Source organism: Lissotriton vulgaris, chromosome 1_1, assembly GCF_964263255.1.
Source record: "Lissotriton vulgaris chromosome 1_1, aLisVul1.2, whole genome shotgun sequence".
Lineage (NCBI taxonomy): Eukaryota > Metazoa > Chordata > Amphibia > Caudata > Salamandridae > Lissotriton > Lissotriton vulgaris.
Window position 1 is genome coordinate 2,041,287,749 of NC_141685.1, and position 288,358 is coordinate 2,041,576,106.

General features: G+C 45.2%; 1 protein-coding gene across 1 annotated transcript; it reads right to left on the reverse strand.

The window, feature by feature from the left end:
* Window positions 1-43,259: 43,259 nt before the first annotated feature.
* On the reverse strand, window positions 43,260-225,115 carry ETNK1 (ethanolamine kinase 1). The gene is made up of 8 exons (XM_086920366.1): window positions 224,644-225,115; window positions 180,656-180,915; window positions 156,089-156,229; window positions 153,261-153,403; window positions 130,322-130,405; window positions 119,009-119,169; window positions 72,284-72,357; window positions 43,260-46,845 (listed from the first exon to the last, which is right to left on the reverse strand). The coding sequence occupies exons 1-8, from the start codon at window positions 224,788-224,790 to the stop codon at window positions 46,773-46,775; spliced, it is 1,083 nt and encodes a 360-aa protein (XP_086776492.1). The 5' UTR covers window positions 224,791-225,115; the 3' UTR covers window positions 43,260-46,772.
* Between the last annotated feature and the right edge of the window lie 63,243 nt (window positions 225,116-288,358).

Genomic DNA, 288,358 nt, shown 5'->3' on the forward strand with positions numbered 1-288,358 from the left:
GAATAAATCATTTATAGCTCACTAGGCAGGTATTTTTAACCCAAATAGACCTTTCCACTCCATATTCACAATCACCACTTGCACCACACATAGTCCATCACAAAATAAAGTGCTCCTACGTAGTTCACAAGTCGTAGAACGCCTCAGTCCGTAGAGGACTGGGATGGCCCCAATGATGAAGCATGTCACCGTGGGGAAACCCTGGTGAGTGAGGGGACTCAAGAAAGAAATATAATTTTCTTTCTACCAACATCACACAGATATTCCAACCCCAATGAGCATTGTGAATACTATCTACTGGCCAGGTTTCTTACTTTTGTCTCACAAAAGTTTTTTTGATTTATGTACTGACTGTTTACCAGCCAGGATAGAAAGTGTAGGTATTGGAGCCTGTGACCCCAGCAGCTCTCTAGGACAAGAGGAGTAGCCCCACACCATTCTTGAGAAAAAAAGGCGAGATCACCTATTTGGTTGAATTAGGTAATCCTAGAAGTCCTAACAAGGTACTTCATGTGAAGCACCTAATGCCTTCTTTTGTCAGTTTACAAAAGGGGGTGGTGATGAACAGAGTGTCTGAATTGAGCAGACCACTCTTACCCAGTCCAAAGATCAGGGCTTGATCCATCACCGTTATTTATCTCACTGCCCCATCCCAGCTCAGAACATGGCTATATGCAAATCAGTCTGTCCCTGGCCCAGTGCATCATGGGAACAGGGCAGACTAAACTACCAAGCCAATTCTTTACCAGAAAGGAGACAAGCTACCGGGGACCGGTTTCTGGCATTTCAGCCTCTTCGGCCCGGCTTGCTTGAATCCTGATGGAGCAGTGAGAAAGGGACTCATGTCTGAGTATACCCTGCCACACCTATAGTGGCCAAAATCGATTTACAAAAGGGGGTGGTGATGAACAGAGTGTCTGAATTGAGCAGACCACTCTTACCCAGTCCAAAGATCAGGGCTTGATCCATCACCGTTATTTATCTCACTGCCCCATCCCAGCTCAGAACATGGCTATATGCAAATCAGTCTGTCCCTGGCCCAGTGCATCATGGGAACAGGGCAGACTAAACTACCAAGCCAATTCTTTACCAGAAAGGAGACAAGCTACCGGGGACCGGTTTCTGGCATTTCAGCCTCTTCGGCCCGGCTTGCTTGAATCCTGATGGAGCAGTGAGAAAGGGACTCATGTCTGAGTATACCCTGCCACACCTATAGTGGCCAAAATCGATTTACAAAAGGGGGTGGTGATGAACAGAGTGTCTGAATTGAGCAGACCACTCTTACCCAGTCCAAAGATCAGGGCTTGATCCATCACCGTTATTTATCTCACTGCCCCATCCCAGCTCAGAACATGGCTATATGCAAATCAGTCTGTCCCTGGCCCAGTGCATCATGGGAACAGGGCAGACTAAACTACCAAGCCAATTCTTTACCAGAAAGGAGACAAGCTACCGGGGACCGGTTTCTGGCATTTCAGCCTCTTCGGCCCGGCTTGCTTGAATCCTGATGGAGCAGTGAGAAAGGGACTCATGTCTGAGTATACCCTGCCACACCTATAGTGGCCAAAATCGATTTACAAAAGGGGGTGGTGATGAACAGAGTGTCTGAATTGAGCAGACCACTCTTACCCAGTCCAAAGATCAGGGCTTGATCCATCACCGTTATTTATCTCACTGCCCCATCCCAGCTCAGAACATGGCTATATGCAAATCAGTCTGTCCCTGGCCCAGTGCATCATGGGAACAGGGCAGACTAAACTACCAAGCCAATTCTTTACCAGAAAGGAGACAAGCTACCGGGGACCGGGGGCTGACATGAGCTTGCTCATGGCCACTGATAAGGGACAGGAGGAAGAATGATCCTCTGCCTGATCTCTCTCAGGTCCTTGTTGATGGGTCAGCTGGATGGAGTAGTCTTGGCAGGCAGCCTCACTGAACAGCAGCAAGCTGATTGATTGCAGAAAAGTCCTCAATCAGTTTACCTACATTATTTCTCTGACTCCCAGTCAAACCACCTGGTGTACCCATGAAGTGGACACAGTTGACACAGTGCCTATGAAGAATAACATTTTGTAAAACAAACTGGTATGATGAGGGTACTTCAATCGTGTGCACAGTGGGATACTTAATACTCTAATTATCTAGACCCTGTCTCTGACGCTCAACTTGAAGCCGTCCACCGTGAAAGCCACTGCCAAAATCAAAATAAATATAACCAAGGAGCATCAATTTTTTACATACAATTCAAGCAATAATTTATGCCATTAATCAGAGAAGAAAAAAAAATGTAAGTATTCAATGCAGGCTTTTCTTCTTTCTTTAGTTAAGTCTTTAATTATATATTTTGATGGTGAAATCCACTGTTACGTTGTTCATTGCATTTTCATAAACAATTGTTGTGTATTCTATACAATTTCCACAGCTACAGCCACAGCCTACGCGTTTCGTCCCTTTAGGGACATCATCAGGGCTTCAAATGTAATAGTTCCTTCTCCAGTCCAAACTACTTCTATCTTATTGGATTGCTTATTCGCTATTCATCTGTGACCATGGCACTATTGTTAAGAATAGGGCATCTATCAAAAAATGGAATAAATAGTCACTGGTCGTCTCAACTCGAATACTTAAAGTTGTTTTGTCCGTAATATCACGAACAGCGGTTATTAAGTTCCCTTAATAGACCATAGTCATGACTAAATTATTTCAGGTGTATCACCAAGGATGAAAATTCCCCTTCGAAAATCATATCGAAGAAGACCGCCTCTAAATTCCAACAGAAGTTACGGAGCCACAGTTTCTTGTCGACCGCCTGTAGGATAATTCACGGCAGGAATTATCGTATCGGCAGTCGACACGGAACTATGAACCTGTTATATTTATTCTGAAGAATAACATTTACAGACAGCCTGACCATGTCAGAGACTCCATCAGGACTGAGGTCTAAAAGATGCTGGAGTTGGGGTCATTGAGCCTTCAGAAAGCCCTTGGCAAGTCCAGAAGTCCTTTTCCCATGTGGGGTGCCCCAGAGAGGTGGTCTCTGGTCATGATACCAACTTCATATCTAGGTATATGAAGTCATTATGGGAGGAGTGGGGTGTAATATAGAAATTCACTGCTCCGTACCATCCCCACGGAAACGGGTTGGTTGAGAGATTCAACTGAACCCTGAAGGGTATGACAAAGAATTTTGAAGAACCCATGAGACGTTAGTGGGATGTCTTCCTACCATGCCTGTTTGCCTACAGGGAGGTACAGCAGAAATCCTATGGGTTCAGTCCCTTTGAATTGCTGTATGGGCACCCTGTCAGAGGACCTCCGGCTCTGGTGAAGGAGGGCTGGGAGACAAACCCCCCCACCAAGAGGTGTTCAGCTACATACTGGCCTTCAGGAACCAGACTCTAAGCTTCAGGAAAATCACTTGGACGAACTTCGAATTCGGCCAGGAGACGAAACGACGGTATGATCAGAATACCACTCTGGTTGAGCTTTAGCCTGGCCAAAAAGTGTGGGTGATGGCAAAAGTGGAGCCTTGTGTTCCAAGACAAGTGGACTGGTCCATTTTAGGGGGTGGCACGCAAGAGTGATGTGACCTACTTGGTTAACTTGTGAACTCCAAGGAACTCTGAAGGTCCTACACGCAAACCGCCTCATACTCACTTTGAGAGGTCTAAAGTGATAATGCTCCTGGCAATAGATGATAGATTGGAAGGAGAGAGTGATCCTCTTCCTGACCTCTTGTCAGACAAGGAACATAATGGGTTAGTGGATGGAGTAAACCTCTCTCCCACCCTGACCTCAGAGCAGCAGAGGGACTGTCACCAGGTGCTGTCACAGTTTGCCTCCCTGACTCCAGGAATCATCAATTGGGGTGTCCATGATGTGGACACTGGAGACAGTCTACCTCTGAAACATAAAATGTACAGAGTGAGTGACAAAGTTAGGATCAGCATCAAGGAAGAGGTTTCCAAGATGTTGGCGTTGGGGGTGATAGAGCCCTCCAGCAGCCCCATGGCTAGTTTAGTGGTCTTGGTTTCGAAAGCTGCAGCACCCGGTGCCACTGCTGAACTCCTGTTTTGCATGGATTACCGTGGTCTCCATGCCGTCACCAGGACGGACGCACACCCCATCCCCAGAGCTTATGAGCTCATTGATCAGCTGGGAGCTGCTGGTACCTTAGTATGTTTGATCTAATGTCTGGGTACTGGCAGATTGCCTTGACTGATGGGGCAAGACAGATGAATTAGTTACTTACCTGTAATCCTAGTTCTCATCCAGGGGTATATTCATCAAAGTCATAATCTATGAATAATCCCTGCCCATGTGCGGGATCCCGGAGCATATAGAAAATACATATATATGCATTTGTGAAAACATATATATATGCAGCCTAAAATATTTCCAAAATGGCAAAAATGCTGAAATTACATAGGTTTGCATAGTAGCACCTATACTCTCCCAAACCCTAAGGAAGAAAGAGAGCAGTAAACATTTGTCATACAACAATGTTTTATTGCCATAGAAAACCCTGTAATTGCAGGCATTAGCCAGTAGGCTGCAGTAGAGTATAAAGAATCAAAGAAAACGGACACTTTACCCTTAAGGTATTAGAGTAGGGGTACTGTGCCTTTAAGACCTGTAGGCGACCCTCTGCTCCCATGATGCACCACAGGTGGCAGTTAGGTCAGTTCTTTTTGGAGGTGCATGAACACCTGAGTAAATTTGTAAGTAACATACTATAACTTTGCAGTAATGCTCGTCCGGGGAAGTGGGTGGGTCGCTTATGACTTTGATAAGTATACCCCTGGATGAGAACTAGGATTACAGGTAAGTAACTAATCCTTCTCATCCAGGTGATACTCATCAATAGTCATAATCTATGAATAGATTAGCAAGCCCATACCCAAAGTCTCGTGGACAAGCAATCAAGTATACAGCAAAAACATGAATCAACATCACATTTATAATGCAGTTATGCAAACAAATTCCTTAAAGAGGCCTGTCCCACTTGGGCATTGGCCTGTGCATCTGAATCTAGCCAGTAATGGCGGGTAAAGGTACTGAACGCCATGTAGCTGCCTTGGAATATTGGAATGTTGCGAAGGAGAGCTGTAGTAGAAGATTATCCTCTAGTAGAATGTGCATGAGGTTTGCCCTGTAAAGCTTTGTTAGCTAATTGGTAAGACAGAGATATACAGAAGACGATCCATTTCGAGATAGATCTTTTTGAAGCTGACAGACCGGCATGAGTTGTCCCATAAGTAACAAAGAGCCGGTCAGACTTCCTAAGTGGAAGAGTTATAGCCAGGTAAAATTTCAAAACCCTCCGGAGATTTAGAGAGTGTAAAGACCTCTCCGGGGGAGTGGTTGGTTCGGGAAAGAAAGTAGGCAGAGTGATTGACTGATTGTTATGGAAATCCGAGACCACCTTGGGCAGGAACCCTGGATGTGTTCTCAGCACCCCTCTATTAGCATGAAACACTGTGTAAGGCTCCTTGCAACACAGAGCCTGGATCTCGTTCACCCTGCGGGCTGAGGTGATGGCTACCAAAAAAGCAGCTTTCCAGGGCAAGTGCTGCAAAGATGCCTTATGAATAGGCTCGAAAGGAGCACTCATCAACTTGGTAAGTACGATGTTTAGCTCCCAGGGATGAGAGGGGGACCTCACTGGTGGGAACACTTTCTTAAGCTCCTCTAAGAAATCTTTGACCACAGGCATGAGGAAGAATGAGGTCTGAGAAGGAGACTTCTTATAGGCTGTTATTGCCGCTAAGTGAACCCTGATGGAGGGGTACTTCAGGCCTGACCTTGCCAAATGCAATAAGTATGGGAGAATCACCTGCTCCTGTCCTTGGATTGGATCAAGAGAATTGTCCATACACCAAATGTAAAATCTCTTCCACTTGAAAGCATAAGACTTTCTAGTGGAGGGCCTCTTTAAGAATGTTCATGCAGTCAGCTGAAAGGTCTAGGTGGCCATATTGGATGACCCCAGGAGCCATGCCGTCAATCGAAGGGAAGGAAGGTTGGGGTGAAACACCCTCCCCTCGTCCTTGGTCAGCAAGTCTGGGTGGCAGGGCAGTCTCCTGTGAGGAACCTCCGAAAGCTGGAGGAGATCCGGGTACCACCACTGGTGTGGCCACTCCAGCGCTATGCTATCAGGATCATCCTGGTGTTGGTCCTGTAGAATTTCTGTATCACCGCCGGGATCAGAGGCAGTGGAGGAAAAGCGTACAGCAATGTCTGAGACCAGCTGATCAAAAGTGCATTCCCCGTGATCCCTGCTGGGGGTAATCTGGACGCAAAGACTGGGCATTTTGCGTTTGCCAAGTCTGCGAACAGATCTATGTCTGGTACATCCCATTGCCGATACACCTCCTGAGCAACGTCTAAGTTGAGCACCCAGTCGTGCGCTTCTACGAAGTCTCTGCTTAGGCCGTCCGCCTTAACATTCAGGACTCTGGGAAGGTGAACTGCCACGATGGAGAGACCTCTTGCCAGAAGCTAGCCCCAAATGGATTGACCTTCCGGAGACAGAACTCGTGACCTGGTGCCTCCTTGTTTGTTCAGATAGAACATTGTTGTTGTGTTGTCTGTCTGAACTTGAATGTGGTTGGTGTACAGAGACGGGTACAAGGACTTGGGAGCCAGATAGACAGCCCGTAGCTCCAAGAAGTTGATATGGTAGCTTCTTTCTGTTTCGGACCAGAGACCTTGTACCTGAAGCTGGTCCATATGAGCGACCCAGCCGTGCATTGAAGCATCTGTGACCACTGTCTGCAATGGAGGTGACTGATGAAACGGGACTCCTTGCAGTAGGTGAGAACGTTTCATCCACCATCTGATGGAGTCTCTGGCACTTAGGTGGAGAGAGACATGATCTTCCCAGTGGCCTGACCTCTGAGACCATTGGTCCTTGAGTGCCTGCTGCAGAGGCCTCATGTGAAGGCGTGCATTGGGCACAATGTAGATGCACAAGGCCATCGATCCCAGTAGTGACGACACTAGTCTGGCTGTAGGGCTTTGGGTGTCCAGTAGAGTGTGGCACTTCAGAAGCAATGATGATAACCTCTCCTCCGAAGGACACACGCTTGCCTCTGCAGAGTCCAGGGAGGCGCCCAGATAGTGTATTCGTTGAGTGGGATTGAGTACCGACTTATTGTAGTTGACCTGCAACCCCAAAAGAATGCATCAGGTTCAAACAGTAAGAGAGGTGGCTCTGAAGCAGAACAGGTGTGGAGCTTTTTAGGAGCCAGTCGTCTAGGTAGGGATAGATAAAGATATCCGCCTGCAGGGGAAGGCAGCCACCACTGCCATGCACTTGGAGAATGTCCGTGGGGCGGATTTGAGGCCGAACAGAAGCAATCGATACTGGTAGTGGTGATGGGCTATCTGAAACGTAAGAAATTTTCGATGCTTTACTGAGACAGGTATATGAAAGTAAGCGTCCTGCAGGTCGATGGCACACATCCAGTCTCCCTGGTGAAGGTGTGGAAAGATCTGGTGCAGGGCTAGCATTCAAAATTTTTCTTTTCTGATAAACCTGTTCAGCAGGCGTAGGTCGAGGATAGGTCTGTACTCTATTTTATTTATTACTCCTTGCTTTTGAACTACAAAGTAGCAGGAGTTTAATCCCGGATTTCTTCGCATGGGAGGGACCTCCTCTATGGCCTTTTTTGCGAGAAGGATAGAAACTTCATCTTTCAACAGCTGACTTTGAATTTGAGGAAGGAGCCTGAATTGCGGGGGCACTTGCGGAGGAGACTTGAACCTCAGCAAGTAACCATGCTTCAAAATACTCAGCACCCATTTATTCCTTGTTATGGTTTTCCACTCTTCCAGGTGACACGCTACACTCCCTCCCACCAGAGTGGCAACGGTTGTGGAGGAAGCAACGAATCAAGGTTTGGGAGGCTGCTTGGAGGTGGACTGTTGCTTGGTGTTATTGCCTCTACCTCTCCCAGGGCGTCTTTGCTGGAACTGAGATCTTTGCTGATTTGAACCCTCTGTTGGTACGAACGTTTGTCGCCCTGACGGAAACGCTTCTTAAACTCCTTGCGTTTCTCGAGACCCACAGCCTTGACAGTGTCCATCTCAGCCTTCATCTTCATCATCTCGTCATCAGCGTGAGCCCCAAACAGAGATGAACCATTGAAAGGGAGATTCAGCATTTTCTTCTGAGCATCAGGCTTGAAGCCTGTGAGGCGCAGCAGACTCCATGGGAGTAGCTATGAGCGGCAAGATCGGAGGCATCCGCTGCAGCACTTATGACTTGATTGACTACAAGCCCTCCTTCCTTTTTTTTTATTTAAAGCTTTTTATTTGCATCATTTGATCAGAGAAAACATAATAAATTCACTAATACCATCAAAGGAGAAAGCAAAGCAACCATAATCAATTTTTTCCCAAAGTTATGTTATGTTAATAACTTTTATTCAGCGCACAGCTGCCCCAGCGAAGGGGCGTCCTGGCGCCTGATCAAGTACCACAACATAACAAATCGCCGCTGAGAAGAGGAGATCAGTTAACAGAGGTAAACAGATGGGTCTTAATCGCACGTCTGAAGAGAGTCAGGCTATTCAGGGCACGGATATGGACAGGAAGGGAGTTCCATAATCCAGCCGCCATAACGCGAAAAGAGCGACCTCCTATCCTACTCAGTCTGAATCTAGGCGTGTTCGCTAGATGAAGAGATTCCGACCTGAGAGACCGCCTGGGGACATATGGGGAAACAAGACCCATCAGGGCAGGAGGAGATGAGAGTTTCAAGATCTTAAATGTCAGACAGAGTGCCTTAAATTTGATTCTCTGTCTGACCGGCAGCCAGTGCAGGGAGGTCAAGACTGCAGATACAGAGCACCGTCTCGGGAGGCCCACAATGGCCCGCGCAGCGGCATTCTGCACCCTCTGCAGTCTAGTCGCCTTGGCCTGATTAACGCCGAGCAATAGAGCACTCCCGTAGTCCAGCCGGGAAAGAATAGAGGCTTGGACCACCAGTTGCCGAGTAGGGGGGTCGAAGAATTTGAGGACAGGTCTCAGTCCTCGCAGAATCCCATAACAGGTGGCTGCGATCTTCTTAGTATGGCTGGTAAAAGAAAGGTTGGAGTCCAGCCAGACCCCCAAGTTCTTCACTTCGGCCGCTGGAATGGGAGTCACCCCCAATTCAGGAGGCCACCATTGATCTCCCCACAATTCCGCTTGCTTTCCTAAAATCAGGACTTCGGTTTTCTTGGCGTTTAACTGTAAACAGTTAATACGCATCCAATCCGCCACGGCTAGAAGCCCTGTGCGAAACCTAGGGGCAGTCACCTCAGGGTCCCCACTGAGTGTCACCGCCAGCTGCGTGTCGTCTGCGTACGATGTCATGGTTAAGCCAGATTGTCTAACTACAGCAGCCAGCGGTTTCACATACAAGTTGAACAGCGTGGGGCTCAACGCAGATCCCTGAGGGACTCCTAACCCCAGAGGATGGAAAGAGGACTGACCAGGTGGAATGGCCACTTTAAAAAACCGGTCCGAAAGGAAAGAGCGGTCCGAAAGGAAAGAGCGGTCCGAAAGGAAAGAGCGGAACCATTGAAGAGCTTTCCCCTCAAGTCCCACTTCCCACAAAGTAAAACATATTTCCAAAAAGAAGGCGTAACAATAACAGAAAGCATAAAGAGAGTCAAAGAAAAAGGGAAGTATCATGACATTATCAATCCCCAAATCCTTTCTACTTTCAACTTAGCCTGAATACCCCGTGTTGTAGCTAAAGCAGATTCCATATGATAAATTTCCTTAACTAAGCTCCACCATTCCATAACTGTCGGCAGGTTATGTTGTATCCAAGCCCTTGCTATTACTAATCTCGCGCATGCGAGTACGATATTAAGTAAGTCAATGTTAGTTTTATCCCCCCCGGAATAACCGACAAGCATGTCTACAGGTGTCAAATCAATAGAGCAAGCTAATTTCGTAGATATAACTTCAGTCACATCATTCCAATATTCACCTAATTGTGGGCAGGAAAAAAACATGTGAGTTATGTCCGCTGCACTCGTATTGCACTTTGGGCATTTTGTGCGCTCGTTAAAATTATTACTGTTTGCCCATCTAAGAATCCTATCTAGTGTATAATATAGTTGACATATAGTTTTGAATAATTGTAGTTTTAAATTAGAGGAGTGTTTAGATCGGTGGAGGCTGTTTAGTGAAGAAGTAATTAGGTTAGGAGCCACAGCAATTCCCAGTTTCCTAGTACATTTTTCTGCAAGTTTGACAGAGTCATCATTTCTATGGCTAATAAAGATTTTATAGCCTAAACTAATCCATGCTTTATCATTTTCTTTATATATACAGTCCCATAAATCTGAATCCTGAATTTTCAATAGTCCTAGTTTCCGTACCAGATAGTCTCTTATTTGAAAGTATTTAAAACGGGCTTCCTCCGATATGTTATAGCAAGCTTTCAGTTGTTCAAAAGAGCTAAATCCGGTGTGGTCAAACAGATCTCCCAAGCTTTTAATACCCACTTCTGACCACCTAAGGGCCCATAGATCATGAAATATTTTGGGTAAGCCCGGGTTAAACCACAGTGGAGTCTTATGATGAAAGTTAGAAGTCTTGCATTTGACCAAAATGGAACGCCAAATGTTAACAAGATCTTGTATAGTCTTAAATTTAACGCGTTTAAAGTAATTGGGGTCGTTTATTTTGTAGAGGAACATATTTACATCCTCCCCTAACACAAATTTGTGGAAATACATACTTTTATCCGGAATTATTAGGCTTTGGAAGCGGGTCAAGAAAGCAGCCTAATAGTAAGCTTTTATATCCGGTAGGCCTAGTCCTCCTTGGATAAATGGAAGTTTAAGGAGTGAGATAGCACGGCGGGCTTTCTTATACCCCCAGATAAAACTGCTAATAATTCCGTCCAATCGATTAAAATAAGAATTATTTATACGTAAAGGAATTGAGCAAAAAAGATACTTAGGTAGTATTTTCATTTTTACTAAATTAATTCGGCCTATAATACTTAATGGTAGTTTATGTCATTTCTTGAATAATATACCTGTTTCCTTTAATAGAGGCTCGTAGTTTAACGCCAATATTAAATTAACATCTGATGAAATCTTTAGCCCCAGGTATGTAGCCAGATCACATACCCCTTGTAGTGGATTTGATGGTCTGTAGTTCATAACAATTTGAGTCTTTGTACTATTTAATCTATATCCAGATACTGAGCTGAAATCCCCCGCTTCTTTATAATACCCTTTAACGCTTCTTCGACATCATTGGAATATATCGCTATATCGTCTGCATATACAGTTATTTTGAGTAAGTCTGCTCCATTAACAAAAGGGGAAATCTGATCCCTACCTTGTAGTGCGATCAAAAATGGTTCCATTATAAGATCAAATAGTAAAGGGGATAGAGGACACCCTTGTCTGGTCCCCCGTTCAATCGGAAAGGTAGAAGAGCATTTGCCCATATAACAAACTTTACCAGTGGGTTTATCATACAGTGCCTGAATCCAGTTCAAAAATTGACCCTTTATACCAAAAGCAAGTAATGTGGCCCATAAAAATCCCACCCCACTCGGTCAAATACCTTTTCTGCATCTAATAATATCATACCGAGTGGGGTTGACTTAATCTGCGCCACATCGAAAGCCATAATAGCCATATTAATATGAGCCGTTGTGTCCCTTTTAGAGATGAAGCCGTGTTGTTGAGGTGATACCATTTGTGCCATTAATGGTGCCAACCTAGTAGACAGTATTTTAGCTAATATTTTAGTGTCGCTATTTGTGAGGGATATAGGTCTATAGGACCCTCTTTCAACAGCTGGTTTGCCTTTTTTTAGGAAAAAATAATTTGTGTTAAGTTCCATGACCTGGGTGCTTGCTCCCCTTTCCCAATAGCCTGAATCACTATGGACAGGAGTTGTATTAATTCCTCCGCACATGTTTTAAATAGCTCCATAGGAATTGAGTCTTCCCCTGTGGCTTTCCCTGATGCCAGAGAGTAAATGGTTGTTCTAATTTCTGTTGGCGTAATGTCCCCAACTAATTGATCAGATTGCTCCGGGTCAATAGGTAAGACTTTATTTAAGTTTAGATAGTTCTTAATTTTGTCATTATCCACCTCGTTCTCCGGGGTATATAGCTCCTGGTACTATTGTGCAAATTGGTTTAAGATAGCCTTTGTATCTTGAAAGATGTGATTATTGGCCCCCTTAATTTCTTTAACGGCCGTGTGTGCTCGATTCTCGGCCACTCTATATGCTAATATTTTCCCTATCTGTTCCCCACCTTCATATTGACTTAGTTGGTATTTCTTGATTTTAATTATGCTTTTTTCCTAAGAACCTTTTTTAGAACTGATTTTAGATCCACTAGTTTGAGACGTAATGCCTTCTCGTCATCTCCTTTTATAAGCGCTTCAGACAATAAGTTTTCCATATAAAGTATATCCGTTGTCATTTTCTCATCTTGATACCTACGTTCCTTATTCTGTTGCCATATATACTGCTGGGGAAACCCACGGATGCTGGCTTTACATGTATCCCATACTATCTTTGGTGCTGCAGAGTGGATATTGAATTCTACAAACTCCTTTATATGTTCTTTTAGTTGGCCTAAAAAGATGGTATCTGAAAACAGATATCTAGGGAAAGAGAACACCCGGGGAGCTTGTCTTTCCGTTGTTATCTCAAATGTAAGCATAATAGGGTTATGATCGGAAGTGACTCTAGGGCAGATTGCCATAGTGCCATTTTCAAGGATAGAATCGGAAACCCAAACCATATCTATGCGTGAGCATCGCTTGTGTTCGTCGCAGTAGTACGTGTAGCCGGCTACATTGGGGTAAAGATATCTCCAAGCATCCTTGATTAGATGAGTTGCTGCAAGATCTAAAATTGCAGCCCTAGTCTTCCGCATCCTTTGGAAAGATCCCCTTCTGGTTGTATCTAGGTTGTAGTCCATAATACAGTTAAAGTCTCCGAGCATAATGAGTTCCCCTTCCCACCCAAACAGTTCCAAATTAATTTGATCCGGGGTTCGTCCACATTAGAAGCGTAAACGCCACAAATAGTGTATTTAAAGCCTTCAATTATTACTTGTGACATTGCCCATCTCCCAGCTTTATCAGTCAATGATTTATTTAGATCTACTCTAAGTTGTTTATGTCTTAGAATTGCAACACCCCGGATAGAAGCATTAAAGTTCGTAGATACTAGGACCACATAGCCAAGCTGTTCAAGTAGTTTCCTATCTTTGTATGCTATGTGAGTCTCAGTTAGTACTATAATTTGAGGGTTATACATTTTAAGTTCTTCAAACACAAGGTTCCGTTTAATTTTACTATTTAAACCAGATACGTTCCACGCTAAACATTTTAATTGAAACATTTAAAATAATAGATTTTACTATCCTTGATTACAATGTATTCTAGTGTTTTCCCTTTACTACCCCCTTCACTTGTCTCACCTGAATTTATAATATACCAAATGTACCCAAAAATATCATCCTTGCTTATCTTCCAGACCAGTATTTTTATCAATTTACTTGCCCTCGAGATGCTTTTTTTCCCCCCTGAGCCACAACCCCCCACCACCCCTTACTAACCCCACCCCCTCCCCTTCTGTTTCTTCCTGCAGCCCCCCCCTTTCTCCTTGCTGCCGTTGTAATGGCAGCATGCGTAGAGTCATAGCGCAGAGTATCCGGTACTATTGTTATACAGCTAGGAGGGTTTTTGGGGTGTTCCAGAAGGATTAGGCGCACACCTGAGTAACTGCAACGTGTCAAGTAACATCAAGTAAAGAGTATAGGCAAAAGGGCGGGCGGTAATCCCTCTCAACCGCTCAAGGGTGGACCAAGGAGATCCAGACAAATTGCAAAAACACAACGTAGCCCCTGCACTATATATGGTCGATATCTTCTTGGTAGATTTGGTCTTGGTTAAGCTAGTTAACTGCGCACATCAAGACTTTCATGGTAGGAGAAACTTTAGTGCAAATATAAAAGTTCAAAAGGCGTAAAGTTCTTGGTGTTGTCCACCAGTTTAATGTTCCTCTGTACAGGCCAACACGTGTTTCATCGCAGGGAACAGACTGCGAATCTTCAGGGCCTCATAGAAAATGGGCGAAATTTAGTTGGTCTGAAACACCCGGTTCGGGTGGAGTATACAATACGTGAAAGTTGCTTGCGTAGTGTGTTGTATCTTTTTTATAATCAATTGAAGCCTTAACCGGGAGGAGAAGAGATGTAATCGAGATTTATTAGAGGCAGTAGCACTCAATTCATGAACAGGAGGGTACACCTATTTGTTCGTATTCCCCCTCCTATAGTTCCCGGCGCCGTTTGACGAAGACGGTCCGGGTGTTTCAGACCAACTAAATTTCGCCCATTTTCTATGAGGCCCTGAAGATTCGCAGTCTGTTCCCTGCGATGAAACACGTGTTGGCCTGTACAGAGGAACATTAAACTGGTGGACAACACCAAGAACTTTACGCCTTTTGAACTTTTATATTTGCACTAAAGTTTCTCCTACCATGAAAGTCTTGATGTGCGCAGTTAACTAGCTTAACCAAGACCAAATCTACCAAGAAGATATCGACCATATATAGTGCAGGGGCTACGTTGTGTTTTTAGTATCCGGTACTATGACCAAGCTAAGTAACCTATACTATCCCGCAGTCATTAAGAGAGGAGAAAAAAAAAAAGCATAGGCAATATTGAATCATTAAGCAATCAATAAGCAATATTGATTTAACCTAAGCTGCAAGTTAAGTAAGAAGACAAATAGGTGAGTTCAAAAAATTCACTGATTCAATAATTCACCACGCTATAACCAAAAACTTCAGTGGCAGTGGAGTATGCAGTTTCAGCTACAGTATCAATATCAATGTTTAGGTCCATGTCCACTTTTCTCCACTTTCCATTTGCCTGCAATGTGCTCCACCTCCTTTGCTTCAGAGAAATAATATGTTCGACCATCCTTTAGAACCTTTACTTTAGCCGGTTCTTGCAGAAATGCCTGACCGCCCAATTCTTTTATTGGGTCGATAAATTGTCGTAACTGCCAGCGCTGATCCATAGTTAGCTTACTTAAATCATATCTAACAAAAAAGTAATTGAGTCCGTGGTCACTGGATTATTTGATCTTGCCTTTAATGAGATCGCTTGTCGTAGTAAAAAGTTACCGATGTAGATCAGAATAGGTCGTGGGTATTGATTCTTTTTTTTCCTTTGAACCAATGGGAGTCGGTGGGCCCGTTGTACTTGTGAGTCCCAGTCCGAGAGTTCAGGAAACGCCTTCTGAAATAAATGCACTATGTAGGCTCTAGCGTCTGCCCCTTCCGCTCCCTCTCCTATGCCAAAAACGCGGAGGTTCTGCCTCCGCTGTCTATTTTCTAAGTCTTCAAGTTTGATCTGCATTTGAGAGAGTTGAGTCTCATGTCTATTCAAGACCGTTTCAAAATGAGCTCCTTTTACCTCCGTTGATACAACCCTCTGCTGTAGTTCTTCCATATCCTGAGACATAGTCCCAAGTTTTCCAGACATCTCGAGAAGCGAAGACTGAGTTTTACTGCTATCTTCTCGCATCTGTTGATAATGATATTGAGCTTCCTGTTTTTGCTCGTTAAGCAGCTGAAAAATCATCTGAAATGATGAAGAAACTTCCCCCGGCAAAGTCCAATCCGCAAGTGTAACACTTTGAGTGAGAGTGTTATCGGTATTATCAGGCCTTATATGGTTTAACATATTGCCCTTTACTGGTTCAACCATTAGGGATGAACATGAAGATGAGGATGAAGAAACAGGTAATGCGACTTGTACAGGGGTAATCAGAGATGATGTTGATATTGATGTTAATAGGGGAGTTGCCCCTGTCACCCCTGAGCCCCACATATGTGTCTCAGAGGTCAGAGGAGGACCTCCTGCCATTCCTGTTGCTTCTTTAGTTGCATCGGATCCAGTAACAACATCCTCCAGTGTATCCACTGCCGCTGTCTCTACCGAGATTGCCCCCCTTGATGTACTGCCTGTTTCAATCGGGCTGTTCCCGGACAATCTCAAGGCCATTGTTTTAACACCCCCTTTTGCCTGTACCCACTTCCTTATAGGACTGTTTTCAGCAATCATTTTCACCATTGTTAGATTTGGTTTGCTCGTCATTTTTTTATGTTTATTTTTCACTTTTCCTTTCCCTTTCCTTATACCGCTGGCGTTTCCTTTGGCTGAGTACAATGGCGTGGAATTACCCTGATCTGGACAATCACTATAATTCTCATCCGTGTCCGACCCATCTAATTGCTCAGCCGGTTTAATCTGATCATCTTGCTTTGCCGCCCCTATTGCCTCCAATCCATTCCCTCGTAGTTGGTCAACCTCTAATATCGATTTTTTACCTTCAGTCAGGGCATAATCCAAGATATCTTCTATGACCTCTATTGGTATAGAGGTAGAGCGGCTCGATGGCAGCGGTGAAGAATTTATATCCTTTAAAGTTTTAGTGTTGAGCTGCGACCTGGTGTCATCATCGGTAGCAGACAGGGTGGCTGGGTGAGTCTGTATATCATTACCATCAGTAGAGGCAACAGGAGCATTTAAGGCAGTATCAGTGTTAGTATCGGTAACCGTGTCAGTGTCAATAATGTTATGCTCCCCCCCCTGCTAAGTTAGCTTTGCCTTTCAGTTGAGTTAAAGAATCAATAGTAGCCAGGCTTGGTATGCAATTGTTAGGTGCCCCATTAGGGATCAAGTTAGAGTTCACATTCAAATTTTGCGTGCGGGGAAGCGTCTTACCAGCATTCAGGCCAGATTTCTCCTGTTTGCTCCCTTTCTTGCCTCCGTCTGGGATTAAATCCGCTGCCGCTACTACTACTGCCACTGTCGCCGCTGTTGCTGCTGCTGTAATTATAGGGGGCAGTGCTTCAGGTTCCACAGTGTTTACTCCCTTCTGCTTTGTGGTTCTTGTGCTCCTTACAGGGTTCTTATGCGCCAACATGGGCAGAGTTGTTGCAACGTTTGTTGTAGGGCCAGACCAGTCAAAACCTGTCTTCCAATGAACCAGAAAGCTTAACCGGGTATGTACCGTCCACCTCTGTGAGGTCTTCAAGGTCAGCCGCGGGAGATTGATTGACCGGAAAATCTCTCTGACCCGGCTCTTGAGGGATCGCAGTCGTAATATCCGCCACAGGTGCTGCTCCCACTCCGCTTGCTCCGCTTGTACCACAAAGCAGTTTCCTCACCAGGCGTCTCGCAGGCAAACCGTCTCCTCGGTCACACTGAGCCTCCACCGCTCAGTTCCGTGTGTTTGCCATTATTCCATTACTCCACTACTCCAAATCCGCTGTACTGTAAATGCGTCCGCTCCGCTCCGGTGCTCGGAGATCGCAGGTTTCGCCTCACTCCGCCTCTGGCTTGCTCCGCCTTCACCTCCCCGCTACGCGGATCCCTGCTCCCTGCGCAGCTCCAGCCCCGGCTCTGTTAAGAAGTTGTTGTGTAGCCAGTATGCTAGCGGGTAAGTGGATAAGTTGGTTTATCCCGAGTTCCCCGATGTCTTCTCCGCTCAGCCCCGGCCTCGACCGCAGGGTGCAAAGTCGAAGAGAGTCAGCTAACGGCCATAGTACTGCCGAATCTCCGCAGCTACTCTCTGCACTGACGGCATCAGTCCGCCATCTTCACCCAGGTGTCAATTTTCTTACAAGCCCTCCTTCCTGTAGGATTTCGGTGAAATCTTGCCGGTCTTCTTTTGGAAGCTACTCAGTGAAAGTTTGAGAGAGTCCCAAAGAGATCTGTTGTATCTCCCGAGAAGGGCAGAGGCACTTCATGTATGACGCTGAAGTGTTGCACATCTTCCTCCCATACAAGTCCATTTATTTGCTATCCTTCTCAGGAGGCACCGAGGATGAAGTGGAAGCGGAGTGGGATTTCATGGCTGCCTCCACAATGACCGAATCAGCTGGTGGTTCAGACCTGAGAAACAAGGGGTCCTCTGCTGGAGCCTTGTATTTTTAGGCAATTCTTGATGGTACACAACCCACCGTCGCAGGAGGAAGGTGGCCATAGCGGGTACCAGGAATCCACGCACCAGTGGTAGCAACAGTCTAGGACCTGTCCCGTGATGCAGGGTATCAAAGATGACAGGCGTGGGAACCACCGGGTATGCAAAGGGATGTTGAGTTTCTTTGCACCCCTACCCAGCACATCTGTATATGTAGAGATGTCATCTATGGGCGACACCCGTGATGGAGGCGTGGAGGAGGTAGGAGAGTAGTCCCGGACCATCGATCTTGTAGAAGAAGACCATGTAGGTGATCTTGTGCGCCTTCTCTTATGGTGCCTGTCGTGATGACGGTTGTGATGACCCCTGGACCTAGACAGATGTATGGAAGGTGCCCTTGGTCTGGAAGGTGATCTTGGCCTGGGAAGTGATATTGGTCTCCTAGGGGAAGACTTTGAAGGTCTAGTCGGAGTGCTTGTCCGAGGAGTAGGACCAGATGGAGAGTACATGCAGGAGTAATCCGAGTCCGGACTACTGCGGCCACCTGGCACAGCACCTTGCGGACGGCGAAGAGACAAACTGCGGGATTTCCCCTCCGCAGGTTTGGGGGATACTTCTGGCGGGAGCTCCACAATGTGCAGTCCTGCAGTCGATGACTGGACTCCTGACAATAATCTGGACCCAGGAATCGACTTCCTCGGGGACTCCGCAATCCCTGTGACCTCTTCTCTCGACGTCGAGTGCTTCGACGTCGATGATGTCCGAGTCACCATCGGCGTTGAGTGAGGTCTTGACGTCGATCATCCACGACGATGAGGTGACCTCAACGGCAACCTTCGGTGTCGAGTTGGTGACTGCGACGTCAAACTGATATGACGCCGAGTGGATGGTGATTTGCCAGGACGTCGTGTCGACTGCGATCTTTTACGACGTCGTGTCGACAGCGACCCTCCATGGCGCCGTATCAACGTCGATCTCCTTGACGTCAAGTAGTGGGATCAATGATCCTCTCGACAGCAGCACGACAGCCGGCAGCGATATGTTAGCCGTCATTACTCTTGACGCTGACTCCCTTGAGGGTGGTGGAGAGTGTCTTGACGTCAGCCTCGATGTCGACGGAGACTTGGTCCTCTCAGCAGCCACAGACTTTGGGCCGAAGTGTGATGCCTCAGTGCCGACTTACTTGGATGCAGCAGAGACTCTCGACGTCGAGATGGTATTCCTGAAGAGTGTCTGGGCCTCTTCAACGGCGACTTAAGACGGCGAGTCTCTCGTCCCCTTTCTCTTCCTGGGGTCAGGAGAAGTGGAACGTTTTATCCGTTCTCTGTCGCACTGGGTTCACCTGGAGAACTTCTGACAATGGTGGCAGTGGACAGGATTGTGTCAGGATGAAAGGCACACAATACACATCGAGTGGGGATCTGCCAGTGCCATTTTATTATCACAGGAAGGACTCTTTCTAAATAAAGCTGGCATTCTGACTGGAAAAAAAAGTGGAAATCCACAAAAACAGTAGCAGAAGCCTTTAGAAACCAGAAAAAGTCTGATTTTCTGATAAATTCTCTTCAAAATCAGTTTTAGTAAAAAAAACTGAAGAGCTCAAGCTCCAGGATCCTCTCAGAAGGAGCCGGAAAAAAGAACTGACCTAACTGCCACCTGTGGTGCATCATGGGAGCAGGGGGTCGCCTACAGGTCTTAAAGGCAGGGTACTCCTACTCTAATGCCTTAACGGAAAGGTGTCAGTTTTCTTGGTTTCTTTATACTCTACTGCAGCCCGCTGGCAAATGCCTGCAATTACAGGTTTTTCTATGGCAATAAATCATTGTTGTATGACAAATGTTTACTGCTCTCTTTCTTCCTTAGAGACAAGGAAAGTATAGGTGCTACTATGCATACCTATGTAATTTCAGCATTTTTGCCATTTTGGAAATAGTTTAGGCTGCTTATATAGGTTTTCACATATGTACATATATATATGTATTTTCTATATGCTCCAGCATCCCGCACATGGGCGTGGATTATTCATAGATTATGACTATTGATGAGTATCCCCTGGATGAGAACCATGTTTTCAAAGCCAGGGGGCACTACCAGTTCAATGACATGCCCTTTGGTTTGAAGAACACCCCTGCAACATTCCAGAGACTGGTCAACCAGGTATTGTCAGGGCTGAAGGAATTCAGCGCTGCCTACCTGGATGACAATGCTGTGTTCAGTTCTGGCTGGCAGGAACACTTACAACAACTCTGTGAAGTGTTGAAGGCCCAGCTGAAGCCAGGCATCACTGTCAATGCCAGTAAGTGCCAGATAGGGCAGGGGTCTGTGGTGTACTTAGGGCACCAGGTAGGAAGCAGCCAAATGGCGCCACTACAGCCTAAGATCAACATAATTTTGGCTTGGGAGCCACCCAAGACCCAGACAGAGGCGAGAGCCGTTTGAGGACTCACCAGGTACTACAGACAGTTTGTCAAGTTGACAGAGCTGACTTCAAGGAAGCAGCAAAGAAAATTGATCTGGACCGATGCCGGTCAGACCACTTTTGAGGCCCTGAAATCGGCCATGTGCGCGCACCCGTGCTCAGGGTACCCATCTCCTCCCAAGAATGTGTTCTGCAGACAGATGCTTTAGAACATGGTGTTGGAGCAGTACTCTCGCAATTGAATGACAAGGGCTTGGACCAAGCCATAGCTTTCATTAGTAGGAGGCTACATCCCAGGCAACAGAGGTGGAGTGCACTTGAGAGAGAAGCTTTTGCTGTGGTCTGGGCACTGAAGAAGCGAAGACCCTACTTGCTTGTGACTCGCTTCAGAGTTCAGATAGACCACAGGCCCCTCAGATTGTTGGTGCAAATGAGGGCTGAGAATCCCAAACTGTTAATGTGGTCCATTTCCTCCCAGGGAATGGACTTTACGGTGGAACTCCGCCCTGGTACAGAACACACAAATGCTGATGGTCTGACCAGATTCTTTTGCCTTAGTGAGAACTCCCAAGAGGGTGGGTAGTTCTCCCCACCTGGATGGGACACGTGTTAGACTTGGAATCTTTGACGTGGTTTCCCATGACTTTTTGCCTCTACCCCCTGTATTTTTGATGCTGTGCCGGATTTCGTTTTTGCTGGCTGAGATGCTTTGGGCACTCTGCCACTGCTGATGTGCATGTGCTCCCTGTGTAAATTTGGATTACAATTGGTTCTCCCTGATTGGCATTTTGATTTACAGTTAAGCTCCTAGTAAAGTGCACTTGGTGTGCCAGGGCCTGTCAATCAAATGCTAGTAGTGGTCCTGCAGCACTTATTGTGCTATCCAGGAGTAGCCCTGTAAAGGTACATACAGACCTACCACTGCAGTCCATGTGCACAGCTTGTTAACTGCAATGTCGACATAGTAAGTGCATCCACATTCCCGGCACTAAATTTCCCTTGTCTTACATGTAAGGCTGCACTATGGGAGGCCCAAGGTACCCTCTGGGCCTCCCATAGTTCGGGAGGACATGTACTGGTGTGTGTGGCATGTCCTGATGAAATACTGACAATTGAGTTTTTCACTATTTAAAAGGTATTTGTCCCGTAGGATAGAATGGGAAATACTTTGTAACCTCTAACAAGTATAACTTCCCATTCGGACAAGACAGAGTTTAGGCTCTCTGAAATCAATTTAATAACACATATTTTAGGAAATATGTTTTTAAAATTGTGAGTTTGAAAATGCCATTTTTAGAAAGTAGGCATTTTCTTGTATAATCATTCGGTGTGCTCCTGCCTATTTGTGGATTGACTTTCTGATTTTGGAGTAACAGGGGATGGGGATGTGCATTCACTGTAGACAGCAACTGGGGGCTTAAGGTGCGCCTGGTCCTTCCTGGATGACTTCAATCAGAGTGGAATAAACCTTGGCTGAATTTTGAGTAGTGAGAGGAGTTTTGATTGCATCGAAATAGGGCCAGTCTCCCTTGCACAATGCTGTCTCCACCCACTGTGATCATACTGCACCAGCGAAAACAGAACAGGTTTGGAATGGGCTCAGAGACCCTTGCACAAAGAGAACAAAGCCAAAACGGGGCATAAGTAGTAAATCTTAAACTCCAGAATTTTAGCTCACTTCTGGACTCAAGAGGAACCTGTGTAGGGTTGGCCTGCAGTTGCTGGAAAGGAAAAAGACTGAAACTTTGCTGTGAACCTTCTTGAATCTCCAAGGGCCTGTTTTTGCTGGCCTCCTGTTCCAAGGTCTCAGGGACACAAAGACTTCACCCCCAGCCCCCTTGAACTATATTGCTGAGAGTTCTGACCTGCTAGGAGGTTCCTATTCTAGTTTTGTGCCTCTTGAGACTGATCGCTCTTCTTGCGGCTGTTTTTTCTGCCGCAACACCGCAATGCGAGAAAAATCTCCATGCATCGCAGACACATCGTGGGATAATAGCTGAAGAAACAGACGCAGCGCTGTTTGTCACCACATCGACCACCGACATCCCGGATTTTCACACATCGCACCTGTGCGGCAAGTTTTCCAGACGCACCAACCGCGTACCAGAATCTACTTGGAGTGAACGCATCGCTTCCCCCTTTAGTCCGGATTTGATGCATAACTTCTGTGTGCAGCAGGACTGTTGCATCGCCTCCCCAAGGACTCTGGAACTGACGCATCTTTGTTTCTAGACGCTTCCTATCTCTGCGGCTGTTTACCAATGTGAATTTTGACGCATCTACAGGTACTTTGTGTAGAATCACGCAACCTTAGTTTCCTATGGACCCAGTTACTTAAAACCTTTGAAAAGTCATATTCTTATTTCTTACTACATATATGTTGGAATTTTTGACGTTTTGGTCTTGTTGAGTTTAGATCAATACCATATTTTTCTAAACTGCTGTGGTGTCCATTTGTGGTGTTATCACTGTATTACTGTGTGTTCAGAGTAAAAATACTCTACACATTGCCTTTGGGATAAGTCAGTCTGTTCGTTCCAAGCAGGGGGTGAACAGGGGTTATCTAAAGTGTGTGTCACCCCCTTATCCAGACTAGAAGCAAGGGTCCCTATTTGGACAAAGGTACCTACCACTGCAAACTAGAGACCCCCATTTCTAACAGGTCCATTGGGACTCCCTTTAATGATCTTGACTCCACAAGGATGCCTTAGAAAGTTCAGTAGATAGCTGTCAGCTCCATGGTACTCTGAATCCCTCAGAACTACAAAACGTCAGTGTAGACAAGCAGAAAGGAAATGGCGCCTGGACTCTCTGCCAGAAAACAAAATCCAATACCAAAAACTACTCAAAATATATAAAGAACAAATCAAGGCCAGCAAAACAGCCTATTTCGCCAACGAAATTATCCTGGCGAAATCTAAACCCAGGGAAATTTTCCGCATCGTGAAAAGCCTCACCAAATTACCACCCAGTCTAGATGAGACTAAGACCGCAGAACACTGCAACAACATGGCAGATTTTTTCCTGCAAAAAATTACTACCATTTATGAATCATTCCCTGCTCCTCCCAACACCCCCTCTATCGCAAGCCATTCTGACCTGAACTCCACCCCCACTTTGGACCACTTTGCTCTTCTTAACCTCTCGACTCTTGAGTCCTTGGCAAAAAAAGTAAAATCCGGGTCACCGGGGGACCCAGCCCCGCCAGACATCATTATGTCAGCCTCGGCTATCACCCCTGCCCGTCATCATGGACCTCCTTAACTCCTCCATTATTACTGGCGTAGTCCCGCCACAATGGAAACAAGCCATGGTCCGAGCTCTATTAAAGAAGCCCACTCTGGATCCCTCGAACCTCAGTAACTACCGGCCAATCTCTCTCCTTCCCTGGCTTGGTAAAATCCTAGAGAGACACATCAACAGCCAGTTGATCAAATATCTCGAAAACCACCAGCTTCTTGATCCTACTCAAACGGGCTTCAGACCAAGACATGGCACCGAAACCGCGCTCCTCATGGTCACCGAGGAATCCAGAAACATCCTGGACCAGGGAGGATCAGTGGCAGTGATCCTCCTTGACTTAAGCGCGGCTTTCGACACGGTCAGCCATGACACTCTGCTGGACCGCATGGCAAACATCGGCATAAAGGACAAAGCCTTGTCTTGGTTTGAATCCTTCTTACAGGACAGATCCTTTCGGGTATTTGATGGAACCTCCTCCTCTACCAGCAGACCATTAAAATGTGGAGTCCCGCAGGGCTCCTCACTGAGCCCGGCGCTCTTCAACATATATATGAGGCCACTGGCTGAAGTTGTTCGTCGGTATGGAATTAAGATCATTTCATATGCTGACGACACTCAGCTAGTGGTCTCACTGGCACAGGAAGTTAACCAGACCTCAAAAGGAGGGCTGAGGAAATGCCTAGAGGAAGTCAAGGACTGGATGTCCTCCTCCTCATTAAAAATGAATGGAGACAAGACAGAGCTTATGCTCCTGGGCCCTGCCAACCCTAACTCCCTCAGTACTCTATGGCCACCCTGCCTGGGCACCCCTCCGGCCCCAAAGGACAGCATCAAGAGCCTTGGGGTGTGGCTAGACAGATCTCTGTCCTTCGGTACCCAATCTACCAAACTGGCAGCCACCTGCTTCGGCCTCCTCAGAGTGCTAAGGAAGGTACTCCATCTTCTACCGATGGAGGCAAAACAAGTAGCCATTCAGGGCCTTATCCAGTCACGACTGGATTATAACAACGCCCTTTACCTCGCCGCCCCTGAGTACACGATACGGAGATTACAGACGGTGCAGAAATGTGCCGCGCGCACTTTGCTTCAGATCCCTCGACGCCAATCAGTCAAAAATGGACTGAAAAAACTGCATTGGCTACCCATTCCCCAAAGAATACAATTCAAAGCCTTATGCATTGCGCACCAGGCGTTCTGGAAAACGGGTCCTCTCATCACTCGCAACCTAGTGTCACACTACCTCCCCACTAGGAATTTGCGATCCAACCAGACCTTCACGGCCACAATTCCCAAAATAAAAAAGTCCAGAACTGGCGGTAGGACTTTCACCTACAACGCTTCCAAGCTATGGAACACCCTACCCCTCCACCTAAGGAAAAATTCCAATCTCACCTCATTCAGGAAACAGCTAAAAACATTCCTCTTCATTGCTGCCCAATAACACCGGGCTACCTCCTCTTGTTCTGTTGGTTTCTTAGCGCTTGGACGCCCCCGGGCAGCAATCGCGCTCTACAAATCGACATACAAATACAAATACATTGGATGACCTGAAGCAGGCCATGCGCACTGCTACTATTCTGCAAAGTTTTGATTACCCCAAAACCTTCATTGTCCTGTTGTATTTCTATCTAGGGCCCTAATTCGATATTCCCGATTCATGCCCTTATGCGGTTATAATCAATAATATCCTTATAAAGGCATAAAAATCATATCCATATTCAGTAATAGCCTATGCAGTCCAAAGCACAGCACGGCTACTCCTATCGACTCCTAGAAAGCACAACGCATTCTTTAAACAAACCAAGCCTCCAGCAGCCTGGGAAATCCCCCCTGCTTTTGTTTTGATTTGAACAAGAACTCCTGGAGTCCAGAAAGAACTGTTAGTTCTTAGTGACGTCTTATGTCCAACCTTACGTCAACCTCGGCACCTTTCAGGTATAAATATACCAACAGTTGCCTTATGCAAACACACGGTGGTTTGGAGCAGAGCGGCTATCTACTTGCCCGAGAGCCCAGCTGATGCGAGAGCCCACAGAAGCCGCCCCTCCCGTTTTGACGCACTGAGAGAGACGCTGTCTTTTTCTCCAGCCGAGAAAATCCAGCTCCGGTGTTTCCAGCCTACCCTTGCGGGTTGCTGGGAGATCGAGTCCTGAAGAAAGAGATACCAGACCTCCCACATTCTATTACCAAGGTACGGAGCTGACTAAAACCCTTAAGAGAATTCTTGATGCAGATTCTTGGCAAAACAATCTTAACCAACTTAACTTAAACTGCTACTTACTTACTCCTTCCCAAGTATTAGGCTTAGGTCAGGTACACTGGGGTAGGCGTAGTTAGAAGCACCAGTTGAGTATGTTAGTCAATGGTTTTATGTATGTATATATGTTATCCATTTTAAAGTATCATATGGCTAAGAAACCATATCAATGCTTTTACAGTATTATTTCATAATACTACTTTTACTGTACGCACTTTACTTTATGATAAGTATTGCAATTGTGGCAATGCATTTCTCTTGCATGAGAAAGAAGACTGCTCAATAAATAACACCTTTTATTGAAAACGCCCGTCTCTCTATTTCTCTGCACTCTGGTGAAACTAAGTATGCACGGTTGACTGAGTGAAATAGCTGCCTATTATTTTCACACAACTCTAGAGATACACTCTTATTCTGAGGGAGCAAAGTTGCCATGTTTATGCGGTTGTCAGAAACTGAATCCCTTCTTGTCTGAATCAGGGAAGTTCATCCCTCCCCATTCATTCAAGAAAGTTTCTAGTGACCTCTGAGCTAGCTGGCGCAAACCTAAATTAAGTCTAACATAATCAGTAGAGACCTAGATGACCTCAGTCCTATGTCTACACTGCTGTTTATGTTATTCCAATGCGCAGAGACTATTGGGAAAATAGGAACTACACTACATGGCGCCCAACGTTTGGTAAGGCGATAATCTAACGCAAGACACTAGAGTAACTCAGTCGTGCTTTTTCACACACAACCCATTTTTCCCGTAAAAACTCCAAAAGACGTCTGGAGTGGGTGAAAGGTTAATATCCGCCAATTACCGATATCCGCCGAAACTTAGTAGGATGAGAATCCTATGTATTAGTTTTCGGTTTAGTCAACGTTGAAGGATACAGTGTTCCAAAATATTGTGCACCTAATCTTTGTTTCCTTGAAACTCAATCTGCAACAAAAGAATTTCAGTCAATAAAATGTCCGAAAGCGACGACGAAAGAGCTAGAATAGCAGCTCAACTAATAGAGGAAGACACAACTCTCCAAGAAAATGACCCGAGTCCTATACTCATTCCGGTCAACGTAAGGAGAACTATAACTCTTAAACTTATAGAAAATGGACTGACATCACGAGGTGGTACAGTCATATTCGTGGCAGACGCCCATGAATATCGGCAAACAGAGGTATTCTATTCATGCATACATTTTCCAGCAGCACACGCTGTGACAAAAGATTTCCACTATTAAAAAATAGAGGAACCTCCGGATGTATACACTCCTATTCAAGGAGGTTGAAATCCCACTAAATTACCAAGAGCACCTGCTCTGGTTTAATGGCACCCTAAAACATCAAAATCACATCACCAGGCACGGTCCACTAGGTAGACCAGGAGCCACGGGCCGGTTCTAGCCAGCTACACAACACACCCAGACATTGAAACAATGTCAAGCGAAGAACTCCTAGTTAAACTAAAAGTATTATCAAAGGCATATAGAGAATTAGTTCGATTGTCAAGGGATGATATAAAGTACCTCCACAAATTGAAGGAGACAGATATAGCAGACCAATCATTTGAACTTGCCAGAATCATAGAAAAATCCTATGAAGAGCTAGGAAGAGGTAGTTTGGATGGGAAACCGGTAAAACCCCAACTAACTGAAAATCCTGAAAAAACATTTATTAAAAATAATTTAAATACTCCAAAAAGGAGTTGGGATCGTAAACAGTCCACTCCCAGGGAAAAACGATTCCAGTCCAGAGGAAGGTCTCCTCAACGGAGAGAAAGATCTCCTGGCCAAGGAGGCTAGTCTCCCCAAAGGGAGCCCTCTGAAAAAAGATACAAGCTTAGAAATAGGGATAATTTGAAAAAACCTGATAGATATCAAGATATTGATACACGTCCCTCTCGATCTTTTCAGACTTCCTCACAGAAATCTGAAAGAAGAGGACGTTCATAACACAGAGAAGAGCACGTCAAGTCCAAAGACAAGGAACCTGCTCATCAAAGTAAACAATAACAATATCCCAGAAAGAAGGTAGCAAGTATTAAGATTAAACATGCCGAGAATTCTGAGGACACAACTGGAAAACGAGTGGGCACAGACAATGCTAGACAGCGCAGCAAAAGTGACCATAGCTCGCAAGATCCTGATGAATCTTCTGGAGACAGTGGACACGAATGAATACATTCAGGTGGAAACTGCAGACACACGAGTTAGTGTGCCCCATAAACTATATGAGATAACATTACGTATAGAGGGAGATAAAACTAGGAAAATAAAAGGTCTCTTTTGGGAGAAACTTTCTAAAGGCTATGACATCCTTCTAGCAGAAAGAGACTGGCCACCAGAGTTTGTCAGGGAGTGCCCTCATGGCGAAGAAATGATTATGCCTGCCTTCTCAAATCATATTCCGATTCATAAAAAATACACATTGTCAAAAAAATGGGCAGTGGCCCAAGCTCCTGCCTTATACAAAAATCATGTAGCATGGGATGAGGATTCGCCCCACCACAAAATCCAGTTAAAAAATCAGCCCACTGCACAAAGACAGTACCCAGTTAAACAAGAAGCTAAAAAGCAAGTCAGGGAGATTTTAGATCAACTTGAATATCAAGGGGTGATTGAAACATGCACCTCACAAATGAACAATCCTTGGTTTCCTGTATACAAGCCAGACAATTCATACCGTCTAGTTTTGGACTACAGACACCTTAACTCCTGTTGTAAAACATTTGCAGTACAAAACTCACATAGTGCAGCACTAATGAATAACATTGTGCGCAAAAGATATAAAACGACATTAGATATCTCTAATAGATTCTTCTGTCAAAACATTGCACCTGAAAGCAGGTATTTGACCGCTTTCTCAATAATGGGATCGCAAAAACAATTTTGCAGACTCCCACAGGGATTCAAGAATAGCCCAGGATTATTCTCAGCAAGGGTAACAGAGTTACTACAAATATATGATGAGGCATTATCATATGTCAATGACATCTATCTCACAGATGATGACCTGGAGATTCACTTGAAAAGAGTGAACACCATAATACTTGGGTTCGCATCAGAGGGTTACAAATTCAACTTTAAAAAGTCACGAATTGCCCATCTAACTGTCCTGTTTTTAGGATATGAGTTATCAAGTGAAGGCAAAAGCCTAGCAGACAATTTCTTAGAGAAATGTACTGTACCCCAAGCACCAAAAACACTGAAGAATTTACAATAAATACTAGGTTTCCTGAATTTCGGAAGAACATACATTCTAAATTAAGCAGAGAGGGTTAAACCTCTCAATGAATTGATAAGACCTGATTTCAAACCAATAAATTGGACTCAGAAACACACAGAGATCTTGAGATCATTGCAGACATGTTAACTAAAACAAAATTACAAACTCGCGAAAACATACGCAATCTTGTAATCCGAGTCATCCCAGGAAGATGCGGATTCACATACCTGACCTCTAATGAGGGAGAAACGGTACCTATAGCTTACAAATCACATTTATACACTCAAGCTGAAATGAAATTCAGCTCTACAGAAAAAATTCTGACAGCGGTTCAAACTGCTGTAACAAGAGAAAGAACCCTAGCCCAAGGCAAAAGAATAGCTGTTTTTTCAGCAGAATCAGCCCTTGAGGCACTAACAAGTCCACGCAATCTGAATACAGTGGCATTAGATCCAAAATGGATACGATGGGAAAATTCTCTTGCTACAGAAGACGTGAAATACTATTTTGACCCGAAACTAAAGAAACTAGAAGATCTAAAATATGAACAAGAATATCCTCGGTCAATCGAAATTCTGCCTCTGGAACAATATACCTGCGTAATCTATATGGACAGACACGCAAAACACTACGATGTAGATAGAAAATCCTACAATGCAGCGTGCATGATTGTTAAAGGTCGCTGACGCTCTGGTAAATTCAAACCGATCACCAAAACTGAATTACTCAGAAACTGTTCAGCTCAGCGAGCTGAAATAAGATCTTTAAAGATGGCGCTTGAAAATGCGGATCGCGAATTCCCCACACTAATACTGTGTGATTCGTATTTCTGCGTCAAGTCATACAACAGTGACATGCAGACATGGAGTAAAAACGATTATAAAGATGACACAGGTGCCACAATAAAGCATAAAACGCTTTGGGAACAAGTAGTTCTTTTAAAGAAAGAACTACAAAAGACTCACATGATACACGCACTGAGTCATCAATGTGATGGCGTTCACGTTGCAGGGAATTCATTGGCTAACAGCCACAGCGGCAGCGGTTCAACCGGCTTCCGTAGCCACAAAAAAGCGTTCAGAAAAACAAATAGATGGGGAAACCATGCTGGCGGTAAAAGCCTCATTAAAAGGTGATTATGCAGCCTTACCTCTCAACTATCCACTCAGTAATACATACATAATTAATGCGAACTCCGTTCCTTTTGCTCAAATCCCTGGAGTGGGGGACAGAGTAATTCCAAACACGAACCAGAGAGTTTTCTTGATTGAAGACGCACACAGGGGATTGGGTCCGAGGCACCAAGAAACTTTAAAATCTTTGACAGAATTACAATCAAAGTACTGGTGGCCGGGAATGAGCGTAGATATCTACTACTTTGCAAGAAATTGTGAAGACTGCAACAGAGATCGCAGTTGTGAACCGGACCAGACAACAGCCCAGATACCACTATTATAGATAGCATCAGGCTATCTATAGCGCAGAAATCCAGCCGGAGAAATGCGTCCCCATAATTATTAAGATTGAATCCACTTAAAAAGTAGACCCCAGCGCTCGGCTGACGCCAGAACTGTTATAAAAGATTTGCGAGTCTTTATCAGCACATTCGCAATTGGCATGCTACATTCTGATCAGGGTCCTGCGTTTAGCTCTCGAGCTTACAAAGAGGCCATGAACAGCATGGGCATTGCATTGCGGTACTCTTCTCCCTTCCATCCTGAGGGAAATGCGGTAGTGGAAAGAAAAAACCAGGACATAAAGCAATCTATAACGGCGAGGGTATTAGGTTCGGTTGTTGGGTGGGTCAAACATTTAACAAGTGTCCAACGTAGTCTTAATAATCTGCCAAGAAATTCTCTAAAAACTCTCACTCCATACGAACTATTGTTCGGCACTAGAATGCACATTCAGGATCTTGATTGTCACACTTCAGTGGTAGAAGAAAAATCCTTTGATATCAAAGACCGTTTGGATGTTTTACAGGATTTAAATGAAACAAGAACTTTGAGTAACAGAAAGTTGAAACAACTGCCGACAGCCACTGAAGAAAAAACACCTGTCCCAGCAAGACATGTCTGGATTCCAAAGATTGGAGATCTGGTAAGAGAGAAGATCGCGGTGAAGAAGGAATTTGGGCCTTCTTACAGAAAAGCAGTACCTGTCTTAGCAGTCAGCGGAACAAGATCAGTTGTACTATCGCCTCTTGCTGGTAAAAAGGAGAACAGAGTTGTATCCATCGACCTGGTAAAACCACAATCATGTGGCCAATAATAAGTAGTAGGCCCAGTGGACTCCCAAGAAATAGCAGAGTACCGAAATTTGCAACAATCAAAGAGGCTCATACTGAGAGACTAATCACATTTGATAAACCTACAGTGAATAAAAAAGGACTATGCAGTAATGCCATGGAACTCGTGCCTCTTGAAACCCAAATTGCAACAGTTCGTCAAGAAACACCAGTCTACAATGATGTAGCTTCTGACTATGCTACTGAAACAAAGACAAATGCAAAAGCAAATGAAAATCCGGAAATAATTCCAACAATTGACAGAACTGCATCTGGCTACTTCATCAACTTCGCCGACTTTTCTGAAGATCAAAGCAAGCATGAAGAAACGCCTGCAACAGAAACTTTCAAAAACAAAGTAATTGAACTTTTTCACCAACTAAAAGAAACATATCTGATTTCACCATGGATTGAATTTTGGATTGTGTTAAGTGTACTTACTCTCCTGCTTTGGCTCATCATGATTCTATGTTTGGGAAAATTCATAGATGGGAATTATAGTACAATGGACACAGCAAGTCAGAACATCAACTTGGTCCTAAAGCCTCACACATCCTCCCTCATCGAGAAAAGAGAACTGTCATCAGTAAACATCTCAGCCAATCCAATACCCGGTGGGGTAGCATGGGACAGAACTAAATATGACATTTTCGGACCGGTTGAGCTCTCTAAATATCCACACCAGTTCAAGGTTTCATTAAGTGACTTTGTGAGACCCAGTACCTTTTCTGATGATTGGGACTTTGAAAACATTAATAATTTGATGTCAGATTTAGTAATGTCAGCCAAATTTACAGACCATGATTACTTACAGGGTTCATCGAATTATGAAGAGTTATACTGTTATAACCATTTTGGGGATCACTATTTGCATAAAACTGCTCAGCCTAGAAATGTTTTATCGTATAACCAATGGGAACACTGTCCAACTCCGCCAAAAGGCAGCTCGAAAACATTTTATGAGAAATTCCAGTACTTCTCAGGGTTTAACAACAGTGATCCAGAAACGTTTTATTTGAAAATGTTAACTAGGACAGGAATGAAAACAATGTTGACAAATACTAAATTGATTTATTCTGAAAAATTGTATGACAAAATGTCTACATTTGGTTTGGAATTTTGGAAAAACACAATTGAAAGCAAAACGATCTGGGGTACCAAAGATTGGCAAGTACAATGCCTAGAAGCATTATTTAGGACCTGCATGATCCCAGAACAAATGATTTTCTTGAATGACACAATTCAACAAACTACTTGTCTTGGCCTAGCTAAGATAAAAGACTTAAATACCCAGCCTATTCCGAAACCCATAACTGATAGTGACAGCACTACAGATGTGGAGATAGACGTATCCCATATTTTACACCAAAACAGAACACATCCTGATTGGAAAAAGTGGTTGATCTGGCCAACAGACACAAATAACTGTCAAGGTAGATTCCTGAACAAAACACAGGGGTTAAAAATGACCAGGCTAGACCCAAGATACTCCCAGAGACAACATCCAGGGATAGTTACAACATACAGTGTAGGGAAACTATGCCTTGAGTGGCTAGAGAAATCCACACTGGCTGAAATTAAGCAACACTTGACTTTACTTAAAGACGGTGCTGACTTGTGTGATTTCGTATTGGGACCACGCAAACAGCGTCAAAAACGTTTCATAGCAGCCGGTATATACGCTGCGTACAACGAAGCTTGGAAAGTAATCCAAATTGAAACAGAAAAATACGAGAAATTGATTGTATAAATTTGGAAAAATAACTTTCTGTAGTGGACAATGGGTTAACTACTCTGTCCTCCAGAATATATTCACTGGACAGCATTGTATCATCTGCTTTCGATATAATAGAGCAGGACTTACTAATGTTACAACATGGTCACTCTCAACTACGTTCTATTGTACAGCTTGGTTGGACGTTGCAAAATCTGCATTCAGGCTACGTACCATGGCGTTTAATCGACACAACGTCATTATTCGGTATCTTTAACCTTACTGATAAACAAATCAGTTTGGCACAAAAAGGAGCAGACTATACGATTCTGAGCATTGAAAAACTCGAGAGATTACCATTGACAATGTCAGAGAGACATGTCATTGAATGGATAATACACGGAACAATTACAATTCCAATAACAACTTTCCAGTTTAAATACTGCCAAAAGTATATACCTGTGGGCCAGTATGAAAGGTTGGGTAAAGAATACATCAAATCAACCTAGTTTACCTTATACACACACAGATGTTATAGTGAAGGGAAAAAGGAAGTATTCCTTAGTGGTAACAATTGTAAAAAATCACTAAGCGGTACACTTCTGTGTCAAGGTATTAATTAGCATGGAGCCTGTGAAGGGTCTTCAAATAACCTTTCATGTCACCTGCATGGCACGCCTGCAAATCAGATAGAGCCATTTTTTAAACAGCTTTCTAACGGCAGTTACGTTTTAATAAGTGACCACAGCTGTTGTGGCATGCTGCCAGCAAAAGCCTATCTGACAACCGTAACCTCCAGGGCCGTTTGCTGTATGCAAGTATTGTATCCACACAGCAATCTAGATATGGGGGCTGCGTTATGGCCTTCGTTGAATATCTCTTCTATTCGAATTGATATTTTAAGCAGAATGAAGTCTATTCTTTTAAAGACAACTGTGCCTTTAACGTCATCCAAAGAAACGTATGATCTGCAAATGGCAAGGGCATCAGCAGAGATACATTCCCTTTTATCGACAAATTGCCCCATGCATTTCGTAGAAATATTAAGCCGAATCTTAAACATGTCTGATACCAGTGGCATCGCACATGTATTTAAGACAGTTTTATCGGGACTGATAGCACCCTTTGAAACAGTTCTGGGCATTTTCCCGAATTTTGTCCATTCTGTCTTTGGCGGCCTACCCTTAATCCTGGGACTCGTGACAGGAATTTTATTTTTGCTCCTTCTGCACCGATATGGCAAGCCAATCCACAGACAAGACTCCAGCAACAATGGAAGAAACTATCCTAGCAATACGATACCGAGACCGTATCACTAAGGTCCTCGGATTGGCCGGGCTAAGAGATCCGAGTACAACCTGGTTTCTTTCATTCAGACCGATCTGGCAAGATTGCATCTTACCTGTGCTTCGATGTCTGCTATGCGGAGAAGAATGCGTGTTGGACGTCTGTCTTACACTACCATCAGCAGTATCAATGGATATCGATACTTTGCTAGGTCCTGTAACGACTCATGCATCGTGTTGTCCCCAGCGGCTACCTTTTCTGATGACGGCATTCGTTGAGACCTCACCACTACGAGTTGGTGGCGGTGAGGTACGAGAGGAAAGCAGCACCAAACAGGTACAACCTTCTGTGAGCATTGGTCGAACTTTCACCTGATGTTGTAGACCAATTTTTTGCAAGTCTGTCTGAAATGATGTTCTCCCCTGAGCAACGAGAATGAAAATATTTTAACAAGCACACAGCGTTCCCTGAACTCTGAATTCGGCCTTCAGTTTTGATAAACAAAGCTACCGAATATATTTGGAACTACTTTTTCCCTTGAAAGCAAAATTATTTTTTTAACATTTTCCAAAATAGTTACTTTTTTTTGGCACATGGTTCTCCGCTTAAAGTAGAACTATTCTTAGAAAACAGAGCTTCTATTTTTAGGATACTAGAGACAATATTTTACCTCAGCCTCTAGCACATATACAGCATTTTTGTATAAATATGTGATGGAATGGTCTCGACCTTCTTTTCTGTATTCAGAGCCATTTCATGTGTAATTTTCGCAATTCATTCAGCTGATATATATATATATATATATATATATATATGCATTTAACTGAATGATGACACTGCTTGAAAAGCATACAGTACCAACACATTTTCATGTATTTACCATATATCATTTTTAATGCGAAATATGTATTTTGGGGTGGGTTGAAAAACACACATGCATCGTTATATGTTTACTATTGCTTAGTTTTTTAGTAATGATGGACATTAATCCGTGTAGTGGGTGTTGTATTTCTATCTAGGACCCTAATTCGATATTCCCGATTCATGCCCTTATGCAGTAAAAACCAATAATATCCTTATAAAGGCATAAGAATCATATCCATATTCAGTAATCACCTATGCAGTCCAAAGCACAGCACGGCTACTCCCATCAACTCCTAGAAAGCACAACACGTTCTTTAAACAAACCAAGCCTCCAGCAGCCCGGGAAATCCCCCCCTGCTTTTGTTTTGATTTGAACAAGAACTCCTGGAGTCCAGAAAGAACTGTTAGTTCTTAGTGACGTCTTATGTCCAACCTTACGTCAACCTCGGCACCTTTCAGGTATAAATATACCAACGGTTGCCTTAAGCAAACACAGTGGTTTGGAGCAGAGCGGCTATCTACTTGCCCGAGAGCCCAGCTGATGCGAGAGCCCGAGGAAGCCGCCCTGCCCGTTTTGACGCACTGAGAGAGACGCTGTCTTTTTCTCCAGCCGAGAACATTTAGCTCCGGTGTTTCCAGCCTACCCTTGCGGGTTGCTGGGAGATCGAGTCTGGAAGAAAGATACCAGACCTCCCACATTCTATTACCAAGGTACGGAGCTGACTAAAATCCTTAAGAGAATTCTTGATGCAGATTCTTGGCAAAACAATCTTAACCAACTTAACTTAAACTGCTACTTACTTATTCCTTCCCAAGTATTAGGCTTGGGTCAGGTACACCGGGGTAGGCGTAGTTAGAAGCACCAGTTGAGTATGTTAGTCAATGTTTTTATGTATGTATATATTTTATCCATTTTAAAGTATCATATGGCTAAGAAACCATATCAATGCTTTTACAGTATTGTTTCATAATACTACTTTTACTGTACGCACTTTACTTTATGATAAGTACTGCAATTGTGGCAATTCATTTCTCTTGCATGTGAAAGAAGACTGCTCAATAAATAACACCTTTTATTGAAAATGCCTGTCTCTTTATTTCTCTGCACTCTGGTGAAACTAAGTATGCACGGTTGACTGAGTGAAATAGCTGCTTATTGTTTTCACACGACTCTAGAGATACACTCTTATTCTGAGGGAGCAAAGTTATCATGTTTATGCGGTTGTCAGAAACTGAATCCCTTCTTGGCTGAATCAGGGAAGTTCATCCCTCCCTATTCATTCAAGAAAGTTTCTAGTGACCTCTGAGCTAGCTGGCGCAAACCTAAATTAAGTCTAACATAGACAGTAGAGACCTGGATGACCTCAGTGCTACGTCTACACTGCTGTTCATGTTATTCCAATGCGCAGAGCCTATTGGGAAAATAGGAACTACACTACAGTCCAGACAGATACTTCTGGGATAGGGGTAAGAGCGGTTTTGTCACAACGTAAAGCAGAGTGCCAGGACCAACCAGTAGCTATTATAAGCAGAAGGTTGACCCCAAGGAGAAACATTGGTCAGCTATTGAGAGGTAGACCTTTGCGGTGGTCTGGGCTTTGAAGAACTGGAGACCATACTTGTTTGGTACTCACTTCTTTGTTCAGACAGACCATAAGCCCGCCCCTCTTATGGCTTAAAAAGATGAAGGGTGACAAATCAAGCTGTTTAAGTGGTTCATTTCCATACAGGGGATGGACTTTTTTGTGGAACACAGACCTGGGAGTAGCCATGCCAACACAGATGGACTCTCCAGATATTTCCACTTAGAAAATGAACACTCAACTGGGCAGTTAGTCTAATCTCCTTTCATTTGATAGTGGGGAGGGGGTGTGTCAGAAAGTAGGATCTACTTTCAAGGTTACTCCCACTTTTTGACTCGTCTGACTGGGATGCTGCAAATCCGGACCCCAGTCACTGTGCTCTACCTAAATTAGACTATGGTGAGTACATTGGCTACTGGTGTACCCCTCCAAGTCTAGTATATGGTACCCAGGACATAGGTACAACAGGGCTCTATCATGGACTGTAGCATGTGTTATGCCGCCCATGAGAGACCACTAACTGGCTACAGGCCAGCCATTGGAGCCTGTGTGAGCTGGTGCTGGCACCACACAAAACAGGTCACTGCAATTTAAAACCTATGTCACGCCTAAGGTAGGCCTTTCAATTCTGAAGGCAGGGTGCTAGGTTATAATTGTGAGGTGGGCCTGCATGAGCAGGATCCTCCCTACAAACCCCAGTCGATTCTCCAGGTTTTCTAAGTGCGGTCAGCCATTTCATACATATAGTGGACTTCAAGTCAATTACGAGGTGTCTAACTATATATTGGCTGCACCAAAATCAGTCATGTTTGGTATCAAACATATTGGAATCCTACCTAAACAGATTCCAATGTTGGATGTAGGATCCCATGTACTGGGGGGGTTCTCCTAGAGTACCCCCCCACCCTCTATTCCCAGATCAGCCTTCCAGGGCCTAACAGCAAGATTGCTATTGCCAACCACAGACATGACATGATTCTGCCCTCCTGCTGCTGAGCCCAGCTTGAGCAAGGGAAGGTAGACCCCCCCTCCCCAGATAGAGCTTAGGGTGGGGGCGCTTGCCAGACTATTTTGAAGGGTACATTTGGTGCCCTCCTTGCATTCTCCAGTTGGAACCAGTTCAGAGCCTGTGCAACTGGACAAAGGACATTGGAGTACCCTCCCCTCTCTCCAGTCTCTCCTCTGGAAGGGATCACTGAATCATCCAAACCCTTTTCCAAGGGTAATTAACGGCTTCCCTGCGGCCGGTTCTTCAGATTCATTGTGGGACAAGATTCAGATCCAAAACCACTTTCACTTCAACAGTCAGAACATCTGACACTTCGTAGAAATTAGTTTGATACCAAGACTGCATCAAGGAAGCCTCCTGCTGCTCCTGGTCTCGGCATCCTGGTAGTCTTCTGCTTCGCCTGTGCTTCATATCCAGTTTATTCTCCCGGCCTGTGGCCATCTCCCCTAGAGTGAAGGCATCTGCAGGCATCGTAACGAAGCTGACCGGTTTGCTGCTCCTGAGGTCCCAACTTCCTTGAAGCCTGCACTGTCTTTTCTACACCTTGGGCCTGCATCCTTGGTTAACTGCTCAAGGTTCTCTTTCAACTTATGTGCCTTCGGCCTGTGGTTCCTCTTGAGGGTCTTTGGCTTCAGTGGGCTCCCCTGCTTGATCAGGCCTGCTCCGACTCTCCTACACTTGGTGATTCCCTTGGACCTTGCTGGTCCAGACACTGCACCTCCTTTTACCAAATCTGTTGCTGCTCCCGCCGGACAGTGACCCTCTGGTTCTCGACTTCCGTCGTGGGACAGCTCGTTAACAGCTCCTAGTCTTCCACAGCGTTGCCTGGTCTGCACAGCTGCAGTGACAACGTCTCCGCCACCAGATTTTTTCACCTTCTTTGCCAGCGGCATCTTCACTGAAGTCCTCCATTGTGGTCTACGTCACCCCATACCTATGCACCCTGGCTTCCCTGGTGTAGGTATCCTGGTCCCTGGGGTATCCACATGTATGTTGACTCTCCAACTTTCAATCTTCCACTGGGTTTCAAGGTCCACTGGGGCTATATAAAATAAATAAGGGTCCTTCTTCAAAACTGCAACACAACTTCCCCATTGAATTGCATCGAGTACACAGCTGTGTTTCTACTCTGCACATGGCCTCCGTGGCGTTATTTCTGAGTCTTCTGGTCCAAGTCTCGATTACGGTCGCAGTTTACATTCCACTTCTTTATTAGATTGTTGGTCTCCTCCTAGAGACCACTGTGTATTTGCGCATACTTACCTGGTTCCTTTTGAAATATTGTGTGCATGGTGTTCATATCTCCGGATACTAGAGATATACCAACGTGCTACTGAGTGTAAATAAATATAAATATTTTTATAACTACACTGTATGATTATTTTGTTTTTAGCCTACACTGTACGATTAGAAAAACAATGAGGCGATGGATAGGTTTAACTGGCGCACTCTACCACACTAGTCTTATGGGGAGTACATAAAATTGTTCATTCAAAAATCCATGAATCTTCAGGGGCTTCAGGAGAAGGAGCCATCCTCTTCTCAGTTGGACAGGGTCCAAAATGAGCAAACAACTATGTCTCCAAGCACACAGAAATCCAGAGGTTGTGGTTTCAATTGTCTTTTATTCAATCATATTAGACATGCCCCATCGCCTTTGTTTCATAGATTGCTGTTCCAATCACTGCAGACTTTGTCAGGGCTTTATATTCGATCTGATTTGACCTTAATACATGTGCTCAGATTGAAGATTTCCACATTAGATTCATGCGTATTCTCATAATCTTTTCTTTCTGTTGCAAGAAAAATAGTGTGGTGTGGCAGAGCACGCGCGACCGGTGTGACCTCGCTAGTCGCGCATACTCTGCGGACTCGATACAAGAGAACGTTACTGACAGAACTTCACAAATCACCACCACACTATTTTTCTTGATACAGAAAAAGGATTATGAAAAGGCACGTGAATCTAATGTGGAAATCTTAGATCTGAGCAAATGTATTAAATTCAAATCAGTTTGAATATAAAGCCCGGATGAAGTCTGCTGTGATTGGACCAGCAATAGATTGGACACATGTTGGTGAAGGGGGGTGTCTAATATGATTGAATAAAAGACAACTGAAACCACAACCTCACCTTTGGATTCCTGTACACTGTACGATTAGTTCTGGTAAAACAAGCTGCTTAACAATACTTCTGGACTAAGCCTGAAGGCTGCTCTCCACAGCTACCAATTAAGAGAGTTTTCTATGGTTGTATATGACCACTAAATCACTATAAGGGTTGTCTGGATTAGTGCACGGTGCTTCACTTAAATAAGCTTGCACCATATACTAAGCCAGCCCCCTAAACATGGCCTTTAAGTTACACCAGGCTACTCTGTGCCAAACTACTTGAAGGTTGAGCAGAGGTTAATTTGGGATTTGCTTGTGACTTTACCCTGGCAAGGATTGTGGTTGCTGCTTGAGTAGGGGTTCACCCCACTCAACTAGTAACCCAGTTTCTTACAGCAGGACTTTAATTCACTCGTTATATGAGGTACGTACTTTCCCAATATTCAATTTCTTAATCCGCTCACTTCCTGATGATGCCTCATATCAAATGATCCAAACTGATGGACAGATAATGGTCTTTCATGAAAATGAATGCCTGAAAAGTATCCCACCTGTGTTCAGATCTATATTCTTGCATTCAGGAAAGCTTTGACAACGTATCTTTCCTATAAGCTCCCAATTTCTTGTCTGATTTTCCATTCCTTTTTTCTCCGATAATACCAGGGTATCTTCCCAGCTATTTCTTATGCTTTATAAGTGTTTATACATTAATGTATTCATTCTTATACTTTGTTTTATATAGTGAATGCTAGACAAGGTTTCGCTGAAATGCAATTCAGAAAAATGCCTTAGTACCCCATTAAGTATGGTGTATGGCATCACACAGATTTCTGGTGGGAAGGCAAGATCTGTGTGCTGAGCTGCAAGGACTCTGCTGAAGGCACTAAAGCTTTTCTCTGCAAGCAGCATGTTAAATGAACCCACTCAGGGAAGCTTTTGTTTATCTAAAACAAATTCACAAATTGTTGGGTACCCCAAAAACAAAACAAAAAAAGAAGAAAAAGTCCAACACACTGGAAGTTTTCTCCCAGAGCGTGCAGATATTTCTTTTGTTTCCTGCTACAAGCTTTGCTAGGATACGACCCTGGGCAGAAAGAAATTTGGCACCCTTGCAGTAGGTAAGTAAAATAAGGCAGTAGGTAGCCCCTTCTGTGTTCAACAGACAGTCCTTGGCTGATTATGGACTGACCTCTGAACACAAAAATCTCTGCACACTACCCAACTCCCCTGAATTACCCCCCGCTTTGCTCCAGTCAACGCTGATGAGGTGGTGTTGATGTATGTCAGCGAAGGAGAAGGGAGGGCCAGGAAGGGGACTCATGGGATGGTAAAAACAGTCTATGACATGTTAACTAAAGGATTATAGCCATTTTGACATGAAACACTGGAGCCAAGCGAGAGCATTTCCTTAATGCATAGAGCTCTATGAAACCCTCTTAAGATGGGAGCCAGCTCGCCAATGCCAAAAGCCAGCCCTGCAACATGCTGTTATAAGGTTTCTACTAGCAAGCAGATGTGAATAAGGGCTAGTGTTCCATTTCTACAGTATTCAGCTGTTACAGATCAGGAGGGGAGATAGGTCTTGGTGGAGGAGAGTCTTGATGGTAGGCTGCTTGTGCTGGGTAGCATTTATGCCCTCAACTTTGACCAAGCCGCTTCCTGGGATCATTTGTCAGCAGAGTTGGCACAATGGGTAAATGTCCCATGGATACTCCGTAGGGACTACAATAGTAACAATAGCATGCTATATACAACTCTGCTCCCCCTCTCCCTAAAGTGCAGACTGCAAGTAACGCTAAACATTAAGCCTTATGGTTGCACCGATCATCCTTGAAAGACATTTGCTGACAGCGTCAAGCTGGCTTGAAAATATACTCCTTCTATTCGCTGTTTGCATGGACTGACTACTGGGGCTAAACAATCTCTTGACCACAACCCTCTGATAGTGTGACTCTGGTGTGGAAAGACACATTCCTCCTATCCCTACATGGAAGCTTCAGCGTTCGCTGCTAGATTAGGTGTTTCCTGCTACTGTTCAAGATAGTATACAGCTATTTTGAATTCAATTTCAAGTCACAGCACATGAATGGGATTAGTTCAAAGCTACAGTTCAAGGCAATATGTTTTGCAACTGTGGTGGGTGATCATGAAGTGCTTGATGTAGAATTACGTTCTAGCGAGGAAGTATTGATCAGACTGGAGGATTAAACCGTCAGCGACGCTATCTGGCACCAGAAGCTTGACTACTCGAGCGAACAATTCATAACAACTTGATTGGCTGCACTGCATCAATTTTGCGTTGCACACAGTGAAAACCAAAGGCCAATATGTCAGGGGCTCTCCTCGCAGTGGGAGAGATATGAAGCTCTTTTAGCTTTATGGCCGATATGCACCTGTACACAAATATGGCCGAAGGGTACTCACTGCCTGATGTAATTTCTTCACTAAGACCTAGTGTTTCAAAATGTCGGCACCATCATCAATAGAAGATTGGAAGTATAAGTTATGTGAACAAATGTCAGCCAATTGACGCAATAATCAGGCCTTCAGTGTACAGTCAAAATGAAATAGCTTCACTGCATTTAAAAATCCAGGGAATAAAAACACAATAGATAACAATGATGCTTTGGGGATAGAAGAAAACACGATGTAAGCAGATAGTAAAAATCAAGCTCATCAAGAGGACACAAGAATATTTTTGGTTACATATGAGAGGACCGATATTTTGGGGATGGAAGAAAACACGATGTAAGCAGATAGTAAAAATCATGCTCATCAAGGACACTAGAATATTTTTGGTTACATGTGAGAGGACCGATATTTTGTTTTCAATGGTGATAAACGAATAGCTCAGTGTCCAATAAATGCGGAGTAAAACAAAGACCATCACGAAACTAAACCAAGAAGAACTTTATGCTTCTGTATGAAATAAGGACCAATTACTATTAACACACATTATCTTAAAATACTAATGATGTGTTAATGAAACTGATCTGCAGTGGTAGGAGAAAAGAAGAGATTTTAAGAGAAAGACAAGTATTCATTATATAGCAAAGATCTAGGTGGGTACTCATAACACATTTCTATTATGTTTTTAGTCGACACAAAATCCAGCACCTTACCAGAAAAAAACACAAGGTTATGGGTATGTCAATACTAGTTCCCCCAGCCCCCTTTATTATCTTTCAAATCAGTTTGTTCCTTTTTTTTAATTTTTTTACCTGATTCACACTGTTCAAGTTTGACACTGGAGACTTAACAGTATGTACAGACATGTATAATTATGTATTTTATTTATTTTTATTTAATTCAAAGCACAGCTTGGTTGTAATTCAAGTGCACTCCTTACAGAAAAAAAAGTATCTTAAAGAAAGGATAAACACAATGTCAACCAAGAGAGAACGCCATTTTATTTTCCTAATGCCTCACTGAGTCATTTCACTATATTTTGGTGCATAATAAAATTTCTAAAATGGTGAAAAACTCTGGATGCATTAATCAGTTTACTGTCTTTCAGCATTTGATAGACAAAACTAAAGTAGCAATGAAAAAAAAGAAACCTCTTGGTGTGTGGGTATGTGTGTATACATATACACACACACGCAGTGAAAATGCATGTGGATCAATGACTCATGTTATTTAGAGCAACTGTACTAATAAACACATTCATAAATTTATTAGAACAGTGCAAAGGTCAAATTCCATTTTCACCACAGTAGCATAAAATCATTCTATACTGCTTCACATATTGCATGTTACAATTACTTTACATGTGAAAATAATTCTCTCAAGGTCTCTTCAATGTGGCTTTCCTTACTGCACAATTGTAACCCCTCACATTCTGGTTTTGCTTAAATACCTTATGTTAAAAAGAAACACATGAAAATGACTTGGCATAAAACATATATGCACATGTGCAGACCATAATAAGCTATTTATTATAATTGTTTAGGAAGGGGAGGGGCACAATGACCCCCTTGAGGCTTCACTTCTTGAGCTTGAGAGGCATGGACTCTCCCCATTCTCAGTTACAATAAACAGCATGCTAAATTCTGCAATTCTGTGTATGTGTATGTCGCACAACAAACTCTAGATCAATAACTTATTGACTTCAGAGAATGGTCCATGTACATTGCTTTCATGAAAAAAAGCATTAAAAATATATTATGGATAGCAGTATATCTACTGATACAAAACCATTACATTCTTTGGAATATTGCACTATGGGTATTTGCGGTTCAGGAAAATAGATGCTAAGTCTCATTTCTTCTTTATAGAAACATTTCTACAAAGGAATAGAACACAATGCAATACAGAAATCCATAGGCAATTTACAATTCACATGAATATACAAATGGTAATTTACAAGGCTGTATATACAAATTGCTACACATTAAAGAAGAAAAAAGGCTTTACTCAGTTCTGCTTTACAAAAGCAAACAGGCCACTATGGTCTATTATTCATGGGTGTATTCTCTGCATGCATGAATGCCACTACGAATTTTCTATTTACATTGTTAACTTCAAATTTGAATTGTAGCATTCAAGTCATTTAGGATTTTTTTTAAAGTAAAAATTTCTACATAAAGGCTGGATCACACGGTGACGTTTCTGGGGCTATGTATTCATTGAAAATTATGGAAAACAAAGTTCTAAAATAAAATACCCATAAAATTAGGAAAATAGTGTCATCCATTGTGAGTAAACGGTTACCAGAAAGACTGCAAACTGTAGTCATAGGGATGTGTATTAGATATCATTGTATGTTTGCCTAGTAAGTCATTGAAATAGTAAGAAGCAAGAAATGCTGTGCTATATCTAAACCATCCCCAACGACGCTTGCACTCTAACCTTTGCTTTTCACGTCAACTAAGAAAGAAGTATTTTTTTCAACAAAATAGAAAAACGTTTGGACAATTGATTGAGTGCAGTGAAGATTCAACATGGTCATCAAAACATTTTTCTGTGCACCACTGGCAGCAAATACTATTTACAACTGTATTTTTCTTCATCAAATGTGTTTAAAGCAGACTGCAGTGGTCCAACATCAAATCGAAAACGAGAATAGGCTTGCTCAAAGCATGAGTGCAAACAGAATATGTTTTCCAAGATGTGCTTCTCAATATCTAATACGCAAACTTTGTGCCACATGTCTTCACAGTGTCAACAATGAAATAGTAAAAATAAACCATTCTCCAATCGGTGTACAATACCACCATGAACTACTGTAAACATTGTTTAAATAAATACAAACGAAGCCTTAGAGAAGCCAGTTGCTTGAAAAGTTATGCAAGTTTCACTTTAACAATGCAACATCTGTTAAACGTACCCATTGATATGTTTACTTTACAACATTCTTAACTGGTCAGGAAAGCTAGCTCAGTGCTAATAAGTAACCTTCAAAATTGTTCAAATGTAAAACTGTTGTCAGTTTAATCATTTCAATAATCACAAAAATAATTTAATATTTGAAAATTTTTTAGTGAGCCTCATGAAATCTGATCAAGAAAACTAACTTTACGAAACCGTATTCTGCTCAATAAAAATCTGAACAGGATTATATCCTTATGTCTTCACAAATCAAAGTGCCTTTAACAATGCCAACACACATTTATAATAGCGTTTCAGCAGATTAAAACATTAGATGGAGATTTTTAGGTTGATTTTGTGATTGCATTACTAGTAACTTAGGGACTGGCCAATTAAGAGGTGCGGCATTTTAATAACTTTGATAAGAATAATAAGATGCCTCGCAACAAACATTATGCGGAGGTATTTTAAACCTTCCAGTTAGTATAAAATGTACACAGAAATTAATGTTTCACGCCTATTCTAAACAATAGGATATGTCATAAAGAAGTTCACTTTTTTAACATGTAGTTCTGCACAAAGTCAAATTTATGTTAGAAATATACACTGAGCAAATACTGCAGCAATTGCATAATGGATCAGGCATATGCTGCACACTGGCTTAATAAATTAATCTATTTTACAAACTCGCATGTAAAACATGTGTATCAATATTGGGTACTTAGAGAAAATAATCATTCATCATCCTGAATGCACAATTATCATATACAGTAAAGTAAAAGACAGTGAAATATCTAAATTTAATGAGCACAACAGTAAGTATGTTAAAATACAAATGACCAGACAAATTCTTCCTTTGGAAGAACATTTAGAAACAAAGAAAGATGCAGGACTTGAATTATGTTAAACCTATAATAAATAAATTTTTTAAAATATGTTAAATTACAATGTCAATGACTCCCCTACACTGGAATGGCAATTTCTTCTGGGCAATTTTTATTTTTTTTAAAGACCTTTCCTTGTGGTCTGGGCCGGACATTTCTACTACTTAGGCTTCGAAGGAAGGGAGTCAAATTTCCCCAAAAAAGTACACAAAGTGCTCAATTATATGTTTAGAAGTACATCCCCAACGTTCATCCTGAAACAAAAAAAACGAGTCACTCTATTTCAGACTTTAGAAAGACTAACTTTTTAGTTCATTTAACCTTGTTGTGGTCTCTCCAAAAGTACAAAAGCACCATTAAAAGGCATCTTAGGAGAACTTCAAAATAGAGAAAACTGAAGGCGCTACTGCTGTACGACAACAGCCTCGTAGAACATTAAAGGGCAAATTAATTATGTATTGTTTTCAGGACAAGAGGGTCGGTTTGTAGCAAAACAGCAAATAAACATTCCAAAACATATCAAAATTAAGCTGTACAATCCTCTTCCAAGAAAGGAGTCAGGCGGATTGCTCATCAAACCAGGGCAAGCGCGGAAAGCTTCCTTTACTCTGGAATAGTTAACAATGTGACCTCTTGCTTCATTTTGAAGTATTGGTTAAGGCGAACTATTGCATACCTATAGAAAATAAAGATAAACATATGTTACACATTAGAAATTAAACATCAACTTTGCTTGCTCAACTAATAATTATTCTTATACTTTTATCTCCCAGAATAAAACGGTGAAATATTTAACTGTGAGCCAGATAGACTAAAGGACAAGTCACAAATAAGTGGTTGTATACTGCATTCTACAGTTTTCTAGCCAGCCGTTAATTTTGCAATGCAACCTCTGTACTAATAAGTTGCATCTCGAAATTTCCAGTTGAGCCAGGTGGCATGTGGCTAGAGATAAGAACGATCTTGCATATGAAAATTAATTTGGCAGGTCGCCATCTGGCCCTTTTGACGTACTACAAACATAGGAATGGTGGCCTGCAAGGAACAGCAGACCACCATCCAGCTGTTTGCCTTTTCAAACTGAAACACCACCCCCACCCCCTCAGTTTGGAAAATGAAACAAGCATTTACAATGCAATGGTTTCGCCTTTGGAAAAGTTAGAGCTATTGGCATTGTAAATGACAAAATTTGTATTTATGTGTTGGTGTTGAAAACAGATAAATAAATGGCATTGTCATTTACATTGCCATTAGCTTAATCTCTAGCAGTCACTTTGCAGTCACTCTGCACTCCCTAGCAGTCACTCTGCACTCCCTAGCAGTCACTCTGCACTCCCTAGCAGTCACTCTGCACTCCCTAGCAGTCACTCTGCACTCCCTAGCAGTCACTCTGCACTCCCTAGCAGTCACTCTGCACTCCCTAGCAGTCACTCTGCACTCCCTAGCAGTCACTCTGCACTCCCTAGCAGTCACTCTGCACTCCCTAGTCACTCTGCACTCCCTAGTCACTCTGCACTCCCTAGTCACTCTGCACTCCCTAGTCACTCTGCACTCCCTAGTCACTCTGCACTCCCTAGTCACTCTGCACTCCCTAGTCACTCTGCACTCCCTAGTCACTCTGCACTCCCTAGTCACTCTGCACTCCCTAGTCACTCTGCACTCCCTAGTCACTCTGCACTCCCTAGTCACTCTGCACTCCCTAGTCACTCTGCACTCCCTAGTCACTCTGCACTCCCTAGTCACTCTGCACTCCCTAGTCACTCTGCACTCCCTAGTCACTCTGCACTCCCTAGTCACTCTGCACTCCCTAGTCACTCTGCACTCCCTAGTCACTCTGCACTCCCTAGCACTCCCTAGTCACTCTGCACTCTCTCTACTCTGCACTCTCTCTACTCTGCACTCTCTCTACTCTGCACTCTCTCTACTCTGCACTCTCTCTACTCTGCACTCTCTCTACTCTGCACTCTCTCTACTCTGCACTCTCTCTACTCTGCACTCTCTCTACTCTGCACTCTCTCTACTCTGCACTCTCTCTACTCTGCACTCTCTCTACTCTGCACTCTCTCTACTCTGCACTCTCTCTACTCTGCACTCTCTCTACTCTGCACTCTCTCTACTCTGCACTCTCTCTACTCTGCACTCTCTCTACTCTGCACTCTCTCTACTCTGCACTCTCTCTACTCTGCACTCTCTCTACTCTGCACTCTCTCTACTCTGCACTCTCTCTACTCTGCACTCTCTCTACTCTGCACTCTCTCTACTCTGCACTCTCTCTACTCTGCACTCTCTCTACTCTGCACTCTCTCTACTCTGCACTCTCTCTACTCTGCACTCTCTCTACTCTGCACTCTCTCTACTCTGCACTCTCTCTACTCTGCACTCTCTCTACCCTGCACTCTCTCTACCCTGCACTCTCTCTACCCTGCACTCTCTCTACTCTGCACTCTCTCTACTCTGCACTCTCTCTACTCTGCACCCTCCTTTGCAGCACGTGGAGCCCAAAGATGAGAAACGAAGCTGTGGCTCTCAAGCTCCTTAGCTCATGAGCTCCGAGCCTGTCCAACCCCCAAGGTGAAGAGGCAGAACGTTCCCTGGACGCTGCAGCAGAGCTGCCTCGGCAGCTCTCCTTTTCAACATGTTCTTTTAGTGATTCGGCCTCCATAACAACCTCTGAAGGCATCTCCGTCTGTCAGCAGATTAAGTGCCTTCCCATCATGGCTGCAGGAATGCCATGATGGGTGCTATATACAGCATAAAGGCAGGAGGCACATATGGAAGGGATCATCAGAAAGGGCGGACAATAAAACAAACTAACTGCTCTATCTAGGTGCACCAGCAAAACCGTGTGTTCAGAACGAGCACGACTGAAAAAACTGAAGTGAGATGCGGTGGTGAGCCACCTATGTTGGAGCAGGCGATCGATCCAGGCAGTAGTATGTGGCAGCTGTACAGATCGGGGAGAAAATCCAGTAAACAAAGGTCCTCTGAACACTGCTCTCTACAATGCTCACCACACACTACCAGCAGCGCTAACAGCCCTCCGAGAGTAGTAGTCACACTATCACAAGCACTCACACCCCTCACAGACTAGCACCACACACTACAAGCAGCGCTAACAGCCCTCCGAGAGTAGCAGTCACACCCCTCACAGACTAGCACAACACACTACCAGCAGGGCTAACAACCGAATGTTGTAGTCACATGCAACTAAAAGCCCCCCCATCCACCACAGACTAGCAGCCACACACAACTGGAAGCATATTCACTCCCCTCACCGGCTAGCATCCACACGCTACCAGGAGTACTTTTACACATTAGCAGTCACACATTACCTTCACACCCCTCACAGATTAGTAATAACACTACCGGCAACACTCACACCCATCACTACTGAAGCACACCAAGTAGGAAACACACTTTTCTAATATAAATAGAGGTGCATAGTACAAATTTGCTTAATAAAGCAAGCCTATTTTAATGAGGCAACCAAGCACTCTAGCACTCACAAAAACAATGAAATGCCTGTATTGGCAGAATGTTAGTAACGGTTTCTATAAATGGTGGACATTCTTAAAATAGTGAGGCCTACTGGCTTTGTCTATGCTTCTTATTGTTGAAGTCCGGTTGTATTCATCCTCGCTTCTGCGTATGCCACTCTAGTTCTAGTGGTGCTGCTTTTACACGCAGGAGGTATTAGCGCTTCGGAGGTGGTGATTCCGGGCTGTACTGACAGAAAGAAGCACCGCGCTGGGTTTGGAGGATGGAATGGCACGTCACTCTGAGCAGCATCTTTTCCATGTTAACACCTCGCGTTGCTTACTTCATTCTTAGATGGGGAACTAAAGCACTCCAGGAATCCTTGACAGAACATGCGCAAGCACAGGCAAGAAGCACTGGTAAAGCTAATAGGTGTGGATTTCTCAACGTTTTCAAATACATGTGCAGCACTGCAAACTTGGGAAATGATTAAAACAAAGAGCACAGAGGTACGAGGCACAGAACGAAGTAAGTTGCAAACAGAGACTCCACAATAGTCTGTGTGCATCTGTCCAAACCGACGTTCGCACGGTAAAGCCAGACCAGTGCTCGTTTTATACCCGAAAGAGCAGCAGGAACGATAAACACAGGATCCATCCGATGTCGCATGTACCACCAACAGAGTCTATAATGACGGCAGTAATTGAAGCACAGCCACGGCCACAGAGAGCTGCTCTGCAGAAGGTTAGGGGTCATAAGCAAATGCAAATGCGTTACCAAGTACACTGCACCCGAGCGCTCACGGCTGCCTGTCCCACAGGCTGCGCTTCATTGCGGTCCGACATAACTCCGGGCACGCGCAATTATAATTTTGCACATTTCATTAAAACGCCATCTCCATAAAGGCCACCTGGCGTCCTCCGTCTGTACATGCGAGCAGCTTGTTCTCTGCTAGTTCACCCGGACAGATTCACATGATATCGTAGCAGATTCATGGGCCTCATTTCACAACCTCGTAGGCTTTCATTACCAGGCTCCGGATGGCCCCGCTGGGTGGTCCCCGACGCCTCGTTTTCTGCCTGTTGCCTAAATAACAGGAGGGGCTCCGAATAATCACAATGGAATATGTTTAGATAAAATTTTGTGAAATTACTAGCATAGTACCACAAGCACAGAAGGAGTAGTTTCTGTCCTGTAACTCCAGTTCTGTAGTAGGGGTATCTCTGTTATAGTCATAATCTAGTGAATAGTCCCTCCCATGTGCGTGGACCCCGGCAATCAAAAATAATCTCTTAAGTTGTCAAAATAATGCAGAAACTGCAAAGACACTTAAGAGAGAATTTAAAGACAAATAATGCAGCCTATATCCACAGGCTACACTGTCCAGTACTTCAACTAGAAATTCCACCAAAAAAACACCACATACAGCACAGCCTGCTAGTTTCTACCATAGAGAAACCTGCCTCCCCCAGTCAAAGACTCAAGAATGATAGAGAGGAAGGTAGGGACAGACAAGCCCCATAGGCTGCCATTATGTGGCTTAAATAGGATACTGTGCCTTTAAGAGAACTTTCCAGAACTTCTCCCAGTATCCCAGAATGCATAGCAGGTCCCTCTACTTTCAGTTCTTTTTGAAGACGAAGCACGCCAGACCTGTCACATTCTTTACATGATGAAAAAAAAAATCTCCACCGGGGAGGAGGGCGGGCGCTTATGACTATAACAGAGATACCCCTACTACAGAACTGGAGTTACAGGACAGAAACTACTCCTTCTGTAGTAGGGGATCTCTGTGTATAGTCATAATCTAGTGAATAGAATGGCAAGACCATCCCCACACCAAAGCGGCGGTGGAGAATAAATACATAACGCCACTACTGTGCGAACAAATTCCGCAGCGAAGCCTGGCCAACCTGAGCGTCTGCCCTGGCGTCAGTGTCCAGGCAGTAATGCTTAGCAAAGGTATGAACCGACTTCCAAGTGGCTGCCTTGCAGATTTCAGTAATCGGCACGTTACGGAGCAGAGCCGTCGTGGCAGCTTTGCCCCTGGTGGAATGAGCCTTAGGCTTACCTCCTAAGGTCTTATTAGCCTTTTGATAACACAACTGTATGCAGGACACAATCCACCTAGAGATGGACTGCTTCGAGGTCGCAAGACCCGTCCTGACCGACCCGTAATTGATGAACAACTGGTCAGACCTACGAATATCCTTGGTTTTATCCAGATAAAATTTCAACACCCTCCTAACATCCAGGGAATGGAGAGACCTCTCCGCTGGGGATGAAGGGTTCTGAAAAAACGTAGGCAAAGTTATAGTCTGGTTGACATGAAAATCAGAAATAACCTTGGGAAGAAATTTAGGGTGAGTACGCATAACAACCTTAGCAGCATGAAATACAGTATAAGGTTCATTACAACACAACGCCTGAATTTCACTCACCCTGCGGGCCGATGTAATGGCCACGAGGAACGCCGCCTTCCAGGACAGGTGCTGCAACGAAGCCTTATGAATAGGTTCAAAAGGCTCCTTCATCAATCTGGACAGCACCACATTCAACTCCCATGAAGGCGAGGGAAGCCTGACAGGAGGGAATACTTTCTTCAAACCTTCCAGAAAATCTTTGATCACAGGGATCTGGAAAAAGGAAGTCTGTGAAGGGCATTTCTTGTAGGCAGTCAATGCAGCAAGATGTACCTTAATGGAATGGACATTAAGGCCAGACTGCGCCAAATGTAAAAGGTAAGGAAGGATGACGTCTTCCTTGCAGGTCGTAGGATCATGGTTCTTAGACTGGCACCAGATCCAAAACCGCTTCCACTTGTAAGCATATGAAGTCCGAGTGGAAGGTCTCTTAGACTCCTTCAGTATGTCCATGCAATCATTGGGCAGATTCAGATGGCCATATTGCACTATCTCAGGAGCCATGCCGCCAAACTCAAAGACGAGAGGTTGGGGTGTAACATCCGTCCGCCGAACTTCGTGAGAAGGTCCGGCCTGCACGGCAACCGAATGTGAGGAAGGAGAAACAGGTGAAGTAGGTCCGTGAACCACCACTGCCTGGGCCACTCCGGGGCGATGAGTATCATCCGAGCTCTGGACCGGGCCAGCTTGATGAGCACCGCCGGTATCAGGGGAATGGGAGGAAAGGCGTACAGAAAGCTGTTCGTCCAGTTGATCCATAACGCATTCCCCAGAGTCCCTTGTTGGAAGTACCTGGAGGCGAAGTCTCTGCACTTGCTGTTTTCGGCGGTAGCGAACAAATCTACGTCTGGAGTTCCCCACCTTGCGAAGACTTCTCCTAGTACTTCGTCGTTTATGACCCATTCGTGGTTTTCCTGGAGCAGTCTGCTCAGTGAGTCTGCCTGAACATTCTGCACACCTGGTAGATGGGTGGCCGTTATCGTCAGTCCTCTGGCTAGAAGCCAGTGCCAGATCGTCTGCGCCTCCTGTGTCAGAGTGCGCGATCTCGAGCCCCCCTGCTTGTTGAGGTAATACATCGTGGTGGTATTGTCCGTTGGTACAAGCAGAGAGTTGGTCTGGAAGGACGGAAGAAAAGCCTTCAGCGCCAAGTGAACAGCCCTGAGTTCCAGGAAATTGATGTGATACGTGGCCTTCATCGGTGACCACGTGCCTTGAATCTGTAGAGTCCCGGAGTGCGCTCCCCATCCCAGGAGAGACACATCCGTCACGACAGTCTGCGTGGGAATGTCCTTGTGAAAGGGAACCCCTTTGAGGAGATTCTCCGCCGAACACCACCACTTCAGAGACTGAAGAGCATGCAGTCACAGGCGAATCTTGTCGTCCCAAGATCCTTTCCTCTGATCCCACTGGTCCTCCAAGCACTCCTGCAGCGGTCTCATGTGCAGCCGTGCGTGTGGCGTCAGGAAGATACAAGAGGCCATCGATCCCAGCAGAGAAGACACCGTCCTCACTGTTGTAGATGGAGTCGTCATAAGAGCCTGAGCCTTCCGAAGGAGTGATAATCGTCGCTCTTCCGAAGGAGACACGCTTGCTGACAGCGTATTGATGGAGGCTCCCAAGTACTGTATGCATTGGACCGGAGTCGGGACAGACTTGGCCATGTTGATGTGCAGCCCCAGCTTGTTCAAGAGAACGCACGTCTTCTGGAAGTGTGCTCGCGCTTCCGAGAAGGAGGATGCCTTGATCAACCAATCGTCCAAGTACGGGTAGACGAACACCTTGTGCTTCCTCAGGTGCGCTGCTACCACCGCCATGCACTTCGAGAACGTTCTCGGCGCAGACTTCAGTCCGAATGGGAGTACTGTGTATTGATAGTGATTGGTGCCGACTTGGAACCGCAGGAACTTCCTGTGTTTGTGTGAAATGGGCACATGGAAGTAAGCATCCTGTAGGTCTATAGCGCATGTCGCAAATCCAGAATGGGCCTGAACTCGTTCTTGTCCTTCTTGCGAACCAGAAAGAACCGGGAGTACAGACCTCTTCCTCTCTGAGACCGAGGTACGTCTTCTATCGCCCTTTTCCTCAACAGGATATCCGCTTCCGCCTGAAGCTCGCGCAGCTGAAACTGCGAGCTGACTGGGGGAATAGCTGGAGGAGGGCTGGTGAACCGAAGACTGTATCCATTGCAAACAATATTCAGCACCCACTTGTCCTGAGTAATTTTTCTTCACTCTGCCAGAAAAAATTGAATGCTTCCCCCTACCGGAGTGGGTAACAGATCCGGGGGAAGTAGGTTCCTAGGGCCTAGACCCCGCCTGGCCCTTGGGCGCCGGGGCCGACTGCTGGCCTCCCCTGCCCTTCTGGCGCTTATGGAACGGCTTACGGAACTGGTGTTGCTGTTGCGATTGCCCCGAAGCCTGTCCCCGTCCTCGGCCTTGTCCGCCGAACCGCCGTTGGAAAGGGCGGTACTGCTTCTTGGTCTCCTTAGGCTTCTCCAGGCCTACAGCCGTCAGCATCTCGGCCTCCGCCTTCATGCGGGCCATCTCATCGTCCGCATGCTTCCCGAAGAGGGTCTCACCGGAGAACGGTAGATTGGCTACCCTCTGCTGAGCGTCCGGCTTCAGGGACGTAAGCCGGAGCCATGCGTGGCGCCGTTGGTTGACTCCGTGGCAAAATCCGTGAGCAGCCAACAGGGAAGAGTCCGCTGCCGCGCTGATAATCTGGTTGGCCACCAGCATCCCCTCACTCAGTACTTCCACGAAGTCTTCCCGCTGCTCCCGAGGTAAATGCTCCGCAAAGCGCGCGAGGGAGTCCCAGAGGGCGCGGTCGTATCGGCCCAACAGTGCCGTGGCACTCGCCGCTTTCATGGAGGTAGCGGAAGTGCCACAGACTTTCCTCCCCGCCGAATCCATCCACCTTGACTCCTTATCCGGGGGAACCGTGGAGGACGGAGTGGTGGCATGCTGCTTGCGGGCCGCCGTCACAATGACCGAGTCAGGAGGAGGTTCCGTTCTTAAAAAGGCCGGATCCGAATCGGTGGCCCGGTACTTCTTCAGTAATCTTGATGGGGCCGCCTTCGTCACCGCAGGGGTGAGAAACAGAGCCATAGCCGGTTATTCCAGGCCCGGCACCAGAGGCAGGAGAGGACGAGACAGATGTTTCTGATGTAAAGTCTCAAAAATGACTGATGTTTTCGGAGTGGGCACCGTCAGGGATATGCCCAACTTCGCCGCGCCCCGTAAAAGGACGTCATGGAACGCCACCAGGTCATCTATCGGGGACACTCTCGTGTCCGGTGACCCCGATAGGGTGGGAGAATAGTCCCTGGTCCCAGAGGACCTCGTTTGTGAGCGAGACTCGCGCCTCCTAAGGCGGTGTCTCGACCTCGTGGATGATCTGCGTCGCGATCTCTCCTTCCTCCCAGAGCGAGAGCGAGACCTGCCTGCACGTGGCCGCTCCTTCGGTTTTCGTGGAAGGGTCTTCCTCGGTTCCTCACGGGGTTTCGTCGGTTCCTCACGGGGATTCGGTTTTGGGGTCCCCTTAGGAGGAACAGGTAGGGACGGCAGGGAAGTGGACCTCGGAGGAGGAACCTTCGGCTGCGGGGTGGGCCCATGCGGAGGGACCGGAGGCGGAGGAGGGTCTCCTGAAGGCAGTGGCGGTTTGGGCGGAGGATCCTCCTTAGGAACAGGAGGAGGAGTCGGAGTCCTGGGCCGAGATGGTGTGTACACCTCTGAGTACACCGAGCCCGGTGACCCTTTCGGCGAAGGGTGCGGAGAGCCAGTCCCATCAGCAGGTGACCGCTTCCTCTTGCGTCCTCCACTCGAAGCAGCGTGACTTCTGGGACTAGAATCCCTCTTGCGCCGTTTTGGAGAGGCTGACCGACTCCTAGACGCTGACCGCTGTCTGCTGGACGCAGAGCGACGCTTCTCCGGCGTCGAACGACGCTTCCTAGACTCCGGCGTTGATCGCCGTCTCCTCGGCGTCGGACCTCTTTTCCTCGGCGTCGACCGTCGACTCCTCGACGTCGATCTCCTCTTCCGTGACGTCGCACGCCGCCTTCTCGAAGTCGAGCGTTCCGTCTTCGACGACGAACGTCGCCGTCGTCTTGATGCTCTCGACGTCGAGGAGCCCCTCGACGTCGACCGGTGCCTTGACGTCGATCGACGGTGTCGCCTCGACGGCGATCGACGGTGTCGCCTTGACGGCGAGCGTCGGTGCCGCTTCGACGGCGAGCGCCGATGCCTGTCACTTTGCCTTCGGCGTCGGTAGGAAGACCTAGACGTCGACGTAGACGATGACGTCGACGGCGGCTTCTCCTTCGACGTCGAGCCGTCACGCCGTCTCGACCCGGAGCCCCGGGGAGAAGGGGAGCACACCGCCGTCATCCCTCTCGACGTCGTCGTCGATGCAATCGACGTCGACGGAGACCGGGACCGTTTGCTGGACTTCCTGCCCCTGGGGAGCCCCCCAGGGGCCTCAGCAGAGGCAGAGGGAACCTTCCCAGCCTGCCCAGACCCACCTGCAGCCTGCAGACGCCTCTCCTCCAGGCCAGCCAGCCTGATCTTCAATCTGTCCCTCAGAGTCCGAGCAGAAAGCTGCTGGCAGATGACACAATCCTCAGGGACATGATCTTCTGGGAGGCACACGATGCAGACATCATGGGGGTCAGTCTTGGCATTCTTCCTCTCACATGCTGGGCACTTAACAAAAAGGCCAGGCATTTTAGAGCCCTAAAACGACTAAAACAGCACAAAACAGGAGAAGAGAACACCAAGAAGTAAACTGCAACACTTTTAGAATTCAAAAGTGCCAAAAAATTCCAATAAACCCTTGAAAAAGGGAGAGCTCAATGCCAGGGTACTGTAAGCAGGAGCCGGAAAAAAGAACTGAAAGTAGAGGGACCTGCTATGCATTCTGGGATACTGGGAGAAGTTCTGGAAAGTTCTCTTAAAGGCACAGTATCCTATTTAAGCCACATAATGGCAGCCTATGGGGCTTGTCTGTCCCTACCTTCCTCTCTATCATTCCTGAGTCTTTGACTGGGGGAGGCAGGTTTCTCTATGGTAGAAACTAGCAGGCTGTGCTGTGTGTGGTGTTTGTTTTTTTGGTGGAATTTCTAGTTGAAGTACTGGACAGTGTAGCCTGTGGATATAGGCTGCATTATTTGTCTTTAAATTCTCTCTTAAGTGTCTTTGCAGTTTCTGCATTATTTTGACAACTTAAGAGATTATTTTTGATTGCCGGGGTCCACGCACATGGGCGGGACTATTCACTAGATTATGACTATACAGAGAGATCCCCTACTACAGAATCTCATTTACACAAAAAAATCCGGACCAGATTCGGGGGCGTTCCCGGCTTTTGGCTGACGTAGCATGACGTAGCCAAAAGCCAAAAAATCTCAGGAACGCCCCCGAATCTGGTCCGGCCATGACGGACGCCTCTCTGTTCCAATGGCTAGCCTCCATTTATGGAGCTAGCCAATGGAACCGAGGGCGGATTCCCGAGCAACATACTGTAATCATTAGATTTCTCCTGCGCAAAAGCTGCTTGCGCAGCTTTTTTGCAGTCGAAACCTAAAAAAAGGGGGTCCTCTCTAAAGGGGCCGTTCGATGTAATTAAGGGCGTGGCTTAAAACACCTAAGATAAAAATCTGTGCTTAGCATAGTGTTCCCCCCGACTGGTATTATGTTGTTTCTGTCATTGCATCCAGATATATAATACAGCAAGTATCATTACACCAACAACAAGCCAGGACTATTGGCTTTGGCAATGGTGGTTAGTTGCATAAAATGAAAATGCAGCAACCATGGCTTCGTTGAATATCATATTGAAACTGCATCAGTTCTAAAATAATGAGACTGAAAGAACTCCAGCCCCTTTTTATCAACTTCTTTCACCAGCTTCTTTGAACAAACTGGTTTCTCACCTAGCAGCACTGCCGTGTTTGCACATTTCTTCTGTCTGACTGTGGCAGGAAGAGGACACCACATGCTTTACCAGCCCAGATGGATCCATTGTCATTCTGTCTGTGGCAATCATCAGCCCCACACAGAATGACAATGGGCTGTGCTCCAGGAGGGGTGTGAGGTGGCCCCATCAGGGAGACGAGGCCTCTCACAGGGAGCAGCGCTGCTCCCCTGTGATGGCCAAAATTACAGACAAAAGGTGTCCGTAAAAGGAATCCTGACGGACAACGGACGTCAGGTCCTAATTAAGGACGGTCCATGAAATTTACGGACGGTTGGTCACCCCAATGGTAGGGGGCATGATTGCAATCACCTCATCACTGGCCGTCACCCATGGAAGCCGTCCATCCGGGCACTCGGGTGACGTCCCCTTCAGAATGAGGCCCCTCTGGTTCACCGTCCTATCCTCTGGCCCTTTTAGTACTGAGCCCTGGTGGTGACCCTATCGTCCTCTAGGGCCGAAACGCGGTTGACATTTTTGACTCATGCCCGAGCACCACTACTGTTTATTTTATCTTTGTCTAAAACTAGAACTTTCCTCGCCTGAACATTCCCACTTTGTGTCAATCTGCGTCCTTCTCACACTTGTCATCGTGTGCAAAGACATGTGCACCACACACTTTGTCGTGTGCTTGTTGTCACACTCGGTTGTGGTCGCTGAGCCGATGATTGATGCTGCAACACTTGCCAGCCAGGACGGTGTTTGGTTCTATACAAGTTTGGAAGCCACTGAAACATGTTCGCCTGATTGAATCTCTTTCTAAATCTTAGAAGGGATCCCAGGAACTAATGTGCACGCGCCGGGCCTCGAGTGGCACGGTGGACGAAAAAAGGATGGACGGGAATGTGACCCGCACCGATCTGAGAGCAGCTGAGCTCGAAGCAAGCAGCCACCCTCCACCTTGATGGCTGTTTCTGATAGAAGTTTACTAGCCCTGAGGCTGCCACCCGCGGTTTCACTTGTTGCCTCTTCTATGACCCCCCCCCACACACACACACACACACACACACTGAAGACAATGTAATCTGCCAAAGCTCCCAAACTGGTTTTGTCATGAATTAAACCGAAACCTCTCCTCCCCTGGGAGGGAGGGGGCACTTCAGGTGCGTCGTGGGGGTGCCTGTGGGGGCGGTGCCTGTGGGGGCAGTCCCTGTGTGCCCAGAGCCGGTCTAATCCTGTCTGGTAGGTGTTTGTGTTTGGGAGACAGACAGGCTCTCTTATCAGTCCAAGCTCATCAAGGCTGGGCAAGTAGCCACCAGGAGCTGGCGAGCGAGGCTCAGTAAAGGCTTCTTGGCACTCAAGAGGCTTCTTTGGGGATGGTGCTGGGCCCGGACTCTTGGCTCTGACGGACCCCGGGCTCTGACTGCACCTGGACTCGGACCTTGCGCTCGGACACACAGTTCTACGGGGTCTGTGGCTGGTATCGACCTCACTACGATGAAGCTCTCACTTGCCCTGCGCGGTGCTGCTGTTGGCTTGTATATCCCTCAGCTGGGCGCACGGAGGTAAGCCCCCCACACACATACACTGCAATGAAGAGGCAGAGTTTTTTAATTTTTATTTTAAAAGTGTTATATAGCGCTAGCTTGACCGGAAGGTATTAAAGCGCTTTACATACACCCTGTTAAAAAAAAAAAAACTGACGCAAATTGCATAACATAGTAGATAGGCAGTAAGGAAGCAAACCGGCGATAAAGAAAATGCAGCATGAAAAATAAGGTGGTTAACACAGTTAATAGCGCTGCACGTCCCCTGTGCGGAGTCACAGCGCTGTGCACGGATCGCATGGCAGCGCTGTGATGGAGGGAAGCGCTCTGTTTTGGGTGGGGGATGTAATGTGAGTTGTGCGGAACACGTATCTGGGTGAACGATGGTTCATCTGATCAAAGTGAAATATAGGGCCCCGAAGACCCGACTGTGACCCCCAAAAATCTTTTATTTGTCAGTTTTCTCCAACTGCCCGGACCAACATCGGGCCGCTGCCCGGAGTGCCCACCCATGGGTGGGTGTGAGCCCGGGCCGTTTGCAGGAAGGGGGAATTGTGGTCGATGGGCAGTTCTCCCCCCACCCCCTAGCTCACCCCACCCTCATGCCACTGGCAGCCGCCGCGGGCGGGCAGCAGCAAGAGCTTAACTCGCTGTGCTATCTTTCCAAGATCTTGCATTGCGGAGATGTGTCGGGGTGGCTGAGGTTGGTTGCGCGGTGTGAGGTTGTTTTGTGATATGTTCTGAGTCCTGCGGTCGATGCTGCCTGGTGTGTTTGTTTAGTGGTGTGTGCTTACGTGTGGCCGGTTCTTGTGAGCTGTGAAGCTGTTCCGAGCCTTGGTTGGTGCGTGGCAGGGTCTGCTGTGTTAACGCGTCACGTGGGACTGTGTGGCAACAGGCCCCCTAACACAAGTAAGGAAACCGTGCCCCCTCAGTTTCACAGTAAAACGCAAATACAATGTGGATGATGTGTGCGCCTCTGAGCCCCGGTGCCACTGCACCCATGGCACCCCGGGTACCCGTGGTGAGGCACTGAGACTTGGAGGTGCTGGGTTCACGGCCATGCTGTGGTGCGTGGGGGCCACGTGTAGTGTGCGTGGGTGCGCTGTGGTGTTTGAAGGGGGTGAAGAGGAGTGGAATGGAGTCTGCAGATTTGTGCGGGTTGAACTGTGTTTTGGAGTCCGGTGTAGCTTCGATGAGTTATGTCGACGTACGGCCGTGGTTGGTTGTGCTCACAACTTGTTAGGGTTTTGTGTGATGCGCGGTGAGGCTGTGCTGAGTAGCACACGTGTGTTGTGGTGATGCGTTTCATGAGCTTGCTGTACGGTGTATTGGGAAGGTGTGTCAGGTGCGTGAGTGGGTCGTGCAGTACTGGTTGGGGGTGGGCTGAGGTCGAGGTTGGTGTTGATGTGGGGGGGGGGGAGTTGTCTCCCGTGGCGGGGCACTGTGGTGTGGGTTCGTGGTGGCTGCACGTCCTGGCAGCAGGTTGTGTTGTGTATGTTGTGCTCACAGGTGCGTCTTTATTCCCCAGGGCCCAAGAACGAGAAGAGCCCGGACAAGAGGCCCCCCGCGTACTGGAGGCGGCGCCCCGGGCACGGTGAGTAGGGGGTGGGGCACCAAACCCCCACACCCGCAGCAGGCGCAGCAACACCGGCAGCAGGCGCAGCAACACCCCTGACCCTGAGCAGACACCAATCTCCCACAACCGCAGGAGGCATCCACCGCCCACACCCGCAGCAGGCGGCGCAGCACCCCCCACACCCGCAGCAGGCACCAACCCCCACAGCAGGCACAGCGCCCCTCCACACCCGCAGCAGGCACAGCACCCCTCCACACCAGATTCGGGGGCGTTCCCGGCTTTTGGCTGACGTAGCAGGACGTAGCCAAAAGCCAAAAATTCTCGGGAATGCCCCCGAATCTGGTCCGGCCATGACGGACGCCTCTCTGTTCCAATGGCTAGCCTCCATTTATGGAGCTAGCCAATGGAACAGAGGGCGGATTCCCGAGCAACATACTGTAACTCATTAGATTTCTCCTGCGTAAAAGCTGCTTGCGCAGCTTTTTTGCAGTCGAAACCTAAAAAGGACCCATTTGGGGAATACATTTCAGACAGTAGCGATCAAGACCACTGCCTTCAAGTTGGCAACATCATTCATAAAGGGCTAGGTGTCCACTGGGAAAACGTTCCACTTTGTGAATAAGTTACTGACTCCTTTTTGCCACCGCAATGTCACTCCGGTGGGATGGAGGAGCAAAGGAAGGAAGGTAGGCCCCATTTTGCAAGTCGGAAAATTGTGTGATTTTGCAGATTGCAGGGTTTGCCACACAAAATGACTTTGTATATTTGGCACGGCAAGAAAAAAACTGCGAATGTTACCCATTTCAACTACTGTTTTACATAGCTACTTCTGACCGATGTGAACTCAAATATGGTGAAGTTTAACCATGAAAAAAGTGGCAACTGGAATAAAATAAAGTAGAAACAGCTGATATTCCATCATTGTTGCTAAAAAGAAAATGTACTGTAACAAACAGTCTAAGTACACACATGAACATCATTTCACCGCTGCATTCTCCATGGTTTCGAAGAGAAAAATATAATTTTTGAATCCTCGCTTTCAAATACTATTTGGTCTATTGGGCCCTCGAGTATGTTCCATCTAGAAAAACAATTGAAGAGACAATAACTGTTGATTGACACTACTAAATTTTATGTGGAGTTCAGTAGAGCTAAGAATTTAATTAACTTTAATTTAACATACATTTAGTTTAAATCCCCCTAGCAATTGAGCCAATGGCAATTCTATGACAGGACTGGAGGCGAGGATTATGCCTTCTTTCTCCACTTTATTCTACAGCAGCGAAGATTTTACAAAGACTACATCTCCCATGGAACCCAGGGAGTATGTGGTTCAACAAGGAAAACCAGCAACACCTGGTAACAACAACCCTAGTCCAATGTCCAATCAGGGCTCAGGCAGCCCCCATATAGTCCCTCTGCAGTGTCTTCTCTTTCTTTGCTGCTGCGCAGCAAGATTAGTACCCTTCCGGTTCAAAGGAAAAAACCTGTTTTGGGATGAGTGCAATGTTTTCTTTGGCGAACGCAGCTTTCGCTCGCACCTTTGCCACATGTGAAATTAATGTGTTTCACGTGGGGTTAATAGCGTTGTGTGCTTTGGGTAGCTGGCACACTTTGTATGTGCTTATTTGGTAACTGGCGCGCTCGCTATGTTCTTTATTCAGCGTTCCTTGTAGGCGCGTTTTTTTTGTGTCCCTTCCCCGCAGCGGGAAAGCTGTGTGGAAGGAGTTGCCGGTGCTGACTGCCTGCTTCCCGGTCCTCCTGCCCTTAGAGGGCGTATGAGTGCAGTCTGACGCGGCGCGTCGTTTGCTCTCTCTTCAGAGAGATTCAAATGTCACGCGCGAGTCATTTGGGAAGCGCCGGCTGAGGAGAACGCCAGAGGGTGTATTAGCGGTATTTTCTTTGAGCTACATACCGCATGTCTTGTGCCCCACGCTCTGTGCCTGCATTAACTTTTCTGTTACAAAGGCAGAGCCTGTATTTGCGGCTTTGAGACGTTCTTGAATGCCTCAGAGGTCTGTACTGTGGGGGTCACGAGTGATTAAGGGACATTGCCCAGCCGGTTGCCCTGCAGAGAGGGTGAAGTTGTTGCACAGTTCTTGAGCCAGCTTGTCCCTGGGCCTGAACCCATTAACTGGCGGTTTACCGCTTTGCATAAAGAGTTGGCTGTCACCAGCCTTTTCAAAGCCTTCCTACTACCAGGCTTGTGGGTACCCCCACTGTTAAATATTGTTCACACCTACCAGCTGTGTGTGTAGACATGGAATATTATGATGATTAGGAGGAGGAGGAAGGAGGAGGAGGAGGAGGAAGACCCCCTCGCTGACATGCCCTGGGGTGACGCCTTTTATGAGGCGGTTGATACCTCTCTTTATAGGGCTGTCGATCAAGCTATTGCTCCTTTGGAGGATAGGCTGGAACCCCAAATTGATCAGGCTTTTACTTAATTGTCCCAGCAGATTGCCCCTGCCTCATCTCAGCCTTCTGTGACAGCACCTCAAGACTCTCTGGGCTCTCCCACACCTAAGCGCTCCCGTGAAGCAGGTGTGGATGGGGACGCTTTTGACCGTCTTAGGCAGGCCTTCATGGCCAGCAGGCCAGCTGTTCCCCCCCCACCCCGGTCCCAGGACCGTCTCCCACCCCAATCAGCCCCCCCCCCCCCCAGTCCGTCCCAGTCTCGGTCCCGCAGGCAGTCCCGGGGACCTCTCAAGACCCGCCAAGCACGGCGGATATGCTAGATCCCAACGATATAGTACATCCACGGTCTTCAGAGTGGGCCCCTGCTGACATAGTGGCGGCTTATGTGGCCGCGCATATTCGACGCCCCTTAGAGAAAGAAGCTTGTAATTGCTTGCGGGCAGAGTGCCCTCGCCCCTCCCTGGACGGGAAAGTTGCCCTGACACCCGAGAATGGGCACCTTTCTGCAAAAATTCATCAGAGATCCCAAGAAAGGAATAGACAGATCTTTGAGGGCCTGCCAGGATAAGCACTTGGACGCCCTGGGGCCCATCACGAAAATCCTAGATATGGCAGAGGAGGCCAAGGGGTCAAGTTCTGTCATCTCTCCTGAAACCCTGTCAGGCTGGGCACAGCGTGTGGTGATTTTTATGGGCAAAACAAATTGTGCCCTTTCTACAGAACACCGCCGGTCTCTCCTTATTAAAATCGACCCGAAGCTGGGAGATCATGGCGGATTCTGAGGCGGGCGCGGTGGCCCAAGGTGGCCTTATTGGCGAGCTCGGTAAATTTGTGAATACCTTCACATCACTAGACCGCGCTCAAACCACGATTAGGAAAGTTTTTCGCGGGGCTGGCAGAGGACGGGCTTGTCGCCAGCAGCGGCAGACCAACCAGAAGGGCTCCGGAAACTACCAAGACCAGTCCAGGTCGGAAACTTTTACCCCACGCGAGGAAAAAGGGGTAAAGGGAGAGGATACCGTGGAGGAGCTGCAGCCTCTAGTCCAGGTGAGAATTCTCCCTTATTCCCCTCAAGAGATAGGAGGGCGGTTGGCACGATGTTTTCCAGTATGGCTTACCATCATGCACAATGCATGGGTTCTGTATGGGGGTTTCATATAGAGTTCGAGGGGACTCCGGTGCAAGGTTCTCTACCGCGTCCTATCCAGTTTTCCGCTCAGGACGTCCTTCTGGTGGACGAAGAAGTGGCCTCGCTTCTTCAGTAGGCGCGATTTCTCGTACCTCTCGGCATCCCCGGGGTTTCGTGAGCAATATTTTCCTGGTCGACAAGATCGATGGGGGAAAGAGACCGGTGATCAACCTTTCCAAATTCAATCAATGGGTGGTTTACCGCCATTTCAAGATGGAGGGGATCCATCTTCTCAGGGACGTACTCAGACCCCGCGATTGGTTGGTCCGTTTGGACCTCAAGGACGCCTATTTGGTGGTCCAGATTTTTCAGCCACATCGGCGGTTCCTGCAGTTCAGCTGGGGCCCTCACACTTACGAGTTCATGTCTCTCCCTTTCGGTCTCTCGTCAGCCCCTTGGTGCTTCACCAAGGTACTCAAACTGGCGGTGGAGTTTCTACGGTCCATGGGAGTCCGAATGATCGTGTACCTAGACGATCCTTTTATGGCGGAGTGTCCACGCCGTCTGTCACAACACCTGCAAATGGCAGTGTCCCTCCTTCAGGACCTAGGGTTTGTGATCAACGAGAAAAAATCTCTGTTGCAACCTACCCATAGCATTACATTATCGGGGTTCGTCATAGACTCCACAGCTTCCACTCTCAGTCTTCCGGGCAGGAAGGTAACAAAAATCCGGCACAAACTACGGCGAGTTTTGTCCAGGCCACAGAATTCTCTCTGCTTCAGTTGGCTCGGATGGTAGGCCTTTTGTCGGCCTCTATTCAGGCGATTTTCCCGGGATCCCTCCATTACAGGGCTCTCCAACGCCTCAAAGGGTACTTCCTTCGGAAAGGGTACCCATATTCTCACAAAGTCGACTTGTCGGCAGAAGCCCGGTCCGAAATCAGATGGTGGTTAGATCAAATGGAGGCGTGGAACGGGAGAGCAATCTTCGGGTTTACTCCTTACTTGACCATCGAATCAGACGCCAGCAGGCTGGGTTGGGGGGCCCGGTGCGGAGATCTCTCTACAGGAGGATTGTGGTCTCCAGACGAACAGAAGTTACACATAAATTGTTTGGAACTTCTGGCGGGATCGTTGGCAGTAAGATGCTGGACGAAAGATTTAGTGCAGTCATGTGTGGTATTAAAGATGGACAACATGTCAGCGGTCCGCTATGTAAATCGTTTGGGGGGCACCAAATCAAAAGCCCTGTCGGACATAGAGGCGAGTTTTTGGTAATACTGCCTCGACAATCAGGTCTCTGTCACGGCGGAGTATCTTCCAGGCTGGGGCTATTTGGAGGCGGACTTCCAATCGCAACATTTTCGGGATTCCAGCCTGTGGCGGTTGGACCTATCTGTGTTCAGGAGTCTGAGTGGTCCTTTCTCAGCAGACCTCTTTACTTCCAGACTGGACCATCAGGTCCCACGGTTTTTCAGTTGGAGGCCGGATCCACTCGCAGCTGCGACGGATGCGTTCCTTCAAGACTGGAGTTCGGAACAGGTTTACACTTTCCCGCCATTTGCTTAGATCACCAGGGTGACGGCACAGGTTCGCAGGCAAGCGGCGGAGCTGATGGTGATCACCCCTCTGTGGAGGTCGCAAGTATGGTTTCCAGTTCTTCTGAAACTTTCTTGGGATTTTCCAATCCTACTCCCCCTATTTCCAACTCTCCTCCTGAGTCCGAACGGGTCTCCTCGCCCTCTGGTGTCTGGGAACTCGCCGAGGCTCATGGCGTGGCCGATTTCCGGGGTCGTTGGGAAGCCCCTGGCCTCTCGGGAGAAGCCGAGTCATTTATCTCTAAAGCATGGGCGGATAGCACTGTCAAGAGATACCGATCCGCATGGCACAAGTGGACACGGTGTCTGCGACGGGGTTTTGATCCCCTGGTCGCAGAAGTGGTCCACATAATGAATTTTCTGGCCCAGCTGGCCTCGGTGGGGCTGGCCTATCGGTTCATTAACACCTTTAGGTCGGCGATCTCTTCTGGTCATGTCCCTGTGGATGGGGCTCCTGTGGGCGAACACCCTTTGGTTTGCAGATTATTGCGTGGCATCCGTCTTTCTATACCCCCGGAACCATGTTATTACGCCCAATGGGACGTTAATCTTGTCCTTAATCTGTTTTTGTCCTGGCAGCACAATTGATATCTCTCCAGGAAAGAGTTGTCGGAGAAACTGGCCATGCTCTTGTGCCTCATTTCTTGCAGGCGAGTGTCAGATGTGCATGCTTTGGATATCTCTAGCAGTATCTTCACTCCAGATGGGGTGACGTTTACTTTGCTTAGGAGCACTAAATGCCATACTAGATCGATTTCTTACCCACAGTTCCCGGATTTCCCGAAGCTCTGTGTGGTGAGTTGCCTTAAGGCTTATGAGGAGGCAACAAAGGAATTCCGCCCTCCGGGTGAGAGGCAGCTCCTCATTTCACTGAGAAAGCCTTTCAAGGCAGTTTCCTCGCCCACTGTTGCCAGGTGGGTTCGCTGGGTGATGGGCATCAACTTTACTCAATTTGGGGCACTCTCTGCAAGAGGTGCTATGGCCTCAAAGGCCTTCAGTCTTGGCGCGCGACTTGAGGATATTCTCAACGCGGCAGACTGGTCTTCTGAGTCCACATTCAAGAGGTTTTATTTCAAACCAGTCTTGAATATGGCACAGGTTGTTGTGGGCAAGCTTTGAATAAGCATAATCATCGACTCCAGTCCTGACATAGAATGAAAAATGTCCTAGCTAACGTAACAGAAAGTTTCAATTCTATCAAGGACTCGGAGGTGAGTATTATCCCGCCCTGGCTTCCTGGAGGAAATCCCTCCCCGTATGTCAGTAAGTAATATGCTTCATTTAATATTAGGATGTTTTTGTGTGATTTGCTTTGATTTATCGTGCACAGTTTCTGATTGAGTTTTTCATCAGTGCTTCCTCTGGTAATGTGTTTCCCCTTACCCTCAGGCTCGGATTCCAACAAACAGGACACCTGAAGAGCAGTTGAGGGGCTGGCTACATGCTCAGAAAGAGGAGGAGAAGTCACTGCAGAGGGACTATGTGGGGGCTGCCTGAGCCCTGATTGGACATTGGACTATGATTGTTATTGGTTGCTACCAGGTGTTGCTGGTTTTCATTGTTGAACTACATACTCCCTGGGTTCCATGGGAGATGTAGTCTTTGTAAAATCTTCGCTGCTGTAGAATAAAGTGGAGAAAGAAGGCATAATCCTCGCCTCTGAGTCCTTAATAGAATTGAAACTTTCCGTTACGTAGGAAATTTCTCATTCTTGGGCGATTGGAACCAGAACCCTGGTGCACATGGGTGGGGGAGTCAACCCATGTTGTCTCCCCATATGCCGACGACGCCCTGATATACCTCCACTCGCCAGCAGAGGCGGTGCCTCTATTGATGCACTACTAAAAGGAAATTGGCAAGGTGTCTGGACTGCGTGCTAACATTAGGAAATCCCTACTTTTTCCATTGGGGAGATGGACCTTGTCGCCGTGGGAACAGCTAACTGACTTGGGCATCAAATGGTGTTTTCGGTACCCGAGAGTCATGGTCACGAATGCAGCTATTTACCAACCATCATGCTGATTGGATAGGTTAGTAAAAGGGTTCTGGCCAGGTTCTTAGACTTCTGAAATACTTTGCCCACGTCAATTATGGGAAGGGCAACTATTGCAAAAAGGGTCTTTCTCCCACGCGGCCTATATCTGGTTCAGAACGCGCTGTGTGTGGAGGAACTGGGGGAAGGGGGGATATGCAACTTTAATATTATGCTGCACATCTTCAGCATACTGTTTGATGGCTGACTGATACATATAAAAGGTAGAAGAGTCCGATAAAGGGCAATATAGGAGACAATACCTCAATACCTTATTTGCTAAAACATACTGCACAAATAAGGGAGAAGGTGGAAAATAAGATCTTGAGATGGGCCCCTTTTGATTGGGGACTCTATAGAGTCTTGAACCCTTCACTGTATGGCTCGCGTTACGTTTATGGCAAGGTGGAGGGACGCGGATCTCTAGTAGCACGATATTTTTATCCTAGTGAGGTCATCACATTTCCAGAGGCGCACGATACCTTCGCAGTGGGGCATCGTCATTTTTTACAGAATGCAAAATAGGAAGATACTGGAAGGGAGAAATGGTGCATGTACCCGGCTGCACCTACACCTTCCTCAACAATGGGGGGACTGCCAAATTGGGGAGAAGTTAGTCACCTCAATACGTTATTCTACAAAGCCTTACAGAAGGACTTGACTAACAGCCCATAGCAAAGACAGCATAGGAATTACATGTAGAGGAACTCATTGAGTATTCAGACTGGGAACACGCATGCAGTTTGGTGAAAAGTTATACAGAAACCATAGATTTAAACTTTTGAATTTTCAATTCCTACACTGCACTTTCATAACGCTGTCTCAGCTACATAGGATTGACCCTACTAGGTCGGCTCAGTGTGCTCGTTGTGGAGTAGACCCCCCCCCGTTTCTACATTTAGCATGGCAATGTATGAGAATATACCACTTTTGGGAAGAGGTTATTCCCCCGCATTGAAGATGCTACGGGATTACACGCTCCGAGATACCCAGGGCAAGCTTATTGGGTATGGTGACGAGCCCAAGGGGTGCAAGATTTCATAGACTCCTGCAGCTGGCCTTTCTCCTGGTGAAACAAAAACTGGCTATTGGCTGGATGGGGTCTAGAGACCCAAGCAGGGCCCATTGGGTCAAAGATGTGCTGGAATGTGGGGGGAGGGGGGAGGGGAGACAGAATAACATACGCAGCTTGCTCATAAAGACGACAGGGCTGCAGAAGATCTGGTGGGCAATGTTGGACTCCTTTAATGAAGAGGGAGACCCGGAGGAGGACTCGGCCCCGGAGAACCTGGGGACAGATTGATATTCAGGGTATTATTGTGTACTAAGCAAAAATAAGGAGATGATGGACGGAGCACTGAAATATTTCAGACACTCACCCACAGTCAGATCTGGATTGAATCCATTATCATTCTTTAGCTCACTTCGCCACCCCAGTTCAGACCCAGCCATATGCAAATGAGTCTCGACCCTGTTCCTTATGGGAACAGTCAAGTTCGAACTGCCAAACCAGGTCTTCCCTGGACCAAACACAATAACACCTTATCAGCCAGCCTAGCTTGAATCCAGTGGCAAAGTGAGCTAGGGAACCATGTTTGGGTATACCCTGCCAGCTTAGGGCGTACAAAGCAAACACAAGGGGATGATGGACGGAGCGCTGAAACTTTTCAGACACTCGTCGCCAATCACAGCTCTGGGTTGAATCATCATCGTTCTTCAGCTCACTTCCCCACCCCAGTTCAGACCCAGCCATATGCAAATCAGTCTTTACGCTGTTCCTTATGGGAAAGCATTTATTTTCCATAGAAGTAATTGATAGTCTAAAAGTTTGAGACACTTTCTCAACCAGGACAAGAAATGTTCCTATATCATCCGGCGGAGAACTTCTTGGTATTGGTCCTGGGCTTGCATCTTCTGGAATTATGAAGACATACCAATCTGAATCTCTGCTTGGAGCCACCAAACTGTCTTCCATATAGCGGCCCTATAGCTCCCGGATGGTCGTCATCTAAACTGGATACCTCGCCATGAGTGCCACCATTTACCCTTAAGGGAGAGGCATCTCCCTTAGGTGATGTGGTCTTTACCAGTGTTCGTTTTTTTAGGTATACGTACTGGCCTTGGATTCACCAGAATTGGTATAAATATTGGAGGATGAGGTATAAATACCCCTTCCAAAGCAAACCTGGATTGAAAGGTGGAAAGAGTCCTTTAACATACCCAGCAGGCTATTTAGCATTATTAATGGTACTTTAACCATCTTTGGGGAAGGCGGATCCCATCGATGGATTTTTAATTCTTCTATCAATAGTCTAGGCAAACGCAGTTTGTGCATCTTGCAAGGTGGAGAATTAAATTCTTCGAACTCCTGCTCTGAGTCCACATACTGTATGTTGAAGTCTGAAGGTCCGATAGTCTTAGTCACTTTCTCGATCATCCTCTTTAATTAAAGAAAGCTTCTATTTCATTCAAATTTGACTCTTACAGGTCTTTTCCTTCCTGGGCCAAAGAAGCATCTTGCAGTATATTCTTTGGAAAGAACAATGGTAGCAGGGACACAGTCCTAGTAGGAAAAGGTGTTCTTGCAGGCACGGTGATGCTGTTTAGCCTGAAGTCTCTAGCTGCCTGGTAGCAAAGCCCTTCCTGCAGAGGTTCTGTAAAAGTTTATCTTGTGTAAGGTATAGGCGACAAGGTGTCACTGACGTCAACTGCAGTGTCCTAGTCGACGGTGAGCAATTTGGTGCCTATGTTGTCATTGACTGAAGTCTTTTTCTAGTCATCGACTGGAATTTCTTTACTGATGCCGACGGTGATGGAAACGATTTCGTGAATGGTGGTCTCGGAAAGTTTTCTGTGTAGGTGTTCCTACTTTGGTGGACAACTGCACTATCGCCAATGACTTCCTCAACATTGCTTATGGAGTTATCGCAGGCTGTACCGCTGATGACAACAGCAGCAATTGCCTTTTTTTAAGAGGCTAATGTAGTGAAGGAAAGGATTCTGACATTCACCTGCTTTTGGATGTGTCCACTGGTCTTTTTTTATCAATAGTGGGGAAAATGAAGAGACAACTTCAGCAACCTTACGCCTTTTCATCATTACATTTTCAGTGGACTCCCCTTCTTTTAGTCAAGTAAAAATGTTTTCATGGAATATCACTTGTGTGTGGAGTAAGCAGTTAGTGGCTGACCAGATGTCTGACCCTTAGAGGATCTTAAGGCCAGCTTAGAAGTCTTCTTCATAGACTTCTCAGTTGGAGCCAAAATATTCTTAGCTTGATTTGAATGAGGTTTAAATTTTTTTCCCTTAAAAAAACGTAACCTTCTATTGCTTATCTTTTACAGTCTTTGCTGAAAAACATCACAGATGTACCATTATTTAGGATTACTGCTGGGATGAATGCAGTACAGGCATTTTGTGTATCATTCATGTAGATCATTTTTCCACACATCTTGCATGCCCTGAAGAAAGATTTCTTCTGGCCCAGCTCAGAAAGATGTGCTCTTTCTGAAAAAAAGAAGAAATTCTTATTTTGGATAGCTTCCTCCCAAAGGTTCTTCTGCTGTAACATACAGTAGAAAATCTGACAGTCCGAAGCTTCTGGCAAGGGAATAGTTGGGGGTGCAGGGCTCCGATTGTCTGTACTTTTGTTCAATATTAATGATGTGAATAGGTCATAGTCTATGAAATGTCAGTTTTCTAGAGGGTAAAGGTTACACTGCTGTATTAAAAGTTTTACCAGGGGTTCCCGGTCTGGCGATGGGAAGGATTTGAACTTATGAAAAACCTAATGCAGGAGAACTGCGGTTCACCAGAAACAGCACTGGCCTTAATGTTCTTTTATCTAATCCATGTATAATGCAGTGGCTTGCATGGCTTTTTATTGATCAAAAGTACTTCTCACTATAGGAATTTTTGGAGAACCCTGACAAATAATACAACAATATAACTTCCTTAACCATCTTACTTTAAAAACGTCAAATTACATTTAAAACAACTTACCCCAGGAAGTCAAAGTCAATGGTGGAATACTTTGCTTGAATCAATGCCCACATGCCCCAGAAGAAATGAGAAGCCTGTTGCCAAAGGAAAACAAAGCTTGATCAGTGAATGCATCACTAACATAAGTTAACTATACTTCTCCATATATTCACAAATGTTTACATTTGTATCCATTGTTGGGTGGAAGTCCTTGGTATATTTAACAGTAATAAATGCAGGCATTTCTAATGCAATACTTTAAGAAGCCTAACCACCTAATTCCTTGTGCCCTTTGACTGCCGAATTGTGGTGAACATGTTGAATCTCAATTTTCAAAAGCTATGGTAAGATGTTCCATGCATAAATGTGCTACTTATAGATTGCTTCACTGCAGAGGAGAAAGGGTCATGTGAATCAATGAAAGATACCATTCTGGTGTTACCCCCGTACCTCGCAATACCTTATTGTGATGTTAGGGCACATCGCACAGTCATAGACTTGCCTCCTTATTTCCCCCATATTTGTGATTCTTAAGGTACCCAGGGTTGGTGGATTCTCTTGGAGGGTTCTGAGAAAATAGGCAAAATATAACAAAAGGTTCTTTGGGGAAAAACATGCTGTGCATTAAAGTATATGATGTTCAACAAAAAGGTTTGCTGTGCTAAGATCATCATATTCTCATCGTTAAAGAACAAGCAACAACGGTAGTCTACTTTTCCCATTCTTTGTGGTTTCTAACTACTTTCAGTTTGTGGTCGAAGCAGATGTGAAATGCATGGGAGAACCTGGAAAGCTATTCTTTCTGAACGGTAATCAAAATGTTCAATTCAGCAAGTGGTCATTGCTCATGGTTTTCCCAATGAAATAGCTGAATAAAAACAAGGGAAAATATTGAATTTATGCTCGAATGGTGAAATATTGTATCATTACATCCACCAGACCTGTCTGGTTGCAGGGACAAATAGTGTTTGTTGGTTGTTCAAAAATACAAGACACCCATAGACAACTCAGCTGCAGCTTATAACGATGCAGCTTATAATGATATTTCATTGTGTACCGACCAAAGAGCAATTCATGTAATAAAAGCTAATGAATAAAAAGTGGGTATAGTGGAAACCTATGTATCTTTTAAATATACGCAAGATAATTCGTTTAGGAACAGAGGTTATTTGTACACATGTGAATTGGGCTTATGCATAATGAAATTCAGAGGGTATTTTACAAAATGTGTTCTTTCTTTGGCTGACATTTAGAAGCCAAAAACTGAAAAAACATCAATTGATAACAAATGCTATGCTATTCTATAGTTCCAAACTTCTCTCGATAAAAAAGGTATCCCACTTGTGTGGGTTGGCCTACCACCAACAGCACGAAAAGCCCCAAAACGCAAAGTAGAGCCAGCAAAATTCTGAGAGAAAACGACCTCCTTTGATGATTATGGTTAATTACAGTGTTTGGGCCGGGCTTAGCCACCACCCAAGGACACCCACTAACCCCTATCCTTTCAGAAAACAAAACACCCTGAGGAGTTCAGGGTAGTGTGACTTGTATCCGTCCACTATGCCTTCTTCACATAATGACCTGTAAACTTCACATTTCTGGCTAAAAACACACATTTTCCTCACTTTTCAGTGAGAGAAAATTCTAAAAGCAGTCCGGATCCAGAAAATTCTACCACCCAGCGCTCGCACACTTCTCTTGATAAAAATGGTGCCCCACTTATGTGGCTTAACCTAGTCCCATAATTGGTACAGATCAAACCAGGGCCCAGGGTAAGACCATAGAGATCTCCACTGGAAAGCTTGGCTAGCAAAACAAGCATTCGCAATGCACTAGGTCTCGCATTTGCAAGAGTTTTAGCTATTTGAGTTGTAAATGACAATGCCTTTTATTTATGTGTTTTGAAAACCTGCAAGCATTAATACGCACTTTGTACTTCTAGTCGCTGCTTAAGAGAAGCAAGGGGGCAGTAACTGCGCCTATTTTACTGCCACCTTTGCATCTCGTAAGCAAGGTCTGGAAGTACAAAGTGCATGTTTATGCACCGCTTGCAGGTTTTTAAAACACACAAATAAAATGCATTCTCATGTACAATGCCAATAGCTCAAACTCTCACAAATGCAAGACCTATTCCATTGCAAATTCTTGTGTGGGTAAGGTGTGAGCGTGCTTAAAAAAGTGACAAAGTATAGGCAAACTGAGGGCCAGATTTACAAAGGTTTTGCTCTGGGTTTGATATACTTTTATAACGCAGACCTGACTTAAAATCCTGTTTGGGATTTACTAACCAATGAAAATTGGTATTTGCATTGGTTTGTAGAGGAGATAATGCAAATTAGTGCAAAGTGCTGCTTTGTTTTATTCGTCATCAAAAGGGGGGAGGGCAGGGGGAAATCGGGGGAGTTCCACAGGGGGTACATAGGTGCTCCTGTGCAAGCACCATTAGTTGTTTTTTTTTTACACTAAACCCTTTATACTAACAGCGGCAGGGTTTTGTGTAAAAAATGTATGTCATTTCAAAGCAGGCGTTAAAAAGTAGAAATATTTATATTTCTTAGAACTTTTCACACAACATGTGTGCTGCAGTGTACAACCCACATACAAAAAAATGTACTAAAGTTAATCCAAGCATAGTATTTTGTACTGGAAGGGTAGTATTCCAGTACAAAACCTATGGTAGACTAACGCAGACATCTTTGTACTATGGTGCAAAGGTGCGAGTGTTGCTAGGTAGCATGATTATGCATCAGCACTGGGGAGAGGGAAGTGTAGTGCCATACCTCTGTAGATATGGTCTGTCCTGTCTCCCTCTCACGCAACGCAGCGCCGCACCTTTGAGTGAGGAGCTCTGTTGTGTGACAGGTTTTTAATCTAGCACAAAATTTCAATATGAAAGTGTAATGTCACTAAGCTTTCATATATTTTTCAAGAGGTTTTGTGAGAACAAGCATTTGCAATGCAATAGGTCTCGCATTTACGCTAGTTTAAGCTAATGGCTTTGTAAATGACAATGCCTTTTATTTATGTTTTATAAACCAAAATATAAATAAAAGGCATTGTCATTTACAATGCCAATTGCTCAAACTCGCGTAAATGCGACACCTATTGCATTGCAAATGCTTGTTTTAATATGCAGATGTTAACCGTTATAACAATAATGATGAGTTTTTATGCAGAGGTATCCCCGAAATTCAAGTACTTTAAATACATATGTGGTTTAATTAAACATAACATATTTCACTAATATGAATTATCAAAAGGTTTGCGACTTTAAACACCAACTTTAATTAGCATTTCACTTCAGGGAACTCAGATTCTACACGCGCACACGGCCCTTTCCAACCAGCGTTTGACTGCAACCTGACAAAAAACCCATGAACATCTCAAATATCTTCTGGATTACTAAGGCTACCTCGTGGTAGGGCTACGTGTCGCCTTTCCGAGGTTAAGACACACAGTGCACTACTGTATAGCATGACAGTGTCGGAGGGGCAAACCGAATTCCAATCCTGGTCTCCTCACTTCACTACATTGTGTGGGCAAATTGCTTTTTTAAAGTTTTATTTAGCGCAAATTTGCCCCGAAGGTACTGGAGCGCACAAGCACAAGTTTCATTACACAATGAAGCACATTCATATTTTGTGGGTAAGGGATAATAAAGTGATTTGCCCAGAATCACAGGATGTTGGTTTCCCCTCTCACTCAGTCAGCAGCTCTGGGCCACCAATGCGATAAGAGCACCATTTGCCAATCCATGCAGAACCTGAACCGCACTACGAACTCGTCTGTAGACGGTTAGAGGTTTACAGGCTTCAGTTTATTTTCCGTTAGCTTCACACTGTAACCACATAAAATGAAACAGCAACCAACAGGGCTTTGGGTGGAGCGGGTCCCTCCATGGCAGTAGTTAAAGATTACGCGGAAACTGAGATATATGGGGTCCTATATTCTTCCATAGCTTTGCAGGGGAAAAGATAATTAAAAGGCTGTACAAATCGTTAACACGTCTTCGAGGTACCTTTTGTTTACACTTTCCCAAGAGCATTATCTTTTCCAGAAATGTTTTTTTGTTTCCTTTTCGCCCTTTTAACCGAGGATAATTTTATGCAACAGCACGTACAGTGACCTGGGTCACCTGTAGATAGTTATCAGTGTGAGTCGGTGGGGGGGAAGGAGGGGGAGAGGGACGGGGTCGGTGAGGCGTGGGGGCTGTTTATAAAGGTGGGTGTAATTTGTACATTTTTCAGATATTATAGAGCATTGAATTCAAGTTGATCTGTTAGTCCCAGCCACCAACGTATATACTTTTCCAGAAACAGTTACACGATTAAATTTCACCCAAAAACTGTTACACAACTGTGAATTCCATCCAAAAACAGTGGACGGTTTTTCTGCTCTAACTGCGCGCTCAGCTGAAGTGGTGTGAAGTTTTGGTCACGTTTGGGAGCTCTAGAGTTGAGGCTGAAGACGGCGAGTTTCTCACAGTGCATGTTAGCGGGGCATAAACTCCAGCAGAGCTTGTCATTGGGACATACAGGAGTAAGCAAACGCTGCTAAATGCAATTACGTATCACATTCCGTGACCTTTTAAGATTACTGGCTATAGATACCACACAGCTGACTAACGAGCTAAAACTCACTAGTGCTCTATGTTCGAAATTCTTTCTACCCGTGCATAAGTGGACTCTAGCAACCTCGCACTCATTCGATTATTAAAAGTGTTTTATTTATATAAAGACAAACATACCACGTCTAGTTAAGTATTTTTTTTTATGCAGTTGAAATAATATGCTTACTTTTCCAGGTCTCCATGAGTTCTTGTTTGCTTTGAAAACAAGAATCATCTCTTGTCTTTATGGGCCGTGTGTTTCTAATTAGAAAACACATGGCCCCATAAAGATATGGTGTGCTTCGCGATAGCAGCAAAGCAGCTGACCAGGCCCGGATCGCAGGCCAAATGGTGGCAACCAAAATCCCTCATTTCCAAAGGCAGGCCACCGTTTAGCATAAACGGTGACGCCAGCCAATGGAAATGAGGGGCGGGGCTTCAAGTCCCCTTCTGAAATCCCCCTCTCACAAAATTTCTCGGCGAGGCGAGCAGCGCTTTGGGGTGCAATGCCACGTGAGACCTAAAAAAATACACAAGGGGTGGCAAGATTTACGTTCAGCAAGAGCAATGAAGCCAGATACAGTGCATCACGTTAGGAAGGCTTACACTCATAGTGGAGCAATGGTAGTGTCAAAGCAAGAGCAGAGCTGTAAAGCTGCAAACTGTGTAGTCTGTACAAAACATACATGTTAATGGATAGACTTGGTGGAGACCACAGTTACAGTGGTCTCATCTTAATATGTTGCTTTATTGAGATAATCTCTTCTGGGCTCCTTAATTTACCACTGCAGGCTAACCGTTTCAGCCCTCAAAGTGGGTAGCTCTTGCTGTTGCGTGTGGTTGTTCTGCCAATAACCCTAAGAGCATGGTCCACTGGCCACATCCGGATTCCACAGGCCCATCCAATCTGGTGGGGTATTTATTCTCTTTGTTTCTCAGGAACCTTACACCTTGATTCTGATTGCCATCTTTCGACAGAGGCGAAGAATGTCCTGTATATGTTATCCTGCCAGCAACAGACCCAAAGAATAGATATGTAGCCTCGGATTGTCCTTTAACCAAACTGTGTGAGCTTCGAGGTGTCGTTTTTATGCCTCTTATTCTCCAAGTTCCACGTCTTGCAAAATAAAGAGCGCTCAAAAAAATTGTGAATTTAGACTAAGGAAGAAACCAGACTTTGACATTATGTGTCCAATGAAGAGTGACTCCTGCGGAGGCCATTTCAGCAAACAGTGGGTAGGTAGGCTGTTTAAAACTACCCCAGCCCCCCTCACCCTCCCGGTACCCTCTTCCCTCCATCCGTAAAGGCCAACTGATATTATTGTAATCACAGTATAAGAAGCATACATGCAAGAAAACAGGGAGATCTGCATAAAACCAGAAATGCTGCTGCGGATAATATAGTCTGTGAGCATGTGCCCCCTGTCACCATGCCAGTGTTCAACCCACCAGCACACTTATTTATTTATTTATTTAAAACATTTATAGAGGGGGGCGTGGCTAGCAGCCGATGATGGCGGCAGCTTAGAGGGAGAGCTCCGCGGCTGAAGCGGCCTCCAAAGAAATCCGACAAGTAATCCGCGACACATTTGACCCAGGCGGGAAGGTACTGAGGCCCAGGACCGGGCGGCAGAGGTACGGCCAAGCGGGAAGAAAATCCGAGACCGGGGAGCCGAGATATCACGGTCCCCGAGCAGGCCCCTGAAGGGATCCCGAGCAGGAGACTGACCTGGGCGAGAGAGCCGGCAGGAAGTGAGCCGATCTGGGCAGAGGGCAGCCGGAAGCGCCCGCCCGCGACAACGACGGAGGGGGAGACTCCCCGACATCCTGTAGTGATAACCGGGCATCAGCAGCCCCGGGCGGGACCCCGGGTGACTCCGCGCTGAGTGGCGGGAAGCGGACCAGACGACCAGGGGAGTCGGGGGCAGACGTGCGGAGAGGAAGAACCCGGAGCGGTGCCCGCCATCTTGAGGACCCGGCCGGGTCCCCGTGCACAGCCGAGCTGATACAGGCAACGCCGAGGGAACGCAGGTACAGTCCTTTTACAACGGTACACGGCTCCCGCCCCCCCCCCCCCCGCTGTGTGGGGGCGCACAGCACACACGGAAGGGCACAAGGGCCCTTGAGCAACACTATGTGGAGCCCTATCCCCGGACACGGGCGGAGGTGCCTGATAGGGAGGTAAATACTGCAACAGCGGCAGGGGAATAAAGCAAAGGACTCAAGACCGGCGCAACAGATATTGGGGGAGCGTTTCCACTGCTTGAGACCCGTAGACACCACACGATTGAGCAAAGTGCAGTCCAGCGGTCACACGTGTAGCTGACCAGAGGGAACGCACGCCGCCACGTGATAAGGCCGGAGGCGAGCCTGGGGTGCCATACTGAGACTCTGAGAGCCACGACCAAGGGTGAACTGTGCGCCATATACGTCCAGGATACTGGTGAAACGAGGGGCGGCCCGGAGGAGTGTGGGGGGCCAGGTGTCATCGCCCGGGGGTCGGAGTACACAGCTCCACGAACAAAGATGGCTGGCAAGGGGCCGAAAAACAACGCGGCGCAATACCGCCTTGATCGCTTCGCATACGAGAAACCCACCACCCCCCGCAAGACGCCAAGTCGCAGACGGGCAAGACAGTGGAGGCGACGGGGGGCAAGAAAGCTACCCTGGACGATGTTATGCGGGCCCTCACACAGGTGCAGGCCACGGTGGGGTCAATCTCAGCCGAAATCACGCTGATTCGGGCGGACTTCCACAAGATGTCGGAGAAAGTGAACACGATGGAAATTGTGACGAAAGCCTTGGTGGAAGATGTGTCGGAGTTGCAGGTTAATATGGAACGTATCTCAAAAGAAAATAAGGAACTGAGAGATAAGCTCGATGACCAGGAAGGGCGCTCGAGACGGAACAACATCCGTATAATAGGTGTGCCAGAATCGGAAGACACGAGGTCGATGGACTTATATGTGGAGAACTTAATCAAGCAGCACCTACAACCTAAGGGACTTTCAAATTTTTTTTTACAGTGGAGAGAGCGCATAGAGTCCCTGGAGGGCGCCGACAGACGGGCGCTAACCCCAGACCGATTATAGCACGACTCTTTAATTTTAGAGATCGAGATGCCATTCTACAGGCGGCAAGGACCTCACCCCCCATTAAGATTCAAAACGCCACGCTAGCCTTTTTTCCGGATTACACGGCGGAGGTCGCGAGGAGGAGGAGAACATTCTTCGAGGTCAAAAAAGAACTCAGAGCCAGGGAGATCCCTTATTCAATGCTTTTCCCAGCCAAACTTCGGATTGTGGCCGACAATAAAACTTGGTTTTTCGACACCCCAGAGGCGGCACAGGACTGGATGGAGGGTTGGCAGACGACAGGCCACCCTCGTCGCTCTAGCAGACAATCCAAAAACCGTACGGGAGGATCCCAGCAGGGCCAGCAATCAAACGGTGGAGAGACGGAGCCACTTTCGCCTCTGAACGATATTCAGGAGGGGGGCGATGACGGAGAACAGTGATCCCCGGGTAATGTCCATTTGAACTGAAAATACCGCGGCCTGAGAATGCCGCCTTGGACACTGGGCTGAGGGCCTCCGCAGATAAGGAGGGGGCCGCCGACTTCGGAGAGTCCTTCACCCCAGCGAGCAAGTACTATGTTATGGGTTGGGATCAGGCACTCTGCTGAGTTGGGGGGGCGGGCAGTTCGAAGTCCGTTGAGCAGGGAGGCAGGGAGGGGGGGGGAGTTGGGGATAGGACAGTTGTTGGGGTTTTAGAATGTTTGCAGGGTCTGGACAGAACACACGGGGCACAAGCGCGCAGAGTGGAGGTACCTTGGCATGGCATGAATGCTCATTACCTGTCCCAGCATGGTGGGAGGAGGTGATGTTACGAGGCAGGCAATCCCGTTGAACCTTATGTCCTGGAATGTGAGGGGTCTGGGAGATAAAATAAAGAGGGGGTTAGTGCTACAGGGCATAAAGAGACTGAATCCCGCATTGGTCTTACTGCAGGAAACACATTTAACGGGGGCAGCGACAAGGGCCCTAGATAGGAAAGGGTATAGTATGGTTGTCCACTCTGAATTTACGAAGGGTTCCCGTGGCACGGGGATATTAATGCACCGCACATCACAATTCATAGCCAAATCCACTAAAATCGACACACAGGGGCGCTTCGCGGCGCTACATGGACAGTGGGAGGGGAGGCCTCTTAACGTGGTCTCGGTATATATTCCACCGGCACTACACGCCACTGCTTTTCCAGAGTTGGGGACCTTCTTACTAGAACTGCCGGAAGGAGATCTTATTATAGGGGGCGACTTCAATGCAGTAGCACATACCTCTATGGACCGCTTCCCAGTACGCGCACACACACCGGGGCCCTCCCGATTGCAGGACTTCATGGAAGCACAGGAGTTAGTTGACGTATGGAGGCAATCCCACCCGGACGAACGTCAATATACATATTATTCTGCGGTTCATGACAGCTTATCAAGAATTGACTACCTCCTCACACTGGGGGGGGGGGGGCGTTCTCACTGTAGCGGAAGCCCAAATCCGTCCACGAGGGATATCGGATCACTCCCCTCTGACGCTGTCTCTTTCCAGTCATGAGAGTACACATAAACGCATTTACCCTATCTACCCGGGTTATCTTCGTGAACCGACGGTGGCCAAGGCATTAAAAAGGGGCACGAGGTCTTACTTTGCCGAGAATGCAGGGTCGGTGCGTTCCCATGCGACCTTGTGGGAGGCCTACAAGACGGTGCTGCGCGGACAGGCTGTTTCAGCTATAACACACCATAAACGCACACAGCGTCGGGAACTGGCAGACTTAGAGGGACAATTGGAAAGGGCCACACGAGATCATGAGAGAGACCCGACCGGGCATACAGAACACGCGCTCCGGCTGTGTCAGCAGCATCACGCAGACCATGAGCGTCGCAGAGCGTGTGCCAATGTGGCAGCGACGGCGAACAGGGTATACGACATGGGCGACAAGGCGGGAAAACTGTTGGCCTGGTTGGAGAAGAGGGGTGGACAGAGGGCCATACTGCAATTGAGAGACCCGGACGGCGTGGTGCAGACCAGTCCGTCACAAATAGTGGAAGTACTGGCGAACTATTTCCAATCAGTATACTCCCCTGAATTCGAAGTCACCCGGGAAATGGCGGAGGGGTCTCTCGAGGGAATACCTACTGACACTCTGCCACAGGACAAACGGGACGAGCTGGACTCGGACCTGACGACCGAGGAGATACAGGCAGCTATAGCGGCACTACACCCCGGGAAAGCACTAGGCCCTAATGGGGTACCGATTGAGTGGTACAAGACCATGGCGGAGACACTGTCTACGCCTTTACTACAGATGTACGAGGAGTGCTGGGAAAAAGGGCAGCTTCCGCCCGACTAGCGCACGGCCACTATAATCGCAATACCAAAGCCCGGTAAACCCCCGGAAGAATGCGGATCATACCGCCCGATCTCTCTCCTTAACGCCGAAAGTAAGATTCTGGCGAAACTGTTGGCCACTAGGTTGCTGCCACATCTGGCGAACCTAATACACCCGGATCAATCGGGGTTTATGCCACACCGGAGCATGGCGATGAACCTTCGACGGCTTCACGGCGTAATGGCGTGCGCTCCGCTACTGGAGGAACAGGCGGCGGTACTATCCTTGGATGCCAAGATGGCGTTCGACATGGTAGAGTGGAGCTATCTCTTTGCGGTTCTGGCACATATGGGTGTTGGCGCAAAATTCATATCGTGGGTCAGGTTATTATACACCGAACCCGTAGCAAGGGTGACGGCCAATGGTCACATATCGAGGGAGTTCCCGCTGGCGAGAGACACGAGACAAGGATGCCCGCTCTCACCGTTGCTGTTCGCCTTAGTGCTGGAGCCATTGGCGACAGTCATCAGAACAACACGGCTGCTGAAGGGCATTCAATGGGGAGGTGAATGGGAGGATAGGATTTCCCTGTACGCCGACGACATGTTGGTATACCTCACGGACATCGCGCATGGGGTGCCGGTCCTGCTGGCCCTGTGTGAGAGACATGGCACGGCGTCGGGGTATAAAATTAACTGGTCGAAATCGGTACTCTACTTGCTGAATGGCACTCCACCGCCCCTGACGGCGGACTGCCCGTTGCTGATAGAAACTTTCTCCTTCAAATACCTAGGGATTCCAATCACACGAGACCATACGACCTTTCGGGACCTGAACCTTAAGCCACTGCTGGATATGTTCAAGGCAGACGTCCGACACTGGAAGGCCCTCCCCTTAACTCTTCTAGGTAGGGCGGCGCTTTACAAAATGATGGCGCTGCCGCGCTTCTTGTATGTCCTAGAAAACACCCCAGCAATGGTTCCACCATCCTTTTTCAGGCAGGTGTCGGCGCAATTGTCAGGCCTATTGTGGGGAGATAAACCGGCCAGGGTCGCACAGGTAAAGCTGGTGCGGGACTGGTATAGCGGGGGGATAGCACTCCCACACTCCCACACCTTGAATTGTATTACTGGGCAGCACACCTTAAGGTGATTAACCAATGGATACACATAGCACAAGATGACCCCGCATACCTAGCTGATAGGAGGCAACTAGGCACGAATACCCTGCTGGCACCGCTTTATAATAAAGGTCTGTTAACGAAATTGAGAGGCCCGACCAAACACACGGTCTCTATATGGCATAAAGCCCAAAGGCGACCAGCATGGGAGGGAGTGATTACCAAGCTCACACCATTATGGGATACCAAGGCCCTAGGCACTCTGCGACGCAGTAAGGGGTTTGACCAGTGGGACGACATTGGGATCTCTACGGTAGGAGATATGTGGACGAAAGATGGGGTGATCACATTCGCGGCCCTGAGGGAACAGTACGAAATGGGAATAATTGAAACGTATAGATATATACAAATCAGACATGCACTCCTATCGGTACTAGAGCCAGGCACAACGGTCCCAGAATCGGCTCCGTTAGAAGACCGGTTGCTTACAGACTACATTGAAGCGAGTGCTACCTCCCTCACCTACCGTAAACTGTTAAATAACCTACCGGACCCACTGGTAAGATTGAAAGAACGCTGGGAAGACGAGATTGGGGAAATGGATGAGGCAAACTGGAATGCAGCATTGGCTTCACCCAGGGAGGCGGGTATATCCCCACGTTTTAGATTGGTGCAGTATAAAATACTACATAGGGTCTATTATACCCGCACAACACTACACAGAATCCAGAGGGCCGACCACCCATACTGTCTGAGGAATTGTGGGGAGGAAGGTACGCTGTTCCACACGTTGTGGTCCTGTCCCTATATTCAGGACTATTGGAGGCGTGTATCACGCACGGTGGGCCAGACATTGCAAAACACGTTCACACCTGAACCCCGGGTTTGCCTACTGAATGTGTGGGACCCGACAGACCTGACACCGCATGGGAGGAAATGGGTGATAATTGGTATGATGCTGGCTAAACGTGACATAGCAATGAACTGGGGGGCGAGCAACACCCCGACCCTGACCCAATGGTGTAGAAACATGGATATGTTAATGATGACTGAAAGAGCGATTTATCAACAGAGGAATAACCCACGTAAATGGAATAAGATATGGTCTCCGTGGAATGTATATAGGGGGGAGATCTGTGAGCCACTACCTGAGGATGACGACATGGATAGTGAAGAGGAGGATGAGGGTCTGGAATGAGAGGGAGGAGTGAGGGGTGGGGGAGGGACATCTGGGACGGCGGGAGGCAGGAGCCTCATGAATAGATATGCTGATAACTCCATAATTGAGACACAAAATGTACAATGCTTTGGAAACTCATACTCGCGCAAATGTCATAATCAACTTATTGCCAACAGTAAAGTGTCGTGACCCTTTGGTTTTCAGTTCTAAAAATGAAAAAAGTTAATTTGAAAAGTTGCATAATTGACTGATTGCGGCTGAATGTTGAAGCCACACAGAAAAAAAAATAACTGAAGTATGCTTGACCTGTTTCAGCAACAATAAAAACAAATTTAAAAAAAAAAAAAACATTTATAGAGCGCGACTGTCACCTGGCAGGTATCCCGGCGCTGGTAGCTTACTCCTGGGTTAGAAGCAACGGGAGTTAATTAAGGGGGGCGGGGGTGGAGGGCTGGGGGAAGAGCCATGTTTTTATTCGTTTCCTGAAGGGTAGGAGCTGAGGAATTTGGCGAATGTCGGCAGGCAGACTGTTCCAGAGCTTGGCAGCAGCTACTCTGAAAGATCTTCCCCCGATCCTAGCCTTCTTAAATCTAGGTACTTTCACAAGGCAGGCGGTCGCGGATCGTAGCGTTCTGGTAGGGATGTACCAAGAGAACAGATGTTGAAGAGGTCTTGGTCCTGAACCGTGTAGTGCCTTGAAGACCAAGCAAAGGGCCTTGAAGGCTATTCGTTGCTTCAAGGGAAGCCAGTGCAACTTATCACTGAGCTGCCTCTATCCACGTCCCCAAAGGCCTTTGACACACAGTGATGCCCATGCAGACATCTGCGCAACCACAAATGTGTTGAAATCCAAGCTTCACACCCCACGCATCCAATGCTCCTTGCTCAAAAATAGTGTACAGTTAATTTTTACAACACGGAAGTGATTAGCCACAGCAACAGATGTAGGATGGGGACAGGCAAAGTATGTGCAAGCCTCCCCGTTTTATTGTTTAAAAATTATTTTATTTTCGGGTTGAACACATTAAGTTCTTGTTCAACTGGGTCAGTAAAATATCAAAGATGACATACAATAAATAGAATAATAATCACACCGGCACATTACTTTATCCACATGTTTTGGAAACTGCTGTTTTAATAAGGTTGTTCTAAATATCAGATTTGTTTTGGAGATTGGAAAACGATGAATAATAATAATAATAATATCTTTCGTGTATATCTTGGAATACAGGTTACACAGGATCTTGCTAAGATGCCCCAGACCAACGTTAATAATAACATGAGAGACAAAGGTATTACTAAGGTCTAGGGGTCTTTTCAGATTTCAATGATAGTCCAATCCAACTTCGTGAAAATGTCAATTCTACCAAAATTCACCTACATCTTCAAGACAATCCCGCTACCTTTTGATTTGAAAGACATAAGTATTACAGGGTGATATTACAAGCTTGTTTTGATCCTGTAAGGGAGTGAGGATCACCTGGAGGAAACTTAGACGTAAAAAATTTGAGGGCGGTATCGCAGGCCCCGATTTCCGCCTATACTGCTGGACTTTCCAGTTAAAAAACATAAGACTACTTTTGATTCATTTGGCTTGCTTTCCCCCACATTTACAAGCTTTGACAAAAAATCTACCTTATTGTGGTGATTGGTTCCTTTATAAATTCAGTCACCCACATTTTTTCAAAAAGTCAAATTAAAGATTTTAAGAGTGGCGAGCAAGATTGGAAATCAGACTAGAAGAATTGTGAGGATACCCTATTATAGAGCCGGTGCATCTATTTGGAATTCCCCAGGGACCCCCCATCATGCCTGAAGGACAAACTGGCAGCCTCACTATCCAAAGCGGGAATAAATTAATGAGGGCAATTATTGCAGGGCAATAAAATGGTCCCTTGGGAGACAAACGTGGTAACAAACCAAAATGTTTCCAAGTTAAAGTTCTACCTTCTTTCCAGCTGGAACTGCGGTCTAGGTAAAGATAGTGAAGACAACGAAGAGTGGGACTATAATTTACTGGGGCCCCTATATCAAGGTAAGGAAGTTTCCAAGTGGTACTGGATACACGTAAAAGGTGAGGATGTTACTCTAGCACCACCGGAGGAGTCCTGGAGGAGTAACCTGCTGACTATCGACTTTACACACCTATGGCAAGTATCAATGCTCATGCTTTGGTCGACGGTCAAAGCTTCTCCTATTAGAAGAAATCATATTTTTACAGTTAACAGCTTATTGGACCCCAAAAAGGTTATCAAAGCTGGGAGGCGGAGAATGCAAACTCTGCCCAAAGTGTTCAGCGAGGGATGCAGATGATGTTTAAATGTTCCGCAAGATATTGGTAAGGCTATCTGAGAGAGGAAATCTATGTAAATCTGGCTTTGGTTATCTTCGGGGTTTTGACTGGTGGGGGGTTCATGTAAAATTAATAAAGCGACATGCTCAATTTTTTATTTGTTTTAATGTTACTGGCATGAAGGAAAAGCCGCTTAAAATGGGTATTCCCGTATCACCAGACTTTTCAGGTGGGTTAAGTCTGTTAACAGAGTCAACACCCTAGATTGATCCGGCTCTTCCCAAAAAACAGCAGCTATATGGGTGGCCAGAGAGGAGTGGGTTATAAAAACTTGATTAATCACATTGGACTCTACGGTCAATGATTAATAAATAAGTAAAACCCTTGCAGCGAGGAGGTGGTACCCCCAGATTGTCAAAACTCCTCTGTCTGCCAGGTCTTTAAGAGGTTTGGTTTGTAAACGCGATATGGAGATGCGCCCCCTCCGTTCCCCCCCCACCCCCCCCCCTCCCCGAGTGGTCAAGCCCTTCTTCCTCTTGCCCTCCAAGACTCGTCCAGAGCCTATACCTCTCAAAGTTACTTATTTATGAAAGAGGACCAAAAAAAAAAACATTTTTATGTGGCACTCCGTACTGTACATTTACTGGCTCTAAGTGCTATAAAAACAGTTTGTTTCTAAAACTTAAATTAATGGCACTCAGTGGAGAAGTGTGGCTCAGGGGTTAGAGGCGGCAGACCCGGAAGCTGAGATGGGCCCTGGACCAGGGTTCAATTCCCCGCCTCGGCGGTTCTTGGGCTAAAAATTCCACGGACTCGATAATTCTCGCTCCGGTGCCTTCTCAACTCATGGGTTCACACTCTGCGACTCTGGGCAATAGCTTGCTTAATCTCCACAACGGCCCCTCGCGGCGGGATGCCTGGCTTTCACCTGGTTGATACCCTGCCGGGATATCTCACAGGGGAATACCAGGACGGGTTCCCTAAGCAAGCGCCGGGAAACCCACTGCGGGTAGCTGTGCGCTATATAAGCTCAAATACATTTACATTTGCTGCCCTCGAAAGGATGAAAGCGTGAGTTGGCCTTACTTGTTACATTGGATATTTAAATGGTGGCTGGCGATTGGGTGTAGGAGGTGGTAATGGTGGAGTTCCTATGTGTGACTTGTGTAAAGCAGACAACTACATGAAGGATGTAAGCGCAAGCCAGAGTATGGAATGGCGCAAGAATATTCAGCATTCCACGCTAAAAAGGATTTTGTTTTGGTGTGCTCCCTGTGCCGTAAAAATAAGGCTGCTTTCAGATCTTTGTTTTTGGTGTAACACAGTGGAAGTACTTAAAAGGATGCTGTTGAACCTAGCTTTATCCTCGAAAGGATGAAAGCGCGAGTTGGCTTTACTTGTGAACTGCAGATCATGGTAGTTGTGAGCACTGAGCTTTTTGTCATAGTTAAAGCTTCAGCAGGGAGAGGTGTGGGACAAACTGGTGGACCCTATTCTGTCAAGAGGACACCTGCTCACTGCAGCAGGCTGCCCCCTCCCCGTCCCTTGCCCCCCAGAACACTTTCTAGGAAAGCAGCATGGACGAGGGGCCGGGGAGTTCACAAAGGCAACGTTCCCAATAAACACCACATTGCACCGCAATCCTGCTCCCAATAAACATCAGATTGTGCCACTGACATCCAGGGCTCCTAATGCAACAGCACTCGGCAAAGGGAAAATGCTACTTACCAGTATGCATCTGTTCTTGGCATGTAGAGCTGTAGATTCGTACACTTGTGCATAGGTCGCCATCTGGTGTTGGGCTCGGATTTTTGCACTTTTATTTTGGTCTTGGAAGAAGTCTCTATAGTCACGAGGTAGGGGACTGCTCCTTAGGACGATCGTGTGCATGGGCATCCACTCCATCTCCAGATTGTTTTGCAATGGAGGGTTATGATGGAGTTAGTAAGACATAGAAAAGGATGTCCATGTGTAATGTATCTAAGTAAGATAGTACTGGAACAGATAGAGGTATCCAGGGAGGCGGGTGGGTGTATACGAATCTTCAGCTCTAGATGCCAAGAACCGATGCATACGGGTAAGTAGCATTTTCCGTTCGAGGCATATGAGCTGTAGATCATATACTTGTGCATACACTATACAGCAGTTACCTCCTTAGCAGTACCTGTATCTGTTGCAGTGGTTTCATTTTCTTGAGGTAGGGAAGGGTGAAAAGAACACTTTTGGCTGCATTTTTAATGTGGGGGATGAGATTTAGATTCTGGTCGATACGGATGCCATGGGATTTAACAGAATTAGAGGTGGAGTGAGCAGTTAAGAGCTTTGATATCATTGATTCAGAGTTGAATGGGAAGGGAATTGTTTTTGGGGATGAAAAGGATGATTTCAGTTTTTTTCGGGTTCAGTTTGAGATGGTTCAGATGGAACCAGGTTTGAACTCTAGTCAAGGTGTCATTGAGGTGAAGAATGTCTTTGTGGGATTTGATCTTGCAGTATAATTGGGTATCATCGGCATAGAGGTGGTAACTGATGTTAGCTTGTTTGAGAATGAGGGAGGGGGGGAGTTGGTCCATGAAAAGATTGAATAGGGTTGGGGAGAGGATGGATCCTTGAGGGACACCGAGTGAGACAGGTTGAGGTTTAGAGAGGAAGTGGCTGAGCTTGATTTGCTGTGATCTATTATACAGGAATGAGGAGAACCATTTGAATACAGTGCCTTCCAAGCCAAACCGATCTTTCAGAGTGTTGAGAAGGGTGGGGTGGTGGACAGTATCAAATGCAGCTGAGAGGTCAAGGAGGATTAGTAGCGAGGATTCGCCTTTGTCTAGGGAGCGATGAATGTCATCAATAATAGTTGATGATATTGGTCAATATAAGGGCAATGATAAATTTGAGTTCTTGAACCAAATGGGCGGGAAGAGGATCTTTGGAGTGGGAGGAAGGTTTGAGTTTGGCAATGATATTAGTGATTGTAGATTCAGATACTGGACTAAAATCACTCCATGAGGCATTGTTTTTAGCAGGGAGGCCTTTGGGAAAGGGGTCTGTTTGGGGGAGAGCAGGGAGGGGCTGAGAAGGATCGTGTTATTAAAGTGGACAAAGGAGAGTTAGGAGTGTTGGGGAGGATGTGTTGGATGGGGGAGGTTGGAGTGAGAGGGGGAGGGAAGAGAGGGAAGAGAAGGATAGTTCGATCTTGTTGGCTTTATTCGTAAAGAAGCTGGCAATTTCTTTGCATCTGTCAGTAGAGGCTAATATTTTAGGAGGGCCGGTGGAGGTTTGTTTTTTAACAATGTTAAAGAGTTCTCTAGGGTGGGTTTTAGCCTGGTCAAGTTGTGACCGGAAGAAGGTGGCTTTTTCGTTGAAGATATGTTTTTTGTATAGGGTTCTAACAGTTCTAAGGAGAGCCAGATTATCAACGGTTGGTTATTAAGTTCGCAATTGAACCTAGACTTAGGAGGGTTGGTTTTTTGTTGTATGAGTTTGAATGGAGCAATTTGGACGAGGGCTTCAAGAATAGAATTGTTATAATGGTTAGTGAGGTCGCTGGTGCGGTCAGAGAGAGGGGGGTGAAGTAAGCGGGCCTTATTTGTGATTCCAATTTGCTAGGAGGAATAAGGTGAAGGTTGCGTGTGGCTTTCTTAGGTAAAAAGCTGATGGGGGTGGGGCAAGTAATGGATCTATTCACGGTGAAGAGGATAAGGTAGTGGTCAGACCAGTCTATGGGAAGCATATTAGAGAGGGAGGCCAGATCGTTGTTCGTCATAATAGCATCGAGGGTGGCACATTTGTTATGGGTGGGAGAATGGCCGAGTTGGGTAAATTGGTGATGTTCATGGTATCATTAAATAGGATGACAGCAGGGTCTTCACTTTTGTTCCAGTGGATGTTGTAGTTACCAAGGAAGAGATTTTTGGAGTGTGAGAGCGATCAATCAATCAATCATAACACTTGTATAGCGCGCTACTCACCCGGAAGGGTCTCAAGGCGCTTGGGGGAAGGGGGCCGCTACTGCTCGAACAGCCAGGTCTTGAGTTGTCTCCTGAAGGTGAGGTAGTCCTGGGTCAGCCGAAGGTGGATGGGGAGGGAGTTCCATGTCTTGGCCGCCAGGTAGGAGAAGGATCTGCCTCCGGCGGTGGCTCTTCGGATGCGTAGTACGGCGGCGAGGGCGAGGCTAGCGGACCGTAGCTGGCGGGTGGGCGTGTGGAAGGTCAGGCGGTCGTTGAGGTACTTGGGGCCCAGGTTGTGGAGAGACTTGTGTGCGTGGGTGAGGATCCTGAACGTGATCCTCTTGTTGACGGGGAGCCAGTGCAGGTTCCTCAGGTGGCCGGAGATGTTGCTGCGTCGAGGGATGTCCAGGATGAGTCGGGCGGAGGCGTTCTGGATGCGTTGTAGTCTTTTCTGTAGCTTAGCTGTTGTTCCGGCGTAGTGGGTGTTTCCATAGTCCAGACGGCTGGTGACGAGGGCCTGGGTGACCGTCTTACTGGTTTCGATCGGGATCCATCGGAAGATCTTGCGGAGGGTGTGAAAGCATGAAGAGGCGACGGCGTTGACTTGTCTGGTCATCGAGAGGGAGGAGTCCAGGATGAAGCCCAGGTTGCGTGCGTGGTCTGTTGGCTTGGGGGCGGTGCCCAGGGCTGGGGGCCACCAGGAGTCGTCCCAGGCAGAAGGTGATGGTCCTAGGATGAGGACTTCCGTCTTGTCTGAGTTCAGTTTCAGGCGGCTGTTCTTCATCCACTCGGCGACGTCTTTCATTCCTTCGTGTAGGCTGGTTCTGGCGGTGTCGGGGTCTCTGGTGAGGGAGAGGATCAGCTGGGTGTCGTCGGCGTAGGAGATGATGTTGAGGTTGTGTTGGCGTGCGATGGCTGCAAGAGGTCTCATGTAGACGTTGAAGAGGGTGGGGCTGAGTGATGATCCTTGCGGGACGACGCAGATGACTTCGGTGGCCTCGGAACGAAACGGGGGGAGGCGGACTCTGTGTTCTTCCAGCGAGGAACGAGATGATCCACTTCAGTGCCTTCTCTTGGATGCCAATGTTGCTGAGGCTTTGGACTAGGGTGCGGTGGCAGACAGTGTTGAACGCAGCGGAGAGGTCCAGGAGGATGAGTGCCGCTGTTTCCCCATTGTCGAGAAGGGCTCGGATGTCGTCGGTGGCTGCGATGAGGGCGGTCTCGGTGCTGTGGTTGGCTCTGAAACCGGACTGCGAGGGGTCGAGGGATCCATTCGTCTCGAGGAAGGCGGCAAGCTGTCTGCTGGCGATCTTCTCGATGACTTTGGCAGGAAAAGGGAGGAGCGAGATGGGGCGGAAGTTTTTGAGGTCAGTGGGGTCCGCTGTTGGTTTCTTCAGTAGGGCGCTGAGCTCGGCATGCTTCCAGCTCTCCGGGAAGGTGGCGGTGTCGAAGGAGGTGTTGATGACGTCTCGGAGTTGGGGTGCGATGGTGGAGTCTGCTTTGTTGAGGACGTGGTGGGGGCAGGGGGCAGTCGGAGATCCGGAGTGGATGGTGTTCATCGTGTGGGCTGTGTCTTTGGTGGTCACCGCGATCCAGGTGCGGAGGGTGCGTTGGTTCGACGGTTGGGTGCGAGGATGGTGCGCCGAAGCTGTTGTGGATGTCGGCAATCTTGCGGTGGAAGAACGAGGCGAGGGAGTCGCAGAGATCTTGTGATGGGGTGATGTTGTTGTTGCCGGTGCTGGGGTTGGAGAACTCCTTGACGATGCTGAAGAGTTCCTTGCTGTCGCGGGTGTTGTTGCCCAGTCCATCCTTCAGTGATTTCTTCTTGGTGGTGCGGATGAGCTGGTGGTGCTTGCGGGTGGCGTGTTTGAGGGCGGTCATGTTGTCAGTGGTCTGGTCGAGGAGCCAGGCTTTCTCGAGGGTGCGGCAGGTCTTCTTGGAGTCCTTGAGTTAGTCGGTGAACCAGGGGGCCTTCTTGCTTCTGGGTTTGCTGGGAGGGTTCTTCAGTGGTGCAAGGTCGTCGGCGCAGGCGGTCAGCCACTGCGTGAAGTTGCGGGCTGCTTCGTTGGGGTCCGGTGTGCTGGCAGGTGGGTTCTGGCTGAGGGAGGTGGTGAGTTGGTCGGCGGTGATCTTGCTCCAGCTTCTGTGAGGAACCTGTTGCGGGTGGTGGTGGGTAGTGGTTTTTCTGAAGCTGAAGTGGACGCAGCTGTGGTCTGTCCAGTAAAGTCCGGTGGAGTGGCTGAAGGCGATGTGCTTGCTGGATGAGAAGACGGGATCAAGCGTGTGGCCGGCTTAGTGGGTGGGGGTGTTGACCAGTTGCTGGAGTCCGAGGTTGGCGAGGTTGTCCAGCAGGGTGACGGTGTTGCGGTCCTTGTTGTTCTCCAGGTGGTAGTGAAGGTCCCCTAGGAGGATGTAGTCAGCGGAGGGGAGGGCGTGTGGGCTGATGAAGTCCGTGATGTCTTCGCTGAATTGTGTGCGTGGTCCCGGGGGTCTGTAGATGAGGGTGCCTTTGAGGGTCGTCTTTGGGTCGGTGTGAATCTGGAAGTGGAGGTGTTCGGTGTCGGTGTCGTCGGCGTCGGTCGTGATGCGGATGGTGTTCTTGTGGACGATGGCGATGCCTCCCCCAGTCTGGTTGACGCGGTCCCTCCTGATGATCTTGTATCCATCCGGGATGGCGATGGCGATGTCGGGGGCTGAGGCGTTCATCCATGTTTCAGTGAGGAATGCGACGTCTGGTGATGTTGTGTCGAGCAGGTTCCAGAGTTCGACGGCGTGTCTGTGGACGGAGCGGGTGTTGAGCAGGATGCACTTGAGGTCGCTGCTGGGGTTTGGCTTGGCGGGCGCGGTGCATGTTCGGAGGCAGGTGAACTTGCAGGTTGTGCAGGTGAAGGGTCCGTGGAAGCGTTTCGGGGCGGCCTGGCAGCAGGTGGGGGTCCGGCCGGTATGGAGTGCGTTGAGGGCCGCGGCGTCGTAGGTTTGTTGGGTCGTCTTGCGTCGGTGGGGCCAGGGGTCCGGGCGCTGGACGCAGACGGGCTTACCTTTGTCGCGCCTCCGGCACGGGGGGAGGCAGCGGCGGGGAGGTGGCGGGAAACGCGGCAGGGGCTCGGCACAACAAGGGGCAAACAGAGGGAGAAATACACCAAAATTAAAGGAACAAAATTAATACAACAAGGGGCACACAGGGGGAGAAATACACCAAAAATTAAACAAAGAACAAAATTAACACAGGGATAATACAACACAGCGCAAACAGGGCAAATGCAGCAACAGCGGTCGAGGGCCAGGAGCACAGCTGCGGGCAGCGGCGGCACTCGGCGGGAACGGGGGGCAGCCTGGGCTCACTCACGGGGAGTGTGTGCGGTGCGTGGGGTGACTGGCCCAGAGGGTCAGAGGTCACCCCACGATGATTGAATAATAAGATCAGTCATCTCTTCAGTAAAGGGGATTTTATTTCCAGGGGGGTGGTAGATAGTGTGCAACCGAATGGTGGGGGAGCCAGGCATAGTGAGATCAGCGCAAAGGTATTCAAAGGATGAAGGGTCTTGTAGATGGACAGGCGAGATTTTAAGTTCAACTTTAAAAATTAGGGCCAGTCCTCCTCCTGTTTGTTCGATTCTATCTTTCTTAATGATAGAGTAACCAGGGGGAATAAGCAAGGCGAGGATGGGAGTGGAGTGGGCGGTGAGCCTGGTTTCAGTTAGGAATGCGATCTCAATATTTTCACTGAGAATGGTTTCCGCAATCTCAGTAGCATGGCAGGAGGCGGATCGGCAGTTAATCAGCATGCAACAGAGAAGATGGATCAGGTAGATGGAAGGAGGGACTGGGGGGGGGAATAGGTCTACGTTGTTGGGGTGGTCTAGGGGAGGTCGGAGGAAGGGGGAGTCTGCTTGTTCCTAAGAGAACTGGAATAGTAGACTGATGAGTAGGGGGGATAGTGGACGAGGGTGGGGAGGGAGAGATAGGTAAGTTAGTGGAAATGTTAACTTCCGAGGTTATTGGTCAAGTACCAAGTTGTGGTGGTGTGTGCTTGTTGGCATTAGGGGGAGGGGCGATTAAGGTAGGTTGAGCGGGTAAGGAACTGGTTATGTAGTTACTAGAAGGGGGAGGAGTGTCAATGTTGGTAATAATGTTTGGGGGCAGTATGTGGATGGGTTGAGAAGAGTGTTGTTGTGCAAGGAGATGGTTTTTGTAAGGAGTGAGATATCACTTCTGAGTGAGGAGAGTTCTAAGACAAGGGACGCAAGGACAAGCTCAATGTTAGGGGATGCCAGTGCGTGGGTAGATGCGTACGGTGGACCCTTATTTATTGGGCAGTTGGTCGTGTTGGGGTTGTTAAGGGGGGGATAAAGTTTGGAGGATGAGAGGGAAAACCTGGGGGGGGGGGGGGGGGGGATTATAGTATGGGGGAGGATCTTTTTTGGAGAGCGGGAGTTTACAAGAGGAGGATGTAGAAAAGGTATTCTTTTCGGGCTGACAGTTAGGTGAAAGTGGTATAGAGGAAGTGGGATGTGGCGTACCTGTTGGATTGCGAGTTGTTGAAGATAGCAGGGAGGTGCGAGAGGGTGATTGTGGGGGATATGTGGGGGGTGTGGGGGATGCATGTGTGCAGGGTGAGAAGAAGAAGTGAGTCAGAGGGAGAGGTGGTATGGGAGTCATAGGGAGGGAGGAGCATAGAAGAGAGTGTGTGGTTGGAAAGGGGGGATACCAGGGGGTGAGTGGGAGAGGGAGAAGTGATATGGGAGTCAGGGGGAGGGAGGAGCCTAGAAGAGTATTAATGGAACAAGGGGGTACCCGGGGGTAAGAGGCAGAGGGAGAAGAGAGGAGCGTGGAAGAGGGTGTATTGTTGGGAACGGGGGAGACCAGGGGGTAAGTGGAGGAGGCTGTAGCTGTCGATGAGGGGATGAATGGTGTGGTGCATGGGGGAGGAATGTTGAAGAGGAGATCGAAAGGAGAGGCGCGTGTAGTAGAGCTTAGCGAATATGGGGTTAGAGGGGGAGCAAGAGTAGGCGTGTGGGTAACAGGGGGATTAGTCAATGTGGAGGACTCCAGGGGGGTAGGAAGGGGGGCAGGGGGAGTCATTGGTGGAGGCGAATGGAGGGGGGGCATGTACACTAGAAGACTGGGAGACAAGGGAGTCGTAACAGGTTATAATGTTGAAAGCGGGGGAGGTAAGTAGGGATTGATAATAGTCAATATGATTGGGGGAGATAGTGAGAGGGGATAATATGGGATGGGGTGGGGGGAATCAGTACTAGTACTAGTGATGTAAGTGGGGGAGGTCAGTTGCGGTTGGGAAAGGGTAACGGTGTTGGTAGTAGGAGAGGGAGAAGGAAAATCAGAGGGAGGGAGAAATGAAGGGAGATGAAGGCAATAAAAGTTGGGGTAGGTCAGAGAGACAAGGCAAAGGGGCCGGGGATGAGATGGGGGTGATGAGTCATGGGGCAGAGGGGGTGAGAGGGCACGGTTCAAGGATTGTGTGAGGGTTCGGGATATAGCGCTAAAGTGTTGTTCAAAGATGTCGAGGTGGTTTTCAGACGCTTGGATGAGTATGGTTCCAGATTTAAAGATGGAGATATCTATTTCGCCTGGAAAGGAAGAAGATGGTGTGGTGGAGAGTTTTAGAACGTATGGGATTTTGCGTGAATTACAGATAGGGAGGTGACAGAGAAATATGCTTTCCCATTTAGATGGGCATTTGGTGAAGAAGATGAAGTTGGTGATAAGTGAGGACTTAAGGCTGTTATGGGTATCAACAAATACGTTTTCTGGGTGGAGACAGAGAAGTTTGTGTTTGAAATTTTTCTTACCATGTTTGGAGAGATGGGGGAAGCAGAGGATGGACCAAGAGTTAGGGCGGAGTTTAGAGATGGGTGAGGTAGAGATCGAGGGTGGAAGAGTGAGTGGCGGCATGATTCGGAGAATAGGGGGAGAAAGAAGTTGCACAGCAGATTAGACAGCATTGATCCTCGAAGCGGACAAGAAGTGGGGATAGGGGAAGCCGGGGTCGAGTTAAGTGTATCCCAAGCAGACTCAGACAGTGAGTATTGTAGGTGAGGTTTAAACATAAGCACAATAGGTGATAGGCAACGTAATCAAATAAAATACATTTCACAATATAAGAAAGGGCAGCCAAGAGATTAGAAGACAGGGCTATATGACGGGGGAAGGAGTTAAATTTAGCCTGAACAAATTATAATGATAGGAAATGAGGGTGAACTAAACAGAATAACATCAGAATACACAATAAAAACAAAAGCATAGCGAAAGAAGAATATAACATAGCGAAAAGTCTGAACGATTGCCTGAAACAAATTACAATGATAGGAACGTCAAAGTAAACAATAGAACAAAATACATGCGAAAGGAGGATATACCATCGTCAACAGTCCAGGAATTAACAAATTAAAGTTGACAAGTATGTAAAGTAAGTTAAAAAGTGCAACAATAAGATAACATATCCAAACGATACTAAATAAAGTGCATATAATAACATTATATACTATGTAGTAGAAGCCACTAGTTTGCGTGTGGAATTAGCTCTAGGGGGAATGGTTAAGTGTGCATTTGATTTTAAGATAGCAGATTTGGATCCATTTAACAATCCACCTTGAACCCCGCTTTGGAAATGGGATTGCCCGAATGAAGTAAAGAATTGCTCTTTTAACGTCCAACGTTTGAAGAGCCCGTTCGGCCACTGAGTCTGGTTGTGGGAATAAGACTGGGAGTTCATCAGACTGGTTAAGATGAAAGGCAGAAACGACTTTAGGTAGAAATTTTGGGTTAGGCCTAAGAACCACTTTGTTATGATGGACTAAATGGTTCTTGTATGGTTAATGCCAAGAGTTCACTAACTCTTCTGAGAGATGTGATAGCGACTAGGAAGGCTACTTTCCAAGTGAGGAAGGAGTAGTTTCTGTCCTGTAACTCCAGTTCTGTAGTAGGGGTATCTCTGTTATAGTCATAATTTATTGAATAGTCCCACCCATGTGCGTGGACCCCGGAGCAATCAAAAATAATCTCTTAAGTTGTCAAAAAATTGCAGAACTGCAAAGACACTTAAGAGAGAATTTAAAGACAGATAATGCAGCCTATATCCACAGGCTACACTGCCCAGTACTTCAACTAGAAATTCCACCAAAAAAACACAAACAGCATAGCTAGTTTCCTCCACAGAGAAACTTGCCTCTACCAGCAAAAGCCTCTGGAATGATAGAGAGGAAGGTATGGACAGACAAGCCCCATAGGCTGCCATTATGTGGCTCAAACAGGATACTGTGCCTTTAAGAAAACTTTCCAGAACTCTCTCAGTATCCCAGAATGCACAGCAGGTCCCTTTTACTTGCAGTTCTTTTTGAAGGTATAACACGCCAGACCTGTAGCATTCCTTACATGAATATCTTTCTCCACCGGGGAGGAGGGCGGGCGCTTATGACTAGAACAGAGATACCCCTACTACAGAACTAGACTTACAGGACAGAAACTACTCCTTCTGTAGTAGGGGACTCTGTGTATTGTCATAATCTAGTGAATAGAATGGCAAGCCCATCCCCACACCAAAGCGGCTGTGGAGAATCAAGACATAACACCACTACTGTGCGAACAGATTTCGCAGCAAAGCCTGCCCAACTTGAGCTTCTGTCCTGGCATCAGTGTCCAGACAGTAAGGCTTAGCAAAGGTATGGACCGACTTCCAAGTGGCCGCCTTGCAGATTTCTGCAATTGGAACATTACGTAGCAAAGCAGTCGTGGCAGCTGTGCCTCTGGTGGAATGAGCCTTAGGTTTACCTCCTAAGGTCTTATTAGCTTTTTGGTAACACTATTGTATACAGGACACAATCCACCTAGAAATGGATTGTTTGGAGGTAGCAAGACCGGTCCCGACTGATCCATAATTGATAAACTATTGGTCTGACCTACGATTATCTTTGGTTTTATCCAGATAAAATTTCAACACCCTCCTAACATCCAGGGAATGCAAAGACCTTTCCGCTGGAGATGAAGGATTCTGAAAAAACGTAGGCAAAGTTATGGTCTGGTTGACATGAAAATCAGAAATAACCTTGGGAAGAAATTTAGGGTGAGTACGCATAACAACCTTAGCAGCATGAAATACAGTAGAAGGTTCTTGGCAACACAACGCCTGAATTTCACTCACCCTGCGGGCCGATTTAATGGCCACGAGGAACCGCCGCCTTCCAGGACAGGTGCTGCGACAAAGCCTTATGAATAGGTTCAAAAGGCTCCTTCATCAATCTGTACAGCACCACATTCAATTCCCATGAAGGCGAAGGAAGATGGACAGGAGGGAATACTTTCTTAAGCCTTCCAAAAAATCTTTGATCACAGGGATCTGGAAGAAGGAAATCTGTGAAGGGCATTTCCTGTAGACAGTCAATGCAGCGAGATGAACCTTAATGGAATGGAAATTAAGAATGGCTGACATCCTCCTTACACGTCGTAGGGTCATAGTTCTTGGACTTGCACCAGATGCAGAATCTCTTCCACTTGTAAGCATAAGAAGTCCTAGTGGAAGGTCGCTTAGCCTCCTTCAGTATGTCCATACAATCTTCGGGCAGATTCAAATGGCCATATTGCACTATCTCAGGAGCCATGCCGCCAAACTCAAAGACGAGAGGTTCGGGTGCACCATCTGTCCCCCGAACTTCGTGAGAAGGTCCGGCCTGCACGGCAACCGTATGTGAGGAAGTAGAGACCTGTGAAGCAGGTCCGTGAACCACCACTGTCTGGGCCATTCCGGGGCGATCAATATCATCCGCGCCCTGGACCGGGACAGCTTGATGAGCACTGCCGGAATCAGGGGAATGGGTGGAAAAGCGTACAGAAAGCTGTTCGACCAGTCGATCCATAGGGCATTCCCCAACGTCCCCTGTTGGTAGTACCTGGAGGCGAAGTCTCGGCATTTGCGGTTTTCGGCGGTGGCGAACAGATCTACGTCTGGAGTCCCCCATCTTGCGAAGACTTCTCCTAGCACTTCGTTTATGACCCATTCGTGGTTTTCCTGAATCAGTCTGCTCAGTGCGTCCGCCTGAACATTCTGCACACCTGGCAGATGGGTAGCAGTTATCGTCAGTCCTCTGGCCAGAAGCCAGTGCCAGATCGCCTGCGCCTCCTGTGACAGAGTGCGTGATCTCGAGCCCCCCAGCTTGTTGAGGTAATATATCGTGGTCGAATTGTCCGTCTGTACAAGCAGAGAGTTGGTCTGAAAGGACGGATGAAAGGCCTTCAGTGCCAAGTGAAGAGCTCTGAGTTCACTTGGCACTGAAGACTCAGACGGAGACCACGTCCCTTGAATCTGTAAGTCTCCGGATTGTGCTCCCCAGCCGTGGAGCGTGGCATCCGTCACAATCGTCTGTGCGGGAATGTCCTTGTGGAAGGGAACCCCTCTGAGGAGATTCTCCGCTGAACACCACCCCTTCAGAGACCGAAGAGCATGCAGAGACAGTCGTATCGTGTCGTCCCAAGAACCAGTCCTCTGATCCCACTGATCCTCCAAGCACTCCTGCAGTGGCCTCATGTGCAGCCGTGCGTGAGGAAGATACAAGAGGCCATCGACCCCAGTAGAGAAGACACCGTCCTCACTGTTGTAGATGGAGCGGTCATAAGAGCCTGAGCCTTCCGAAGGAGTGATAACCGTCGCTCCTCCGAAGGAGACACGCTTGCTGACCGCGTATTGATGGAGGCTTCCAAGTACTGTATGCATTGGACCGGAGTCGGGACAGACTTGGACATGTTGATGTGCAACCCCAGCTTGTTCAATAGAACGCACGTCTTCTTGTGCTTGAGCTTCCGAGAAGGAGGCCTTGATCAACCAGTCGTCCAGGTACAGGTAGACAAACACCTTGTTCTTCCGCAGGTGTGCCGCTACCACCGCCATGCACTTCGAGAACGTCCTAGGCGCAGACTTCAGCCCGAATGGCAGTACTGTGTATTGATAATGATTGGCGCAGACTTGGAATCGCAGGAACTTCCTGTGTTTCTGTGCAATGAGCACATGGAAGTACGCATCCTGTAGGTCTATAGCAGAAAGCCAGTCTCCCTGCTGCAGCTGAGGGTAAATCTGCTGCAACAACAGCATGCAAAATCTCTCTGTGAATCCACTTGTTTGCTTGCCGCAAGTCCAAAATGGGCCTGAACTCGTTCTTGTCCTTCTTGCGGACCAGAAAGAACCATGAGTACAGACCTCCTCCCCTTTGAGACAGAGGTACGTCTTCTATCGCCCTTTTCCTTAATAGGATGTCGGCCTCTACCTGGAGCTCGCGCAGCTGAAACTGCGAGCTCACCGGCGGAATAGCTGGAGGCGGGCTGGTGAACCGAAGACTGTATCCATCGCAAACAATATTCAGCACCCAGTTGTCCGGAGTAATTTTTCTCCACTCTGCCAGAAAAAATTGAACACCCCCCACCCCCACCGGAGTGGGTAACGGATGTAGGGGGAAGTAAACGCTCAGGGCCTAGAGCCGACGGGCCTTTGGTTGCTGTTGCAGACTGTTGGCCTCCTCTGCCCCTCTGGCGTTTCTGGAAGGGCTTCTGGAACTGCTGCTGTTGTTGTTGTTGCTGCTGTCCGGAAGTCTGTCCTCGCCCTCTGCCTGAAGTTCCGAACCGTCTCTGGAACGGGCGGTAGTTCTTCTTCTTCTCAGGCTTCTCTAACCAGACAGCCGTCAGGGTTTCGGCTTCTGCTTTCATACGGGCCATTTCATCGTCCGCATGCTCTCGGAACAGGGTATCCCCCGAGAAAGGCAGGTTGGCCACCCGCTGTTGCACCTCCGGTTTGAGTGAGGTGAGGCGAAGCCAAGCGTGACGCCGTTGATTGATGCCGTGGCAGTATCCGTGCGCCGCCAGAAGAGATACATCAGCCGCCGCGCTGATGATCTGGTTCGACACCATCATCCCGTCACTTAATATCTCCAGAAAGTCCTCTTTCTTGTCACGAGGGAGGAGCTCAGCGTACTGCTGGAGGGACTCCCATAGGGCACGATCATATCGCCCCAGCAGAGCCCCGGCACTTGCAGCCTTCATGGTGATAGATACCGTCCCACAGACCTTTCTGCCCGCCGAAGACAGCCAACGGCTGTCCTTATCAGGCGGTACTGTCGAAGAAGGAGTGGTGGCATGCTGCTTCTTAGCCGCTGTCACAATAACGGAGTCTGGTGTTGGGTCCATTCGAAGAAAAGCCGGGTCAGATTCCGGAGGCTGGTATTTCTTGATGAGCCTGGAGGGAGCTGCCTTCGTCACCGCCGGAGTGAGAAACAACTATTTGGCGGGCTCCTCCAATCCTGGTACCAACAGAAGCAGCGGTTGAGAAATGCTTCTTGTGAAGCGTCTCGAAGATCACGGACGTCGTAGGTGTTGGCACCGTCACCGTGATCCCTAGCTCAGCCGCACCCCTCAACAGCACTTCCTGGAAGGAGACGATATCGTCAACGGGCGACACCCTCGTCGCTGGAGACTAATAATCCCTGGTGGAAGGGCCTGTGCGGGATCTGGATCTGCGCCTCCTGTGGCGTATTCTAGATCGAGATGGCGAGCGGCCACGGCTCCGCGACCTCCCTCTCCGGCCGGAGCGGGAGCGCGATCTTCTCGGCCGATCCGCAGGCCTCGCAGGAGCAGGCGATGTTGGCCTAGCCGGGACTCTCGGCTGAGGGGTCCCTTTAGGTGGCATTGGATAACGTGGCAACGAAGCCGTTCTGGGTGGAGGCACCGGTGGAGGGACGGAGGGAAGAGGCAGTGGGAGTTGAGGCGGCGATTACTGGCGAGGAGCCGGCCCACGAGGCGGTGGTGGAGGTGGAGGCGGGGTGGGGTGGGGTTCCGCGGAGGCGGACCTTTCGGCAAAGGAGAAGGAGTAGGAGTCCTAGGTTTAGTAGGCGTAAACACCACTGAGTACACCGAGCCCGGTGACTTTGTCTTCTTCCTTGAAAAATCACCAAATAAACAATTGAAAGGGAGAGCTCAATGCTCCAGGGTCCTGCTTGCAGGAGCGGGAAAAAGAACTGAAAGTAAAAGGGACCTGCTGTGCATTCTGGGATACTGAGAGAGTTCTGGAAAGTTTTCTTAAAGGCACAGTATCCTGTTTGAGCCACATAATGGCAGCCTATGGGGCTTGTCTGTCCATACCTTCCTCTCTATCATTCTAGAGGCTTTTGCTGGTAGAGGCAAGTTTCTCTGTGGAGGAAACTGGGCAAGCTACGTTGTTTGTTTTTTTTTGGGTGGAATTTCTAGTTGAAGTACTGGACAGTGTAGCCTGTGGATATAAGCTGCATTATCGGTCTTTAAATTCTCTCTTAAGTGTCTTTACAGTTCTGCAAATTTTTGACAACTTAAGAGATTATTTTTGTTTTCTCCGGGGTCCACGCACATGGGTGGGACTATTGACTAGATTATGACTATACACAGAGATCCCCTACTACAGAATTGTAGTTCGCATTTGTGCAGAGGTTCAAAAGGGGGATCCATGAGGCTGGTAAGAATAATATTTAAATTCCATACTGGAGAGGGTGGAGCTCTAGGTGGAATTATTCTTTTAAATCCTTCCATAAATGCTTTAATAGCGGGTACTCTAAATAAAGACACGTGTTATCTGTTTTGGAGATAAGCTGCTATTGCCGCAAGATGTAGTTTTATGGATGTATATGCTAGGTTACATTGTTGCGGGTGAAAGAACATATAATGTTTTGAATAGAAGCATCTAGTGGATTGATTTTGTTATTTGTACAGTAAATTACAAATAGTTTCCACTTTGCGGTGTAACATGCTCTGGTGGTACGGAGTCTAGCCTCCTTAATGATGTTCATGCAGTCTGGTGGGAGATTGAGGTAACCGAACTCTAAGACTTCAGGAGCCAGATCGCAAGGTTTCTCCATGGTTCTGGGCAGGAAGCTTGCGTGAGAGGCTCAGTTTTTGATGAGGAACTACTGATAGTTCCAAGAGGGTTGTGAACCATGGTTGTTGGGCCCATGTTGGAGCAACCAGGATCATTGTGAGGGAATGCGGTTTGAGCTTCCGAATCACTAATGAAATTAGTGTGAGAGGCGGAAAAGCGTAAGCAAATTTGTTTGACCAATTCACTAATAGCGCATTGCCTTTGGACAGTGGGTGTGGATAACTGGACGCGAATCTTGGGCATTTTGTGTTTTGATGTGTGGCGAACGGATCTATTTGTGGCTGGCCCCACATGTGAAAAAATGGAAGAAGTTCTTGAGGATGAAGTTCCCATTCGTGGCTCTAATGTGTCGGACGACTGAGCAGAGCTGCAATCTGATTGTGTACCACTGGGAGGTGTTCGTCAAGGAGATATATGCTTTGCGGAATGGTCCATCTCCATATGCTTTGAGCTAGGTATGAAAGCTGGCGAGTGTGTGTCCCCCCCTTGTTTCTATATGTAGTACATTGCTGTCATGTTGTCTGTAAGGACCAGGACAGATTTGCCTACTAGATGGTGTTGAAAGGATTTTAATGCCATAAATATTGCCAGTAGATCCAGGTATTTTATGTGGTATTGTTTTTGTTGAGGGGTCCATATACCCTGAAAGGTATGGTTTTGAAGATTAGCTCCCAAGCAGGTGAGCGATGAGACTGCTGTTAGCACTTTCTGTGGAACCGGATCGAGGAACGGTTGCCCTTTGGAAAGGTTTTGTGCATTCCACCACTGCAGAGAGCGATGTGTCCAGCTGTGAGTTTTTATGTTTTCCAGCACTCTAGGCAATAATTACGATTCAGAATGTATTTTTTATTGAACTATGTATAATTCATATGTATTGTATATATTTTTATAACAATTGTAGATGTTTTTGTATGCTTTATGACACTTGTCTAACCTTATCATATAGTCTGACTTTTGTTCAGTTTCTATATGATTTTTACTATGCTAATTAGAAACATGTTTTTTATATAATTTTATTTTTTAATTTTCCTTTCACTACTGGGTCAGATTAATTGTTCACTTATTTAGTAGACGGCCTAGGATATTTTGCTCACATACCAGCTGTCCACCAACACCAGATCTGTTAGATGACCTTGAGCCTGGTTCAACTGACGTGCCAAACACTCCTGTAAGGGACGCCTCAGGAGTCTTGCATAAGGGACAATGAGAATGCAAGAGGCCATCATCCCGATCAACTGCATGAACACTCAAACTGGTAATGAGTGTTGAGGCTAAAATTTGGATATTAGAGCTTGCATACCTCTTATCCTGAGAGGGTTGGGGTATGCTAAGGCTTTTTAAGTGTCTATTGTAGGTCCTAGGTATTCATGTGTGTTGGACAGTTGGAGGTGGGATTTGGTGAGATTCACTGTGAAGCCCAAGTTGAGAAGCAGCTGGATTGTTTTGTGTGTGTGTTGCACATTGCTGTGTGATTTGGATTTTATGAGCCAGTTGTCCACTTAAGGGTACACGTGAATGTGTGGTCTTCGTAATTGAGCTGTCACTACTGCGAGGCACTTGGTGAAGACTCTGGGTACTATAGTCACTCCGAACGGAAGGATTTTGAATTGATAGTGTTGACCGTGTATCACGAATTTGAGATATTTTCTGTGAGCGGGGTGAATGGGAATATGAAAGTAGGCGTCCTTTAGATCTAGAGTGGAGAGAAAGTTGCCTTGTTGAAGAAGTGGGAGCACATGTTGGAGATTGACCATGTGGAAGTGGTCTGACTGAATGTAGAGGTTTAACGGTCCGAGGTCCAGTATTGGCTTGAGAGAGCCGTTCTTTTTTGGAATTAGAAAGTAGAGGAAGTAAACTCCTGTGCCTTGATGATGGAAAGGTGACTGGTTCTATTTATTTATTTATAAAGTTTTATATAGCGCAAACATGATTCCGAAGCATATCAGAGCGCTTCACAGTTAAGGATGGACAGGTAGGCGTCCAATACAAATCAAAGTGAAACAGTTACAAACACTATTGGATGTGCACGGTTTGAAGAAGATTGGGTATGAAGTAAAGAGCAAGCGTGTTACTAACTCTGTCCAGTATGTCTGTTACAATGACTAGGGAATTAGTCCAAACACAGGGCTTGCTTTCGCTCATGCAAGACTCCACGTCACATTCAATCTAAATATTAGCTATTCAGTATTCACAATTTGCATGTTTTTGTAATATGGACAGAACCTCTTGTTTCATGCGAGTCCGGTGTTCCGGGGACATTGGGCATTGTCTGGGAGGGATATTTGGGCAAGTAGAGTTGAGTTCTAGGTAATAACCATACTGGTTAATTTGTCTCACCCACTTGTCTGTTGTGATAGAATTCCAGACAGGTAGGAACTGTGAGAGATGTTCCCCGACAGGAGTGGAATGATCAGGAGGAAGTGAAGGAAAGTCACTGCTTGGTGGTAGGGGAGTTGCGGGCATTGTTACTGCGACCTCTTCCCTTACCATTTTTGCCTCTGTACCCTCCACAAAAGTATCCTCTGGAGGAATTGTTTTGATTGGGGTTCTTATAGGAAGAAGAGGGATGCTCCGAGCCAATGGTTTGGGAGCCAGCCCTGTAAAAGGAGCGACAAAATGAACCTCTAGGTGATTGCAAGGTCCTCATGGACTTGTCACTGTCCGTTTCCTTTTTCATCTTTTCAAAGATGTATCACCTGTGGGCCTAAAAAGATGCTCTTGTTCAAAGGGCTGATTAAGAATAACGGACTGAACTTCCTGCTTGAGTCCAGAGATTCGGAGCCAAGCGTGTCTGCATAGCAAAACGCTGGTATTAATAGCATGAGACAGTATCAGCTGCATCAAGCGCACAACTGATGTATTTGTTATTAATTTTCCCTCCTGTATAAGGTCATTAGCTTTGTCTTTAAATTGGTCAAGAAGATGTTGCATTAGCTTTTCAAGCTCATCATAGTGGGCTCTGTCATATCTGGCTAACAAAGCTTGGGCATTGGCAATCCGCCAATGATTTGCAGCCTGTGGCACGATGTGTTTTCCAAATGCGTCTAGGAGTTTGGATTTTTTATCAGGGGTTGGGGTGTCACATGTGCTTTGTGAATTTGCTCTCCTGCGTGCATTAGACACCACAAGAGAATCTAAAGGGACCTGACTTGATGTAAACTGGGTCATTGGGAGCTGCTTTATATTTTTTGTCTACCCTGGTGTTAAGAATGCTGGCTGTGACGGGGTCCTTAAAAACTTCTGCCGAATGTTTTAACATGCCTTTTAACATTGGCAGGGTGTGTGTGGACTTGTATGGGTGTAAATGTTTTCGGTAAAGTCTTCATCAAAAGGGTAAGAGTGTAACTTTACCCTGTGGTACTGAGCAGCTCTGTTAATGAGTTGCGCAAAACCAATATTGTCATTTGGTGGTGATGGCCTAGAGATATAGAGGTGCGGGTCATTTTATGGGCCGGGATCTGTGTTGTAATCATCTCAAGGATCTGGATTGTATGTGCATCATTACCTTTATCTGGATCTCCATCCCCACCCTGATAACTATAAGCATCTTCATCATCTTGTGGTTGAGGTGAAAATGTATGTTGTGGGGAGTGTGCTGAAGAAATTAGCAGATTTGGATTAGCTGGAGATAGAGAGAGAGGTCGAGTAGTATTAGTGTCCATCTTCTTTCGCTTCATTGGAATTTCAGGGTCTTCTGAAGTGTCCAATTTTCTCTTTTTAGGAGGCTTGGCAACAACTTTGCCAGCCTCTGGGACAATGTAGAGTCTTCTGTTTTGGATCCGGAAAAACTGTTAGAAGCTGTGGTACGGATACAATGTCTTTTGTCTGTGAAGAAGACTAGGTCAGAATGTTGTTTAGTCTGTGTCTCTGAAGCTTTGTGGTGTCTTGGACTCCTTAGCTTTTGGTATAGGAGTTTGTGGCTCAGAGATTTTTCAGTTCCGAAGGTTTGCTCAGCTCCGAGTTTTTTTCGGTTCTGGGTGCTGGTCTTTGTTTGTTTCAGCGTTGATGTTGTTTTCGGTGCCAACGAAGAAGGGCGTGGCACCTACTAGGTTTTAGACTTCGGTGCCGAAGGTGATTTTTCGGCACCGGAATCGGGTTGGCTCGAGCTGGAAGGCGTTTTTTTTTGTTTCATCACCAGGCCCAAGGGCGGGCATCTGAAATGTGGTGACTGTGTCGACTTGAGCCCGAGGGCGAAGGTGTTACCGGATCCTTGGCTTTGGATGGGAGAGCGGTTTCGATACTCACGGATCGCTGACTGCCTGGTCTTCGTCGTCTGCTTCGGAGATGGAGATCTCTCCTTCATCGGCTTGTTAATCCGGCTGGAAATTAGGATCTGCTCCGAAGATATCCGAATCTAGCTGCTTTCGCCTGACATTTCATGACGTTGAGCCAGACGGTCACGGATGGTTTTCTTCGACCTGAAAGATGAACAGGCCTTGCAGTTCTGGTCTTCGTGCTCTGGGGAGAGGCAGCGGTTATAAACCTCGTTTAAGTCTGGGCATTTTTTTAAAGGAGTCCTTTCCATTGACTGCTGGCGTGGTCAACGCGGATAGGCGCAATGGCCCGCGTTGAAGATAGAGGTTTTTATATATGTTGAAGATACGCGTCGAAAAGGAAACAAGTTCGATAAGATACTGTCGAGTGGAGAGGGATTGTGTGTCGACGGGGGGGCGAAAACAACACCGACCCGGAGCGCAGCAAATCACATCCGAACCCGATGGCGGAAAAAACAATCTGGAGATGGAGTCGATGCCCATGCGGCCTATCGTCCTAAGGCGGAATCACCTCCCTTGTGACTACAAAGACAAGTCTTCCAAGACAAATACAAAGTGCTAACATCAGAGCCAAACACCAGATGGCGATCTATGCACAAGTATACGATCTACAGCTCATATGCCTCGAACTAACAAAGTTATCATTTTGCAGCGAGGTTTAAGACAGATTTTGCCATCAGTTGGAGTGAGTCAGGCTGTGTCTGAGATCAGGAACCTCGACTCTCACCCTGCTGCCCTCTGAACAGGAAGCCAGCCAGCAGCATTCATTCATAATATGCACTAAAGGAGACAAGAAGATTTTGCCCTACCACAATCAACAAAAGCTAGCTACTGGCATTAAAACACAGAGATAACCAGAAGCAGCAGATATTGTGCACGCAGCATCCCACGAGTGGTTCAAGCAAAGGGGGAGCCATTGCTGAAAGGCATGTCATGCCTGGAGTAGAAGAAACTCATTAAAGAACAGTGCTCACAGGCTGTAAATAAAATATACAATGTGATAACAGAAGTAAAAGGTCCAGTCCTCATAGGAGTTTACAAATGATGACAAGGCGGTACTAAGGAGGGAATAACAAGCCGATTACTGATTCAGAAGCCAGCATTTACAAAGGACAAAGACACAAGCCAATGAAAAATATGGCCGGAGAGTGGGTGGAGCTTCACATGCATACTCTAATACAGCATGCCTCACAGAGCAGCGCCATGCACTGCCCAAGCTCGTCCTAAAAAGGGTAATGATATTGTCTGAGTGATACGGAAATCTACTTCGGAAGGAATGAGAGTTTTTAATCACAATTGATTACAGCAGAGTACATAACTGTTCAATGATTCGTTATTGAAGCTCAATTATCCAGGAAAATAGTTTTCTTACTAGTAAAAAGATATTTTAAAATCACCTAGAAAATCTGTAATTAACACTCATGAAGTTGTCAGATTTAACCATAACTAAAGGTAAAGCAGTGCGGTCAGCTTTTGGCATGCTCCAAAAACCATGATCGCTTCACTGGGTGCTTCACCTCCTTCAGGTTGTGGATGCAGTTGGCAGCAGACTGAAATGTCCACACTCCCTACACACAAAAGCCAGGCAAGTCAATCTCAGCACTTAAAGGCCATGAGTCTGAATCTTTCTTAACTTCATATACTGGAGACCCGGTCTGCATACACATTTATTGTGCTGCACTTGGGACAGAGGGCCAGAGAAAACAGGAGAACAAGGAATGAAAGCAAAGTTACTCTTGTTCGTGTCAGTTTTTTCAGATAATAGATTGCTTGTACACTGGGTACATCCAATATAATGAATGCAGAGGCTACAGGTCAACCTTGACTACTTTGCGTTCTGAAATAATTACATGACAGTTTTGTTCTTTGATCAATCATTTTCCCTAGAATGTCAGGTTGTTTATGCGCGGACTACAGCTCTCCAGTGAGGACTCTGTATCAACTATGGAGCACGAGAGTTCTGAAATGGCACTCCTGCCAGCATGTTCTTTTTCTGGCATGAGTAAGCCTCACTAAGCAGATCATTTAAAATTTCATCTCATCACCCCCAAACTCCAACTCTAGAAGTTCCATATGAAGCCCGAAAGTTGCCACTATGCAAATGCACAAACCAGAACTTGACTATTTGCTACCCATGTTGGGTGAGTATTTCTTTGACCAGTCATCATGAGTAAAAAAACATAACCGTCTCTCCTGCACAAGAAACACGTCTGCAACCTTGTGTCCATAATCCCTACTGTGTGTCTGATTGATTGTACTGTTAGCATAGGGGACTAGTCACTCTTTAACTGAAGGTTCAGACTGTAGAAATTCTCACTATTGTTTGAAGGTCTTGAAGGACTTTCATTGACAGGAGGCTTAGACCAGCCAATCTAGATACTGACAACCCTATTTGCCTTGGGTAGGAGGACACCACAGATGTGTGCTTTTAGAAGACTCGGAGAGCTGATCTAAAGTCATAAAACAGGACTTTCAAATGATAATTTTGAATGGCAAGTATGAAACACCAGAATCATTGTGTGTGCTTTTTTAGCTCTGGAACATGAATGCAGTCATCTGGTAAATCTGTAGCGACCATCCTGTCCCCTTTGTGGTAGACAAGAATAGATAACATCGGAGTTCTGGATATTTAACATTTTTTATCATTGGTTTTAAGTACCAACATGAAATAATATTCTTTATTTTTGCCATTCCCCTTCACCAAGAAGTAGAGCTAGTAGATTTCTTTCTTCATGTGACTTTTGAGAACATTTATCACCACTTCTTTTGTCCATTAATGGCAGAACGTTCTCTACCGGCCAGTCTAGAAAACAGGGGCACTTATGTATTATTGCATTTCCCCACAGACATAGAATGGGTAAAACCCTTTGAATTTTCAAGCCCAGTGTATTTATGCCTTGGTTGGTATGCTGAAAGAAGATCAAAAACAAAGTTTGAAATCATTGATGAATTGCTGAAGTCTCTGAGCAACCCATCATATCTGCCTAACCATGTAGTGGCACTTGCAGCCTCACATTTCCCTCCCCACAAAATCCATATTCTTGCCCTGCTTATCCAGGTGGACTGTGGATGATGGAGCAGTAGGTTGCAGTTTCCGTGCTGCTGAAACAATGATGAAATCAGGAGAGTATATGCAGATCTTGATCTGAAATATTATATTTCTATGGAAGACTCTATAGAGCTGGTTTAGCCGATGCTGTAATGAGGCCTAAATCAATGAATGGTGCCAATTTGAAGCAGAAGCCTTGAGATCGAATTCTCTTGAAACATTTAAAAAAAAAATCAACAAGGTGGTAAAAGTAGCCGCCATTAGGGGAATACAGTTTATTCACTCCCCTGTTGAGAACCTCCTGAAAGGTGTTTAAGTCATCAACAGGCAAGATCGTTGCGGGGGGGGGTGGTGAGGGGGGAATCCATCAAATTTGGGAAGTACTGTGTAATCTGTGATGAAGATGAAAAGGACCACCGAATATAAGAAAAAGATTGGCTATGCTGTGTGAATCTTGAAGAACACCTTATTCTAGATCGCCTAGAACTTTAGTGATAGGAGAGGTTTAAAGAGGCTGGATAGCCATACTTGCAGTATTTGGAGACCCCACCCATAGGGAAGATCTGCATTCATAGGTTGGCTTTGGCGGTCTTGGCAAAGGAGAAGCAGATTCCAGAAGAAGTGAGCCAGGTATCCCCACTGGAGATAAGAGGCCAAGATGGAAAGTAGGCACTTGAATATTCAGAATCTGAAGCTGAAGGAACCTCAGCACTTTCATTCTTGTGAGATAATCTGCGGTGGAATCAGAGAATCATGTACACTGAAGACCCACTCAGCTTTGAACATGTTGGAACTGTATGTTTTCCCAAGACTGAAGCCCGCAACATCAGCTGAGAATGGCACCATCCTTGCTTCTCATGGATCTCCCGCCGTGGAAGTCATCAGAGAGTGGACAAGAAGCAACGGTAGAGGGATTATCACCTCTTTGCTCCGGAGACGTTCTGGCATCGACAGAAAGGGATCCTAGATATCTTTACCTCTCCCAGACAACGAAGACTGGAGAAAAATGACTCTTTTTGTATGGTCACCCCCAATGTTTTGGGAAGGAAGCTGCTGTTTTTTAGGACTCTGCGCTCTGGGACACTGCTAACCAGGCGCCAGTATATGTGCTCAACCCCTAAAACATGCTTGGCTACACTCCTGATTGGCATATTTAACTTACCCACAAGTCCTAATATATGGTACAAAAGCGTACACAGGGACTGAGAGTTCAATGTCAGCAGTGGTCTGCAGAACCTATTCTGCCACCAGTAAAGTGACAATGCGAAGCATGTCTCCATGCCTGCCCTTTACCCTGAAGATGCAGTTTAAAACTCCCATTTTAACATGTCACCCCTCACGTAGGCTCTAAATGTCCAAAAAGCAGGGTGCATTGTATTTAAAAAGTAGGACATTCATATTTAAGGTGCTACATTTCCTAGCATTCAAAGACCTCCAAAGTAGTCTATCGCTGTGACAAGGCTGGCTCGCTTATAAAAATATATTTTTTAAAGCAGTGGGTTACATTATAACACCTTATAATGCGTAACTTCAGTTTGGAAGTAGCTAGAAATATGATCCCAAGAATCAATTTAATAGTAATTTAAAATCCAACTTAATAGTCAAGTCGGATTTTATATCAATATTTAGAAAATTACACTTTTAGAAAGCTGTAATTTTCTTTCAAAAGCTGAATGTGCCTTTCTCCCAGTGTTGAGTAACACTGGATTGTAAACAACACAAATCTCACAACAGGAAAACCATTAACAAACAGTGGACAGAGGGCTTGGGTGTGGGAAGATGTTTTTTTTTTTTTTTTTTTTTTTTTAACTCGAGCAGGATGGCCTGGAGGGCTGCGCCCTGTCTCTGGCTAAGCTTTAAAAGAGCCTATACTGTCACCAGCAGATGTAGGTCACACCTAAGCCTGCCTCCCCCTTTGTCTTCATAGCCCCTTGTCTCCAAACTCAGTGGGAGGGAAGGCTACCCCAGATGTGGTTTGGAGTGACCACTAGAGAAAGAGTTTGCACATTATCATAGTCACACCTCTTGGTGGGCACAGTGAGTGTGACATGTGGGCACAGGAGATGAAAGGTTCTGCCATCTTGGATTTAGGTAGCGAGGGGCACTGTGGGATAGGTTACAGTAAAACACGCAGGAAAAGCTGCAAAACTGGGAAGGAGCGCCCCTAGGAACGTTTAACCCCATTGGCTAGGGAGTGGCAAAGAGTTTCCCTCAGCCAAAGGCTGGCACTGGGCATAAATGTGGCCCCCCAGAACCCTGTTCAGAAATCCCATGGACTTGTGGAAGACTAGAGGAAGGACGACACCTGCTGTTGTGATCTGTGAAGAGAACACAATGGGCTGGACCTGGATTCTCTTGAGCCCAGGACTAAAAAAGGACACCAAGGGTCAGTTGGCTGACCTCCTGTTAAACTACAGGGACACAAAAGCAGCAAGAAATCCACTTTCCTATAGGGCCTGGCTGACCATGTCCAACTGGGCCTGCCCTGGACCATGCTGGGGCTTCTAATGGAGAGAGTCTTGACTTCTAAGTGGTGTACCGAAGATCCTGGGGTGTACTTCTGCATAATGTTAAAAAATGGGACTTTCCAAAGATTTCTGCTTGAGAACCGACAGAAGACTGGGATCTACCTGCCAGCCGAGCTGTTGAGGGTGCATCGCTGGTGGCCCACACTAAGCAGCAGGTTCTGCTAAATTCGAATCCACAGCAGCAATCAGATTTATCGGGCCCAAAAACCTAGTGCCATCCGACGACGCCGAACTCTTGGACTACAGCCTGCAGCCTAGCCCTGTTGAAGGAATCTGACTTCCAGCCGAAAGATGAAGTCCGAAAGTAGAAATCTTTACTAGAGCCAATGTCGAACAACATCTGATCAACACTGACTGCTTCCTGGGCACGATTCCCAGACATTTCCTGCTGGTGCCAATCTCTCCTTCATTGACGGATTCACCGAAATCTAATTCTTCGCCAACCCGTCATCAATGACCAAGTCTTCAGATCAAGCATGCTGCCTTGCCCTGCTGAGGACTCCACCTTCCCAGAATATTTCAAAGTGCAAGGTAAATCTTTGACAGGGACCAGCCTGGGCCTCGTATCATACATGTGCTCCTTCGGAGTCAGCCTTAAACTTAACCTTTGTTCCACAAAAGAAAATAGTTTTCTACCAGGAAAAGAGAGAAAAATACGTTAAGCCCCAAGGGATGTCAAGTGATGCCTACTTGAAGTAGGTTTTTATAAAGAATTTGAGGAGAAAAAAAAAAGCACGGAAAGGCTCTGCTCATTACTCCAGATTCAGTCACCAGGAACCAGAAAATTGAACTGATCTAACTTCTACCTACAGTCTTTCTGTCTGGAAATGGCTGGGCACAGGGAGTGGGTACGAGAGAGCAAATGGTGTTGCTGTGCATCTCACAGTGACATTGGGAACCCATGATGTTTCAGCAGAATGCACTATATTGCTGTAACGGCCCTTTTGAAGTTGTTGCATTCTATGCTGGACACTAATAATACAAAAATAACAATAAAACTAGCTACAGAGCAAAATTAAAAACCTCTATGACCTACAGCCCTTACAAGCGCAGTGTCGCTTTTCAATTTACCATAACTGTAGGGTACAAGGCTACATTGTCCAGAGGCTTTTTCTCTTCATTTCCTTTAAAAAAGGTTTGTGAAAGTTTTTTATTTTGCAATGTCAGTTATTTTAATTGGATTCCAGTTTAATGTAAATGAATGGAATTGGCCGATATAGCCGGTTTTAACAGAAAAATAGTTTTTGAAGAAGTGCTTCGGAAACCTCATGTGCGGGACTTATGATTATAAATGGAGATGCCCTGAAGAAAAAAATATTTTTATGTATTTTAACCACTTGTTCTTGATCTCACTCCTTTTTAAATTAAACAGAGGTTATGCAATCATAACTGTTTTGTGAATATTTTAGTACTTGCCAAAAATGATATTGCTATCATTGCTATAAACTTTTTAAATTCTAGTACATCTCCATTCTATACATTTAGTCTCATGATAGTAAAAATCATGCCCCTTTACATGAATGAAGATCTTACCCATAGATTACCAAGTGCAATCTGCCAACCACACACATTTCTAGAATGATGGCAGTTTAGGGAATGCTATCAGGCTTGATTTTCTGATTCTTTTTTGTAAGCGTGCAGCCCATGGACCGATAAGTATGAGAAAGATGATCAACAATGTATGCTGCACATTATGGTTCATGGGAGGTCAGGCTGAGCAATTAAGCAAGTCTCATTACAAAATCAAATCAGGAACTGCTACTTAAGCAGCACCTTCAGTAGAACCTCTGCAGTGTCATGTCTCTCTTAACAATTTTAATAAAATTTCTATGGAGAAGGTATGAGTCCTATTAGTCCTATTAGTATAGTAGCAAAGGAGTTAAAATGAGACAGGTGCTTGAAGAGAAGGCAAAGCAGTTTGACAGCTTATCTTCAAAAGACTCCAACAACCACCTTAAACTGCCAAGCAGAGCTGAAGATGTAGATAATGATGCACTGCAGAATGTGGATTATATATGAGCCAGAATTTCTTCTCCTGCCTCTTATGTATAGTTTGGGCTATGTACTGTGTAAGGTCCCTGAACAGTATTTGAGAATACGAGGTGTTGAAGGGACCACAGATCTTACATCAGCTTTTAGAAGCAACTTTGCTAAAATGATCAAGGGTTTGTCCTGCCGAGGCAATGCTCTTAAGTTACAGGTTCTGAATGACTATCTCCCACCTTCTTCTGTACACTTCAATGGCTTTGTCACAATCTGTATGTTAATATTTCCAGGACTTTTTAACACCGTAGGCATGTCACCAGAAAAAGAAAATCAACATAGAGGCAAAGACTGACGAGAGAGTCGCCCTGGAGAATTTACAGGAAATAAACCTTCAAGAAAATAATGTATTTAGTGGGTGATGCCTAAAGAGTGGAGTGAAACGAAATATTGATATATGAGAAAAAATAAGACTCAATGGGCAGAGGTACATTTAATGCTTTTTGCTGTATGGAGTGGAAAATAAACTAACTTGCAGGCTATTACAGTAATTTACTGCTTTTGGACAATTTAAAGTAGCACTGTTGTTTTTCCTCATAACGAAACACCTAGGAGCGCCATTTCTTGGAATATATACCCTGACGGGGAAGCTTTAAAAAGAGGAGATCTCTTATTTTTATCTATTAAACATTTTGTTTTTCAGATATGCTACACTTAATTTGATGCACTAATAAAAGACAACTGCTACCACTTGCAGGCATTTGCAGTCTTTTAAGAATGCTTTTTTTCCAAAATCGAAAATTATATATTGAATAAAATGTGTCCTGGGAAATCAAATATGTGATAAATCTAGTCTTTTTCTAGCCTCTGAAGTTTACAGGGAACAAGCTGGCATATCCTCTCACTCTAGAACCAGAACGGGAATGACTGTTGCCGGATTTTGCAGAACCTTAATGCCCTCTGACCATACATGCTCTATAATAGGGATCGTCCAAACAGACTTTCTATACGGCTCTTTAAAGTCATAAAGGAAGCGGTATGTCTGCACGGAAGTAATCGGCAGGCCAAATCTCTTAAACGCCCTTTCCATAAGGTTATGGAAACCTCCAATATCAGCTGGAGGAGAGGTAGCCGTATCCAGCACTGGTGCATCCGGATCCTGAAGGTCGTCATCATCATCATCATCATAACATCTATCTGGATCATGAGAAGGATCTTCCTGAGGATTCTCATCCGAGGAGACATCGTCCTCTTGAACAGTCACCACCTCTTGGTAACTTTCTCTGGTTTCTGGTTCCGTAACTCGTGAAACCGCAGGTGTCACTGCCGCCGCAGGAGCAGTCGGAATAGGAGGAGAAGGAGGATGCTCCTGTTGTACAACAGGTTGCGATGGAAACCTTTTCCTATAATCCTGTAATATTAATTGTAAATCTGTAATTAAAGAAGACGGCATTGCCACCATCTCTTGGCGTAAGGTCTGAGGAGGCCTGACTTGCTGGGTATATTGGTGTCCTGTCTCGTAATACTCCTCCGAATCTGTTTCTTGGCACTTCACATTTAAGTCCGATGGACTGTAGGCATCCCCATAAAGACCATAATCACCCTCGTCATCAGACTCCTCATCGAACAACAGAGTGGGAGGCAGAGGTGTTACTCGTCTAGGAGAGGTCATGTAGGAGTAATTTGTTGCCTTTTCAAGGAAATGCGAAGTTTTTGGATCGTCGACTGACTCGTCGACGCCAGACTCGTCGGCGTAATAGTCGTCGACAGAACCGTCGACGGAGGAATGGATCTCGTCGACTGAGTTTTCGTCGTCTGAGTTTTCGTCGTCGACGGTGGATTGATAGTCGACGGAGCTGTTGACTAGCTCGTCGTCATCACCATTACAGCTGCAGTCGTCGACGTTGTCTTCGTCGACACTACCTTCTCTGACACAACCGTCGACGTCAAGAATGTAGATATCATAGTCAACGAGCCGGAAACAGGCACTTTGAAAGATGACGACGTCACCGTCGACGGAGCTAAATGATGGTCTTTCTTTGATACGGTCGTCGACGTACCTGCTGAATTCGTCGTTGGCGGACGAGGTTTCTTGTCAGGCTTTCCTTCCTGAGGGACAGCAGAAGGTTTCTTGCTCTCCTTCTGAGATGGCAGAGAAGTAACAGCAATGTCTTTTTTCACCTTCTTTGCAGTGTCCGACTCCGCAGCCTGTCTCAGCCTCTCCTTTTCACCTCGGTGAGGAGATTTAATGGGACTAACCTTTTCAGACCTATCAGAGGTCTTTTGTAAGGTTTTGACAGGAGGTTCAGTAGAAGGGGGTGAACTACCCCTCTTTCTGGATCTTCTGGAGGACGCAGCTGAAGAAGAGCTCTCATTGTCAGACGAAATAACTTCCTTACGTGATTTCATCTTTTGCAGCCCAGTTAACAGGCGGCCCTCCCTGTCTCTCAAGGTCTTCGTCGAGAAAATCCTACAGATCTTACAATCTGTGGCCTTGTGGTCAGGGTACAAGCAGTAGATACAGTCATCATGCTTGTCTTCCACAAACAGCCTCTTTTTAGAACAAGTAGCACAAGCTCTAAATAGTGCCTTCTTTTCCTTGTCAGACATTGTAAATTTTGAAGAGAAAAGTCAAAGAATTGAAGTTGAAGAAAAAAAATCTGAGCAGAGCTCAGCGGAGACTCCCTAGCACAACGTGCGGTAGAAAAATCTGAGGCTCTGAGGCTCTCTCAGGAGGGTTCTAAGGGGTGAGACAGTGCTGATTGGTTGGTACAGAATTCTTGGTCTCTTTTACAAAAAGAGGCGGATAGGCTACAAAATGAGATGAGGCCTAGGCCTAGTTTTCTCTTTTGTATTTACTGCTATGGTATTTTTTATTTACCGAGGCTCCCAATCCGACGACGGGGGAATGATACAAAGCATGGGAATCAATGAAAGTTCCAATACTGGGGCAAAAGAGATGTTGATGTTTGTGTCTTTTTACACATCTAAATTGTATGCACGCACAGATACACAAAGCTACGCTAACAATATATCAATGAAACCAATGTATTACACATGCTAGGGGTTGTTGGTTTATTTTCTGGAGGACACTAAACTCTTACTTTACTTGTATTTATGTTAACAGAGATTGATATAGTGCTGTAAATTGCTGATAAGTGCTGCAAACTTTAGCAAGTTTCATTTGAATATAAGTTTTGTTCTTAAGTAAAATGGGTTCGCACTTTGTCAAAAATGTACCGTATTAGAATTTAGAACTAACAATGAATGACCTTTACAGCTGTACCTAAAAAAAATATTTGGCTAGTAACAAAAACAATGAGGGATTTTGTGAAAGACATTATTAAAAACAGGCAGAGTATTCGCATGCACTCAGGCAGTAAGAATTGGCTACTTGCATCCAGCTTTTAGCATATAACAAAATACCTGCAAACCTTACTCTAGTCAGTGTTTAGCTATGTGGGAATCTTACCAAGGCAAACTGATTGACTTGCACATAGAGTACTTCAACTTCTTTATCAGTGACTTCTGTAACAAAACCTTTGCACTCCTTAAATGCCTCTAGGTAAGAGCGTAGCCACTGTTTCTGCAGTTCTTTATCTGGGTAGAGGGCATAGTCCACTTCATTTACACCTGGAGGAAAAATTCACCAATTGTTAGAAAAATAAACAGTTACGATTTTACCATTAACATTATACTAAACAATGACAAAAAAAATTAAACTTTTGCTTACTTGTATTTTGTACTCTTCAATGCCACTGTTAGAAATGGGGGTTTCTAGTTGGCAGAGGTTGGTACCTTTGTCCAAATAGCTACCCCTTGCTTTTAGTCAGGGTAAGGGGGCTACACTGTTAAATAACCCCTGCTCACCCCCTGGGTAGCTTGGCACGAGCAGACAGGCTTATCTCAGAGGCAGTGTGTAAAGCATTTGTGAACACATACAGTACTACAGTGAAAACACTACAAATGGACACCACACCAGTTTAGAAAAATAAGTCATCTTTACTAGACTTAACACAGGACCACACAACAAAAATCCACAATACTGTAATCAAAAATAAGACTTTAAAATGGTAGAAGATAGCTTAGTTCAATGTAGATTGTAAATGCGACACTTTACTCTCAAAGTACATTATGTGCATCATGCAATGCAAACAAAAGGGTTGCAGGGAAGTTGATGTGCCGTTCCTTACATTCAGGGGAGTGGATGCTCCTTACTGCTGTGCAGGGGAGTTGATGCGTGGTTTCTTACTCCGGCCCGGAGACGATGTTACAAGATGGTGCCTCGATGCGATGAGACGATCTGGTGCGATGCGACAAAAATGGTGTCTTTGATGCGATGCAACAACTTTGGATGTGATGCATGCACACCCGACGGCAAACTCTGTAAATTCTGAGCAGCGACGGGCCCTGTGACACGCTTATCCAGTGATGCGACGGCGACACGCTTCTACAGTGATGCAACACGCTTCGTCGGTGATGCGACGGGGAACAGCTGCGGCGGCGGTACGCTTCTTCGGTGATGCGACGGCAACTGCTGCGGCGGCGACTCGCTTCTCCTCGTTGCATCGTGCTTCCAGCTCCCAGCGACACACAGTCTTCTCAGAGGGCCCAAAAAACAGTAGGCACCTCTCAGCAGGTAGAATTCCCAGCAAGGGAATTCAGGGAGGCTGGTGTGAAGTCTTTTATCCCTGAGATGTCAGGCAGGAGGCAAACACACTTCAAGCCCTTGGAGATTCTTATTCAAGATGATGAAAAGTTCACAAAAGTTCTCTTCCCCTTTCCTTGGTAAATAAAGTAACCACTGCAGGCCAACCCGAGAAATAGCAAACAGCACAGAGTTAGTCTCCTTCTTCAGCTTCCTTGGTTCTTCTCCTTGGCAAAGGTTTGTCTTGATTCCCAGAAGTGATATAAAGTTCTGGGGTCTGGGCCCCAATATTTATACCAGTAAATCCTTTGTCCTCTGAAGGCAGAGGGTGCCTGTGCCCAACCAAAACCAGTTCTGTGCAGCTCCCTGGCAGGAGGTGGAGACAGCATCGTTGAAAGCAGACCTGGCCCAGGTAGCAGAAATGAAATCTCCTCCCCCCTATTCTATTCTATGAGGGGTCAGGTCAGTGAAAGGAAATCTCGGTCCCCCCACTCTCTATTCAGTGCAGGACGTATTCAGCCCAGCCATGACCCATCAGACTGCTGGAGCCAAGGCCCTCTCCAGCCCCCTGTAACTCACAAACCAGACATGGAATACACAAACCTAGGAGAGGCATGAAAATACCTACTTTCTAAAAGTGGTATTTTCAAACACAGAATGTAAAAATGACCCTCACTGTGTGTCCAGGCACACTAAACTCGAATTTCTACTTAGTTCCATGGGTCAGTTAGGATTATAGGATGTTATAATCAGACTGCCAATTCTGGCCTATGGGAGCAGGTATCCTTGCAATAGTGAAAAACGAAAATAGCTGTAATTCACTATCAGGACATGCCACACACATCAGGGCATGTCCTACCTTTCACATACAGTGTACCCAGCCCACAGAGGTCCCTTGGGCCTACCTTAGGGGTGACTAATATGTTGAAAAGGGAAGGTTTAGGGACTGGCAAGTGGGTACACTTGCCAAGTCGACATGGCAGTCCCAGACTGCACACAGGCTCTGCAATGGCAGGCCTGAGCCATATTTTACAAGCTGCTTCTGTGGGTGGCGCAACCAGTGCTGCAAGCCCACCAGCATTTGATTTACAGGCCCTGGGCACACATGGTGCACTGTACTTGGGTCCGACAAGTAACTCAAGTAACCCAATCATGGAGTCACTAATCCATTATAACAATTTACAATAGGGAGCACTTGCACTTTGGCATTGAATAGCAGTGGCAAAGTGTCCAATGCATCTAGATCAGCAAAAACATAGGATGAAACAGCAAAAAATGAAAGCGAGACCCACGCCAATTGGTGCCAGGTCTAACATCCACAATGTACAGGAATGTAAATCATTAACAATTTAAGCTAGTTTCAAACAAAAACACCCAGCTAGTAGCATAATTAAAGTGTGTTATTAAAGCAAGAGCCATTCTACTATTGCTACTAAGTTATTTATCGAGGACACCCTAACACTGTAGGAAATCATGATCATTTAGTTTGTAAGTCTCTCTGAGAGGGATATTAGTAAAAGAGGCAAGTCAAATGCATACCTTAAACCAATAAAAAACAAGAACCAATGACATTGCTGCTAGTAAATAGCAAGAAAGGAGGTAAATTTAAAAAAAAACTTCCATCCCACAGACTTATTACAGCAGGTCTCAAAGAGACAGCTTGCGCTGTCTAGCTCGACTTAAAAGCAAAACGCGAAGTTCCAGTGAGTTTGTAAAGAAGAGCAGTAAATAAGTAGCCTTGTGAAAAAAACAAAATCTTAATTTAAACAGGTCACACAGATCTATCTCAAATGGACTACTGGAATAATGAATGATTAGTGCTTCAGCCTTTCATGGGATCATAGTTACCGCACTATGGAGATGGCCAGTGGAAAAAAGCAAAATTCAACTCCACTTTAGTTTTATTAGTTGACAGTTAGATCGAGGAGTTCCTCCGACATCACACTTTAAAAGTTTACAAACTACTGCATAGGTGGGGCAGAGAGCTGCAGGGATAAAGTGAATTACACAGAACAAATATTGGCAGTGCTAATCAATCGTTCTTACATTTACATACAAGACCAAATGGTTGGCATTGCCATTGTTAACTGTCTGGCAAGACAGGCGTGCCTCCCAATTCTGCAGTAGTTTTTCTAATGACCACTAGGTGGCATTCAAAAGCAAGAAAACCGATGTTTAAATGTGCCTCTGTTGGAAATACTGCGCTCAGAGCAGGAAAAAACAAGCCATGGCATACCCAATAGGTCTCGCATTTGGGACCTTCTAAGTATTTAGTTATGCAGCACAATATCCTTGGTGCATCAACATCAACTGTCGCATGGCTAAACACTTACAAGGTCCCAAAGGCGAGACCTATTGGCTATGCCAATTCTTGGTTTTCCTGGCAGCCAACCAAAGCCTAAGGAGGGGGAAACTAGACAGATGCAAGTATCAACCCAACCTACAATGGAACCTTTCTAGTACTGGCCCAATCTCAAAAGGAGAGAAGGGGGAGGGGTGAAAAATCTGCAGAAGATAGATTATACACCATAAAAAGATGTTTAATCCGACACGGGATACTTCTTCCCCAAACATCTAATCTTCAGAAATTTTCTCAAAGCAGTACCCAACAGGCGTCACTAAGAAGTGCCAATCAGACAAGAAAATCATGCAAAACTAGCCAGGCAAATGAGTTACTGCTCCTCTCCTGAGAAGCCAGACAGTTGTCCTTGGCAAACACATGCCACGTAGTTCCAGAGTCAGCCTTGACATGTTTAGCTGTTCGAATCGTTGTCTGTATACCGAGCGAGCAAAATATCAAGACCGGTCAAGGCGCATTGCAGGGAGAGCTTTGAGACTGTCTGTGGCAATTTGTAAGTAGTAAGGGTCGCTGTCCCGAGTGATTAGCTACTTTTGGGGGCAAGTTGTTTACACGATTTACAGCAGGCCGCCAAACACGGATGAGAAAAGCATATGGAATCTGTATTGCACCCACACGGCTCTGAAGGTAAATGGAGCTACAAATTACACACATCGATTAAAAAGAAAAATGTTGAAAATACATGCTTTGATCAGAAACATCCAATTTCCATTAGGAGAAAAGACTTTTCAATATTAGAAATTATAATGTTTTCTAGGCATATAGATGTAAATAAAACTTTCTATTGCCCTTAAAGCAAAAATGATTTCTAATCAGACCTTCTGGATGTAAAGGTTATGATATTCTTAACACCTTAAATAAAGATATCAATTTTCTTGCGTCGTTCAAACAGTATTTGATAGGGAAGAAAAGGCAAGCGTTTCGGGGAGGGTGGAAGAAACAAATGGAGAAAGACTAGCGTGTGTGCTTTAGACATACAATGCCACAGAGAGCATAAAAGAGACATGGGAGAGGATACAGAGATGGAGAGAGAAAGTGCGAGATAAAGAAAGGATGATAACAGGAGAAAGAGAAGAGAACTAGAGTGAGGGAGTGAGGCAGTGAAGGAAGGGGGGAGAGAGAGAGAGAGAGAGAGAGGAAAACGAGAGACAGAATGTGCGCAAGAGAGCGTAATCCCAGGGTGATAAAGAGTTAAACTTCTGGAGTTTACAATTCCTCACCACACATAGAAGTTATACATCTCCTTGCAGCACTGTTTCAAGTCCATGATTGTACCCAGTGGTCGAAGTGGAGGAAAAGTAGGGGAACTGTGGGTGGAGACTCCAAGGGCGGGGATAACCCAAGGATTGGATCAGTGTGCAGAGTCAGAGGTGTGGCCAGAATGTGCCAAACATCCCAAATTTTAGTATTTGTTTGGCATTTCACAGACCAGTTACAGCTTGTGCTATTTAATTCAACCAATTGATACACTTGATTATTTGAAGTTTAATAGGAGTTATTGGCATTTAAATACATTCACAAAGTGGAATATATTTCCAATCACACAATGTCCCAAATACACTTAAAAGTGGAATCACAAGCCATTTGTCTCCAAGCCATGCAGTTTCTCTCATTAGCACTTTTCCTCCCTTCTTCCATAAGAGCAGTTCAAACATGAATGGCAAAATATCTTAGTTTGCAAATGTTTTCTATATAATTATGGCTCTGCCATATTTGTCACATAATACATCACCCACTGCATAATCTTGCAGGTTTAACTAATCATTTTGTAGCTCAAACGGATAAAAAGTTACTAAAAAACGTGACTTGAGTTGCTGCAAAGTGGACGGCCCTTTGCAAAGGTTGACTGATCACTTTCTCACTGCTGCATTTGGATGTTATACTGATACTAATGAGGCAGATTATTTGCAGAGACTGAACGTGTAAAAATGTCTAAATAATAAAGTATAAGAAAATATATTGTATTACGCTGCATTCTTTTTTTGTTGCTTAATTTAGTCAACACTGCAAAACACACAAGATGATGGATGGAATGTTGGCAAAACATTCACCCCCAGTCACAGATCTGGATTTAATCTATCGTTATTTTGCTCACCACGCCACCCCAGTTCAGACATGTCCATATGCAAATCAGTCTTGACCCTGCTGTGCCTCATGGGAACAGTCCAGCCCGAACTGCCAAGCCATGTCTTCCCTGGACCAGAATCAAGCATCCTAGGACCGGTTTCTGGCTATCAGCATCATCAGCTAGGATAGCTTGACTCCAGTGGTGTAGTGAGCACGGGACCCACGTCTGGACATACCCTTTCCACATAGAGCGAACAGCAAAACACACAAGATAATGGACGGAAAGTTGCACATTGGCAAAACATTCACCCCCAGTCACAGATCTGGGTTTAATCCATCGTTATTTTGCTCACCACGCCACCCCAGTTCAGACATGGCCATATGCAAATCAGACTTGACCCTGTGCCTCATGTGAACAGTCCAGCCCGAACTGCCAAGCCATGTCTTCCCTGGACCAGAATCAAGCATCCTAGGACCGGTTTCTGGCTATCAGCCATCATCAGCCAGGATAGCTTGACTCCAGTGGCGTAGTGAGCACGGGACCCACGTCTGGGCATACCCTTCCCACATAGGGCGAACATCAATTTAGTCAACACTGCGGCATCATTTTGTACCCCATTGCGGCATAATTCCAGTGGCTCTAGAGCAGGAAGCACATGTTAAAAGTGCGTGCATGAAGCAGAGTATGAAGTTTGCAAACTTAGTTTGGTGTGTGTGCAAATCCTGCATGGCCGATCCTTGGTAATTTGAAGCTACTATTGCTGAAAGAAGGCCAATGGAGGTACCAATGGGTGGGGCAGACTGGTCTCGATGGCAGGGCCGGCTTTAGTGCTGGTGGCACCCTGTGCAAAAATGTTGGTTGGTTTCAAAGATCACCTACGCCTCACACACTACACAAAAAAAATTATTTATACATGTGTAAATCACTGTATAGGAAATGTTACATAAAACAAAGGACTACAAAGTGTAGAAGCCACATGACAACCATACTAGTAGGTAGTATAGTTAAATAGCTCACTGTTCTATGTTAGGATTTTAATTTATAAACTGCGAATAACAATAGTATCTCTCTGACACAAGCAGTAACCTACTAAGCTAGTTAACATTATGTGCACTTTGTGATCTGCATGGTACATGTTCTTTGCAGCAGGCACATTAACTCTCTGTGCCACCTTTCTAGGAGGCAACCCTACAACTAGACAAAACTCCGATCTCTCTCTAGGATTGAGTACCCTCCCGCTGTATTTTGAGGCGGATGCTGGGTGCGGTTGGACGGAGGCATTAATGATTATTTGTAGAGCTATTTTAAGCAACTGTTACTTGCGCTGACTTAGAGCGCCTTTTAAAACTTTAAAAATCGTTTTATTTTTGTTTTGGTGCATTATCGCTACTGCGCGCTGATTGCTAGCGCTTCAGATAGCTGCTCTAGTGCTGTATTGTACCTTCTGCACGCCGATTGCTAGCGCTGGTTTCATTTGTGTGTCACTGCCTACCTGACGGTACATCTTTTTTTCCTGCTCTCCTCATTTTCACCACCTGAGGCGTAAAGCCGGGTTTTCTCCTGCTCCTGACTTTCGCATCTTTTCCTTACCTCTTTTCCCCGCCTTGCTGGGTGGCATCAGCATCGCAGTGGATTTTCTGGCTCATTTCCCCATGCCTGCCCGGCTGACTAGGGGCCGCAAGGTATCCTGGGACCAGTAGGCTAGTAGGCTAGTAGGCTGCATTCTGTATTCAGCGGCCATCTTCGGAGGATTTCTGGCACGCTGGTCGGCGAACCAGTGGTGCGGTCTTCCTCACCTTCGCCGGATTTGTTATAAATTTAGAGGCCCTCTTCTCCGCGCAGCGGACGCGCCTACTATCGCGCCAAAGGAGCGCCTAAGGTAAGCCTGTCTGCGCCCGTCAGCGTCCCAGAGGCGAATGGGTGCGTGCGGAGCTTTATACTTTTTGGTCTTAGGCCTCTTACAGCATGCGCACATACACTTCTGAGGAGCTTCTGTCCTTAAGAGAAAAGTCTGGCAATTGCTACAGATTCTTCCCCGGAAGACATGCCTATAAAAAACGTTCGGCTTGCGGATGGGGTCTGGGTAGCCCTCCTGTGTCATCTCCTCGTGACCTGCCCATACTTCTGTCCTGTCTTCTTCTTAATACTAGGTCCCTTACCTGACACTCCCTGGACATTTACAATCTCTTGGCCGACAAACCTTCTGTGTCTCTTTCTTACAGAGACTTGGTTGGGTGAATGTTCGGGACCCGACTTCGCGTCAGCCATTACCCCCGGCTATGTTATCTTCAGGAAAGATAGGGCTCTGGGCAGAGGAGGCGGCATAGCCCTAGTAGTCGATAAACGTTTTCCCTGCACTATCATTTCCACGACGATATTGCGGGCTGTGAATCACTGGGGTTTTCTCTCTCCTTATCCCCTCATCAAACTTGTGCTGGGCTTCTAGTTTACAGACCCCCGGGACCCCTAGGCTCTTTTTTGAAGAGCTTTACACAGCTGTGGCAGCTCTGTGCCTTAAAACGGACCAGTGTCTGCTGCTGGGGGACTTCAACATACACATGGACTCAGGCACTGATGCTGATCCCATCAAGTTATTAGACGTTACCATCCCATTGGGTTTGGTTCCTTTCATCACTACTCCAACATATAAGGACACACCCTGGACCAAGTGTTTTCCACCACCTCCATAGCTGTGTTCCCCCCCAAACCCGTTTTATGGTCGGACCACTATTTTGTTAAGTTCCAGATCCCTTTGGCCAATAAACATCCACCCCGACTTTTAGAATGCTTGCGTCAAACAGAGAGCCTTCAATAGAGTATCCCCGGATATGTTTACGCAAGCTCTCTCCTCCCACCCCTGCCAGCTGTCTGGCAGCCTCAAAGCCGATCTAGACCTCCTACAAAGCTGGTTGGTTGAGAGATTTGACGAACTAGCTCCCACTACGACCTCAATACAAAAACTGTAATCGGGCATCTGCCCCGTGGTTTACAGCTTCTCTTGCGGATATGCGGCGTAGCTGCAAGAAAGCTGAAAGAGTCTGGCGCCGTTACTATGATCCTTCGGACAAGAATGTATATAGGGAGTCCATCAAGCTCTATCACTGCAGCATCACCTTAGAAAAGAAAGCATATCTTGCTTAAAGAATTGAGGCCGCCGCTGCTGCCAGCAAGGAAATCTTCCTTGTTAAGGAATTTACTGCACCTAGCTCTGTTCTGCCCACACACCATCACTCTGAACCATGGGTGTCTCAACAGGCCAATTTCTTCATTTCTAAAATCAAGACCATTCAAGATTCCTTTCCCCCTACCACTTTAATAACTCCGTCTGAAATAGGTGCCCCTTCCTCTATGTTCCTTCCTGATGATGGTCCCATTCTGGCCAACTTTCCCCCTCTTTCGTTGACTTCTTCTCTAGATCTGATTTCTAAACTCAAATCTGGCTCACCTCTGGATCCTTGTCCTGCAAAGTGCCTGGGAAAAATGGCCCCAGTGATCAATGATCTCATCAACCCGGTGCTCAACTGTTCGCTGAGCACGGGCGTGGTCCCTCAGGCCTGGAAGCATGCCCTGATCCTACCGCTTTTGAAGAAGCCTAATCTAGACCCTTTGATGCACGCTAACTATAGGCCTATCTCCCTCCTCCCGGCTTTGGCTAAAGTTGTGGAGAAGCACGTCCACGCCTCTCTTTCAAACTTCCTGGAAAAGAATAACATCTTGCATGATACCCAGTCGGGTTTCCGTGCCAATAGGAGTACGGAGACGGCATTATTGGAGGTCACCGATGCCATCAGAGAGGTGATGGACGTAGGAGGAAAGGCCATGTTGGTAATGTTGGACTTGTCGGCGGCCTTCGACACCGTTCCCCACGGCGGTCTCCTTCTCAGATTAAGGGAGATCGGGCTGCGGGGAGCGGTGTTCAATTGGTTTAAGTCCTTCCTAGCTGGCCGCCGCCAAACGGTCTGAGCCCCCCCCTTCTCTGCCGAGATGCCGCCATTGGAGGTAGGGGTGCCTCAGGGCTCTGTATTGAGCCCTACTTTGTTTAACATCTATTTGGCACCCCTGGCGGCTCTGGCGGAGTCTTTCAGCGCCCAGATCATGTGCTACGCTGACGACACCCAGCTTCTCTTTACCTGTCAGAAGAGTGCAGACTTCGATGGCGGGCAGATTAGAGGCTGTCTGGGGGCTGTCTTCAAGTGGTTTGATCAACATAGCCTTAAATGCAAATCGGAGCTGCTGTTTTTCGGCTGTTCTTCTGACCACAGATAGCAATCTTGGTGGCCGCCGGCCATGTTTCCCCCCACGGCTGCCTCCCCCAAGGCCAAGAATCTGGGAGTGCAGATCGATGATGGCCTCAAGATGAAACCCCAGATCTTGGGCCTCGTCGGCAAGTGTTTCGGCATAGTTAAGATGCTTAGGAAATTTCTTCCGATGCTTTCTCTCTGCCACCGGAAAGTGACTGTTCAGGCTTTGATAGATTCGCATCTGGATTACTCCAACGTGCTCTACGTGGGCCTGCCGGAGGTTCTCCTCTCTCGCCTGCAGGTTGTGCAGAATGCTGCTGCCATAGCCATTTTTGGCTTTCATCGCAGAACAAGCGCAACAGCATTAATAAAAAAACTTCACTGGCTTTCCATCAAAAAAGGCGTTGCCTTTAAGGCTCTCACGCTGACCTTTAAAGCTCTCCATGGCGCAGGAGCAAAATACATCAGAAACCGATTGGCTTTCTATCTGCCTTCGTGGACTCTGAGGTCAGCTTCTCTGGCCTTGGCACATTTTCCATCTGTCCGCTATCTTGCTTCTAAGCTTTGGAACTCTTTGCCGGTCTCCCTGAGATTGAACACTAATCTTCTGGGTTTCAGGAGGGAGCTAAAGTCCTGGCTCTTTGTCCAATAGTCTTATGTTCGGTCTGTCCGCCCCTGCTGCCCGCTCTCAATTTTTCTTAAAAGCGCTGGGACACTCCTCAGAGTAGCTGAGCGCTATATAAAACCAACAAAAAAAAAAGAAAGAAAAGAACATTAATCACCAAAGTTATCATAACATTTTTATTGTTGCTGAAAGTTGCTGGAGGCCAGGAAGGAGACAGCAGGTTTTTTTTAAACCATAATATACTTGCAAACACTGCGCATCCACCCGAAATAGGTACCCAGTGCGGTCACACTGTTTGCACCGCCCTAACCTGCTCAAGGTTCATGTGACCTCAGTGACAGTCACAGTGACTGGATCACTGTTGCTCTAGGGTGTGCTGCTTCGTAGGCCTGCCCGCAAGGCTGGAGGTGAACCTCAGTATGGATTGTGGTGGACAGGCCTTCAAAGGTCTAGTGGGTCTATAATGGGAATGCGCTCCCTCAGGATTTGCGACAGAGAGCTTGAGCTTTCTGCAACTAGACCACAAAAAAGAAGTGCAACTTTTCTCAACTATGCACCCTAAGAAATTACCCTGTGAATCCCACAAATGCCAACCCACATGCGTACGCAATTCCCAGGAGCAGCTGTTATGAAGATTCTTTAAAACAATAAACTTGCTAGGAGACTGTTCTTTTGGGTTTGACTAGAGCACATAATAGAAAACTAAACTCATTGATTTCACCAGCCCAAATGAAGTCAAATCACGTACAAATAGTATTTTTGGAAAAACACGTTCAAATGGTATTTTTGGAAAAACAATCAATTATTACAAGGCCAAACAAAGTAAATTCTCATAAGCGGTTACCTGCAAATTCGTTGAAATGATTACCAATATCGTACGCTTGGTAATTGTACCCAGAGTATTCATAATCAATGAACTGAACGTCACCTAAGTAAGACAAAAGTCAAAGTATTAGAATTTACAAACAAAATACCAACATCAACTTCTACATGCCTAATAAAGTAACAGATATTTCCCAAAACGGGAATCATTAGCATTCAGCTGTAAGTACTGTTAAAATCAATCTAGAAAATCGGCATCATTTATGGCATTCAATTCAGTGTAAAGGATGCAACATCTATACCCGAGGCAATAATTTCCTTTCCAATCCTATACTAGATAACTTAACGTTTTGAATGATTTACAACCAAAAATGACTAATTTAATTTTTTTAATGACCTCTAAAACGAATGTTTCTTTCCTCACACAAAGGCATTTGAAAACACAGGCAGGCAGTTTTACGATTTTCTTCACTATCAACTACAACATACAACAGCCAGAAAGCAAAACTTAAAAGAACGCACTAGTAGATCACTATAAACAAGAATCCGTGCTTTAACGTCAAGAGAATATATCTACTCCGTTTCACTCCAATACATTAACCTTACTACTGTGCTTTCAAGGAGGATGCACCAGCAGGCGGCAAGCAGAATGAGGCAAGTTCCGATTGGCATGCCCTTGATGAGCACGGAGTCTTACCTTGACTTACTCAGTCGAGTCGTGGGGGGGGGATGCTCAAGACGGATGTGCAAGTGGGAAATGAAGGGGTCTAGTCGCTGTGAAATCAAGCACTGAAAGCAGGCAGTATAACTTAGCCAGTCGTGCAGGCTACAAAGGATTAGCTAGCTTGATTTGGCACTGCAACAACTGCTTTTGGATTAATTGCAAGGAAGTGCTAAACCCACCAACAGCTCTAGAGCCTTAGAGGAATCATCAAGCCCACAGCACGTCCATGACCTACATCCATGCCTCACATGCTCTGTTCCTTCTTCTTAAACTGCCACTGGCTCTGTTACCCTGGCCAGAGTAACCTCATGTTACATGACAAACACTCGTAGCCAGCAGGGGCAGAAAATACAGACCCAGTGGGGAAACAAAAGTGATCGACTGAGAGCAAGTACTGCTAAAGATATCCCCATTACCTGAATCTTATAAACGATAGCCACTTACACAACAAAACAAAAAACTAACAGCCAGACCATAGCATTTAGGATTTGAAAAAGCAGCAAACTGGAGCTGTGCAGGTTTCCTCCTAGAAAGCTGCTTAGTGATACAAAATAATAAATTGAAAAGAAGGGAAGAGTGACATTCTACCAGGGGTTTCTCATCTGTCACCAAAAGGGACAATAACGCATCTGCTGGCAAACAAAATCAGAATACATGGAGAATCTACCAGGGGGCGATCTTATCAAAAGGTTATAACTCTTCTTATTATAGAATCTGACAACAAAAACAAAATTCACATATCATTGGGAACTGCTACTCCATTAGATTTGCAGCGGAAAGCATTAACGATGCCATAAATTGCGAATTATCTCAAGTATGTTCAAGGAACCAATCCCTCTTCTTAAGATGTTTTAACACTTATGCACTCAAAATTAAACACATGCTCTCTGCCCTTGCCTCCCACTAAATCTTCGAGTTTAATTGCACATATTGGTGCTACGCAAAGTGGTAATTAACACGGGCATATGAAATCTGATATTTGAGGGACATTACAAAAAAAACAAGGAAAAAAACTCTACAGAACCGACACATTTACCTTACACATCACAATTTACACTATCCGTCCACAATCGGCTTTACCTGTTAGGTGGCAACAAAGGAAAATACATTTGCAAACAAAGTGTCACTAAGCCTAAAATCTTTACCTAAGACAAACAAACCCGATCCCATAGTGGCAACCAAGGAATTGTGCGATCAGATTTCCACTTTCTTTTACACCAAGATAATGGATATTCACTCAAATCTTGAAGCCCTTAATCGAGGCCTACAAGCGTTGCACTCTCCAGTGGCAACTACCTTGGAAGGCCTAGTAAAGGGACCAGGCTGCAACTTCTCCAACTCCCCACCCCCCCCCACTTTCACTTGTACAGCGGAGTCGGCTTCTGGATAAGCTTAAATCTGGATCCCCTTTGGATGCCTGTCCTCTTAAGTCCCTTAAAGAGTGTAGGGAAGTAGTGCTGCCTTTACTCTTGGAGGTGATGTACTTGGCAATTTTCGAAGGTGTCTTTCCCACCTTGTGGAAAATGGCGATAGTCAAGCCCCTCCTAAAGAAGGCTACCTTAGACCCCGGGATCCTGAAGAACTTTCGCCCCATCTCCTTACTTCCTGCCCCCGCGAAGATGCTAGAGGCCCATCTCAATCACCACCTGAGTGCCTTCCTGGATAATTCTAGCCTGCTGGATTCTTCTCAGCACGGCTTCCGGAGGGCACATAGTACTGAGTCCACCCTCATAGTGGTCATAGTGGAGAAGTGTGGCTCAGGGGTTAGAGGCGGCAGACCCGGAAGCTGAGATCGGCCCTGGACCAGGGTTCAATTCCCCGCCCTGACGGGGGTTGGGCTCAATAATTCCACGGACTCGATAATTCTCGCTCCGGTGCCTACTCGACTCACGGGTTCACACTCTGCGACTCTAGGCAATAGCTTGCTTAATCTCCACAACGGCCCCTCGCGGCGGGATGCCTGGCTTTCACCTTGTGGATACCCTGCCGGGGTATCTCACAGGGGAATACCAGGACGGGTTCCCTAAGCAAGCGCATAGATGCCTGCGATGTGGGCGATTTGCGCTATATAAATACATGTACATTTACATTTTATAAATAACATTCGCGCTAAGGTCGACAGTGGTCAGTCTACCCTTCTGGTCCTGCTCGACCTTACAGCCGCATTTGATACCCTGTCCCCCTCCATTATGGCTACCCGCCTCAGTGAGATGGGAGTGGGCGGACCAGCACTGAGCCTCCTGACATCTTTTCTTAATCAGCGTAAACAAAGGGTCAAGCTGGGTGACTTCCTTTCCCCTGTTAAGCCTGTGCAGTGTGGGGTTCCCCAGGGCTCGTCCCTGAGCCCCACACTCTTCAATATCTATGTGGCCCCACTCGCCAGGCTTATAAGATCTTTTGGGTTGGAAGTACTATCATATGCCGACGACACCCAGATTATCGTTTCCCTTTCTCAATCAGTTAACATCATGGCCCAAAACTTCAGGAACTGCATGGAAGCAGTCGCGTGCTGGATGATTAAGAACATTTTGAAACTTAATGGGGAGAAAACCGAAGATCTTATCTTTGGAGGCAAACAGGAGATCTGGTCGATGGACTGGTGGCCTTCCGCTCTTGGAGCCTGCCCTACACCTTCCCAGTTTGCCTGCAATTTGGGTGTAATCCTGGACACCAAGCTCTCCTTTAATAAGCAAATCAGTAGGACGGTCTCAACCTGCTGTGGGGTCCTAAGAATCTTGAGGAAGATCGCGCACTACCTTTCCCTTGAGGCTCGTAAACAGGTCACAGTGGCTCTCGTTTCCTCAAGAATGGACTACTGCAATGCACTATATTTAGGCATAAACAAAAAGTTAGTCCAACGCCTACAAATAGTGCAGAATGCGGCAGCCAGTTTTGTTGGCTATTCAATCAGGAAAGATCTGCACTGGCTCCCTATGCAGGCCAGGATAAACTTTAAGGTCCTATGCCTCACTCATTGTGCCCTGCATGGGTCCGGAGCTGAAGGCATAAGGTCCCTAGTATCAGTCTATGCTCCGGGTAGGGCTCTTCGCTCGGCCAACAAGAATCTTCTTTCTGTCCCCCGAGTCGCTACGGCCAGATGGGGAGGGAGGGCCTTCTTTGCCCTTGCCCCTAGGTTGTGGAATATGCTTCCAACAGAGCTTAAGGGCCAAACATCCCATCCTCCTTTTCGCAAAGCACTAAAGACCTGGCTCTTCGCAGAAGTCTACCTGTATCCAGCGCACTCTCTTACCTCTCAACTAGCGGTACCATCTCTACGCGCCTTGATGCCTAAGGGCTGAGTTGCGCTATATAAATCCTCACTCACTCACTCACTCAAACCCAACAACCACCTGCAGGTAAATGAGAAACACATGACCCAACCAAAGATTGTAACAGTCGAAAAAATCAGCCGTTAAACAGATTCCGCAAGGAGGCCTGGCCTACCAGAGTATCTGCTCTAGTGTCTGAATCTAGACTGTAATGTCTGGTAAATTTATGGGCAGACCTCCAGGTCACCGCCTTACAAATCTCAGACATGGGCACATTATGAAGAAAAGCTGTAGAAGCCGCTTTCCCTCTGGCGGGATATGTGCCTTGGGAGAAAACTCTAGGGTCTTCTGCGCCAATTGATAGGCAAGCTTGATACACAAAACTATCCACCTTGAAATAGAATGTTTCTAGGCTGCATACCCTGTCCTGATCGATCCATAGTTGACAAACAGTTATTCAGACTTTCATATAGATTTGGACCTATCAAGATAGAATTTGAAAACCCTTTTCAGGTCCAAAGAATGCAAGGCCTTCTCAGCTGGAGTGGAGGGATTGGGAAAAAAGCTGGGTAGAGAGATGGTCTGGTTTACATGGATATCTGACACCACCTTAGGTAGAAAAGAGGGATGCGTCCTCAACACCACCCTATTCAGATGGAACACTGTATATAAGGCTCTTTGGAAGAGAAAGCTTGAATTTCGCTCACCCAGCAGGCTGACATGATTGCTACCAAAAAAGCAGCCTTCCAGGAAATATGCTGCAAGGTCGCTTTATGAATGGGTTCAAAAGGAGGACCCATCAATTTCGACAGCACCAGGTTCAACTCCCAGGGGGGTGACGGAGGACATACAGGAGGGCAGACCTTCAAAACCTGTAGAAAATCTTTCACAGCTTGCAACTGGAAAAAGAAGGTTGGGAAGCTTTTATAGCAGCCAAATGCACCTTAATGGAATTATACTTCAACCCAGCTTTAGCCAGATATAAAAGGTAAGGGAGGATGACCTCCTCCTGACCCTTGATCGGATAACAATTGTTCTGTATACACCACATGTAGAAAAGTTTCCACTTGCATGCATATGAATGCCTTGTGGAAGGCAGTCTCGCCTCTTTCAAAATGGACATACAGTCCTGTGGCAATCCTAGGTGTCCGTATTGTATGACCTCAGGAGTCATGCTGCCAAGTTCAGTGACGGAAGGTTGGGATGATGAATCCTCCCGTTCATCTTGGGGCGCAGGTCCGGCCTGCATGGCAGCTTCCTGTGCGGAGCCACTGACAGATGGAGAAGGCCTGTGTACCACCATTGTCTCAGCCAATCGGGTCCAATGAGGATCATCGTTGTGCACGAGTTCGTCAGCTTGCTCACCACCTTCGGGATCAGTGGAAGAGTTGGAAAGGCGTACACAAATTCCCCTGACCAATCTATCAAAAGGGCATTCCCTTTCGATCCTGGTCAGAAGAATCTTGACGCGAAGTCTCGGCATTTGGTGTTTTCGTCGTCCACAAAGCGATCTATGGCAGGACGACCCAAAGACTGGAAGATGCCTTCGACTACTTAGTCGTTGAGAACCCAGTCCTCTCTGTCCTCGAAATGCCGGCTTAGAGCGTCGCCCTCACATTCTGTTCTCCTGGGAGGTGGACTGCTGTGACTGTCAAATTGCGAGCCAGGAGCCAATGCCAAATGTGCTGGGCTTCCAGCGAAAGAGTCAGTGAGATTGTTCCTCCCTGCTTGTTCAAGTAGTACATTGTGGTGGTGTTGTCCGTTTGTACTAACACTGACGACTCCTGAATAGAGGGCAGGAACGCTTTGAGGGCTAGGTGGACTGCCCTCAACTCCAACATGTTGATGTGGTAAGTACGCTCTTTGGGAGACAACAGACCTTGCACTTGGAGATGACCCATGTGTGCTCCCCATCCTTGTAGAGGTGCATCTATGATCAACGTCTGGGCAGGAGGAGGGTGATGGAACAGAATTCCGACCTGCATATTTTTCTTTTTTGTCCACCAAGGAATGGATGCTCAAGCTGCGTTTGACAGTGCAATTCTGTCGACCCAGCGAGCCGACTGTTGGTCCCACTTTTCCTCCAGATCCTGTTGAAGAGGACACATTCGTAGCCTGGCATTCGAGACCAGGAAAATGCAGGATGCCATCGACCCTAGCAGGGAGGCAACCCTTCGCACCATTAGGTCCTTGTTGCGAAGCACCACTTCTGAGCTATGAACACTCTCCTCCGAAGGAAACACTTTTCCTACTTCTAGGAAATGTATCTTCTGCGTAGGCTGTGAGATTGACTTGTTGAAGTTGACATGCAGTCCCAACCGGTGGCAGAGGTCGATGCAGCTCAGAAATTGATTTCTTACACTGTCTGGGGAAGGTCCTTTCAACAGCCAGCCGTCCAGGTATGGGTACACGAAGACACCCGTGCGACTTAGAGCGGCCGCTACCACTGCGACACACTTTGTGAACACTCTGGGGGCTGACTTCAACCCGAACTGGAGGACTTTGAACTGGTAGTGGGAGGTCCCCACCCAGAACCGAAGGAATCTTCTGTGATTGTGTGCTATCGGTACATGAAAGTATGCATCTTGTATGTCCAGCGAACACATCCAATCTCCTTTTCTGAGAAGTGGATATATTGGATGAAGCGCCAACATGCGAAACCGGTCCTTCTTGAAATACATATGGAGTATTCTCAAGTCCAGAATGGGTCTGTATTCTGCCTTTTGGTCTTTTTTCTGACTAGAAAATATTGTGAATACACTCCTTTCCCCCTTTGAGAGATTGGCACCCTGACGATGGCTGACTTTTAGAGGAGGATAGCAACCTCTTTTTCAGAAGGTTCAGCTGATGACTTGATGTTGGCATTTGAGGAACGGGTGAAGGCAGATGTTGGAAACGAAGGCAGTATCCATTCTGAAGTGTAGCTAACACCCTGTGATCTTTTGTAATGGTATGCCACTCTTCCATATGATGTACGATGCTTCCCCCCACTGGAGTGGTTAACGGCGCTGGGGGAAGGAAGAACTCATAACTTGGCTTGGGCTTTGTTGTAATTGTTGCCCTGGCGCCGATTTCCACCGCCTCTGGAATTACGCCTCCCTCTATATTGAGACTTCAGCTGCCCCTTCTGGTCCTGACCCTTCTGCCACTGACGGGTTTGAACCCTCTGCTTGGAAGAGCCCTTATTGTAGGGGCGATACCTTTTTCGAAACTCTCTTCTTTTTAAGTCCCACGGCTTTAAGAGGGTCTAATTCTGCCTTTATCCGCTGCATCTCATTGGTACTTGCCCCAAATAACGATGTTCCTGAAAAAGGTAAGTTCAAGATCCGGGACTGAGCTTCGGATTTTAAGGCAGTTAGACGTAACCAGGAAGACCTCCCTGCACATACCCCGTGAGCATAGCCATGCGCTGAAAGGGTCGCTCCGTCCGCTGCAGCGCTGCTGATCTGGTTGGAGACCTGGCTGCCCTCCAAGAGAATCTCCTCAAAGGCCTTTCGATCCTCTTGCTGGAGTTTTTCGATGAACTACTGCAGAGAATCCCACAGGGACCTATCAAAGCGGCCCAAAAGCGCTTCCGCATTGAATACCTTCAGAAGTGAGGGTGAGGTGTTGCAGACTCTTCTTCCCCTTGAATCCCGCAACTTGCTTTCCTTATCAGGAGGTACTGTGGAGGAGCAAGCTACAGCATGGGATTTTCTCACCGCTGCAATGATGACCGAATCTTGTGGCGGATCGGCTCTGAGGAATAGAGGATCCTCCTCTGGCGAGCGATACTTCTCGAGAATCCTCGCTGGGGCGGCCTTTATTGTCGCTGGCGTGAGGAAGTCCTCCATAACCGGTTCTATAATCCCCGGAACCAAGGGTAGCAGAGGTTTGGGCTCAGACCTGTGATGCAAAGTCTCGAAAATGACTGAGGTTTTGGTCTGGTGAGTTGTCATGGGAACTCCCAGCTTAGGAGCCCCTCTGCCCAAGATGTTGTCCACTAGAGATATTCTCGATGGAGGACTGTCCGTCAAGGTCGGAGAATAATCCCTATGAGATTGAGTAGGGGAAGAGAAAGAAGTCGGAGATCTGTGTTCCCTTCTTCTGCTCCTAGACCTGGACCTCCGTCTGCTGGAGCGCACCGGGGTGCGCGATCTTTCCCTGTGCCTGGACGCTGGCCTGCCTCGATCTGCTGCCAGCCTGGCCGCTGATTCTTTGTCTGGACCCAGTGATGAAGAGGCCTGTACCATCTTGGTGACAACCTGACGGAAGGCGACTTCTGAGTGTCTCTTCTCGCAGGCGAACGTGTTGGAGGAGGTGATCTCCTCTGTTCATGCAGCGAACTAGCAGGAGAGTGCCTTGATCTTTCACTGTCGGAGGAATAGATCACCACATCTGTAGACCTATTACGGTGAGAAGAGCGAGAGCCTGAAGAAGATGATGAAAGGCTCACTGGAGGCGTGTTCTCTCTAGAAGGGCCTTTAGAGCGGGATCCGGAGTGACTCCGTGATGTCTGATCCGCTGGACCCCTCTTCCTTTTAGCAGAAGGACTCCTGCACCCAGGAGAATGTTCACTAGACCTAGACCGTCTCCCTGAGACAATTTCTCATTCTGCAGCCGACGCAGACTGTGGCGATCTCTGTTGAGACGACGGCCTCCGACCTGTCGACTGAGTTGGCAAACTCAACGTCGTAGTTTTCTGGGTCGACGTGGACCTGGCCAGTACCGGCCTCGACACCGATGATGGAAGCTGCACCGAGGATAGGTGAACCTCCCCTTGCGGAGATCTATGGCTCGCCGTCGAATGCCTCTGGGATTCTGATGGAGAGACCTGTTTCGACGCCGGACTTCGGGGTTGAGAAGTCGACGACATATGACTAAGTCGAGAGTCGGGGCTTCGACGTCGACGGAGAGTGCCTCGACGTTGGGCGCCGGTGATGAGGTGTTGACGGAGTGTGCCTCAACGCGGAACGCTGTTGACTAGGCGCTGACGGAGGAAACTTCACCGTCGAAAGCTGGTGATGGGGCGTCGACGATGGCTGTCTCGACATTGAGCTCCTGTGCGTCAACGGAGACCTCTCCCTCGACGCTGAATATCGCCCAGTTGACGCCAGTTGAGGTACCTTGGATCTCGATGCTGAAGTCTTCGCTGTCGAAGGAAGATGACTCGTCTTCGACATCGTCACCATTGGAAGCTACGAAGCCGATCCAGACGCCGAAGGAGAACAAGTCGGGACTTCTCTCGACGTCGATCGCGTCCTTCGTTTTTTCTGTCTCTTAGGAGACCTACCTCTTTCAGAGACCATAGATCCTTATCCTCTCTCTGTCCTTGAGGGTTCTCCTAGATAGAGTCTTGCAATGTTCACAGGTGTCTGCAGAGTGTGTCTCAGGGAGACAGAGGATACACACAGGGTGTTTATCAGTCCTTGCCTTCTTCATCCCACAGGAAGTGCAAGTGTCAAAAAGAGAAGGCATTTTGACAAAAATATTCCTTTTTTAAAGTCAAAAAAAGGCAGCACTAACACTCTAAGCCTAAAAGACGTTGAGTGAAAGCGAAAAATGAGGAAAATTACAAAGTATTTTTGACCAAAAGTCAAAAAAAGGTAGGAGCTGTTAAACCAGGGTCCTGACTGAAGGGGCCGGTAAGAACAACTGACCTAACTGTCACCCCTGAGGCATAATAGGAAGCCAGGGGTCATGGCTGCCTTTAAGGCACGGTGCCAGTTTTTGCTGGAAATGCTTTCGTTTTCTATGCTATTGCTTTACAATGCAGCCTGTGGGCTAACCATGTCTATTTATTAGCAATTTTCAGGATTTATGAGTGTTTTGCTCATTAAAACACAGAATTCAAGTGCTATTTGACCTAATGTGTTGTTTATATACTTGCTAATACAGACTATGTATAGGTATTTACATTTGTTTAGCCTCAGTTTTGGGGCTGCATTGGTGTGAGAAAAAAGGATATATGTACATACATATATGTGGAGCTAGATATATGTGATTTCCATATATATATTTATTTTATTTCCAGGGTCCCCGCACGTGGGCGGGAATATTCAGTGCGAATAACTTTGACGAGGATCCCGTGGAAGAGAAATATAAACCACATTACAGCATAGAATGTGCTATATATATTTAAATAACTTTAAAAAGCTGTTTGAACTGTGAAGGATATCCGTCAGGTCAAAAGTGCATTAGCTGCACTCCGCAGACACGGTAACTTTAAGACTGCTCATTTGCAAGTAACATTCTCTTCTGCATCTTAGGATTCTCCCTTAAAGTCAAAAAAATGGAATAGGGCAAAAAAGCATAACCCTACTACGAGGTTGCCCATTTAAAGGGAAAAAGGTTATTTGCAATTAAGGCTTGTGGTATATATGTGATGAGCTTTGGGTGTGCTAGCTAACCAAATTATATCCATCAACATATCGAATCTCCATCGAGACTAAGATCTAGCAAAAGTATGAATACATTTCCAAGTTGCTGCTCTACATCGATCTCTGTGAGAAGGACATTCCACCCAGAGTGGATGCCTCTTTTCCCATTGTGGATTGAGCTTTGGGCCTACCAGGTAGATTTCGGTATGCTAACTGGTATTAACGTGTGATGCAGACCACAATTCATCAAGAAATAATCTGTTAGACCATAACTTACAAAAAAAGAGGACTTGTTTTTTTAATGATTTTGATCATTTCCAGATAAAACTTTAGGACTCTTACTGCTAGGAAATGTGAAGATCTCTCTGCTGGAAATTATGGATTGGAGAAAAATACTGGGAGATAAAAAAGTTTGATTGATATGGAGATCTGATATGACCCTAAGGTGGAAAAGAAGAATGTGTCCTGAGCACTGCCATTTTGTAATGGAAAAAAAGTAAGGCTCAAAAGCAGATAAAGCCTGTAACGCATTACTGCCTACTCGCAGAAGTAATGGCAACTAGGAAAGCAACATTAAGTAAAAGATGCTGCAATGCAACCTTATGTATAGCCTCAAAGGGAGAAGCCATATATTTAAAGACAAATTCTAACTCCCAAGCACCCGTATATTCAAAACTGCGGTTTCCCTTTTTCAAAAGCACACATATTTGACACACAAAGAAAATATAGGTCAACAGTTCGGTCTTCAATTAAAATTTTATTACAAGAACGGAGGCTACATTATGCAATGACTTAATTGCAGATCCAAGCCAGTCGCATCACAATACAAAGGTTCCAATAAGAACACTGAGAAAAGGTAAGATATAACACATAGCAACCATCAGCCTCTTTTAAATGCGGCTCATAGCAGATAAGTAGCTCACTTCTTTCTCCCTTATTTTAAGACTACTGTCATTTAATATGGTTATGGATCTTAATTTCTGGGGTGGTTTAAGGGGGAGTTAATTCTCACATCATATTGCTGTTGAATTAGTTTCTGACTATCTTTATGTAGGTTTACCTCACTTTCTACCTTCCCACCTCCCCGGATCTGCAATTTACGGAGATCCTACCCTCTCCTTTCACTTTCTAGGCTTTAGTAATCTCGCCTTATACCCATTTTAGCGAGTCACTCCAGTCCCAGGTCCTTCCCCCTCGTGAGCGCGCATTCGTGTCCCCTCGCACGCTGAAGGGGAAATTTATGTGGGAGATTTAGATCGTCTGTTAAGGCTAATTTGTATCCCAGGGGGGTTACCTTTCGGATTTTAAGACCCGTATATCCCAACTTTAAAAACTGTATTGTGTTTTAGCTCGAAATGTTTGTTAAACATTAGACCCGCAGAGAGCCGCGCGCCTGCTCTGACACACGTGCAGCCTGGGGAGAGGCGCGCAGAGAGCCCCAGCTCCGTAGCAGAAGCGTAACTTGGCATTGAAGCGCCGGCTCTATTAAACGAAGAGATACCCCTTACCGCCTCGCGAATTTCGTGGAGCTTTCCTCTCGCTTAGCGTGGAGCCTTAACTACCTCGGCTGAGGGTAACAGGCAATACGTACATTAGAGGAAAGTTCCCTGGCGAGCCTCACGCTTCGTGAGTGTCTCGCCTAGGGACTTTCCTCACCCCCCATGACAGTTGGAAATCAGCTGTTTCTGGACGTCAGAGCTTTGCGGTTTTCGTTCCCTAGTTATCAACAGAGCTAGCGACAAGCCCTGGAAAGATTTATAAAAAAAAATATATAAAAAAAAGACATTTGAATATTTGTGCCTATATTCTTAATCTCTTTCCTTAAGAATCCCTATTTTTTTATCAGCCCTTCGGCAATATGGAAAACCTATGAGACTCAGATTCAGAAGGAAACAGTGCTACAATCCCTAACTTTAATAGGGAGGATTTTCGGACTATGATCCAGAAGGAAATGAAATCCTGTTTTAGGGACACCTTTGCCCAATTCGCCCCTTATAAGAGACCAATACCTTCAGAAGAGGATATGTCTGATGTTTTTAATGGTGAGAAAGTGGGTGCAAAACGTACCAAAAAAAATAACACCGCTACCGATTTGACGGACGCCTACTTCACTATCCCGATGGCAGAAATACATCAACCTTACCTACAATTTCTTTGGAAAAATCATCTTAATCAGTTCAAGGCTCTCCCCTTCGGGCTTTCGTCCGCCCCTTGGTGTTTTATCAAGGTAATGAGAGCAGTAGCTTCCTTCCTAAGAGAACGGGGTGTTCGTCTTATTTACCTCAACGACATTTTGATAATGTCCCAGGACCTGCCTCAGATTCGCATTGACCTGGAAACGGTTATGAATGTGCTGGAAAGTCTAGGTTTCATTGTCAACAAAGAGAAGTCTACTCTAACCCCCTCCAAATCTCTGGAGTTTCTGGGTTTCACTCTAGACGTGTCCAAATGTGTTCTACTTTTACCTCCTTCCAAGATCTCGAAGATCAAGAAAGAGATTTGTCATGTTTTGAGACAGCAGGACATCCCTCTAAGGGAACTGGCAAGACTCCTAGGTCTCTTTTCTTCCATTCAGGCGATATTCCCAGGACCTCTGAATTACCGAGCCTTGCAAAGAATAAAAGGAACGGCGTTGAGATCCGGTCTTTGGTACGAAGACCGAATCACGCTAGGTTTGGAGTCAACTCAGCATATAAATTTCCTAGAACTTACTGCCGGCCTTTACGCCCTCATGAGTTTCAAGCACTCAATACAGGGGAGTTCGGTTGTTCTGAAAATGGACAATGTCTCGGCAGTAGCCTACATCAATCGGTTGGGAGGTACGAAGTCTGCCGAACTTTCAAACCTAGCAAGGAAACTCTGGATGTTCTGTTTAGAACACAAAATTACCCTCAGAGCGGAATACTACCCAGGGAAGTCGAATGTTTCGGCCGATTGGAATTCCAGATTCCTTACGGACTACAGCGATTGGAAACTGAGCGTTGCTGTCTTCGACTCACTAAATTCTTATTGGGGTCCATTCGAAATAGACCTACTTGCGACCAGTCTCACCTCTCAACTAGAGCGTTACTTCAGCTGGATGCCGGATCCCGGCGCACAGGCAGTGAACGCATTTCTCCAACCCTGGTCAGGGATCAATGCTTATGCCTTTCCCCCATTCGCAATGATCCAGAGAGTCTTGCAGAAAGTGAGGCTGGACCGATGCTCTCTACTCCTAATAACTCCCTTCTGGCCATCACAGGCGTAGTTCCCCACTGTTCTGGAACTGACCTTCGAAATTCCATTTCTGATTCCTTCCCTGAAAGATCTCCTTACGGACGTAAACGGAGATCCTCACCTAATGACCCTATCCGGGAGTTTAAACCTTCTTGCTTGGAGAGTGTCAGGCGATCTAACGAAGTCTCAGGACTTTCGTCATCAGCTTCTACTCTCCTCAGAGAGTCATGGGTACCGGGAACTCACTACAGATACAACAATATCTGGAAATGCTGGTTTTGTTGGTGCATGGAGAGGGATTTGGATCCCACTCAAGCACCTATCGTTGATATAATGAATTTTCTCGCTGAACTCTTCGACAAAGGATTGAGTTATAGATCAATCAACTGTTATAGATCTGCGATCTCTGCTGGTCATGTCCTTTTTAACGGCAAGTCGATTGGTAAAAATGTGATTGTTTGTAGGGTAATGAAGAGCATTCGTCTAAAAAGACCCCCGACGCCGAAATATGATTCTCTCTGGGATGTGAATTTGACACTAGATCTCTTCACTTCCTGGCCGGATAATTCACTTTTGAGCAGAAAGTTTCTTTCTATTAAACTCGCAACTCTTCTTTGCCTAATCTCCTGTCGTAGAGTTTTTGATGTTTAAGCTCTGGAGATCTCGAATAGGTCATATAATTTATTTGGAGTTAAATTTGAGGTCTATAGAAGAACCAAGACCATGTCTGATTCAATCTTCTATCCTCGTTTCGATCCTTCTCCGAAACTTTGTGTAGTTGAATGTATGAAAGCGTATGAAAATCTTCGACCGCTTAATGAGAACCAACTTCTCATTTCCTTTGTTAAGCCTCATAAGGCGATTTCCTCCACTTCCATTGCCAGATGGGTTAAGTCTGCTATGTCTCTAGCTGGTATTGATATTTCCAAATGTCAAGCTCATTCTCTTAGGTGCCATGGCAAGTAAGTCTCTTTGGTCCGGAGGTAAGTTGGATGATATTCTTAAAGCTGTACTGGTCTAACGCAAATACCTTTGCAAGACATTATTGTAAACCAATTGAACACATGTCTAATGTAGTTTTACAGGGCTACCAACATGCATAATGTAGCCTCCGTTCTTGTAATGAAATTGCGATTCTCTTATTATCATGCCTAGAAAATCTAGATTTCATTAAAGACACGGAGGCTCACATTATCCCGCCCAACACATCCCTGTTTGGTATTGGGTATAATTTAACATATTGTTATTTATAATCTTAATGTGATGTATTTTAGATGTTCATAATTTATTGTTCAATTGGTCATCTGGATATCAAACAGTTTGCATTGTTCTTTAGGATACAATTTTCATTGTCTCCTTTCTTTCAGATAACCCTTCTACTTAATCTACTTTGGATATTTCATCACCAGGAAGCCAACTGGTTGCCTTCTTCAATTGGGTTTCGCTTTTACGTTGAATCTTCTGGAATCTACTGGATCTTCTTTCGCCTGATTTAAAAGAGGCTGATGGTTGCTAAGTGTTATGTCTTACCTTTTCTCAGTGTTCTTATTGGAACCTTTGTATTGTGATGCGACTGGCTTGGATCTACAGGTGATGGAGAGAACGGAAACGTAGAGCTCACAATGGTCCTTGATATTTCAACCTGATCACCCGAGGAAAGCTCTATTAGATAGAAAGACTGTGGAGCCTATGGAGTTAATCCCGTGCTGTGAAGCACGCACCAGTAACAATAGTTTTTTATTGGAAGTAAAACGAATCAAGAGAGGGAACAGAGAGTTCAAACGTACGGCGTTGGGAAGAAAACAAGGAGGGGAAAAAGAGGAGGCTCAAGGGGAAGAAAGACAGGGTGTAAGGACCAGATGCTGGACCCAAAAGAAATTAAAGATATGGATATTTTGAACTTATCTGAATTCTGTTTGTCCAAAGATGCTAGTACTGTGCTCAAAAAAGGAATGAGCTTCTGCCCTAATTCATTTGGTAAAAACAACAAGTGATGGACCGAATGTGGATCAATGTCACACATTCCCCCAGTCAAAAGATCTGGGCCCAAATCCATCGTTTTTTTGCACTCCACACAGGGTCAGAGCTGATTTGCATATCGCCATTGTCTAACCCAGGGTGGTGTGGAGTGCAAAAAAACGATGGATTTGGGCCCAGATCTTTGGACTGGGGTGAGTGTGTGACATTGATCCACATTCGGTCCATCACCTGTTGTGTTAGCTAATTCATTTGGTGACATATTACGACAATTGAAATTAAAGAAACATTTTGATTCAATGGCAACTGGCAATAAAGAATTGCATAAAAACTTGGGCTTGATAGTGTCTGACGAAATGAGTATACAAAATGTTTTGGATACCAAATTGTTGTTATCTCTGAGTGAATGTGAAGATGAAACAATAACTTCAGGAACAGTTATGAGAAATCTAGGCATCAATGATGACTATAGTATATCCAGCAATCTGAAAGAGAAATCCAAATGGTCACCCACACTAACGTCGGGTAACAATATAGAATTATTTCACAAATTGGTGTTAGCTGATTTAGACAAACATGAAGACAAACATAAAAGGATAAGATATAGGAATGATAACCTAACATGGGGAGAAGGACAAGCACTAAAAGATCTGTGTAACAATAATGAATTGAGAATAAGAGAGGCAGACAAAGGGGGTAATATGGTATTAATGAATTCTAGTGACTATGACAAAGAGATACTTACATAACTTAGTAATCCTCTTTGCTATGAGCCTATAAATGGGAATCCCATGTGGGCGTTGACGGAATAGATAACTCAAATTAAAAAATGGCATGGTTTGGGATTATTAGATAATGATGAACTGCTATATCTAAAACCTAGTAAGCCGAGATACCCTTGTATTTATACGCTGCCTAAGGTACATAAAGAAATGACATTTCCCCCCCGGTAGACCAATTATTTCAGGTATTGGGGGCTCTACAGAACGACTTTCAGAATATGTAGATGTGTTCATTAACCCTTTGGTGAAGAACCTACCCTCATACATATGAGATACGAAGCATATTTTAGGTATACTATCTATTTTGACTTGGGATGAAAACATGTATCTAGTTACCTTATCCTTGTATACCAGTATAAAAAGGGAATGTGGATTGCAGGCAATGAGGAAGATGCTAAACAAAAGAGCAGCAAGTGCACTGAGACATTCAGAGATGCTTATTGAGATGGTGGAACTCATTCTTGACAATAATGTTTTCCTATTTAAGGAGAAATGGTATAGTCAAAAACAGGGAGTGGCCATGGGTTCTAGGTTCTCTCCCTCGTATGCCAATCTGTTTATGGGTTGGCTGGAGGAGAGAAGGATCTGGGGCCCAGAGGGCCAACAATGGAATGACTCTATCCTATACTGGGGACGATACATAGATGACTGCATAATGATATGGACGGGTTCTCAGGAAAGGCTAATGGGCTTCATTGAATACATGAACAACAATGACTTAAATATTTTGTTTACCTCAGTACACAGTAAAACCAAGATTTCCTTTTTGGATATTGAGCTTTTTGTAAAAGAAGGTAAAATTGAGAGTAAGACTTTCAGAAAAGATACAGCATACACTTCTTTGTTGCATGCCACAAGTGCGCATCCGCCGCATCAAATAAATGCAATCCCCTATGGGGAATTGATGAGGATAAGGCGTAATTGTCAATACAGATTTTGATGAACAGAAAAGAGGAACCCTACAGAGATTTCTCAATAGAGGCCATGATAAGATTACACTAAGGAAGGATGAATCTAGAATAGATAAAATGAAATGTGAGGATACATTAAAGGACTCCCAGAAAAAGAATAAGGAGGTGGATACAATTAGGCTAATTACGGGATATAATGATTGGTCTAGAGTACCAAGTCGGAGCATGAATAAACACTGGCACTTACTCCAAATCGATAGATGTTTAGAAAAATATGTGACTAAGAGGCCAGCAATAACCTATAGGAGGGGGGCACACTCAGGAACATTTTAAGTCCAAGCTATCCCACTACACCTTCCAATACCAACTGGTTAACTGAACATGGCAAGAGTTTTTACAGTTGCAACCAATGCACAGCGTGTAAATGGGCTAACCCCAAAGTCACACAATTTTACAGTCCGAATGGCACAAAATATGAGATAAGGAGCAATATTAATTGTCTTTCGAAATATGTGGTGTATGCTATTGAATGTAAATGTAAGAAAACATATTGGCAGTACAATTAGGGCCTTACGGGAAAGGATATGCGAGCACGTTCGGGCAGTCAAACTAGGGGACATGAGGTATCCCCTAGCCGCACACATGTCAATCTGCCCATTACAAACCTCTAATAGGCGTTTTGAATACTATGGAATAGATTGTCATATGGATACTTCATTACATATATTGCGTTAAGTTAGCATGAGTGTATTACATGTTTAAACAGCCGTTTTGCCTTCGGCTTCAGTTTTGCACACGACACGCACTTGTTGTTGTAGCTTTCACCCTAGAAGCGGCGAGTTGCTTTATTTGAGAATAATATGTTATTCCTATGCTATCAGCTTTGCCTGGTACACTTGGTACAACTGTCTGCACACTGAGAGCTGCACACTCTAAGATTAACCTAACACAAGGTTGCTAGGAGGTCTGATCCTCGCACCACATTAGACATTAGACATAACACAAATAATGTTGATGCCAACATTTTGGGCTCTACGCGGGTTTAAGATAGAGTTACACGGAATGAACGCAGACACTTGGTGCTGCGCATGAAGAGAGCTGGTAGCGGTTGATGTGAACTGCTCCTACTGACATTGAGAGGTATGGGGTCGCCCTGCTAAAGCCCGAATTAGACCTTCTTAGATATAATATAATATGCTAGATAGGGTGCGCGAAATATAGGTGATATAGATTTCTATAGAAATTGCATTATAACATGCTAGCACCTTTTGCTTACTATGGATTAGTGACTATGCTGCTGACTCTGATTTTTATAATCTGCATTTTGGTATTATACAAGATACTGCGTTTGAGAACTTTGCATTGAATAATAAATATTTCAAACTTGCACTTGTGTTCTTTGACTCTCAGTTTTGGTTTGAAATGATTATATAACGAAAGAGTGTTCATGTGTTCCACGACTCCTGAGGTATTCTAAAGATCATGTTCTGGTTTGTCTAATACATGTATCATTCCATAATGATCCATGAGACACTGTAGCTAGCTAGGTAACGAGATTTCTGACACTGAGATGAGTTTTTGGATCATCCTAACTCACTAAGGTTCTAGATCTCTATGCACAGTTCTATGGGAGAACGGAAACCCTGCTACATGAATAAAGCGTTTAGACCTACCCTTAGTCGGGCCTTTTATAAAATCATTTAACTCTATGTTCTCATTCAACTAACACCCGCACAGAGGTACAGGCGCTTTTAAACACTGATTTGCCATTTCATTTCTGCGAGCTGGTACACCAGATTTTTAATGCTTCTTCAACGACTGGCCTTGCACATTTTTTTAAATTAGTAAGCAGTGGCCTCGTGACTACGTTTGAAAAAGTTTTTGGTCTCATTCCCACGTTTTTCCACACTATTTTTTCGAGTTTGTTTGGTGGACTACCTGTGTTGCTGGCTGTAGCCGCAGGCTTTCTGTTGGTGTTTTTCTTCATAAAACATGGATGCCCATCCTGCGCAAGACGCCGTTCAACGCCTCCTGACACTGTGCCGTAATCGGATGCTCAATTACTATGGAACATTGCCGCTTGCAGCATTAAGCACGGCCTATAGATTGTCATTTCGGTTCACCGACTTCACGTGTGTCCAACCTGTGTTTCACTGCCTGAGCTGCGAGTTCGATTGGGCCATTGATTTATGCCTATGCTTGAGGACTGCTCCTGACGTCGATTTTGATCAGCTAATGCGTCCCGTTGTGGCTCACGAGCTGATCTGTTCTGGCGAGAGAGTTATGGCCTTGGCAGCGATAAATGGAGTTCTGGGCCAATGGGAGATCTCTGCAGCGGCGAATGCCTTTCTGACACACAGCGATCTGGTGAACCCACCGAGTTGTCCTCTGACGTTGCAGGAGGATCCGATGCTGGAGGAGCACGTATGTTCTTTCCCATTGCTAAATTGGATGGCTGAACTATTTTCGGATGATGGCAGTGATTTCATACTGGAGGCTGTTGCAACTTTCTTTGCATATACTTTCCAATCGTGAGATGCCTGGGAGGAATGCTTTGTGGTGAAATATGACTTTCCCCTCGCTGAATTGGAGAGATGAACTATGTTCAGCTGATGGAGAGTTCACTCACGTGATGTCGCTGGAGATAACGTCTAGGTGGCACATGACTTTGGATATCGGATAAGTGCCTTGGTTTTTCTCTTACAAACATTTGAAAGGATGAGACCTGGTCCTACATTTCGTAATTTTGAGACCTGGCGGATGACTTTTGATTCAAGGGTTATTGTGGTTTTTTTTTTTTTATTTAGAATTGAGGCCACTGTAGGCATTTATACATATTCATTCATACATATTCATTCATACATATTTTTAGCTTATTTTAGCTCAAGATTATTGAATTTTGCTTTCAATTTTTGTATCTGATTTAGTATTGCCTTTTCCCTTATGATTGGCGGTGCTCGGACCAATGGGGGGGTGTCATATGGATACTTCATTACATATATTGCGTTAAGTTAGCATGAGTGTATTACATGTTTAAACAGCCGTTTTGCCTTCGGCTTCAGTTTTGCACACGACACGTACTTGTTGTTGTAGCTTTCACCCTAGAAGCGGCGAGTTGCTTTATTTGAGAATAATATGTTATTCCTATGCTATCAGCTTTGCCTGGTACACTTGGTACAACTGTCTGCACACTGAGAGCTGCACACTCTAAGATTAACCTAACACAAGGTTGCTAGGAGGTCTGATCCTCGCACCACATTAGACATTAGACATAACACAAATAATGTTGATGCCAACATTTTGGGCTCTACGCGGGTTTAAGATAGAGTTACACGGAATGAACGCAGACACTTGGTGCTGCGCATGAAGAGAGCTGGTAGCGGTTGATGTGAACTGCTCACACTGACATTGAGAGGTATGGGGTCGCCCTGCTAAAGCCCGAATGAGACCTTCTTAGATATAATATAATATGCTAGATAGGGTGCGCGAAATATAGGTGATATAGATTTCTATAGAAATTGCATTATAACATGCTAGCACCTTTTGCTTACTATGGATTAGTGACTATGCTGCTGACTCTGATTTTTATAATCTGCATTTTGGTATTATACAAGATACTGCGTTTGAGAACTTTGCATTGAATAATAAATATTTCAAACTTGCACTTGTGTTCTTTGACTCTCAGTTTTGGTTTGAAATGATTATATAACGAAAGAGTGTTCATGTGTTCCACGACTCCTGAGGTATTCTAAAGATCATGTTCTGGTTTGTCTAATACATGTATCATTCCATAATGATCCATGAGACACTGTAGCTAGCTAGGTAACGAGATTTCTGACACTGAGATGAGTTTTTGGATCATCCTAACTCACTAAGGTTCTAGATCTCTATGCACAGTTCTGTGGGAGAACGGAAACCCTGCTACAAGATCTCATACCGAGACACTTAAGAGGGGGTAATAGAGAACCTATGCTACGCAGGAGAGAAGCTTTGTGGATACTTAAGATGTATAGCATAGAGTGTGGTCTCAATATCGACCAGGAGATTCATTACTTTCTAGGTGACAATAGGTGACATGTATTACATATATTCAAGAGTATCATGTACAGAGTATATTATGCAGTCTTCTATTATGATGTATGACAAGAAATGCTGGTACTATCGATTAGAACTTCTGTGTTAAATTACTTTCCTCTCGACCATGGTGACTCCTGTCACATATAAAGTCACAGCTGCTTTTGGATGAAATGTCGAAACTGTTTTTTTAAAAATTTTGCTGATGGAGAGCTCTTGGTTCTACATATTTCCCTTACTCAACTACGGGGATAGTTCACACTTAAGATCGCTACAGATTAACATCACACAAATGCAGAGAAATAGGTATATGTTCACTGGTTCTAAGAATGCTAATGGTAGCGTCTTAAATCCTTTGAGTAAACACGACCACTCACACTTTGCTTTGTAACCCTACAATAATACACAATATAATGATTGCCGCTAGTAATGTCGGCTTATTGTAGCTCACCGGAGGATTGCAACTCACGCTTAAAACTTTAGTGACTTGCAGATAAATTTTGCAATATGACCACAATAAACGTGAACAATAGCACCAATATGGCCGCTTCAAAATACGAACGTATTAGTCCCTTTTCGATTGATATTATCAAAACTAAGTCGAAAACCTGAATATCGAACCATTAAATATGGCTTTCTATGAGTCTCACACTCAGATACTAAACTTTTCCTCTTTGAGATAGACAAATCAGATCCATTGCTTGTTTTTGGACTACAGTTGTCATTTTTTCCTGAAGACGAAGCAGCGTGTGTGGTGCTGCTTGTTTTGGGCAGTAGAGACTTGAATTTGATTTTATAGCCTTTCTGGATAATGTGCAAGTCCAATTGGTTGGTTGTAATCACTTTCTATTCTTTCAGGTTTTGTGATACACTCCCTTACCAGAGTAGCGAACACACTAGACGGAGTGTTCTGCTCATTATGTGTTACTGTGGGAGTGTGATTTCCCAGGAGTGGAATCTCTGAAAGACTGCTGTATCTCCTGTTGTCTGCAACGGGTAGGTCTATGAGGATATACGGTCTAGTGATGTGGAGTTTGTTATCCCCGAGACTGGGGGTAATTAAGACCACTGATGGAAACAGCTGTCTCCTATGTGGTCTGGTGTTTCTGCACCGGAATTCCGAACTATAAAATTGCTTCTTTTCCTCGAAGCCCACAGATTTAAGAGTTTCAGGCAACTTTTCATGATCTCAATTTTTTCATCAGGATTACTGCCGAAACATAAAGGGCCTAAAACAGTTAAGCTCAAAAACACACGCAAACACAGATACGGTTTGTATGAGTTTGCCAAATTATGTCAGACATAGTGGCATTGTCAGTGCTGAATTCAAACACAGTAATGGTTCCAGTAGGTCGGTGCTTTACCTCAGGTGAAGTACTGCACATTAAAAGTGGAAGTGAATGATGCATCTAAGGAAGAGGTAAGGGCCTCGTGCAGTGGATATGGCAAAGACAGACGGACCCAAGTTGAAAATCCATACCTTACATATAAAAGACAAATGTACTGAATAATAGATCACACTTTTAACCATGTATAAAATACACCACGAAAAACAGAAATAAAACTCTCAAAAGCACTGTAAACAATTGCTACAATATCCAAAATGGATTAGGAAATAAAAATGACTTGCTGTGATTTGTACTACCTACCTTGTTTTTCATTGTATATTATATTTTTACACAACAGATCATTGTGGCAAAGTACAACAGGAGACCTCAGGCTAGATAACCTCTCCTTCAACCAGGCCATTTCCTCTTGAAGCACTTGAGGATTTGGAACATCGCGGAGGAACCTAATTGAGGAAAATAAATCATGAAAACAGAAATACAATTACCCTTTCTAATACCTAGGATCTCTGCACACCACCTACTCTGCTACACCCAACCAACACAAAACAATAAGGTAAAAGACAAGATTGGTCTTGGCTCGGTCGCAAAAGTATATTTCAATTTACTGAGCAAAAAGTTGCTGGAGAGTCTGCTATGGTACAGGCTATGAAAATTTGGTTTTAGTTCTAGAAGTTTAGTTCTGCGACTGGCATCGGATTCAGACGTATGCAGTTTTCCCAAGTTGATAACTTGCCAGTTCTTTACCAATCAAACCAAAATTTTAAATACTTCGTTTATAGTCATTAATTGAACAAGCTTCTTCTAATAAAAGTTGCATCATTCCAAGCTAATATAAAAATAATATTCGATTTCACATGGTAAATATAAACAGTTGTTAAGATCTCCACAAGCATTTTTGGTGATACATAAAAAATACTGTGTTGCATTAAAAAATGCTATGTTTCTACATCCCATTGTGCTCGGAAGCATGCCTGCTCATCATGAAGTGTCAGAACCCCCACAACCCATACATCCCAGCAATAGTATTGGGAAACATAACACCGAAACATGAATGCCCACTGCTGCAAATGGCCCTGCAATGCTGCCTGATGAGTTTCCCGACTACCCTAGATAATCAGAAAAGTAAGAAGACACATGGCTGGACTGTATAACATAAAATGAGAAGCAGCCTGGTTGCTATTTAGGTGATACATTGATTCACAGGGCTGCAAGACAAAGAAGGGTTGCCTTAGGTTCAGCAAAGTAGTGCTTGATCTTGGAAGGCAAGCTGGTCTAGGCCTGGTCCACAGTGAATACTGCCGGCTATTTTTACTAGCCACATGACAGATGCGACTGCCCTTGTGGAGTTCTGCCTGCCCTCGGGGTAAATAGTGTAACCTGAAGTTGAGGAGGCAAGTGGGGGAGGGAGGAAGAGAAGAGAAGACAACACCCCTAAACTGATATGGACGCAGAGTAAGAATGGATGTCCTGACATGCAAAGCTCATAGTTCCATGCTGCAACCATTTTATAGTCGTACACAGCGTCTATCTTAGAATACTGAGACTGCGGCAATCATTTAGTCGTGCATGCTTCCCATGACAAATGTAATTATCAGTTACTCCCACCCAAATTAGATCGTAACAATTGTGGTGCAAACATAGCCCCAAACGCTTACAATTACAGGAACATTAATCTTCCAGGCCGACTACAAATGCTGCTATGTGTAACTTTTTACTTCCAAGTTTATTCAGAACTCAAGCAGAGAGGGCCTGCAGGTAAATCAAACCATGTGATGGGTGGGGGGAAGAATTACTCCGTCAATCTAAATAGGGTCAAAACCACAGAAAGGTTAGCAGCAAGATAATAACGCAGATAGCTTAGAGTCTCAAATGGAAACGTAAAGAAGTATGTTTTATAATGATCATGGAACAGTGCAAATACAGGAAAGAGAAACCCCTATTTTTCCTCACAGCAAGGTGGTGGGAGGGGTACACTACACTTAGAGAAATAAGAGGACTGAGTCTGCAATCCACGTCTGCACTTGAGGAATAGGTCTCAACCTGATAACACGTGTCAAGAGAGAAGCTTTCTCGCTACTCTATTTGTGACTTTATGAAATGCAACAAGATCGACCATAGAAATCCTTAAAAGGATGGTTCCTTGAGAGTGGAGTATGCGCCCCAGTCGAGTGTGCCATCTGTACCCTGATCTGGCAGTACATACATTTCAGTTAGCTTCAACCTTAGTCAAATTACAACATTTCTTGAATGACAATCATCATTATCATCAACAGTTGTCTACGGACACAATATTTAGAACATGTGAAAATATTTTTAACAAATGCTAAAAATGGAGGAGAACATAATAATGAATTAGTCATTTATATTATATATGTTCTCTGCTCCCACCACACACGTCAGACGTTTAGGATTAAGAACCAAGATGTTATCAGATTGAATCATAAAACTTATCTACTTGGTATTTTAATTGTAATATATTTGAAAAACCTTCCTCAGGGATGTAATACTGCCTATTTAATATTAAAATTAATTTAGGAACATTCTTGAGAGTTTTTACAGAGCAGAGGCAAAGTTAAGTCGAGAGAACACTGTACATCTATTTGAAGACACGGAGTAGTCAAGCAAATGACTAAAACAATAGCCTGTGTTCTTCGCTTCTACAAATCAAGTCAATGCAAGTGTACAATAGAATGTTTCAAGCAAATCAGCTGAGTGCTGCTTAAGATGCAACATACAAAACACTAAGGTCGCGAATTACAGGACCACAAGGTTTACTGAAAAGATCAAGTACCTCTGAAATTTCCTAAGGCTTCCCATGTACAGTGGATGACACATTGGATTTGAATATTTAAAAAGGTCACATGGCCATTTTGGTACCCAAACATAGCAAGACATTCTTTAACTCTGGATATGTTTATAAAGCACTTTATACCTGTATTTTTGGTGAAAACAAAAGACATTTCTTTCAAAAAACAAGCGCTGCAGTATTTGTCACCTGCTGGTAATTTAAGAATAACAATGACGATACCATGATTAAGTTTAAGAGAGCGCTTGGATTTTAACTATGTGCAAGGGAAAGACGAGAAACATAACTAACCTATTCAATCATAAGCAGACGCACAAATTACCTGTTGTTTACGGCTTCATCTTCAAATTTCGTTGGCACAAGTGAGAAATATTTACCCATCTTCAACCATAAATTGGACTTTGGAATCCAACCGTTGTGGGCATGAATTGCATGAATTTTGGCAAGCTGCCTCGCAATGAGTCTGCAATAAACAAGAAAGATTGGAAATTCACTGCTGTACTCTTTTTTTTCCATTACCATCACAGGAAACTTGTGCCATTAGGAACACAAACTACAAACAAAACAAAAACTTTGTGCAAAGGGCCCCTCCGTGCCGCCTCCACTTCTAATTTCCCCAAGAAATCTGTGCCCCCACTTCAGGGCTCTCGTGTTTCCTAGATACGGACAGGTCTACCTTGACCATTGCAGATTTTACTTTAGTTTTTAATGTTTGGTTTTATAGTCCATTTTATCCTATCATGTAATCAGGACTGCTAAACCCACAAAACAAAGAAAAATCATGGACTGACTGAACGAATTATTCACGAACCTTGGAAACAAAGCACGTACACATTCATTTAACTCTGCTGAATCAACAAATCACTAACATTGTAATGGGTCCGAAAGATAATCTGGCAGCAAGAAGTAACGTGTAATTACCTTTAACAACAATTTTCTAGCTTTACTATCTTTCATGTATTTACATGCCTGAATTATTCCCCCATCATCAGGCTGGGAATCTACGGTAACTTGCTTGCTTAACCCATTAATAGTTACATTTGTTCCCACGATATTCTGCCCAAGTACAATTATTTCTAAAAACCTATCCAGCATTACATCCTGCCTCCTAAGTAATATTAATCAACTACAAAGGTTTCATTTTTTTTTAAATAATACTTTTTTACAGTTATTTGTTTTCTTAATGTAAACAGTTAATTATTGATATTTTTAACAGTTCATCAAGCTTAACTATATAGCATACCATAAATAATAATCAATTAAAGGTTATTCATGGGTCAGCAAAAAAACTAGGAAAATCGCTGGAAGTGGAGAGCTAATCGCATGCAATACACAGCACAACTCATGCTACCCGCCATGTTTTTCGCTTGGTAACCAGCTTTTTTAGGTCTTGTCTATTCCATCCTGTAGGGATGGTAGGTAAGATTTATAGTAAGCGTTTCGAAAAGTCTACGTACTGCGGATCGCGTAAAGTTCATGTGAGCCAGGCGCGTGCACAGGAATTCGCTCCCCCTACCCCTCCCACAAAGCAAGACAAGACAAGACAAGAACATCAAAGCGACCGCAGCCGCTCTGATTCCATTTGCCACCACTTCACGCGCTCCACAGGTCATAAACAGGACCATCTGCTCGTGAATCGGAATGCTGGCATGGTTGCCCAGCCCCCCTCCCAGCACTGCCTTTCCTCTACTTCGTGCGGTCAGTGTTTTACATAGTGTGACTTTGTTCAGTTTCCCCGAGTAGCAGTTTGTGCATTCAGACCGATTCACGGATGTCATAGCTTTTTTAAACCTTTAATCAAGGCGACTGCGCGCCTTTCTTTCTTTCCTTTCGTACAGCGCAGCATTCCTACAAGCCGAAAAGGAAAAATGTCTGCCTTCTCATCCACATTTCCAACTTCCTGTACGTTATATAGGATTATCAGAGTTAATATGCGTCCCAGGATTAAAGCCCTTAACAAGCGCGGTAACCCATGCCTCATCTTGAAGCATGAGGGTCACGCGCACAGGATGATGCCTCTCTGCCCGGGACAAATACGAGTGTCAACCCTATCCCTGTGAATCAGTCGAGCACAACAACCGGCAGCTGCTCGCCTTACTTTCTTCATCGTGCGGTCAGTGTTTAAACGTTTACATTCTGTGCCTTTGCTCTATTTTCCCGAGTAGCACCTTTAGTTTGTGTACGACATGCATCACTCCTTGCTAATCAAGGTGCATGCTGTACTTCACGCTACACATTCAGACACACTCACAGCCTCCATAGTTTATGTTTAATCAATGCAACCGCAAGCCTTTCTTTTTTTCTTTTTAACGGTTATATGACATAACAAGGAAAGATACATGCAAAGAATAAACACACATTACGAAGTGGGCTTAAATAACACATCCACGAAGGGTGGTCTTTTTTTTGCACACAAGACCCACTACAAAACGCTGTTTAATTTCCTTGTGAAACGTAATGGACGGATTCACAGGCAGTTGTGATAAAGCTGCTTTTAAAAACTCCTTCAACGCTGACCAGGATTTTCATCACAGAAGCAAACAATGTCTCGTACGCATCCGCTCTAAACAAAGTCAAAATACAAATCTAAACACCCTCCCTCCCAAGAAAAACAGCAAAAGGAAACTTGCATCCGTATTTTTCCCTCCTGATGTTTAAACCCCTCCACTAACCTGTTTCACATTTAACATTTTGTTTTTTAAAAAAAAGCATTTTTGTGCTACTCTGACGCCGCGCACGCACCACTTGCCTCCTTATATATATTTTTAAATATTGTTCTTATCTAGAAAGCACTTTATGAGGGTGCATTTGTTTTATCTCTCACCCTTGAACGCTTCTTTGCCTAACACGTGTTGCTGCATTATACCCTGGGGTCTACGGAAACCCCACCTACTGCCCTCTCTCTCACCCCGGTGGTTCTCAGATACCCTCACAGCCCCGATCTCCATACTCCACCATTTCATCCGTATTTTTCTACAGGCCCTCCTGTTTAAACCCCTCCCCTAACCTGTTTTGCAATTAACATTTGGTTTTTAAAAAAAAGCGTTTTGTGCTACTTTAGATGTACAGCCAAGTTTTGTACATATATATTTTTAAATATATTAAAATAAATATTCAGTCTTTCTTTGTAGTGCTGCTTAAGCGGGGCGGACATACGCGGAGATGCAGCTAAATTGGCTCTGCCTCCTGGCTCGAGTTAGTCACTTTTAGCATCCTACAGTTTGATTTGTCCGACTATCTGAAAACAGATTTCTTCTAGCAGAAACTCTCAACAGCAGACTTGTATTTTCATATCCCGCCAGAAGAAGCCTATTTCTTGTTTTTAATTTGAGATTTCTTTGGGTTTTCCTCCTCTCTCAACGCCACTTAACAACCCCACCACAAACACACTTCTTCCTACGTTCCTCCTCTTCTCAGCTCACTCGCCCCTGCCTCACCCCTCTTTCACTGTGTGCTCTGTGTATTGACTGCCTTCCCCCGCCCATGCCCAGCCTCTTTCATCTTCCCCTCCCACACCGCCTCCCCTCTGCCCATTCATCCATTACCAACAGCCGGTCCAAGAGAAGCTACTGTCTCCGGAGCTTTGCCGGGAGGGGTGCTGCTGTGCCCGGACCTCTCAGAGCAGCCACTGCACCCCCTCACCAGCGACTAACCCTCCCTCCCCCCACCCGCCTCCTGCCGGGGTTATTGGGGGGGGGGGGGGGGGGGGGGGGGAGAGCCTTCATCCACTGCCTTTGTGCGCTGCGCGGACGCCGCTCCGTTTCTTAACTCTCTTGCAGCTCGCTACCTGATGACTCCAGGGGCCGGAGACATCTTCAGCACCACCCCCTCCCCCATCGGCACCAGCCATCATCTTAGCTAGAAAGAGCCGAGAAACCACAGCCCTGCGGCACTTTCCACAACTTCCAGGTAAGAAACGGATCTTTAAGCAGGCGACCACTCACAATTTAGAGAGCGCCTACAGACGGTATCTTAAAAGGCGCCGAGAGCAGACGTTAACATTAAAGCACGTTGGTGCTTCGTGGGCTGCCGCAGAATGGCAAGTTGGGCTGGATTCCAATCTGGGGTTGCATCAGCACATCCACACTTCATTCTTCAAAGCCACACCATTTTGAAAGGTTTTTCAAAAAACAATTCTGATGTGAGCCCCCCACACACACACAACCACTGTTTGTTGATGATGTCACTGGGGCCCCACCCCCCCAAAACACTTACTTCTGGCTAGGGGCCTGACAGAACACATGCAAGTACAGTTCATTTATATGCCCCCTTATTTAACATATCTCTTAGTGCTGAGTTGAGACACATCAGCCTAATGCTGCTGTTACCCAAGGGTCACTTGTAAAGGACAGGAGGGCCGCTTGGGGCCCCAGGCCGTTCTCCAAGTATCATTGAAGGTCAGGGCAGGACTGGGAAAGCAAACGCAGCCTTTGCAATAACTGTTTTGCTATGCAATAGGTCTCAGTTACAAGAGTTTGAGCTATTGGCATTGTAAATGACAATGCCTTTTATTTATTTGTTGATTTTTTTAAAATAAATAAAAGGCATTGCCATTTACAATGCCAATAGCTCAAACTCTTGCAAATTCGAGACCTATAGCATAACATAACAAAACAAAGCATAGCATAACACAACATAGCATAACAAAACATAGCAAAACACAACAAAACAGAACAACAAAATACAACATAGCATAGCATAACAAAACAAAGCATAGAATAATAAAACACAATAGGTTCCACATATTTACTGAAAGTAGGAAGCTGAAAATTAATAAAGAAAAGACCGTCACAATGACATGTGGCAAGAAACCAAGAAAATGTAGGTCCTTTTGTTTAGATGGGGAGAGATTAGAATCCGTTAGGAGTTTTTGTTACCTAGGCATCACCTTTTCAGGAGATGGGAGATGGGCCAGTGAACAAGAAAGTGTCCTTTTTAAAATGGCTAGGAACACAAGCTGTGTTTTTAGATTTGCTGCTAAACTAGGGGGTCGTAGAATACATGAAATGTTGTCAATATATAATTCAAGATGTATAACATCAGCCATATACGGGGCCGGGATATGGGGATATAATGCCCAGAGTGCTAACCTGATTCAGCGCGAGAAAAATGTGTTTTTAAAACGATTAAGTTGTGCCCCGGCTACGGCCTCAATTGAGATAGTACATAGGGAACTAGACATGAATTATGTTCATGATTTAATTGCTTTAAGACCCTTGTCCCTATGGCGCTCAATCTAGGCAAAGGAAGAGACAAAATTTACTCAGGATGTAATTTCTGATTGTTTAAAGCTCGATCACCGCTCAAATATCCCCTGGTTATGCCACATACAACACTGGTATAAGACACTGTATGGTCACAACATCTTTAAAGATTTAATAACGGGGTCCGTGTTGTCAAAGCGGGAGCTCAAAGTTTCATTCCTTAAACATACAGATGGGATTAGAATACGGCGTCAATCCGTTCAGTAATTTTTTGACAAATTAAGGCGAAAAATGTACGCATATTTCACTCTTATCCTCACCATGCACTGCTAAGTACCTCAGAAATTACATCACTTATGACATGTTCTATGACATAATTGATAACACCACTGGGAGAGCAAGTAACAGTTACTTTAGGGCACAAGCTATAGTTAATTTTTTCTAGGGCTGTTGTGGCAAGCCAATCAGATTCCTCAGTACCTCAGGAGCGGTTGGTACCAGGGTACCTAAAAGGTACCTAAAAGGGAAGGGGAAACCCTCCCAACCAATCAGATCTCTATTTTTTATTTTATTTCTAGTGCTGCTGGAGTACCGCAGTAGTTCAGAGGGACCAGCAATCCAGATATCACTAACTTATGAACCTTAACCCCGTCGATGCTCATGACGAGCTCAGCTGGTCATGAGGAACAGTGGAGCTGTGCTCATGACGAGCTGAGCTCCTCATAACTGCCGCGAAACGCCCACGCGGGGTTAATTCCCCTCCTGCGCGGGCCTTCTTCCACTGTGCACCATGACGAGCTGAGCTCGTCACGAGTACTGCGACGCCGCGCACGGGCCCCCTGACCCCCTCTTACCGCTGGGGAATTAGCCCCGCGTGGAAGGGGTTAATTTCTCAAAAATGGCTTTACAGATTTCCATCAAATTATAACAAGCATTGGCAATGCTGGCTTTAGAAGAATGCTGTATGATAATGGGATGAATTTAGAAGGGTAGCTGCACTCCTTTAAATGAGTATGTTGGAGCGTTTGTTCGGTATGTGTGCTGTGCTGGTATGTAGCCTGCAAACTATAGAGTATAAAGTGTATTTGGCCTGGTTGAGAACCAGGACACCAGTACGCACTACTCAATTTGAATTTGAACGCTAGTACATTTATTTTAAATTTTCACCAAAAAATCAACTTAGATCAGCATGACATTCGTATTCATGTTTCATTTGTTATAAAGCATGTTTTTTGTCAACATATACATTGCTATCTTTAAGCATCTACCATACATTTCAATATCAATACATTTTATGTACACCCAATGCATTTCGGGGCGCGATAATGTGATAATGTGAAGCATAACAAGTAGATGGCATATGTGTGAATAGGTATTTGTGTGGAGGCAAAGGACTGTAGGATACATTTGGAGTAGGTTTAAAAGTCAGGTGACGTTTGCACTGTTAAGCCATACCTAAAAATCTTTGTAGGTTAATGACTGCCCTCCTCCCATCTGTGCTACCAGAGAAAAACACTATAAATTATCTAATTATCTAAAACACTTTAATAGCATTACAATGTAATGCATGTGCCCCTCGAAGTTCAATATCAGGCAGCAGGATTAAACAAAATCACCACAGATGTGTGGAGAACAAGGCAAAACATGTACTCTAGGCTCCCAACATGTAGGTGGAGCCAAAGCCCCTATTCTGGTAATTTTCAAATAATTGCCTGGCGACAGCTGCGCCATCAAGCAAGACAATAAAAAGCATGCCTTCAGAGTACAGATTTTTGTTTGGGCAATGCTGTTCACCTGTTTTTTTTCTAAAACACATCTTGAAATTCCTATGAGGAAAACGCGTTTTGGCACCCCAAAAGGTTCAAGGAAAAAGCGGAGGTGGATTTTTTTTGGGTGGGGTGGGGTGAATTTACATTATTATTTGTCAAACCGCGCTCAAGTTAGTAGCAAATTAAAAAGTCTCTTCATATGGAAACTGTGGCCTAGTTATAACTGCACAGTGGCATCTGCCACTGTGTAATATTTATTATACATTTTCACTAGTAAAAAAGTTAGAAATTCACATAAGAAAACTACAGTCAACGTTTACTTATCGTTGCCAAACAAAACCAAAGAGTACTAAAGTTTCCAAGTTATGATTAGGTACACTACAATAACTCACGCCCCAGTCATGAACTGTTTATGACCTCACATATTTGGCATCACTCATGGCATGTTAAATGACATTACTGATGTCATCCATGATATTGCTTTTGAAATTACTCTTAATACCCTACAAAACAAGCATTAGAAATGCAATAGGTCTCGCAGCATTAGAGTTAGTGCTTTTAGAATTGTTTATATCTTTTTTGTTTTAAATCTTTTGCATTTTATTTTTTGTAGGCAATGCAAAAGATTTACAAATCAAAAAAGCAATAAGCAAATGTAAAATCTTTAAGTAAAAATCCTGCGAGACCTATTGCACTGTGTGAGGGTGAGGTGTTGAGGGTGAGTGAGGGTGGGGGTGAGTGAGGAGTTGAGTGTGAGTGAGGTGTTGAGGGTGAGTGAGGTGTTGAGGGTGAGTGAGGTGTTGAGGGTGAGTGTTAGTGAGAGTGAGTGAGGGTGAGAGTGTTATTGTGAGTTAGGGTGAGGTGTTGAGGGTGGATGAGGGTGAGGGTGAGGTGTTGAGGATGAGTGAGGATGAGTGAGGGTGTGCATTTGAAGGGGAGGCGTTGAAGGTGAGTGCGGATGATTGATAGTGAGTGTGAGTGAGGTGTTGAGGGTGAGGTGTTGAAGGTGAGGAGTTGAAGGCGAGGCGTTGAGGGTGAGTGAGGGTGAGGGTGAGTGAGGGTGAGTGAGGGTGAGGGTGAGTGAGGGTGAGGGTGAGTGAGGGTGAGTGAGGGTGAGGGTGAGTGAGGGTGAGGGTGAGTGAGGGTGATGTGTCGAGGGTGAGTGAGGGTGAGGCTGAGTTATTGTGAGTAAGTGTGAGGATGAGTGAGGGTGAGAGTTCGAGGGTGAGTGAGGGTGAGTGAGGGTGAGGGGTTGAGGGTGAGTGAGGGTGATGCTGAGGGGTTGAGGGTGAGTGAGGGGTTGAGGGTGAGTGAGGGTGAGGGATTGAGGGTGAGTGAGGGTGAGGGGTTGAGGGTGAGTGATTGAGGATGAGTGAGGGTGAGGGGTTGAGGATGAGGGGTTGAGGGTGGGTGAGGGTGAGGGGTTGAGGGTGAGGGGTTGAGGGTGAGTGAGGGTGAGGGGTTGAGGGTGAGTGAGGGTGAGTGAGGGTGAGGGGTTGAGGGTGAGGGTGAGTGAGTGAAGGTGAAGGGTTGAGGGTGAGTGAGGGTGAGTGAGGGTGAGTGAGGGTGAGTGAGGGTGAGTGAGGGTGGGTGAGTGAGTGAGGGTGAGTGAGGGTGAGGGGTTGAGGGTGAGGGTGAGTGTGGGTGAGGGTGAGTGAGGATGAGTGAGGGTGAGTGAGGGTGAGGATGAGTGAGGGTGAGGATGAGTGAGGGTGAGTGATGGTGAGGGTGAGTGAGGGTGAGGGTGAGTGAGATCTTGGTCTGGAGGTAGGAGGCAATGGGTTGTTTTGCAAAAAAGCAGTTGAATGTTGACTGGAAGAGCGTGAATCTTAAGTCCAAATATTAAGTACATTCTCGTCGGTCAACAATGAGGATTTACAATTCAATATCCACCATGGGTTACGAGTGGCTTAGATTACAGCTCGGCGACTTTAAAATTCAGTACAAAGTATTAGATGTCCTTTGTCTGCTAAAATGCTAGGATGGACATTAAAATACAGAATCATTCGCTGAGACTGTTACAGAAAGACATTGACTATCACTGGAACAGAAGTTGAGGCACCTCTTTACTTGCTTAAGAATGCGTGACATAATACTAAAGAAACTGTTCAAATTTTTAAAGTACACTGACCTCAATAACACCTTAAACGCAGCCAAGTAGTAACATGCGCTCTTGCTAAGTCCATGTGCAATCTGTAATATACGTATATATTCAGGCCTATGAAATCGAGCTATGGTGAGGGTTTCAACAAATGAAACTATATGTACATCCGACAGTGCAAAATCACTAGAAACTAAGCTAAACAATAAAAAGGACAATACATAATCGGGTAGAATGCGGCAAAACATTACCTTTTAAATTATGTTTTGTTGGTGGAAGGCTAATGAAAAGGCAGTGTATTAAAAAATAATGCAGCATTATAGAGTAATTTGCGAGAAAGGCCATCTATGAGGATATTTACCCCGCACTACTCAAAGGCATGACCAATTTAATAATATCATGAAAACAACTACACGAGGCATCGGAGTGAGAACAGCCTCTAAAACAAGCTGCATTGTCGAGCCTATGGATATCGAGGCCCTTCGGCAAGGGAGATGCCACAGCCTGCTTCGGTAACTGAAGTCGATGATGCTGGATAAACACAGTGCGCAGCAACGCCTGTCGCCAGCCTATCAAATTACAGGGGAAAAGTGCTGTGTTCATCCTGCTCCTGGGAGGCCAGCATCGGACAGCTCGAAGTTAATATGACATGGAATCACTAATGCAAGGGCTCAAATAAGGATTATGTTCAAAGTACTGGCCCATCAGAAAATCAAAGAAAGAGTAATTCTGAAAACGAACGCCGTAACATCTGCGCACATTCTAGCTTTACCAGCGTTAAGGGCTGACCCCTGCTATGATGCAACCACAGCCAGAAAACTGAAACCAAGGGCGCCTCCTCTGCGCAGGGAACAAACAAAGCAACCCGGCTGGCTGTGGTGAGTCCGTGGACTCTGCTTCAAATCACCATAAAATGCCACGTGTTTTACAACTGAACATCCTTCATTCGAAATGTAGATAGCGAACTATGGTAGACCTTTAAGAGACGCAATGTCACTCTGCTTCTGCCAAGACCCGAAAAGCTAGCATCCCAATTTGTTTTCATTCACACTACCTATCTTAAGCTAGTGGAAATTAAGGAAAACAAGACGGACGGACGGAGGGGAGGGGGGAGGAGAAATGCGACACGAAGGGGAGGGGGCGGAGCGGGTTAAATTATACAAACAACAAGCTGGAGGGAAGAGAGGGGAGGGGGGAGGAGAAATGCGGCAGGCAGGCAGGGGAGGAGAGGAGGAGGGGGGAGGAGAGTAGGGGAGGCACGGGACTGAGTAGTCCGAAAAGAGGGTTTAAACCTCAGCGAAATCAATTTAAAATACAGGGCACTTACGTTTCAAATGGCAGCCCTGCCTTGAAATCGTGCAAATCATAATGCACTCAAGCTGCCAGTGATGACCAAGAAAAGAAACAACAAGCTTCTCAGCAGTGGCCGCAGGCTGCCAGTGGGAGGGAACGAGCGAACATATGGCGAGCGGCGGGAAGGGGAAGGGGCGGAACAGGGGAGGGGGCGGAACGGGGGAGGGGGCGGAGAGGGGACATGCACGCGCCCGTGACTTTTAAGGTCAATGCGCATGCGCATAAGCTTAATGCGCATGCGCATTGACCTTAAAAGTCACGGGCACTGCAAGGAATCGCCACGATTCCTTGCAGTGTGGATAAAGTGTGGATAACTCGCTATAGTCTCGCCTTGCTCGATGCGCATGCGCATCGACAGGCGAGACCTAAAAAGAGAGGGAACACAGCTGTATGCAAGAGGGGCTGGGGTTAGCAATGGACCATGCAGAGAGTAACCCCTGCTAAGCACAGCCAGAGGCCATGAGCAGAAGGAAATAGTTACCTACGGAGGGTTGGTCACAGGTGCTAACCGCTGTGTGTAGCCCCAGCCGCCAACCACCACTGCACACAACTTACTGTTGTGCATGGTGCAAACAGTCCACCACTGCACGATTGGGCACTTGGTCTACCAGTAGGCCAAGAGTTGCAGTGAATACCTGCTGCGCACAGGCAAAGACCATGAACAGTGGGCTTGCTTTGTCCCCTATGAAAGGTTGAAAGTGCGTTGCCAAAAGCAGTGTCTATGAGGGTGTGGCTGCTTTTGAAGGGTTTGGTTCATGGCGTGGGAATGTGGAACTGTTCCACAGTCAAACAGTGCTTGAGTATATAACAGGTTTAGTTGAACTCACTGCTATTGTGCAGTCCTGAAGCTCAGGAGATTGTACATCATTATGCCTGTGGTTTAATTTTCTGGGGAACCAAAACTTTTTCTAACTTTGTAATGTAAACATATGCTGTTCGTTTTGTGAGTCACACTAGGAGAGAGTGAGTGAAAGAGTCAGAGGCTGTGCAGCCAGCCACTGATGTCCACCGCCTTTAGTTGGTAGCAGAGAGGTTTGCTCAAAGAACCAGACCCTATGCCTAAACCCGCTCTAGGCAGCCAATCCCTGCCTACTCTGCTATTAGCCATGTGTAATGGGGATAGGTCAATTGGCCAGGCTCCAAGCCCAGTTTGCTAAAAGCCAAACCCTGCTACACAAGTCAGTTATGGTTATCAACACATGCAAAGCACACCATAACGTATACCACCTACCATGTTACTTTTTTAAGATCTCTTTTTATTTATGAGTCTTTGGTAAATTGGCATTTTGAGCAAGGTAGCTAGCATAAGCTGGTATGTGATGATAACCATAACTGACGAATTTTAGTGGCCTGTCACGTTTTAGCCGTAACCAACCCTTAAACATTCATTCCCTCAGTGTTTTTGTTTTTCTAAGATGCACTTATTTTTCAATCCCCACTGCGCATGATCCCCAGCCTTACCCTGCTCCCCAACCTCGTTCCATTAGCAACCCCCTGCTGCAGATGGCTTTTCGCAGTGCTCAGCAAGGATTGGGCACCAGAAGCTAACCACGGTGCACAGCTTTTTGGACGCATGATGGAATTTTGAGAGGGTCAGGGGATTTGGTTTTGGAACATGAGTTCTTGGCGCATGCCGTGGATTCTCGAACCTGTGCCCATTAAGCTTGAGCTTAACTTGCATTCCCCAGCCATGTCTTCAGATCTCAGGGGGTCGTGCTGGGTAAGCTGGGTAAAGCAAACTCAGACACATGATCTGCAACCCGTGGGGTAAAATCAACATTTGTTTTCAAAGTTTAAATATGGGGAGAATTCCTCACTGAGCTCTAGGGGTCAGGGCGTGCTCATTCTTCCCCTTATGGCCCTTTTTTCAGGACGTGAAGACACAGTCTACGAGTTCGGTAACAGCAGCAAAATGTTTGTCTAGGTTGCAACCTGCCAATCGAATTGTTCTAGTTTCACAGCTGTCTGTACATCTGTGAACCTGAAATGGCCAATAGGAGAAAATATACCCTCAGCAAATCAGGTTTGAGTATTTTTGGGATCCATGAAGACAGCAAATAGAGGTAGGTTTATGGTCCAGATAATCAGACACTTAAAACATTACTATTTCAAAAACTACCCAACAGATTTAAATAGTTTCCTTGAGTGAAGTTCTACTTGCAATAATTACCACCAATGTAGCAGATGTATGTTAGCATCTGCCACACAATATAATCATTTAAATACTAGTGATTCTGGATTGTGTTATGGACACTGGTCGCTTGCTGGACATCTGTGAGAGAACCTGAATAGGAAACATTTTCCAACCGTGGATACATTGGACATGGGTGAAAGCATTGACTAACAAAAGAGCTCCAAGATTCTAAATGCAAGTCAGATAATACACGAATGTCAGTGACAGACCGGTGAGCTACAGGAGAAAATGAAGAGCTCCATCCTCCAGGTGTAACTGCCATTCGTGGTCACCTAGGAGTGAAAGTATATTCATCCTGGCATTTAGACATCCCACCAAGTGCTAAACCACCGGAGAAAATCCTGGCACTTCATCTTCTTCCAGAGACATAGAACCTCCTGGCACTGAAAGAAAGACCTTATCCTGCCCTGCCTGCTGCAATACCACATGACAGTGATATTGTCCATGATCACCTGCACCAGCCTTCCTCTGAAGGTGGGAAGGAAGGTCGTGAACATCAAGCAAGTTGCCTGAAACAAAATGATGTGGAGTCGATTTTCCACTCTTGAACTTGTGTTCTAGCTCATTCATATTCAAAGATAAAATAGGGAGTTCTCCCCCAGGTTAGTCAGCCCACAACTGTGCGGTCATGTTCTCTGCAGGTAGTGTGCCTCCCCCTTAGTCTCCTCTGCGAATGTGTTTCCTTCACTTGTCAGTGATGCCCCTCCTACCTACTTCTTCAGGTTCAAGGTTTAAAATGACCAACGCTTGAGTTGTCTGTCGCCCCCACCCCAACCCATTCCCCCTGAACCTTAACGTGTACTTGGGTGTTCGAGTTCTCCTTCCTGGATGGATGCTTTATCCTCTCTGTCTTTCTGTGCCTCAAATCACACCATCATCTGACTACCATGCCCTCTCTGTCAATACCATATATCTCAAAGAGTTATCAAGGCGATGGCAGCCTTATTGCTCTGTACCCTTCAACATCTGAAAGCGCTGCAGTTGCAAAGTCGTTCATGGGTCCCTCGGCGCTTGTCTCCTTCAGTGATGTGTCCCCTTTGCCATTTGCTCACCAGACCTGCAATCCTCAAGCCACTCCCAAGTCTCCTCTGGGGATTGCAAGAACCAGAAACGCCCTTCAGCCAGAATTTTCAATCGCACAGATCATCATATATAGCAGATTCCTTTTCAAGAGTTCTGCCTTCACCGCACCCAAAAAAAAATCTGCAGCAAGCATGCACCTCTTGAGTATAGTCCGGGAATATCATGGTGTGGTTCTCAAATTGTAGGGGACTCCGTTGACTGGTCTGTCTCACGATCACATCACGGCAGACTCTAAAGGGCTTCGGTCTGGCACCTGGTTTCAGCTGTGCCTCAGATGCGGCCTGTTCGTACATCAACAATGTGGGGGGAGAGATCGCTTGATTTAAATGGTATGAAGCACAACATTTTTCACAAAGCGCTCCACATCCGTGCACTCTGCATTTTCTGGTACACTCACTAGGCGTACTTTGTCTTATCCAGACCATCCCTCCACGTCTTCGGCCTCGGTGTGTTGACAGTGGGTTCTTACTTTAAAATGGCGCACTTCCACTTGATGTTCTGTCATTGTAACCTTCACAGTATGGACCCTTTCGGAGATCTTACCAAGGCGTGTAGAGAGCAGATTAAGGTCCACCACCACAGTGTTGATCTTGTGTTCTAGGATGGATCTGGTGTCATCAATGACAAGCAGTAGCTCACTCAAGGATCTGTTTTATTCCTTCCCTCTTGAGCACTTCTGAGCCGGCTGCAGATTCCACCCCCTACCCCCATTCCACGGTCACCCTGCTGCAGTAGGCATACTTGTCTATTTTGTTGGCTTGCGCGGGTTTTGTAGGTTTATCGCACACAATCTTGACTTGCAGAGGTAGAAACCCGGTGCCAGGCACAGTCTCTAACCAGCACTGGGTATTGTCTCTCTGCACGCCCAAAAGGAGCTCTAAGCTGGGGGCAGAGGGGGAGCAGGAGATGGAGCACACCTACAAATGAGCCCTCCCTGAGCTGTTCATGTCCAAGGCAGTCACCCCAACTCCAAGCAGCAGTGCCTGGTCTTTGTAATTATCTATATTCTGGTTCTTGGCCTGAAGGCACAAATACTGTGCTGTGTCAATACACGGGATCCTGGTGCAAGAATAGCAATGGGTAGGAGATAATGTGTCCCCCCAACACCGCAGCAGGTATCCTTCCTCCTCTGCCGATCCTCACACAGCAGCTTTGCCCACCTCTATCCTCCACAGTGAGCCGTCATCTTGAATTTCACCCGCCAGACAGGCCCGATCGCATCGATGTTCTGTCCTTCTTCACAGCTGTACCCCAGTCTCAGGCGGGCTCCTCACCTCCTGCAGCTGAGATCCACTGCCTGCGGCCAGGGAGGAGACAAACTTATGGCGGTGCAATACTTCATCAGCTGGAGCTAATGCTCAGCGATTCAGCCGTCCATGTCACATCCTGCAATAAATATATTTTTCAAACACTAGTTATCGTACCCGCTTGCACAGGCATATCTACTTGTTTTTCTAATGCTTATTTCTGGGATTGATTGGGCTGGCACGTACTGAAAAATAAAAACATCCCAGTGCCTGACCGAATACTGCAAACAGATGGATAAATAGCATTTTTATTCATCATATGGTAGCTAGAATCTGTGACTACACCCATTAACATGAGCCAATTTCCAAAGTGACTGAAGATACCCATAGTAAGTTTGACACAGCACATATGCATTGAAACACCACATTAGTTTGCTCATGTATGATAAACGCAAAATTTATGTTTAACAGCCCTGCGGCCAACTGATCGATGTATAAACTGAAGCCACAGAATCCGGCCTCGGCTTCTTGAACAGCAGCAAAGAAATAGTTTAAGGAAGCCAAAGCAGCAGGGTCAGTGAGTGCTGTTGGCAGGTTTGCACAGCAAAAGCAGTACCAAGAGCAGGAACTGGGCTCTGAAGTCTGCAACTTAATCAAGCAAAAAGCTGTGACTGGGTAGGGGAAGTACTCAGAGGTTTCGGTGAGCTCTCATTCAGCAGGCGATATTGGGGCTTTACTTTCATTGGTCACACGCTCCAAGGGCTGGTGCAACAATGGAAGATTAAAAATAAGTGTGGCTGAGTGAGGATTGTAAACTCGAGTAGAGGAACGGGCAATGGATAGAGGCTTAATATGAGCAGGGAGGGAAATCAATGGATAAACATTGGGCAGGGAAGTGAGGAGAGATGCAGCAGGGGGGTGAGAGCAAAAAGACATGCACCCCAAGGAGTGCTACAAGAAAAAGAACGCAATTCACTGACCATAAGCAATGATAGCAGTGGAAGGATACAAGTCAACTACTCAAAACAAAATGCTCCTGGGCAGGACAGAAAAGAATCTGGAGGAATTCAATCAAGAGTAGAAAAGAGAAATACAACAAAGCCATACATCTATGTCCAATGGGCTGTAGGGAAGTGCCCCTTTTTGCATGGTTGCCCTCCACTTTTTGCCAAACTGTTGATGTTTCTGTCTGCCTATGTTCTTTCCCTAAACCATACTGATGCAATAAACCAATCAGCACCTCTCTGGCCACATGTCAGTACCTTGAAATAGGTACCAAGGGCAGTGTGACCAGGGACCGGCTTTAAGGGCTGCAGCACTTATTGTGCCACCCTTAGAGGCCCAGTACCTTTACACACACAAACTGCCATTGCAGGTTGCGTGTTTTGGTGCAGAACAAAGTGAAGAATCGACATGCCTAAAATACTTGTGTGCCATGCCTACAATTCACTTCCCTGGCATAGGTAGGCCACTCCTATAACTGGGTACACTATACCATTGGTGAGGGTACAGGTGCATGAGCCCTACAGTGTCTTAGTCAATTCTTAGACATTGTAAGTGGAGTAATGGCATAAAGTGCACATGGTGCTGGGAATTTGTCATTACGAACTCCACAGCACCACAATGGCTATACTAAAAACTGGGAAGTTTGGTACAAAACTTCTCAGCAAATTAAACCCACACTGATGCAAGTGTAGGATTTAATGAAAAATGCACGCAAGAGGACATCTTAGAGCTGTCCCCTGAAAAACGAACTAACTATAGTGTCATGGCTGAGTGGTTGCTCGCCAGCTACCACCACCAGACATGTTTCTGGACCCTTATGTTGAGAGCCTGCCACTGTCGTGGTCCTGAAACAATGCACATCCTGGGATGAGGTGCTAAGCCTCCTTCCCCAGGATGAGCAGGGTCCACAAAGGGGAAGCTTCAAATGCTTGTCGCCTTCGTGAGCTACCCCAGCCATTTGCTGCTCCCAGCAACTGGCCCCCACAGGTTCGGATCCTCACTTTGGGAGGGAGAATCAGCAGGTAAACCAAGTTATGAGGAGAGGTGAGCCCGCCTTTACCAGCCCTACCCTTCAGGTGGGGGAGATGAGGTAAAGCACAACTCTCTGGCCCCACCATCCTGCAGAAATGAGGGACACAGCCAACCAGAATGAGGATTATGCCCACCTTCCACTGGAGGGTGGCATAATAGGGAGGTACCCACCCCCAACATAGGGACCCATTGGCCCGGACCTGTAAACCCCTAAAGCTAGTATTTAGAGGCAATCTCGAACCTCGCTTCCTCAGACAAGCAGGAACAATGAATGACCAAAGAGTAGGCCTAGGCTGCAAATTCCGTTCCACCCGCGGAATTTGGGTAATTTCGAGTTCCGCGGAGAACGCGGAATTGCCCAAAATTCCGCGATCTGCAGCTTTGCAGAATTTTTTGCTTGTTCGGGTTTTCAAAATTCATGTTTGCAAGATATTTCTCCCCGAGCACGCAAACAGCGTTCGCGAACAGGAAAAAAGCATTGTGAATGGGTAGAACAAGCAATTCCGTGTGTTCGCGGAATGTTTGCGTGCTCGCTGAGATTTTTTACCGTTTCGCTGAGCTTTTCTGTAGCGCGACTACGCAAATTTCGCCCACCCCGTAGAGCCATGCTGAAGATGAAGGAAGAGGACACCAACTGCTTTGGCCCCAGCCCTACCAGCCTGCCCTGACCTCGACCTGCTCCAGCAAAATCCTGGCGTGTCCTGCAGCCAGATGCCTCCAAGAACCCAGAGGATCTGCCCTGCCTTCCCAAACCAAGACTTTGTCTCCCATGAGCACCGGATTTGCTCACCCACAGTCTCAGTCTCTGGTCAAATTCGGGAGTCTGCACCACTCTGCACCAGCCATGGACAGAGTTTGAGTGTCCCAACACCACAAGGAGGTCGCCCCCATGATCCTGACCTGGGATTTGGTGATCCCTGACCTTCCTCAAGTCTCCAACTAAAGCCTGTAGCCCCTTTCTTGAGGATGCCCCCGACCAGAGCTGGTAAGAAAAACCAGACGCCTAAAGACACCCCTGCACTAGACATCCCACGGCCTTGGCTGTCCCAACCAATGGTGTAAACACACACAAGAGGGGTAGAGAACACAAAATAACACAATAGACACAAACAGAAAAACTCATCCGTTTGAAAAAACTGCCCTCACTCACATACTGAAGTATGAGACAAGCTTCATCATAGGGCCTGCTTGCAATACGCCCCGGTGTAGCCACACTCGGGGCGGAGCATAAGGGAGGGAAAGAAAATAATAAATCAAACACAACACAATGTAAGACCACAAAACTCAACACTTAAGACACGTAACATACAAAGTGACTGAACAGTGCATATCACCAAGAGACTGGAACTAATGGTGCGAAAAAAAAGTGTAGTTAACAGGAAGTGACTTAAAACTGGTTTGAGGATACCAGCTAAAACTTTATTTCAAGGTTCCCCCACTAGGATTAAAAAGAAGGATGGGTGGTGTCTTAAAGAAAAGATAAGGTTTCTCAAGACCCCCCTCCTGGTACTGCTAATGTCAACATGTTTCGACCGACTTACTGAGCCTCAAGAGGTCACCCCGTTCTTCTTCAGGACTGATGTCGCTCCCAGTACCACTTCTGGCCCCACCGTATTTCGGTCGGTATTCCACAAAAACTGGGTTGGTCTAATTAGATCCTGGCCCTTCTCGTCACGTGTGGAGAGTGCTCCCAATAATGTGGGAGAACATAAACTAATCAGGAACAAAAATAAAACGAGATGGTATAGACTAAATACACATTAGGCGATCGTATTACAATTCACCATTATTTCAACTCATCTGGCTATGTCCCCATTGTGGTCAGAGGAGTGGAAATACACCCTCCCGGTGCATTTGCCGATTATAGGAAATATTCCCTTCGGTCTAGGGCTCCCAATCAAATACTTAAAAAGGTGTTACAGTCAGTTATTATTACCACCATGCTGCAAGTGTACCAGACATGCCAGATGTCCCCAGGTCTCTCCTCCATGAAAAGTCATCTCACCCCTTCACTTCAAACTTCTCCCTCCCTTCAAGTTATCGTGACACCAAGCGTAGTAAACCATACCCGCTACGGTACTCACTGAGTTTAAATGGTATATAAACTCGAACTGGTGTCAGGCTGGAGGGTCTCCCAGGAGCACAACCTATGGTATAGAGAGAGGAGAAATACAGTTTAAGACCAGCTCGATGCGTGCTTCTCCATGGGGCTGGCTCTCCGAATGAGTTTCAAAACACCAAACGTTCGGTAGCCCGCCCCTGGCCCCAAGTGCGTCTCTCTCTACGTGAGGATCGTACCAGCAAACGCTCGGTAGCTTGCCACTAGCCCCAAGCGCGTCTCTCTCTATGTGGGGATCGTAACAACCAATGCTCGGTAGACTGCCACTGCCCCCAAGCACTCCCCTCACACATACGCTCTATCCAGTCTCCTTACTATTCCGAGGGCTGGCCCTGTATCTGCTGCAATTATCCCGGACCACCGCGAAGTCACCGGACGATCCATCTAACCGACAATTAAAGGTCTTTCCATGTCCCCTGCATACGTCACGTTCCGCCCACGTGATCGGCCGGCCGGGCCTCTAACGCGATGACGCACCTGAGTAGTGGACATAGGGCTGCTGGGAAATGTAGTCCTTGGCATAGTATCCACTTGTTCAATCCTCCACAGAGGTTGCCCCCACAGGAAAGCGCCCGAGGTCACCAGTGACTACAACCAATGGCCCTGCCCTGCAGAAGGGGGGAGGCCCTGTAAGAGTAAGAGACATGTACCCCCTGCCAATTTGAGGAAAGTCCGAACTAGTTAGTAAGAAAACTCACAACATGGAGATCTCCAAATTCACTCGACCCCCATTCTTGGTCAGAGCTGGTAAGGGACGGACCATTGTGGATCACCGACCTCCTGTAATAAACTGGCCCCCCATTTATCGGCTTCCCCGGACAGAGTTGTGATATCTCACAGGGGAAGTAGATGTGGGGGTGTTGGCAGATGTAGTATAGGTTGTGATCAAAACGCAATCCCTCTGCAAGGTAAATGTTCTAACAGGTACGTGCCCAATGGAGCCCTGTCCTTATACATAATAAATATGCCTTATAGCAGGGTTATAGCAAGGGATAGCTCGAATGAGGCCAGGGTTTCATCGGGAGAGGTATCCTAGAGAACCCAAGAATCTTCTAGTGCACCGTTAGTATAGAAATGGCAGTGCCTATTACTCTCTTATATCCCCAATGATACCCACTATTGTCTCCCCAATGTTTGCCACGGGATGTCATCATTTAATCCCACTAAGTGACTTTTTAGACGGTAGACCCATTTCTGCTCCCGCAGTAGCAAAGTTCTCTGGTCATCTGCCTGATGTCTTCCTAGTGGTACCTTCTCTAGAACAGTCCATTTCAGATCTTCGATGTTATGTCCTAGTTCTAGAAAATGTGCGGTAAGTTTGGTATTGGATTTACCGCACCTTATTGTGCTTCTATGTTCGGTGATACTTGTTCGCACTTTCCTGCTGGTCATCCCCACATACATTTTATTGCAAGGACAGGTAAATCGGATATATGACCCCCTGGGAATAGCAATTGGTGTGGGATCTCTGTTCCCATAGTGTGTGGAGTCCAAGATCAATAGATTGGGTATTGCGCGTGAGATGAAAACACTACATGAGCCACATCGTGTGTGGCCCATCACCCTGGGCAAGCCTACCACAGTAGTCGTACCCCTCGTTATGGCCATGTCTCTTGGTCGGGTGTGTACCAAAAGATCTTTAAGATTCTGGCTACGTTGAAAGAGAAAAGTGGTCTCTCTATGTTCAAGCCCCCTGAATTCAATATTTTCCAGTTTCGTAAAACCAGTCGTCTAACCTGCTGTGATGCTGTATTGAAGGTAGAAAAAAAAACTGTTCTTTTGGTTAGGGGTCTAATAGTTTTTGAGAGGAGAGAGTCCCGATTTGTATGTAATGCCCGCTTTTTGGCTTTTTTGATGATCCTAGGAGGGTACCCCCTTTGTTGTAATCTCTGTGTCAGGGTTTTAGCTTCCAAAACAAAATCAGTTCTCTCCGAGCAATTGCGGCGTATTCGAAAGAACTGTCCCCCACAGGCAGATTTTCTCGTAGGGACCGTGGGTGGAAGCTCTCGAATGCCAACAAGGCATTTTTGTCAGTTGGCTTGTGGAATAGCCTCGTTTTCAGTACACCCTCAATAGGTTCTATCACCAAATTTAGGAAGGGGAGGCTGGTTTTTGTGACGGTCGAGGTGAAGTGGAGGAATGGATTCCTTTCATTTAACCACTCCAAGAAGTGGTCGACTGATGTTCTGTCTCCTCTCCAAATCACCAAGACGTCGTCAATGTAACGCTTCCACATCCTCAATTGGGAGGCCCATGGACCATTGGTGTCAAGGACCGTCATATTCTCAAAGGCCCCCACATATAACCCAGCCAAACTCTGGGCAAACACACTCCCCATTGATGTCCCATGGGTTTGAAGGTACATCACCCCCTCAAACTCAAAAAAAGTCTTGGTGAGAGCTATCTCAACTAGATGTAAAATAAAGGCTCTCGGTGTTTCATAGGGCCATTCTCCCTCAAACAACAAAGTCTCCAACACCCTTAGAGTTTCCAACTGAGGAATATTAGTATAAAGGGCCTCAATGTCAAGCCCTATGAGGAACTCTACATCAGGATCAAACGGGACATCTCTCAACAAGTTCAGGGTGTCCATAGGCTTTAGGTAAAAATCACAAAACTGCAATAGATGCTCTAGTAGAGACCCTATCCCGGAGACTATTGGTCTCCCGGGAGGGGGTCTCACTGCTTTATGGATTTTAGGCAGGACATAGAAGTACGGAGTCTTCGGTAGTTTGTTAATTAAAAACTCTACTTCATGTCCCGTAATCCAATCATGTGTTCTGGCCTCTTCCACCATAATTGTAATCTCCCTTGTGATAGACTCCGTAGGATCCACAGTCTCTGATAAGTTCTGGGATCTGACAAACGGCGGATACATTCTGTACGGTAAACACTTGTGTCCAAAATTACCGTAGCACCGCCTTTATCTGCCGGTTTCAAAATAATTTCTTTATTATCCGCCAGTTCTTTCAATGCCTTTCTCTCTAATTGGAAAGATTAGAAAAGTGGTGTTGTTGGGTTAGGTTGGAAGTTTCCAAATCATGGACAACTGCCTGCTCAAAACGCAGCTATTTGAGATGGGAGTACGGCCAACTGTGGAGTAAAGGTGGATTCTGGTCACTCCATCTGGGGGTTCTTGACCAGTAAAAAAGACCTTCAATCTCAAGTTGCGAAAGAATATGGCTAGATCCTGTCGGAGTCTGAACAGGTCAGGAGGATTAGTAGGGACGAACCCCAATCCCTTGTTGAGTACTTGTTCCTGTAGTGGGGAGAGTACTTGTTCCTGTAGTGGGGAGAGGGGGTGCGAGGAGAGGTTTACTACTAAGGAGGTCCGCGGCTTGTGCTCGGTATGGCGCCCTGCGCCATGCTCCTGATCACTCGCTGCGTGATCTCCTGGTCCTGGTCGTCCCACGTTACTTGTGGTTGGCCTCTTTGTTTGCCTCTCCCCTTGTTCCGACCTCTTCCCAAAAAAGGCCCCTGAAAATTCTGGAATAGTAAATTTTGAAATTCCAGGTTCTGAAGCCTCTGGTTCTCAAATTGTTGGTTTGGGAACGGAACAGTAGGGGGGTAACCCATCATAGGCCAGTTGTATGCCTGATTGGGGTACTGTTGGAAGGGTTGCTGAAAAAATGGTGGCCTTGGGCCACGCCAGAACCCACGTCCTCTCCCTCTTCTTTTAGGCAGGAATTCATTTTCACTGCCCTCGCTGGAGCTACTGGTCGTATAATGGCGAGGACGGACATGTTGGTTACTTTTGTTGTTTTCTGCTAGTTTCTGGTCGGTATATTCCTTGTTGGTATAAGGGTATGCCTTTTCTCTAGAGAAATTTTTCAAATCCTTCTGAAGCTTTGAGATTTTAGAATGAATCAGATGATCCCTATATTCTGAAAGTTCTGTATTGATCTGATCTAATTTATGGTCAAATGTCACCATTACAATAGTTGCTTGAAGTCCTTCTACCGTTGTCTGGATTTGTATCAGAAGGGCATCGGCTAGTCGTTAGGCTGTACGAATAATTAACACTAGCCAGTCCCGGGTGCACTTCCAGGCCACCAGGGCCCAATCCCGTCTGAATTCTTCATCCTCTAGGAAAATCAGTGGTTCGTTGGTAACCAAGCGTCCCCTCTGGGTAGCATTTACCCGTTCCCAGCATCCCAACTTACCTCTCCAACCGGTGGTCACCTCCAGAAGATCTCCGTCCCGAGCCGGCAATGTTGGTTGCAACCAGGGAATCCCCACTGAAATCAACAGGCCACCAGACACCAAACCAGCACCAAGCACCCTCTGCCCCTGTGCGTTGTGGGTGCACTTTGTGGGCTAAAACGGATCCCCCTTTGCCCTGAGTCTAACACCAGGAGCTTTGCTCCCACAACCTCGTGCCACCAACTGGAGGCCCCCTATACCCCATTGGATAACATAGGTCCTCAGCACTCTGCACCCGGCCACCCTACTGCCGCTGAGGGTGCTTTGAGAGTGCATCCTCTGCCATGGGGGGAACCCTAGTTCTAACCCTAGAAACTCAACTCCCACAAACAATTACTTACCTATAAACTTCACTTACTACCATAGGATTGCACAGACTGCTTTTCTTTGAAAATTCTTTTAAAGAGTAGAGTTGGTTTGTATGAAACCTTGAAAAACTGCAAATGTCCAAATACTGAATAACGTACGGTTTGTCTAGGAAATGTCCCAGTGTTGTATTTAGGAATATCACCCTGGTTAGCAAAAGCAACTCAAAAAGTAGTACAGTGTACAATAATCAACAAAGTAACTGAAAAATAATCTTGACTGTTGACTTACCTGTAAATCAACCACCTGCATTTGAACCTGCATTCAACTGTAACTCATTGCATAAATCTTGCAAAGTAGTGTTTCACTTACCTGCACCAGGCATGGCTTGGTTCTAGAAATAAAATAACTAAATAATATTTTTGTACAAACAAATTGGTCTGAGTTCAGTCTGAGTGTTTGACATTTCTTGCATGAGTGTGTACAATAAATGATTAACACTACCCTCTGATAAAGCCTTACTGCTCGCCCACACTACCACAAATAGAGAGTAAGGTATTATCTACTTTTACCTCTGCCTACCGTTGGGTTCCACTGGACTCGGTGCGCACTAGACCTTTATTTGGCAAAGTACATACAGAGCCAGCCTCCCACATGGACTGTCACGAAGCCTAACTGAAGCGTATTTATTGTATTGGAAACATCAGATTTGCAATAGATCTGCCAACAAATAGCTAAAACTGTCAGCAGCGTAGACTATCACACTTTCGGGCCAAACATTTGTGCAGTGTTTAAGGCAAATACTGAAACATGTTAATTTGGAAATATGTGAAAATGACTAAGCAATACATTAGGGGCATACAATAGGAGCCCAATCCAATTAAGTCCCATACTTCTTCCAACACATAATTGTGCAACCTGAGAGTAACATCCCAAGAATCGCCAATCCATCCAAGTTGCACAGATTAAGGTTCAACAATTTAAAGAGCGGTGTATAAGGCAAAAAAAAAAGGATTCCTTTGCACCACATTGTAATGAATATAAACATTTGTGGAACATAGGATATGAATAAATGCTTCTGTTCCTCCAACACCATCTACTCAGTCCCTTCAGTGTGTAAAGCATTTTGCAATACACAATTAACTGTACATACAATATTACAATTGTTACAAAATTCATCAAAATGTCTGCCTCTCCTTCCCAGATAGTCTCTTACAAGAGCATGAATTCCAATAACCTGTTGGAGCTATAGAAGAACTTTTAACATACATACCTGAAAATTGTTGGGTTGCAGACATGCTCTGGATTCAAAGCTTCCCCTTGCATGAATTTATAGCATAGTCCATTATTAAAGGTGCAATATAGCTGGGGTGCACAGCCATGAGCCTGAAGTACTCGAAAACTCTTTAATTCCTGGTCTCGATCTATTAAAAGTTCAGTCTTATTTCCATAAATTCTCACCAAGACGACATCATCCATAGTTTCTCCAACGTAGCACCCAATAAGTTTATTGGTAATCCCATCTGTGAAGACCTACAGTTGAAAAGGATAAGCAGGAAAAATGGTCAAGGAAAAGAAAAAACATAGTACACCTTTATAGCTGTACAGATAAATGTGAATTTTTCTGAGACCGCCCTCCATGGCCTGGAATCCCTTTTGGTAGTTGGCTTTTAAAACTAGATATGTCAGTCTCAGAAGAATAGTCAGTAATGGTTAAATTAAGGGTGCTGTTTTTTTATTTCAAATCTTTTTTTATTTAGGATCTAAAAGACACAAAAATACAAAAAGGGTAGACATACAACAAGTGGCTCACAGAAGAGATACAGTCAGCAATGCATGGAAAAGTACAGTTGATGTAGTCGGGGAAAGTAATAAGGGGTCAGTGATATATCATACCTGTCATAAAAAAAACAAAAGGACCATACAAGTGATTATCAAATGAGAGCATTGAATAAAACTTCCATACCTACAGTCTCGATCCCATGGAGCGGATGTGACGAAGAAGAGAGAGAGGTAAGAAGAGGAGAAGAGGCAAGACAAAGGAGGACTGGGGAGGGAGAACCGAGGAAGACGAGGAGAAGGGGAAAGACCTAGCAGCAGCAACATGACTTGAAGAACATAGTTTGTTTCCGGACATCCATCATACATTACCGGGAATAATGCCCGATGTGACATCAAAGACCGGGCGAGGGGCATGGTGTATGTTATTCAGTGCGCCTAAGGTGCGTCATAACAGAGTTCCAATGAGTCAAGTAAACTCCAGAGTTTGGCGTGAAGCTTTTGCCAGGGGGATGAATGTAGGACGTCGTTGTCCGCTCCCCTCAAGGAAGCCAGCCATTCCTGCCATTGTGAGAAGGAGACATCAGAAACGCTCTTCTACCTGCTCAGAATAATTTTGCATGCCAGTGTGAGCATAAGGTCCAGGAGGTGTCTGTAATGTTCTCTAGAAATATTTGGGTCAATCGCTCCTAGCAGGATATATGTGAAGTCCCTGGGTGGTCGAAAATGGAAGGTGTGTTGGATGTAAGACCCAAAACGTTTGGAGCAACGGACAGTGAGAAAACATATGTGCCATGTCACCCACATGTGTTTTGCAGTTCCAGCAAAGGTGGCTATCCAGGAGTTTAAAGTTGAAAGGTTTCTCAGGTGTCCAGTAAGATCTGTTTATCAGCATGAGTTTGGTCTGGGAGAGTATCGGGGATATTTTATTATAGAAAGGAGTGGGGTGAATCTTGTCCCAATCAAAAGCCAGATTAGAGGAGTTTGGTTCGTTTTCCCAATCCCGCTCACACTTTCTATGTGCTCTCTGGGGGAGAGGTGATATGAATTTGTAAATTTTTGATACCATGGACCGTGCGACATTAGGTGAATTAGTCTAGTACATAGAGTAGGTTGCTGCGGTACGATGGCTCTGGCAGAGACAAGTGCTTTAAGGCGTAGAAACTTGTAAAAATCAAGTGGTTGGAGATGAAACCGTAACTGTAGGGTGACGAAAGGAAGAGGAGAGGTACCATCGTAAATGTCCTGTGATGAATTCAAACCCTTTTTAGGCCAATTTTCCCAAAAGAGGAGTCCGCCATCATCCTTCAGAGCCGGATTAAACCAGAACGATGATAGATTTGACTTGGAGAACTTTATTTTAACTTTACAGTGCTTCTCAAGGCTGAGTAGAGCCCGTTTAGTGTTGAGTAATATGTATTTGGATTGAGTAAAGGCAGAGGCATCCATAGTCATTATAGCAGAAAGTGTATTCCTGATGAGCATGGAACCAGTTCGCTCCTTGCTTGCATAAGAAGGCCGTCTGATAGCATCTGAAGTTAGGTAGACCTACAACCCCTTTGTCTTTTGGTAATTGAAGCTTCTTCAGGGAGATTCTCGGTTTCTTATCCTGCCAAATAAAACCATTGAAAAGCTTATGTATCCTGGTAAGGAAGTCATCCGAGAGCACCACGGGTAACATGCTGATTAAATAATTGACAAGGGGTGTGATCATCATTTTCAGAGTTTCCAATCTGCCCCACCAGGATAGAAACTTCGGGGACCAGCCTTCCAGGAGTGTGGATATTTTCTTAAATAATGAAGTCTCATTAATTTTTTGAGTACTAATTAAGTCTTTCTCGAAGTCAATCCCTAGATATTTAAAACTCTTCTGTTGCCAGCAAAGACCTGTGTCGCCCAGGACGCTCCTAAGCAGTTTTACTTCGGTCTTGTCTTTATTGAGTTTATATCCGGACACTTCCGAGAATTCGGCAATAGTGGACATCAGTGCCGAGATAGCCAGGCATTTTCGGACACTACCAGGACATCGCATGCATAGGCTGAAATTTTGACTAAGGTGCCTTTGAAATCTATACCTTTAATCAGTTTGTTGTTCCTTAAAGAGTAAAGGAAGGGTTCAATTGCCAAAAGAAAGAGTGACGGAGAAACAGGACAGCGTAAGGAAAAGGAGTCCGAAAGGCATCCACCCGCTCCAACTCGTGCTGAAGGATTGGAATATGAGGCCATCACCATACGTATGAAATTCGCACCCAGATTAAATTTATGTAGAGTGGCTTCCAAGTAGGCCTAGTCAACCTTATCGAAGGACTTCTCGGCGTCTAGGGTCACGGCCACAGTGGGGAAATTTGTCATCTTCGCTCTTTCTAAAATGTGCGCAAGGGTTCGAGTATGATCTCTCGATAGTCTATTTTTGAGGAACCCTACCTGTGAAGGATGTATCAGCTGGGGCAAGACCGATTGAATCCTTTTTGCCAAAACCATGGAGTAGATCTTGCAATCAAGGTTGATCAGTGATATCGACCTGTAATTCTTAGGGGCGGATGGGTCCTTCCCCTCTTTTGGTAGAACTGCAATAATTGCTTCTGCCGGCGTGCCATGAACCTGGCCACTTGTGTTGAAATATTCGTAAAGGTCCTTGAGTGGTTCCGTCAATACAGACGAAGAGCTCTTATAGAACGTAGCACTGAACCAGTCAGGGCCCGGAGCTTTCCCTGTTTTGAGGGATTTAACGGCCTGTACAATGTCTGTTTTGGAAATGGGGCGGTTGAGTGCAATTTGGTCTTGGTCTGTGAGAGCCGGGAGTTTACATTTATCAAGTTATGTCCCCACCTTGGAGCTATTAATATCTTTGTTTTTACTATATAGGTCATTGTAGAAATCCTTAAATAAGTCAGCAATTTTGTTGGGATCCGAATGGGATGTTCCTAATTTGTCAACTATGCATTTGATAGTTGATTGTTGTAGTTTTAATTTTAGATATGAGGCAAGGCTTTTACCCGCCTTGTTAGTATGGCACAGCCTAAAGTTTTTATGATGTTGAAGCCAGATTCCTGCCCTTTCACTAATGATTTTGTTATACTCATATTTTTTGTTCATTAAATCAGTGAGGACCAACGGGTCTTTAGAGATTATATGGCGTTTCTCAAGGGCAGATATCTCCTCTTCTAGTCGTGATAGGGTAGAGTTCGCATATCTGTTCATGGCTGCACGTATTTTGATTATTACCCCTCTAATTGTCATTTTAAGTGCTTCCCACCTTGTAAGATCTGTGGTGTCCCCTTTTTTATTGTGGCTAGTCAGTGATTGCTGTTTCTATGGCAATCCTGTGTGCTTCCTTTTTCAGTACCGGGTCGTTGAATCTCCACAAGGTCGTTTTCTTGCCCATTTTGTGTAATGCCAGAGTCATCTTAAGGCATGAATGATCGTAGATCACGCGCGCTTCAATGGAGGTGTTTTCAATGTCCCCCTTAGAGTGAGCAGGTAATCTATACGTTGAGTATGAGCCATGGGGTGAGGAGTAAAAGGTGTAACCTCTGCCTGTTGGGTTGATCAGCCTCCATGAATCAACTAGATTAGAACGAGTACAGAGATTGAGAAGTGCTTTATGTGAGTTGGTCGGCCGGAACGGACAAGGCGAGTCTCTGTCTAGCAGGGGACCATAGGGAGATTTAAGTCACCACCCGGGATATGTTTTGCGGTGTCTGGGATCGTGTCAATGTGGGAGCCAAGTTCCTTCCAAAAATCTTGGTCATCTTTATTGGGGGCATATACATTGGTCACATAGAACTCCTTCCCACCCTTTGTTAGTTTAGTAGAGACCCATCTGCCTTTAGTGTCCACACTACTGTGTAAAACATCTATGTTGGCTCGCTTCGCAATGAGAATGAGGACCCCATTCTTTTTGCCCAGGGCGTCACACCCAATCGCCTCACTATAGAGTTTGTTTTTCATAGAATTGAATTGTGACGAGTCTATTTTAGTTTCCTGTAGCAATATAGTTTCACCCTTCTGTTTGTATAGCTAATCCAGGATTTTCCTCTTTTTAATTGGGTGATTGATACCCTTAACGTTGAGTGATACTATTTTTATAGTCTGCTTATCCGTTGCCATCAAAAGAGAAGAAGGTGAGTGATCTTGTAGTCAACATGGTATGCATAGCATGAGATCTGCATAACATCATCACGCTTTCGTAGGTGCGGCCTCGGACCCATGAATAATATGAACGGGCGTACATGTGCACACATAGAGCATTCTCATCATTACCAGTGTGTAGTACGTTGCTGCAAGGATGCGGAGACAAAAGGTGAAGAGGGAATAGAAACAAGAGTGAAGACATGAAAGGAATCACACATGAAAATAAAACCAAAATCCCTATCCAACGCACCCACAACCCCAACCCACCCACCCCACCCAAACAATGCACCAGGAGCATGGCGACCAAGGAGAAGCAACCACAGTAGCTACCCTCCTCCGTGGCGAAAACTAAGTAACCTGCTTATAAATGTAGATAAAACAGTGTTTACGGAAACAAACATTGTAAACTGCAGGAACCTGTCAAGAACCTGTCGGAAACATAATGCCGTAAAATAGCATTCGTGACTAGTACGACCATTATGTTTGCAGTTAAACCAACCTAAGGCAATAGACGTAACCTAACCCATACTTCTAACAATGCTTCGTGGATAGAACATTATTTGCTGAAACGAAGATTATGGGCTTCATGAACATGTAACGAACGTGTCAAGGCATAATGCATCCTATTTGCATGCGTAATTAGTGCAACATTTATATTTGTACTAACCCAACTTAAGGCAAATAACCACAGCCTTCCCATACATGTAGCAAAACCTTTGTAGATGAAAACCATAGAGCTAAAGTTCTACAATATCAGCTGAAGAGATAGCATATATGCCCACCGGATGCATGTTAAATGTCTATGGCAAACATTATGTAGGAACAACACTCATTACTATAGGCTTGAACCTCCATCCTATTCAAGAAGAGTTTGAAAGTTAATGTAGCCAAGCTGGCGAACAAGTCTTATATAGTCATACAGCTTACATCATAGGTCAAAGGCAACTGAGCGTTCATAATCCCCCATCATATTAGATACCTGAGCGTTCATGATCCCACAGCATATTATGTGTCAATGGCAAACATTCTTTAGCAACAACATTCATTCCTATATGCTTGAACCTCCATCCTATTCAAGAAGAGTTTATGGACATACAGTATACATCATAAGTCAAAGACACCTGAGCGTTCATGATCCCCGGTATATGATAAGAGACAGATCGTCCTACCAATCCTTCAGGCAAAACTCCAACCTGAGATAATGAGGACAATGGAGTTGATAATGCCTCTTGAGTTATACATGAGTGTTGAGCTAGTCCACGACTCCCCAGTCCATCGTGTTATTAAGTCAAGGACCGATAACATCTCTTGGCGACCAGGCTAGCAAGAGGGCAGAAAGACCAGTTATTGTAGGGACATGGATGAGCATGTTCTTTCAGTGCATAGGGCGCAGTTTTAACACATTAAATGGGATCCTTGGTTAATGGCCCTACTCACCTTCCCAAAAACAGTCCTCTCATTTTGCTTGCTCTCCTAAAAGATGCTCAGACATTTCAAATGACATGTATTTCCATTCTGTACTTTATGCCCAACATGTGCCTTTGCCACATATTATGCCATGATGCCTCTCCCACGGTCTCTACAATTCAAGGCAGCCTCCTCTCACTGCCTGCGCCCTTACTTCTTTCTAGATGGTTGCGTTATCTTGATCAAATGTTTTGCAGATCTGCACATGCCTTGGTGAGACTTGATTTGAAACCCACTACAAACGTGAAGTTAGTTACTCTGGGACATGCATCTATAGAAAGTGAAAACCTCTTATTAGCTATCTCAGTTCCTGCAAGAAGGGTGAATCCTTTCCCTGCAGATAGGACACACAGTTGCTCTTAAAATAATTAAGAGAAGCTTTTAAAGTTGACCGTTGTCTGCTATTGAATCTTGAATAAAGGATTAGCACAGCATTTTTTGGAGGGGGATCTACCCCATATCCCTTCCAAAACGAATGTCTTGCTCCTTCTTCTGCCGGTTTTGTTAGTCTTTACTGGGCAAAAAGCCAAGTCCAGTTCCTGCTTTGAATGGCAAGTTATACGCTTTACTGCCGCTGAAACTGTGATTCACTGTTCTGTTCCCGCTGAAGCTGCCATGCACAGCTTTGCTCCTGCACCGAATGGAAAGCTTTGGAGTAATTCTTCTTAATGCTTGCCTGCCCCCTCACCCTCAACCATGCTGTCCTTTTGGAGCACTTTTGAAGTGCATTGGGGTGTTTCTGGAGGACCGATAAGGACTGTCGCTCAACCAGTCAGCTGGCGTTGCGAATTAGTGGTTGTAATCCTCCTTGTGTGGGATATGTGGCTACAAACAGGCCCCTACCCTCCAGCCGCCCTTCCCCAGAATAGTCTAGAAGTGGGTTGCTGGTAAAAGTGGTGTGGCGAATCAGATGCCAGCACTGGTCAGGATAATAATTTGTTTTCCAGTGTGTGCTGGAGGAATATTAGCAGGCTATCTTGAGCAGTAGGAGAGATTCATAGGGATATATATCAGTGAACCAGCCAAATGTGGAAAAGTGGTTTGTTTTTACTAAAGAAATCACATTATATAGGATTTGCGTTCTACATAGAAATAACGCGAAATGAATAAAGTGTACCCATAAGAGTAGATAGTGAAATGTAAGAGTTCATAGAGTTCACTGAGACCAATGAGATGGCTGGTGCTAGAAGGAAAATCAATAAGCCCATAATTCATAAAGGAAAAGTGTGAGGCCCAACTGTTGGTGGTGAATAAAAGTGTGTCCAAAATGACAGAAGGACCTCCTATGGGTGATTCTGGGTCCCCGTTAGTTGTTTCCCAAGACTCCTCAATAAACAAACAAGCATTTGCAATGCAATAGGTCTCGCATTTGCGAAAGTTTGAGCTAATGGCATTGTAAATGACAATGCCATTTATTTATCGGTTTGTAAAAAAAAACACAAATAAAAAAGGCAATGTCATTTTCAATGCCATTAGCTCAAACTCTCGTAAATGTGAGACCTATTGCATTGCAAATGCTGGTTTTAAAAACTTTCCCAGTTTGTTGTGCTTCAGGCTACACAAACATGGAACAAAAGGCCTGTGTGCATTTGTAGATGCCTATGTTTGCAGACTGTAGCACATTAAAACCATACCTATTGGATTTGCCTTTGCTATCGGCGACTTTATTCTTTCCTTTCTAACATATTACAGCCGCAAACAGGCGAATTTGAACAAACCTTCAGCAGAAACAGTTCTCCCACACCGGAAGCGAACCGGTTGAACGGTTTGGTTATTTCTCAGCAGCAGTACCGGTCTACAACAACAAATTGTTCTGTATTAACAGACACCACTAACCCTCTATGCAGTCAGATACACATTTCGCAGCCTTGCCTTTGCCAGTGTTTACCACGAGCAATCGGGGACTGAAGGATTACGAGAAGATCTACTGAGGTAGGTTTGTGTGCACATCTAGGTTATCAACAGCCCGGTCATTGAAAGCGCTCGCAGCACACTGAGCACAACACTGCAGGCCCACATGCCTTACAGAGGTCCCAGTGGCTGCCCTACACAAACGTGTGCTGCGAGTAACAGTGGTGTTTAGTGATTTCTGTGCAGAGCATCCTTCTGAATAATTAATTCAAAACATGCACCCTGCAAAGGACAGTATGATTTGTGGTCAGGCACAAAGAGCTGATTGCATAAGGATGCCTGCATCCTCGCTCGACACCTTTGAATACCAGTGTAAATGCCAACAGTGGCACGCCAGGACAGGAGCATTGATAGCAGGCTTCCATATAAAGCACCCACATGTGGTGGGATGGGGCAGTTTAGCTACTTGCAAGGGGGAAGGGCGGGTGGGGGTGGCACCACCAAGGCCAGACCGCTTATGAACGAAGACCCACATGCTTATCTCTAAATCTCTCGACCCCAAGGCACCCGACCCAAAGGCACCCAATCCATCCATTAAACAAGACGTCAGCTGTTGATTTATTTAGTTGCTTCGCCGTGAAATGGATTAAAAAAACAAGCAAAACAGAAAGCAACTTCACATCCGGCGCGGGGAGGAGACCTGGGAGGGCAAGGGCTGGAGGCCGAGGGCTGGGAGGCCGAGGGCTGCCCCGGCATGCGCGGTACCTGCAACTTGCGCGTGCCCTGCAACTTTCGCGGGCGGCGCGTGCAGCCGGCGCAGGCAGCGCCTGTCCCCTTCCGGGGCTCTCGTGCTGAAGAGAGAGCCCCGGCGCCAGAGAGAAAGAGAGGCACACAGTAGTGCGGGGCTCCCATGCCTATGGAGAGAGCCCGGCATCGTGCAGCCAGCAGAGAGGATGAGTGACACACCGCCTTGTGGGACTCCCATGCCTATGGAGAAAGCCCCACATCGTGCAGCCAGACGTGTAGAGCGAGCTGGAGTGCTCCGGCCGCAGACAGCCACCGTTGAGGAGGATCCTCCCCCGCAGACCAGGCGATTCTCAATTTGTGCCGATGAAGGCACAGTATCAATGTTTATTTCCTGAGCGGACCCGCCATTGCGGCCCGCTCCAACGATGGGGCGAAAGTGAAACTGCATGCTGGTTTGCCTGGGAAGCTGGACAGGAGATGTGCGCGTGCCTGTACGTGCGTGTCCACAGACCCCAATCGCCTGCGTGTGCCCCGGTCTGTACCATTTGAGAGGCAAGTCGCTCACAATACGTCTCTCTAGCGCTTTGCGCTGCGTTGCCAGGTGCGAGACCTAAAAAGGATGAGAGGGTGAACTAATAATACGACAGCTTTATCTGGAAATAAGTGTTGGGGGATTGCGCAGCTTTAAAGGGGCACTAGTTTGAACCAAATCCGAATTCAGAGATGGATCACTCTGGAGGAGGGTGAACTAATAATACAACAGCTTTATCTGGAAATAAGTGTTGGGGGATTGCGCAGCTATAAAGGGGCACTAGTTTGAACCAACTCCGAATTCAGAGATGGATCACTCTGGAGACTTAGGTGTATGGTTACCTACGTATTTAGAAGATCCAATTTTGAGATGCATTTTCCAGAACCAAGATTCTCAAGATCACCTCAGTTCCCAAAGGCAAACTCAAATCTCAGTGCTAAAAGCTAGGGAAGTGAAGACACTATTTTTGGGACAGCCACATTGGGTAACATAAAAGAATTGGGAAGTAATGAAAATATGAAGAGAAAGTATGATAGTTTGCAAGGTCTTTCCTCCTCTTTCAATGCTACAGAAACAATGTCATCTTCTATGCTAGACATGCTTCTTTTTAACGGAAAAAACCCTATGGGCTATATAAAATCATTGTTTTTACAATGATGAAATAAAATCAAAAACCAGACTGTTAAATATCATTGCATGTGAATAAAGGGAATTGTATGCTATTATTACTAGTAAGGGGCGGTTGAGTTAAGCCTCAGTGGAAAAGCAAAAGGTAAGAAGTGCTGATGCATGCATGGAGGAAGCAGGGACAAAGACAGAAACATCAGTTTATATTTCTTATAAACCTTTGTTAATAAGAAGGCATGGTGAGTGGCCTTATTATAAAAAAAGATCTACAATAAGAAGCAGTAGACCAGCTGGTCAAGGAAAGTTGCAAGGAGGGAAGCCAGCCCTTTCCGCACCCCGCAAGGAAACTGTATATTTTCAAGGGACGAGAGCAAAAATAAATAGAAATGGTAGCTGAATAAGGAAAATATATACTACAAGCATTGGCATAGCCAATAGGTCCCACGTTTGGGACCTTATAAGTATTTAGTTATGCAGCACAATATCCGTGGTGCAACAACATCAACTGTTGCATGGCTAACCACTTATAAGGTCCCAAAGACGAGACCTTTTGGCTATGCCAATGCTTGTTTGTTGTTAATTTTTTTACTGATCCGAGTTGGATCAGCAAGTTAAAAGAAAACAAGGGTACACGGAGCCCGCTGCCCAGCATCTCCCTACTGCAGGAACTTGCAGTGTAGGCCCTGAGGCAGCAGTGCGGCTCCTCTTCATAGCTGGCGGATGAGTTGGCAGTAATCGTCCGCCCACCCAAGAGCGCCATGCACTTCCTCAGCTCCAGGTCCCCGCACTGCAGCTGCAGGCCCTAGCTCTTCATACACAGACCTCGAAATCACTCGCTCAACATCTGCAGCCCAATGGTAACTATGAGGCCCTGGCAGGAAGACAGGAGGGCGACTTTTCTTGGGTGCAGAGCGGGGATACAAGGCTCCTACTCCGTTGCCATATTGGACACACCCCATTCTCCAATGTTATGAAGGAAATCGAGTAGTTCTTTTGAAAAATGTGTCAATCTTATTTCGGTTTTCGTTTAAATCATAAAAGATAACAATAAAATTTAATTAAAACACATGAAATTAAAAGAATTAATAAGCCAAAGTCAAATATTTAAAAAAAGTTATTCAAAAATAGTGTAAATAATCTACAGTTATTGCATACGAAATAATACCCAATGTTAAATATTCTTTTTTGGTAAAAACATTTGGGAAGTTGCCCTCTATCCAACTGCAAGCACGAACAATAAAATTCAGAGCCAAAGTCAGGATTTCAACCTCAGAAGCATGCAGCTCGTGTTAGCTATCCTAACAGCCATTTCCTATATTGATGATGTAGGTGGCCCAGTTTATTGTGTTCTATTTGTCAGCTGACTAACACGCCTCTGAGCACCCCACCCTGTTGAGAAGTGTTTAGGTTGGTATCAGGAGGCTCTTAGAGCCAATCATGTCCAAGAGATAGGCTCCGATTGTGAATGGAAAGAGCAAATAGAATAAACACTTGATATAAAGTACTAAAGTGGATCTTTCTTTCGTTTTTCTAAAGTTAAGCTGCATTCTTGCCCAGTCCCTGGATCAACTCATCAGAACATGAATTTCAAGATGTCTATGAAAAGCCATAACTATATTTCTCCCGCGGAGACGAGGAAGCCGGTGGCAGTGGCTAACTATCTGCTTTGCGCTGTGGGACACAAGGACTACTCTGTGAGCGCTGAAAACGAGCGTATTTTAAATTAGCGATTTACTGCTATTTTTAAAACTTTACTGTGTAAACTTAAAATTGATTTTAATTGTGTGCACCTCACTTCTGGGCTGAGTGAAAGCTCGGGGGTCACTCACCTTCGCTACTGCCGCCCCGGTCCGCTGCGTCCATTCTGGGCATTTGTTGCGGAGGGCGAGCTGGAGCCCAGCACTTCCGGGTTCTGTGGGGTCAGGTCAGCGCTCTAGCTGCCACTCCTCTCCCTATAAATGTGTATGGGAAAGCGGACGCGCAGCGGACGCGTGCAGCGGGCGCGACGAAGGCGCGCCGAAGTCTCGCCTAAGTCACGCCCTTCTGCGCCCGTCCGCGGTCGAACGGGGTTCGGGGCCACGACCCCTGTGCAATCTGTGCCTTCCCACATACGCTTTGAAAGACAACAACTGTTAGATGTATGCCCCTCTAATGCGGGAATGTGCTGGCATATGATGGAAGCACTAACTCTTCGAAACTGCCCTATGTGCCCCTTCAAATTTCTAAGAGAACCAGCTAGTGAGGCTGACAAAGGAAGGGTCATCGGAGGCTTGCTAAATTGCAGATCATTAAGCAAGCACAACAATCAGATATGGGATCTCCTCTTGGATGAGAGGATGGATGTTCTTTTCCTAACGGAAACATGGCTTAGTGAACACTCAGACCCTGATATAATCGAAGCTATCCCGCCAGGCTATTCTCTCATCAGATTAGACAGGAAAGGCGGGAGGAGCGGAGGAATCGCCATTGTCATAAAGGCCCCGCTTGAATGCACTCTTGTGCCCTTGCAAATAGATAACTGCGAGGCCGGCCTCTTTTCTATTAAACTTGGACCCCAACACACTATCGGGAATCCTTGTATATAGACCCCCCGGGAAGCTTAAGGAATTCAAACCCAATTTAGTGGAGGCTATAGCTCACCTAGCCATTAGAAAGAGTAGACTCCTGATGTTAGGCGACTTTAATATCCACTTGGAGGATGAACTATCCAAGGAAGCTACAGACCTAAAGCAAGACTTGCTGGCCCTACAACTAGTACTAAATAACAAGGTCCTCACCCATATACATGGACACTTATTAGACCCTGTTTTTAGTAGTTGGAATGGAGTAAGAGTGAATCAGCCCATTCCTGTTCCCTGGTAGGACCACTTTTTAATCCCTTTCAAAATCCACTGCCCACATACAGACATTCACAGAGGAGAAAAAAAACAGCTATCCAAGACGGAAATGGAAGCGTTTTTCACAATACACCTTTAGTCAACTCTAGAGTTAGGGGGCCCACCAGGAGGCGCTGATTGCGAAAGCGCAAATAGCAATCTTGAGAAGCGTATTTTAAACGCTCTAGATGCGTCAGCCCCGATGTGTCCATCAAAAACAAAAAGCCGAGATAAAAAGTCTGCCCCTTGGTTTACGTCCGAGTTGCAGAATGCCAAATCAGAATGCAAAAAACTGGAGCGCAAATGGCGAGTTGATTTTTGCCCTCAAATTAAGACTACGTACAAGGAGGCACAGAGAAAATATAAAATCACACTTCGAAGAACTAAGGTGGTACATTATAAAAATCGTATTGAGGAGGCAGAAAATTCCTTGAGAGAATTGTTCAAAATTTTTAAAGAAATCTCAGTAGTAGTAAATACTAACACTCCAGAAAACGATTCAGCCGCAGAATGCAACAGAATAGCCAACTATTTTGCTGGAAAAGTCCAAGATATCTACGCCACCTTCTCAGGCGGCATAATCTGTGGACGTGACTTTGAGGAAAAAGTAGGGGCAAGCAGGGTAGAGAACTGTCTCAGAGTCTTCTCTGTACCCCCTGCAGAGATACTAACCAACATCTGTCAGAGTATCAAATCTGGTTCCCCTAGAGACCCAGCACCTCCTCGGATGTTGGGGGAAAGCCTCTCGGTGCTGGAACCCTATATCAGGCATGTACTTCAGGTCTCTTTTGCCTCCGGTACTCTCCCTGATGATTGGAAGAAAGCGATAGTTCTTCCCATCAAAAAGAAACCAAACGTTAGCCTTGAAGTGCTCGAAAACTTGAGACCCATCTCATTACTGCCGTATTTGGCCAAAGTGGCAGAGAAAGTGGCCAACACACAAATAATGGCTCCCTTGGAGAATAACAACCTCCTGCACCCCTCTCAATCAGGCTTTCGACCGGGCTTCTCCACTGAGACGGCCCTGTTGAGAGCAACAGAGACCCTGCGGCAAGGGGCGGACTCCGGACATACCATGGCACTGATAATGCTTGACCTCAGTGCAGCGTTTGACACTGTAGCTCATTCCATCTTGCTACAGTGTCTAAACAAAGCAGGGATCACGGAGTCCGCGCTAAGCTGGTTGAAAGCATTCCTTACTGACCGTAGTTTTCAGGTCCAAAGGGGCTCCTTCAAATCCTCTGCCATAGCACTAAAACAAGGGGTGCCCCAGGGCTCAGCACTGAGTCCAAGCTTGTTCAATCTGTACATGGCCCCCTTGGCAGAAGTGGTGCAAGCGTATAGAGTGGAGTTAGTCTCCTACGCTGACGACACCCAACTGCTGATCTCTCTGTCCCAAGCCCCTGAGACAGCTGCATCCAACTTCAAGGCCTGTATGCAGGCCTTAGCAGGATGGATGAATTCACACTGTCTAAAGCTCAATGGCTCCAAGACGGAGGTTATGGTGATTGGAGGAAGCAACTCTAGCTGGACAGTGGACTGGTGGCCAACATGTTTGGGCACGCCCAATCCCAGTAAGGAGGCAAAGAACCTGGGAATATGGGTTGATCCCAAACTGTCCTATGAGGGCCACGTTAACCGTTTAGTGGGAAAGTGCTTTGGGATATTGAAAATCCTCAACCACACATTGGATTTACTCCCGCTGGAGGCTCGACGCACCATGGCCCAAGCCCTGGTCACGTCCCATATGGACTACGGCAATGTGCTGCTTTTAGGCACCACAGAAAAAAACCTAGGGCGATTGCAAGTCCTCCAAAATACTGCCGCCCGTCTAGTGCTGAGACTTCCTAAAAGAGCAGCTTCTAAGCCAGCTCTTGCAGCGCTATACTGGCTACCAGTCAGAAAGAGAGTGATGTATAAAGCACTCTTAATATGTCACAGGATTGTATGGCATAAGGCTCCATCCTATCTTTCTGAACTGGTACATATTTATGAGCCAACTAGAGCACTACGCTCAGTAGGAGCGGGTCTGCTAAAAATTCCCCACGTCAAAAGAGCTAAATTGGGTGGGCGCTCGTTCAGACTGCTGGCAGCCAGCAACTGGAACAAACTCCCGATCAGCCTAAGATTAGAAGGATCTGAAATCAAGTTCAGAAAACTTCTTAAGACCCACTTGTATAACATCTAACTTCACAGCTGAACTGAGGAGTTTTTGCCAGCTCTGAGCAACTTCCCTCTCTCCGTAGCGCGGGGACACGCCGAGATGGCGTCACCAGGCGCTTTAGAAATCTCTTTATTATTATTATACCGAGAGGCTGCTAAGCAGGTCTTGTCACCTTTAATCTGAAGCAGATCAGTCAAGAACTGCCAAGGCCATTATCGCGACAAAGCAATATTAGGGATTCCCGTTTTTGATTAATCATTTACAGTCACTGTAGATAAACTGCAAGTCATAGAATAAAGCCTCTAGTGCAATCACAAATACAGGAGGATAGCTCGTCTCTAGTTCTCCACTGACCCAGTGGATTCAATTCAAGAGTCTTACAATGCTTCATAAATCAGTCTCTATTAACACAGTAATTTACTCGTGCAGTGTCTACTTGTCCTTTCGCCTCCTGGTTTGCAAAAGTATTGAGTAAGAATCATTTGGGCTACAGACAGAAATAACGTTCATCAGAAACCGAACACAAGTCAAGAGATTAGATTAAAAAACAATAAATGTCACGAAAATAATCTGGGATGGAGTTCATAATTAGCCACCTAGAAACCAAAAATATTTCTTCACATAGCAACCTTGCCTGTGTGACTAGCCTTGACTGCATGGAACGAGACATGATGTGAAACCACTTGGACTATATATTTTTATGAGGCATCTTATATGTCTGCTTTAAACAACATATAAAGGGTGCTCTAATAATATTTACGTAGTGGGCGAATTGCAGTTTGGATGTGCCACAATAAGTATAAATCGTGTTTAGTTGAATTCACTGAACAATGAATCTTGGTGCCTTGCTTAGGACGTTAGTGAGCTCACTATGTGTTTATATAGATTATCACTAAATCACAGCACTGCTTCAAAACATGACGTTTGACTGCTTTCTACAGGGACAAAGTAGGTGCTGCTGTTGGCCAGAGCTTTGCTTCTTCCTCTCCACTGCACTGTTTGAAGACCACTGTTTATAAAAGGCAGTGAGTGTCACTGTTAAGCTGTTGGGCCCCTTAAAATGAGGACTTTTAGCAAAACATGCACTTTAATCAATGGAAATATATAATTTCTATTCAACCAACAAGACTTTGCATGCGAACATATTTAAGCCATTGAATAGTGAAACACAAAGTACCAGAAAACAGACATGTGCTTGTTCAAAGGTATGACACGCTTAAAGGCATTAAGTAACAAAAGATTACTCTAAATGTTTGGGTTTTATGTTACACAGTTGACATATAGCCCGTCTGCCATTTAAACAGCTTTTAGGTGCCGACAGATCTCGGCTTTCCTACAGTCCAGTAAATACAGGCAGGTAGACGAATGCCGCCCGTGCCTTGCGCATTCATGTCTTATTCCAGCTTCCTGTGCGATTTATTTATTAGACCACTACCATATATGGGGTGTGTTTGGGGCGAGGGCACTTTTAGTTAGCTCATGCTTTATGGGTTATATGTGAAGGTATACGGGAGTCAGATAAAGAACTATAGCACATGCCAGTGAAGCCTAAAAGCGCAAGGTAGCGTTGATTTACTTCTTTCAACTGCAAGGCTTCAAAGCCGCGTCCTCAAGGCTGCGAGAGGCGGAAGCAAGAGAGAGATGGCGGGCAAATGGGAGGGATGGACCAAGTCAGGAAGGTACCCTCTAGCACACATCGGTGACGGTGTAACCACGCAACCCAACCCATTAACCAGAAACAGGGGACTGGGACACTTTACCGGGTGAACCTGGCAAAGTGTTGGCCCAGGAGTCATAGATGTGTGATCACGGTCTAATTCTACAGCGGCCTTGTAAGCAACACTAGCGATCTGCCTGGAAGAGGCGCAGAGTTGGGCAGTGAGCTCGCCCTGGCGCCTGCCTCTTTTGTTAGGATATTTGCAATGCCCACCTTATGTATCCGCTTGAGGGCCATGGGAGAGGCCGGCAGACTGTGCGGCTGTGGGACGTGCTGGATACGGAACCTGCTGTCGCCGGTAGTGGAAAGGAGGATCGGTGACTCACCGGCTTCTCCTCTCAGTTTCGGCAGATTCCCCTGACTCACTGACACTGGGCGTTATCCGGAGCAGCCCGGCACTCTTGTCTTTTGTTTCCGCTTTTACTTATAGGCTGCTTGACCTCGTACCGGTATGCATGCAAGGAAATGCAATACGCGCTGTCAAAACCTGGTCCTGCCCCTCGTCTGCAGCCGTCGCTGCGTCGCCCTTGCTCGAGCTTCGGAGGGAATGGGTAACTTTAATAGTATACTAGTAGTAAAAAAAATACTGCGTTAAACATCTTGGGCGGCAGCGACTCTTGGGAGCCGAGGAAATCCAGATAGAACAAGGAGGGTCCTCCCAGCAAGGAGAACGAGGCAACAATGACGAAAACCGCACGCACAAGAAAAAGAAACAAGGGGCGGGAACAGCTACCGAATCCCTCCCCTCCATGACTCCGTGACTGGCCTCGTGGTTGCCGTAGCAACGTTTCTGGAAATCGGTTTGCGACACCAGAAGTCAGGTCACGGAGTCCCGAAAAGGAGGGATCACAGCCGGACAAATCATCTGGACAGGGGCATTGTCCAATGGCAGGCCTCCATTTCGCGAGGCCGGCCAATGGCAGAAGGGGCGTAGTGTCATGCCCCTTCTTGTTTACAAGAACTCTTGCCTGCAGCAGCGCATGCGCTGCAGCGCAGGCTTCGACCTAAAAAGGGTTAAATAAAGGAGCAATCATTTTACAGAAGAAGAAAACAGAAGAAAAGTTTTCCCAAGAGCAGTGTGGCAACATTTTCACATGAGGGGTGTGGGTCGGGGTGGGGTGTGGCTGGGGTCCCCCAAAAAGATGACACATCGGGCCAATACGTAGGTAGAAGGGAAAGGGAAAATAACGAGTAGACAAAGTCCCTGTAGTACACTTTAAAAGAAAGAAGGATTATAGAAAATACCCAAATATGGTAGAGAAGGTAAAAAATGCGCCATGGCTAAATCCAAAGGGTGTAAATTAAGATGAATTCATAAGGAAACAAGCAAAAGATTATTTTGTGGAAAGAGAAGATGTATACCTCTATGTAGCTATTAGTAGAGTTAGGGAAAAGGTGGAAAAAGATAAAACCCTTAAAAATGGGAAAACTGTTGCAAGTCTTTGAAAACTGTGGTGACCTTTAAATTAATCATATTAAAGTCATATAAATAAGTAGGGTTTGTAAATGATTGGCAGTAGAAGGAGATGACAAAGATCTATTTATTTTCCCCTTTAATGAAAGGCCTGGTGCTGAAAGCGGAGAAGGAACTGAATAAAAAAAAAAGGTGTAAGGATAGCTTGCAATAAGAAGATAGATAAGTTTGGTAGTCGTGAATGTTTAAGGAATTGCACAGCCCTAACAACAAAACAAATTTTTGGATGAAGAGCCTGGAAGATCAAAAAAATAAGTGGATGATGGGGAAGGGGACCACATAGTTACAGTTCATAAGTCACGAGATCCAGGAGTTAAGAAGGGTAATTACTTTACAACCCCGAGTATTGAGGAATGCACCACAACTATACCAAGAGATTTCAACAAGAATGAAAGTACTCCGCACTACCAAAGGGTTTTATTTTGGAATGCTCATGGTCTTAAAGAGGTTAATGAAACTTAAGATTTGGGGCAAACTAAAACCATGATATGATGTGATCTGTCTTCAAGAAACAAGGGTGTGTGGGGAAATCAACATTTAAAAAAAGAAAAGAATATATTTTTTTAAGTTTGTACATGTATATACTGCAGTGTTCCTGAATTAGTTTGGGCGAGCGTCAGGGTGTTTAGCGTGTTTGGCTTCAGTAACAATTGCAAAAGAGGTTACCACACTAGAAGCCAAACATGACTGGATTCAAGTTAGAGACGTGAAATGGTTTCCAAAAACGGCATAGCTGGAGTCTACTGTGTAAGGGAATGTCTGGGTTTTTGGGTGATAAGTTGCACAATGATACTCGGATGCTTAGACTAGAAGAGTATCTGTGTAAGTTATTAATTCAAGCTCCGCAAAGTTTGGTTATGCTTATGCGTGACTTCAATGCTAAATTGCACCGTAAAGAGGAAGAAGGAATTTGAGGGCAGAAGAGGGGTTAAATACCACTCTAATATGGTATTCCCCAAGCAGTTTTTAATCATCAGTTAATGGCAACACTTGACAAAAAATGTAAGCAGGCATTAGATAATTTGGGACTGATTTTTTTTTGAATGGGTATTTTAATACTAATAACCCGTGAATAGAACTTTCAAATTCAGGAAACAAGAATACCCCATTACTTATGTGTATGTTCCTATTTAGCAATTTGATTTAGTTTCAGGATTTAGCGTATTGCAAGAGAATGGTAGTGGCCACTTCCCTTTAAGCATGGACCTTCGGTTAGAAATAATCAAAAGTATAAGATATTAAATTCCACTTTGAGTTGAATGCACCAGAAGAGGTATAGTTTGCCTTGGAGAGAAGAAAATGGACCTTTGTGCACAATTACAAATAGGGTTAGACTTTTGGAGACAAAGGGAAGCGCCCACAAATATTTGGAATTGTTATAATGAACTTTTGTTAAGAGTGGTATCATGCTTAAAGGTAGAATACAAGAAAGTAAAAGGTATGTAAAAACTAAAATCATGCCATGAAAGTGCTAAGAGTTTGACACTCCTTGTCAGAAGGACAAGAGTAAGCTGAGAAGAATGAGACCTGGGAGAAATCAGCTTGCAGCTGGATAACACAAGGCATAATTAGGGTAAAACAGGACTATAGTTTATTAAATCAATCAAAAATATGGGAATTTTAGAAGGAAAAATTGGAAAATATGGCAAAGGTGATTCGATCTATAGATCCCAGGAACTTTGGGAAGAGTAGTGAACAGAGGTAGAGTAAGGGATACAGAGATCAACCCATATTGGAGTATAAATAGGACAAGGGCTTTCTGAAGATTATCTCAGTCAAGAAGATCAAAGAGTTCATTATGGCACTAAAACTCAGGAGAGCATTAAGTGCAGATAATTTGCCTTCAGTGATCATTAAGGAAAATAGTGATTTGTTGGCATCACTTTTTTGTCAAGTGTTTTAAGTAGTAGTGATCACTAGTTTTATCCCAGATTGTTTGAAAAAAGGGCAATAATAACCCCCATTTTTATTTATTTTATTTTATATTTTATAACACTTGTAAGGCGCACAGCTACCCACAAAGGGTTTCCCGGCGCCGGACTAGCAAAACACAGGACACAACTGACTAGAGAACAATCAAAGGCACTTATTTGTCGAACAACCAGGTTTTTACGCTTTTCCTGAATTTCATATAGTTTTCTTCCTTGCGTATGTGAATGGGCAATGTGTTCCAAAGAGTTGGACCCAAATAGGAAAAGGATCTCCCACCCATTCTAGCCCGTTTGTACCTCGGCACCGCGAAGTTCGCTGCTGTACATGAACGGAGACTGCGATTGGGGTGGTAGGGCTTAGCAAGGTCTTGTAGGTACTTGGGAGCAGTGCCAGCTTTGATTTTAAACAGGTAGTTCAGGGTTTTAAAGCGAATCCGGTTTTCAACCTTAAGCCAATGCAGGTCCCTAAGATGTTTGGTGATCCTGGCGGATCTAGGGATTCTGCAAAGCAGTCTGGCAGCAGCGTTTTGCACCAGTTGCAGACGTCTTATTACTGCTTTGTTTGAGCCCAGGTACAAGATGTTACCGTAATCAAGCAGAGATGTCACTAAGGCGTTGACTACGGTCTTCTGGGTAGTAGATGGTAACATCCAGACAATTTTGCGTAGCCATCTAAGAATGGTAAAGCATATGCCTGCCACTTTGTTGGCTTGCTGTGTCATAGATAAGCTGTCATCTATGATGACCCCAAGGTTTCTGACCTGAGAAGCTGGTGGTGGAAGTTTACCTAATGACGACGGCCAATGGGGATCACTCCAGAGATCTTTACTATTCCCTAAGAGGAGGATCTCTGTTTTCTCCCCATTTAATTTAAGTTGGTTAGCCGACATCCAGCTGAAGGCCTATTTTTAGTGCAGATGGAGCAGACGAGTCAGATTTAGAAAGTGAAAACAGGATTTGAGAATCGTCTGCATAGGTCATTAAAATGAGACCAAAATTTTCTGCAAGGTTGGCCAGTGGTCGTAAGTACAAATTAAAGAATAAAGGACTCAAAATCGATCCTTGTGGTACACCATGAGGAGAGTAGAATACCTCAGAGCATGCCTCAGAAGAGGTGATCTGGAAGGTGCGGAGGGATAAGTATGATCTAATCCACTCTAGTGCCCTGCCCTCGACACCATTCTCCTCCAGCCTGACAAGCAGTCTGGAGTGAGAAATAGTGTCGAAGGCCGCACTTAGATCCAACAAGACCAATGCTACCGTTTGGCCATCATCCCTGAGCTCCCTAATCTTTTCTGTGACCCCGAGCAGGGCAGTCTCGGTGGAGTAACCACTCCTAAAGCCAGACTGGGACGGATGAAGAAGGTCATTATTTTCCACATAAGTTGAAAGAGCCTTATGGATGTGCCTCTCCAAAATTTTAGAAAAAGCAGGCAGTAATGATATTGGACGATAATTGGCCAATATCGTAGGGTCTGCGGCCGGCTTTTTGAGCAGAGGACTGACCATAGCATGTTTCCATAAGGCAGGAACTGTGGCCTGTTCTATGGAGGCATTCAGTATCCCATTTTTAAGAAGGGCATTCCACGTGACCGAGTTATAGACTCCTTAGCCTTAAAGATGTGGGTTTAAAAGGGTTCTCAAACCTAGAAACCATGTTCAAGAGTGGATAGGAACAAATGATTTAAAGCTGATGAAGCAATTTAGCTTTAAGAAAGTTAATTTGACTACAGACCATGCGGATAGAATGGAATGGCTGGGCTACGTAAAGCACTTTCTGACCGAGATTGGACTACATTCATATTTCTCGGACGCAACCTCAATGGACACTATTCCAAGGAAGACACTAAAAACTATCTGCCTGGACCACCTGCTGGATAAGAGGAAGAGAGTGGAAATTTTGAAATCTACAGTACACTCTCACCTTCCTACCCTCTGTGAGACCAACACTGTACAGCCATATTTATCCCTGCCCATGACTAACTATGATCGTTTTCTTTTAACTCGTTTTAGATTTTGTATATTTTTTAGATTAGTGTCTTTTCCATGCATGAACTCATGGAACCATATTTTGCCCACTTGTTTGTGTGATGGTACGTCACAACAATCTGATATTCATATCCTTTTCTTCTGCAAATTTTATACTGCTATACATAGGAAAATTATAGTCCCTTTTTTAAAAAACATGAATTTAACCAGATGTCGCCCAGCTTTTTTAGAAGTACAGAAAATGGACACAGATTTTAACTGTTACTGTGATTTTAAATTAATTAAAAAGTGTTTTTAAATTTAGGAAACAAATTCAAATTGAAATATCTTAGACTCCCTACCGATCTACCTCACTGTACTACTAATCATGAGAAGTAATTATTGTAACTACTGTAATTATTGTATTTTGTTTTATGTCTGTTACTTTTATGGTTATTTGCTTTTTAACCGAATAAAGTTTATTATTGATTGATTGATTGATTGACTACAGACCATTGTTTTAGTCTATGGTCGATGGCCTCAAGGTCAATAGTGAAGGAGGGTAATCTATTTTGTTGTTGTGTTGATTTTAAGGCAGCTTTTGATCTGTTGAATCGTGAGACACTGTGGGAGCAGCTATTACCAAAAAAGTCACCGAGGGGATAATAGATATCCTGAAGGAAGCACATGGGGGCAAATGTGCAAGAGTTGAAATAAATCAAGGACTGTTGCCCTAACAAATATCTATTAAGAACGGGCTACAACAGAGCTTTGAACTGGCCCCTACCTTATTTGTCCTTTATTTAATGAAGTTACCTTTAATCTTGTTGAGTGCCTGGTAATTCCCTCCAAAAATCGGCAGGTGACATTTACCCTCTAATATATGTAGGCAATCTGGTAATGATGGATGCAACGCAAATAGGATTGCAAATGAAATTGAAGAGTTTGTTGTAGAGGTCTTGAAAAGGGGTGGTATTGCTAGAGGTGGCGGACGGTGAGGTGAAATCTTTAATGACGAGGGTGTGGTCTGTTCAAGTGATAAGTAATGGCTTCTTGAATGGGATGTTGTTGATGGAGGTAGAAATCAGATCCAAGAGGTGTTTGGCAGCAAGGGTGGGTCCGATGCCATGCTTGGTGAGGCTGAGGTTTCCACTGTTTCTAGGCAATCAAGTTCAGGTTGTGAGGTCTTCCACGTGAAAGTTAAGGCCTCTGAGGAGAAGAATGGTGCTAGAGTTGATGTCTGTGATGTAGTTGATAAAGTCGGCGAGAGGTTGTGATGGTAGTAAATCAAGGGTATGTGCAGTCTGACATTTTCTGTGTTGTGTAGTTTGAACGTGAGGCATTCCATGTAGTCAGTGTATGTGTTAATGTGGTGGTGGAGCGGATGGTGTCCTTGAAAAAGACGGCAACTCCACCTAAAGGCTGGTGCTGCTGGTGCTGCCTTCCCGTCTTGTGGGCTAGCAGGAATAGATGTATCAGTGTCCAGAGTCGAGGCTTAGTTCAACCTAGTTTCTGTGAGGAATATAATGTCTGCTGCCTGGTCGCGTAGCAGGTACCAGATCTCCATTGCATGTTTAGTCACTGAGCAGGTTTTGAGGAGCATGCATGAGAGTGCGGTGTGCTGTGTGTGTGGCAGGGGTGTTGCGTGCGGTCAGTACAGGGATAGTGAGAGGTTTGTGTGGTAGAGTAAATGAGTATTAGAAGAGGGCACAGGAGAAAGCTCCTTGTGTGGTGTATGGTGCAGTGCACAGGCAGTGTGGCAAGCTGTGGCCGAAGTTAAGAATAAGGAGGGTCATTGCGGATGGGAGTAGAGCTTGGGTTTCGGGAGCAGTCCAAGCGCAGACAAGCTTTCCTTTGCGTCTGCACTGCAGCTGCCATGAAGTAGGTCCTGATAGGGGAGCAGAATGCAGGGGGTGTTGGGTTGCGCTGTGAAGGGTGCAGGAGAGCGGTAAACCGGTTAGGAGTGCTGGGTAAAATGAGTGTCAGTGTAAAGCTAGTCCTGGTGGGGGCTAGGAACAAACCTTCTTTATTAAGCAGGTATGTTCCAAGCCCCCACCACTACTATTATACTGTTTAATGTGACTAAGATATGGATGGATGTGGCAAAGTGTGATGGTTGAGTGTACTGTTTAAATGTAAAATAGTCCCTCGTGCTATGGAGTACACACTTCAAAGCAGGCAGACTGATTACACCAAACTGCCAATAGCATGAGTTGGGGCACAAAATACTCCTCTGGCTGAAGCAGATCATTTTATTATTTTTGAAAGAATTGATAACAAAAGCTCTGACAGAAACAGCTAACCCTGGTGAAAACCTTCTACCCTGCCAGACTGATCTAAAAATCGAGAGAAATTTGATTCGGAAAAAAAAGTAAAAGTATGCCCACTATTTTTAAGTGTGCAGGCCATTCAGCTACAATCTTGCATCTAGATCATATTAAATGTATTTTTGCCACAGGAAACATGTTTTACTTTTTAAAGAGTGGCACTGTCTCAAACGTTGCAATCATATCTGGGCTGTAGTCTTTGGTGTGAAAGAAAAGCAGCAGTATATACGGGCATACCAATCATGGTTATTTCGTGTCTGCATGTAACCCACCAGTCCATATGGATGGATAACATTCCTTCATGTACATTGGAACAGAGAGATGTTTTCAGATATGTTTTTTTACAGGTTTAGCACAAACCAACGTTGCATACGCTTCACATGTGACAAATGAGATAAAAGGGATGGTCACGCGGACTTTTACTATATGAAAATTAAGTGGTTCATCCACAAGATGAAAACGTGATCGTCTGAACTGTACTCAGCGGCCTGCCCTCCTACCATCTACATTGTTTAACTTATAAGACTAAAACAAACTGTACGGACGGTTGCATTACCCCTTGTACACAGTTACCTAGACTGCATGTTCATCTGAAGTGAACTGTAGAAAAAGGAATATCTAGGAATTAGAGGTCGGGGCCAATAGACTACTGACCTTGGTTGGATCTTGCTACCATCACTCCTCCCCAAATCAGTAGAATATCATAACGGGAGACCTTGATTCTCAACAGCAGCATTTCTCGTTAACTCCTCAGGCTAAACAGCTAAGGAAAAACCACTCTGCAAGGGAATTCCGTCTGACTACTGTCGTAAGGTGTTATGGGGAACTTTAACTCCCAAAAACGTTATGGTTGTTCAGATGTATAAGTTGCTGGAATGCACGAATGGCAGCAAATATCGAAGTTTTATAATGAAACGGCAAGCACCCTCACTGCTCCACGTGGGGGTGCCAGTTTACCTGTGGTGTTTATTTATTCTTGGACGTACCAGATAGATGACTCCGTCCTTCCCCCTACCAGACCGGACGTATTTACTCTTTATCTAGAACATGATAATATACCGGCAGCAGACTCTGTGTAGACGCCCCTCCAGGCATCTACACGAAATGTACACTTTTGTGCTCCAGGTTTCGGGGTGTTTGATGACCCGTGGAATTTACTTTTGGTTTTTCAAGTTAGATGGCTCTGAGCTGACGTTCTCTCCCTCCTTCAAGAATCCAGCACAACTTTTTTACACATGAATAATTTATGTAATCACACGCTGGCCGGTCCTTTAATTGCTTATAGATATGCACATCACCTTCACAGCTTTCTATGTTGCTGGTGCCTACCCCGTGAATTTTTTACATATTATTCCTAAGGCGGTACCAAGTATCTGCTGGATATTTACATTTATTTCAGTTTCTAGCTCCATCATACAGGCTCACTCATATTATCCCTCTCCACACAGATTTTGAACCAGGAGATTGCTGCCCTTGCCCATTGAATTCCTTCATCTTTGTGACATTACACTCTTCCTCCATGGGTGAGTACCTGGAGGACCCTGTTGTCCTGTATATGTCATTTCTATGCACACCGCCTGCTTCCTCATTAATCCTCATTTTTAGGTCGAGCATTCAGTGCTGTGCTGCCTTTCCCTCAGTCTGTACCTAAGACACTCCTCGTCACCCCTCCCCCAGAACAAGCTTCTTTCACATCAGCTGACGTTCAGAGATACAGGCGTCTGATGCATTGTGAAAGCGGCGTGCCTATATGCTGTGGCGAGAGAGCAGATTTATGCTACTCGGATCAGGGTGTTAGCTAGTCTCTGACACGCTTGAAACATTATGCCTCCATTAAATGTCACATACCCAAGCACTTTCTTCATTTTCTGTTTAGTTTGGAATGCTCTGCTGGCATCCTAAGAACACGGAGACATTTTCTTATTCATGTCGCTGAGCAGTGCGGTGAGTACCAAGAAAGTAGCCAGGAAAATAAAATGCCTCTCCGCCCCTCCCACTTTGAAATATGAGCCAAATATCCTTGTGCGAGGCGGGCGGGTGAGGCAAGTGAACCCGCAGGTGTTTGGGAAATAGTTCCCCTTAAAGTTCTTCCGGGATTCGTCCATCTTGCTTCATCCATACTTTCCATCCTTTCTGCGCTTCTACACATCCACCTATCATTCTGCCTTTTCCATCCATCCCTTCTCTTCCCTTGATTTTTAGGTCTAGCCTATTCTATCACGTAAGTGATAAATAGGACGAGAGTATAGAGGCTCAACCAAGCTCTGAAACCATCACGGATTTCGTCGAGTGCATGCGCTCGTGCTCCCCGAGCCGCCTGCCTCCGAGAGCTTGGCCTCGCACACCACATCACCACATCAAAGGCTTCTGCTCCCCCTCACTCACACCTCATCCCCATATGCTCGCTCCTTCCCTCCCTCCCACTCTTTGAAACTGCTTTGCCGCCCCATGCTGTGCCTTTCACGCGCACAACATGCCATGCCCGCTTTCACTTTCACCTCATCCCCATATGCTCGCTCCTTCCCTCCCTCCCACTCTTTGAAACTGCTTTCAGCCAAATGCCGTGCCTTTCACGCGCACAACATGCCATGCCCGCTTTCACTTTCAAAGCGTCCCTCATCCCTTGTTCCTGTTAAGACGGTGCTGTAGAAAGTAAAAGCTCCCCGCCCCTGCTTCACTACAAAGGAAAGCGCATTTCCCAGCACTAGCATTTCCCGGCCGCTTGCATTTCCCGTACTTGTTTTACCTTTGCATTATTTTGCTGTTCTGGATTGTTGACTTTCTTGCATTTATCCAGTTCTCTTCAGCAATTAAAATTAATTTACAACATAATAAAGTATATTTCTTTAGTACAGAGCGTTCATGTAAAGCATGGTAAATATTTTCAGTCCGTAGCATCACTGACCCTTTAAATAACAGTCGCGTTCTGTAACAAAATGGTAATAAAAGTTTTCCTTTACTACCTACAATCATGCTCAATCCTCCAAAAGTCATCAAATCTAAAATATCCTGGTAGTGCTAGTTGCAAACTTTAGTGGCAGCGACCTACAGAAGAGGCTACAGAATAAAAACACAATTAGAGGCAAAACACATCATCTTAAGCTGCCACTGTGCGAAATAGAAGACCAAATGAAGTCTGCGCTCTTGATTTTCTGAATAACAAAAAACGACATTCCAGACAAACACTAGTTGTGCCCTTCTGCCCTCTGTTAGACTCGTTTTTCCCTTGTTTTTCTGCCCTTCTGCCCTGTTAGACTCATTTGTTTCCCCTTGCAACCCCTGCATCACTCTGCGCAACTCCAGCATCACTCTGCGCAACCCCAGCATCACTCTGCGCAACCCCAGCATCACTCTGCGCAACCCCAGCATCACTCTGCGCAACCCCAGCATCACTCTGCGCAACCCCAGCATCACTCAGCGCAACCACAGCACCACTCAGCGCAACCACAGCACCACTCAGCGCAACCACAGCACCACTCAGCGCAACCACAGCACCACTCAGCGCAACCACAGCACCACTCAGCGCAACCACAGCACCACTCAGCGCAACCACAGCACCACTCAGCGCAACCACAGCACCACTCAGCGCAACCACAGCACCACTTAGCGCAACCACAGCACCACTCAGCGCAACCACAGCACCACTCAGAGCAACCACAGCACCACTCAGCGCAACCACAGCATCACTCAGCACAACCACAGCATCACTGGTTTAAATATGTTCTCTCAATGTTTCAAGCTTTATTACAAATGTCACAAAAAGATGTTAATATTCCACTCAGCACCACCACAGCACCACTCAGCACCACCACATTATTACTCAGCACCACATCACTCAGCACCACCACAGCACTACTCTGCACCACCACAGCCTCATTCAGCACCACCGCAGCACCACTCAGCACCACCGCAGCACCACTCAGCACCACCACATTAGTACTCAGCACCACTCCAGCACCACTCAGCACCACTGCAGCACCACTGCAGCACCACCGCAGCACCACCGCAGCATCACTCAGCACCACTGCATCACTCAGCACCACTGCATCACTCAGCACCACCGCATCACTCAGCACCACCGCAGCATCACTCAGCACCACCGCAGCATCACTCAGCACCACCGCAGCATCACTCAGCACCACCACCGCATCACTCAGCACCACCGCAGCATCACTCAGCACCACCGCAGCATCACTCAGCACCGCAGCATCACTCAGCACCACCACAGCATCACTCAGCACCACCACAGCATCATTCAGCACCACCACAGCATCACTCAGCACCACCACAGCATCACTCAGCACCACCACAGCATCACTCAGCACCACCACAGCATCACTCAGCACCACCACAGCATCACTCAGCACCACCACAGCATCACTCAGCACCACCACAGCATCACTCAGCACCACCACAGCATCACTCAGCACCACCACAGCATCACTCAGCACCACCACAGCATCACTCAGCACCACCACAGCATCACTCAGCATCACCACAGCATCATTCAGCACTGCCACATCACTCAGCACCACCACATCACTCAGCACCACCACAGCATCACTCAGCACCACCACAGCATCACTCAGCACCACCACAGCATCACTCAGCACCACCACAGCATCACTCAGCACCACCACAGCATCACTCAGCACCACCACAGCATCACTCAGCACCACCACAGCATCACTCAGCACCACCACAGCATCACCACAGCACCACTCAGCACCACCACAGCGCAACCACAGCATCACTCAGTGCAACCACAGCATCACTCAGCGCAACCACAGCATCACTCAGCGCAACCACAGCATCACTGGTTTAAATATGTTCTCTCAATGTTTCAAGCTTTATTAAAAATGTCACAAAAAGATGTTAATATTCCACTCAGCACCACCACAGCACCACTCAGCACCACCACATTATTACTCAGCACCACATCACTCAGCACCACCACAGCACTACTATGCACCACCACAGCCTCATTCAGCACCACCGCAGCACTACTCAGCACCACATCACTCAGCACCACTCCAGCACCACTGCAGCATCACTCAGCACCACCACAGCATCACTCAGCACCACCACAGCATCATTCAGCACCACCACAGCATCACTCAGCACCACCACAGCATCACTCAGCACCACCACCACATCACTCAGCACCACCACCACATCACTCAGCACCACCACAGCATCACTCAGCACCACCACAGCATCACTCAGCACCACCACAGCATCACTCAGCACCACCACAGCATCACTCAGCACCACCACAGCATCACTCAGCACCACCACAGCATCACTCAGCACCACCACAGCATCACTCAGCACCACCACAGCATCACTCAGCACCACCACAGCATCACTCAGCACCACCACAGCATCATTCAGCACCACCACAGCATCACTCAGCACCACCACAGCATCACCACAGCATCATTCAGCACCGCCACATCACTCAGCACCACCACAGCATCACTCAGCACCACCACAGCATCACTCAGCACCACCACAGCATCACTCAGCACCACCACAGCATCACTCAGCACCACCACAGCATCACTCCGCACCAGCACAGCATCATTCAGCACCAGCACAGCATCATTCAGCACCACCACAGCATCATTCAGCACCACCACAGCATCATTCAGCACCACCACAGCATCATTCAGCACCACCACAGCATCATTCAGCACCACCACAGCACTCAGCACCACCACATCACTCAGCACCACCACAGCATCACTCAGCACCACCACAGCATCACTCAGCACCACCACAGCATCACTCAGCACCACCACAGCATCACTCAGCACCACCACAGCATCACTCAGCACCACCACAGCATCACCACAGCACCACTTAGCACCACCACAGCATCACCACAGCACCACTTAGCACCACCACAGCATAACTCAGCACCACTCAGCACCACTCAGCTCCACCACCACTCAGCTCCACCACACCATCACTCAGCGCAACCACAGCATCACTCAGCGCAACCACAGCATCACTCAGCGCAACCACAGCATCACTGGTTCAAATATGTTCTCTCAATGTTTCAAGCCTTATTACAAATGTCACAAAAAGATGTTAATATTTCACTTCTGTTCTTGGATTTTCGTCACAATAAAATACACTGAACATAATCTTCACAAAAGTTATTTACAAAAGTTTAAGCTATTGCCATTATAAATTACAATCACTTTTATTTAATTAATAATTATTTTAAAAAATGAAAAGCCATTGTTATTTGTAATATCAATACATCCAAGTCACGTAAATACAAAACATGTTGCATTACAAATACTATAGGTGTCACATTTGCGAAAGTTATAACTATTGGCATTCTAAATGACAAAGCTATTAATTGAGCTATTTTCAAAAATAACACAAATAAAAAAGTTGTCATTTACAAGACCAATAGCTCAAAATTTCCTAATGCGAGACCTATTGCATTGCAAATGATTGTAATATCCAGCCTACATTCTCTCCATCCTTTTTTTATTTCTTTTTATTTCATTCATATATCTAACCAGCCATCAACTTATCTTCCTTCCATCCGTCACTCTCTTTTCTATCCATCTAGTCATCTTTTCACTATCTATCCATCATGCGTCCTTCTCCCCAATATCAAAGTGAAAGGAACCATAAACAACAACTTAAATGTTTCATGTTACATTGAACTGCAAAGTAGCTGTTAAAGTTGGGTGTTAGTGACATACCCATTACCTTTTTTGCTGATTGACGAGACGTATTTAGGTAAATGAAATCAGTACTATGTATCATTTCCCTCAGTCTGTACCCAAGACACTCCTCGTCAACCCTCCCCCAGAACAAGCTTATTTCACATCGGCTGACGTTCAGAGATACACAAAGGATTACACAATGCAAGCATAGGCCACACCACGCCCTCCAGTTGGAATCTTTTGAGAAGCCTTTGCATCAACAGCAACAAGGACATCTTAAACAAGCATTGGCATTGCAAATAGGTCTCGCCTTTGGGACCTTGTAAGTGTTTGGCCATGCAACAGTTGATGTTGTTGCACCAAGGATATTGTGCTGCATAACTAAATACTTATAAGGTCCCAAAAGCGAGAACTATTGGCTACGCCAATGCTTGTTTCTCCTTCAGTGCATGAAGCTCGTAGTCACGTTCTCAGCCCTGCCCTTATCTTCTCTTCTACTGCTCAGTCACCATCGCTCAATCACCTAATGATTCACTGTCATCACTGATGTCTAGTCCTCGGCTTACTCTTTACAACTAAAACAGAGTACGAATGGCACTAATAATGTACGGTCTTTAAGGCAGTCAATAGGATTCTGGACACCCAACCATGCCACCACCTGTGGATCCTACCCAGTTGTATGCATTTACCCTTCTTTCGCTAACCAGTTAAATTGACTCTCTAGGACACTGGCACTCAGTTACCCAACTATCTGTAGGATAGACTTTATCAGCAAGTGATTAGAATGAACATTCCAATGGAAAATATATCTAACTGAATTATATGATGTAAAAACAATTATGAAATGGGTCTTCTCCATTTCCTTCATATTTTAACAATGCCATGATACATTTCGAACCAAATGGAAAGGACATTTGTAATACCTTTCCTTTCAGAAAGTATTGGGTTTAAGTACTACAGTTATTAACGATTAGTAAGCAGCATCATGCTTAGGTAAGAAAGCGACGGCCCCATAAGTAAAGTATTTATAACAAGCAAAGAGCAAATACAAAAAATATAAAAATGGGTTCAGGTAATTGGTTCCGTATTATGATATTTTGCCTATTGGATTTGTATTGTCTTACACTCAAGGTGTGGATAATAAACAACTTAGACAGTACTGTGTTGTCTCATTATATTAATTCTCTACAAATAAGACTTCGAAAATTAAGACGCATGCTTCTCTGTTGCAATTAATTTTTAACTGGCTGAGAGTGCACCCCGCAGGATACCATGCACCCTGGCAAGGTAGAGTGCAGGGTGTGTCCATTTTCCAAGGGAGCCTCATCCTTATGTATGATCTTGACTGGATACAGAAACCTATTCCATCGTCGCAAAGTCCAGAACACAAAGAATCCCAGAAAAGCATAGACACACCGGTACAGCTTTGTGTTAACTGGCTGGCCTCATTATAAGGGGCTTTAGGAGAAGCAAGTTATTTAGATATATATTTTTTTTAGCAGCGTAGGCCTCTTTGGGAGGTGCAAACACGTATTCCATGTTGGCAAACAACATTAAATCTCAGCGCCAGTCATTTTTAACAGTCTTATTGCCATTTCATGTCACCTTCAATTTAGAATGGGTCTTCTTTCAAATCATATTTCTCCACTCAATAAGACAAACTTACAATACACTTCAAAAAGATGCCCCTTGTAGAACGTTCCCTAACCAGACATGAGAGCAAGTGGAAATCGCACAATGCCACTATCTCACTTCATAGTTACCTATCAAATGACTATACAGTTAATTTATATTTCGCATTGATGCAGGAAGCACAGTTGAACAAAGAAAGAGAAAACCAGGCAAAAAGTAGGATGAAGATCAGGGCAATATTGGAAAATTCAAAAAAGGAGAGAGTTTTCCCTACCAACCCAGAAAGGACTGGGAAATATAGTTGCACAAAGGGAGATTGGTTCCTTTCTGTGGTTACTAAATTAGAGCGCAAAACGCTTTTACACATAAGACACCAAAAACATTTCCGGTCACAATGATATGTATCCTGACATGTTCCTCAATTATCTCAAAAAAACATAATTTTCATTAAAATCAGATTTATTAAAAGCTTAGTCAGAAGTCAGCATGGTATATAATCCACAGTTTTGCATTTAAAAACAATTACAGTACATTAACATCAAGCACGTATACAAATTCACACAAATTTTTTTAAAAAAAATTTTATAACCAAGTCGTTGACGCGTTTCGGTGTTTAAGATTGATGGTACACCTTCCTCAGGACTACAATCAAACTTCTTCAATCTAAAAATATACGGAACAGTCAATTAGTATACATTCATTGAAAGATCTCATTTACAGAAAGTTTTTACACTTCTATCGGTGTCTAGAGTGTACACAAGAAGATTTCTTACTCAATTCGCAGTGTTCAATTTGCGGTGTCAGTCTAAATCCTGGGGATAGATAAATCTTATCCACTCTTATGATTCTGGTTTCTTCCTTTAAAAGACCTGTATGCACACAATATTATTTTGTGTACAATTAGTGTGTTTGATTTAACCTACACAACTGCATCTTTGTCACCACTCAAGTTAAAATAAATCAATGCTTACTTTATGTTTTCGGGTGCATGCCTTGAGGTTTTTACTTTCAACCAGAAGGAAAAAAATTTCTGTCCACCGTTAACAGTAATATTAATAGCAAATTCTTGGACTAAATTTATAATCTTGTAATATTAACATCAAATTTTCTGCACTAAATATCCACTCCACATGCTCCGATCCTCATACATACGCAAACCTCAGGTATCAATGTGTGTACGTAATGTGTATTATACACTGGGTATTGAAAAGGAATTGTAGAAAGAGGTTTATTTGTCACTAAATTGTGAATAAACTACCAAAATGGCGTATCAACTCGATGGCCCTATAGTGGTCATATGCCCCGCTGTAGCCCTATATGTCCGCCGGGCAGCAAACTCTATTAATACTTCATAAACGGAAATGCTTACTTGAGAGCCTTAACATAATAATGGAACTACTAGAATTCAAAGGTGTGCATGATTGCATTACACCGCGTTAGTCCGCTGTCAATTGTAGGCAGAAACATATCACAGAGGGCATTCGCCCGTACAATAATAACTAAAAAAACTACTAAAATGGCGATACAATCTCGGGACTCGAAACTAGCAGCAAGTCCCCTACAAATTCCTATAAGAGCCCATAATTGACTACCGATAGGGCTTCCGTGTCGAAGTTAAACGGAATACTAAGTTTTCACTAGCAAGCGCCGCATGAAAACAAATCGGAAACTTGCTCCGTTCATTTACTCGTTCGTGCCATATTAGTCCTTCCTTGCTTATAGGCACTACTAAGCAAGGATTATAGAGAATAAAACTACCAAAATGGCGACTTCACGGCGCCAACTAGAACTGACACAGGTGTAAGCGGTCTTTCAATTAAATGAGACAGCCGCTGAGTATAAAAGGAACCGGTTCTCCAAGCACAGTATCTGACGCTGGAGACCGGGTTACCAGGCAGGCGGCGATGAGCTAATCCCACGGAGGTAAGAGAATGGGGATTGAGGGCATACTCTATCCCTGCGCATGAATTTACATCAGGCAATTCATGTAAGACCATGATTATCAACATGGACTTTTTTACCCTGCAGAACTAGAGATAAACCTTAAGAGGGTTTATTCTGCTTTGTAGTATGAGCAGGCATCAGGATAATTGCAAAAAACTGACAATGTCTACAACAACGCTACACCCTGTAAATTTGAGATAACCTAAAGAGGGTGTACTCTACTCTTGCGCAAGAATATACATCGCAATAATTGTACAAAACTGATGAGGACTTTATGTAAATCATACCACAGTAAATAAGATCACCGGAAAGAGGGCTGTATTATCTTGTCTATAAAGCAAAATGACTTAAGCACGGATATCTCTATGTCCTGCAGCAGCCTTTAATGTGCGCTAGCAACCTTTAAATGTGCGCCTCTATAAATGGTATACGCTCTAAGTCTACAAATCAATGAATAGAGCACAAACTGATTTATCGCCAGGAATGTGATATGCCAAAGTATAAAATGTGCACTCCATTTCTCCATGTAGATAAAAGGAATCGTCTTCAAATTTAAAAAAAGAAGCACTCCATCTCCTTTTAAACTGTAGTAAGAAGTGGAAAAGAAGCTCACCGGAGGTTCACCCAGAGTTTTTTCATATAACGAAGGCAATTTAACGCTCCTATTTCCAACTACATTGTAAGCATACCTTTTACAAGTTCTACAAAATATTTCCAATACAGTGCCTTAAAAAGGATAACACTTATGGTATACCTGATATTATGTATACACAGGTTATTTTAAGGAACCATCCTGACTGTTAACGGTGGACAGAAAAAAATTTCCTTCTGGTTGAAAGTAAAAACCTCAAGGCATGCACCCGAAAACATAAAGTAAGCATTGATTTATTTTAACTTGAGTGGTGACAAAGATGCAGTTGTGTAGATTAAATCAAACACACTAATTGTACACAAAATAATATTGTGTGCATACAGGTCTTTTAAAGGAAGAAACCAGAATCATAAGAGTGGATAAGATTTATCTATCCCCAGGATTTAGACTGACACCGCAAATTGAACACTGCGAATTGAGTAAGAAATCTTCTTGTGTACACTCTAGACACCGATAGAAGTGTAAAAACTTTCTGTAAATGAGATCTTTCAATGAATGTATACTAATTGACTGTTCCGTATATTTTTAGATTGAAGAAGTTTGATTGTAGTCCTGAGGAAGGTGTACCATCAATCTTAAACACCGAAACGCGTCGACAACTTGGTTATAAAAATTTTTTTTTTTAAATTTGTGTGAATTTGTATACGTGCTTGATGTTAATGTACTGTAATTGTTTTTAAATGCAAAACTGTGGATTATATACCATGCTGACTTCTGACTAAGCTTTTAATAAATCTGATTTTAATGAAAATTATGTTTTTTTGAGATAATTGAGGAACATGTCAGGATACATATCATTGTGACCGGAAATGTTTTTGGTGTCTTATGTGTAAAAGCGTTTTGCGCTCTAATTTAGTAACCACAGAAAGGAACCAATATTGGAAAATAACATTCATAGGGAACTAGCGGGGAGTAAACAAGCATTGGCAAAGCCAACAGGTCTCGCATTTGGGATCTAATGAATTTATCAAAGCTCTCTGCCGTGTTCTGCAGCAGCTGTTTTCCATCACCTACCCCCCACATCCACACTGAGCAGTATTGTCAAAAAACTTAAATACATTTTAAAAAGTAGGACTTCATTCCACTGGGAGGTGCACAGGTGAAAATGTATGCACATGCATGGGTTAAAACGCAAGTATGTGCACAAGAAATCATGCTGGCACGGTTTGCTCTCATATTTTACTTACCAATAGAAGGTGGCAAACACCATTTGGATAAGTAAATAAAGGGGGACCAAGGCTTTATAAAAAATAAAAATAAGCGCCACTGAGGTCCAGGGGATGTGGGTAACAGGAGTAAATGGGGGTAGGGGGGGGGAGGGAGTTGGTGGGGAGGGTAGACAAGCATCACTTAAGGGAGAAAACGACACGAAGGCAGGGGAGAAAGACACATGGACAAGAACACAGCGGGTGGGGCAGGGAAAGAATAACATAGCGTGGGGGCGAAGTGGTGATGCTTATGAAAGAGCAAGCAGCACGTGAAAGTAACTGCATCTGGGGAACGAGGGAAAAGTACACAAGAGAGAAATATGGAGCACAGGGTGAGAATTTGGAGGGGAGGAAAAAGTTCTCTACAAGTTAGCAGTGGAAGAATAGAATCGAGCCAGCAGGAGAGATAGTAAAGAGGCTATGGTCTAGGAGAGGGGCAAACACAAGATGGACAAGGACAGCCATTGAACAAGAAGCATGCAACTGAGTGACAAAAAACCCAACCAATGGTAAACAATGGTGATCTGTAAGTCCCCAAAAGTTCTTAGTAAGCCTACGTCATTTGCAACCATGGAGCTTCTGCTCTCTGGTAGGCTTGATCAGAAAAAATAAACACCACAAAGCCACAACACAATACTACAGATCTCAAGGGCTATGTACATATAGCAGAAATTAAGTAACCGGATTTGGTGGTGCACCTACAAAACAAATTAAATATATTGTTACCTGTAATAGTGAAAAACAAGCATTGCCAAAGCCAATAGGACTCGTCTACGAGAAGATAGCTAGTGGCATTGTCACGGTTTAGCCCTGTTTTAGAGTAGTGTATTTACCATGCAGTATGAAAGAGTTTTTTAAAAAAATGTGAAAAGTGGTAGGCGCTGACTGAGACATAGCGCTTTTTAGGTCTTGCCTGAGCTGGCAAGACTTTTAGTAAGGGATTAAGAAAATGCTACCTCTGTGGCCTAGAGCTAGCGTGCACGTACGTGTGCAGGCGTGCAGCCGGCAGCTTTTAGCACCCGAGGCGCCATCTGGAGCGCGATAACTTTCACTTTTAGTGCTGCTGCGCGCGCAAGCATGCGCCGCCTTTCTCTTCTCCATCCTGCTTGTTTTTAACTTGCAGCGCAAGCTTGTTGTATTATGCAGTGAAGCATAATCTGTTTAAGCATGCGCCACCTTTCTCTTCTCCATCCTGCTTGTTTTTAACTTGCAGCGCGAGCGTGCGCTTGTTGTATTATGTAGGGATGCATAATCTGTTTACTCCAGTCTCTATCACATGATCAGACAAACCTATAAGGTCTACTTTTATTTGCCCATGTGTACTGTCGCTCACAGCGGCAACAAGATTAATTGCCCATTTGTAAACACAGAAGGACATTTCTTCCGTGCCATGCTGTGGCGCAACGGGCTCATACGTCACTACACGCGTACTGGTGTCAACAAAAACCAAAATGTACAACTAAATCTTCTAACAGAGGAGTAAAAAAATGCATGTACGAACAGGACACTGACACTTTGCAGTGAAATGTACCTCAATGACTTCTGAGTGCGCCATGATGTCTACTGCGAAGAAGTCTGCTCGTGGGCAGTGGCACCTGGTGGAGCTGGTCAGCGTGAAATAGTAAAAAAGTACAGTTATTGTAGATTGAAAGGCTGCGATCCCCTCGCCCTACCCCTGTACGCACGTCTGTCCTCTTCGTTTCTCAGCCCAGAGAACATCACAACAGACCGCCAAATATGCAGACAGAATTCTTGCACATTGATATGTCGCTGTGCTTTGGGTTTCCAACGACCCTCCCAACCCCATACCCCCCTCTTACCCCATCCGCAAAGAACTCAGCGAGAGCAGATTTTTTTCCACCAACTGCAGGAGATGCTGCTAATCTTTAAATAAAAGATGTGTTACAATGGATCTGTCTGGACGGACTATATTTTTGTTACATTTACTTACAAACTGTTTTCAGTTGAAAAGACTATAGGCAACAATATAATTCAATGTCCATGGATCAAAACATAATAATGGACAAGTTCACAACAGTTTACTGAAAAGATAAATGTTTCCTCACAATACTTATAGCTTACTATTTTGAATAAATTACACAAATTATCTAGGATCCCCTCTACATCACTAATGCATTGTAAAGTATTTTTATTTCACTGCACTCACACCCATCCATGCATTCAGCTCTATCACAAGTCAAAGTAAGACAGAACAAGCATTGGCATAGCTAATAGGTCTCGCCCTTGGGACCTTGTAAGTGTTTACCCATGCAATAGTAAATGTTATTGCACCAAGGATATTGTGCTGCATAACTAAATACTTATAAGATTCCAAAAGAAAGACCTATTGGCTATGCCAATACTTGTTTTATTGCTGGAAGGAGGAGGCATCGCTGAAGGCAGAGGGAGAAGAGGGGTGGCAACAATGACAGAGGGTACGGGAAAAAGTGCTACGACATGGGTAGAGGTGTCCACGTTAAATCGCTTTTTTACAGAGGGAGGGTGAACAGGAGCAAGCAGCAACACAGACAAGAGAGGAATTGAGGGTGGGGACAAGCAGCAACACACGGGAGGGCAGGAGGAAAATGGAGAGGGAAGAAGTTCATGAGGGAGTAAGCTAAAAAACAAACAAAGTAAACAATGGCAGCTATTAAAATGAGCAGTGGAAGGACACAAATAATGCATTGATGCTCCAGAGGAGGGACAAACACAGTAAGGAAGACTGCAGCAGCTGACCAATATGCAGCAAACTAATGAAAGTGACAATAAAGCCTACCAATGTTAAGAAATGGGTGGTCTCTAAGCCACTGTATAGAAAACAAAAGATCTTGAAAGCGAAATTGCATGCGCTGTCTTAGGCAAGACCTAAAAACGAATCAAAAGCAATTGATTTAGGAGTAGCTATCACTTCAATCCAGCAAGTTGAATGGGGGCATGCCAGAAGGGTTTAAAATTTGAAAGCTGTGTTCACAATAGCGATTCAGCCCTGTGCTTTCTAATTAACGAATCTGAGCTTGTTTTTTTTTTTACTTACACAGCAATATGAATGGATAAACACAGCAGTAAAAACAAAAAAAGGTTGTATTAAGAAATTATGATGGGATGGGGAGATGTCCATTTGAGCTCTCTTTTGTAAATGTTTACTCTCTCTGTAGTTTACTGCCACAGTAAACAGTGAGATATTTGCTAAATGATGTGATTTAATGCAGGGAGTTTTACTTAGCTGTGACGATGGACTTCCTCTTGTAGGACAAGCACATCTTCTTTACGTTGGAAGAAATGCATGCGTCCTCTTCCTGCCATAATCGACTTCTAAATCAGATGTGTAATCTACAAGGCCGTCTATCTGAGTAAACTCCAGTATTTTTATGCTTTACTCAATGTTTCAAGTGGTGCCTAAATTACCAGAAGCCTATCCCAGCCAGGGCTGGAAATCCAACAGACTTGGAGAGAACGTACAGATCATTCTTTTTCTGCATTGTACCAAGACTAAAAAAAAGTCTCTCTCTCTCACATTCTGACATGTTCCATAGACTCAATTTTAGAAATCTCCCTAAACACACCTCTTCACAGTCGTGTTACCATATTAGGTTGTCACCTTTTACTCCCCACTATGGAGTTTAATGTCCGATCTCCTGTGCATTTGCACACACTGACCTGCCACCCACGTCGGTCCGCCATGTGAAATATGGTTTGCCATTCAATACATGGCAACCAGATGATAAGTCATTGTCGCACAATCAACAGTCAAGTGAGCTAGAAACCCTTGTGCATAATACATTTACGACTTGTATGTGAAGGCTCTGCTGTAATCCAAATTAGGAATCTGAAACCTTCACAGGTCCTGAGAGGTAGTTCCAGCTGAAATTGTACTTGCTATGTAGCAGGGTAGGCTACGGCCCCTCAGACAATGCCATGGTCCAAAACCCCCCCTTTCATCATGATCCCAGTCCTCATCTGTGAAACTTATTCGGAGGTTGAGGCGTCTGAACACATGGTAAGGCTCTGCTGTAATCCAAATTAGGATTCTGAAACCTTCACAGGTCCTGAGAGGTAGTCCCAGCTGAAATTGTACTTGCTATGTAGCAGGGTAGGCTACGGCCCCTAGGACAATGCCATGGTCCAAAGCCCCACCTTTCATCATGATCCCAGTCCTCATCTGTGAAACTTATTCGGAGGTTGAGGCGTCTGAACACATGGTAATCGTATCTGAATGCCTTTATCTTTAGATATTGCCTACCTACTTTGCTGCCATGCATAGTATGTCACTAGCCCTTAGTTGCATTTTGGAACAATAGCCCTTCTACACCAGCTACGAGAGACACTTTCAAAAGCAGAAAATAGGTGTTAATTTTCATGTGTCACCATCTTGATATGAACGGTTATGATACAATGATTTTATACATAGACCCAAGAAAATGATTCTTTATATGTGTTTTATTAAGTGTTTTTGAACAAACTGATTATATCTCCAAGTATAGGGTTAGACCCCTGCTGAAACCCATAGTATGTTAAAAAATGATATCATGGTCCCAAATAGGGATGTAACATAGAAGCAGACAGTGCTGACGGCATAGTGGTTGGTAAGTGAATGAAAATATATATTTTGTCAAACCAAGGACGATGCAGATGGGTGTAATGTACAAGTAAAGTCAGGGGGAAATATGTTCGTTCTAATGGAACATTCGTTTCCAATATACTCAGGTCACAAGTCGAGGGTATAGGCGGGTAGAAGGGGTATAACTCTTTTCTTATGGTGGACGCAATCTCCCCTGCCAAGAGGCTGGGCCCCACAGAAATATGCTTAACTTGTCCTTGTATCATTTTCAGACACCGGGACACATTTAGCAGCTTTGAACAGCACAGTGCAGGCAGGTTGAGGGCATATCAGATTCCAGCTGGTCACATTACAAAGGCTGAAGTTAAGGGGCCAATCAGGATTCTTGTTGGAGTATGCTGGCTAAGAGCTATCTGGAGCCTCAGACTTAAATACAATGGAGGGGAACAAAGGCACACATCTTATCACTTCAAGGGTATTCGAGAGGCATGGGTTTGAATTTGATCAGTCCCTTTATATAAGAAATATGCATGCACAGTAAGAGGTCTGCCCCAAAATTTACACAAATAACAATTTAAATACCACTATTTTGTTTTATTTCTTTTATAGCGCTATAGTGCTACTCAACCCAATGAAGGGTGTCAAGAGAGTTTTACATCACACGTACAGATACTTTGACAATAGCTCACTGTGCTCCATCAGGATTACAATTTATGATCTGCAAGTAACTAGAGGAGCTCTGTGATAAAAGCAGTAACTCACTTACCCTTTTACATAAAATAAAAATCTGTAATCGTCGTATTGTATAATGTGCTCTGCATAAGACATTAACCCTCTAAGCTACTTTGATTCAAAACTGGGACTAGATAAAACACAGATCTCTCCAACAAATAAGTTAACCTCCAGAGTTATCTTACCATTAATATTATTCACCTACATTTAGCTGGCACACAAACATCTATGCATCAGGTGCCTTAACCCCATAAGATATTTTATAATGCAGACTTTTCAAACAACTAGGCAGAACAGATCTACTGCCACATTTCTCCTTGTTGCCAATTTCCTTGAGCAGAGTTTACAAAAAATATACGTATAAGCCGAGACCCAGATGGTGTGTTTGGTTGCATCGCGTTTTTGACCCAACCCAGATTCAAAATCTCACTTGTTAAATATTCTAATGTGCTGAAACATACTGATGATAGACCTGCTAAACGTATGAGCATGGTTTTAAGATGTGAAGTCACTTCCTGTGAGCTAATGGGTTGTGATACACTTCCTGTGAAGCGGTGTTGTTCCGTGATGTAATAAAATGTGATGTCAAGTGCCATAATGTCACTTACATACTGCCTAAATTGGTTAGTATCCCCACTTCTTTTTTTAAGACTTGTGCTCTGAATATACTGTTCAGTACTGGGCGTTAGCCTTTCAACCCCATCCAGGAACTTTCCAAATTGCCAATAAGCATTAAGGAAACTTAAGCCAAAACATGTTTTGAATATTCACTAAGGGCGTCCCAAAAAGTCACAGTGGTAGAGAACAAGTCTCGGAATGGAGAAGCTAGAGTTATTTGCTGGATAAGTAGCCTAAGGGAACGAATGAAGGTTTTCAGAAGCTGGTCCTAACTCATGGCGCAAAACAAACATCTGTCAGCGGTGGCCAAAACATTGTGGTCACTGTCTTTGAGCAAAATGGAGAAATCCCTCCACATTGAATAGAGCCAATCCCCCCCTCCCCCCCGCCCCCTTTTTTTTCTTCCTCTAGGTGTAATATTGATTTAAAGGGTTACAGATGTTCTCCTGTTCTATTGGCTATATACACTGAACAGGTTATTGGATGTAAAGCGCTCGGATACCTGTTTTTATCTGATCTGATCTTGCCAGCACAATACAAAACTCTTAAATAAAATAAATAACAAATAAGGTGGTTCTGTCATTTCTTCAAATCTCTTTTGGAACTAAGCCCGCGCATTAAAACAGCTACAAATAAATAAAACAAAATGTACGGTTATTAGGCATCAGTATTTAAAAAAGAGAATCTGCTTGTGGTTCACACTGTATTGCATTTCAGCATTAAGCATTGCTACAGGTATCAAAACAAAAATACAACAAAAAGTACAATTTGGCGGCAACACTTCACAATATCCTTAGTCCAGTACCCATAAATGAGTCCAATTAGGGAGGGCGGTTATTCTTTAATGTTGGATTAAAAGCGTTCAATTTATTGGATGGTTGCAAAATAACTAACAAAATGGTGCTGGGGCTACTGGACCAAACAAAATGCATTACATTCACCTTGCTACCAGAACCCACGATCTGGACGGAGTTCGAGCATTTAAAAGTGATTTAAGACATAACACATCGAAAACATGCCACTCCATACACAGTAAACTTGACGAGCTATAACAACACGTTTTTCAATACAACGGGGATGGACACCAGTACATGGCTGGGGCTTTAAGAAGACGTCACCGTCCAACGCGTTACTAAGGCGGAAGTAAATGCAGCGCTCCTTTTCAATGGCCTCACACGCCCATCACGATTGCTAGTCGGCTTGCTACAATGAGTCATTACTATCGGAAACCGCATCCGACTTTAATCTTACGTTTTACAGTATTTTTACACGTACCCTCCAAACAATGCTTACGGATAAATCGGTGCAATATTTTTTTATTTTTTAAAGCAGAGGAGTTACAATTGATAACGTTTTCACAACGGTGGAGGGTAGATTATCGCTCTACAATTGTCTTTGACAAAATAAAGAACAATGATTATTAAACATATTCTGTCGCTGTCTATACATGCGTGCTTCAGACTCGAGAGGTGGGGCCTCCAAGGAGACACTTCTCTGCGGATCCTGTGGGGGGGATGGGCGTGGCGCCCCTAATCTGACGGTTGTGCCCGAGACTTCCAATTATACGTAACCTAACTCGAAAGTCAAACGGGCTGCTGGCCTTATAGTCCGCGGCGATTATTTGTATTTACCTGCGTGGTAACCTCCTCCGGTTTCCAATGTGGCCGCAGCTCCTTGAGCAGCCGCATCGCTCCTTCGCGGCACCCGCGCTCATCTACAGTCAGGTTCATCCTGGGCACGTCTGGGGAGCCGGTAGGGACGTGAATGTAATGTGACATGGTGGGTCTTAAGAAGCAAAGCAGGGTGGCGCGGGCGAGGCGGTTAATTTTGAGGTATTTCTGGTTTTAGGGGGTACAAAAAATGTCGCCTGCTGTACTGTCCGTGTATTGCCAGCTGCCCGGTTTTTGTGATGTGCTGCTTGCCGTCTGACAGTGTAAAGAGCACAAACGATGCCTGACTTTCCCTTCAACGACAATCAGGCGATCTGATGCAGCCACTAGTGTTATAAGGAGCCGGCTTACACGGAAATTTCCACTTCGACTCTCCTCCCCTAGCAGCCCCCGCCTCCCATACACACTCTCAACGACGGCTTCCGAGGTGCATGCCGGGACTGGCCTGATGCACGCGTCACTCTGAGGTTGGCAGTGACGTCTGTCGACACGAGACAGTACTGCGCGTGGAGTGTGTCCTACTCAGCTGCTCTCTGGAGCGCTAGCTTAGCGGGGTGTGCCTGTCAATAGTGCGGCAGGTGCGGTGGCACCGAGGACCAGGAATGTGAGGGGGAGAGGGGGGGCTACTGAATTCCAGTTATAGCTATTTACTTCCATCCAAAGCATATGGGGCATTTTTTCGTACTTTCATTAGGGTCACAGTGTCTTTTTTAAGCCTCGGCTTGAGAATGGCTTGAAATGAGCGGTATCTTATAACTGTCTATGACTTAACCATGACATTTTATAGGCCTCTCGGTCATCCTGAAGCCATTCCAGATCTGTAGCAGAAAACTGCCCTGATTCTAAATTACTCTGAGGTTCAGGATCTTTGCAATCCAAAATATTAAGGACACTCTCTAAGCGTGTATCTTTATTCTTTCACAAAGATATATAACATTGAGGAAGTGGTGGAGCAGGGACTTTAAATAAATATTTGGTTTACGGTTTCATCAATTTTATTTATCTGGAGGCAAGTCCCCGTCCAGGGCTGAAAGACCTTACACATATTAGTAGAATTAATCAGAAGCTGCAAATCAAAATTTCTAACTTTCTATTAATCAGATTTCAATTGGGAGTCAATGATGAGATTTGGTTTGGGTTTTTAACTTTTTCATAAAATTATTTTAGTTACTATATCTTCTCAAAATAGGTAATCAATTCATCAGTAATACATGCATGAATAATTCCATAAAGCGCAATTCATTCAAGTAAATCTCTATTCTAAGTCTATGAAATGAGAGGAAAAGAATCTTTAGAACTCCTAAAAGTATCTCTAGAACTCCAAATCAAGAGGTGAAAGCATAAATCCTTAAGAAATTGTTAATTGACAAGTTCACAAAATTCAGTAGGGTCTCAGAGCAGCATAGATTCAGGCAAGGGAAATTAATAGGTCTGTGAGAAACTCGGAGAAAATCTCAGGAAAGGGTTCTGCGAAAGTCTAGAAAGGGTGTAAAGAATCTCCACTCTACCACATATGCTTCTTAAAGGACACCCTCTAAGATATTATTTTAATATCTATCACTAAGGTAAAATGTTGCAATCTTCAGTCTTCTCAGCAAATCAATGCTCAATGTCATCATAGGAACAGAAAAACGTTCGCGGTCTAAGCAGTTCAGGACAAAAGACTTACTGACATTAGGTTTAAAACAAAACCTTTCATAAACATTGTGCAAGTCAAGGTTAGGTTCCCACTGTTCATTTCTACCCTAAGACAAAACAGTTCATGGTTAGGCCTCTAAATCACACCGATGAAATCCTACAATTCTCAGACATTCTTTCTTACTTGCGATTCATGAAGAAACTTTTTATGGAAATCAAACTACACAATTTAAGACATTATTCTATGAAACCATGCTTAACGTTTTCTATCAGTTCATGCTCAGTTCAGCATTTTTGTATCATTATAGTCTCACATCTTTCATTACTAACATTATTGACCTTAGGTCAGAGGAAAGGAAAAAAGAGAAAATGCATTCAGAAGTTTTTCCAAGTTAATTTATGCAGCTATGAAAACCTAGTGCTCTCACTTGCCTTTTGTGTGTGACATTTTGTTTTGAGGCTTACAAGTATTTTTCTACATGCTAATAACATTTAATTTTTTTTAAACTGTCTAGCAACCTCTTCCATCTGATGGTTTCCAACCATCCTAAAACATGCACAGATCACTTCATACCTCGCTCTCACCTTCAGTTCGTCTTTTCTTTTTTTGTTTTAGGTTTTCCCTCACCTTTAATATGTTGTATTCTTTTGTAAGGTACTCACTTAGTTCTAAATCCTTCTTTATCTGTTTGTTTCTCTCTCTATTCTTTTGCAATATGATTTGATAGCCTTATACACTCCTATTGAATTCAGGAAACACAATTACAATTAAAAACTGCTAATATGACTTTCAGGATTTGTCCTGCCAATTGCAGAAATTCCCTTTTTGGAGCTTTTTTACTATACTATTGTTTTCTAATGGTCTTATGTCAAGTTTGATTTCTAAAATGTCCTTTGAGTATTCTTTGATTTGTCTTACTCTAAACAGGAATGTATGTGCTATCATTTTCTGACTTGAACATTTTAAGACTCAGCCTCTTTCTTCAAGCATAGCGACTAAAGCATGTCTATTTTGTAACACCATTGATCTAACTGCCACTAATTTTGTGTTTGCAACTAACAAAGCTCCAGATGTTTTGGTTGAAAGCTTATCCACTACTGTTGATAGTTTTAAAATATTTTTAGCATTCAATATCACCCCCAGAGCTAGAATAATAGAACCAAAAATGTCTCAATCTAATTATGTTCCTTAATTTATACTTCTAGTATGTCAGTGTGCAGTTGTCATTGTTAAAGCATTTAAACTATGCGCATGATACATGTTTAGAAACAGTAAGTCTAAATAGCAAATCCCCACCCAGTCAGCTAGTAATTTTAAATATGCATCCTGTCCACAAATGAAAAAAACTCCAGGTATTGCTAGATCGTCAAACTGTTAAACCTGCCATGTTCCTCCTGATAACTCAAATGTATGTTCACAGTCTCTATTTTGAAATTTTGTCTTAAAAACACATACTTTCCCTTTTTGTCTTAATCTTGGATACGTTTTTTCTTTCTTTAGACATCTTTTTCCATGCATCTTTCAGAACATCAGATTTGGACTGTGTGCCCTTCTTCTAACATCATGATAAATGTCTTCTCTAATGGTCTCATTATGCAAGTTACAATATTTTCATAAGCCCTAACAGTGTAAATAGGAAGGTAAGGTCTAAAATTATGGCAAGCAGTGTACATCTCTTTTGCTTTTTGGTGTAAGTTCATGCTTTTGTGTAAAGGTACTTTCAAAAGTATCATGTCATAATTGGAATAATAATATTCAAAGTTCTGTTGCCTATAAACTAAACCAATCAATAGGATGCTCGAAATTGATTGCATATGACAAGGGAATGTGATGGTATGTCACCTTGTCAGCAGCTGAGGAAGACGTGTGCGAACACACATAACTATCCTTAGCATTCATGGCATGAGTATAGTCTTGAACTAACCTAGAATAAACGTTAGTTGAATAATCTTCTTTCAAGTAATCTACAAATGAGGCTTCCAATTCATTCTCATCCACATCATGTGATAGTGTTGTATTAGTAAATGAAAATGCAGATTTCTCTTTCACAGGTGTAAAATGTATAACCAATAATAATGCTATGGCTACTAATACTACTACTAAAATATTATTCCTATAATAATTGTGCATCTAGCTCTGGTTAGAATACAGGTTTATCTGAAATCAGATCTTTTAAAACGATGACTGTAGCGTAAAGTTAGTATCTTTGTTGCTGATTTGCCGATACGCAGACCTTCCGATGAGAGCAGGAGAGTAGGAGAGAGACCCCACAGCTCCACTAGCCCGCGGTCGCCCCCCCCGCTGAACTTTCTCCTGTGCCAAGAGTGAGGGGGTGATTCTTGACTTGACTCACGGCGTCCGCCCGCCCGCCCCCGCCCAACACCACCGCGATCCCACCTGACCCCCGTTTGGCGTGTTGGGGGCCGGAGCAGAGGGAGAGGCGGAGGCAAGGGTGCAGAGACGCGGGAGTGGAGAGCCGCGTCCAGGGGGCAGAGAGGCAAAGGGAGAAAGTGCTGAGCCTCAACGACCACACTACCCACGCGCGTGCTATAGGAGCCATCAACCCTGCCTGATCCCCCGTTCGTGCTTCTAAGATAAGAGCAGAGCATTGTGAAGGCAAACTGCAGGGAGAGCTGCAGAGCCAAGAAACCCACATTCTGCACTTCTCCATGCAGTCGTGCAGATTGCTTCAACCTTGGCCTCCAGCTGTGCCTTGTAGCCTGCGTCAACCTTGCCCCCCAGCTCTCAGAGGTGCACGGGGCAGACAGGACTGGCTGGCTAATCACTATTGCCGCTCTCTGCCAGGAGATTGTCGCTTGAGGAGGACATTTTGTTTTCGCTACGGGTGCCCTGGACGGCGGAGGGCTGTACCTGCAAAGAGTGTGAAAGTGTTGGAAGGGGACTGCGAGGACCAGCGTGCTTAGTGGCCCCATACCTGCCGCAGCTGGTCCTCTTCCCGAGCTCCACCTCCTCTCATATATAACACGCCCACTACCGCGCTAGCAGGACGCGCCTGAGCCAAGGCCGGGCCCGTTTTAGCCCGTTATAGACCGGACAAGACCAGACCGGGCGACCCCTCTTGGCTGCTGCAGTTGGACTTTTACTATCTATAAATTTGGGGTAAGACTGGACAGGCCGTTGTGCGAGGATACTGCTTAACTGCACTATGGCGGGGAGAGAAACCAGGAGTAAAACCGCCACATCGGCAGCTCATACAGTTGGCGCTATGAACAATTTCATTGTAAGAGCGAGCTCCCTTTTGTTGCATGAAATTACCACCCTAGAAAGAAGAATTTTGCAGGGAATTGAGAATGCTAAAAGATCTTCCCTTGGTAATATAGCAAATGCCTTATCTCCAACCAGACAGTTAGTGCCTTTAGATGTAAATGTTATACTTGGTACTCCGCTGAACCAGGGGAGGGTTGATGACAGCTCAAGGGACCCTATTCTGAATACTGCTGCTAGCTCCGAGCTAATTTTAATCCCGACCACGAATGCTGTTTTACCACCAGACGATAATGATAGCCTACTTAATAAGCAGCACCCAGGACAAAGGGAGGGTGCAATCCCGAAAAGGAAATGTGAACCACATACATCTGGGGGGGGGGGGAAGCGAAGGTCTCTAAACATCGTAACTTTCCGCAGAATACCGCGGCTGAAATTGCTAGAGATACTGCACCCACGGTTAGTAGTCTCCAAACCGCTACTGCTCCCAAAACACAGTCTACCTCATTAGCTAGTTCAATGACAGCCTGTGTTACTCGGTGGGGAGGGGGTAGCATGCGGAAGTCCATTCTCCTTCCTCTAGAAGTTAGGCTGGCACAAATGGAAGCTAGATTAGCCAAGATAGAACAGGCAACAGGGGCTACTGCAGACTACCTAAAGGCAATTAAACCACACCAGGGGCAACCGGTAAATATTATTAAGGACCCCATACCGCATGTCCAAGCCCACACAGTGGCCACCTCCCTCCCATCTGTGAGTAGTACACTCTCAATTACTAACCCAGATGGCCAGTGTTTCCCCGGACTAGCGATAGACGAAGAGTCAGGTGGGCTAAAGTTATAGGGAATCCCAAAATCATTTCTCGGCTTTATGCCATGGTAGTTCCAGTGTTACAAAGAGTTGAGGAACTCACTATACTACCCCCGTCTGCGGAGACTTATAATAAACTTGGAGACCTCCATTTGGAGCTCACTAGCACTTTAGCGGAGGTACTGATCCCGCGAATAATGAAAAAGAAAAGCAAGCCGATAAAAGCCTCGTGGTATAACACAGCCTGTAGGAAGGCCAAAGCTGATCTCCTTGAGGCCATGACACAAAGGGGTAGCATTGTGCTGATCAGGGCTAAAAGGAACGATTATAAACATCTTATCCAAAATGCCAAGATTGAATGGGACAATGATAATTGGTCTGAAATGGTGGGAGCCCTTAACACTAGAGATGCCCGGGAAATGTTGGCAGGTAGTTAAAACTGGCTCTGTGGATCCAATACCTGCGATAGTAGCTAATATTGCTCCTAGTGTCTGGGAGGATCATTTTCGCACCTTATATGAACAGGCTAGTATAGAGCATGTAGAGGATACAGGCACTCTAATGGTGGATTCTGCTCTCGGAGTAGATCAGGAAGAGTTTACTGTGGCAGAGGTTGATGCCGCAATTGCTAAATTGATAGCAGTGAAAGCACCGGGTCTGGACATGCTTCCAGGAGACTTGTTCAGGCACGAACCAATTGTGTGGGCTCCATACTTACAGGTCCTATTCAACTCAATTCTAGGTGGGATGGAGGTTCCTAGTACTTGGCTGGGGGTAGAGATTGTACCAATTTTTAAGAAGGGCTCCCCTCTCCCAGCCAACTACAGGCTTATTAGCCTTATTGATGTTCCACAAAAGGTCTTCGCTAGACTGACCTGGATCGCCTACTAGAGTGGATGCTTGATCATTCTGTCCTGAGCCCTTACCAAGCAGGGTCCGGGAAATAAGTCTCTACCATAGATCAAATTTTCCGCTTGGCCCTTTTGCACTGGAAAACGGTAAAGATGGAGGGTGGCAGCCTCTATACCGTTTTTGGAGATCTACGGGCAGCTTTTGATCTCGTAACCCATAGAAAACTTTGGTCTGTCCTCTTAAACATGGGAGTACCGCACCACCTCTTAAAAATAATTGTCCGATTACATACGGATAACTATGCGCAGGTCAGATGTGGCCGGGATGGTTCTTTATCAAACAAATTCCCCATTGACAGGGGGGTAAGACAGGGCTGTGTTTTGGCACTGACCCTGTTTTGCCTCTATGTCAACTGGGTAATTGCCCATCTAAATAGGGTAGAGGACAGCGATGCCCCCAGACTGGCTGGCAGCAGGGTGCCGCAATCATGTTTGGAATGACACCCTGCTGCTGTCCAAATCTCCTATGGGGATTCAACGAGTCCTTACTGGATTCGAGGCATTTTGTGAAGAGTATGTTCTTGAGATTAATACTCTCAAGACCAAATATATGATCTTTAATCCCCCACCAAAAACACGTCCAAACCCGTGTATTGGTGTAAATAGGCTGGAAAGGGTCCGAACTTTTGAATATCTAGGGGTGACTCTTAATGAGAACATGTCTTGGAGTCACCATAAAAAAAATACCAACTTAAACTGGCCCAACTGGCGGGAGGTGTTAGCCTTGTAAATAAAAATAAATCCACCATCAATAGAGATATATAGAGTGCAGGCCAGGGGAGCGGTCATGTATGGAAGTGAACTTTGGGGGCACACCTGTAAACTTGAGATGGTGGCAATTGAGAATAAATTTATCAGGCAGCTCCTATCACTCCCTCCTAGTACCCCCTTGTTGCCGATGAGGCTTGATCTGGGACTGAGACCACTTAACGAAGATCTGTGTGCCAGGCCTCTAACCTTTTGGCGCAGAATCTGGACTACACCAGAACCGATGAACTACAGGTCTGAGCTGCAGGAAATCTTGACCTATCCGAACCTGGGGAAAATCCCCTGGTTTCATTACATAAAAAATTAGCTGGGGCGTCTGGGACTAGCTAATCTGTGGTCTGATCCTGCTACTGCTTCCCTATGATGTCTCGGAAGCAGTTGCTCTTACTGTACCACGAAAGCAAAATCGAGGCACACAGACATGGCACACAGTCTGGTACCCTGACTGACTCTTTCCTACAGACTAAGGACACATATAAACTGAAGGGAATCCTAGATGTCATATTCTCAATTACTACTAGGAAACTGTACCTACAATGGAGGTATGGAAGTTTACCGATCCATGCCTACACTAGCCATTGGACCGGGCCCTCATTGAGGTTCTGCCGAGGGTGCAACTATGAGCAGGAAACAGAGCTGCACATATTGTTCTTTTGCCAAACTTATGCACGGGCAAGAAGGCACTGGATTGTACCGGCCTGTAAAAACCTGGGCTTCACCCATTGTCTGCAGGCATATAGGGTTTTTAAAACCGATCTTTCAGGCATGATCGTGTTTGCTGTGGCCAAATACTTGGAAAACTTCTGGATAAAGAGAAGACGCTTATTACCCAAGGCTGCAGAATAATATCTAAAATTTTAAATAATAGCTTTATACAATCATCATTTTAATAATTTTAATGCTCTCGGATCAACTAACGTTTAATGTATGATGATATGAATGAAGGAACTATGCTGCTGTTTTTCTATGACTTTTTGATTAATTGATCTGATCCATTTCATTGTTTTTAACTGTATAAAGTTGTTTTATCTTTTATTGCAAATGCGCCGAAATAAAGAATATTGATGATGATGATGATGATGGTATCTTTGTGTTTGTTGGAAATGGCCCTTTCTAGGGTGCTTTCCCTTGACTTTTTGCTTTTCTCCTTCCCAGTTTTCCACTGATTTGGATGCTAGCCTTAGACTTTGAGCATGTTTGACACTGCCATTCAGTGCTATAGCGCTGTGCTTGTCATATACATAATGGTTATTGGTGCATACGTGAATGGCAGATACCAGGGACTCAAAGGATCTCAGTTTCCACAATATCATTAGGACTGCACAGGGTGCGGCAGAAACAGGTGGAAATGATAGTTGGTTTGGACAAGGACCGCCTTGACATACACCATCATCACTCTATGCATAGGATGATGCTTGTAAAGATCAGCAGCCATCTGAGATGCTCGGACATTTGGAGTTCGAGGAATGTGGGGGATGCTTGTAGAGTCTGAGGGATCCGTGCTTGCAACCAAGGGGACCTATGGTAGCTTGCACTCTGAAGTGTGTGGTGTCCAAGGGTTTTTGGGAGAACCTGAGTTGGGAGCTGAGACTGTCTTTGACCTCCAGATCAGGAGGACGACAGTGCCTGACATTACAGCCTCTGTCCGAGGTCGCTGGCTTCCTCTCCCAGGACCCACGCCACAAGGTACTTTGTTGTGGAGAACATTGTGACGAGGCCTGCTGGGTTTCATGAGCCTTTTGGCCTTCTACAGCTGACTGTCGGGGGGGCTATGACAGGTGACACCTCCGCATGTGGGAAAAACATTTCTCCAGACTTGGAAGTGCTCCCTGGGTCACAACCATTTGGCAATGGGAGGGATAGCAACTCCACACTTGTGCAGGTCCCTGGAAGTCTAATCTTGATTAACAAAATTCAGTAACCGTTTTTATCTGTGTTACGTGGTTCAGACTGTCTAGTCAATGGGGCGCCAGCAGGGGCAACGTGTATCGCTGGCTGATGTATTTGAGTGACAAAGGGGCTGGATCACAAGGCGTAGTCAAAGATCTGTGACTGTTTTGACCTTTCTGCTAATGGGAAAGTTCTACAAGTACATGTAACTGTAAAGCGTATATACAATACTAGCAGCCCGCCCCGGCGTTGCCCAGGGGCAGAAGGGGGCTGGGGGCTACATTTTGTGCATTTGCTTAGTCCCGGCCAGGCCACCGCGTCCCGGCCGCCCCCCCTCCCGCCCCAACATTACGTACACAGCTGCCCCCCGCCTGCCTCCTGCCCGCCTCCCGCCTCTGCCTTACCTCCGCTCCGGACTTAGCCCCCACTCCCGGACCCCCGCCCGCACCGACATTGCCTGGACCTGCTCCCGCCTCGCCTTACCTGAGGTGCCGCGCCACTCGTCGCTGCTCCTCCCCGCCTGTCGTCATCACACAGGTGTAGGTCACGGTTAGAGCTACGTCGCGGTCGTCGCTTGTTTTAGGGGACTACTTTGTTTTAAAACCTAAATTTTTTAATTTACGTTTTTTTTTATTTTATACAGCCTATGTCCATCTACACACCCTGAGGATTACAACAATATATTGGGTGTGTGGATTGGCGCTGTGGTTCCCGAGTTTACCTTGCCAAAAGGTGTCTGTTCTCTCTTCATAATAGTAGTATAGATTTATTCATTTTGATTCCAGTGGGGAAGTTCAACACTTACATAGAACTGTAAAGTGTATGTACAGTGTGTATCTCGCTCCAATTTCAGTATGTGTGTGTAATACAAAAAGTGTTGTTCATACATATGGTGTGGAGTCTTTTTGGTGGCATATGCAATGTGTTGCAAGGGTGGTGCTGGCCCAATCCTTCACACTTGGGCCCCAAGGATAAACCTGACTGCTCGGTGCCAAGCTACCCAAGGTTGAGCACTGGTCATGGGACATGTGTATCGTACTTATCCTATTTTGTACAGTGGATTCTGACTAGCTTTGATTTTTATACAATCAAGGTATAGGACTCGCACCGCAATATATAGCGAACAAAGTGTTCTGTGTGTGTAGTTTTAGCGTGCAAGGCTGGGGCTTCGCTTCCTGGACAATCCAGCGTCAACTAGTCATCAATAAGCTTTATACAATCATCATTTTAATAATTTTAATGCTCTTGGATCAACTAACGTTTAATGTATGATGATATGAATTAAGGAACTATGCTGCTGTTTTTCCATGACTTTTTGATTAATTGATCTGATCCATTTCATTGTTTTTAACTGTATAACGTTGTTTTATCTTTTATGGCAAATGTGCCGAAATAAAGAATATTGATGATGATGATGATGATGGTATCTTTGTGTTTGTTGGAAATGGCCCTTTCTAGGGTGCTTTCCCTTGACTTTTTGCTTTTCTCCTTCCCAATTTTCCACTGATTTGGATGCTAGCCTTAGACTTTGAGCATGTTTGACACTGCCATTCAGTGCTATAGCGCTGTGCTTGTCATATACATAATGGTTATTGGTGCATACGTGAATGGCAGATACCAGGGACTCAAAGGATCTCAGTTTCCACAATATCATTAGGACTGCACAGGGTGCGGCAGAAACAGGTGGAAATGATAGTTGGTTTGGACAAGGACCGCCTTGACATACACCATCATCACTCTGTGCATAGGATGATGCTTGTAAAGATCAGCAGCCATCTGAGATGCTAGGACATGTGGAGTTCGAGGAATGTGGGGGATGCTTGTAGAGTCTGAGGGATCCGTGCTTGCAACCAAGGGGACCTATGGTAGCTTGCACTCTGAAGTGTGTGGTGTCCAAGGGTTTTTGGGTTTTGGGAGAACCTGAGTTGGTAGCTGAGACTGTCTTTGACCTCCAGATCAGGAGGACGACAGTGCCTGACATTACAGCCTCTGTCCGAGGTCGCTGGCTTCCTCTCCCAGGACCCACGCCACTGTCAAAGCTAACCAAGTCGTCCCTTACCTTGTCTTGACTGATGTCCTCTTGGAAGACGTGGATGATTTTGCAGGGACGCAAGGGACCAACTTCCCTAATCACTAACTAAAACTCACTGACTTGAATATGCACAGCAAGGTTTAAACTAGAAATTAGGGAGGAGGGCCGGTTCTGGACGTTGAAGAGAAGACTTTAGTTCTTGCTGTCGACCTGCGAAGCAACAAACACCAAAGACTTTAGTATTCCAGTTTAAGATTCAACACTCCTAAACTATTCCTTGGCCCCTTCACTACAACTCTATCTAATTAGAGCTCCTAAATCAGAGTGGCGCACTTCTGAGGTTCCCCTACCTGCGATCAGCAAGTTGTAGGCCTTCGCCCAGTATGTCTTTGTTGGGTAGTGGTGATGAAGTCGTCAGATGTCCTCTAGGATAGATGGTCAACTGGTGGAATGTCAGCTTGTTCGTCTGGAAGTTTACGCAAAAGAAAGGAAGGATTAATTTACAATCTTTAAGAGACCCTTTGCATTCTTCCTATTTATTCCTAAGACTTACTTGGCATGAATCTTTGCTTCTTGATCTCGGGGTTCTAGTCTTTTTAATTGTGCTATAAAAGAGAAGCATAAACCAAAAGACACACCAAATCCTACGTATCTTTCTTCTATCACCCTTTTTTCAAATAAAATCTAAAACCTCATTGTAAATCTCTTCACAATTCAACACATAAAAGAACTGGCAATTGTTCTTCAAAACATTAATGTGCATAAAATGTCCCAAGTCTCTTTCTTTGCGAAGGCTTTCGCAAAAATAAAAGTTCCAAAAATTCTGTTGACCTTTCTTGCGAAGGGCGCCTTAAATCAAGTAAAGTACTTAGCTTTCAAATTTAGTTCTTGAGGTTTCTAGCTCCAGGAAATAAGAAGCACCGCCGTGGAGTCCTGCCAGGATCGAATTCTCCTTCAGGTGAGTTCCTCCATCAGACGCGACCTTCTCCGAGGGAAATCCGAAGGCAAAGCGCCTTCCAGAAGGCTGGGTGCGGTTTAAATACAGGACCGCACCCAGCCGCTCCCAGTCACGCTCTCTGAACGTGCGCGGGGACGTTGCTTGCAGTCCCAGTTTAGACGCGCACCGAAAGGTAGCGTGTAGGGATGCGGGGAGAGAACCATGAGACCTTCGCAGGGGCATTGTCTCTCACAGAGCCATACGCAAAGGTCATAATTCAAGTATACTGCGCCCTCCCACTCCAATAACCACACAAGGCATCACAATAGTATACAAGCCAAAAAAGGCACAAGTAAAAGCAAGGTTGGCAAAACCCTAAGAAGGTGATAAACATGTATTACGGAAGTATACGTACACACCCAATCACACTGACTTGATGCGTGCGGGGAGCACGGGACAGGGGTGGGGTTTCATAAGGGAGCATTCTGCACATGTCTTAGGGTATGTGTGCTAAGGGTATGTAGAACCATGACAGTACTCCCTCCTCAAGATCCCCCCAAGAACAGTAGAAATGGGTTTTGGTTTCTCAGGGTGTCTTAAATGGAAGAGTCGGATCAATCTAGGAGAGTTTTTTAGATGGTCTAAAGGTTCCCATGACCTTTCCTCAGGGCCGTAACCTTTCCAATCTATGAGGTAAAACAGTTTTCCTCGAACTCTTTCGGAATCTAAAATTGTTTTAACCTCAAATTCAGGGTGATCATCAATCATGATGGGAGGCGGAGATTTAGAGATACGGGTCTGGGGATGGAATGGCTTAACCAGAGAGACATGGAAAACCGGGTGTATCAAGTACTTGTGAGGGAGACTCAGTCTTACACAAACCGGGTTAATTACCTTCTCTATAGGAAAGGGACCAATAAACCTTGGATTGAATTTCTGGTTTCCCCAGAGTTTCAAATTCTTCATACTCAACCATACTTTATCACCTACTTAATATTGAGGTTGTTCAGATCGATGTCTGTCCTTGGTCTCTTTCTGAGATTCTTTCGCCTTTGCCAAGTTGAATTTAGCTTCTTCTTGGATGGAAAATACTTTGGATACATAGTCAGAAATTGCGGGTACAGAATCATAGTTAGTAGGACTTTCAGGAATACATTTGGGATGGAATCCAAAATTACAAAAGAACAGAGACATTTTGATAGATGAATGTTCAGAGTTATTATAAGCGAACTCTAAGGGGCTTAAAAGATCAGACCATTCTTCAGGAACATTGGGCAACATACATCGGAGATACTGTTCGATAGTTTGATTAGTTCGTTCCGTTAAACCATCTGTTTGGGGATGGTAACTAGAAGACAAACGAACATCCATTTGTAACAATGAACCCAGCTTTTGACAAACCTTTGAAATAAACTGGGAGCCTCTGTCTGAAATGACCACTGAAGGAATACCGTGTAATCTTATCACGTGTGACATAATCAAATGAGCAAGTTCTAAAGCAGTGGGAAGTTTCTTTAAAGGAATGAAATGGGCCATTCTCGTGAACTGATCCACAACTGTTAAAATTGTATTAAATCCCTTCTTGGTTTCAGGTAGTTCAACTATAAAATCTAGCGATATTGTATGCCGGGGTTGAGGTGGGATGGGCAGAGGCATTAACAAACCACTAGGAGCTTGATGAGAAGTCTTATGTTGAATGCAAACACTGCAAGTTTCTACAAATAACTGAATGTCTTTGAACATCAAAGGCCACCAAAAGGTTCGTCTTATAAGTTCCATAGTTTTCAAAATGCTAGGATGAGCAGATAACATAGTATCGTGGTGAAGCTGGATTATGGATTTTTTAATCTTTTCATTAGGAACGAAAACCAAACCATGTACCATCATTAAATCATCCTTCTCATGTAGGTAAGGATGATCCTTTTTCCACATCTCAACATCCTTATCCTTCAAGGCCTCCTTGATGTCATTAATAATGTTACTCATGGATAAACGTCCCTGAAAACAAGAAGTCGGGATTACAGGATGGACAATTTCGGGTTGTTCTGGGCCTTTCTCACCAATTCTAGACAAAGCATCCGCTTTCAAGTTCTCTTTTCCGGGACGATAGGTTATTACAAAAGTGTAGTCATTGAAGAACATAGACCAACGTAACTGTCTAGCAGTCAGAGCTTTTACAGATCTTAGAGCTTGAAGATTTCGGTGATCTGTATAAATAGTTACTGGATGACGAGCCCCTAACAGGTAGTGGCGCCATTCTTCAAAAACCACCTTTATTGCCAATAATTCCTTATCGGCGATTGCATAATTCTGTTCTGCTTCTGACAACTTCCTAGAAAAGTAAGCTATAGGGTGCATTTGGCCTGTATCAGAATTTCGTTGTGAGAGAATTCCTCCCAATGCATATTGAGATGCATCTGCTTCTACAATAAACGGTTGATTGGGGTCTGGATGACACAAGATTGGGGCCATGGTAAACCTCTTCTTTAGATTTTGAAAGGCTTCTTCAGCATCTGTGGTCCATAAGAATTTTACTCCTTTTCTCAACAACCTGGTTATGGGTGTAATTATTTGAGAAAAGTTCTGAATGAATCTACGGTAAAAGTTTGCAAAGCCTAGGAAACTTTGAATTTGTTTCACGGAAGTTGGACTGGGCCAGGTTGTTACTGCTTCTACCTTTTTAGGGTCCATTTCTATACCTTCGGGACTAATAATGTAACCCAGAAAGTCCACCTTGGAGGCATGAAACAGACTTTTTTCCAACTTCACATAAAGAGAATTGGAGAGTAGTTTTTGAAGAATGGCGCGGACCTGCTGTACATGTTCTTCCTCGGTATCAGAGTAGATGAGAATATCATCTATATAAACTACGCAACAGATGTCAATGAATTCATGCAACACTTCGTTTATAAAAAACTGGAAGGCGGCAGGAGCGTTACACAGACCAAAAGGCATGACTTGATATTCAAAGAGACCAAACTTAGTGCGGAAGGCCGTCTTCCATTCGTCTCCTTTTCTTACCCTAACTAAATGGTAAGCTCCTCGCAAGTCCAGTTTAGTATAAATCTTAGCCTTCTTTATTTGGTCCAAAAGTGTTGGAATCAAAGGTAAGGGGTACCTGTTCTTAATTGTGACGTTGTTTAATGCCCTATAATCTATGCACGTGCGCAATTCCCCTCCCTTCTTCGGAATAAAAAAAAGAGCTGAAGATACCGGAGATTTGGAGTGCCTAATGAAGCCGTTTGCAAGGTACTCGTCAAGGTATGCTCTCAGATGAGTGTTTTCTGCTTCTGTAAGAGCATAAATGCGACTGCAGGGCAAGGTTGCTCCAGGCATGAGATCTATTCTACAGTCAAAATCTCTATGCGGAGGTAGAGTATTGGCTTTTTTCTTGTCAAACACATCAGATAAGTCGTTATATACCGATGGGACCCCATCCAAAAGCAGGACATTGGGTGATTCAATTCCGAAATCAAAACCTTGAACTACATCCTTAGATCTATTGATGAGGAAGCACTGTTCAGCACAAAAGGATGACTTAAAGGTAATTAACCTGGTTACCCAATCTATGACCGGGTTATGTTTTATTAACCAAGGTATTCCCAAAATCATCTCAAATTGAGGGGCATCAATTATGTCAAATTGTATTCTTTCTCGATGTATAGGAGAACAATCCATCTCTAAAGGTTCGGTCTGTCTGTTTACAAGCCCTGAAGTCAACTCTTTACCATCAACTGCTCTAACGGTTTCTGGGTGATCCTTATACACAGACTTAAAACCTAACTGTAAGAAAAATTGCGAATCAATAAAATTACCTGTAGCCCCGGAATCTATAATGGCTTCTACTTTTCTTGTGTGGGATTCGGGAAGCAGATCTCGGAGTTCTACTAGGATAGAAAAGTGTCTAAAACCTACGGGAGGAAGAGTTGAGGCCAAACTAGAAAGACCACCCGATAAACTGACCTCTCCCTTTACCGAGTGTTCTAGTTTTCCGACTTTTCCTGTGTGATGGCCAAATCGGAAGTTTTGGTTTTAAACTTGTTCGGTCGTGTGGGGCATTCTTTTACGAAGGGTCCTGTCTTTCCGCAATATAAACACTGGTTTAAACGTCGCCTTTTTTCCTTCTCCTCCTTAGATAAAGGACCACGGATCGAACCTATTTGCATGGGTTCAACAGAGTCAGACTTTGGACCTGATTTTCGATTTGAGGTTGACTTTTCCTTAAAGAAAACTACCTTATGCTCTGTCTTCCCTCTTTCTCCTTTTCTCTCTGAAATGCGATGATTAAGTTTTACCACTAAATCCATGAAATCACTTATGTCTTCTGGGGGCTCGAGAATCTGAGTTATCATGTCCTTTAATTCCTCCCTTAGACCTCTGTAGAAGATAGAAACTCTTTTGTCGTATGGCCAATCAGCCTCTAAAACCAGACGGTTAAAGGTAGATATATAATGTAACAGATCCGAAGATCCTTGCTTTAAACCTAAAAGCTTATTGTCTGCAGACTGAACAAAAAGATGTTTTGCAAACATCTTCTTTAAAGCCCTCTCGAAATCCTTAAAATTATACAAAATTCGCTCGTCATTTTCCACTAAAGGAACTGACCAAAGAGCTGCATCTCCACCCATGTAGGATAACATAAATGCTACTCTGGAGGAATCGTCTGGAAAGGCTGTAGTCTTAGCTATAAAATGTAAGTGACATTGTTGTAAAAATACTGAGAACTTATTACAATCCCCATAAAATCTTTCAGGTGGGGCTAAGGGGGTGGGGAACGGAGTTACCACTTGGATCTGAGTCTTGGTATCAGCACTGGACGATGAACTCTGAAAAGTGGTTGGTTTCTGCTGAATTGAGTCCTGAAGAGAGGATAAATCCCTACGTAAAGCTGCGTTATCCTGCCTAATTGCTTCTAAAACTGCGGCCAGATCCTGCATGTTAACTTGATCCATTGCGTCCGGGCGAAATTATCTACGTGGGCTTTGCCTTCTGTCAAAGCTAACCACGTCGTCCCTTACCTTGTCTTGACTGATGTCCTCTTGGAAGACGTGGATGATTTCGCAGGGACGCAAGGGACCAACTTCCCTAATCACTAACTAAAACTCACTGACTTGAATATGCACAGCAAAGTTTAAACTAGAAATTAGGGAGGAGGGCCGGTACTGGACGTTGAAGAGAAGACTTTAGTTCTTGCTGTCGACCTGCGAAGCAACAAGCACCAAAGACTTTAGTATTCCAGTTTAAGATTCAACACTCCTAAACTATTCCTTGGCCCCTTCACTACAACTCTATCTAATTAGAGCTCCTAAATCAGAGTGGCGCACTTCTGAGGTTCCCCTACCTGCGATCAGCAAGTTGTAGGCCTTCGCCCAGTATGTCTTTGTTGGGTAGTGGTGATGAAGTCGTCAGATGTCCTCTAGGATAGATGGTCAACTGGTGGAATGTCAGCTTGTTCGTCTGGAAGTTTACGCAAAAGAAAGGAAGGATTAATTTACAATCTTTAAGAGACCCTTTGCATTCTTCCTATTTATTCCTAAGACTTACTTGGCATTAATCTTTGCTTCTTGATCTCGGGGTTCTAGTCTTTTTAATTGTGCTATAAAAGAGAAGCATAAACCAAAAGACACACCAAATCCTACGTATCTTTCTTCTATCACCCTTTTTTCAAATAAAATCTAAAACCTCATTGTAAATCTCTTCACAATTCAACACATAAAAGAACTGGCAATTGTTCTTCAAAACATTAATGTGCATAAAATGTCCCAAGTCTCTTTCTTTGCGAAGGCTTTCGCAAAAATAAAAGTTCCAAAAATTCTGTTGACCTTTCTTGCGAAGGGCGCCTTAAATCAAGTAAAGTACTTAGCTTTCAAATTTAGTTCTTGAGGTTTCTAGCTCCAGGAAATAAGATGCACCGCCGTGGAGTCCTGCCAGGATCGAATTCTCCTTCAGGTGAGTTCCTCCATCAGACGCGACCTTCTCCGAGGGAAATCCGAAGGCAAAGCGCCTTCCAGAAGGCTGGGTGCGGTTTAAATACAGGACCGCACCCAGCCGCTCCCAGTCACGCTCTCTGAACGTGCGCGGGGACGTTGCTTGCAGTCCCAGTTTAGACGCGCACCGAAAGGTAGCGTGTAGGGATGCGGGGAGAGAACCATGAGACCTTCGCAGGGGCATTGTCTCTCACAGAGCCATACGCAAAGGTCATAATTCAAGTATACTGCGCCCTCCCACTCCAATAACCACACAAGGCATCACAATAGTATACAAGCCAAAAAAGGCACAAGTAAAAGCAAGGTTGGCAAAACCCTAAGAAGGTGATAAACATGTATTACGGAAGTATACGTACACACCCAATCACACTGACTTGATGCGTGCGGGGAGCACGGGACAGGGGTGGGTTTTCATAAGGGAGCATTCTGCACATGTCTTAGGGTATGTGTGCTAAGGGTATGTAGAACCATGACAGCCACAAGGTACTTTGTTGTGGAGAACATTGTGACGAGGCCTGCTGGGTTTCATGAGCCTTTTGGCCTTCTTCAGCTGACTGTCGGGTGACACCTCCGCATGTGGGAAAAACATTTCTCCAGACTTGGAAGTGCTCCCTGGGTCACAACCATTTGGCAATGGGAGGGATAGCAACTCCACACTTGTGCAGGTCCCTGGAAGTCTAATCTTGATTAACAAAACTCAGTAACCGTTTTTATCTGTGTTACATGGTTCAGACTGTCTAGTCAATGGGGCGCCAGCAGGGGCAACGTGTATCGCTGGCTGATGTATTTGAGTGACGAAGGGACTGGGTCACAAGGCGTAGTCAAAGATCTGTGACTGTTTTGACCTTTCTGCTAATGGGAAAGTTCTACAAGTACATGTAACTGTAAAGCGTATATACAATACTAGCAGCCCGCCCCTGCGTTGCCCGGGGGCAGAAGAGGGCTGGGGGCTGCATTATGTGCATTTGCTTAGACCCCGGCCAGGCCACCGCGTCCCGGCCGGCCCCCCCTCCCGCCCCGACATTACGTATACAGATGACCGCCGCCTGCATCCTGCCCGCCTCCCGCCTCTGCCTTACCTCCGCTCTGGACTTAGCCCCCACTCCCGGGCCCCCGCCCGCACCGACATTGCCTGGACCTGGTCCCGCCTCGCCTTACCTGAGGTGCCGCGCCACTCCTCGCCGCATGTTTCCGCTCCTCCCCGCCTGTCGTCATCACGCAGGTGTAGGTCACGGTTAGCGCTACGTCGCGGTCGGCGCTTGTTTTAGGGGACTACTTAGTTTTAAACCTTAAATTTTTAAATTTACGTTTTTTGTTTTATTTTATACAGCCTATGTCCATCTACACACCCTGAGGATTACAACAATATATTGGGTGTGTGGATTGGCGCTGTGGTTCCCGAGTTTACCTTGCCAAAAGGTGTCTGTTCTCCCTTTATAATAGTAGTATAGATTTATTCATTTTGATTCCAGTGGGGAAGTTCAACACTTACATAGAACTGTAAAGTGTATGTACAGTGTGTATCTCGCTCCAACTTCAGTGTGTGTGTGTAATACAAAAAGTGTTGTTCATACATATGGTGTGGAGTCTTTCTGGTGGCATATGCAATGTGTTGCAAGGGTGGTGCTGGCCCAATCCTTTACACTTGGGCCCCGAGGTTAAACCTGACTGCTCGGTGCCAAGCTACCCAAGGTTGAGCACTTGTCATGGGACATGTGTATCGTACTCATCCTATTTTGTACAGTGGATTCTGACTAGCTTTGATTTTTATACAATCAAGGTATAGGACTCGCACCGCAATATATAGCGAACAAAGTGTTCTGTGTGTGTAGTTGTAGCGTGCAAGGCTGGGGCTTCGCTTCCTGGACAATCCAGCGTCAACTAGTCATCAATAAGCAACACGGAACTTGTTCAAATCTATAAAGAAAAACTTCAACAAAATCTTGAGCTTATTTGTTTATTGATTGAAATACCTAACTGGTAACATTGAAGCTGTGCGCAGGGGGACAACCCTTAATGAGGGTTGCTTATTGATAGCTTTGATTTTTCCCATGTTCTAAAAGACAAGGGAAGCCCAAATACAATTGGTCAGGGACCTTGGGTAATCAAGTATTTCTAAAGACAGTGGTCCCTAGACAAGGGTTAGTGTGAGTAAACAATAAATACAGACCCAATCAGGACTATATTTTACAGCTGTCCAGCCGGACAGGGTTTATGCGTTGCTTAAATATATACAAAATAAAGCAAGAAACAATTAAAGTGGGACACAATCCAGGATATCCTATGCCCTACAAGAAAATCCTGGGACCCCCTCTGCTACGAACCCACCAACCTTTGATCGGGATACCTTTTGAGAATTATCCACCCTTCAACACAGAGAGCTTTGTGTGATACCTTTGCAGCCCATCGCACCTTAGATTCCCCCTATGTGTATAGAGTATACATGTTCCCACCCCCTGGTCCACGTCGCCCTGATGAAGGTGCAGCCTAAATAGGCCTCGCATCGAAATGCGCGTTGGCGTGATCTACGTGGATGGCCTCTAATGTAGTTGTTGTAAAAACGTTCTACCCACATTGTTCTACCTCCATATTTATAAATTCGTTCCCTGCAGGCCCATATGTACCCCGATGATCTAATGTGTATGAGTGCTTGACTATAGTGAGGTAGCGTGAAAGTGAGTGTCTGTTGAATGAATGTTTGTGGAAGTGTGTGGGACATGAACCTTGGATTGTTCTCTGTGAAGATCAACTTTGACTTGTTGTATATTTAATGTTTTATCTACTTTTTCACATTTGCCCTGAATTTTGCACATGGACTCATGTCTGAGCCACTGCTTTATTAATAAACAAATTCTTTTTTCATAACAAAGATGTACTGAATTTGTGTGATGTACTATTGTCTCTGATATGTAGCTCGTTTTTCACCACCCCCATTATTTTTAGGATCCCCCCCTTGGGACCTAGCTATCTACTTTGGCAGGGTATTTCTGTTCTATTCAGCTGTTTACTTCCCCTCCCTTTTTCCTGCCTATATCTGAACTATCCCACTGGGGAACCCCCTTCTATTTTGTTGTCACATCTGTCTTTGATCAGCGTAGATAGGAATGTGCTTTTCGCGGGTCTCAAGACCCGTTAACTCCACCCATGTATTGATCATGTTCAGGAATGTCCATATATGGTCGTAAATCATGCTCTGAGTTGTATCCGCCTACTTATGAACCCCTTCTTTGTGTATCAAAGGGGGCTATGTGCTTGAGTTCTTTGTGCTATCCTGTACAATGCTGTAGAGTGTTGTGTAGGCTGTAGGACCACCTTTAAAGGTTTATTAAACTATGTTTTTGTATTTTCAGTTTCCGTGCCAATTTCTTTCTATAGTCTGAGGACTTCGTGTAAGCAACAAGGAGATTTTCAACTTCAACCAGGGAAATTGGGCGCACACCCGTGTGTCCGCACGGTAGAGAGCACCGTAAAGTGGTAGGTACAGGCAAAAGGGCGAGCGGTAATCTCACAAAACCGCCCAAAGTTGGACCAAGAGGATCCACACAAGTAACAATAGAACAACAATGCCCCTGCACTATACAAGTATGTGAAACATTACAGTAATGACATTTGTAGCAAATGATGATCAGTTAGTATACATCCACACTTTCGGAGTGACTTTATGAGGATCAATTAATCCAGGTTCAGGTACAAGAGTTCCGAAAAAGAAAGAGAAATGTTCTGTTCTTGGTGTTAAATAATTGGTTTATTGTTCCTTTCTTAATGCCAACACGTGTTTCATCGCAGGGAACCTACTGCGAATCTTCAGGGCTTTGTGAGGAAAGTATGACAAATAATATCAGAATAGTACGGAATGTCCGTGTCTGGACAAGATTCTTGTTAGTTGATTCGAGTATATCGAGGTCTGTAGCACGCTGCCTGCGTGATTAAGGGATCTGGGTGGGAACAAGCTTATTCAGTTTAGGTGTATATCAAAAACCGGGAGGAGTTGTCGAGAATATACGAGGTATCTTGGTTAAGACATGGATTCCTTGACAGGCGGGTACACCTTATTAGTGCTGAACTCCCTCTTGTGGTTCCCGGTGCCGTTTTACAATGACGGTGTTGTAAAACGGCACCGGGAACCACAAGAGGGAGTTCAGCACTAATAAGGTGTACCCGCCTGTCAAGGAATCCATGTCTTAACCAAGATACCTCGTATATTCTCGACAACTCCTCCCGGTTTTTGATATACACCTAAACTGAATAAGCTTGTTCCCACCCAGATCCCTTAATCACGCAGGCAGCGTGCTACAGACCTCGATATACTCGAATCAACTAACAAGAATCTTGTCCAGACACGGACATTCCGTACTATTCTGATATTATTTGTCATACTTTCCTCACAAAGCCCTGAAGATTCGCAGTAGGTTCCCTGCGATGAAACACGTGTTGGCATTAACAAAGGAACAATAAACCAATTATTTAACACCAAGAACAGAACATTTCTCTTTCTTTTTCGGAACTCTTGTACCTGAACCTGGATTAATTGATCCTCATAAAGTCACTCCGAAAGTGTGGATGTATACTAACTGATCATCATTTGCTACAAATGTCATTACTGTAATGTTTCACATACTTGTATAGTGCAGGGGCATTGTTGTTCTACTGAGGACTTCGTGCACAGAAGGGCGAACCCTTTGCACTAACAGTCCTTGCTGAGGCCTGTACTTATCAATTGGCGCCCTACGTGGGGCTCATCGGCGACTCGGATGCTCGAAAGGATTGGTCGTGATGAAGGATTGGAACCTTGCCGGGAACGTGATCACTGCCAGCGGCATCTTTAGTCTTGGCATCCCGAGGTTTTCTTCCTTCCCTTCCGATCTGACCATCTTGGTGGCGCCGGTCCTCGACTGACACCTCTTCTGTCGGTTTGCCGGGCAGTGGCCGTTTGGGCGAATTTGGAACTTGGCAGTTGGAATCTGGACGCTCTGGATTGGTAAGAACCGTTGTACGGTACTTGCTGCGAGCTTTTGGAAGCCTGGATTGGCAAGGCAGTTTTAGGATACGCTTGCTGCGGCTATTTGGTTTTATGGGACTAGTCATATTTGGTTTTGGATTTGGGATATATGCGTTGCAACACATATAGGCAGGTAATGTGGAGATATTTCTCCTGAACTTTGGATTTGAGCGGCCCAACGTTTTAAGTGCCATTTTGATTATAATATTGCATATTTTGCACTATTCTTGACATGCCTGCTTTTAGCGCACTCCGTAAGTGGTGCTGCTGTTTTGGAAGTAACTGGTTAAGCCTTGAGGAATCACAGCTGGCTCCCCCAGAGGGGACGCCTAATAGGGACATGTATGTGAAGTTTGGTCTTTCCCCTATAATGTACAGCACATTGTGGAGGAAATACACGAAAAAGGATCCTGAGTTACGTTGGCCTTTGTATGGATCGTTTGATTTGCGTAAAATTGAGTATGTGGAGCAGTGTATGTGTAAGCGACGAGCGAGGCAAGATATGTTTGAATGTGGGTGAAAGAAGTGCGTGAGTGCGAGAAACGTGAGAAAGCGCTGTTTGAGAAGGAACAACGAAAGAGTGAGCGTGAGAAAGCGCAAGAGTCAAGAAAGCGTGAAGCAAAGGAATTGGAAGAAAAACAGGAAAAGTAACGCAGATTGCAGATATCTGGCCAGTATGCTGTTCGGCAGCATCTTTATCCTGTCCTTAATAAAACTGATGATGATTTTTCGTTATTAGATCGCTCTCCGCCTCCGTACGCCTTTGTACGCTGGTCCGTCCGCTCCGAGAGGGGGAGGTGAGGATTCTGGATCACCCCCAGGGAAGGCAGACACACGGTCTATGTTATCGAACGATCGTATGACTGACCTTCGAAAGCTCGCTCATTGAGTACTTAAGGCTACTGTTTTTCTTCCTGAGTTAATGCAGTCTCTTGAGGGATGGCAGGATAGGGAGAAATTATAGTTTACTGAATCTCTTTCTGATGTAGTGGTTACATCTTTTCTGAAATATTCCAATGTTCTTGAACCTGATGATGTGGTATCAGACTCTAAAGAATTGCGTAAAGGTCTCTTTCTTCCTCCCCATGTGCCCGACGAGGTTCGACGGCTGTTTGCGTTGCGGGACAAGATGTTTCAGCTACGAGACAAAGCGCGCCAAAAGAAAGCGGAGGAGGAGCAAACTAATCAGAGCGGCGGCGGGAAGCAGTCACCTATCTTTCATTCAGATAAGATCGAGCTAGTGCATGTTAAGCCTATGCGAGAGGCAGCGCCTTTGTATGTTCCTCCTAAAGGAGCGGGTACTAGTTCTGATAAATCTTCTCCTGATGCAAGAGGGTATTTCATTTATAAGTGGGTTTACACTCCCTGGAATAGAGCAGATGTTATGGCATTAAAAGCTGCATTACCCGATCCACGAAGAATCCTGCCACCTTTTATGAGGAAGTTGAGGGGGCTCTAAATTCTTGTACTATGACACTAGCTGATATTGATTTATTTTTTGGGCTTATATTACCCCCCGATATGTGGAGATCTGTGCGGAAAGTAGATGATCTTGTAACCTTTAAAGCAAAATGGGCAGATCTTGAGGATGAGGATAGAGAAAGGAAACCTGTGCAGAAGCCACCCCAGTTGATTTTAGAACTTCCTGCTGCCATTTTGACTAAATGAAAAACGTTTATCCCCCTTAAAAAGAATGATTGGACTATCTTAGCGTCGTGTAAGCAAAAGGCAGATGAATCAGTTTCAGATTTCTTTACGCGGTTTGAGGAAACTTTTCATGATTTTAGCGGTCAGTCGCTTACAGACGATACGGGCCGACATCTTTTTGTTGATAAGTATGTTTCAAATTTATTACCAGGAGTGGAAGCTCGGTTAAAAGCGAGTGAAAGCTCTTGGACGACTTCGTCTCCGGCATCCCTCCTGACGATGGCTCAGTATTATGAATGTCAGGAATTAGAAGCGAAGGGTAATGAAGAGAAGAAGTCCAAAGATTTGAAAACGAAGGTTATGTTAGCACAAGTGTATTGACCGCCCCATAGGGGTACCGATAGCGGTGGTCGAGGATCTTATGGTTCTTCCTTTGCTCGTCTGAATTTGGCTAGGGATCAATGTGCGTATTTTAAGCAGATGGGCCATTGGGCTAAGGAGTGTCCATTGCTGCGTTAACACCGGCAAGGACGTGGTCAAGGACCGCTGAGAAATCGAGGAGGCTTTTCAGGCCCCAGAGGAAACACGAATGATCATGCTAGGTTTGATTCTAATATGCGACCGCAAGATGGGTCTAATGTTTTTGATCGAGAAATCAGTGCCAAATATCTGATTACGAACACCCTGAATATCATGATTCACAGTATGCATAGGATTGTGTAGGATGGGGTAAGGAATCAGTTGAAGTGTCAGTAGATCAGAGGGGTCCTTATGTTACAGCACACGTTTTGGGTTCTACTGATCGGTTTCTGGTTGATACAGGAGCTACTCGTAGCGCTTTGTCGAAACAATTGTTTCCGAGGGCTCCCCTGTCTGGCTTAACGGTTACATCAATAGGGTTCGATGGAACTCCTTCCCGTAGCCCACTGTCACAACCTCTTGCACTTCATGTAGATAAGTTTGCTGCACCATGTCCATTTTTGCTCTCCCCAAACACGCCTGATAACATTGTGGGTTTGGATATGCTAAAGCATTTCAGAGCCACAATACGTTGCTCCCCTGAAGGAGTACGTATTATTTTGAAAGAAAACTATCCGACAATGGAGAGGATGTGTATGGTTAAAAGAGGATACTGCATTGGCCTCTTTACCTCGTACCTTGTGGTCTACTTCAGATACTGATGTGGGACAGATGGTCATCCCCCCGGTGCACATTAGTGTAAAGGAGGGACCTGTGTTGCCACGCCTTCCTCAATATCGTATTTCACAGGAGGGGGAGGAGTCGCTTACACACATTGTGCAGGATCTCATTAAAGTAGGGGTAGTAGAAGAGGTTCCATACAATGTTTGTAACAGTCCTATCTTACCGATTCTGAAGAAAGACACTGACAATAGGATTTATCGATTTATTACCGATCTGCGAGAGGTGAATAAGATAGTGATATCTCAATACCCAGTGGTTTCTGACATTACGACACTTCTTACTCTGGTTCCACCAACTGCAACCACGTTCTGCGTTATAGACTTGAAGAATGCCTTCTTTTCGATCCCTATTCATCCTGATAGCCGATATATCTTCGGCTTCACTTTGAATAATCGATCGTATAGATTTTGTAGAGTTCCTCAAGGCTATACTGAGAGTCCTAGCATCTACAGTCAAGCGTTGAAACGACAATTGTATTCTTTTGTTCTGTCTGAAGGTGTGGCGCTTATACAATAAGTCGATGACATCTTGTTGGCGGCCGATACCCCTGAGATATGTGAAAAGTGTACATTGTCTTTGCTTTCTTTTCTGGCATCACACAATCACAAAGTATCAAAGAAGAAACTGCAATATTGTAGACCAAAGGTAACCTACTTAGGTCACCTTTTGTCTAAGGAGAGGCATGCACTCACATCGGATCGTATTCAGGCAATTTTGATTACACCAGCACCTTCTACACAGAAGGATGTTCGAGCATTTTTAGGTCTTACTTCTTTTTGTAGGCAGTGGATACTGGGTTTTTCACACATAATTAAACCACTGTTAGCGCTTTTGACAAAGGACACTCCAATTCCCCTTCCCTGGACAGATGAGTGTGAGAATGCTTTCCAGCAATTACGACAGGCCCTTTGTTCAGCACCAGTGTTAGGTACCCCTGATTACACGAAGCCTTTTACATTGTACATACATGAAAGAGAAGGATGCGTATTATCAGTGTTAGTGCAGATGCACGGTGATAAGCAGCACCCCTGCGCATACTTCTCTGCAGTACTTGATCCTGTTTCTCGAGCGTTACCTGGTTGTTTTCGCTCGGTTGCAGCGACAGCTGTGTCAATACGCCAGAGTGAGGGGATTGTGTTATCTCATAAGTTGTTGGTGTTGGTCCCCCATGCTGTTGATGCTCTTTTGAATCAGACAAAGACGCAGCATCTAACTAGCGCTCGTCTAACAAGATATGAGCTGACACTGTTGGCTCCTCATATTACTTTGAAGAGATGTGCAACACTAAACCCAGTCACGTTGTTGCCATTTCCGGCGACTCAGCCGGAGGCGCAAGAAGCAAATGATTGCGTTTTTGTGAGTGAGGAACAGACAAAGGGTCGTATTGATTTGCAGGACAAGCCCTTTATGGATGTAAGAGCTGTGGGTGGATGGGTTTTGCCTGAAGTTACCAGATGGTACTACCTCAGCAGCATATGCAATTACTACGCTACATACAATAGTGGAGACAACACGCATACCGCAGAAATAAGCTCAGGCAGCGGAACTGATAGCGTTGACACGAGCATGTGAGCTTAGTGCAGGGTTATGTGTGAATGTTTACACGGATAGCCGCTATGCTTTTGGAGTAGCGCACGATTTTGGCCTGCTCTGGAAGGAAAGGGGCTTTTTGACATCACATGAAGAACAGATAATGTACGGAGAGTTAGTACATAATCTTTTGACTGCGTTGACGTATCCAAAGAAGATAGCTATAGTGAAGTGCAACGCCAACAAGAAAGTGACAGATAAAGTGGGAGAAGGAAATGCTTTTGTAGATCGAGTAGCACGTGAAACTGCGATGCTGTCTGACTCTACTCCAATGTACGTTGTGAAGTCACAAGCTGAGCGATGGCACAATGCTCGGAAGGAGGTACTAGAGATACAGAGGACCACTTCTGATAAAGAGCGGGAGCAATGGTCCAAGGATGGAGAGTTGGATGATGAAGGTTGTTGGAGAAATAAACATATGGATAAGTGAAAGTTACCCATAGCTTTTGTACAACCTATGGTCCAGATGGCACATGGGCAAGCACATGTTGGAGCTTTGGCAATTGTGAAATTGCTTACGCAAGTTTGGGAGCATCCAGAGATTGCTGACACGGCTAAGAGAGTGGTACATATCTGCATGATTTGTCTTAAGTACAATCCAGGAAAAGGGACACGAACTCCAGCAGGAGGATTTGCAACACCTAATGCACCTTTTGAAGTTTTGTAAATGGATTATATTCAGCTTGAACGCTGCAATAATCTGAAATATGTCTTAGTTGTGGTTTGTGCATTCAGCAAATGGATTGAAGCATACCCTACGAAGGACAATACTGCAATTACTACGGCAAAGGTGCCATTGAAGGAATTTTTTCCTCGATATGCTGTTTGTAAATTGTTGTGGAGTGATAACGGGCCTCATTTTATAGCGGACGTTGTCAAGTATGTCCTGAAAGGATGGGGAATAAAACAGAAATGCCATGCAGTGTTCCACCCACAGTCAGCAGGCTTGGTGGAAAAGTACAATGGTACTTTAAAGCTTAAATTAGCAAAGATACAAGCTTCTACTTCTCTGACTTGGCCAGATGCTCTGCCTTTGGCATTATTATTTATCAGATCGGTACCACACTCTCGAACAGGTCTTACTCCCTATGAGATCGTATTTGGGCGTCCCATGAATATATGGGGAATGCCCAAGCCAAGTTCAGTGTATGATGTACCTTGTGTTTTAATGAATGACTATTTGGCACAATTAACTGACAGTCTGGTTTCTATTCATCAACAGGTTTGAGAAGCACTCCCTGACCGGTCCACAGGTGAAGGCCATAATCTCCGGCCCGGAGATTTCGTCCTTATAAAATCATTCTAGAGGTCGAGCAGTCTGGAGCCGAGGTGGTGTGGTCCCGGCCGGTTCTTCTCGCGACGAGAACAGCCGTCCGAGTCACCTACCGGAAGAATTGGATCCATTCCGTACATTGTCGGAAGGTGCAACCCGGACTGGTGGAGCCTGCTGTATTGACCGACCATCGAGAAATCCGGACTGCGAAGAGAGGCCGTGCTGTGGTACCTGACGAATCTGAGGAGTTCTTCCCGGACCCGACAGTTCCTGGAGCGAGGATATATAATCTGCGACCAAGGAAGGAGCCTGCAGTTGTGTGATAAGTTGTCAGAACGGCCCCTAGGTCAGTGAAACGGAGAGCCGATGAGGCAAGGGGGGGTATCAGCCCTGCATTAGTGTAGTGACACCCGTCTTGGCCCGCTGGTGAAGAAAACAACGGCTGCCTAGGGGGAAGAGTTCTGACAACCCTTTTAGTTTCAGGAAGATATTGCTCGTACATTGGTTCGAATGGAGAAGAAAAAGATTTTCTGTTCTGTAGGGTTCATTGCTGCTGTAGCAGTTGTTGCTACAATCACATGGTTTGTCGAGGATGCAATTCCTGCCCGTGAGTTGTATGTTGTTTCCACTCCCATGCCAGATGAGCATTTCTTTTATACGCTTCCATATCAAGAGTTGAAGCATTGACAGTCATATTTGAATACCACTTTCATCCAGATGCTACATCATACCCACGTTGCTACTAATTCTACAAACTGTGGGATGATGCCAGCACACCAGAAGAAGGGGGGAACACCGTTCATACCTCTCCCTTTCTCTCATAATGGCTCTTGTCGAGCATGGTACACTTTGCTTTTTGCCACAAGGAAGATTACTTTTCAGACCGAATAAAGAATGCCATCAGGACAAAGAAGGCTATCCACAAGCCAACGGAACTACATGGGAGGGGGAAGAGTATCGACCGGACAATGATTCGATACCTTATATTTTTACAAACACTAGAGACATTGTTGGAAATGAGAAATTTGTGATTTCAGTGGCCCAAGCAGATTAATGTGTTCAGAGTGTAGGTTATATCACTGTAGGTGTTAGCGATTGTATTATCGTGCTGAATATTGATGGTCTGAATAACAGCACGTTTCTAGCTTCCCATAACACCTATTTTGTATGCGGTAATAGAGGTTATTACCGATTACCAGCTGGATGGTCTGGAGTATGTTATGTAGCATTTTTACTGCCGCCTGTATTCCTAGCACCTGCATCATATCATAAAGATTTGAAAATATTGAATAATGCAACTGTAAATAGATATAGGCGAACTCTGTCTATTGATGATGTAGATCAAACCGACACTAGTTTGCAACAGTATATAGATTTTAATTTAGGGTTATTTTTCTTTGTTGGAGCTGCTCTGAATAGTAGAAAGATACCGCGATTAACTAGAGTTATAGAAGCCGTAACGAATCAAACTGCTGCAGCCCTTGGAATTCTTACTGAAGAGCTGCAAATTACTAGAATTGTTGCGTTGCAAAACCGAATGGTTTTGGACGTTATGTTAGCAGATAGAGGTGGTACTTGTAGAATTATTGGAAGTAGCTGTTGTGTATTTATTCCTGACCACACTCCTTCTGTATACAAAGCAATCAATAAATTACATAAGATTGCTGCTGATATACATGTCAAAAATGGAACCTGGACATTTTCAGGTTGGTTCTGTACTCTGATCTCCACATGGGGTTGGAAAGTTCTAACTGGCCTTTGTATAATTGTTGCAATTATTTTTACATGCTGTGTATGCATCCAATGTAGTCCAATGATACGTTCCCTATGTATTTCATTTTGTGTACCTAATAAAAGAGCTGTAGCTGAGGCTGTCCACCAGAAAAGCATAACTAGAGAGGTAGCTGAAATGATGAGCATCGACATTAACGATGAGTATTTAGATTATCCTAGGAAACCGAATGTCTTCAGCTAATGCTGAAAGGGTCGTCTGTTGTAAATAAAACAGCGATAATGTTAAGCATTAGCTGAAGACATGATATCATAACTCACATGTTGCGTTTTCCCGCTTAACTCTTGTAACGGTCAGACTCCATCTTGTTTTTCTGTCCTCCATTTTGTATGCTACATATTGCCATGTGCCCGCTATGTGACGAGTCCGACCTCTTCGCTAGTCGCCCTTAGGATCTGCCCTGCAACAGTCTATAATTAGCTCTTTGTGCATCTAGCGCATGCTCAGTAAGTGTCACATCTGTCTTTGATCAGCGTAGATAGGAATGTGCTTTTCGCGGGTCTCAAGAACCGTTAACTCCACCCATGTATTGATCATGTACAGAAATGTCCATATATGGTCGTAAATCATGCCCTGAGTTGTATCCGCCTACTTATGAACCCCTTCTTTGTGTATAAAAGGGGGCTATGTGCTTGAGTTCTTTGTGCTACCCTGTACATTGCCGTAGAGTGTTGTGTAGGCTGTAGTACCACCTTTAAAGGTTTATTAAACTATGTTTTTGTATTTTCAGTTTCCGTGCCAATTTCTTTCTATAGTCTGAGGACTTCGTGCAAAGAAGGGCGAACCCTTTGCACTAACAGGCGTTGCTGAGGCCTGTACTTATCAACTACACATCCTTTAGCACCTTGATGACTAGCATCCTCTATCTCATTCTGGAAGCCGACATTCTACATTGAGCCAACATTTCCTGCTTTGTCTGTTCTAGCATTCATTCTCTCTAATCTTTGTCTGCTTCATCTCTTGTACATCACTCCAGTACTTGACATACTTCAGGACCTCATCTAGTGACTTTATTTTCCAACAAAGTACATTCTGCTGTATATGCCGACTGATATCTTGTCTTAAACTAAGCACAAACTGCAAAATAAAGAATCCCACATCAGTGGACTGAAGATGCTTTTGGCTTGTATGCTGCTGAAATACCTTTCACAATCTTTCATAATACTAATGCGGTGACTTTCACTTCCTGCAAAATTCTGTTCAATCTCATTTAATACAAATCTTTCGGAGGAACTCTACCCTTAAAGAAAGTAATCGCCTCATTGTATTTATCAGAGATGAGGATGGTGAATTTGTAAGGGAATCTTTTGGTGGCTCTGCATCTGACAAATGAACAGTGGTTTGTATTCAGCCCACAAATCATTCGGGACGACTATGTCCAAGAATGTATTAAAGTCAATCCACAAATGCTTTTCAACCTTAATAACCCCTCAACCCGGGTATACTGTTGCATATGACTTTAAATTTTGGAAAACTGTTCGTAAATAATGCAGGGTCTCCTCAGCTACAAGGCACAAAAACGTACCCTCCACCAGGTATTTCTCTTAATGGGTAAGATGAAACTCTTCCCATCATCCGGAGGACCTGGAAGTGGCCTGACATGTTTTGTTGCTCATTTTTGTTTTTCAATTTCTCAAACGTACTCCACCTGCGAACACTCTTATCAATTCAATAATGTGTAATCACATTCCTAGAAGAATACATTGTCTCAATTGATTCATCATCTAAATGTATGCTGACATTTCTCTTCAATGGGATGTTGTTTGGAAGATCGATTTCATGTTTGCTTGCCAACTCCTTAGGTAGGCATGTACTGTTGCTGCTTTCCTGGTAATTTCTTTGCATAAATAAATCAGTTATTTTTCTTGATATAAATGTATGTGTTCAAGATCCAAACGCCCTCCAATTTATTTACTCTAATTTGATTTTTAATTTCAAGAAATGTATTGGTCTTCCTCTTTTCAAACTCTAAATTAACGTCAACAGTCCTGTGCATTCTGTCTTTATACTGGTTCTGGCAGCATCTGCAAACCGTGGGTGAAAAATCCCTCAAACAAATTTGTCTCAACCTGCGTCATTTGTGTCATAAAGACAAGTCTGCTTCCTTCCCCTAATGAATGAGTAGTTTGTGGTGGTGTCCATACAACAAAATGTGAATTCTGTGAAGCGAGAATAAATGCTTCCACTGGTGCTCCTCCAACAGCTCCTTGAGCTACTGCATTTGGGACACAGTTAATCAAAACATTTGGTATGCAAATCTCGACTGGCTATGCTGTGATCCCCTAGGTACTGGTACAGTTAGTAACACCTGTAGGCATTACCGTCTGAACAGTCCCTACTTATGCTGGTACTTGATTTAATATCACTGGTTGTGTAATGGGCTGTGTCACTAAAAACTGTGCCACTACAGACAGAGCCACAACAGGCTGGGTCATTGACAAGGTTGTAGAAATTTAATACACATTTGGATCAACAGGGGCTGTCGCCACAGTCGCATTATTAGATGTCATTCTATCAGTATCAGTCACGGGACCCACATAAGGTGGTGGACGTGCTGCAGCCAATAATTCGTCCATGATGTCCTCTCCTGACTCAGTATCCGTATCTGATTTTATTTCTTCCTTTGTCTCTTTTTCCCCTTTGGCCTTAGCCATTTTGGGATTTTCAGGTTTCTCATTTTTCTAATTTGTAATCACAGGATATAATCTATTTACCTTCACTATTACCTTCTCCAGTTCTGCTGTTTGTCATTCCATACAGGATCTGCATAATTTTTCACTGCTCGCTTTGTTCATCTTTTATATTTCTCTCTCTCTCTCGCCATTCATTCCCAGGCACTTAAGGCTTCAGATTGGGTAGGTCCATGGAGGTGGTTTCATATCTCAAAGTGCCTCTCAATCTATTATTTAGTACAAGTTCAAATGTCTACCATCTTCGAAATCTCAATACATCGTCTTTGTCAGTAATCTTCCTTCATTGGCAAAGCAATACACTTGTTTATACCCTTTCTCGTGCATCAGCCATCAAGCAGGCTGACCCTCAGGATGGCCGCTTCACCTTTCAGAACAGCAATAGGTACATCATCTCATTAAGTCCTTGATTGCTTTGAAAAATGTTATGATTTCAAATTGAATTCAACAAATGGCAAAACACAAAATCTAAACCTTCATTGTTTTACTTCTGTTCCATACATGTCAGATTTCAGTAAACCCTTCTCCCAATGTCAGTGTGGCTCTGAAGCCAACTATCCAATAGCAGTGTGACTCTACCAGTGCCAGCTCCTCCGCTATGGCGGAGGAGCGTCGCCCCCACTTGCAGCAACCCAAAGAATAGAAAAATAAAATGATAATAAACCTTTTATTTTGTGTCCCAGAATCTTGAGGGCAGGGCCAGGGGGATGACAGGTGCACACAGGAGTGGTCTGCACTGTTATCAGTGCATATCACAGTGTGGCCAGCCGTCTGAGGCCGGCCAAACTGTCATGCGGACTTTGCATGTTCTCCACGCAGACTGCATTACAGCATGGGTGAAGAACATGCCCAGGCTCCCAGTCCCTGGCTGAGCGCCAAACCACAACGCTGCACTGTAGCATTGTGATAGACTCAGTAGAGCCTGAGTGCTGCTGGCTGGAGCAGAGCGAGGACAGGACGGACTACAAGTAGAGATGCGGCGGCAAGTAGGTGCGTTTATTATTTTGTTTGCTTCCCCACTCCCGATCCATGCCAGCCGCTACTGCTCTTCACACAGCTCAATTAATCTCCGCGCGGCATTTCACTCCACCTGGCCAATACCAGCGCTGCACAATATGATGCAGCAACCTGCTCTTTACAGTTGCTCACCCTCCTTTACAATTTCTTTGTACACACACACAGCTTAAAATCTACAATTTTATGCAATATAAAATAACAATCTTTGTCTGCTTCTTCTAAAGGAAACAAAGAACAATTCGACAAGTGGGACTTTCAGGTTTTTACACCTTCCGACTTTTTTCAAACAAAAAGAGTTTGAAGTATACCAATAAAATGTCAGCCAGCTGTAAATCCCCTAATCAATGCAGTGTCACCTTTGCGCATCAAGTTTCACTAACACTGGTCAATATCAGCACAATCACAACAAATTGTTACTCTCCCTGTCTCAATTGTGCAGTCGACAATGCCTAATGACCTGCACTTCAAATCATTAGCTGACAAGAATTCCAAAATCAACTTCTTTGACAAAAGCGTATAAACATCAGCAAATCAAAAACATCCATAATTCATCCAAAACATTAATGCTTGTACAAATAACAATAGCCACAACAATTGTGATGCATAACTCTATTGATACTCACACCTCTAATTCAGCACATGCAACCGCCTTAGAAAACTGTACTCTGTCAGTCTTCACACTGGCTTTGTGCAATTTGGCATTGGAAATGTACGTATCTATCTCGGGACAATTAACATTTTTGCAGCTTCTCTTATGTAAACCATCTTCTGCTACCAAATTTGGAGGAGAATGACTTTAAATCAATATTTGGTTTACGGTATCAATTATTTTACTCCTCTGGAGGAAAGTCGCCACTCATTACTGGGCCCAAGGCCAAAAGAACTTGGGCGTAAGAAGAGAATCAGAAGCTGCAAATCATCAATTCTAACTTTCTGTACATCAGATTTCAACTGTCGTTTCTTAGGAGGCAATGGTGAGATTGGGTGTAAGTTGTCAAAGTTTTATTAAAATCTTTTAGATGATTATCTTTATTCTCAAAATAGGTTATCAATTCATCAGTAATAAAATACAGAACACATATATAAATCGCGTTCTATACAACTAAATCTCTATTCTAAGTCTAGGAAATGAATCTTTAGAACCCATAAAGTGTTCCAAAGTGAGCTTTAAGCAATTATTATCTGTTAGCACTTCCCATAAGGAGAAGTTTGTGAAATTATGTAGGGTCTCAGAGTGGCATAGATTCAGGCAAGGGAAATTAGTAAGTCTCTGAGAAAGTAAAAAAATCTCAGCAAAGGGTTCTGCAGAGAGTCTAGAAAAGGTCTGAAGAATCTCCACTCTCCCGCACACTACTCTAATGCGCATATATACCATTTTTATATTTCTCACTAAGGTAAAATGTTGCATTCTTCAGTTTTCTCTGCTAATCAACGTGTAGTGTTATCATGGGAACAGGAAAGCTTCTGTCATCTAAGCAGTTCAGGACAAAAGGCTTACAGCATTAAGTGCTAAAAAAGAAACATTCTACAAACATTATGCAAGTCAAGGTTAGGTTCCCACTGTTAATTTCTACTATAAGACAAAATAGTTAATGGTTTGGCCTCTACATTACACAGATGAAATAATACAATTCTCAAATATTCTAATTTGCAAATTTTATTAATGTAAAAAAAGTTTACGATTAAAACTACACAATTTACTCCATTATATTCTATGAAACTGCGCCTATGGGAATGTCAAAATTGAACGTTTTCTATTAGTTAATTTCAGTTTGGCATTTTTGTACCATTCAGTCTCGCATCTTTCATTATTACTATTCTTGACCTTAGGTCAAATAAAAGGAAAAAACAGAAAATACATTCAGAAGTCTTTCTAATTTAATTAATGCCACTATAAAAGCCTATTTATTTGATTGTTTTATGAGTTTTACATGACCCGTCATGGTGTCAGAGCACTGTACAAATAGCAGATAAGTCATATATTCAGGGGATAGATACAGTAAGGAATAAGAAAGCAAAATACAGATACAATTAACAATCGGCCTGGGAGTTTCAAGATTCGTAAATGCCCATAGGAAAATAGTCAAGCTGAGTGACTTTAGGGTTACTATTGAAGGAATCTATTCAGCAGAAGCATGTTTACTTCTTTTTTGAAGCAGGTAGTCGAGGTGCTTGACCTGGTTTTAAGCTGCAATGTGTTCCATATTCTTGGGCCTAGACCAGAGAAGGAGCAGTTGTAAGTTTTATTTTTGTTGAACTTGTGTGTTTTCAACAATAGGGTGTTTGCACTTCATAAGGACCTGCTACCCCCAGACAGTTCTAATTTATTGGCCAGGTAGATGGGAGTGGTATGGTGAAGGGACTTATGTGTTATGCATACTATCTTCAACTGGATCCTTGCTTCAAACGGGAGCCATTTGAGATGTTTTAGGTCTGTGGTAATGTGGTTGAATCTTCTGGATGCTGTGAAGAGCCTAGCAGTCGAGTTCAATTTGGCCTTACCAGTGCCAGCCTTGCTTTGGGTAAGCCTTCAAGAATAGCTGTTCCGTAATCTAATCAGTATATGACTAGGGATAGGACTGCTAATTGAATATCCTCAGGGGCAAAAAGCATTTGATTTTCCTTAGAGTATTCAATTGGTAATTGGCTTCCCTGGTGGTTGCACTGATATGATCTTGCAGTAAGGTATTTGTCCCACGTTATACCTAGTGATCCATTAGAGTCAATAACGTTGGGCTCAATTGAGAGCTACAAGTTGTTTGAGCCATTTGCTTAAGACGGCAGAGTGACTGTGGGAAGCGATCAAGAGGAATTTTGTTTTGAGTGTGTTGAGCACAAGGTGATTGCGGGCTAACTATTGTTGGGTTTTCAGTAGGCTGCAGTTGAGAGTTATGATATCTTCAGGTGAAGAAATTTACAAGTACAATTGTGCATTATCAACTTACATTTGGTAATGATTGTGTGAGTGCTTCAGAATTTTGGTGAGAGGTTCTATGAATAAATTGAATAACATGGGTGAAAGTGTGGATCCTTGAGGCACTCCACTCAAGACCGAATTAATGGCAGGGTTTGATTGACTGTTATCTGACAATGTGGTGAGGCAGGTCTGGGGAACAATAAAAAAAACTAATAAAATCACTTACCTGCTGGTTGCCACATTGGTGCTCCTCTGCTGCTAATGCACAGGCTCCCAAACTTCCCTACGTCAATCCACACGCTGCTTTCTTGCTGGTAATACTATTACCCAGCATGAGAGAAGCGCCAGGATGGGTTTACGCTCCCACGGGGACTGGTAGCCTGTGCCTGCTTTTCGCTACCTGCCAATGCAGCTCTGATTGGAGAGATCTCAGTGTACATGTTGGTTTGGCCATCCTAAGACAGCCGGCCAAACCGCCATGCACTTGCAGTGCCAACCACTCCTCCATACAAGCTTCAATGGTGTCGCCATGATGAACCCTCCCCTAAGACTTGGCTTGAGAAGAAAAATAAAATAATAATATAATAATTGTATTATCATTTTATTTTTCATGTTTGCATCTAGTGGCAGGGGGGCGATGCTCCCCCGTCATAACGGAGTAGCTGCAGCTGAAGGCAAACCAGTTCAAAACAGAACCAGATAGCCCCTGCCTTTTCTCCAGAAGATCAATCATGCTGTCATGTTTGAAAATATCGAACGCAGAGGAAGGATCTAGCGCCGAGACACCTACGGGTATTTGAGCGCTTTATAAATCTTAAAAATAAATAAATAAATAAGATCAAGAAATATAAGCCGAAACGGTTCATTCTGATCAAGCAATCTCAGGGCAATTGTTAGAGATGTTTCAGTGCTATGTCCCCTTTTGAAGCCAGTTTGGCAATGGTCAAGAAGATGAAACTGCTCAATTTGGTTGCATAGTTGCAGGTAAAAACATTTATCTAGTAACTTTGCTAGTGTTGGGATTTTGGTAATTGGACGGAGGTTTTTGATGTCCTCATTTGGATTTTTTAGGATTGGGGTAACCTGCTCTGTCTTTAGCCAATGAGGAATCATGCTCTGAAAGAGAGAGATGTATTGACAATCTTAGTCCAAAGTGGGAGTATGGAAGATCTGAGCCCTTTGATGAGCTTAGCGTGCAGAGGATCATTGAAGTGGTAGGAGGGTTTTATTGATATTATTGTTTTGAGTATGTTTTCATTTGGAAGTTTGAAGGCATTCCAGGTAGCATTATTTTTCGTAGTATATACAGTATGAGGGATCTCACCAGGTGCTGCACTTGGAGGAGATTTTGGGCTGGACCTGGCTCAGTAGACGCTGGGAAAACGAGTTGCAGTTCTGATTTAATCTTCCTAGTCTTTTCAATGAAGGCCTAGTGCTCTCACTTGTCTTTTATTTTTGACTTTTCGTTTTGAGGCCTACACATTTTTTACATGTTAATTGCGGTGGCGGGGAGAGGGGTGGGGGCCGTTGACGTCGGCTTCCCCACTGAGAACCGGGGGTCCTGAAATGCAACACCGCAAGCTTTGGGGGTGAAGGTTTTTGCCTCTGAAGTGCTGTAAACAATGCAGGATGCTGGACCAGGGCCTGACTTCATAATGGCGGCTTTCACAGACAGGCGCGGGGTGCCGGTCCGGGCTGTCTGACCCCTTAATGGTTGCTATCACCATCTCACTTCAATATCGTGAGGCAGTACTGAGCGGAGGATCGCCACAGATCCAACATCCACTGGTGGCCTCAAAACAGCAGGTATTGCTGAGTCCCTGTATCATCGCCCTCAGGCTTGCACGCCTTACTTAGAATTAGTCCATTGAACACCAGTACTGAGATGGCCGCGGAACTGAAGCTGGACAAGAATCTCCTGCGACCAGAATCATTAGCATTTAAATATCCCGCTGGTACCCTGCCATCCACCTACCTTTCAACTAACAGCGCCTCAAGACTCGTCCTCATTTTCTGTTGAGGCTAATTTATCTTCAAGAGAAGAGTAAGAGGGATATAGGAGGCACCCCGCCTGATCCCAAAATGGCTGCAGTTTCTCCCGCTTGTTGCTATAACACAGCTTTACTCTCCTCCTCCTCGGGAGGCGAATGGTCACTAGCTCTGGCCTCTAGCTGCCCCATTGCTCAACAAACACCCCCCTTGGAGCGAAAGTTATCATTGGGACCGGCCAAATGTAACACCAATGTCCGAATTCTCTTGCCTGACCTCAAGAATGCTCTCACTGTAGTCCCTACCACATTGTGCCACTACTCTGGGACTTAAACTGAACTTCGACCTGACCTTAAACCTATCCCCCATCATGATAACCTGTCAGGACTTAGACCATGTCGATCTCTCCTCCGACAGTGGAGACCTAGCTTTCTGGCTGATGCCCGGTGGAGCTACTGGATAGCTAAAGAGGAGATGGGTCGTGGTCTTCCCCTCGTCCGTCACCTACCCAGCCGGTCCTTGGACAGACTTTCTTTCGTACCTCCCTCCTTCCCCTTCACCCTACCACTCTACGCAGATATCCTCTATGATCTCTAAATGTTGTTCTGTAGAGACCTAGCTATTTGGCTGATACCCGGTGGAGCTACCGGATAGCTATTGAGGAGATGGGCTGTTGACTTCCCCCTCGGCCGTCACCTACCTAGCTGGACCTTGGGCAGATTTTTCCCTTCGTCTCTCCGTCATATCCCCTTCCCCTTCCCCTCTCAAATATCTTTGTATGTTTCCTGCAACTGATGTAACCTATAACTGATGTAATTTTGGAACTCTGTGGAATTCATGTAAAGCGCTCTGATACCTTCGGGTCTAATCTGTTTTTATTCCTGTACGCTGAGACTTGAGCAACATGGCTGATGCCCAGTGGAGCTGCTAGACTGCTAAAGAGGAGATTGGCCCTGGTATCCCCCTTGACCGTCACCTACCCAGCCGGACATTGGACATAGTTCCCCCTCGTCTCCCGGCTTTTGGCTCCTCCATCCCATGAACTCTCGCAACATGATTTTTTTTACTGTTCTTTGCTAGGCTCTTGTAACTGATGTAACTTATAACACAATAATCCTAAATGTAAAGCACTCTGATACCCCCTGGGGTCTGGTTCGCGCTATATAAAACATAAACCCCTTGCGTGCGGTGTGAATTTTCGTGCTGTGTGAGGATTTAAATAAGTGAGCAGGATTCGGATAGCCGGGGTCCGTCCTCCCCTCATGCCCACTGATACGCATGACGGCTCCTGGCCGTCGCGAGCATGCAAGGTGTTAAACAAACAATTGTATTCATTTTTAGGTCTCGCCTGTCGATGCGCATGCGCATCGAGCAAGCGAGACTATGGGGGCTTATCCGCTCTTTATCCACACTGCAAGGAATCGTGGCGATTCCTTGCAGTGCCCGTGACTTTTAAGCTCAATGCGCATGCGCATTGAGCTTAAAAGCGCGTGCACATGGCCCCAGCCGCCTGCCTTGCCTACTCTCCCGCCCCCTCACTTCTTGATTGCACGGCCGCTAGGCCGTGCCTCCCCTACTCCTCCTCCTACTCTCCTCCCCTCCCGTCTGTTCCCGCACTCCTCCCACACCCCCGCTCCGCCCCCTCACTCTCTCTGCCCGCCCGCTCTCCACTCTATCAGGCAGCCAGCCGCACTCCTCCCACACCCCCTCTCCGCCCCCTCACTCTCTCTGCCCGCCCGCTCTCCAGGAAGTACTGAAGCATGCTCGGGTGAGCCAGAAAAACACATGTCGGAACAGTTCTCGACTTCCGATTTTGGGCGGTGCACTGCTGACCTTCATTTACAGTTGTATATTGCTCGAGCTCGGCACAAAGGCATTGAAGTGCTTTACATGAGCACTATATTACATTACATTACTTAATTTCAGAATCATGTTTAAGGCATGGGGCGATGACTCGATGGATGCTAAGCGGATTTTCCCTTTGTCACCGTGCTTTTAATGGGCAGGACGCCTTCCTCCAATCAAACGGCGCGCTCACTTTTCAAGACAGCCGGGGAAACCCCAATCAACCTCTTTCCACCGCCGCCATTCTCTGATTTTACTCCCAAGGTGCTCCGTGTCTGAAACAAACACAAGTAATTGCCGCCACTTCATTACTAGCGGTTCACACTCAACCTTTCATCCTAAATGCGCACCATTACGCTGGGATATATATATGTCAATAAAAACGAAAGAACTGCTATCCCAAAACGAAGACACCCGCATTAACCCATCCATCACTTACTGGACATGCTTTGGCCCGCTAGTCGTCCTTATGGTTACCGTCCCATCCTTAATATATGCCGTTATCTATTTCAGACCCTGGTATCATTTTTGAACACGTAAATATGTCTACACGTTTTTCATTTCACAACTGTTATTATCAGCACAGTAATATTCAAGGGCAGTGTTACAAGTTCGCTTTTTTATCGAATGTATATTTTAATGCGGCCTCTTCTCCACAATCTTATTTTATCCTCTACTCCACTGTAAAGCGCTTTAACGTGGACTTCACACGATCCGCGCTGCGCGTGCAGCAGCTTTCACGCCAGGCCCAGGATGACACGCCTTCCTCCAATCAAACGGCGCACTCACTTTTCAAGACAGCCGGGGAAACCCCAATCAACCTCTTTCCACCGCCGCCATTCTCTGATTTTACTCCCAAGGTGCTCCGTGTCTGAAACAAACACAAGTAATTGCCGCCACTTCCTTCCCACCATTGTCCGCATCAGCGCTGCTGGAGGGGGAGGGCTTCTGCCCTTAAACCCCGCGTTTCTTCACATGTTACTCTTCCGCAGCAGCGTTTGCTTGTCAACGTACATTGGTTTATTTCTCAGGAAATACTTCAAGGGTGTTACTATCCTTAATTTTCAAAACAGGGCATTTCTGGCACGAATTTTACATCCTGGCGTGCACCTCGACGCACGGTACAAAAGGAGTGTCTGTGGCCCAATAACAATTATTCCCATCAAGTATACCAATATAGACACCCCCATTACAAAACTGTGGATGTCACATTCCATTTGACTAGTATTATTACAGCACTGCGAAATGTACATGAGAAACAACACTGTTTACCGCCTCACAGACTGCATGTTACAATGACCCTACATGTCTTCTAAGAGTGGGAGGCCTCTTCAAAGGGAGATTTTCTTACTGCACACATTTAATCCCTTGCATTCTGGTTTCAGTTATGTACCTTGATTTAAAGCAAATACATTTATAAAAAAAATACCATGGTATAAACCATATATGCAGAGTGTAATAAGTCACAATACCTTAAAGCTATTTTTGAAACGCATAGAAACAACTAAGTATCATACCATTATCGGCACTACAGGTCTTGTGTTGCGGATTGAGTTTCCTTTTAGAGGAAAGTTTGGTTCTGATTTGCATGTGTGCCAACTGGGGCCTCTGGTCAAGAATTGTAACTTCTGTCATTGCACAGAGCCCTAGAACTTTGGGTGGGCTCGCTCACATGGCGGCCATCTCGCAGCTCGGCTAGCCACGCACCCCCAATGAATCACCGAACTTAGTGGAGAATGAATCAAAATAGAGTGGGACATCACAAGAAAAACACACTCACACTCACGCAACGTCACACACCCGAAGCCTCACACCCCCTCACTCACACTCACCCTCACACCCCCTAACGCTCACACCGCCTAACGCTCACACCCCCTAACGCTCACACCCCCTAACAATCACCCCCTAACCCTCACCCCCTCACTCTCACCCCACACCCTCACCCCCTCACCCCCCCACCCTCACACTCCACCCTCACTCACCCTCAATCCCTCACCCTCACACCCTCAACCCTTCACCTTCAACCTCTCACTCACCCTCACTCACCCCAGCCTCACCCTCACTCACCCTCAACCCCTCACACTCACTCACCCTCAACTCCTCACCCTCACTCACCCTCAACTCCTCACCCTCACTCACCCTCCCTCAACCCCTCACCCTCACTCACCCTCAACCCCTCACCCTCACCCTCAAACCTTCACCCTCAACCCCTCACTCACCCTCACTCTCACTCACCCTCACTCAGCCTCAACTACTCTCACTCACCCTCAACCCCTCACCCTAACTCACCCTCACCCTCACTCACCCTCAACACCTCACTCACCCTCACCCTCACTCACCCTCACCCTCAACACCTCACCCTCAACCTCAACCCCTCACCCTCACCCTCACCCTCACTCACCCTCACTCTCACTCACCCTCAACCCCTCACCCTCACTCACCCTCACTCACCCTCAACCCCTCACCCTCACTCACCCTCACCCACCCTCACCCTCACTCACCCTCAACCCCTCACCCTCACACAGTGCAATAGGTCTCGGAGCATTTGAGTTACAGCTTTTAGAATTGTTTATGGCTTTTTTTATTTGTAATTCTTTAGCATTGGCTACAGGAAACAAAAATGCTAAAGATTTACAAAAAAAACCCATAAACCATTCTAAAAGCACTAACTATAATGCTGCGAGACCTATTGCATTTCCAATGCTTGTTATTTATTTAAAATGCTCTAGCAGAAGCATGGAAGTTTGTAGTCTTCCATGTTTAACAAAAAGTGAAAAGTGTAGAAATCTCTATTAAAACAGCCTAGAGGTTGGTTGAGAGCATGAAAATGCTCCTTTTAAGGTTAATGCTTCACTGTATGGCTAGATTTATGTAGCACTTACTACGCATATTGTGGGATGCTGAAGCATTTGACAGCAGGGTTAGCACACTACACTGGGTGTGTTATTGGAAGCGATTTGTCTTTGTCTTGAGTCTACATGGGAAGTGTAGACTCAGTGTTCCGAGAGGTGTATTCTACCTGGCACCCAGTTTCCTTGTTTCTTTGTACCCATATGTCCCCTGTTTTCCTAACCCGCAGAAAACAAATTTCACCCATCTAAATGCACATTATTACAGATGCAATGAATCCCAGGTATTTATTACCTTTACAGTATTACATTGCTCAATTCATACAGGATTAATCGTGGGGATAAATGTTTGAAGTCATCCAAGGGGGGATTCAGCATTAAATGAGGTGACGGGAAATATACAATAAAACATTGCCCTCCTTGTGCTGAGAGCATTTAGTGTCATGCATCTCTTTTGGGATTCTAGAAAGTTTAATATAGCTTGGTAAATACGATAAATTCAGAAATATGAACATTTAAGAAATTATGCGATTAATAAGGTCTGTCAAGTCAATTGAGAATTGCCTGCCTTGCATTTCAAATGGTGCAAAATAATAAAGCCGGAGATCTGGTAGGGCCACTGCTCCAGCTTCATGGGATAATCTCAGAGTCTTAATCTACACTTGAATTCAGAAGTGTATACAACATGATCCTATTAGAATTAAAGCAAACGTGCTACAGCATCTTAAAGTGTCATGTGCTTATTCTGTGTTTATATTTCTACCTGACACTAAGTGCAGCAAGTTGTGGTTTACGTATCTCTCTATGAAACTATTCTCAAAGGGCTTGTTAAACGAAGCCCAGTTGCAGCTTTTTCAAAAGACATTCCGCTTGCGTACTGTATTGCATTCCTCCACAATGATTCACTGTTCTTTATGTAACTAGTTTGTTCTGACACCGCCAGACAACATTAGGTCAGAAGGGCCGAATCAATATTCATGTCGTTGGTTAGTGCTAAGGAAATAGAGCTAGGTGACACTTTATAATGTAATATTGTGAATTGTTGGTGTAATGATCATGCCGTGGTGACGTTGCAGAATTTGTTCTTTCCTGTGCAACAAAACTGTATAAAGGATTGGATTTGGTGTGACCCAGATCTTTTTGGTCTCATTTAGGGAAGCTGACTGACTTCTTACTCATTTTGCTGCACATTTAAGACTTGGGGCCTGATTTAGAGTTTTGCTGACGGGTTATTCAGTCATAGACGTGACAGATATTCATTCAGCCGTATTACAAGTGCTGTGCCTAGATGTCTTCGCTCTCTAGAGCTGAATCAACTGGTAGTCCCCCGTTCTAGGAAGGTCAGATGGGGGAGTGGGGCATTCTCCATCTTGGCACCCCAATTTTGGAACACACTTCCGTTGGAGATCAAATCCCAGCCCTCATTGGATCTCTTTAGGAAAGCCCTTAAAACTTGGTGTTTCATTAAAGCCTACCAGTAAGTTCCCGTCACCTTGTTGACTCAGCTAGATATTGAGCTAGGCGCCTTGACGCCCATTGGGCTAAGTTGCGCGGTTATAAATCACATTTCATTCATTCATTCATTCATTCATTCATTCATTCATTCACGAGTGCCATAGGATATAATGAACTTGTAGTACGGCGGACTGGAGTTCCGTCATATTTGTGGCACAGTAACCCAGCCCGCCAAACTCTAAATCATACCCTTAGTCTATCCCTAATTTTGCCTATTATTCTGCATTGTTCCATTTACAAAGAGCCTTCGCGGTAATGATTTTATGCATTGAAATGAAACTATTGCTTCATCTGTATTTTACTGTTTCTGTATTGTACTTTTGAATTTGTGTAAAAAACCTTAATGTTTTTTTAAATTCTGCTGTGAAACTCACTTTTTGAGTCATTCCTTTCTTTGTTGACTGTACTTTGAAATGCTGTTTGAACCTTGTCTCTGGGACACATTGCTTTATGATTTGAGGTTAACACGCCCGATCCACTCAACATTTGGATGCACTGTTGAGATATAGAGTTTCTAGGGCAATGGCGCGACCACTATTTTTAGTAGAAAAGTATGGCTCAAGTGAAAAGGGGTAATTTTAGATACTATTTTTTATCTCTATCTCAACTGGAATTTTGTCTGTATTCCCAAGAGCTCACATTTGGATTAATTGGGGGAGTCCCGGTGTTGCAGTACTGTTCCTGAGCAAAAATATTGTAAGTATTAGTGAGGCAGAACGACTCTTCAGATTGAGAGTGTTTAGTTTTCTAGTACTGCATTCCAGGATTTGTAGTTGCTTTGAGTCATGAATTGTTATACAGCTTGTGAAATCTTTTGTTTTTCACTGTTGATTCTTGGTTCTGTTGTTTTTTTAATACAGATTTGTAGCTCGCCCTATAACATGAGAGGGTATCCTGGTGTTGAGCAGGTTTGGTTTCAGCCAAACCTAGGGCCTAGTGGACCTACTCAAAAAGCCAGGTCTTTAGCTTCTTGCGAAATTCTGTAAGTAAGGAGGAGACCATTATGTGTAGCAGCAGGTCGTTTCACACTTCAGGAGCAATGTAGGAGAAGGCTTGAATGCCGATTTGGTTTTTCATATGTGTGGGATGTGTGCAAGTACAGGTCTGGGCAAGCAGATGTGTCTGCGAGGTTTGTGAAAGCAGATGCAGTTGTTGAGGTATGCTGGGACAGTTATCTACTGCCTTGAAAGTGTGGGTGAGGAGTTTATATTGTGCCGTGTTGTGTACGGGGAGCAGGGCCGGACTGGGAACCGAAACCAGCCCTGGCAAAGTGCTGGGCCGGCCCCCACTCAGGGGAGGGGGGGTGGTTGAAGGGGGGGGGGGTGCGACCGCACTCATTGCCAGGGCCGGTTTTCGGCCGATTTTGTTACAGGGCCGTTTTTGCAGCGATGCTGCAAAAAACGGCCCTGTAACAAAAACGGCCCCCTGGGGCCCAAAACCGGCCCCCACCCATGCGGCCGACCGGGGGATTGCCCGGTGCCCGCAACGGCCAGTCCGGGCCTGACGGGGAGCCAGTGGAGCTCCTACACCTGTGTTGTGATGAGAGGGCAGTGTAGAAGGATGAGAGTGACTCTGGCCAGTTATAAATAGTATGCCACCTTCTGGTGAATTTCTTTGTTGAACCATAGCATAGAGGGTGTTCCTGTAGTCCAGCCTACTTGTGATGAGGGTGCACACGTCGGTTTGCCTGGTGCTGATTGAGTGCCATTTGAAAATTTTCCTCAAGATATTCAGGGTACGGAAGCATGAGGCAGGGACGGAGTTGACTTGGGCTGTCATGTCGAGTTTACTGTCATTGACATTCGCGAGGTTCTTGGCATTGGTGGTGGGGGTGGGTGTCGGTTCTAGCTCTGTTGGCCACGAGGTGAAGTCCCATGGTGTAGTGCTCTTCCTATAGATCACAATTTCTGTCTTGTCGGTGTTCAGCTGAGCACATTTGGTCTTCCTCCAGTGAGCGATTTCAGTCAGGTAGGTATTGAACTTGATGTGTGTATTGGGCATTTTGGTGGTTTGATTACTCTGGTTTGGATGTATTTGTGAAGTGCATTGAAAAGGGGTTTAGTTGTTATTGTTGACTAAGAAAGGATTTGTCTTAATGGAAGATCTTGAGATATTGTTTAACTCATCTACCAAGCAGTTATGTGATTTGCGTGGCACTGTATAACATTGGAAAGTGATTTTCTGATCTAGACAGTTTTCCTTCAGGTTTTGTCTAGGTTGGTTACTTTCTCTTCAATGCATGCTAGTAAATACTCTAATCGGAGTTGGATTACTCCTGGACAAGAATCTGCTTTAGTGTAAAATCACAATTGACAAAAGTGTCTTGAAGCCAGGTACTAGTCTTCTTCCTATTGATTTTGAGATTATTTTCATTCAAAAGTTTCTGATCTTCTCCAGCTTATGATGAGAAGATATGATTTTGTTTGTTTTTGGTGTTTTTTTTAAATTGTTTTTATTAGCATTTTATGCAATAGATAGTCATGTCATACTTAATAATACCAATATTTGTAATACTTACATACTTACAGCAAAAAGGTACACATAATCAACATCTGTATAGTATCGAGGGGTCTCCGACACCAAAAAAGTCATACACAGGTATACAAGCTTAAAACATCAGTTGACCAACACAAGAGACATATAATCCTGTATATACACATCCATTTACCCCATCTCACACAAGGAATTTAGATATTACGGCCTATCGCTTAACATGGAATATCCATTTACCTTCCCCACCTACTCCAAAGGTTGCACAGTTGCAGTGTTTTCGACTTCGGCAGCCTCCTTTTGTGTCTGAACCCATTGCAGGAAAGGTTCCCAAATGGCACGAGGTCGGGAAGTAGGCAGCATTAGCTCCCAGTATGTTCCCAATTGTGTGTGGCCATAGGCTACATCGGCCAGCCAACCCCTGATTGATGGCGCCCGTCTTCTGCCCCAATGTACCTCCACTCGTCTTATGGCAAAAAGGAAAAGTAACGCATGCAATTTACGTGATTTGGGTGGAGTGTCTTTGACATATCCCAGTACGCCTAGCTCAGGGGATGGGGTATCCGATCTTCCAGCAGTCTGATTCACCGAGATAAGTTTTATTTTTGGTGATGAATGCATTGTATTGTTTCCCTATTCACAGAGAAATTGTGCTGCAATTAGCAGACTGACGATGAGAGCCACACTAGGATTGGTGAGAAATCAGCACAAGTCATAGGTTCATTGGTTGGTTGTTGCTGTAGCCATGCTGTGATTGGATTACCTTTGCAATAGCTATGCTGGTATTGGATGTTGCTCATTTGCCTATTTTGTAAGGTTTTTGGATAATTTCGAATGAAAAAAATGTGTTGTATTGAAAATGTCTATAGCTTCTAGTGTATCTGTTATGGAGGGAGATAAGATTCCTACTCAAGGTTTTCCTACGTTCAAAATATTGATGAATGTTGGACTTATGCATGGTTAAAAGTCTCACACCAGTATATCTCTGGTGACAAGGATATGCAATTTCCTCTAGAGGGTACCTTCAGTACTAGAAAACTTGACTTCCTAAGACACATAATGCATGAGGGAAAGCCACAACCTAGACCTGCACAATTTAAAGCACTGAATGTATCAGATCCAATGGAAAGCGAGAAATAAAATACAAGGCAGGTCAAAAGTTCAGTAAGCCAGTGGGTTAGCATCCGGGTGGAAGATTCACAAAAGAACATGGAGAGGACATGGTTGTAGGGGAAGAGATATTCCTGCAATAATTAATGAGTCAGACAAAAAAATGATGAGAATTCTGAAAGGGACAGACGGAATAAGAATAAGGAAATTGATTTAGATGAGGAGAATCATTTCTTAAATAACTTGTTGAAATCCTCACTACACAGAGAGTGCATAAGTACAGAGACCACCAGTACCTGATATGGGTGCAAATGATGAACAAAGTAGAAGTTTACAGGGAATACCAACGCTTGTAGTACCACATGCAAGCTCTTCTGCAACTGCAAGTACTACTCCAAGTGCTCCACCTGAAGACCACACTGGCAGTTTTACCTGGTCCAAGTGGAATTACAGAATTCCTGTGGATACAACAGTTTCTGTTGTAGAAGCAGTTCAATTCAGTTGTTTTTTATATAGCGCATGGCTACCTAACCGGGCCTCCCACCAATAGTTGCAATAACCTCACCGAGCTACCGTAATGAACCCATTGACAGAAATCTATTCTTCAGAAAAGCTATGTTTTTAAAGCTTATCTGAAACCTAGTTCTGCTTGCTGATTTCGAAGGGAGGGTGGAGGGAGTTCCAAAGCACGGATACAAGGTAAACAAAGAAGCTCCATACTCTTCTTGCTCTTATGATCTTGGGCACTGACAGGTGTCCCGGATTACTAGTACACAGAGATTTCTGGGGTGAGTAGAATCTGGATGATGAGTGGGCCTTTTCTGTGGATGGTATGATGCTCAATGCATAGAGCATTAAACTGAATTCTCCTTTGGACAGGCAGCCAGTGTTGGGCTGCTAGGGCTAGTTTGGCTGATTGATGCTTGGGAATTTTGAGAAAGATTCTTGCTGCAGCGTTCTGGAGCCTTTTTATCACATATTTAAAACTGCTAAATAGAGGGAGATGCCATTGACCAGACATGAATTTCTTAGACTCTTTGTCACTACTCTTTTTGTGGATGGATACTGGTAACATCTGTAAAACTTTCCTGAGAGACCTCAGGATAGCAAGATAGGAATCAGCCAGTTTTTGGAATGTGTTTCCATCGCAAGCTTGTTGTCTATCTAGACGCCTAGACGTTTTACTGCTTGGGCGGGCTCCGATAGCTCACCTAGTTGTTCTGGCCAGAACAGTTCCCACCACATTGAGCTATTATTGCCTACCACCAGTATCTCTCTTTTTGTCACCATTGAGTTTCAGGCTGCTTGCAGACATCCAGTCTGTGACCTCCCTAAGACATGAGTTAAGTTGGGTGGAGGCACGGCTAACATTCGGTATGAGGGCCATAATGATCTGAATATCATCTGCATACAGCACTAATGCAAGACCATACCATTTCTGCTAGTGGGAGTACATATAGAAAAAAGCGTGGGGCTCAGTGAGGTGCCCTGTGGTACTCCACACTGCAGGGAATAGGTAGAAGAAGAAAGGGGACCTTTGCACACTTGGAAGCTCCTATTCCCCAGGAAGACTTCTAGCCACTTGATGAGTTCCCCACTGATGGCAACTTCCATCATCCTCTGGATGTCGAAAGCTACACTTAAGTTCAGCATTATCCCTGCAGCTAAGCTACCCTGGTCTAAGATGTTATGTTATGTTAAAATCATTTAATATAGCTTTCAACTCACCCAGGAGCATCTTAATGCTGTGCTGAAATAGGGATCAGGACAGAGAGGAAAAAGTTAGAATAGGTGGGATTTGAGGAGTTTCCTGAACTTGCAGTAGTTCGAACAAGTATGAACATAGAGTGGCAACTTGTTCCAGTAATGAGGAGCCAGATAGGCGAAAGCCTTTCCTCCCCTAAGCAACAGACGAATGCAAGGTACACAAAGTAAGGCTCTGTAACAGCATGTAAGGCTGCGTCCTGGGTTGTAAGTGTTAATTTTTTGTTGCAGATATAGCAGGCTCTTTCCATTTTGAGCGGTATGGGTAAAGCAGCAGATCTTAAAACAAGACTTTTTCTTCATTGGAAGCCTCTGCAGCTCTTTCAGTAATGGTTCTGAGGGCATGCCTGATGGGTGATTAAGAACAAGCCTTGCAGCAGTATTTTGGACTACCTGGAGTTTAGCTACTCAGGTCTCGTTGACATCTGCAAAAAGAGCATTGCAGCAGTATTTTGGACTACCTGGAGTTTAGCAATAGGGTCTCGTTGACATCTGCAAAAAGAGCATTGCCATAGTCCAATCTACTTATTACCAGAGGTAAGAGGTAGGTAGGTAAGAGAAAATTCTGCTGAGAAGGCGCATGTTGTAGTAGCAAACTCCCGAGGTAGTTCGAATGTTCTCTTTCATAGTGCAAGGTTGGTCAAATTTCGTGCCCAGGTTTTTTACAGCTTGCTTAGGTGTAGGCGTAGCACCCAGTTGATGCGGCCGCCAATTGTTTGTCCAAATGGAGGCTACTTTCCGAAACAGCATAATCTTCATCTTGTCCGAGTTCAATTGGAGATAGTGCCTACTCATCCACTCAGAGATGGCTAGCATGCCCAAGATGAAATGGTTTTAGCTGCTCTTACATCCTGGTCAAAAGTAAACATCAACTGAGTGTTATCCGCATATGAGACAATTTCGAAGCCAAAACGCTCGGCAACCCTAGCAAGGGCATCCATATAGATATTGAATGGAGTGGGGCTCAAACAGGAACCCTGCGGACACCCTTGTCCAGGATTGTCGTACGGAAAGAGTATGGGCCCAGGATGACAGTTTGATGTCTCTCTTTCAAGAAATGCTGAAGCCATTTTAATGCCAGGCCCTGAATGCCTATCTCCCACAGCCTATCCAACAGCCTTCCATGAGAGACTGTGGCAAAGGCTGCTGAGAGATCTAGCAGCACAAGCATTACTGAGTTACCCACGTCCAACCCACGGCGCAAGTAGTCGGTTACGGCCAGGAGCGCCATTTCCGTACTATGTCCAGATCGAAAGCCAGATTGGAAGGACTCTAAGATGTGATTGGTTTTGAGGTAGGTGACTAGTTGCTTTTTAATTAGGCTTTCAAGCAGTTTACCCACAAGAGACAACAAGGATATGGGTTGGTAATTGTCCGCAGAATATTGGTCCAGGGAGGGTTTCTTGAGAATAGGACGGCCACAAGCGTCTTCCACTCAGCTGGAATAGAGCCGGTTTCCACCGAGCAATTCAAGATGTCTAGGATCTTTGGGGCAAGATAATTAGCCAGTAGAACCATTATTTTGGGAAGACAGACGTCCTGAGGGGAGCCGGATTTAGCTCTCATCAAAGATCTGCAGATTACCTTCAATGTAAAAGGGGTAAAGCTGTCCAAGGAATAGGGAGTTCCTTAGACTGGCCCCATTAGGACTGATGATCCTGACTCCAGACAGAGAAGGATGGTCGAGTTTTGCGTAGATGGGAGAGATTTTCTCCTGGAGAAAATTGGGCAACGAGTTACAGAATTCCTGAGATATAGGAACAACCTGGGCACAAGCCTGGGGAGTGACACAATCATGGACAGTATTAAAAAGAGCTTTAGAGGAGTTGACAGCCTGTTCAATTTGATTATTGATGGAATTGCGCCTTGCAAGTTTGATATTTTGATGATAACAAGACATGGCTTGTTTTTAGAGAAGTCAGTCTTGAGACATTTTGCTTCTGCGCCAGCGTCTATCTAGATTCCTACATTTTGACTTTTCTTGTTTTAGCTCAAAAGTGAACCAGGAGGCATAGGGACGATGTTTGGGGGGGGCAGTTATTTTGTGTAGGGATTGTGTAGTTGAAGGCTTTAATAAGAGCTTCATTAAAGGATTCCAATAGGTTGGTGACCGGTGAATTGTTTTGCGCCCAGCTGGGAGAGAAGGCTTCCTTAAAGGCATCTGGGTCAAGTTGATGCCATGGTCTTGGTCTAAAGGCACATGGTGCAGTTCTGCTATTATTCTTGGAGATAAGGGGAAGGGGGACTGAATGTGAAATATAATTGAGAAGTGATCAGTCCAAATAAGGGGGGTTGGAGCCTTACAACCTAGAAGTTCCGAATTAGTGAACAACAGGTCTAATGAGCTATATGTGTGGGACCGACGAATATTTGGGAGAGTCCTAGCGTTTTCAAGTCCGCTAAAAGCTTGGAGACCTCGGAATCGATGTAGTCTTCCCCATGGTAGTTGAAATCCCCTAAGAGTAGGAATTTGTTTGAAGCTAGAACGTTTGTGGCTAGCTCTTCCTCTAACAGTTGACTAAAATTAGATTTGGTTACTGGTTGGCGGTAGATCAATGCTCCACTCCAAGAGTCGGAGGCAGATAGTTCAGAGTTCCTCAGTGGCTGCCAACAGTGCAATATCCGTGCTACAGTCCACTCTGAAACCTGTTGAGGTGGGATGGAGAATGCCATAAGTCTCCAAAAAACTGGACAGGTGTTTGTTAGCATGCTTTGGTTTATTCACTACCAGAAGCTACTACACCAACTGAAAGGAGGGCAATAAACAATGCTAATGTGAACATTAAATATAGGGAAATTTTACATGGAGCAATTGGTTTAAGCAGTAGATTGATACGTAATTCAGATACATTTAAATTCTTGATCAGAGAAGCCGCAATGGGTGAAAAATAATTTGTAGAACTATTATGAAATTAAGTGCAGTAGAAATAACAGCCATGAGTCTAATGACTTTGCGAGCTCATGACAAAGACTTTGTTTTGAGAGATGTGAGAAAATACAGAGACAAGTTGAAGAAGAAAGCTAGTTCTAAAAAGAAGATTGACACAGGGAAGAAAACAAAAGTGGTCATGGGTGAATCTGAAATAGAATCAGTTATAGATTTAAAATTATGAGAAGTACATGAAGGGAATTATGTCCGTTTTCCTTGTTCCAGGGGCGATCTTTATGCTTTTATGACAAACTTTTCAAAACAGAGAGAGAAACCTGGCAAGTGGTATAATGAGGTTAACAGACTGGTGAAAATTTTGAAGATACTTTGGGTTGATTTGGATACGTCTTTTCAAATAGTTGTTTCTAAACATTTGTAAGGAGAATGCATGTCTACTATGACTTGGCAATAGGTAGACCATCCAGAGTTCCCCTTTATAATGTTGCTGTTGATGTAGTTATGGAAAAATATTGGGTAGTTTTGAGAAGCTGGCCTGCTATATGATGTACACTTATGTAAGTGGACACCTTGGAACATTCCAGACAACTCTTATGGTGATTTAAGAGGTCTTAGACAACCTCTCTAAGTGGTAGCTGTGGAGAGCAGCCTTCAGGCTTATTTCAGAAAGAGTGTAAAGCAGCTTGGTTGACCAGAATGCAATCTTATAGTATAGATTAAGTGAAAAGAACCACACGAAGTATTCATAAAAATATGTAATTTTTATAATATACACTCTAACACATAGAAATATCTCCTACCCAGAGATATGTTCAATGCACACAATACTTTAGCAAAGAAACACAGTAAATAGCACAAGATACACAGTGGACCCAGGGGGGGACCAAACCATATACTAAGAAAGTGGTATAAGAACCACGACTCGGGTCAAGACAATGGTGAGAGGATGTAGAAGTGCTGGGAACCCAAAGAACTGCCCAAGGTGAGTAGATAGGGACCCCACGGAGAGCCTGTGCAGTGTGAGAACACAACAGCGTGCTTCATACAACTCTACGTGTAAGTCCCAGTTGGATTTTTAAAGGTTAAGGACCCTTCCTAGTGGACCATGAAGAAACCCTGTGGAAGACAGAAGGTTCGAGATCCAACCCACCCGTGGATACCCTCGTACCCATGTTACCTACACTAGCGAAGCCGGGTGTATACGTGTGAAGTGGTGTCAGTAACCACAGTCAAACCCAACGGAGGTCTTCAGGAAAGCGCCGCTGCTGAAGAAGAAGAAAGTGTCCAGTGGAATCCGAGGATGGATTCTAGATGAGAGGTACCTGCGAGCAGAGGGGGCAGAGTCTGTCACGCAGGAGTGACCAGGAGACTTGGAAGACGGATGCACTCCGATGTCGGGTGTTGCAGGATGGATGACGATGACCTTGACTCTGCCGCTGCGAGGACCCGCCACGCTTAGGAGGACCAGGAGCCGTGCACGAGTTGTCCCATGAAGGATGTTGAGTGCTGAGGGTTTGGGTCCAGCTGGAGCACCAACAAGCCTTGGCAAATGCAACCCACGCAGGAATTGAAGAAGGAGCAACGTTGGGACCAGCAAGGTCCAGAGGACTCACAAACAGCAGCGGAGTCAGGGCAGGCCCCGAGCAATCAGGGGGGCCCAAAAGAAACAATGGTGACCCTCAAGTGGACCCTCAGGCCAGAGGCACTGGAGTCGCAGGAGGACCTCAAGCAGCTCAACAAAAGATGCAGGCCACAAGCTCGACAACGAGATGGCCGCACGTTAGCTCGGCTCCGCCATCCTACCTGCCTAAATTCGAATATCCTGTCGTTCATCCTGGCCAAAACGAACAACGACTTATATGCAAAGCTCTGCAGTCACTTACCATCCATCCTGGTGGGTCCGGTGCTCAGTGGATCCGCAGCGGCGTCCTCCCGGAAAGTGCAGCCTCTCCGGGGTTGAGACCGGGGCCTCGCCCTTAGCGAGTTGACGGCGAGACGGTGTCGGCGGCGGCCTCGGGTGGAGGATTGGGGCCGGCCGGAAGATGCCGATGTGCGAAGAGCCCGGAGGCAAATGAACGTGCCTGGGACTACCGTCCGGTACTCCAGAGGTGGTGTGCGGCAAGTTGTGGGTTGGGGACGCCGTGTTTGGTGGCTCCCCCCTTTGTTGCCGTCCGGCCGTACTGGACTCCTTCGCTCGGTGGCGGAGAGTGATCCTAGCGGAGCGGTGTCGCCGGCGGGTCCCCCTCTTTTGGTGGTCATCATTTTAGCACCGTGGGTGCTGCTTGTGCGCTTGAGGGGGATCCCACCGGGGTTCTACTGGTGAGCTCACCCCTGGAGATGATTCCGAAGAGACGGCGCAATTGTCACAAAATGGCGGCTGTTGCCATGTCCTGTGTAAAGTCCAGGGATGCCGATTCCTTGCCCTTGTGCTCCGCTTGGGCCTGCACTGGTGAGCTCGAACCCACGATTGGCGACGTCCTGCAAGCGTTGAAGAATTGGAAATCGACCATGGCCCAGGACTCTTGTGTGCAGGACGACGTACTGGCCGCCATTGCTCCCGGGTCGTCTCTTGAGGACGCGGATGGGCCCGGGGTGGTCGTTGCTGGTTCCCCGCTTTCTGGTTGGGGTAGCGAGGATCCGATACGTGAGCGGGTGGAACCGCTGGAGATCATTGACACTGGTATACACGGCTGCCGTGAACAATTCCTGCATTGCCATCGGGAGAGGAGGTCCCTTTGGCTGCTTCCATTGATCGTCCAGCAACTTTTTCACTGCTTTTTCTTATCGCCATGTCCTATGCCCACTGGATCGACGCACATCGTGACGTTAGCTAAGAAAGGACTAGGATGAGCCCGATTCTTACTTCGGAGGACTACTAATTGGTGAATGGAGTTATGGACTGCCCCAAATTGTGATACTTTGTTGATTCCTTCATATTTACGTATAAATGAACACTTGCTAGTTTCGTTTTGGGCCACGCTCATGGCGTGTGTGGGCGGGGGGCGGAGGCCAGGACATTCGCTAAATGGTCCCCCTCCCCAGGCTTTTCTTTTTTCTCTCTTTCTTTTTGCATTTCTCTATATTATCTTATTCTATATTTCGGGTTCATAATTAGGGCGACAGGCACGCTGCTGGGGGGGGTAGGCCGTAGCCTTCTGCAGGGGTGTAGGGTGGGACGGGTGGATTAGGGTCTATTAGGTAGTTCTTTGTTTCTATGGCTCTTTTGTGTCCTTTTTTTGGATCTCCACGACTGTGCGTAACCCCGCGGGGTGAGTTACTAGGAGGGGAGGAATAGGTATTATATGTAATATGGTGCACATGGCTCTGTTTATCCTGAATTAATCGCTTCGCCCCCGAGCACGTTCGCTATTTGTATTATTGATCGCCATTACCACCGGGGGGCGAGTACAGTAACGTGGAGTCCCCCTACTTCCTTTTCTCTTTAGTACTTTTTTTTTCTTATTTCTTGTGTTGGGTTGTATAATGATTGCAACTTATTTGTTTCCCCGATGGTTTTTATTACTGCGAAAACGCTGTTCAGTTTGTCTCTGGGTACATGTGGTCGGGCGTGGATACTACCAATGAGGAACTGTAAGCGAACCTATGTTTTGCAAGCTCTGGACCTTTCTGATTATTGCTTTTTGGCTGTACTGCAATGAAACAGTTGATTTGTTCCCCGCCACGTACACCAGGTTGATACCTATACAACTGATCCTTTATTCCTTAATATAAATTTTTTTTTTACCTCCTTTGATCCTATGTCGAGTGGTTCCAGTTAGTTATTATCATTGACTTGCAGCGTTATGTAACATCGTCTAACCACTCCGTGCCTTTAATTGGCACGGAGTGGCTGGGAGCGCAGGTCAGCGTCAGAGATGTCTAGAAGTCCGTGTCTTGTGTCGAAGATCCTTCGGGATCCGGCGGGAGCATCGAAAATGCAGACCGGAGAAGATGCTGTTGGTGCCTATTTGGACAGGGTGGTCACTCCTTGACCATAAGGGAGATTTCTTCCATCTTCCAGTCGAAATGGAATGTCGAGGGTCCAAGATTTATGTATCAGAGTTTCGTCCAGGGTAATCTAAAGTCTCAGGGACTGGGCTCCTATTCTTATAGCAAGTTTAGGGGTTGGACTAACTCTAGGGTCTCACCTATGCGAGGACCTGGGGAGGGGGTGGTTACACCTCTTCCCCTTTGTCCAGTTTCGTGCCAGAGCTGGGGCTGAGTGCCCTAGCAACCGGTTTGAACTGGGAAATGCATGCAGCACCTTGTGCGCCCCAGGCAGTGTCTGAAAAGCATTCACTGAATGCAACCCACCATGCCGCAATACACTAAAGCCTGTCTGGGGAGGTGCTGGCACCTCCTTGCAGGAAACCTATTGTCTAGGCCTCCCCTGCCGGAGGTTCGTCCAGCAGCAGGAGGGCAGACTCGTCTCTGTGGCAGCAGCATCCATTTTGTGATGCTGGGGCTCTGTTTAACTTTAACCGGGTTTACCAGTGACTACATGTCTTCTCCCTCTAGAAGGGTGGAATGCTACCCCCGCGGCCAGAACTGGCGGGGGGTGGTTAGTATTCCAAAGTGTTTGACACCTTACACGACATGTTTTGATAAAGCCAAACCAAAGTTAGCATTAACCACGAGGATTATAATGCAGTTAAGAGTATATGGTAAGGGTATATCATAGAACAGCTATAAGGAGATGGTTCCGAAAGCTACAGAGGGGCTCAGCTCATCCTATTGCACCCTCTCAAACAAAACCCAGCACTCCGCCTCCAGGATTGTCCAGGCCTGCCATAGGAGTGACTTATAGGTGAATATGTGTCTATATAGATATAGATATACTATATCTAAGTAAGGGGTGATTACACCACCTTACCCAGGCTGCAATTGGAAACCTGTGTTGTCAGTTTGGAAGGCTAACCAGGGGTGGCACAATACAAGCTGCAGCCCCTGGTAGGCCTAGGGTGCACCTATGCTCTGGGTACCTAAGGTACCATATACAGGGGCTCCCAAGGGTGACCCAGTAACCAATCTGGTATGTACCTAAAGTAAATGGTATCAATTTTGAGAGAGAACAGCCAGGTTGTGGGCCTGATTAGCAGGGCCACAGCCATATTAAAGTTGAAAAACCAGTGAAACACAGCAAAAAGTGGGAGTAACCATAGGAAGCAGACCCTACTCTCTTACACAGCCCCTCCCCCCCCCCCCCCCAACCGCAGGGACATTAAACTAACCTTGACCAGTTGAGTCTTCATGTTCTAAGTGGAAATATCTGGAGAGTCCATCTGCATTGGCATGGTTACTCCCAGGTCTATGTTCCACTGTGTAGTCCATCCCCTGTAGGGAAATGGACCTTCTGAGTAGTTTGGGATTTTCACCCTTCATCTGTTTTAACCACAAGAGGGACTTATGGTCTGTCTGAACTGTGAAGTGAGTACCAAACAAGTATGGCCTCAGCTTTTTCAGGACACAAACCACAGCAAAGGCCTCCCTCTCAATAGCTGACCAACGTTTCTCTCTAGGGGTCAGCCTTCTGCTAATAAAAGCTACTGGCTGGTCCTGACCTTCTTCATTCAATTGTGATAGCACAGCCGCTACCCCCAACTCAGAAGCATCTGTTTGAACAATGAATTCTTTGGAGTAGTTAGGACTTTGCAGAATTGGTGCAGTGCACATGGCCTGCTTCAGGTCATCAAATGTCTTTTGGCAGCTGCCTGCCCACTGAAATTTCTTAGGCATTCTTTTAGAAGGTAAGTCATTCAGGGGTGTCACAATGGAACCATACCCCTTGACAAATCTCCTATAGTACCCAGTCAGGCCCAAGAAAGCTCTGACCTGAGTCTGTGTGGTTGGAGCAACCCAGTCCATTATGGTCTGGATTTTGCTCTGCAGTGGTTGAACCTGGCCTCCACCTGCAAGGTGGCCCAGGTACACAACTGGACTCTGCCATATCAGGCACTTAGTAGCCTTGATAGTTAAGCCTGCTCTCTGCAGGGCCTCCAAAACATTTTTCAGGTGGGTCAGGTGATCTTCCCAATTGGAGCTAAAGACAGCAATATCATCGAGATAGGCTGCACAGTAGTCACCCAGGGATGTGAGAACTTTATTCACCAACCTTTGAAATGTGGCAGGTGCATTTATCAGACCAAAGGGCAGCACCACAAACTGATAATGCCCACTAGGGGTTGAAAATGAAATGCTGTGTTTACCTTTGCGCCATCAGCTAGTCTGATCTGCCAGTAGCCAGCTGTTAGATCAATTGGGCGCAGAAATTTGACAGAGGCCAACTTATCTATGAGCCCATCTGCTCTGGGTATTGGATGGGCATCGGTCTTAGTGACAGCATTGAGACCTCTGTAGTCTACACAAAACCTCATCTCTCTCTTACCACCCTGGGTGTGAGGTTTTGGCACTAGGACTACTGGACTAGCCCAAGGGCTATCTGAAGGTTCAATTACTCCCAATTCCAACATTTTCTGGACTTCAGTCCTGATACAGTCCCTGACATGATCAGGTTGCCTGTAAATCTTAATTTTAACAGGCAGACTGTCCCTGGTGTTCACTTTGAGTGCATCAGGTAGTCTGACTTGGAGTCAGTGAAAACATATGCCTGTATTGTTGCAGAACTTGTCTGCAGTCACTTTGCTGCTGGTCAGTGAGACTGCCTGCCAAGGCTACACCATCAACTGACCCATCATCAGGGTTTTGAGAGAGCAGGTCTGGGAGAGAGTCACTCTATTCCTCCTGTCCTTCATCAGTAGCCATGAGTAAGCCCATGACTGCCCTGTCAACATATGGTTTCAGTCTGTTGACATGAAGCACCCTATGGGGGCTCCTGGGAGTTGCAAGATCTACCAAATAGGTAACCTCTCCCTTCTGTTCAACAATAGTGTGGGGTCCGCTCCACTTGTCTTGGAGAGCTTCTTGGGCCACGGGCTCCAAGACCCACACTTTCTGTCCTAGCTGGTAAACAGTCAGTACAGCCTTTTGGTCATGCCAGGCCTTCTGTAATTCCTGACTGGCCTCCAGGTTTTTGGTTGCCTTTTTCATGTACTCAGCCATCCGGGAGCAGAGACCAAGTACATAGTCCACAATGTCATGTTTAGGGGGTTTGAGAGGTAATTCCCATCCCTCCTTCACTAGACAAAGTGAGCCTCTGACAGGGTGTCCAAACAGAAGTTCAAATGGGCTGTAGCCAACCCCCTTCTGAGGAACCTCCCTGTATGCAAGCAAAAGGCAGGGTAGCAGGATATCCCATCTCGGCCTGAGCTTTTCTGGGAGACCCTTAATCATACCCTTTAAGGTCTTGTTAAATCTTTCAACTAGACCATTGCACTGTGGGTGATAGGGTGTGGTGAACTTGTAGTTCACTCCACACTCCTTCCACATTGCAGTTAAGTAACTAGACATAAAGTTTGCACCTTTGTCTGATACAACCTCCTTAGGGAAACCCACCCTTGAGAAAACTCCCAAGAGGGCTCTTGCCACAACAGGTGCTGTAGTGATCCTAAGGGGTATAGCTTCTGGGTACCTGGTGGCATGATCCACTACCACCAGGATAAACCTGTGCCCAGAGGCGGTCTGAGGATCCATTGGTCCAACAATATCAATCCCCACTCTTTCAAAGAGAACCCACACCACAGGTAGTGGTATAAAGGGGGGCATTTGTAGTGTCACCTGCTTTTCCACTGGCTTGGCAGGTTACACAGGAGCGACAAAACTCCTTTGTGTCTTCTGACATGTGGGGCCAGTGAAAGCGAGGGACAAGCCTGTCCCAAGTCTTGTTCTGGCCAAGATGTCCTGCAAGAGGAATATCATGGGCTAGTGTCAAAAGGAAGCCCATTGACGTAAATAATTAATTTACTCTCTTAATTTCTATGCAGGTAAGTACTTAATCAATAATAACTCAATCGGAATGAAAAAAAGACAGAGTCCGTGGTGTTAGAGTTTCTAAGGGTTTTATTCCTCATAAAGGAATCAGGATATCATGTTCTGACCACCACAGGGGTGTCAGAAGGGATAGAGCGCTCCCGTTTAATAACAGTACATAGCTTATATACTTGATTTATACCATAAAGAATAATGTAAGAGGCGTAACAGCTGAGAGAAGACAAGATAACAGTATACACGTGGTACTAGTACATCATCAAGAGGCGTAAACTAGGCGTGAACCAGAGGTGTGTGCTAGAAACGTCACTGATAAGTGACGCAAGTGGGTGGCACCAAGGGGTGGTGCTAACAGAATTTTGCAATGTCAGCAGAAATCGGAAGCTTGGATGCGCGCGCAGCTGCATGACGTGTGATTGACGAGGTGCAAGGGACTTGACATTTACACTGACGGAAAGAGACAGAAGTCTGGCATGTCAGATCAACTTGTACTTCTATCATATCTGATATCTGATGTTTAGGAACTATACTATCTGGGCGGAAAAGGTCTCTAGGGCAGAAGCTATTCTATGCTAACTGTGGATGTGTGTATAAGCGCCTGAGTGTCTACATGTGAAGCGTGGGGCACGGGGCCTTCCATGGAAGCATGGTAACAGAGGCTATGAATTACTTGCATTGAGACAGGTCGGCCCTTTGGCTCTGCAGCTGGGGAGGATGTTTACAGAATCTAGTAGGCAGGAATGCATTCTCGAGGAACGGAACAGATAACTCGAAGGTTATAGTCAGTCTTGGCAGAAAGCAGGCTGAGCTGAGCGCGAGGGGCCGCGCTGAAAGTAGGACAGAGTTCATGGGTACAGAGGTAGCCTGGGCAGAGTCAGGAGCCACAAAAGAGGTTCAGATGGCAGGAATTCAGGGCCTACTCTTGCTAGAGCAGGAAGAATATGAGAAGTGTACTACAAAGAGACGGTGGCATAGCATATTTAGGGACGGACTACATAATCCATTCATGGTGGATCTGAAAAAGGACAAGTTAACGGTGGACGCAAATGTATTTGCGTCTTCATAGCTGGCACAGGAGGGAAGTTACATGCACTTTAAGCTGGTACATGGAGTCGGTGGGGTACGCGCTAGGGAACACAACATGGCCAAAATTTTATTTTCCTCATTCCCTCCTTGTTCCCTACGGACCCTTCATGAAATATCGATCCTCATGAATCGATCAGTCTGTTCTTGTAACATCATTTGTTCTTCTTTCTTTCGGTTACGTTTTGAATGAAAACTGGAATGTTCAATACAAGAAGTGGCACACAGTCCACAAATCGCTGGCCCACCTTGTAGGCACAGGCAGCAACTGAATACTAGGACTAGGCCAATGCCTAGGAAGGATAGGATCTTCCATCCCCAAGCTGTTAACGTTGTCCAGAACCAACCGGACCAAGTCCAGGTGCCTGGATTCTGATGTATCTGATTTGCAATATTATGAAGACGGGTGATAGCTTGATATACTGATGGTGCGTTTTGTGGAATGAAAACACAGCAACTTGACCCGATGACCTTACAGGCTCCACCTCTATCTGCCAAGATGACGTCAATTACAAGACGATTCTGAAGGACAACAACCCGCATAGCGGACTGCTCTTCTGTTAAGTTACCTAAGGCGGAGGCAGTTTCATTTACTACTGCTTCAAGTGTTCTAGTTAATCTGCGTATTAATTTACTATTCTGGACAGGTCCTAAAAAGAAAAATAATCCTTTATTAAAATCGGTGTACTGTTCCCATGCCGTTTCTGTGTAGTCGACAAGTGGGACATCTCTTCTGGGTCTATTCTTTACTATATTGCTATTTCTATGGTAATCAGGAGGAGCTAGAAAAACAGGTGGCAGAAGGAATGCAATGTAACAGGTACCATCCCAATCTGGAGGTAGACGAATGTATGCGGTATGACCACAAACAAAGTAAGAATGACTGATAGCTTTGAAAGATGACTTTCCATGATCACTGAATTCGACCACAGT

Excerpts from the sequence above, each read along its gene's own strand:
- ETNK1 (XM_086920366.1), bottom strand. The coding sequence starts at position 224,790 with ATGTCACATTACATTCACGTCCCTACCGGCTCCCCAGACGTGCCCAGG. Across the intron at positions 153,404-156,088 it reads GATGAAGCCGTAAACAACAG|GTTCCTCCGCGATGTTCCAA; the intron begins GTAATTTGTGCG and ends TTCCTCAATTAG. Across the intron at positions 46,846-72,283 it reads ATTGACTTTGACTTCCTGGG|GTATGCAATAGTTCGCCTTA; the intron begins GTAAGTTGTTTT and ends TATTTTCTATAG.